This window comes from Manis javanica, chromosome 9 (genome assembly GCF_040802235.1).
Source record: "Manis javanica isolate MJ-LG chromosome 9, MJ_LKY, whole genome shotgun sequence".
Lineage (NCBI taxonomy): Eukaryota > Metazoa > Chordata > Mammalia > Pholidota > Manidae > Manis > Manis javanica.
In genome coordinates this window covers 87,111,821-87,337,657 of record NC_133164.1, presented here as the reverse complement: position 1 = coordinate 87,337,657, position 225,837 = coordinate 87,111,821, and the positions used below count along the sequence as shown (strand labels likewise).

General features: G+C 36.2%; 1 protein-coding gene and 1 pseudogene across 6 annotated transcripts; one reads left to right on the top strand and one right to left on the bottom strand.

Moving 5' to 3' along the window:
- Positions 1–2,118: 2,118 nt before the first annotated feature.
- Positions 2,119–2,593, bottom strand: LOC108404251 (large ribosomal subunit protein eL21-like; annotated as a pseudogene).
- A 15,492-nt stretch (positions 2,594–18,085) lies between these two features.
- ROCK1 (Rho associated coiled-coil containing protein kinase 1) lies at positions 18,086–194,641 on the top strand. Of its 6 annotated transcripts, none has more exons than XM_037017969.2 (33): positions 18,086–18,886; positions 75,079–75,160; positions 88,982–89,082; positions 89,623–89,760; positions 95,426–95,601; positions 96,407–96,491; positions 97,801–97,945; positions 98,270–98,408; positions 100,062–100,153; positions 116,406–116,565; positions 119,195–119,255; positions 124,360–124,445; positions 126,481–126,529; positions 133,015–133,150; positions 134,400–134,491; positions 134,588–134,834; positions 151,274–151,380; positions 152,592–152,742; positions 157,663–157,823; positions 159,426–159,610; positions 161,226–161,295; positions 163,779–163,873; positions 170,292–170,457; positions 172,254–172,347; positions 172,801–172,889; positions 175,375–175,563; positions 176,527–176,686; positions 182,643–182,713; positions 182,913–183,001; positions 190,973–191,051; positions 191,206–191,467; positions 192,121–192,325; positions 193,168–194,641. In XM_037017969.2, exons 1-33 carry the CDS (start codon positions 18,794–18,796, stop codon positions 193,169–193,171), a joined length of 4,059 nt encoding a protein of 1,352 aa, XP_036873864.1. In that variant the 5' UTR covers positions 18,086–18,793; the 3' UTR covers positions 193,172–194,641. The 6 variants fall into 6 exon arrangements, 5 of the variants coding, with proteins under 5 accessions (XP_036873864.1, XP_036873863.1, XP_017506345.1 ...); XM_037017968.2 differs by having other exon boundaries at positions 124,357–124,445; XM_017650856.3 differs by lacking the exon at positions 18,086–18,886 and adding an exon at positions 78,902–79,033 and having other exon boundaries at positions 75,073–75,160; positions 124,357–124,445.
- Positions 194,642–225,837: the final 31,196 nt, after the last annotated feature.

The window sequence follows — 225,837 nt, the reverse complement described above, 5'->3', positions numbered from 1 at the left end:
GAAATATCTGGAAGTGTTGAAAGTGCTCTATAACTGATTTAGTTAGTGTTCACATACAGGTATAAAACACCACTGAGCTCTACACTTAAGAATTTGTGCATTTTACTAGATATAAGTTGTATCTTAAAAAAATCTGTGCCTATTAAATACAAATAGGTTATTAAAAAGAGAAGAAAGCACACTGAAATAAAACTGATATGAAAAGAAAACAGACTAGAGAAGTTTTCAAGGAAACTGAAATTCTTAAATGTAGTAACTCAAAATCCATTAGGAACATGGTAGAGGGCAGACTTCTCAGTGCAGGAAATTAAATCATTGTTTCAGAAGACAAACTTGTGGAACCTTCCAGAACTGAGAAGAAAAGAACAGAGAAATCAGGGGAGGTAAGGAGGACAAAGATGAGATTCTAAGTATTGATAATAGATATTTCAAAAGAAGAAAATGAAGTAAGTGGAGAATATGCAATAAACTAATATATAATAAAATTTTACTGAAGTGAAGAAAGAAACTGAGTCTTTATAGAGTTTTCTCACAGATTAAAACATTATAAAGTGTTCCACCCCTAGGATTATCCCACTGAGGTTTCTGAATTTCAGAACTACACAAAGAATCCTACAGGAGCTAAACAAGAAAATGTTGGCTATTAAGTAGCAAAACACAGGTTGGTCTTTTACTTTTCTTCATAGCACTAAGTCTAAAAAAGATAATAGATTAAAGCTAATTCATTTTTAGGGCAAAAATCTGTGAACCAAAAATACCATATCTATCCATATTGTCATTGATGTGTGAGGACAATAAATATTCTGAGAAATATGCTAAATCTCACTTAACTATTCTTCACTTTAAAATTATTTAAGGTTTTACTTTAGACCACTCAAAAATGAGTAAAAATTGAAATGAATGAAAATAGACTATCTACAAAGACTGGAAGCAGATGTATGAATTAGTCATACAGAAGTAAATCTAAATATTAGTTATAATTTAGTTATAAACCTGAAGGTAATATTGAAAGAAAAGATTCTATGTTTTTGTTTTTTTATTGTTCTTTTTTTTATTGATATATGGTCATATAAATGTTTCAAGTATACAACACAGTGGTTCAGCAGTTACCCATATTATTAAATCCTCATGCCACTAACACAGCTACTATCTGTACAGAGAGGGAGATTTACAGAGTTATTGGCTGGATTCGTTCTTCATTTCAATTCTTATAGGTCAGGAATCATTTCCCTCTGTCTAATATGCATCCTTAGAATTTCTTCAGTTTTACTAAAATGAATCTGAGAATTCCTTATTTGTCATTTGTCATGCTTGAGATTGTTTAGCTTCTTGAACATATGAATACCTGTAACCATTTTTGGGTAATTCTTAGTCATTCAGTTATCACCTCTACTCATTCTCTGAGACTAAGATTATATGTGTTTTTGAAAAAGAAGGAAGAAAGATAAAATTGGGCAGAAAATGTGCTGTTTCTCATCCAAATAGAAAGTTATAGTTTTATTCTTAAATTTATAATCATAAAAACACATATTCAACATTGTTTATGATTAAAGGTGTTAGTAGACTAAAAACAAGATTTTTTTATTCCAAAATCCAAATCACTGCAGAATCAAAAGGAAAAATAAGCTCAAGTTTATAGAGCAAAAATATAGAAAGCAAAGACAATGACCAAGTACGAAATGTTTAAAAAGGAAAGCAAGAATGAAAACCATGGAACCATGGTACTTATGAACCCTTCCATAAAAAAATTACTGAATCAAGAAACCATTTAACAAAGAGAAGACTGAAAATAAACAACTCAGGAGGGACTTAAGCACAAAAGTATTCAGTGCAGCATTATTTGTAATAGCAAAAGATTGGAACCAACTCGAATACCCATTAGTAGGGCACCGGTTAAATAAACTGTTGTGGTGCTAAAAATCAACTACCCTGCAGCTGTTAAGAATGTTACAGTTCTGTATTTATTGATACAGAACAATCTTGAAGATAGAGTGTCTGCTTGCATTAAGACACAAAGTTGCTTTTTAAGTATTTCTTTGGGGAAGGGGACATCACACTTCTACTCAATTTAAGAGAAACATTTTATAGTAGAGAGGTCTTTTATTTTCTTTATACCCATCATGCCATGAATTCATAGGGAATGGGTTCCAGCAGCTCAGGCTCCTTTCCCGTTCTCACAAAGTGTGCTTCTCTGGGTGGAGCAGGCTGGGGCTTCAGTTGACCCCAAGTACCTTTCTCTTTGTCTCCCTTCTTTTTCTGATCACTTTCTTTCACAGGCTTCAGGAAGCTCTTTCTCTCCTAGAGTGCTTAATATGCCCAATACCTACATTAATTCTCTTGGCAAGAATATTGCCCTTCTTTGTTTACAACAATGTCAACAGCATTGTGGGTAACATTGTAGACTCTTCCAGTTTTGCTATGGTAACATTCGTGGGGCATTTCTTCTTGAACAGTGCCCATTCTCTTGATGTCTACTATATCACCTTTCTTGTAGATTTGCATATATGTGGCCAAAGGAATAAGTCCATGTTATATAAAAGGTTGAGAAAACATATAAGTAGGTGCCTCTTGCCTTTCTCTTTGTGTTGGTCATTTGGGAGAATTACTGGAAGACAGTGGTTCTAGCCGAAAGGCAAGGTATAGTGTTAAGAAGAGGGGAAAAAGCATGGTTGAGAAAAGTCTACATAATAAATATGAGTGATTGTGTACTTATGGAAAGAATATGAGAAACTGAACAGTTGTTGCCTTTTGTCTTAAGGAACTAAGTGGCTTGTGGACAAAGGTAGTAGGTAGACTTACTTTTCATTGCATACCAAATTGTATCTTTTGGAATATATGCCTTATGCATATACTATTTACTCAAAAAATAATTATTTTGTAAAACTTACAGAATACCAATGGAATAAAAAACACTTGTCAGTCTCTGTTAGTACTTAAACTTGCTGTATGTGTGTGAGGCTGAAGTTGCTACATTTGGTGCAGGGGGAAGTAAGAAACAATCAGTTCATGGACATACAGAAAAGAATAAAGTAGAACCACAAGAAACAGAGATGAGGACTCTTTAGGTCTGGAAACTCTGAAAGAGTATCATTGGTTCATCAGAGTTTCTTAATGCCTGGTTTCAGTCACTCTGATGCCCAGCTAGACATTCTGCTTAAATTAGCTTATTAAGTTGGTTTAAATTTCTGGCTTAAACTGGCTTATTAAACTGATTTCTGTTTTCTGGGACAACCACAACAAAATTCCTAAATCCTTGGCAATGTAGTTACAAATAGGAAAATTCAGAATAAACTATTTAGAAAATAGAGTTCAACTATATATTAGAATGAATGTGTTTGTATGTGGGTGTGTGGGTGTGCACGTGTGTGTGTATGTCTTCAGGACTACAAGGTAACATATTATTAGAAACTTTATTTAAGTGATACATATATCAATCATCAACTTAAGTAAAACAAAAGCTATAAAGCATATAATAAAGGCATTTGGTAATATATGAAACATGTTCCCAATGAAGTGTCAGAAACAGATTAGATAGATATTTTACATGTGACTCAGACACAGTTTTTTTTGTTTTTTTTTTTTTGTTTTTTGAGAGGGCATCTCTCATATTTATTGATCAAATGGTTGTTAACAACAATAAAATTCTGTATTGGGGAGTCAATGCTCAGTGCACAATCATTAATTCATCTCGAGCCTAATTCTCATCAGTGTCCAATCTTCTGAAGCATAACGAACAAGATCTTATATGGTGAACAAATTCTTACATAGTGAATAAGTTCTTACATGGTGAATAGTACAAGGGCAATCATCACAGAAACTTTCAGTTTTGATCACGCATTATGAACTATAAACAATCAGGTCAAATATGAATATTCGTTTGATTTTTATACTTGATTTATATGTGGATCCCACATTTCTCCCTTTATTTTTATTTTTAATAAAATGCTGAAGTGGTACGTAGATGCAAGATAAAGGTAGAAAACATAGTTTAGTGTTGTAGGAGAGCAATTGTAGATGATCAGGTGTGTGCCTGTAGACTATGTGTTAATCCAAGCTAGACAAGGGCAACAAAACATCCATGGATGCAGAAGATTTCTCTCAAAACAGGGGGGGTGGGGTTCTAAGCCTCACCACTGTTGATCCCCAATTTCTCACCTGATGGCCCCCCTGCGACTGTGCCTGTCTTAGGTTGTTCCTCCCTTGAGGAATCTTACCCGTCTCTGGCTAACCAGTCATCTTCCGGGGCCATACAGGGAAATGTAAAGTTGGTAAGTGAGAGAGAAGCCATATTGTTTGCAAAGGTTAGCTTTTTACTTCTTTGCAGATTTATGCCCTGTGGCTTCTATGCCCAGCATTTGTCTTGAGGTATCTTTACCACTTGGAGGAATTATGATACTCGGTAAATTCGATATGAGGCACGAATTCTATTTAAGGGTTGTAATTAGGAAGGAAGAAGAAAAGCTATAGAGGTAGCAGATGGAAGAAAACATGGGAGGATTGATTATTTCTTTGACATATCTTCTTGTAGAGTAACTTAAGCATGTATAGGTTTTAAACTACTAACTAAATTGCGCACACACATTAACATAATAGGAATACAGTTACATAACCAAAGCAGATCTATAGTTACCAGCCATCTCCAGTGAAGCCAAGAAAACCAGTTAGGCACCCTAGGCATTTGTGAAAATTTGTCTATGATATGATGGATATTGTCCAACTGTACTTGAACAGTCTGAGAGAAATCAGACAAATTAAAACAACCCATTCCTGGGAACTGTTCACATCCCATATGTTCTTTTAACCATAGATAGTCAGACACAGTTTTAACTGTAATCAGAACATTACTTTGTTTTTGTTATCTTTGTAATCAGATTACTTCCAGGAGAAAATTTCAGTTTTGTATACTAGTAAATATCTTTAATAGTTCTCTAACACTTGCTAATGTCTTTTTTTCTTTTTTTAATAAGAAAGAGTTGGCATTAGGCTCAAAGCTTCAAGCAAGCAACAGTATATAAACTGAATTTTAAAACATTGTTCAGTGTTATTTTTTTTATTTGTACAGGTTACCATCCATTTATGGGAAGTGATTTTCTTTGTCTTTGATAGTGATATAAAGTTTCCTTCTTAACTAAGTTTACATTTAAAAAGTGACACAATTTGAGAAAAATGTTAAGTAATGTAGAAGATATGAAGTTAGTAATTGACGATGTCAGTACATCAGTGAATAGAAAGACAGTCTTAACATAATAAAGAGTACTTAATCAAAAGTTAACATCATGCTTAAAGATGAATTATACCTTTGAAAACTGGTTAAGGACAAGGATGTCTGTCATCTACCTCTATTACTCTGGCTAAGACACAGACCTGAAATAGGTGTGAAGCATGATTATTGTGAGAAAGAAACCAAATCATCATTATTTAGAAATCTGTTTATCAGATCTATGATTTGCCCTTTTACACATTTTAACATCTCCAAAACTGAGATATATCTTGGAATCATTGGGGTTTGTCACAGTTTGTTAGTGTCCCCTCTTCATGGTAGTATATAAAGTAATTATGTGTCTTACAACTGATAATATCTTATAGTCAGTGAAATATGGTAGCTATCAAAATATGTTTAAGACTTTCAAAACAAGATAATTTTATATATAAAATTAAATAGCAGTTCGGCAAAATGGCTGGGTAAAAGATGCTAAATATATCATAATCAGCAATACTCCTTTATTTTGATAATATTGTAATAATCAAAACAAAGGTCCTATTCAAGACAGCATCCAAATTTTTAGAATACCCAGAAATAATCTCAATGAAAAATGTATGTGGCCTAGATGAGAAATCTATAAAATTTGTCAAGAAATATTTTTTCAATTTAAATGGAAGTTACTGATTTTTTACTGGAAGATGGAATATCATAAAGGTTTTCTATCGAATTAAGTTATAAATTCAAAATATTTTCAGTTAACGTGGCAATGGAATGGATGGCAGGTGAGTGACACTTGAAAAGTTATTCTAAAAATCATTTCTAATCAAATGGTTAAAATAGCTTAGGAATTTTCTGAAAGAAAAGTAACAAAGGAGGAGCTTTTCTGGGCTATCCAAACATACCCCTATAACTATAGTTATAGAATAAATATAACTAAAATGGAATATGGTAGTTCAGGAGTAAATATAATTACATATTATAATTAGTATATGATATAAGTAATATAATCAATAAGAAAAGATGAACTTAATAAGTGGTACTGATAGAATTATTTAGCAATTTGAAAAAATTCAATGATTGTCACATTATTCAATGTTTCAAGTACATTTCAACTGGAAATTTTATTATAAAATATAGAAAACTAAGCTATAGTGGAGTGGAATGGGGACAAAGAAAGTGGAAATATATATATCAAACTTTGGGAAGGTAGAGAATTTTCTAAACAAAAAACTAGTACAAGAAGTTGTGAAAGTCTCAGATTTGACAGAATGTTTTAAGGTAAACATTTTGATTGTCAAAAGTAAAGTCACTCCCAAATTCATTCTCTGAGGCCAGCATCACTCTAATACCAAAACCAGGCAAAGACACCACAAAAAAAGAAAATTACTGACCAATGTCCCTGACTAACAGAGATACAAAAACACTCAACAACATATTAGCAAACCGAATTCAAAAATACATCAAAAAGATCATCTATCATGATCAAGTAGTATTTATTCCAGGGATTTAAGGATGGTAAAACATTAAAAAATCCATCAACATCATCCACCACATCAATAAAAAGAAGGACAAAAACCACATGATCATTTCCATAGATGCCGAAAAAGCATTTGACAAAATTCAACATCCATTCGTGATAAGAACTCTCAACAAAATGGGTATACAGGCCAAGTACCTCAACATAACAAAGGTGATATACGACAAACCCACAGCCAACATCATACTAAAGAACGAGAAGCTGAAAACTTTTCCTTTAATATCAGGAACAAGAAAAGGATGCCCACTCTCCCCACTTTTATTCAACATAGTTCTGGAAGTCCTCACCACAGCAATCAGACAACTCAAAGAAATAAAAGGCATCCAGATTGGTTAGGAAGAAGTTAAACTGTCACTGTTGGCAGATGACATGATACTGTATATAAAAAAACCATAAAGACTTCACTCCAAAACTACTAGATTTAATATCTGAATTCAGCAGAGTTGCAGGGTACAAAATTAATACACAGAAATCTGTTGCATTCCTATACACTAACAATGAACTAGCAGATAGAGAAATCAGGAAAATAATTCCATTCACTATTGCATCAAAAAGAATAAAATACCTAGGAATAAACCTAACCAAGAAAGTCAAAGACCTATACTCTAAAAACTACAAGACACTCGAGAGAAATTAAAGAAGATACCAATAAATGGAAACACACTGTGCTTGTGGATAGGAAGAATTAATATTGTCAAAACGGCCATCCTGCCTAAAGCAATCTACAGATTCAATGCAATCCATATCAAAATACCAACAGTATTCTTCAACAAACTAGAGCAATCGTTCTAAAATTCATATGGAACCACAAAAGACCCCGAATAGCCAAAGCAATCCTGAGAAGGAAGAATGAAGCTGGGGTGATTATGCTCCCCAACTTCAAGCTCTACTACAAAGCCACAGTAATCAAGACAATTTGGTACTGGCACAAGAACAGAACCATAGACCAATGGAACAGAGTAGAGAGCCCTGATATAAACCCAAGCACATATGGTCAATTAATATACAATAAAGGAGCCATGGACATACGATGGGTAAATGACAGCCTCTTCAACAACTAGTATTGGCAAAACTGGACAGCTACATGCAAGAGAATGAAACTGGATTATTGTCTAACCCCATACACAAAAGTAAACTTGAAATGGATGAAACATCTGAATGTAAGTCATGAAACCATAAAACTCTTAGAATACAACATAAGCATAAATCTTCTGAGTATAAACATGAGCAAGTTCTTCCTGAATGCATCTCCTCGAGCAAGGGAAACAAAAGCAAAAGTGAACACAGGGGACTACATCAAACTAAAAAGCTTCTGTACAGCAAAGGACACCATCAACAGAACAAAAAGGCATCCTACAGTATGGGAGAATATATTTGTAAATGACATATCCAACATGGGATTAACACCCAAAATATATAAAGAGCTCATGCCCCTCAACACTCAAAAAGCAAATAACCCGATTAAAAATGGGCAGGGATATGAAGAGACAAGTCTCCAAAGAAGAAATTCAGATAGCCAACAGATACATGAAACGATGCTCCACATCACTAATCATCAGGGAATTGCAAATTAAAACCACAATGAGATACCACCTCACACCAGTAAGGATGGCCAGCATCAAAAAGACTAAGAACAACAAATGCTGGCAAGGATGCGGAGAAAGGGGAACCTCCTACACTGCTGGTGGGAATGTAAGCTAGTTCAACCATTGTGGAAAGCAACATGGAGGTTCCTCAAAAAACTAAAAATAGAAATACCATTTGGCCTGTGAATCCCACTCCTTGGAATTTACCCAAAGAATACAACTTCTCAGATTCAAAAAGACATATGCACTCCTATGTTTATCACAGCACTATTTACAATAGCCAAGAAATGGAAGCAACCTAAGTGTCCATCAGTAGATGAATGGATAAAGAAGAGATGGTACATATACACAATGGAATACTATTTGGCCATAAGAAAGAAACAAATCCTACCATTTACAATAACATGGATGGAGCTGGAAGATATTATGCTCAGTGAAATAAGCCAGGTGGAGAAAGACAAGTGCCAAATGATTTCCCTCATTGTGGTGTATAACGAAGCAAAACTAAAGGAACAAAACAGCAGCAGACTCACAGTCTCCAAGAAGGGACTAGTGGTTACCAAAGGGGAGAGGTGTGGGAGGGCGGGTTGGGAGGGAGGGAGAAAGAGATTGAGTGGTATTATGTTTAGTACACATGATGTGAGGGGTCACGGGGAAAACAGTTTAGCACAGAGAAGGCAAATGGTGAATGTGTGGCATCTTACTACACTGATGGACAGTGACTGCAATGGGGTTTGGGTGGGGACTTGGTGATATGGGCAAAAGTAGTAACCACATTGTTTTTTCATGAGAAATCTTCATAAGAGGGTATATCAATAATACCTTAATAAAAAATTTTTAAAAAATAACAAAAAAGTGCAGTCAAAAATTTGAAGTAAAAATTGGCAAAATACACCAATTATAAAATGAAGATTAGTGTCCTTAAGAGACACACATATATATGTACAGACATGCATATTCAATCTCTTGTATTTAAAAATATGCTAATTCATACAACAATGAGCTAAGATGTTAATAATGACACCTCCAGTGCTGTGAAGATGATGGTAAAAAGGGACATAAACATTAATAATAGGAGTGTAAACTTGCATTTCTGTTTTGAAAAACAATTTGGCAAAATATATTCAAAGTTGAATAATTTGATCCTTCTGAGAATTATTTCTTTTTTTTTAATTTTTTATATTTATTGAGGCATTCATTGATATACACTCTTACAAAGTTTTCACAGAAAAACACTATGGTTATTACTTTCACTCTTATTATCGAGTCCCCCACTATACCCCATTGCAGTCACTGCTCATCAGTATAGTAAGATGCCACAGAGTCCCTATTTGTCTTCTCTGAGTGACACTATCTGCCCCGTGACCCCACACACAGCATGTGCACCAGTCATGATACCCCACAATTCCCTCTCCCTCCCTCCTCACCCGCCTTCCCCCACCCCTCCCCTTTGGTATCCACTAGTCCCTTCTTGGAGTCTGTGAGTCTGCTGTTATTTTGTTCCCTCAATTTTGCTTCATTGTTATACTCCACAAATGAGGGAAATCATTTGGCATTTGTCTTTCTCTGATTGACTTATTTCACTGAGCATAATGTTCTCCAGCTCCATCCATGTTGTTGCCAATGGTAGGATTTGTTTCTTTCTTATGGCTGAATAGTATTCCATTGTGTATATGTGCCACCTCTTCTTTATCCATTCATCTACCTATGAACACTTAGGTTGCTTTCATATCTTGGCTATTGTAAATAGTGCTGCGATAAACATAGGAGTGCATATGTCTTTTTGAATCTGAGAAGTTGTTTTCTTTGGGTAAATTCCTAGGAGTGGAATTCCCAGGTCAAATGGTATTTCTATTTTTAGTTTTTTGAGGAACCTCCATCTTGCTTTCCACAATGGTTGAATTAATTTACCTTCCCATCAGCACTTAGGAGGGTTTCCCTTTCTCCGCATCCTTGTCGGCATTTGTTTTTCTTAGTCTTTTTTATGTTGGCCATCCTAACTGGTATGAGGTGATATCTCATTGTGGTTTTAACTTGCATTTCCCTGATAATCAGCTATGTAGAGCATCTTTTCATGTGTCTGTTGGCCATCTGAATTTCTTCTTTGGAGAAGTGTCTGTTCATATCCTCCACCTATTTTTTTATCCGGTTATTTGCTTTTTGGGTGTTGAGGCGTGTGAGTTCTTTATATATTTTGGATGTTAATTCCTTGTTGGATATGTCATTTACAAATATATTCTCCCATACTCTGAGAATTACTTCTAAGAAAGTAATTCTCAATTAAGAAAAACTTTTATGCACAAAGATGTTTATAGAGTCACTATTTATAGGATGAATAGAGTTATGGTTAAATAAACTATGGAAAATTTCTGGAATGGAATATTATGCAGGTATAACATAAATATGCTTCTTCCATTAAGTAAGCTGGATAAAGAAACAAAACAGTATACAAGAGTCATACATATAGCAGGTAGAACAAACAAATCTTTGCAGGGGAAAAAAAAATTAAATGAAAAACTCCCAAAATATCAATGGTGGGTGATGGGAATATGAGTGATCTTTGTTCTCTATCTTACATTTCCATATTTTCCAAACTTAAAAAAAATAAGTATGTACTATTTTTATAATTAAAAAAACATGATTACTATTTCTAAAGCTGTAGTCTATACCCTAGGGAATGTTTGAAGCAGCAATGACAAGAACACATAAACAAAAACAAGTATATAAATTAAACAAGCAGATTATTTACACTGTCTGCAAATGAAAAGGGGCAAAGTGGGTAAGGTGTCATGGTTATTAACAAAGAATACACAGAGTATATATGCGTAATATTCCTATGTTGACAGGCAGGTATGAGGAATCGATGCCTCTCTTACAGCCACAGAGATTTTAGGGAAGATGTTGTATTTCACGAGTACCGAAATGATGGAAGGGAGGGAAAAAAATGGTGAAATGGTAGCAACAGACATTTGCCTGTTTCCAGGTGTTTGGTATGGAAGTCTTAAAGTTGGGACAGACGTTGATAAGAGTTGCAATGAATAAAAAAAGGAAGTAGATATTGGGTGAAGAGCCAGTCACTGCCAAAAAAGGCAATTCACCGATTTAAGGGCTGTAAAGAGGAAGATGTAAGAACCCAAAAAGCTGTGGGCCAGAGAGCACACTCTGCCTGGGGACTCAGTGGGTAGAAGGGGGAAATTTGGATACGAGGAGGCTGTTGCAAAAAATGAGAAGGGAAACGTGATCATCTATGTGTCTCTGGTATTATCTCCTTGATCTGAGCTTCTCTCTCTTACTACAGTCATGCACCCACCATCTCAGAGGGTCCATAAATGTAAAAAAATGTAGTATCAGTCATTGCATGCTTGGGCTTGTGAGTGTGGTAACAGGAGAGTCCCCAGTATGGCAATGGCATAGAGCAGAGAAATGATTGTTTTCCAGAAATCTGTTTCCCTCTCTTTCTCTATTTGTTTCTAGGGTCAATGCAAGTATTTTTGCAGTTGAATGGAATAGCAGCTTCTAAGAAATAAAAAACAGATGTTAGAGGAAGGCATTCCATAGTGAGTCAGGAGAAGCCCTTAAGGGCACTCTGCTTAACGCTTGCCTGCGCTTTTCCTTGTAATCTTGATAGATGCCCAAATTCCCAACTCTGCCTGGGATTATGGTAACTATAATAACTTTTTAAAATCTGGAAGCATTCCTCAATTTTTTAAAAAAGCTTTTACATTTCTTTTGTATAGTTTTTTTTTTAAGTAAAGACAGTAAACGTATTAATTTGTCATTCCTCACAATGCTCCGTTGTGGATCACTTTCTTGTACAGTGGTAATACAAAATGTGTAAAAAGCTTTCCCAATATACATCTGTATACATATTTACCTATGAGTCATTATTTTCCTTTGGTCATCTATTGCTGAGAAACTACCCCAAAACTTAGGGGCTCAAAGTAACAACCATTTTATTATTTATTCATGATTCTGTTGTGTGGGCAGTGCTTGGAGGAATTACTTGTCTCTGTTCCATGTAGCATCATCTGGGGCCTTTCCACTGATCAGGTGCTGCTGGAATGGCTCGACTTGGGACATCAGTCTAGAGTCTGTGCCCAAGGTCTGCTGGATTCCTCAATTGTCCATGCAGTCTCTTCATGTCATTAGTTAGGCTGGGTTTCCTCACACCATGGTGATCTCAGTGTAGCTGGACATCCCAGAGTATTAAACTGTTAGTTGCCAGGCAATCTTTTTAACGTTTAGGCCTGATACTGGCATAGTGCCATTTTTGATGCACTCTATTGGTTAAAGCAGGTCACAAGGCCCTAAGCCCAGATTCAGTGTCGGGGGTGTGTGGAGGTGAGGGGGTGTGTGTGGGAACTCCACTAGGGAATGGATAGTGGGAGACATGGTTCACTGGGGGCCATCCTCAGAGGCTAGCTACCACATCAGTGTCTATGAAATAGATTCTGTAAACATTAAACTGAGTCAATTTGCTAACAAATAACTGAAAGTAAAGGAATGCTCAACTTTTCACTATACACAAATCAACTTCCAATCTTTCTGATTTTTCCATGATCTCTCCCAAATATGCCTCATTCAAATTCTTTCAGCACCAGAGTCTCTTCATTAGGTCCTAGCATGAGCCTCATCTAAATTAAAATGTTTCCAGATGCTTGAATTTCAAAAACCAGAAAAATTACGATATAATTAACAATCTAAGCATTTGCATAGAGTTGCCAAACTTCATAATTTTTAAATTTCCAAGTAAGAACATTAAAAACTGTACCATTTACCATTACTCTTGCCTCTTAAAGGAAACTACATTAAAGTTTAAAAAAATGTAATAAAGAGAATTCAGACTGAAGGACAGTCTTAAATTACAACTGCTTATATTGTGAAAATATACAGTAATATGTCCTTATTCTTCTCACTTTGCTGTAGGTCAGGAAAACTCCACAAAGCACTGTCACTGGTTCTTGGACTCAATATTTGGGAACATCTAGTCAAGTCACCGTTATTAAACATCATCAAGGTCCATTTTATTCTGAACCTTGATAAAATCATTTCACATCTTTCCCTAAGGAAGTAACAATATTAATCACATTGCAAACTTTATAATTCCCTCTTTACATGGAATCATATAAATCTGTGCTACGGTGAATAATATAATTGGGAACTACTTGTTATTGTGTTAGGATTCAATAGTGTTAGCAAACTCGGCAGTTAAAGTGGGGACTGTGGAGTCAAACTCTGTTGCAATCTGGGTCTGTCTTAACTTTGAGCAAGAAACATTACATTTTTGCATCTTAGTTTCCCCGCTTATGATGTAGGTATAATCACAGCAAAGTTCCATTGAAGTTTTAATTGTATGTATAAAATGCATGAATCAACATCATCCACCACATCAACAAAAAGGACAAAAACCACATGATTATCTCCATAGATGCCAAAAAAGCATTTGATAAAATTCAATATCCATTCGTGATAAGAACTCTCAACAAAATGGGTATTGAGGGGCGAGTACCTCAACATAATAAAGGCCATATATGACAAACCCACAGCCAACATCATACTTAGCAGTAAGAAGCTGTAAGCTTTCCTTTAAGATCAGGAACAAGACAAGGATGCCCACTCTCTCCACTTTTATTAAACATAGCTCTGGAAGTCCTCATCACAGCAATTAGGCAACACAAGAAATAAAAGGCATCCAGATTGGTAAGGAAGAAGTTAAACTGTCACTGTTTGCAGATGACATGATACTGTACATAAAACATCCTAAAGAATATACTCCAAAACTACTAGATCTAATATCTGAATTCAGCAAAGTTGCACGATACAAAATTAATACACAGAAATCTGTTGCATTCCTATACACTAATGATGAACTAGCAGAAAGAGAAATCAGGAAAACGATTCCATTCACAATTGCATCAAAAAGAATAAAATACCTAGGAATACCTAACCAAGGAAGTGAAAGACCTATACCCTGAAAACTACAAGACACTCGTGAGAGAAATTAGATACCTATAAATGGAAACACATCCCATGCTCATGGATAGGAAGAATTAATATTGTTAAAATGGCCATCCTGCCTAAGGCACTCTACAAATTCAATGCAATCCCTATCAAAATACCAACAGCATTCTTCAGTGAACTAGATCAAATAGTTCTGAAGTTCATATGGAACCACAAAAGAACTTGAATAGCCAAAGCAATCCTGAGAAGGAAGAATAAACCTGGAGTGATTACACTCCCCAATTTCAAGCTCTTGAAATTTGGTACTGGCACAAGAACAGAACCATAGACCAATGGAACACACTAGAGAGCCCAGATATAAACCCAAGCATATATGGTCAATTAATATACAATAAAGGAGCTATGGACATACATGGGGAAATGACAGCTTTTTTGGTGTTGGCAAAACTGGACAGCTACATGCAAGAGAATGAAATTGGATTATTGTTTAACCCCATAAACAAAAGTAAACTTGAAATGAATGAAACACCTGAATGTAAGTCATGAAATCATAAAACTCTTAGAAGACAACAGAGGCAAACATCTCCTGAATATACACTTGAGCAAGTTCTTCCTGAATGCATATCCTCGAGCAAGGGAAACAAAAGCAAAAATGAACACATGGGATTACATCAAACTAAAAAGCTTCTGTACAGCAAAGGATACAATCAACAGAACAAAAAGGCATCCTATAGTATGGGAGAATGTATTTGTAAATGACATATCTGACAAGGAATTAACATCCAAAATATATAAAGAGCTCACATGCCTCAACACCCAAAAAGCAAAGAACCTAATTAAAAAATGGGCAAGGGAGCTAAACAGACACTTCTCCAAAGAAGAAATTCAGATGGCCAACAGATAAAATGAAAAGATGCTCCACATCATTAATCATCAGGGAAATGCAAATTAAAACCACAATGAGAGATCACCTCACACCAGTTGGACAGCCAGCATCGAAAAGATGAAGAACAACAAATGTTGGCGAGGATGCAGAGAAAGGGAATCCCTCCTACACTGCTGGTGGGAATGTAAGCAAGTTCAACCATTGTGGAAAGCAATATGGAGGTTCCTCAAAAAACTAAAAATAGAAATACCATTTGACCTGGGAATTCCTATTTTAGGAATTTACCCAAAGAATATAATTTCTCAGATTCAGAAAGGCATATACACCCCTGTTTATCGCAGTATGTACAATAGCCAAGATAAGGAAGCAACCTTAGTGTCCATCAGTAGATAAATGGATAAAGAGGTGGTACATATACACAATGGAATACTATTCAGCCATAAAGAAAGAAACAAATCCTACCATTTGCAACAACATGAATGGAGCTGGAGGATATGCTCAGTAAAATAAGCCAGGTGGAGAAAGACAAATACCAAATGATTTCCCTCATTTGTGGAGTGTTACAATGAAGCAAAAGTGAAGGAATAATACAGCAGTGGACTCACAGACTCCAAGAGGAGAACAGTGGTTACCAAAGGGGAGGGGTGTGGGAGGGTGGGTCTGGAGGTAGGGAGATGGGGATTCAGGGGTATTACGTTTAGTACACATGGTGTGGCGGTTCACAGGAAGACAGTGTAGCACAGAGGAGGCAAATAGTGAATCTATGGCATCTTACTAAACTGATGGACAGTGACTGCAATGTGGTATGGGTGGGAACTTGATAATATGGGTGAATGTAGTAACCACATTGATTTTCATGTGAAACATTCATAAGAGTGTATATCAATAATACCTTAATAAAAAATTGCATGGAATAGTACTTGGCACATGGTAAGCACTCAGTATGAATAATTAGCATTATATTCATATTATACTTACACATATCAGTATTTTGTTATTGCACTTAGGATCTTAATGTATACTTTCAGGGTGATCAAAAGTATCCACAGTGCTATTGAAGAGATTAGTCACAATTAGGCAATTGAATTTTAAAGTTGGAAAGAAACTTTAATGTCATATGATTCTACCCTATTACAGGTAAGGGCTTTTTTATTAAATAAATAAATAAGAACAAAACACATTGATACAAACTCCACCTGTCTTATGACAAAAGACAACTAGTGGGGGTGGGGTGGGGTTACAATCATCAGATTAGCCTTGTAAGTAAAATATATAAACCCCACATACATTTCTAACAGCTTTACTAAATTGGCTTTCAGTCCCACTTATATTTGTCAGTAACACTCATGTATTGTCTTAGCTACCTGCACTTTTCCTCTTTGTTCAAATGGAAAGCAACATAATGCTCACAGTTCTCTGAGAAGCAACAAATTCCTAAGGATACCTAAAAATGGTAATAAAAAAGTACTAGCAGGGTTTAGGAAATTTATTTAAGGGCAACTGCCAGATTTATTTTAAGCCCTGTCCTTAAAAATAAATTTAATTCACATGACTGGCTTAAAATACTGGAGCCAAGAAAAGTCACTGCAAAAGCATTTAATGAAATACCTGAATTTTGTCGAGTTGTCATCGTTGACATGATTTTTGTGAAAACTTACTTCCTATCTTGATTTATGCAGATTTTATACATATTTTTTGTATCTAGTAAAATTAAAACAGAATAGACATTTTTCAAACAGTATGACATTTTCCTAACCTCTGATTCATAACAGAAAGTTGGTGGACTGTTAAGATGTTGTACAATGCTTTTTACATAGAAAGACAATCGACTCATTTGTACCATTTTCCAGTGTGGGGTAAAACATCCACTTTTCTATTTTGAGAAATCCTTAATTCGACTTACGAGCAAAACTAAACATCGATTCGAAGGTAGAATTCCTTCTGAAAGCAGTGAAGAGCAGTACTTCACCCTCTCTCACACCACAGTCAATGAAGCAATTGAATTAGGAGGAAATGCCCATTATTTTCATCTTCTACATTAGTTCTGGTAAAATCACAATTCTAAGTTTCACTGGAAGTTTTGAAATTGAAATGGTAGGATCACACATGAAGAAAAGGGCTACAACGGGTTAATGGCATGGGTGAATTATTAAGAATAACGTAAAAATAATGATTTTTTTTCTGTGAGATAAAAAAAAAATTGAGCTTGACTTCTATTGACCGCATCTTCCAGAGTCAATATTTTAATATTCCCCTGACACACGCGCTTGGCTTAGGAGGGCTGAGCTCTGCATCGTTTCGTATTTTCCCATGGAGTCGGAGGCGGGCTGCACACAGGCTCACGGAGGCCCGACGGTGAAGTACTGTTGAAAGCCAAACTCCGCTGGTGTTAAATGTTGGTGCCTGCTGGCAAAAAGGCTTCCTGCCTAAAAAAGAACTTATCTTCAAAATTACAATAACAAGCAAGCACTCTTCCTTGCTTGTCAGATTTCTCCGGAGGGCTGCAGCCCAAAGGAAGCCGGCCAAGCTGCCAGGAGCTGCCCGAGTCAGCGAGAGCCCCGCCCCCGCCTCCGCCTCCGCGGCAGCTCCTCCAGGGCCCCGGGAGGCTCCGCACCGCCGGCCGGGGCTAGGGCGGTGCCCCCCGCCGCACCACGTCGGCTCCTCCCCGCGGGCAGCCGTCTCGCCCGCCTGCGAGGCCCCGGGCGCGCCCCGTCTCCCACCGCGCCCGGCCCGGCCCGGCCCTGCGGTAGCGACGGCGTGCGCGCGCGCGCGCAGCGCCAGGCCGGTTCCCCTTCCGAGCATCCGCGTCCCGCATGCGCAGTCCGCGCTGGCGGTCTCCGTTTGTTTGAACAGGAAGGCGGACATATTAGTCCCTCACGGCCCCCCTCGCCCCACCCCCCAGGCATTCGCCACTGCGACTCGCCCTTTTCCGAGCCGGGGCCGCAGCCCCTCCCAGAAGCTCCACCGTCAGTAGCCGCCGGGGCCCGTCTCCAGTCCTCCTCACCGCCGGTTCTCCAGCCTTCCCTCTCCTGAGTCCACACCGGGCACCGACCTCGTTCTGCGCCCCGGACACCGCAGTAGCAGCCCCGGCAGCCTCCGCAGTGACGGAACGAATGGGAGAGTGACGTTGTGCAGTGGCCCGAGCGGCGGCGTTGGCGGCGGCAGTTGGCACAGCTCCGCGCCCGCCCTTCGCCTGCGCCTTTCCTCTTCGCCCTCCCCGCTGCCCGAAGGCGTCTCCACCCTGCTTCTCCTTCCTCCCCCTCCTGCCCGGCTCGGGACGGGGAGCCCTCCTCGGCGAGGGCGGCTCGGGCCCGCTGGGCTGCAGCAGCTCGCCGGACGACGAGGCTGGTGCCGACGGCGCTGTCGGCTGTCGAGAGGGGCTGCCGGGTGGGATGCGACTTAGGGAGTGCGAGCGGCTGCGGGTCGCGGTTGCCCCCGGCCCGGGGTCCGGAGAGCGGAGATTCCCTCAGTGAGGGGAGTGAGGGAGCCAGGCGCACCTGGTGACCCTCAGGTTCCGGCTCGTCCGCCCCGCGGCTGCGAACCCACCGCCGGAGGAAGTTGGTTGAAGTTGCTTTCCGCTGCTGGTGCTTGTACGAGGGTATTGTCACAGTAACAGCAACATGTCGACTGGGGACAGTTTTGAGACTCGGTTTGAAAAAATCGACGACCTACTGCGGGATCCCAAATCGGAAGTGAATTCGGATTGTTTGCTGGTGAGTAGCACCGTTCTCTTTTGCTTGTCTGGGGTTCTGTATGTATTTGCTTTCCTCTTGCTTTCAGTCTGGTTATTTGCAGAAGGAAGTTTCAGGTGTACATGGTCTCGGAAAATACCAAAGTCCGGTGTTTTTCCGGAAGAATCTTGGAGTACCACTAAAATCTCATGCTGTGGGCCTATTTATCGTTGGACTGGTCTGCACTCACTACCCTGAAATTTTAGCTCTGACTCAGTACATCATTATACAGAAGATTCTTATAAACCTCTGTTGCAAGCATCATCTAAAGTTACCACGTCAAAGTTTACTGCTTGTATAGTTTGTTGAACGGCGATCTTAGTAATGTTAATCTTTCTGATCGGTTTGACAGTAGAAAGACTATTTTCCACTTACAGCGATTTAGCTTCTAAGGGATTGGTTTTTAGACTTGGAAGTGACAATAGAGAATCGATTTTGAGGAAGTGATTTTTGAACCAAAATGTCATAGGTGACAAGTCTGAAGGAACTTTTTGCTGGACTAATAGGTGTAAAAACCTAAGATAACTGATGATAGGTCATCACAATTTAACATCTTTTTCAATATTGATTACAAAAGTACCGCCCAGATATTTTATCATAACTGCCTTTTTTGGTGGTGGTGTGCTTACCATTGTCACTTTAAAAATATTCTAAAGAAGTTTGTAGAATATGAAAAGCCAAATTCCTATTTTTTAAATCCTCCAGTGGTTGATGGCATAGACAATTATCTATAAATAGTTGGGTTTTTTTAATTTTGTCAATTTCCCCTAGTACTAATACTTGCAAACTCTGTAAGCAACTTTGTCCTTTTACTTTACTGAACAAATAAAAATTACATAATTCTATTTTAGTCCAAACAAAACCACATGATCTTGAAAGTTGGCAGGGAGTATGTATGTGGATAGTAATTTACCGCCTCCTCAGAATTAATGTTAGATGTACACAGTATTTGGGATTAAAATTAAGTGAACAAAATAATCCCATTCAGAGAAATAACACCATTTAAAAATCTTATCTTAAATCAGGAAATTATGTAGATCATTTAAAATTACCATGCATTTCAGTTACCCTTCATATCTGTGTATTTTTTATGTTTATGGTTTTACAAGAAAGTTTCTCCCCAAAGTGTTCAAAATTACTTTTAGCATCCTCCACTATGAAATATGAGTTTTCTGGGCTGTATGTTTGAAATGTCTTGCCCACATTATGGACGTTGAGAAACAGAAAGGATGGTTGATGCTTAATACAATTTAAAACATTTTATTGAATGAGGGAAGTGGAAGGAATTATAACACGTCTTTGTAGTGAAGATTTCTACAACTTTGAAGAAGTCTAATTCTTTTAATATTTATCAAATTTCCCTATATCTTTGATTTTACTTTGCTTTTTGATCTCCTTATTCCATGAAGCAGCGTTACAGGGAGGGTTTAGTAGCTTTTTTTCTTGGTTGTCTAATAGCCTCTTGGCATAGCTTCATTTGGTGGGAAGCTCACAGATTTTTGAAATGTGTTGGGTAGGGAAATGTAAATCATGGACTCTTTCCTTAAAAGTTCAGTCTGTTTAAGAACACAAGATTTAATCTTACATACATACACAGAAAAACAAAACACTTAAGTTGAAAAAATGATAAATTTAAAATAATTGACATAGGTAATACAGTATATGCTCTTGGATATTGAAAGGAATGAATTATGAATTGAGAGAGCCAGAGTATGCTTTATGATAGATGGATAGGATTTAGATAGAGGATGTTCAGAGGGAGAGTGGAGGATCATGAGTAGAGGTGGAGACATGACTAATTATGACAGAAGGTAAATTTGAAAGGTAGATTGGGGTTAGAATGTGGAGGATCTGATTGCTAGGCTACGGAGTTTAGATTTTCTTTAGTGTGTTGTGGCTATTAAATATTTATAAACAAGACTGTGCCAGGGTAAATGAAGAAGATGAATCTGGTAGTTGTGTGCAAGATGAGTTGTGCGGAAAGAGACTGGAGATGGGTAAGATTGGGGAGTTTTTTAAGAATGATTATAATAGTCTAGAAATGACTGAAGCCCAAAATTGGGGCATTAAAACAGAGAGGGAAGAATTGATAGAACTTGATTGGTAGGGTTGGGGAGGAGATGGACGAACCAGAGAGCATAGTTGGGTGACTAAAAATTTTGAACCTGGGATGTAGGGCGATTGGTGAAAATAACAAAGATGGGTTTGGAAATCTTTTGGGAAGAATAGGCGACAGACTAAATTCAGTTTTAGATATTTGATGGGATAGTGGGACAACCACAAAGAAAACCACAAAAAAAAACTGAGCTTCTAATTAAAGATAACAATTTGGAAGTCATCTGCACAGAGGTGCAAGTTGAAGCTGACACAATGATAAAAGGGTGAAAGATGAAGTTGAACAAAGAGGAAGAGTTAAGACAGTAGGCAGTCAATACCTTTCAGAGGACAGCCAGGTATCTTGGAGTCCAGGAATTCTAAAATAAATGTGAAAAAGGAATATAGTCAACAGACAGATATTTTCCACCTTGTAATCTTACAATCTTAGCCCTTTTTTCTGTTTAGTTCCATAATTGTTTATTGATAGCTGTTGAAATTTTATTACCATATTAATCTGAACTTGGTAAAGATAGAGTTTTTCTTTGGTGACAAAATCCAGTATCCAGTTTTGTAGTGTCTAGCATGAATTTTCTTTACATGGTATTTTATGGTTATCTTTATTCAGTCAGTCATTCAGAATGACCTCACCTTTTTTCAGTAAGTCTCTTCTTATTCTTCCCTTTCTGACTTCAGTCATCTCATGTGTTGTGGGGACAATAATACCCCTCTTAAATTGATTGCTTTTCTTTATTATTTTGGCCTTTGTTGATTTATTTAACTGATAGTTGTTGAGTGTGCATTATGCACCATGTGTAGCACTCCGATTCTGTTATTTGTGTAATTTCAGAAAATAAAGTTGTCAAATTATGTTTATTCTCCACTTACTTGACTAGATCCAGTCTTCAGAAATGAAAATTCCCATACCTTTGATTTCAGAAGAGTTTGCTGGCAAATGTCTTTTAAGCCACCTTCCTCACAAAACAGCTTTTTTGTTGAGATACTAATGATGAATATTAGTAGTTATAAAATAATGTAGCTAATAAAAAAATTAATGTAATAATGTAGGAAGAAGTCCTGAGAGGCAGCTGTCCAACCTTTTCTTGAACACATATTTGATTTTAAGGGCTAGATAAGTCCATTTTTCATATTGCAAATATAAATGGTAAAATAGCTTCAGATACTAACATATTATTATGGTAACTATTCACTTGTTTCCTAGATCATTCACGTTATTCAACTTGGGTTTTCTGTAAGTCACATTCTTTCCAGGACCTCCGTACTAGTTTTCCTATTGTCCATGTTACATTTTATAATGATTATCAAGAGCTGTTTTTCCTTTTCCCAACGTTTTTTTTTTTAACCTTAGAAATAATTTTGTCTAGAGCGTGTTAACAGTTTCTCAGTAATTTTGCATACCTCTAAAAACAGTAAGGAATAGAGTTTAATTAAGTCTTAATTTTTTCCAGTGGGGAAAAAAGCATGTGATTTCTAAATTAAAAAGGAAAAATAAAGGTAAGTGGGTGGGAGGGTTAGATATATATATTTGTCTTGAATTTTGATATACATGCATTTCTTGGAAATAGAGCTGTCTTGCTTTTGTAGCATGTTTGGTACACTGCTTCAGAATTCCAGTTAAGAGCATGACCTTTTTTCTTAGTTTTTGTTTGGCTGGTGGAAGTGTAGCAGTAGGTGGGAATGAAAGACAGGAAAACAGTATTAATGAACAGTGCATACTGAGTTCTATCTAACACTGCCGTCCCTTTCAGACATTCATATTACTAATTTTTTTCATTAGTTAGTTTTTCAGAATGTAGAAGGCAAATATAACTAAAGTTGTGGGTGTTCAGTTTTGAGTTTTTTTCCTTTAAATTCTTTTCCTAGACTTCTTAACCTAGTGCTTTCCCGTCTTTTCATTGCTGACTTTTTCTCTTAGCATCAAAATTGGCCTGTAATACTTAACCTTTCTCCTCTCTCAGAGAATTCATCCATTCTTACAACTTTAACTACTATGTTTGTGCCCTTGATATTCAAATCTTTACTTTTTAGTCTTTTTTCTAGTTTTAAATCTTAAATATATGACTGCCTACTAGGCATCTCTACTTGTTATCACTCAAATATTTCATACTCTAAAGTAAACTTTTCCTTATATACTACCTGTTTTGTCATTAACACTACTACCATCCCTGTCATTCAACTGGAATTTTTTTGTGAACTTTAACAATCCTGGGCCGCACATGGGATATTTCAACAGATTTTGGTTAGCATTCCAGATTCTGGATTATTGCTGTCTAATACCTCTGTGTATCCTGCCAGTTGAATTGATGATATTTGGGGTTATTGGTGGAATGAAAAGACCTGAGGTCATTAAGTCTTTGAACCTTAAAGCTATGTGCCTGCTATGTGCCTATATGTTCATAATATATTAGTTAATGGATGTTACCAGCGTCAGTTGCATATCTGGTTAGTTTGGACCAGCCTGTTTTGATGTTAATATGTTGTAAGAATTTTTTTTTTTAACAAATTACTCCATTCATTCATTCATTCAGCAAATATTTGTGTAGGGTCTAAACTTGAATTCAAATGTAGGCTCTTCTTTGTGCTTGCTAGATGGCTTTAGGTTAGTTATTTTAACCTCCAAAGCTTGTTTCATCTTCAGGAAAATGGGGGTAATAGTACTAGATTGTTGTAAAGATTAATTAATACAGACAAAGCATTTATCACATCATAAGGCATTTAGTAGGCATTTGTTAATTGGTAACTACTATTTTTGTCATATTTATATTATTCCTGTTACATGCTAGTGACTGTGCTTAGGCTAGAAGTTGATATTCATTGCCTTCTCTAAGTGCAGAGTAATTTATCTGGCACCTTAAGCTATGCCCCTTCATAATCCAGCTGTACTTTATTGAAGTGTCCAAGCCAGTTGTAACTGAAAGTGAAGACATTTAGATGGGATTCAGTAGAATGGTGAGGGGCTTTTCTAGACTGTTACTCATTTAGTCATGATTTATAACATATACCTACTTTGTACCAAGGGTTTAGATTGATAAGAAAGGCAGTTGGGAGCTGGTTGTAGAGATGTAGTTGTTTTCTTGCCCTCTTTCTGTGTGTATCTTTTATACTTTAAGTACATGTTCTGTAAATAGGCCCTCTGCACTACAAGCACCCTGTGGGTGTATAGAGAGGTGGCTCAGAGTAACAGCTGAGACATGAATTGAGCCATTCATTAATCTCTTGAGTCAGAAATGTTTTTAATCCAGAAGAAACCACCTATAAAATTTTATAATTAACAGAGTAAATTCTGTGTTCAGTTAGACTTTTTGTAACTTTGCAGTTGTTTTATTTCATGTTTCCATATTGTATATATGTGGTAAAAACTGGCAATTCTATTGTGATATATGACAGAAAAGCACACCTATCAGGAAATATTACATATGTAGTTCTGTTACTGAAGATACTCTAGTAGCTCCACTTCCCCATTCCATCCCCACTAAAAAAGAGGTACATCCGTTTAGTATGTATTTATACTAAATCCAGAGCATAGCTGGTGGGTAGCACACACATATATGTAGAAGATGAACAGATAATCTTGCATTTCACAATGAAAAGTATTTTTTAAAATAAATGCTATTAGCATGGTATAGTGAAAAGAACCCTGGACTGGAAATTCAGAGCACTGGTGTATTCTTGTTTTGCCGTTAACTCTCTGCAACCAAGTAAGTCTTTTTTTCTTACCTGGGCTTCAGTTTCCCTATTTGTAGGATGAAGAGTTGGGCCATATAGTTGCTGATGTCCATTGTGTCTCTAAAAATTCTCTGAATCTTTATTATACTTCTATTAAAAATTTTTAAAGTATCATTGATTTTTACTTAAGAAATAAAGGTCAAAAGTTAAATGGTGTTGGGGTAGAAATATAAGAATGAGAACCATCTTTGGTAAGTGTTATTTTTGAAACTGGTTCTGGATAGCCTTGGAAAGTCATCCTGAATTTTTTGTTGTTGTTACATTTGGAACTTAATCTTTTTTGCATTTGTGGCTTGTGTTCATAAACTGTAGGGTTTGTACTTTTTGAACAGAGAAAGAAATAATTGAGTTCTTTATTTGTGTATTCATTAAAATGTATACATGTAGTTTACTTCTCTAATATACCTGCCCTCCCTGCTTGGGATTGTGAAATATAAGAGTACATCTTTATTATATTTTCTAAACAATTAGTAGGAAGTTAGATGTTCAGATTATCCAAAATTTGATGTCTCAGAGAGGTGAAAGGTTGTCTTATATTTGTGTTGTATTTTAAATGGTATGCTAATTTGTGTGTCCTCTTTATTCCTATATTTATTTTTATTGTTTTTATTCCATTGTTATAGTCTTTAGTCCATACGTCCTATAATGACTTTTGGCAAGAAATTGAAATTTTATCTTAGATTTTTCCCCGGAACTGATACTTCAGTTCTCTTTGCTGCTATTCATTCATTCATTCATTTAACAAATGTTTAATGTGTGCTGTGTGCTAGGTGCTCTGACGTTGGCACTGGGGACAGCATGGTGAGTAAAAACAAAGATGGGCCTTGCTTTCATGGAATTTATCTCAAGTAAAGGATAAATTATAAGCAGATAGGAGTGAGGTAAGGCTTGAAAGGGGAGGTAAGAGATATGATCATGTCTTTCCTTTAAGGTTTGGGATATATTTAAAGACTTGTGGTAAAGTAGTTTAAGTGTGTAATTTTCAGATATGGGTCTGTAGCTTGTCTGTGTCAGATTCACTTGAGGACTTGTTAAAAATGGAATCTAGGCCCATGCCCAGACAAAATCAGAAGATTTTGGGGTGAGTACTAGGATTCTGTATGAGATGCAGAATTTTGGACACACTTAAGTTTTAAAACTATGGTTATTATGGAAAGAGCATGGATTTTTGTTTTGTTTGGTAATTTTATACATGAAAAATTTCATACGTTTCTGTAGTAGGGAAAATAGTACAGTGAGCCTCCATTACCCACATTCTGCAGTTTCATACTTGCTTCATCAATACACCCTTTTTCTGGCCAAAATATTTTAGAGTAAATTCCAGATATTGTCATTTCACCCTTACATCCTTGAGTAAGCATCTCTAAAAATATGTTTTCTTATATTAACATAATGGCCGTTAAAAAGCTCCTTGGTACCATTAATTCTCTGTTTATATTCGTATTTCTCTGGTTGTCTAAAACTATCTTTTTTACAGTTCACAGTCACTTTATTAGAATCTGGAGCTGAAGTCCACATGTTGCTTTTGTTTGTTAGGTCTTTTAAGTGTCTTTTTAATGTAGTGTAGTCCCATCCCACCTTTGTCTTTCTGAAAAAATAGGTTCATTGGTGTACTGTATGATGTTTCACCTTCTGGATTTTTCTTTTTGTTTCTTTGTGATGTCATGTAACTTGCTCCTGAATCTTTCATATTTCTTGTAAATTGATAATTAAATATAAAAGCTTAATTTAATTACTTCAAATTTTAGTCAAAAATATTTTATGGATTGTGTTTTCTTGTGCGTCACATCAAGAGGCACATAATAACTGGCTGACCAACCCTTAATGATAGTAAAGTTGATCGCTGTGTTCATGTGGTAACAGCCTATCGTAACTTCCTTTGTAAAATCCATCATCCTTTCATCTAATGATTCCATACATTTGTGATCTTTAGGTGAATCAGTTTTTCATTAGGGATAGCAAAATCATGATTTTCTATTCTTTCACTTTTATTAACTGTAATTCTTCTCTTAAGAGAACTTAAAGTGGTTACCAAGGGGGAGGGTGCTAGGAGAAGAGTGAGGGCGAAAAAGGGGCACAATAATTTGCAATCACAACATTAAGTTGGTCTCCAGGACAGTAGCACAGCATGGAGAAAACAGTCAGTGATTCTGTAACATCTTACTACATTGATAGATAGTAACTGCACTAGAGGGGGTGAGGATTTAATAATATGGGTAACTGTCGAACCACTGTGTTGTATATTTGAAACCAAATGAGATTGTCTATCAACATTACTACAATTAAAAAAAGAGAGAGAACTTAAGAATTTAAGAACTTTCATACATCATCTATAGGACTGTTTGCTACTGGGTTGAAATTGCTTCTCATCCTGTTTCATGAATAGAGCTATGAAATTTTTTTTTGAAAAGAAAACAATACTGTATACTGACAATTCCAGTTTCTATTTATCATCACCTTGAGTTTATATTTTTTTCCTTTCCATGAAAAATCTTAGTTTTAACAACACAAACCAGAATTGCACATTTGTTTTATTTCCAAGAATGTGGGTATGATATAAGTGAAGGAAAAACTGAATTAACAGGGTGTAGGGGTAAGGTCGTCTGAAGTCCTGAATTCTCTTTGATTAACTCTCTAAATTGTAAATTGACCTTGGACAGACAATATCCATAGTCTAAACCTTGGTTTTCTTTAAGAGTATGATATAAAATTCACTAATTGAAACCATCTCCAAATTAATTTGTATTTAGAGATGAGTTTATTTAAATTCCCTACCTTATAAGAAATTCTGTTCTAGATATACATATTTTTATTCCTTAATTGATTGCTTAAATTTTAATACTATTTTAACAGAAGGACGAAGAAAGTGTTTCTCTGATTTTTATCATTCACTCTAAAAGCATTTACTCATCTCACCATAATTGTATATCCTCTGCTTATTTCTAGTAATTTCTAGGCATGGAGACAGTGTTGCATAGTGGTCAAGAGCATAGGCTCTGCAGTCAAGACTTGATTTTGAATCCCATCAAGGTCAGCCACTTAATAGTATTGTGTCTTTAGGCAAAATTCTTTTTTAGAACTCAAATAAGATAAATTACTGACTTTTAAAGAGCTTTTAGGAATATTAAATGTGATAATGCATGTAACATGCTTTGCATAGTTCCCAGCTTAATAATGTTAGCTGTCATAATCATCATCATTGTCATCATCATATATCTTCACAATTTGTTCTGGGAAAAAGACTTTTGTGCTGACCAAGTGTATTATTATCTATCTCCCCACTCTGCAGACCACCTTTTATTTAGCTGTGTAATCTTACCTACATTGAGCCTAAATATACTTAATCTTCAAAATGCAAATCATGATAATACATACATCATAGGTTTTAATTATGAGGTTTAAGTAATTTATATGCAACTGCCATAGTTTCATCTGGGTGTTAAAAGTTACTCCTTTCCTTGTTTTACCTTTATTTTTTAGGTTTGATTGAGTTTCCACTGTAGTTAGAAAACACTATTTAGAAACTTGGGAGAAGAGTAGAATGGAATTCTTTATTTGAAGTATTTCTTGAATCTGATCTTTGCTTTCTGTCATTGCTGCCCTACCCAAGACCAAATTTTTAACCCAACATTCTTGGATTGGTAGGACACCCTAGCAGTTTGCCAATATAATCCACACTGTATCTTTCTTTCTCTTAACTTCAGTGCATTTTGTCATGTGGTCTTTGCTTACCTATTTACTTAGTCTTAATTCTTACCATTCTTGAAAATAGACTGTCTCCAGGTGTATTTTTTTTCACTTTCTCCAGCATGTTACCTGCTCTTTCCTGCCTTTGCTCTAACAGTCCAAAGCCCTATCTTACTCTCCTTTTGAGTTCTACCCTATATCCTCCTTACTAATTTTCTCATATTTATGTCTGACATAAGTCATAACTGTCTTACGCTGTTATTTTCTTTTTGAACTCCTTTTGTATTTATAATTGTCTCATGTAGTTTAGAACTTCAGTGTCTGTCTTGAGTGTCAATCTTGATTATCCCCCCTACCCCCTGTTGTTTCCTTCTGAATTAGGTCTGTGTCAGTTCTGTGTGATAGACCTAACTTGAATTTTCCTAAGCAAAAAGAATTTATAGATTCAGGGAAACTTAATCTCATTAAAAGTAAAGATTCAGCTGAGCTTCAGTAAAAGTTGGAACTTGGGCCTCAAGTGCAAGCAAGGCTCTCTCTGTTCTCTAATTCTCTCTTCATGTTGTCACTCTCTGATTGTAGGCTGGTTTTCGTCATTTGTGAAAAATATGGCTGTCCAGAGCACAGGAGCTTTGTATCTAACAGCTTCAGCTTCAACCAGACTTCAAATCTTTGAGTCTCAAAATCCAGAGCAAAAGAATTATTGGTTCAGCTTGGGGCAGGTGTTCACCCCTTGACTAATCAATCACTTGTGATAAGGAATTTAGGATCACATGAGAATTATGACAATGGGAGTTTCCAGGAAAATGAGAGGTAGGTAGGACAGACAATAACAGATGCTTATTTTACTGCCCTTTCTTCCTTCCCTCTTTTTCTTTTTTACCTTGGATAAGTCACTTAAACTTTCTTCAACAACCATTTCTTCAATCTGTAAAATGGAGTTCGTAATCATTTATTTCATAGAGTGGTGGTGGGCATTAAATGTGGTAAATCTATAAAACTGGGCTTGAAACCTCACAAAAACAATAATGTAAGCTGATAATAAATGGCTGCTCCTCAGTCCCCTTTGTTCTGTGCTCATCGGGGCTGGGCCCAAAATTTTTTTTTGTCTCTGGTAGCTTATCCTGCCACTGAATTGTAATATTCAAACTTAGCCCCTGTCCCTTTCTTCCTTCTTATAGTCATTGCAGAGCCACTGAATTTAGTGAATTGGAGGCTAAAGGCCAATAGAAATTTCTATTCCTTTCTATCTATAACAATTGGGGCTATTTTAATTAATAAAGGACTTAAAAACCCAATCCAAGTTGACTTAAGCAATAAAGAAAATTTATTGCCTCTAAATACTTAATAGGTAGATTCCAGTTTCCAGAATGTCTCTTTTTTTTTTGAGAGGGCATCTCTCATATTTATTGATCAAATGGTTAACAACAATAAAATTCAGTATAGGGGGGTCAATGCTCAATGTACAATCATTAATCCATCTCAAGCCTAACTCTCGTCAGTCTCCAATCTTCTGAAGCATCACGAACAAGTTCTTACATGGTGAATGAATTCTTACATAGTGCATAAATTCTTACATGGTGAACAGTACAAGGGCATTCATCACAGAAACTTTCGGTTTTGATCACGCATTATGAACTATAAACAATCAGGTCAAATATGAATATTCATTTGATTTTTATACTTGATTTATATGTTGATCCCACATTTCTCCCTTTATTATTATTATTATTTTTATTTTTAATAAAATGCTGAAGTGGTAGGTAGATGCAAGATAAAGGTAGAAAACATAGTTTAGTGTTGTAGGAGAGCAATTGTAGATGATCAGGTGTGTGCCTGTAGACTATGTGTTAATCCAAGCTAGACAAGGGCAATAAACCATCCACGGATGCAGAAGATTTCTCTCAAAGCAGGGGGGATGAGGTTCTGAGCCTTACCTCTGTTGATCCCCAATTTCTCACCTGATGGCCCCCCTGCGACTGTACCTGTCTTAGGTTGTTCCTCCTTTGAGGAATCTTACCTGTCTCTGGCTAACCAGTCATCTTCCGGGGCCATACAGGGAAATGTAAAGTTGGTAAGTGAGAGAGAAGCCATATTGTTTGCAAAGGTTAGCTTTTTACTTCTTTGCATATTTATGCCCTGTGGCTTCTATGCCCAGCACTTGTCTCGAGGTATCTTTACCACCTGGAGGAATTATGATACTCGGTAACTTCGATATGAGGCACGAATTCTATTTAAGGGTTGTAATTAGGAAGGAAGAAGAAAAGCTATAGAGGTAGCATATGGAAGAAAACATGGGAGGATTGATTATTTCTTTGACATATCTTCTTCTAGAGTACCTTAAGTATGTATAGGTTTTAAACTACTAACTAATTTGTACACACATATTAACATAATAGGAATACGGTGACATAAACAAAGCAAATCTGTAATTACCATCCATCTCCAGTGAAGCCAAGAAAACCATTTAGGCACCCGAGGCACTTGTGAAAATTTGTCTATGATATGATGGATATTGTCCAACTGTACTTGAACAGTCTGAGAGAAATCAGACAAATTAAAGCAGCCCATTTCTGGGATCTGTTCACCTCCCATATGTCCTTTTAACCGTAGATAGTCTATAGTCATAAGATTTTGGAGTGCTACACCTTGCACCCCTCCCAACTCCTGGTTGAGTTCCAACAGTACAGATCCGGTCAAATTCGTTGTCTCACTGTATGCACATGCCAGCCTAGACATCTCCCTCCTCATTCCAATGGCAAGTCCAGGAAACGGTGGGGTGGACGCAGCCACGAACGCAGCATCGCCCGGATCCCTGTGGAGGCTTTTTGATGATCATCCCCCGGCACGAGTCCTCCAGAGAGTGCTGATGCCAGAAGATCCTCCTCATATCGTATCTTAGTTCATTTTCTGGGTATCCAAGCTAGGCCTTGATCTTCTGCATAGGAACAAACAGACCCTTTGCCCACACTTTGACATGCCCTCTATACCACTGTGCAGAACTCATTGGAGGTCAGCACACAGGGACTGCTTTTTTTTTTTTTTTTTTTTTTATTAAGAGAAAGGAATATCATCATAAAAGAGTACCTCCATAGCTGATCATCTGACACCCTTTAAGTGATCAACATTAAGGATATTTAAAGCATGTGTTGATCTTTGATTTACCAATAATTTTATCCTATCAAGGAGTAATCCCCCTTTTCTTTCTTTCTTTCTTCCTTCCTTCCTTCCTTCCTTCCTTCCTTCCTTCCTTCCTTCCTTCCTTCCTTCCTTCCTTCCTTTCTTTCCTTTCTTTCTTTCTTTCTTCCTTCTTTCTTTCTTTCTTTCTTTCTTTCTTTCTTTCTTTCTTTCTTTCCTTCTTTCTTTCTTTTCCTTTCTTTCTTTCTTTCTTCCTTCCTTCCTTTCTTTCTTCTTTCTTTCTCTTCCTTCCTTCCTTCCTTCCTTTCTTCCTTTCTTTCTTCCTTTCTTTCTTTCTTTCTTTCTTTCTTTCTTCTTTCTTTCTTTCTTTTTTTTTAATCTTTAATCTACACTTACATGAAGAGTACTATGTTTACTATGCTCTCCCCTATATCAGGTCCCTCCTAACAACCACATTACGGTTACTGTCCATCAGCTTAGCAAAATGTTGTAGAATCCCTACTTGTCCTCTCTGTGTTGTGCAGCCCACCCTCCCCTTTCTCCCTCCACCCACATGCATGCTAATCTTAATACCCCCCTTTTTCTTCCCCCCCTTATCCCTCCCTGCCCACCCATCCTTCCCAGTTCCTTTCCCTTTGGTACCTGTTAGTCCACTTTGGGGTTCTGTAATTCCGCTGCTGTTTTGTTCCTTCAGTTTTTCCTTTGTTCTTATACTCCTCAGATGAGTGAAATCATTTGGTATTTCTCTTTCTCCACTTGGCTTATTTCACTGAGCATAATACTCTCCAGCTCCATCCATGTTGCTACAAATGGTTTGGATTTTTCCACTTCTTATGGCTGAGTAGTATTCCACTGTGTATATGTACCACATCTTCTTTATCCATTCATCTACCGATGGACATTTAGGTTGCTTCCAATTCTTGGCTATTGTAAATAGTGCTGCGATAAACATAGGGGTGCATCTGTATTTCTCAAACTTGATTGCTGCGTTCTTAGGATAAATTCCTAGGGGAATTCCTGGGTCAAATGGTAGGTCTGTTTTGAGCATTTTGATGAACCTCCAAACTGCTTTCCACAATGGTTGAACTAATTTACATTCCCACCAGCAGTGTAGGAGGGTTCCCCTTTCTCCACAGCCTCGCAAACATTTGTTATTGTTTGTCTTTTGGAAGGCAGCTATCCTTACTGGTGTGAGGTGATACCTCATTGTAGTTTTAATTTGCATTTCTCTGATAATTAGCGATGTGGAGCATCTTTTCATGTGTCTCTTGGCCAACTGTATTTCTTTTTTAGAGAACTGTTCAGTTCTTCTGCCCATTTTTTAATTGGCTTATTTGTTTTTTGTTTGTTGAGGCGTGTGAGCTCTTTATATATTCTGGACGTCAAACCTTTATCAGATCTGTCATTTTCAAATATATTCTCCCATACTGTAGGGTTCCATTTTGTTCTATTGATGGTGTCCTTCACTGTACGGAAGCTTTTCAGCTTAATGTAGTCCCACTTGCTCATTTTTGCTGTTGTTTTCCTTGCCCGGGGAGATACGTTCAAGAAGAGGTCACTCATGTTTATGTCTAAGAGGTTTTTGCCTATGTTTTTTTCCAAGAGTTTAATGGTTTCATGACTTACATTCAGGTCTTTGATCCATTTTGAGTTTACTTTTGTATATGGGGTTAGACAATGGTCCAGTTTCATTCTCCTACATGTAGCTGTCCAGTTTTGCCAGCACCATCTGTTGAAGAGACTGTCAATTTGCCATTGTATGTCCTTGGCTCCTTTATCAAATATTAATTGACCATATTTGTTTGGGTTAATGTCTGGAGTCTCTAATCTGTTCCACTGGTGTGTGGCTCTGTTCTTGTGCCAGTACCAAATTGTCTTGATTACTATGGCTTTGTAGTAGAGCTTGAAGTTGGGGAGTGAGATCCCCCCTACTTTATTCTTCTTTTTCAGGATTGCTTTGGCTATTCGGGGTCTTTGGTGTTTCCATATGAATTTTTGAATTATTTGTTCCAATTCATTGAAGAATATTGCTGGTAATTTGAGAGGGATTGCATCAAATCTGTATATTGCTTTGGGCAGGATGGCCATTTTGACGATATTAATTCTTCCTAGCCATGAGCAGGGGATGAGTTTCCATTTATTAGTGTCCCCTTTAATTTCTCTTAAGAGTGACTTGTAGTTTTCAGAGTATAAGTCTTTCACTTCTTTGGTTAGGTTTATTCCTAGGTATTTTATTCTTTTTGATGCAATGGTGAATGGAATTGTTTTCCTGATTTCTCTTTCTATTGATTCATTGTTAATGTATAGGAAAGCTACAGATTTCTGTGTGTTAATTTTGTATCCTGCAACTTTACTTTATTCCGATATCAGTTGAAGTAGTTTTGGAGTGGAGTCTTTAGGGTTTTTTATGTACAGTATCATATCATCTGCACATAGTGACAGTTTAACTTCTTCTTTACCAATCTGGATTCCTTGCATTTCTTTGTTTTGTCTGATTGCCATGGCTAGGACCTCCAGTACTATGTTAAATAACATTGGGGAGAGTGGGCATCCCTGTCTGGTTCCCGATCTCAGAGGAAATGCTTTCAGCTTCTCGCTGTTCAGTATAATGCTGGCTGTGGGTTTATCATATATGGCCTTTATTATGTTGAGGTACTTGCCCTCTATTCCCATTTTGCTGAGAGTTTTTATCATGAATGGATGTTGAATTTTGTCAAATGCTTTTTCAGCATCTATGGAGATGATCATGTGGTTTTTGTCTTTCTTTTTGTTGATGTGGTGGATGATGTTGATGGATTTTCGAATGTTGTACCAACCTTGCCTCCCTGGGATGAATCCCACTTGGTCATGGTGTATGATCCTTTTGATACACTGTTGAATTCTGTTTGCTAATATTTTATTGAGTATTTTTGCATCTACATTCATCAGAGATATTGGTCTATAGTTTTCTATTTTGGGTGGGGTCTTTGCCTGGTTTTGGTATTAGGGTGATGTTGGCTTCATAGAATGAGTTTGGGAGTATTCCCTCTTCTTCTATTTTTTGGAACACTTTACGAAGAATGGGTATTATGTCTTCTCTGTGTGTCTGATAAAATTCCGAGGTAAATCCATCTGGCCCCGGGGTTTTGTTCTTGGGTAGTTTTTTGATTACCATTTCAAATTCTTTGCTCGTAATTGGTTTGTTTAACTTTTGTGTTTCTTCCTTGGTCAGTCTTGGGAGGTTGTATTTTTCTAGGAAGTTGTCCATTTCTTCTAGGTTTTCCAGCTTGTTGGCATATAGGTTTTCATAGTAGTCTTTATAAATTCTTTGTATTTCTGTGGAGTCTGTCATGATTTTTCCATTCTCATTTCTGATTCTGTTGATTTGTGTTGATTCTCTTTTTCTCTTTATAAGTTGGGCTAGAGGCTTATCTATTTTGTTTATTCTCTCAAAGAACCAGCTCTTGGTTTCGTTGATTTTTGCTGTTGTTTTATTCTTCTCAATTTTGTTTATTTCTTCTCTGATCTTTATTATGTCCCTCCTTCTGCTGACTTTAGGCCTCATTTGTTCTTCTTTTTCCAGTTTCAATAATTGTGATGTTAGACTATTCATTTGGGATTGTTCTTCCTTCTTCAAGTGTGCCTGGATTGCTGTATACTTTCCTCTTAAGACTGCTTTTGCTGCGTCCCACAGAAGTTGGGGCTTAGTGTTGTTGTTGTCATTTGTTTCTATATATTCCCTGATTCCTATTTTGATTTGTTCATTGATCCATTGATTATTTAGTAGCATGTTAAGCCTCCATGTGTTTGTGAGCCTTTTTGTTTTCTTTGTAAAATTTATTTCTACTTTTATACCTTTGTGGTCTGAAAAATTGGTTGGTAGAATTTCAATATTTTGGAATTTACTGAGGCTCTTTTTGTGAGCTAGTATGTGGTCTATTCTGGAGAATGTTCCATGTGCACTTGAGAAGAATGTATATCCTGTTGCTTTTGGATGTAGAGTTGTATAGATGTCTATTAGGTCCATCTGTTCTAGTGTGTTGTTCAGTGCCTGTGTGTCCTTACTTATTTTCTGCCCGGTGGATCTATCCTTTGGGGTGAGTGGTGTGTTGAAGTCTCCTAAAATGAATGCATTGCAGTCTATTTCCCTCTTTAGTTCTGTTAGTATTTGCTTCACATATGCTGGTGCTCCTGTATTGGGTGCATATATATTTAGAATGGTTATATCCTCTTGTTGAGCTGAGCCCTTTATCATTATGTAGTATCCTTCTTTATCTCTTGTTACTTTCTTTGTTTTGAAGTCTAGTTTTTCTGATATTAGTACTGCAACCCCTGCTTTCTTCTCACTGTTGTTTGCCTGAAATATGTTTTTCCATCCCTTGACTTTTAGTCTATGCTTGTCTTTGGGTTTAAGGTGAATTTCTTGTAAGCAGCATATAGATGGGTCTTGTTTTTTCATCCATTCTATTACTCTGTGTCTTTTGATTGGTGCATTAAGTCCATTTACATTTAGGGTGACTATTGAGAGATATGTACTTATTGCCATTGCAGGCTTTAGATTCGTGGTTACCAAAGGTTCAAGGTTAGCTTCTTTAGTATCTTACTGCCTAACTTAGCTCGCTTATTGAGCTGTTATATACACTGTCTGGAGATTCTTTTCTTCTCTCCCTTTTTATTCCTCCTCCTCCATTCTTCATATGTTGTGTGTTTTGTTCTGTGCTCTCTTTAGGGGTGCTCCCATCTAGAGCAGTCCCTGTAGGATGCCCTTTAGAGGTGGTTTGTGGGAAGCAAATTCCCTCAGCTTTTGCTTGTCTGGGAATTGTTTAATCCTGCCATCATATTTAAATGATAGTCGTGCTGGATACAGTATCCTTGGTTCAAGGCCCTTCTGTTTCATTGCATTAAGTATATCATGCCATTCTCTTCTGGCCTGTAGGGTTTCTGTCGAGAAGTCTGATGTTAGCTTGATGGGTTTTCCTTTATAGGTGACCTTTTTCTCTCTAGCTGCCTTTAAAACTCTTTCCTTGTCCTTGATCCTTGCCATTTTAATTACTATGTGTCTTGTTGTTGTCCTCCTTGGATCCTTTCTGTTGGGAGTTCTGTGTAATTCCATGGTCTGTTCGATTATTTCCTCCCCCAGTTTGGGGAAGTTTTCAGCAATTATTTCTTCAAAGAGACTTTCTATCCCTTTTCCTCTTTCTTCTTTTTCTCGTACCCCTATAATACGAATATTATTCCTTTTGGTTTGGTCACATAGTTCTCTTAGTGTTGTTTCATTCCTTTAGATCCTTTTATCTCTCTCTATGTCAGCTTCTATACGTTTCTGCTCTCTGGCTTCTATTCCTTCAATGGCCTCTTGCATCTTATCCATTCTGCTTATAAATCCTTCCAGGGATTGTTTCACTTCTGTGATCTCCTTCCTGACATCTGTGATCTCCCTGATCTTCATCCCATTGATCTTGCATTTTTCTCTGCATCTCATCCCACTGCTCTTGCATTTTTCTCTGCATCTCTGTCAGCATGTTCATGATTTTTATTTTGAGTTTTTTTCCAGGAGGACTGTTTAGGTCTGTCTGCTTCTCAGGTGTTGTCTCTGTGATCTTTGTCTGCCTGTAGTTTTGCCTTTTCATGATGATAGAGATAGTTTGCAGAGCTGGTACAAGTGACCGCTGGAAGAGCTTCCCTTCATGTTGGTTTGTGGCCTTCCTCTCCTGGGAGAATAGCGGCCTCTAGTGGCTTATGCTTGTCAGCTGTGCGCAGACAGGGCCTCTGCTACCTGCCCGTTTGCTATGGAGTTTATCTCCGCTATTGCCCTGGGCGTGGCCTGGCTGGGGCTGCTCCTCTAAAGTGGTGGTGCCCCGTTGGAGGGGGAGCGGCTGGGAGGCTATTTTTCTCCGTAAGGGGCCTCTGTGCTCCCTGTTGCCCAGGGGGTTAAGAGTGCCCAGAGATCCCCAGATTCCCTGCCTCTGTCTAAGTGTCCTGTCCTGCCCCTTTTAGACTTCCAAAAAGCACTCTCCAAACCAAAACAACAACAGCAACAATGAGAGAGGGAACAGAAAAAAAAAAAAAAAAAAGAGGAAAAAATGTGTGATTTTTTTGTTTTTTTTTGTTTTTTTTTTTCTCAGGCGCCGGTCCCAGGCACCCACTCACTGGTCCTGCTTCCCTGCCTCTCTTAGCACCGGGGTCCCTGTCCCTTCAAGGCTTCCAAAAAGCACCTGCCCACCGGTCCCGCAGGGAAGAACGCGCGATATTCTTTGTCTTCATGCGCCGGTCCCAGGCACCCGCTCACCGGTCCTGCTGCTCTGCCTTCCTAGCCCCGGGGTCCCTGTCTCTTTAAGGCTTCCAAAAAGCACTCTTCAAAAAGAGAAAAAAAAAAGGGGGGGAAAATGTGCGATTTCCTCCATCCTCAGGCACCAGTCTCAGTCACCAACCCACCAGTCCTGCAGGGAAAAACGCGCGATATTCTTTGTCCTCAGGTGCCGGTCCCAGGCACCCGCTCTGCAGTCCTGCTGCTCTGCCTCCCTAGTACCAGGGTCCCTGTCCCTTTAAGGCTTCCAAAAAGCACTTGCCAAAAAGAGAAAATAAAAGGGGAAAACGTGCGATTTCCTCCGTCCTCAGGTGCCGCTCTCAGTCACCTGCCCTCCGGTTCCGCAGGAAAAAACACGGGATAGTCTTTGTCCTCAGGCGCTGGTCCCAGGCACCCGCTCACCAGTCCCGCCGCCCTGCCTTCCTAGCACCAGGGTCCCTGTCCCTTTAAGGCTTCCAAAAAGCACTCGCCGAAAAGAGAAAAAAAAGGGGAAAAGCGCGCGAGTTCCTCCATCCTCAGGTGCTGGTCTCAGGCACCCGCCCACCGGTCCCATAGGGAAAAACACGTGGTAATCTTTGTCCTCAGGCGCCAGTCCCAGGCACCCCCTCACTTGTCCTGCTGCCCTGCCTCCCTAGCAATGGGGTCCCTGTCCCTTTAAGGCTTCCAAAAAGCACTCGCCAAAAAGAGAGAAAAAAAAAAGGGGAAAACGTGCAATTTCCTCCATCCTCAGGCGCCGGTCTCAGGCAACCGCCCACCGGTCCCGTAGGGAATAACGTGTGATCTTTGTCCTCAGGCGCCGGTCCCAGGCACCGCTCACTGGTCCCGCCGCCCTGCCTCCCTGGCAACGGGGTCCCTGTCCCTTCAAGGCTTCCAAAAAGCACTCGCCAAAAAAAAAAAAAAAAACCACTTGGGTTTCTTTCCACCCACCGGGAGCCGGGGTGAGGGGCACTCGTGTCCCGCCGGGCCGGGGCTTGTATCTTACCCCCTTTGCAAGGCGCTGGGTTCTTGCGTGTGTGAATGTGGTCTGGATGTTGTCCTGTGTCCTCTGGTCTCTATTTTAGGAAGAGTTTTTTTTGTTATATTTTCATAGCTCTATGTTTTTGGGAGGAGATTTCCACTGCTCTAGTCACGCCGCCATCTTGGCTCCGCCCCCCAGAATGTCTTTTTATCAGGCTCAAATGATGTGACTGGGAGCTGGTTTTTCCAAACCTGCTTCTTCAGTATTGTCTCCCTTCTCAGATAGGAAACCTTGTGGTTGGTTATAAGATTATTGCCAGTAGTTTATAAGACTCCTTGTTCAAGATTCCAAGATTACTTGTTCAGGTACAGTCGGAAGAAAAAGTCTTTTCTTCCTAACCTTCAAATAGGGTTTCTAACTGATCTGGCCAACTCAGGTCATGTGTCCATATCTGAACCAATCACAGTGGTCAGAAGAATGGTATGCTAATAAACTTAGGCTTTCATCATATGCTGCCTTCTCAGCACTGGGTGGTGAGACAGCTTATACCAAGATATATTAGAGTTGCCTGAGGAAGGCATGAAAACTGGAGCTCAGTTACTCAGAGAAAGGGAAATGACATGCTGGGCAGTCCTAAACAACAAATATCTATTTACATTAGGTGGAGACTCATCGTCAAGAAAAACCAAAGAAAAAAAAAGAAAAACCAAATAATGATAGTTTATTCTTCTGTATCTTTTTTGGAAATTACCTTTTTTTTTTTAAACTAAGTTGTCAAGTTATCGGAGACAATAATTAAGAGTAAGTATTGAAAATCAGTTGGCAAAGGCTGCCAACTTAGGACTACAACTGGGATAACGTTTGGTCCTTTAATGGATGGATGTCTGTATTCTGCTATGCCTTAATGATAAGTGTTTGAGTGACATAGTAAAAGATTTCCAAATGCATACGTATGGATCAACCATATCAGAACCACATTCTTGTAGGTCACAGTACCGTCCTTCTATATTGGAGTTGGAAGATGTAGTATTCTTAATAGGGCCTAGGTGATTGCATAGCCAGAATTGGGAAAGACTAAGTAGTTACCAAGTAGGTAGATATTATGCCTCCTGCATATACCTCATTTTGAAGCTGCTGTGAGGAAAACAAAACAAACCAAAGTAAGATTAGATAAGATTAGATAGAAAAAACTTGCCTCACATTTAAGAAATTTTTTTGTTTTAGAATATGGTTTAAGAAAAAACAGGCTATATGAAAGAGAATGAACATTTTCTGAAAAAAGAAGTTGGTTTTGTTCTATTTTATTTGGCTGATCTGATTTGAAAGAGGGAGGAGAAATCAAATTCGAAAAGAATCCAATAAAGTATTACCCACAATCATTTTAACTCCCCAGTACCTTGTTCCTTTGCCTGCCAGAAGGAAAGGATCTGCTGTTTTCTTAGGAATTTATGAAGAAATTGTTTAAATGTGAAGTCTATAAAAGAATAGCTTACTACATTAAAACACAGACTTTTTTTTAACAAATTAAAGAGATCAGGAATTTACTATTCCTATGAAATTATTTTTTTCCTTTTGAAAACATATTTTGATTCCTTGGGCTCTGAGCTATTATATTTTGAGATATTGATGCTCAACATGTAAGATCCATGAGAGCAAGTATCTGGTTGTCTTGTTATTAATGTAGCACCAGTTCCTGGAGCAGTGCGTGGTATGTTTTTAAGTCTTCAGTAAATGTTTGTTTGTTTTCAATTACTAGAAAATGTCTTCTGTTTGTTCCTGTGATAAAAGCCAGAAATGGCTGACATGATGTTAAGAGATATGGTGTAATTGGTAGTTTATTTAAATCTAAGCTCTAGCTATTTTAGTGGGATAATATATTCTAAAACTTCAGGTGGTCTGTATAAAGATATAGGTGGGTCCTTCTTCCTCCTGATATCTCAGTTTTGCATGAGGAACCAAAAGCAAGTGATATTCATTTTTTATAAGATTTTGCACATTTATTATTTTCTTTAATATGTACATCAATCCCATGGGCTGGATGAGACAGATATTATTCCCACTTTGTAAATGAAATTAAATCTTAGAGAAGGTAAATGAGATATCTGACAGCATGTGAGCCAGTAGTGGCAGACTTTCTGATCCTTAGTTTGCAGTCCAATTGACAGAACACCAAAGTTTATAGATAACATGCCTTAAAGAGAAGTGTTCCCAGTGCACTTAGAGTGCTTTGTACACAAAATGCTCTAAATGGAAAATACCTGAATTGACTGAAACATACAGGGGTTGGTGAAGAATGGAGTGGGAAGATGAGATGTGAAGTCGTAGGGGAAAGATCTTAATATCCTTTGACTGGATTAGAGGGGAAAAGGTAAGTCCTGTAATATTTTATCTTAGCAGCAGTGGTCTAGAACTTAATTGAATGAGGGGTAAGAGCCAGTTCTTTGACTGAGCTTACAGTATATTGCAAGGTTCAAATAGCAAGCTGTCTGCTGAAAAATATCTCTGTTGGATGACATGCCTTGAAAGTGAGTGTTGGTAGACTATCTAGGCTATGAAGCATGGGTGATCTGAAGTACAATAAAATCAGTAGTTATAATGGTGATGATTAATGACACCATCTTGCACATCATTTAAAAGTAGACAGTAGTTAACATTTTACAGAATTGGTATGAAATAACATTGGATAACCTGGGAAAATGTTTAAAAAAATTAATATCCCTGTATTTGGTGAAGGGATTACTGTCCTGTAACAACAATATTTATCTGGGGCTAGGGATGGGATAGGGGATTGACTACAAATATGAGGGAATACTTAGGGTAATGGAAGTGTTCTGTATCTTGATTGTGGTGGTGGTTGTGGTGGTTACCAACTATGTCAAAATTCATAAAACTATAAACTAAAAAAGGATGAATTTTACTTAACATAAATTATACCTCAGTAAATCTGACTTTTTAAAAAGGAAAAAATACTTATTTGGTGAAGGGATTAATGATGCCGTGACAGAACTCAACATTTTATTTGCTGCTGTCAGTAATCTGGCCTTTGAATATGAAGGATGTGCATGTGTGGTTTTACTTACATGTATATATGTGTCATGTGGGAAGGACTTGTGCTGACTAAATTTTTTAGTGTGGTAGTTGGAAAATAACTGATAACATTTGTGACCAGAGATAAAATTAGAATTCTTAGGTAAAAATTAAACTTCTATCAGCCAGTCTGAGCTTGATGTATTTCTATGTCTAAAGACTTTCATGAGGTTGGTGGTGACGTTAATAAATGTGTTTTTCAATATTGTATGATGAAACTGTCAAGTTTAGAAGAACTCATAATTCAGTGAGCCAGTATTTTCTAAATGATCAATGTATGATGTTATAAAATCATCCATGAGTAAAGTATCCACTCAAAGTGCAAGATAGACCAATAAATTTTAATGTTGCAAAGTGAGTGCAAAAAGTTCATTGATACAGTTTCAGATTCCATATTGCAACTAATCTTTAAGAAACATCACTTGTCAAGTTTGGTGTAGTAGCAAAGAATGTCCAATTATGTGAAAATGCTATTAAAATACTCTTCCCTTTTCTGATTATATATCTTTGTCATACTTCATCTAAGACAGTGTATTGCAGCAGATTAAATGCAGAAGTAGTTATCTGGCCCTGGAGATTTCTTTTCTGGTGGGTTTTACATTATTAATTAATAGTACTATTCAAATAATCTTATTCATACTAGATTATTTGTGGTAGTTTGTGCCTTTTAAAGTATTGTCTGTTTCATTGAAGTCAGTTTCATATGTAGAGTTGTCCATAGTATTCCCTTATTACCCTTTGTATAGCTATAGGATCTGTATGATAGTGCCTATTTCATTTTTGATATTGGTAATTTGTGTCTTCTCTTCTTAGTCAGTCTGGCTAGGTAGTTGTCAGTTCATTTGATCTTGTCAGAGAACCAGCTGTTTGTGTCATTGAACTGTTATTTTTCTGTGTTCAATTTCATTCTTTTAAGTTTTTATTGCTTCCTTTCTTATATTTGCTTGGTTTATTCTGCTCATCTAGTTTTTTGAGAAAAGAACTTAGATTATTGATTCAAAATCATTACTCTTTTCTAATGTATTTAGTTCTATACATGTCCCTTTCAGCACTGCTTTAGCTGTTTTCCACAGATTATGAAAGGTCATATTTTCATTTTCACTCAGTTCAATATGTACTTTTATTTCCCTCGAGAAAAATAGTTTTCATAAAAATATGTTATTTGTATTAACATGCAATGGATTTGTTTTTAGAAATCCATTCTGATCTGTCTTAATCAGCATGTGAAAACTATTCACATTGAATGTACTTATTAATATGTTGGAGTCTCCCATTGTATTACTTGGTTTGTGCTTTTTCCTTCTGCCTTCTTTTGGAATTTATACATTTATACATTTCCTTTTTATTACCTTCTATTATTTATTTTTAATTTGATTACATATTGGCCTGAGAATATACTCTGTATGATCTTAATTCTTATAAATTTGTTGAGGACTGAGGTTTGGCATAGGATATGGTCTGTCTTGGTAAGTTTTCCATGATCACTTGTAAAGAATATGTATTTGCTGTTGGGTGGAATGTTCTAGAAATGTTGATTGGATCCTGTTGATTCATCGAATTGTTGAGTTCTCATTACTGATTTTATGTCTAGTTCTATCAGTCATAGAGAAAAGAGTGTTACTGTTGCCAGCTAAACTTCTGGATCTGCATATTTCTCTTTCCTGTCTGCTTTTGCCTCAGGTATTTTGCAACTCTGTTTAGAACAAAGATACTTAAGATTGCTATGCCTTGTTGGTGGATTGACTTTTCTATCATTATGTAATTTACCACTCTGATCCTAGAAATTTTCTTTGCTCTGACATCTACTTTATTTCATAATTTAATAGTCACTTCAGCTTTCTTTTGATTACTAGTTGCATGGTATGTTGTTTCTAATCCATTTATTTTCAGCTTACCTGTATTGTTACATGTGAGGTGAATTTCTTCTCTGTGGATTGGTCATATTTTGTCTATCAACTCTGCCAATCTGTCTTTTAATTTGAATTGTTGCTTCAGGTCATGTATATTTAATGTAATCGTTATGTTAGGGCTTAAATCTTCTGTTTTATTTTTTGTTTTCTATGTGAACTCCTGGTTACTTTTTTTTAATCCCTAACTTTTTTGCCTTCCTATGGACTTCTTGGACATTTATTTTTATTCTCTTTTTATTCGCCTGTAGTGCTCTTGTGTGTGTTTCTTTGTATAGCTTTTATTGGTTGCTCTAAGTATTAAATTAGGCATACATAACTTAACCATGTTTGGTGTTGACATTTTACTAGTTAAAGAGTAGAAATCTTACTTCCTTCATATTCCTTTACCTTCCTTATTATAATACATTTATCTTTAATATCTCCTTATATCCATTGGGAAACATTTAGACAATATTATAATTTTTGCTTCAGCCTTCAAGAGAATGAAAGTATATTTTATTTTCCCATATTTTTTACTCTCTTCATTTGTTCTTTCTGCTGTCCAAGAATCTTTCTTCTATCATTTGCTGTCTATTTAGAGTATTTCCTTTAACCATTATTTTAGGCCTGCAGCTAGCAGATCTCTTAGTTTTCCATCACTTAAGAATATCCTGATTTTTTTTTTTCCTTTCTGGATATAGAATTCTAGTTTGACAGCTTTTTTTTTTTTTCTTTCAGTATGTCTTGTTAGTTTCTTCAATCTATAGGTATATATCTTTTGCCAAATTTAGGACATTTTTACCCTTCATTTATTTTAATTCTTCTTAGTCTCATTCTCTTTCTGGGCCTCCAATGATACAAGTATTAAATCTTTTGTTAAGGTGTCTGAGTCTGTTCATTTCTCCCGACACCCCCCATGATCAAGGTCTAGTCTTAGGAAAATGTCTATAGGAATTTTAAGAAAATAACAATTAGTTTAGTCTTTCAAAATACTCTTACACTACTTACTACAGAATATTTAACATCTATTTATTTTTCCCCAAAGAAATGAATCAGACATTTGAAAGAATAATGTGAAAGGCAACACTTTCTCCCCAACAAACAAAAGTCGAACCATCTGAACTTTTCCGTTATTCATGCCAAGAGGAATTCTAGCTTGTATTCACCACTACCTATACACCTTTAAAGTAATAGAGAGGAAAATCTTCTTTGAATTTATCCTTGAATCTGTTTCCATGATGACATATTAGGATACATTGTTTCCTAATAACAGCCCTATGTGATAGTTACTGTTACTGTCCTCATTTTACAGATGAGAATATTGAGTCTATTAGGAGTTAAGTAACTTGGTCAAGATCAGGCAACTATTAAGTGTTCTAGATTAGAGTATGACTCCATAGCCTTTTGACAGGATACTGTTTATGTAGAAATATTTTTCTCTCTTACAAAGTTAATATTTCAGCTTTGTATATTGATTCTGTCATTCCTTACATTTTTTGGAACTCACATAACCATTTATCTTCTATAAAAATAAGCCTCTTACATCTAAAAGTATTCTATCAAGTTTAGGTGTTCTAAACATTCAAGTTTGTACTCTTTCTCATTTATTTGGCCAATTTTTTATTGCTCATTTCCATTAATTTTTCTACCCACTATAAGCTGGTTTATGGGACCCTTTTCCTCTGATGAAGCATTCTATTTAAGGTTTATAGTGACCTGTTAAAAAAATTTCCCAGAGTCTCACCCTAGCTTTTCCTCTTGGCCTAGATAGTCTGTTGTACATCTCCACCACAATCTCTTGCCTCAGGTATCTGTGGATCTTGTAGTTGTCTTGTAGCTTTTATGAACAGTGCTTACTGTTTTCTCTGCCTGTGTTCTGAGTTAGTCAAAACAGAGAGGAGGTCCTTATCTTAGACTTTCAGGCATTTCCCAGGCAGATTATTACAGACATACACAATAATTTCCAAGTCAGGTCTTTTTACCCCCTCCAATTAAGGTGATGGAAGTGGGAACCAGTCTGCCTCTTGCTAATGACCAAGAAACACCCTTACTCTGGGAGGAGTGGGATAAGAGTGAATAAAAATGCTACAAAACTTTCCTACCATTTTAAGATAGCTTTTACTTGATTGGATTGGCTTGGTTGCTCCAAACCTTTGATTATTTTCCTAAGCTCCTACAAAAGTTGGTTTGGAGAGTTTCTGGGTTCTGTGTGTTTTGTTTTGTTTGGCTGTTTATGTGAGGCAATGAGAGCTTGGGTCTTCCTAGTTCACCATTTTGCTGATGTCCAATAGTGACTTTTTTTTTAAGTAGTAAAATATATACAACATAAAACTTCATTTAAATTATTTGTGAGTGTACATTCAGTGGCATTAAGTATATTCACATTGTGCAACCATCAAAAGTGACATTTTCATTATAGATTACTTGGTTTCTTTGGCATTTTTCATTCTATTTGACCTCTTGTGGTATTTAGTCTGCTTTTAAAACTTCCTTGTAAGTTATCTCAGCTTTCATGATGCTCTTGTATCTTCCTTCCCCACTTCTGTGACTGCTCATAGACCATTTTTGCTCTGCTTACCTCTGAGATGTTAATGTTTCCCAAGATGCTCCCTTCATTCTTTTTCCATTCTCCCTATCAGGTTAGTCGAAGCTGTTTTCATGGATTTAAGTGTTTATCCCTATCAGGTAGTGGAAGCTGTTTTCATGGATTTAAGTGTGTTCTCATCATTTACAGATCTATTGAAACCTATTGTTCCATTATCTGTAATTAAGATCATTACAGATCTCTGTTGAATTCAAACTCATATTTTCAACTGCCATCTGGTTAACCATAAAACTCTGTTCTACAGGGACCTCAAATTCAGTATATCTAAAACATTTATCTTCTCTATCCAAATTGTATTCCTTGCCTTGATTAATGAAGTCACTATTTACTCACCTAAACTGGAAGATATATCATCATTGTTATATCAATATTCTTAACCCTTCCTGGCCCTTTTTTAGTCATTTATCAGATTCTTTGCTTCTAATGCCCCTGTTACTCCAGTTTAATTCACACATTGATCGTTTGTGCTTCCATTTTCACAATATCCTCCTAATTGCTCTCTTTTCCATCTGTGTCTTCCTGTTGTAATTCATCATCTTTATCATTCTCAGACTTTAATAAAAACCAGTCATGTCACCCTCCTTCCTGCCAAAACTCCTATGGTTCCAAATGGATATCAGAAGATAAATACCCAAATTTTTAGCCTGATATATGTTTAATACACATTCTGTAACCCATCTTCACAGCTTTGCCCCCTGTACCTCCTTCTTCTTACCTTCTGGGACCAGAGCATCCTATTCTGATTTTCTAAATTCTCCTTGCCTTGCCTTTCTCTTGATTGCCTTACCACACCTCCATCTTATTTTTTTCTAAATTCTATTCCTTAAGGATCAGCAGTAATTTCATCAACTTTGTGAAACCCCAATTGATTAAAGTCTTTTCTCTGTTCATGTAATACCTACTCATAACACTGAGGATCCTCTTTCATTTATTTTTCCAACTAACCAATAAACTCCCAGACACAGTAACTATTATATTATTATTGTTACTATGATTATTTCTTTTTCCCCACAGAGGAGGCTGGCTTATAGTAATTACAATATAACAAGATAATTCTTGTACACATGAAAAGATGCTCCACATCGCTAATTATCAGGGAAATGCAAGTTAAAACCACAGTGAGATATCACCTCACACCAGTTAGGATGGCCAACATAAAAAAGACTAAGAACAACAAATGCTGGCGAGGATGTGGAGAAAGGGGAACCCTCCTAACTGCTGGTGGGAAGGTGAACTAATTCAACCATTGTGGAAAGCAATGTGGAGGTTCCTCAAAAAACTAAATATAGAAATACCATTTGACCCGGGAATTCCACTCCTAGGAATTTACCCAAAGAATACAAGTTCTCAGATTCAAAAAGGCATATGCACCCCTATGTTTATCGGAGCACTGTTTACAATAGCTAAGATATGGAAGTAACCTCAGTGTCCATCAGTAGATGAATGGATAAAGAAGAGGTGGTACATATACACAATGGAATACTATTCAGCCATAAGAAAGAAACAAATCCTGCCATTTGCAACAACATGAATGGAGCTGGAGGGTGTTATGCTCAGTGAAATAAGCCAGGTAGAAAAAGACAAATACCAAATGATTTCCCTCATTTGTGGAGTATAACAACGAAGCAAAACTGGAGGAACAGAACAGCAGCCGACTCACAAACTCCAAGAAGGGACTAGCGGTTATCAAAAGGGAGGGGTGGGGGAGGGTGGGTGTGGAGGGAGGGAGAAGGGGATTGAGGGATATTATGATTAGTACACATGGTGTTGGGGGGATCATGGGGAAGACAGTGTAGCACAGAGAAGACAAGTAATGACTCTCTGGCATTTTGCTGCACCGATTGACAGTAGTGACTCGCAGTGGGGTTGGGTGGGGACTTGGTAATATGGGTGGTTGTAGTAACCACATTGTTTTTCATGTGAAACCTTCATAAGAGTATATATCAGTAATACCTTAATACAAAAAATTGTGAAAAATAATAATTCCTATAATGGGAAGGACATGAAAGATCATTATTAACATGTTCACAGGCTGTTGGGGAAGGCAGCACAAAGTAAGTGCCATTTGAAGCAATCTAAATGTAAATAGTATTCACATTTCAGCTGGAAAAAAAGCAGGTGTTAAGGTGATAGTCTATTTGTGAAATGACTCGCAGCATGTTGTGGCTCAAGCCAGATATAGACAGGTAGAAAAAATTAGGCTGCAAGGGTAGATATATCTGGAGACTGATGAGGAAGAGCCATTGTGTTTTACTAATATTTAGAATACTTAATTTTTTTGCACAGTAATTCTTAGGAAATATTGGCATGTAGGTAGTAATGTCAACACTGGTTAAGTAGATTGGAATTGTATTTAGTATCAGAAGTTAAAATTCCCTGACAAAAATTTTCATTTTTATATCAGTGCTTAATTTTGAGAAACTCCTTATTTCTTTACCTAGCAAAGAGATTTTTTACATGCAACAAAAATATTTTCTTTAAATGGTACAGCCTCTGTCAACAAAAGTTTGACAACAATCAGTCTTGTAGTACCAAGTGACAGCTTATTTTAGAAGTAGTTTGGTTTTCAGAAACCCTGGTTTTACTGCCATAGTTTCAATAGATCTAAAAAAATAGGTCTAACTTTAGAATAGTTAACCATTTAGATTTTGAAATTTTACTTAAAAATGAATGTTTACATAACGTGGAGGGGTTACGGGGAAGGCAGTATAGCACAGAGAAGACGAGTAGTGATTCTGTAGCATCTTACTATGCTGATGGACAGTGACTGTAATGGGGTATGTAGTGGGGACTTGATAATAGGGGGGAATCTAGTAACCACAATGTTGCCCATGTGATTTTATATTAATGATACCAAAATATAAAAAAAAGAATGTTTATAGATATATATACTGTATCTTCCTTTCCTGTCATTATATTCTCATACCTTACAACAAGTGTATCATTACTAATTAATTTCATCCTAAATGATATTTTACACTGAAGTCTTATTTTTTTAACTCAAAACTATCCAGAAAACTAAAGTTTGTGTTAGTGTTCAGTTGGATAATTTTCTTATACTTCTTTTGCTTAAAGGAGATAATACAACTTATGCCTTTTTCCGTCCTAATGCCTGCATTTCTTAAGAAATGTCAGTGTATATTCTTTAGAGATTCTTATAAAATGTTATATTTGCAAGTAATTATACCTGCCTTTGTCTATTTGTATAGCTTCTTTCAACATATACTGCAGTAACTGGTCTACTATCATTGTTCAACTATAACTAGCAAAGAATTTAATTACTTTAATTCTTTGACATTGATTGGCCCCTCTCATATATCCTTTCTCTTAAATCCTCAGTTCTTAAATGGATGATGATTATAAGCTATATGATGGACATGTTGTGAAAGTAGAGGGTTTCCTTCATGCCCAAATCATAAACTTAAGTGAAGGAATAGTAGAACTACATGCTTTGGCTGTCATTCCTTAGGAATTGTTTTTATACTTCCTGGAATGCTACTTTCTGTTAAGGTCTTGAGGATATGGACTTTAGAAGTGGGGAAATCTTATTCCTCATTATTTTACAGAACTTCAGAGTGTTGAATAAAAGTCAGGATTCCGTGCTCCAATTTGTAGTTGGATATAGACATTCTTAGTGTTGTGTAGCTTCTCCACTGCATTAAAGTGGAACCCTACCCTCTCTCCCACCCTATGAGACCAGTTCCCTTAGCCTGTGTTGATAAATACTTTAGATTATTCTCTATTGTCCATTTTATTTCTCTGATAAAAGATATGTAAATTTTGCTTATGGATGATATTACTGCAAAATTAAAGACTATGGTAACAGGTCCAAACAGCAAGTGACCATACACAATTAGTGGGGGCAACTAGTTTTCCATTAAAATGTCACCTAGAGAAAAAAAGGAGAGAGAGGGAAATGAGAGTGTTAAGAACCAAACACTTCACATACTTCATTTAATTCTCACAAATCCATTATGAGTTGTAGGTAACCCTCAGTTTATAAAAGAGAAAACTGAGGCTCAGAAAAGTTTTGTGACTTACTCTCCCAACAGTAGTACCATGCATATACACTGTTTTTTTTTCTTTAAAGTACTTTTACTTTATTTTTTCATGATTGAATTCTTTTGACTCATCTGGAACTCGTTTTATTGTTAAAAATGGTTCAGAAATCATTCTTCTCCATAGCGCTGTCAAGTTATACAAACAACATATATTTACTAAAGAGCAAGCAACACTGTGTTAGCCCCATCTTGCCCCCTGGCCTATTGAATGAGCAATTCTCTTGCCCTTTCACTACAACAAATTCTGTAGATCATATATTGGTTAATGCTATTTCAGTCTAGTAGCATTTACTGAGCTCTTACTGTGTATTTCAGTTAGGATGCTTTTAGTCACAAGAAATAGAAAAATCCAATGCAAACTGAGTTAAACCATAAGGAAAATTTATTATCTCAAGAAAGGACTGGTAGAGTGGCTCCAATGTAGGTTAATTCAGTGGTTCAGCAAACATCAGCAGGGACCCTGCATTTACTATTCCATCCTTTGGCTCTGATTTCTCATTGTGTTTGGCTTTGTCCTCTTCCAGCTTCCCTTGAGGCTGTAAGATGGCTGCTGTTGTTTAAGACATGACAATTTCTCATGAAAGGAAGGACTGAGTCTTGCATGTGTTTCTTTAAAGAAAGAAGAAACTTTTCCAAAGAAACCTATCTGTAGGTTTTCCATCATGTTTCATGTGCCAAATTATTACCATGTTCTTGTACTTAAACTGAACACTGGCAAGAGTAATGGGCCTCCATGTTTGTTTACACTAAACTGATAAGAACTGACCTCTGAGACCTGGGGAAGGTCTCTCCCTCTTTGGAAGCTCATAGTCTTATGGTGGAGGTTGGCTGGTGAACAAAATCAAGGTTAAATTGGGAAGGTAGAAAGGGGAAGTAATTGTTGGGGTAGGAGAGACAACAGTATCTGTCATACTGTGAGGAAAATGTTATGTTTGGTTTTAGGACTTAGCTTACTCAGGGTGCATGAAATCTAGCTGTGAAGATTGAATACAAGGGGAGAACTGTTAGGTTGGGGGTTTTTTTGTATTTTTTTTTTTATTAAGGTATCACTGCTACACGCTCTTATAAAGGTTGCACAAGAAAAACAATGTGGTTACTACATTCACCCTTATTATCGAGTCCCCCTCACACATCATTGCAGTAACTGTCCATCAGTGTGTAGTAAGATGCCACAGAGTCCCTACTTGTCTTCTCTGTGCTATACTGTCTTCCCTGTGACTCCACACACCATGTGCACTAATCATGATACCCCACAAGTCCCTTCTCCCTCCCTCCACACCCAGCCTCCCTCACCCCTCCCCTTTGGTAACCATTAGTCCCTTCTTGGAGTCTGTGTCTGTTGCTATTTTGTTCCTTCAGTTTTGCTTCGTTGTTATACTCCACAAATGAGGGAAATCATTTGGTATTTGTCTTTCTCTGCCTGACTTATCTCACTGAGCATAATACCCTCTACCTCCATCCATGCTGTTGCAAATGGTAGGATTTGTTTATTTTCTTATGGCTGAATAGTATTCCATTGTGTATGTGTACCACCTCTTTATCCATTCATCTACTGATGGACACTTAGGTTGCTTCCATTTCTTGGCTATTGTAAATAGTGCTGCGATAAACATAGGGGTGCTTATGTCTTTTTTAATGTTTTCTTTGGGTAAATTCCCAGGAGTGGAAATCCCAGGTCAAATAGTATTTCTATTTTTAGTCTCTTGAGGAACCTCCATATTACTTTCCACAATAGTTGAACTAGTTTACATTCCCACAGCACTGTAGGAGGGTTCACCTTTCTCTGCATCCTCACCAGCATTTGTTTGTCCTAGTCTTTTCTATGTTGGCCATCCCAACTGGTGATGTGATATCTCATTGTGGTTTTATTTTTTTTTAATATATATTTTTTTATTAAGGCATTATTGATATACACTCTTTTTTTTAATAGGGCATTATTGATATACACTTTTTTTTCTGGTATCATTAATCTACAATTACATGAAGGACATTATGTTTACTAGGCTCCCCGCTTCACCAAGTCCCCCCCACATACCCCTTCACAGTCACTGTCCATCAGCATAGTAAGATGCTGTAAAATCACTACTTCTCTTCTCTGTGTTGCAAAGCCCTCCCCGTGCCCCCCCCCCCACACACTATACATGCTAATTGTAATGCCCCCTTTCTTTTTCGCTGCCCTTATCCCTCCCTTCCCACCCATCCTCCCCAGTCCCTTTCCCTTTGGTAACTGTTAGTCCATTCTTGGGTTCTGTGATTCTGCTGCTGTTTTGTTCCTTCAGTTTTCCTTTGTTCTTATACTCCACAGATGAGTGAAATCATTTCATACTTGTCTTTCTCCGCCTGGCTTATTTCACTGAGCATAATGCCCTCTAGCTCCATCCATGTTGTTGCAAATAGTAGGATCTGTTTTTTTCTTATGGCTGAATAACATTCCATTGTGTATATATACCATATCTTCTTTATCCATTCATCTACTGATGAACGTTTAGCTCGCTTCCATATTTTGGCTATTGTAAGTAGTGCAGCGATAAACATAGGGGTGCATCTGTCTTTTTCAAACTGGGCTGCTGCATTCGTAGGGTAAATTTCCAGAAGTGGAATTCCTGGGTCAAATGGTATTTCTATTTTGAGCATTTTGAGGAACCTCCATATTGCTTTCCACAATGGTTGAACTAATTTACATTCCCACCAGCATGTAGGAGGATTTCCCTTTCTCTGCAGCCTTGCCAACATTTGTTCTTGTTTGTCTTTTGGATGGTAACCGTCCTTACTGGTGTGAGATGATATCTCATTGGGGTTTTAATTTGCATTTCTCTGATGACAAGCGATGTGGAGCATCTTTTCATGTGTCTGTTGGCCATCTAAATTTCTTCTTTAGAGAACTGTCTATTCAGCTCCTCTACCCATTTCCTAATTGAATTATTTGCTTTTTGTTTGTTGAGGTGTGTGAGCTCTTTATATATTTTGGATGTCAACCTTTCATCGGATCTGTCATTTATGAATATATTCTCCCATACTGTAGGATACCTTTTTCTATTGATGGTGTCCTTTGCTGTACAGAAGCCTTTCAGCTTGATATAGTCCCACTTGTTCATTTTTGCTTTTGTTTCCCTTGCCCAGGGAGATATGTTCAAGAAGAGGTAACTTATGTTTATGTCTAAGAGATTTTTGCCTATGTTTTTTTCTAAGAGTTTTATGGTTTCATGACTTACGCTCAAGTCTTTGATCCATTTTGAATTTATTTTTGTGGATGGGGTTAGACAGTGATCCAGTTTCATTCTCTTACGTGTAGCTGTCCAGTTTTGCCAGCACCATCTGTTGAAGAGACTGTCATTTCCCCATTGTATGTCCATGGCTCCTTTATCAAATATTAATTGACCATATATGTTTGGGTTAATGTTTGGAGTCTCTATTCTGTTCCATTGATCTGTGGCTCTGTTCTTGTGCCAGTACCAAATTGTCTTGATTAGTGTGGCGTTGTAGTGGAGCTTGAAGTTGGGGAGTGAGATCCCCCCCACTTTATTCTTCCTTCTCAGGATTGCTTTGGCTATTCGGGGTCTTTGGTGGTTCCATGTGAATTTTTGAACTATTTGTTCCAGTTCATTGAAGAAGGCTGTTGGTAATTTGATAGGGATTGCATCGAATCTATATATAGTTTTGGGCAAGATGGCCATTTTGATGATATTAATTCTTCCTAGCCAGGAGCATGGGATGAGTTTCCATTTGTTAGTGTCCTCTTTAATTTCTTTTAAGAGTGTCTTATAGTTTTCAGAGTATAGGTCTTTCACTTCCTTGCTTAGGTTTATTCCTAGGTATTTTATTCTTTTTGATGCAATTGTGAATGGAATTGTTTTCCTGATTTCTCTTTCTATTAGTTCATTGTTAGTGTATAGGAAAGCCACAGATTTCTGTGTGTTAATTTTGTATCCTGCAACTTTGCTGAATTCCGATATTAGTTCTAGTAGTTTTGGAGTGGAGTCTTTAGGGTTTTTTATGTACAATATCAGGTCAGCTGCAAATAATGACAGTTTAACTTCCTCTTTACCAATCTGGACTCCTTGTATTTCTTTGTTTTGTCTAATTGCCATGGCTAGGACCTCTAGTACTATGTTAAATAACAGTGGGGAGAGTGAGCATCCCTGTCTTGTTCCCGATCTCAGAGGAAAAGCTTTCAGCTTCTCGCTGTTTACTATGATGTTGGCTGTGAGTTTATCATATATGAACTTTATTATGTTGAGGTACTTGCCCTCTATACCCATTTTGTTGAGAGTTTTTATCAAGAATGGATGTTGAATTTTGTCAAATGATTTTTCAGCATCTATGGAGATGATCATGTGGTTTTTGTCCTTCTTTTTGTTTATGTGTTGGATGATGTTGATGGATTTTCGAATGATGTTGATGGATTTTCGAATGTTCTACCATCCTTGCATCCCTGGGATGAATCCCACTTGGTCATGGTGTATGATTCTTTTGATGTATTTTTGAATTCAAATTGCTAATACTTTGTTGAGTGTTTTTGCATCTATGTTCATCAGGGATATTGGTCTGTAGTTTTCTTTTTTGGTGGGGTCTTTGCATGGTTTTGGTATTAGGGTGATATTGGCTTCATAGAATGAGTTTGGGAGTATTCCCTCTTCTATTTTTTGGAAAACTTTAAGGAGAATGGGTATTACGTCTTCTCTGTATGACTTATAAAATGGCGAGGTAAATCCATCTGGCCCTGGGGTTTTGTTCTTGGGTAGTGTTTTGATTACCACTTCAATTTTGTTGCTGGTAATTGGTCTGTTTAGATTTTCTGTTTCTTTCTGGGTCAGTTTTGGAAGGTTGTATTTTTCTAGGAAGTTGTCCATTTCTTCTAGGTTTTCCAGCTTGTTAGCATATAGGTTTTCATAGTATTCTCTAATAATTCTTTGTATTTCTGTGGGGCCCATTGTGATTTTTCTTTCTTGTTTCTGATTCTGTTGATGTGTGTTGACTCTCTTTTTCTCTTAATAAGTCTGGCTAGATGTTTATCTGTTTTGTTTATTTTCTCGAAGAAGCAGCTCTTGGTTTCATTGATTTTTTTCTATTTTTTTATTCTTCTCAATATTATTTATTTCTTCTCTGATCTTTATTATGTCCCTCCTTCTGCTGACCTTAGGCCTCATTTGTTCTTCTTTTTCCAATTTCAGTAATTGTGACAGACTACTCATTTGGGGTTGTTCTTCCTTCTTTAAATATGCCTGGATTGCTATATACTTTACTCTTAAGACTGCTTTTGCTGCATCCCACAGTAGTTGGGGCTTTGTGTTGTTGTTGTCATTTGTTTCCATATATTGCTGGATCTCCATTTTAATTTGGTCGTTGTTCCATTATTTAGGAGCATGTTGTTAAGCCTCCATGTGTTTGTGAGCCTTTTTGCTTTCTTTGTACAATTTATTTCTAGTTTTATATCTTTGTGGTCTGAAAAGTTGGTTGGTAGGATTTCAATCTTTTTGAATTTACTGAGGCTCTTTTTGTGGCCTAGTATGTGGTCTGTTCTGGATAACGTTCCATGTGCACTTGAGAAGAATGTGTATGCTGTTGCTTTTGGATATAGAGTTCTATAGATGTCAGTTAGGTCCATCTGTTCTAGTGTGTTGTTCAGTGCCTCTTTGTCCTTACTTATTTTCTGTCTGGTGGATCTGTCCTTTGGAGTGAGTGGTGTGTTGAAGTCTCCCAAAATGAATGCATTGCATTCTATTTTCTCCTTTAATTCTGTTAGTATTTGTTTCACATATGTTGGTGCTCCTGTATTGGGTGCATATATGTTTATAATGCTTATATCCTCTTGTTGGACTGAGCCCTTTATCATTATGTAATGTCCTTCTTTATCTCTTGTTACTTTCTTTGTTTTGAAGTCTGTTTTGTCTGATACTAGTATTGCAACACCTGCTTTTTTCTCTCTGTTGTTTGTATGAAATATCTTTTTCCATCCCTTGACTTTTAATCTGTGCATGTCTTTGCATTTGTGGTGAGTCTCTTGTAAGCATCATATAGATAGATCTTGCTTTTTTATCCATTCTATTACTCTGTGTCTTTTGATTGGTGCATTCAGTCCATTTACATTTGGGGTGATTATTGAAAGATGTGTACTTATTGCCATTGCAGGCTTTAAGTGAGTTACCAAAGGTTCAAGCTTAGCTTCTTTACTATCTTATTGTCCAACTTAACTCGCTTATTGAGCTGTTATAAACACAGTCTGATGATTCTTTCTCTCCCTTCTTATTCCTCTTCTCCATTCTTCATAGGTTGGGTGTTTTGTTCTCTGCTTTTTTTAGGAGTGTTCTCATCTAGAGCAGTCCCTCTAAGATACCCTGTACAGGTGATTTGTGGTGGCAGATTCCCTCAACTTTTGCTTGTCTGGGAATTATTTAATCCCTTCTTCATATTTAAATGATAATCCTGCTGGATACAGTATTCTTGGTTCAAGGCCCTTCTGTTTCATTGCATTAAATATATTATGCCATTGTTTTCTGGCCTGTAAGGTTTCTGTTGAGAAGTCTGATGATAGCCTGATGGTTTTTGCTTTGTAGGTGACCTTTTTTTTCTCTCTGGCTGCCTTTAATACTCTGTCCTTGTCTTTGATCTTTGCCATTTTAATTATTATGTGTCTTGGTGTTACCTTCCTTGGGTCCCTTGTCATGGGAGTTCTCTGTGCTTCTGTGGTCTAAGAGACCATTTCCTCCCCTAGTTTGGGGAACTTTTCAGCAATTATTTCTTCAAAGACACTTTCTATCCCTTTTTCTCTCTCTTCTTCTTCTGGTACTCCTATGATGCTAATATTGTTCCGTTTCAATTGGTCATATGGTTCTCTTTATATTCTTTCATTCCTGGATATCCTTTTATCTCTCTGCGTCAGCTTCTCTGCGTTCCTGTTCTCTTATTTCTAGTCCATTAATGGTCTCTTGCATCTCGTCCATTCTGCCTTGAAGTCCTTCCAGAGATTGTTTTATTTCTGTATTCTCCCTCCTTAGTTCTTGCATATTTCTCTGCAAGTCCATCAGCATGGTTATGACTTTTGTTTTGAATTCTTTTTCAGGAAGTTTGGTTAAATCTATCTCCCCAGATTCCTTCTCAGGGGAGGATGTCTGGGTTAGTCTGGTTTGTATCAAATTTTTTTGCCTTTTCATGTTGATAGTTGCAGTGGTATGCTGTTGACTCATCTGTCAGCTGGGAGAGCTAAGACCCTTTCCACTTGCTCCTGGCCTTTCTTTACTGGGACAACAGCGACCCCTAGCGGCTTGTGTTAGGCAGTTGCGTGTAGACTGGGTCTCTGTTTCTTGCCCGGCGGCGGTGGAGGAAGCTCCCCTGCTGTGGGTGTGGCCAACCTCAGGTTGCTGCTCTGCTGTGGCAGGGCAGCGCTGGAGGGAGAATGGGCAGGGGACTGTTTATCGCCATGAGGGGTCTCAGAGCTGCTGCCCAGCTGGTTAGTGTGCCCGGAGTTCCCTGGGATTCCCAGCTGCTGGGCTAAGTGTCCCGGGACGCTTCCATCCAGCTGTGGCGTCCCTGTCACTTTAAGACTTTCAAAAAGCACTCGCTTGTCTTTGTCCCAGGCCACTGGCTGCAGGGACCGCTCGCAGGTTTTTACTGTCCTGTTTTGCTAGTTTCCTGCGCTGCTCGCACTGTATGTCTGCACTCTGGGTACGGATGGCTGGGGCTGGGTGTTTAGCAGTCCTGGGCTCCCTCTCCCTCCCCGCTCCGACTCCTCTTCTCCCACGAGGAGCTGTGGTGAGGGGCACTCGGGTCCCGCTGGGCCGTGTCTTGTATCTTACCCCCTTCGCGAGGCGCTGGTTCTCATGGGTGTGGATGTAGTCTGGCTGTTGTCCTGTATCTTCTGGTCTCTCTTTTAGGGATAGTTGTATTTTTTGTATTTTCAAAAATATATGCTTTTGGGAGGAGAATCCCACTGTCCTACTCACACCGCCATCTTGGCTCCACCCCTCTCATTGTGGTTTCAATTTGCATTTCCCTGATAATTAGTGATGTGGAGCATCTTTTCATGTGCCTGTTGGCCATCTGAATTTCTGCTTTGGAAAAGTGTTCATATCCTCTGCCCACTTTTGAACAGGGTTATTTGCCTTTTGAGTGTTTAGGCATGTGAGTTCTTTATGTATCTTGGATGTTAACCCCTTGTCAGATAAGTCATTTACAAGTATATTCTCCCTTACTGTAGGATGCCTTTTTGTTCTACTGATGGTGTCCTTTGCTGTACAGAAGCTTTTTAGCATGGTGTGGTCCCATTTATTCATTTTTGCTTTTGTTTCCCTTGCCCAAGGAGATGCATTCAGGAAAAAGTTGTTCATGTTTATATTCAAGAGATTTTTGGCTTTGTTTTGTTCTAAGAGTCTTATGGTTTCAAGACTTACATTCAGGTCTTTGATCCATTTTGAGTTTCCTTTTGTGTATGGGGTTAAACAATAATCTAGTTTCATTCTCTTGCATGTAGCTGTCCAGTTTTGTTAACACCAGTTGTTAAAGAGGCTGTCATTTCCCCACTGTACATACATGGCTCCTTTATCGTATATTAATTGACCATATATGCTTGGGTTTATATCTGGGCTCTCTAGTCTCTTCCCTTGGTCTATGGGTCTGTTCTTGTGCCAGTACCAAATTCTCTTGATTACTGTGGCTTTGTAGTAGAGCTTGATGTTGGCGAGTGTAATTCCCCCAGCTTTATTCTTCCTTCTCAGGATTGCTTTGGCTATTTGGGTTCTTTTGTGGTTCTATATGTATTTTAGAACTACTTGTTACAGTTTGTTGAAAAATGTTGTTAGTATTTTGATCAGGATTCCATTGAATCTGTAGATTGCATTAGGCAGGATGGACATTTTGACAATATTCTTCTTATCGATGAACACGGGATGTGTTTTGATTTATTGGTATCTTTAATTTCTCTCATGAGTGTCTTGTAGTTTTCATGGTATTCGTCTTTCACTTCCTTGGTTAGGTTTATTCCTAGGTATTTTATTCTTTTTGGTGCAATTATGAATGGAATTGTTTTCCTGATTTCTCTTCCTGCTAGTTCATTGTTAGTGTAAAAGATTTTTGTGTATTAATTTTGTATCCTTCAACTTTGCTGAATTCAGATATTAGGTCTAGTAGTTTTGGAGTGGAGTCTTTAGGGTTTTTTTATGTACAATATCATGTCATCTGCAGACAGTGACAGTTTTAACTTCTTCCTTACCAATCTGGATGCCTTTTTATTTCTTTGTGTTGTCCAGTTGCTGTGGTGAGGATTTCCAGAACTATGTTTAATAAAACTGGAGAGAGTGGGCATCCTTGTCTTGTTCCCAATCTTAAAAGAAAAGCTTTTAGCTTCTTACTAGTAAGTATAATGTTGGCTGTGGTTTTGTCATATATGGCCTTTATTATGTTGAGGTACTTGCCCTCTATACCCATTTTGTTGATAGTTTTTATCATGAATGGATGTTGAATTTTGTCAAATGCTTTTTTGGCATCTATGGAAATGATCATGTGGTTTTTGTCCTTTTTGTTGATGTGGTGGATGATGTTGATGGAGTTTCAAATGTTGTACCATCCTTGCATCCCTGGCATAAATCCTACTTGATCATGATGGATGATCTTTTTGATGTATTTTTGAATTTGGTTTGCTAATATTCTGTTGAGTATTTTTGCATCTATGTTCATCAGGGGTATTGGTCTGTAATTTTCTTTTTTTGTGATGTCTTTGCCTGGTTTTGGTATTAGAGTGATGCTGGCCTCGTAGAATGAGTTTGGAAATTTTCCCTCTTCTTTTACATTTGGTTAACTTTAAGGAGGATGGGTATTAGGTATTCACTAAATGTTTGACAAAATTCAGAGACGAAGCCATCTGGTCCAGGAGTTTTCTCTTAGGTAGTATTTTGAATACCAATTCAATTTCATTGCTGGTAATTGGTCTGTCCATATTTTCTGTTTCTTTCTGGGTCAGCCTTGGAAGGTTGTATTTTTGTAGAAAGTTGTCCATTTCTTCTAGGTTATCCAGTTTGTTATCACATAATTTTTTATAGTATTTCCTAATAATTCTTTGTATTTCTGTGGTATCCATAGTGATTTTTCCTTTCTCATTTCTGATTGTCTTTATGTGTTGACTCTTTTTTTCTTGGTAAGTCTGGCTAGGAGTTTATCTATTTTATTTCTCGAAGAAACAACTCCTACTTTCATTGATTCTTTTTGTTGTTTTATTCTGTCACTCCTACTGACTTTGGGCCTCATTTGTTCTTCTTTATCTGGTTTCATTAATTGTGAATTTAGACTTGTCATATGGGATTGTTCTTTCCTGAGGTAGGCCTGTATTGCAATATGCTTCCCTATTAGCAAGGCCTTTGCTGTGTCTCACAGATTTTGCGGTGTTAAATTATTGTTGTCATTTGTCTCCATATATTGCTTGATCTCTGGTTTTATTTGGTCATTGATGCATTGATTATTTAGAAGCATGTTGAGAAGCCTCCATGTGGTTGTGGGCTTTTTCATTTTCTTTGTGTAGTTTTTTTCTAGTTCCATACCTTTGTGTTCTGAGAATCTGGCTGATACAATTTCAATATTTTTGAATTTACTCAGGCTATTTTTGTGGCCTAGAATATGATCTGTTCTTGAAAATGTTCTATGTGCACTTGAGAAGAATGTGTATCTTGCTGCTTTTTGATGGAGTGTTCTGTATATGTCCATTAGGTCCATGTGTTGTCATGTGTTGTTCAGTGCCTTTGTCTCCTTACTTATTTTCTGTCTTGTTGATATGTCCTTTGGAGTGAATGGAGTGTTGAAGTCTCTGAAAATGAATGTGTTGCCTTCTGTTTCCCCATTTAATTCTTTTAGTATTTGTTTCATATATGTAGGCGCTTCTGTGTTGGGTGCATAGGTATTTATGATGGTTATATCCTCTTTTTGGACTGACCCAATTATCATTATATAATGTCATTCTTTGTCTCTTGTCACTCTTTGTTTTAAAGTCTGTTTTATCTGATACAAGTACGCCAACCACTGCTTTTTTCTCCCTATTAGTTGCATGAAATGTCTGTTTCCATCCCTTCACTTTTATTTTTAGTCTGTGTATGTCTTTGGGTTTGAAATGAGTCTCTTGTAGGCAGCATGTGGACGGTTCTTGTTTTTTTAGCCATTCATTGACTCTTTGTCTTTTGATTGGTGCATGCAGACCATTTACATTTAAGGTGATTATTGATAAGTACGTACTTATTGCCATTGCAGGCTTTAGATTCATGGTTACCGAAGGTTCAAGGGTAATTTCCTTACTTTCTAAGAGTCTAACTTAACTCACTTAGTACACTACTAGTAACACAACCTAAAGGTTCTTCTTTTTTCCTTCTTTTTATTTCTTCTCCATTCTTTATATATTAGGCATCATATTCTGTACTCTTTGTCTATCCCTTGACTGACTTTGGGGGTAGTTGATTTGATTTTGCATCTGCTTATTAATTAATTGTTCTACTCTCTTTACTGTGGTTTTATTTCCTCTAGTGACAGCTATTTAGCCTTAGGAACACTTCCATCTATAGCAGTCCCTCCAAAATTAGGGGTGGTTTGTGGGAGGTAAATTCTCTCAGCTTTTGCTTATCTGGAAATCGTTTAATCCCTCCTTCAAATTTAAATGATAACCTTGCCAGGTAGAGTGTTCTTGGTTCCAGGCCCTTCTGTTTCATTGCATTAAATATATCATGTCACTCTCTTCTGGTATGTAAGGTTTCTGTTGAGAAGTCTGATGATAGCCTGTTCAGTTTTCCTTTGTATATGATATTTTTCTCTCTAGCTGCTTTTAGCAGTCTGTCCTTATCCTTGATCTTTGCCATTCTAATTATTATATGTCTTGGTGTTTTTCTTGGGTCCTTTGTGTTGGGAAATCTGTGCTCCTCCACAGACTGAGAGACTATCTCCTTCCCCAGACTCATTACCTCAAAGACACTTTCTATCCCTTTTTTTTCTCCTCTTCTGGTACCTGTAATGCAAATATTGTTTCATCTGGATTGATCACACAGTTCTCTCAATATTCTTTCATTGCTAGAGATCCTTTTTTCTCTCTGTGCCTCAGCTTCTTTGTATTCCTCTTCTCTAATTTCTATTTCATTTACTATCTCTTCTACATCTAATCTGATTTTAAATCCCTCCATTGTATGTTTCATTTCAGGTATGGTATTTCTTAATGATTGAATCTCTGTCCTAAATTTGTCCCTGAGTTGTTGAATATTTTTCTGTACCTCCATGAGCATATTTATGATTTTTATTTTGAAATCTCTTTCAGGAGATTGATCAGTTCAGTTACACTTGTTCCTTTTTCTGGTGTTTGTGGGATTTTTGTTTAAACCAGGTTCCTTTGACATTTCATATTTGTATGTGTCGCCATCTAGTGCCCATTAGGTCTACTCTGCGGAGTTGCTCAGCCCTGAAGTGATGTCGGGGGTTGCAGGGGAGCAGTGCTGGTGCCTGTTGGGAGGAAACAGCTGTTTCCTGCTTCCCGGCTGCAGTGCCTGTCTCCACAGTTAGAACCAGTGGACCGAGCACACAGGTGTAAGCCTCTGTGCTTTGTGTTTGTAGCTGCTTTAGTGGGGGCCTCCCTCTGGCTGGCCTGATGCCAGGGTGGAGACTGCCGTTTTGCAAGCTGGTACGGCAGGCCAGGAGGAAGGCCCAGCAGGCTGCATATCACAGTGGGGGGGTGTCTTCATATCTGAATAGCCAACCAGGAGGACATGGAGTGCCTGAAGCTCCTGAAAGTTCCCAACCTGCTGGGCAGAATGCACCCAGACAGTTTTGTCCACCTATCCTTTCTCTGTGCAGTCCTTGCCCCTTTAGCAGCCCTCTCACTCTTAGGAAGTCTCTCAGACTGTCCACCTTTCTTTTTTCTCAGAGCAGTCAGATGTGGATCCCTGTTTTCCACGAACAGCTGGAATCTCAAGTCTCTCCAAGTATTCTGCCTTTCGTAGCTTTCCAACCCCACTAATCTCCATAGCACCATGCAATGTAGGTGCTTCTTCCCAGAGTAGATCTCCAGGTCTGGGTGTTCAGCAGTCCTAGGCTTCACCCCCTCCCTGCTACATTTCTCTTCTTCTTGCCAGTGAGCTTGGCTGGGGGAAGAGCTTGGATCCCTCCATATGAAGGCTTTGGTACATTACCATTTCATGAGGTCTGGTCTTTTCTTCAGGTGTATGCATTCTGACTCAGCCTTCTTTCCTGTTGCTCCTTTAGGATTAGTTGTATTAAGTATATTTTTGTATATGTGGTTTTAGGAGGAGTTCTCTGTCTCACCTCTCACACTGCCATCTTTAATCTCTCGAGAACTGTTAGTTTTTGCATGTAGTTTTGGGAAGATTATGCAGAAGAGAGAGTAGTAGTATATTAAAACATAGGATTTTGAGCAGGAGCATTAGATTTGAGTACTAGCCAGTGTACTTCCAGTTATGAGAATGATAACTTGTGGTTTTCTATCAATTAAAAAAAATACATCTTGGGTTTAAGTATACATGTTTTTTCTCAATTCTTAATTTCATTTTTAAGAGATTCAGGATTTTTCAATCATGTTTTCTCATAGTCATGTTACATCTAAAACTACTAGTAAAAGTTAGTATTTTGATTCAGACATAGCTTACCAGCCAGCTCTGTGGCAGTAGACAAGTCAGTTAATTTTTTTTTTTTTTGAGAGGGCATCTCTCATATTGATCAAATGGTTGTTAACAACAATAAAATTCTGTATAGGGGGGGTCAATGCTCAATGCACAATCATTAATCCATCTCAAGGCTAATTCTCGTCAGTCCCAATCTTCTGAAGCATAACGAACAAGTTCTTACATGGTGAACGAATTCTTACATAGTGAATAAGTTCTTATATGGTGAACAGTACAAGGGCATTCATCACAGAAACTTTTGGTTTTGATCACGCATTCTGAACTATAAACAATCAGGTCAAATATGAATATTCGTTTGATTTTTATACTTGATTTATATGTGGATCCCACATTTCTCCCTTTATTATTATTATTATTATTATTATTATTTTTAATAAAGTGCTGAAGTGGTAGGTAGATGCAAGATAAAGGTAGAAAACATAGTTTAGTGTTGTAAGAGAGCAATTGTAGATGATCAGGTGTGTGCCTGTAGACTATGTGCTAATCCGAGCTAGACAAGGGCAATAAGACATCCATGGATGCAGAAGCTTTCTCTCAAAACAGTGGGGGGTGAGGTTCTAAGCTTGACCACTGTTGTTCCCCGATGTCTCACCTGATGGCCCCCCTGCGACTGTGCCTGTCTTAGGTTGTTCCTCCCTTGAGGAATCTTACCCGTCTCTGGCTAACCAGTCATCTTCCGGGGCCATACAGGGAAATGTAAAGTTGGTAAGTGAGAGAGAAGCCATATTGTTTGAAAAGGTTAGCTTTTTACTTCTTTGCAGATTTATGCCCTGTGGCTTCTATGCCCAGCACTTGTCTCGAGGTATCTTTACCACCTGGAGGAATTATGATACTCGGTAACTTCGATATGAGGCACGAATTCTATTTAAGGGTTGTAATTAGGAAGGAAGAAGAAAAGCTATAGAGGTAGCAGATGGAAGAAAACATGGGAGGATTGATTATTTCTTTGACATATCTTCTTGTAGAGTAACTTGAGCATATATAGGTTTTAAACTACTAACTAACTTGCACACACATATTAACATAATAGGAATACGGTGACATAAACAAAGCAAATCTGTAATTACCAGCCATCTCCAGTGAAGCCAAGAAAACCATTTAGGCACCCCAGGCATTTGTGAAAATTTGTCTATGATATGATGGATATTGTCCAACTGTACTTGAACAGTCTGACAGAAATCAGACAAATTAAAGCAACCCATTTCTGAGATCTGTTCACATCCCATATGTTCTTTTTAACCGTAGATAGTCTATAGTCGTAAGATTTTGGAGTGCTACAACTTGCACACCTCCCAACTCCTGGTTGAGTTCCAACAGTACAGATCCGGTCAAATTCGTTGTCTCACTGTATGCACATGCCAGCCTAGACATCTACCTCCTCATTCCAGTGGCAAGTCCAGGAAACGGTGGGGTGGACGCAGCAACGACCACAGCATCGCCTGGATCCCTGTGGAGGCTTTTTGATGATCATCCCCCGGCACGAGTCCTCCAGAGAGTGCTGATGCCGGAAGCTCCTCCTCATATCGTATCTTAGTTCATTTTCTGGGTATCCAAGCTAGGCCTTGATCTTCTGCATAGAAACAAACAGACCCTTTGCCCACACTTTGACATGCCCTCTCTACCACTGTGTAGAACTCATTGGAGGTCAGCACACAGGAGCTGCTTTCTTTTTTTTTTTTTATTAAGAGAAAGGCATATTATCAGAAAAGAGTACCTCCATAGCTGATCATCTGACACCCTTTAAGTGATCAACATTAAGAATATTTAAAGCATGTGTTAATCTTTGATTTACCAATAGTTTCATCCTATCAAGGAGTAATCCCCCTTTTTGTTCTTTCTTTTTTTTTTTTAATCTTTAATCTACACTTACATGAAGAATACTATGTTTACTATGCTCTCCCCTATATCAGGTCCCCCCTAAAAACCACATTACGGTTACTGTCCATCAGCATAGCAAAATGTTGTAGAATCACTACTTGTCCTCTCTGTGTTGTATAGCCCTCCCTCCCCTTTCTCCCTCCCCCCCATGCATGCTAATCTTAATACCCCCCTTTTTCTTCCCCCTCTTTATCCCTCCCTGCCCACCCTTCCTCACCAGTTCCTTTCCCTTTGGTACCTGTTAATCCATTTTTGGGTTCTGTAATTCCGCTGCTGTTTTGTTCCTTCAGTTTTTCCTTTGTTCTTATACTCCTCAGATGAGTGAAATCATTTGGTATTTCTCTTTCACCACTTGGCTTATTTCACTGAGCATAATACTCTCCAGCTCCATCCATGTTGCTGCAAATGGTAGGATTTTTCCACTTCTTATGGCTGAGTAGTATTCCATTGTGTATATGTACCACATCTTCTTTATCCATTCATCTACTGATGGACATATAGGTTGCTTCCAATTCTTGGCTATTGTAAATAGTGCTGTGATAAACACAGGGGTGCATCTGTCTTTCTCAAACTTGATTGCTGTGTTCTTAGGGTAAATTCCTAGGAGTGGAATTCCTGGGTCAAATGGTAGGTCTGTTTTGAGCATTTTGATGAACCTCCATACTGCTTTCCACACTGGTTGAACTAATTTACATTCCCACCAGCAGTGGAGGAGCGTTCCCCTTTCTACACAGCCTCGCCAACATTTGTTGTTGTTTGTCTTTTGAATGGCAGCTATCCTTACTGGTGTGAGGTGATACCTCATTGTAGGTTTAGTTTGCATTTCTCTGATAATTAGCGATGTGGAGCATCTTTTCATGTGTCTGTTGGCCATCTGTGTTTCTTTTTTAGAAAGGGTTATTTGTTTTTTGTTTGTTGAGGCGTGTGAGCTCTTTATATATTCTGGACATCAAGCCTTTATCGGATCTGTCATTTTCAAATATATTTCTCCCATACTGTAGGGTTCCTTTTTGTTCTATTGATGGTGTCCTTCACTGTACAGAAGCTTTTCAGCTTAGTGTAGTCCCACTTGCTCATTTTTGCTGTTGTTTTCCTTGCCCGGGGAGATATGTTCAAGAAGAGGTCACTCATGTTTATGTCTAAGAGGTTTTTGCCTATGTTTTTTTCCAAGAGTTTAATGGTTTCATGACTTACATTCAGGTGTTTGATCCATTTTGAGTTTACCTTTGTATATGGGGTTAGACAATGGTCCAGTTTCATTCTCCTACATGTAGCTGTCCAGTTTTGCCAGCACCATCTGTTGAAGAGACTGTCATTTTTCCATTGTATGTCCTTGGCTCCTTTATCAAATATTAATTGACCATATTTGTTTGGGTTAATGTCTGGAGTCTCTAATCTGTTCCACTGGTGTGTGGTTCTGTTCTCGTGCCAGTACCAAATTGTCTTGATTACTATGGCTTTGTAGTAGAGCTTGAAGTTGGGGAGTGAGATCCCCCCTACTTTATTCTTCTTTTTCAGGATTGCTTTGGCTATTCGGGGTCTTTGGTGTTTCCATATGAATTTTTGAATTATTTGTTCCAATTCATTGAAGAATGTTGCTGGTAATTTGAGAGGGATTGCATCAAATCTGTATATTGCTTTGGGCAGGATGGCCATTTTGACGATATTAATTCTTCCTAGCCATGAGCATGGGATGAGTTTCCATTTATTAGTGTCCCCTTTAATTTCTCTTAAGAGTGACTTGTAGTTTTCAGAGTATAAGTCTTTCACTTCTTTGGTTAGGTTTATTCCTAGGTATTTTATTCTTTTTGATGCAATGGTGAATGGAATTGTTTTCCTGATTTCTCTTTCTATTGATTCATTGTTAGTGTATAGGAAAGCTACAGATTTCTGTGTGTTAATTTTGTATCCTGCAACTTTGTTGTATTCCGATATCAGTTCTAGTAGTTTTGGAGTGGAGTCTTTAGGGTTTTTTATGTACAGTATCATATCATCTGCACATAGTTACAGTTTAACTTCTTCTTTACCAATCTGGATTCCTTGTATTTCTTTGTTTTGTCTGATTGCCGTGGCTAGGACCTCCAGTACTATGTTAAATAACATTGGGGAGAGTGGGCATCCCTGTCTGGTTCCCGATCTCAGAGGAAATGCTTTCAGCTTCTCGCTGTTCAGTATAATGCTGGCTGTGGGTTTATCATATATGGCCTTTATTATGTTGAGGTACTTGCCCTCTATTCCCATTTTGCTGAGAGTTTTTATCATGAATGGATGTTGAATTTTGTCAAATGCTTTTTCAGCATCTATGGAGATGATCATGTGGTTTTTGTCTTTCTTTTTGTTGATGTGGTGGATGATGTTGATGGATTTTCGAATGTTGTACCAACCTTGCCTCCCTGGGATGAATCCCACTTGGTCATGGTGTATGATCCTTTTGATACACTGTTGAATTCTGTTTGCTAATATTTTATTGAGTATTTTTGCATCTACATTCATCAGAGATATTGGTCTATAGTTTTCTATTTTGGGTGGGGTCTTTGCCTGGTTTTGGTATTAGGGTGATGTTGGCTTCATAGAATGAGTTTGGGAGTATTCCCTCTTCTTCTATTTTTTGGAACACTTTACGAAGAATGGGTATTATGTCTTCTCTGTGTGTCTGATAAAATTCCGAGGTAAATCCATCTGGCCCCGGGGTTTTGTTCTTGGGTAGTTTTTTGATTACCATTTCAAACTCTTTGCTCGTAATTGGTTTGTTTAACTTTTGTGTTTCTTCCTTGGTCAGTCTAGGGAGGTTGTATTTTTCTAGGAAGTTGTCCATTTCTTCTAGGTTTTCCAGCTTGTTGGCATATAGGTTTTCATAGTAGTCTTTAATAATTCTTTGTATTTCTGTGGAGTCTGTTGTGATTTTTCCATTCTCATTTCTGATTCTGTTGATTTGTGTTGATTCTCTTTTTCTCTTAATAAGTTTGGCTAGAGACTTATCTATTTTGTTTGTTTTCTCAAAGAACCAGCTCTTGGTTTCGTTGATTTTTGCTATTGTTTTATTCTTCTCAATTTTGTTTATTTCTTCTCTGATCTTGATTATGTCCCTCCTTCTGCTGACTTTGGGCCTCATTTGTTCTTCTTTTTCCAGTTTCGTTAATTGTGATGTTAGACTATTCATTTGGGATTGTTCTTCCTTCTTCAAGTGTGCCTGGATTGCTGTATACTTTCCTCTTAAGACTGGTTTTGCTGAGTCCCACAGAAGTTGGGGCTTTGTGTTGTTGTTGTCATTTGTTTCTATATATTCCTTGATCTGTATTTTGATTTGTTCATTGATCCATTGATCATTTAGTAGCATGTTGTTAAGCCTCCATGTGTTTGTGAGCGTTTTTCTTTTCTTTGTAGAATTTATTTCTAGTTTTATACCTTTGTAGTCTGAAAAATTGGTTGGTAGAATTTCAGTATTTTGGAATTTACTGAGGCTCTTTTTGTGAGCTAGTATGTGGTCTATTCTGGAGAATGTTCCATGTGCACTTGAGAAGAATGTATATCCTGTTTCTTTTGGTTGTAGAGTTCTATAGATGTCTGTGAGGTCCATCTGTTCTAGTGTGTTGTTCAATGCCTGTGTGTCCTTACTTATTTTCTTCCCTGTGGATCTATCCTTTCGGGTGAGTGGTGTGTTGATGTCTCCTAGAATGAATGCATTGCAGTCTATTTCCCTCTTTAGTTCTGTTAGTATTTGTTTCACAAATGCTGTTGCTCCTGTGTTGGGTGTATATATATTTAGAATGGTTATATCCTCTTGTTGGACTGAGCCCTTTATCATTATGTAGTGTCCTTCTTTATCTTTTGTTACTTTCTTTGTTTTGAAGTCTATTTTGTCTGATATTATTACTGCAACCCCTGCTTTCTTCTCACTGTTGTTTGCCTGAAATATGTTTTTCCATCCCTTGACTTAGTCTGTGCTTGTCTTTGGGTTTAACGTGAGTTTCTTGTAAGCAGCATATAGATGGGTCTTGCTTTTTTATCCATTCTATTACTCTGTGTCCTTTGATTGGTGCATTAAGTCCATTTACATTTAGGGTGACTATTGAGAGATATGTACTTATTGCCATTGCAGACTTTAGATTCATGGTTACCAAAGTTTCAAGGTTAGCTTCTTTAGTATCTTACTGCCTAACTTAGCTCGCTTATTGAGCTGTTATATACACTGTCTGGAGATTTTTTTCTTCTCTCCCTTCTTATTCCTCCTCTTCCATTCTTCATTTGTTGTGTGTTTTGTTCTGTGCTCCTTTTAGGAGTGCCTCCATCTAGAGCAGTCCCTGTAGGATGCCCTGTAGAGGTGGTTTGTGGGAAGCAAAATCCCTCAGCTTTTGCTTGTCTGGGAATTGTTTAATCCCACCATCATATTTAAATGATAGTCGTGCTGGATACAGTATCCTTGGTTCAAGGCTCTTCTGTTTCATTGCATTAAATATATCATGCCATTCTCTTCTGGCCTGTAGGGTTCCTGTCGAGAAGTCTGATGTTAGCCTGATGGGTTTTCCTTTATAGGTGACCTTTTTCTCTCTAGCTGCCTTTAAAACTCTTTCCTTGTCCTTGATCCTTGCCATTTTAATTATTATGTGTCTTGGTTTTGTCTTGCATGATTCCTTTCTGTTGTTTGTTCTGTGTATTTCCGTGGTCTGTTTGATTATTTCCTCCCCCAGTTTGGAGAAGTTTTCAGCAATTATTTCTTCAAAGAGACTTTCTATCCCTTTTCCTCTGTCTTCTTCTTCTGGTACCCCTATAATACGAATATTATTCCTTTTGGTTTGGTCACATAGTTCTCTTAGTGTTGTTTCATTCCTTTAGATCCTTTTATCTCTCTCTATGTCAGCTTCTATACGTTCCTGTTCTCTGGGTTCTATTCCTTCAATGGCCTCTTGCATGTTATCCATTCTGCTTATAAATCCTTCCAGGGATTGTTTCACCTCTGTGGTCTCCTTCCTGACATCTGTGATCTCCCTCCGGACTTCATCCCATTGCTCTTGCATTTTTCTCTGCATCTCATTCCATTGCTCTTGCATTTTTCTCTGCATCTCTGTCAGCATGTTCATGAGATTTATTTTGAATTCTTTTTCAGGAGAACTGGTTAGGTCTGTCTCCTTCTCAGGTGTTGTCTCTGTGATCTTTGTCTGTCTCCTTCTCAGGTGTTGTCTCTGTGATCTTTGTCTGCCTGTAGTTTTGCCTTTTCATGGTGATAGAGATAGTTTGCAGAGCTGGTATGAGTGACCGCTGGAAGAGCTTCCCTTCTTGTTGGTTTGTGGCCTTTCTCTTCTGGGAGAAAAGCGACCTCTAGTGGCCTATGCTTGTCAGCTGTGCGCAGACAGGGCTTCTGCTACCTGCCCGTTTGCTATGGAGTTTATCTCTGTTGTTGTTGTGGGTGTGGCCTGGCTGGCGCTGCTCCTCTAAAGTGGTGGAGCCCCGTTGGAGGGGGAGCGGCCGGGAGGCTATTTATCTCCGTAAGGGGCCTCTGTGCTCCCTGTTGCCCAGGGGGTTAGAGTGCCCAGAGATCCCCAGATTCCCTGCCTCTGGTCTAAGTGTCTTGTCCTGCCCCTTTAAGACTTCCAAAAGCACTCTTGAAACCAAAACAAAAACAGCAACAAGAAAAGAGGAAAAACAAAAAGGAAAAAAGGCACGATTTTCTTTGTCCTCAGTTCCTGGTCCCAGGCACCCACTCACCGGTACTGCTGCCTTGCCTCCCTAGCACCGGAGTCCCTGTCCCTTCAAGACTTCCAAGTAGCACCACCCCCCAAAAAAAAGAGGGAAACACGTGATATTGTTTCTCCTCAGGCGCCGGTCCCAGGCACCTGCCCACCGGTCCTGCTACCCTGCCTCCCTAGCACTGGGGTCCCCGTCTGTCCAAGGCCTCCAAAAAGCACTTGCCAAAAAAAAGGGAAAAACGTGCGACCCTCTCCATCCCCAGGCGCCCGTCCCAGGCATCTGCCCACCGGCCCTGCTGCCCTGCCTCCCTTGCACTGGGTTCCCTGTCCCCCTAAGGCCTCCAAAAAGCACTCGCCAAAAAGAAAAAAAAGGAAGAAACGCGCGATTTTCTTTGTCCTCAGGCGCCGTTCGCAGGCATCCACTCACCGGTCCTGCCGCCCCGCCTCCCTGGCATTGGGGTCCCTGTCCTTTTAAGGCTTCCAAAAAGCACTCGCCAACAAAAAGAAAAAAAGGGAAAAACGCGCGATATTCTTTGTCCTCATTCGCCGGCCCCAGGCACCTGCCCACCAGTCCCGCCGCCCTGCCTCCCTAGTATTGGGAAAAACACGCAATTTTCTTTGTCCCCAGGCTCCGGTCTCAGGTACCCGCTCACCAGTCTTGCTGCCCTGTTTCCCTGGTATTGGGGTTCCTGTCCCTTTAAGGCTTCCAAAAAGCACTCGTCAAAGAGAAAAAAAAAAGTGAAATACGCATGATTTTCTCCGTCCTCAGGCGCCGGTCTCAGGCACCTGCCCACCGGTCCCACCGCACTGCCTCCCTGGCATTGAGGTCCCTGTCCCCTTAAGGCTTCCAAAAAGTACTCGCCAAAAAAAAAAAAGGGAGAAACGCGCGATTTTCTTTGTCCTCAGGTGCCGGTCCCAGGCATCCGCTCACTGGTCCTGCCGCCTTGCCTACCCCAGTACTGGGAAAAACATGCGATTTTCTTTGTCCTCACGCGCCGGTCTCAGGCACCCGCTCACCGGTCTTGCTGCCCTGTTTCACTGTTATTGGGGTCTCTGCCCCTTTAAGGCTTCCAAAAAGAACTCGCCAAAAATAAAACAAAAAACCGCTCCAGTTTCTTTCCACCCGCCGGGAGCTGGGGGGAGGGGTGCTTGGGTCCCACCGGGCCGGGGCTTGTATCTTAACCCCTTCGCGAGGCGCTGAGTTCTTGCAGGTGTGGATGTGGTCTGGATGTTGTCCTGTGTCCTCTGGTCTCTATTTTAGGACGAGTTTTCTTTGTTATATTTTCATAGATCTATGTGGTTTTGGGAGGAGATTTCCACTGCTCTACTCATGCCGCCATCCTGGCTCCTCAGTTAATATTTTTTATTGTTATTTGCCTTGGTTGTAAAATGAGGTGGTTAAACAAGGTGATTTTTGAAGCTTTTTCCTAGTATTTGGTACCTTTTAAAAACAACTTATTTCGAGTTAGATTGGAAGCCATTGTTTTCAATGTATTTACTGTAAAATTTAATATACATTTTTCTTTTTAATGTTTTATTTGATACAAGCATAAAAACAATTCAAGCTATTATAAATTTAGATGTTCTGAATCTTTTAAAACTGAAAAGTGTCTTTGGAAGTAGATGTTTACTAGGAGCTTTTAATAGTTATTTTAAAGTATAATAATATATTGAGGTAATTATGTTATACGTACTTGAGTTTCCCAGAAAACTTTAAGGTATCAAAATTTGGTCTAAAATTTTTCTTGTGTAGCTTGCACTGCCCAGTAGTCTGTATAATTGTTTGCAGTGGCATTATGCACTGAAATTTAGTATCTAATCTTAGAAAAATATTATTTCTTGAATAATATAATACCTTTGCTGTTGAGTATAAAAATCATTGGTTTAATGTATATTTTATACCTGGTTGTTAGGGTCATTCTGCAAGGTGCTTGGGAGTAAATGAGGTGGTTACTGTTGTTTCTGCCTTAAGGAACTTAAAATCTAGTCAGAAGGTTTTTTTTCTTAATATTCATATTTAATTTACTTTTTCTTTGAAAATAATGAGTTTCCATATTTATTGGTTTGGTTTTTCAGTTTAAAATGGACCAAGCATCAGCTGGTCTTCCCAAAAACCCAAGTTTTCATGTAAAAGTTTTCATCTCTTCTCTGTAAAAAGAATTGACAATAATATGGAAATGGCTTATGAGACTCATTATATATTCATTGGAAGGCTATTATCTCATGGATAGATGAATTTGCGTTAATGGAGGGGCTTTTCTCCAGGTCTGCACAAACTCAGAATCTTTGAAAAACCATTGTAGAGTGGGGTTGGTCTCTTCAAGCAGTCTTCAACATTGGTACCATTAGACATCTTCTCCATGGTCAGTTTTTGAAATCCTGGAGTGATGTATTTTAAAGCCTGTTTAAATTTGACTCTGCTTTTTGGTTTCCTAGGGGAATGTTTTCAGTATTCTTAAATAGCTGGTGATTCATACCCACGGTTTACACACAGTTTAAAAGTCTGTATATCCTCTGGCTTTAATCTGTTTTTCAGTCTTTGGTGAACATGACTGTACAGGGTCTGCAAAAGGTGCATTCTCTTTTGCTGTCTGTTATTATTCTTGGGCTCTGCTGGGGCAACTAAACTTCCCTGGTTAAATGAAATAAACATTATTCAGGATTATCTGAATGTTCCTTCTGCTCCTGCCACAAGACAAGATATAATCTGAATAGATGCATTCCTGTTCTTCTCTGATTGATACACCTTCACGTTGCCCTATACTTGCTTAGATAGTATTTAAATATCCACTTTAAAGTAAGTAAAAGCCCATGTTTGTCCTTTGCTAATGGTTGCCCTAGAAAGTGCTTCAAAGAAAGGAAGCCCAGAATTTTTATGATTAAAAATGTATCTGAAAGCAGAGTTTTTTTATATTAAACTTTACATTTTAGGAACTATTATTTAGCCATCTTGTAAGATATTTGTAGCCACCAGTATAGGCCATTTGTTTTTGATGAGTATCTGGTATTTGTGAAGTAAATATAAATGCAATAGTAAGGGTAAGTGAAAAACAAAATTTCATGCCCATATGAGGGGAAAGGACATGAGTTAAAGTCATTGTAGCCAATTGTAGTCTTTTTGCTGCTCCTCTGGGAGAGTTAGAAGGTGAAAAATCTACGTATGAGATAAAAACAAATTTTCTCTTCCTCCTGTAGTCATCTAACCTCAGAGAAGGTATTAAGTGAAATGCAGGATGTATGAAAGAGGTCTAATGAACTGTTAAAGCATATGTGTGTTCTTTACTCATAAAAAAGAATGTGTTCATAACCACAATGTTGCTCATGTAATTGTATATCAATGATACCAAAAAAAAAAAGAGAATGTGTTCATAGTGTGATCCAAAAAACTAACTGTTGTTTATTTTTGTTTAGGATGGATTGGATGCTTTGGTATATGATTTGGATTTTCCTGCCTTGAGAAAAAACAAAAATATTGACAACTTTTTAAGCAGATGTAAGTAATTTTTTGTGAAGGTTAGTGACAGACTGTATAATGAAATCTTTACTCAGATAATTCAAACCATTCTTCTTTTACTTATGTCTACTTTTTGGTTATTTCATCAATAATTCCTACACAAAATGAGTATGAACTGGGAAAGAAACTTTGTCAGTTTGAGTTCCTATCAAAATTGATAAAATGTTTTGCAGAGAAGCGACTGAAAAGTACATTGCTAAAATAAGTATGTTAAAATAAATATATACATACATGCACATTAAGTTTCAATGTTTTATTCATCCTTTATTTTCCTTTTATAAATGAATTAGCTATATTTTAATATCTCAGATAAGAATAGATTACATTACATATAAAAAGCCCCCATACCACTGAGATATGAGAATTTTCTCCATGAAAGCTGGCTTATATTTAAGTTTTACAGATGTTTTTATAAAAACTTTTGAATTTGATATTAGGTATTGTTGCTCCAGGGGAAAGGGGGTTTCTGGCTTTGGACAAGTTCAGTGTGAATTTGATGAGACCAAATAAAGACAACAGAAAGTTGGGGGTTAAAAGAGATTCATACCACATTTATTCTGAGGGAAGTAGGTCTAGCACTAGACTCCTGCCTGCCTTATCTCAGTCTCTGGTCCAAATCCATCTGCATGCAGCCCAGGTACTGCCTCCTGTTTCCTAATGCTGGGCTCTGCTGGTGGCTCAGGCACCACCTTTGCTTGCTCCTGCTTAGCATGGGGCTCCAAGTTTATTTCTCCTGCTTCCTCCCTCTGCCCCCTAAGCTCTCGAGCTTTGCACTGGAACTGCTCTCTCTGCTGTCCCCTTCCCCACCACCCACTTCCCCACTCCTAGCACCAACAGGAACTGTGGGCAGGTCCTTATGGACTGGCTAACGCCAGTACCAGTTAATTCAGGCGCTTGTGTGTTTCTTCTCCACCCCTGCCCTGGGCCAGCACTTCTGTGACTGGTGGTTCACTCCTGTTCATTCTGTCAGGTGGTTAATGTCCTGCTGTCCACAGGTATGTCAAGTAAGCTAAATATATGTACAACAGGCAATGTTAGTTTCAGGCGAGGTGAGAATCCTGGCCATAAACTTTCCACTTTCTTTATAGGTATTATTAAAAATTTGATTGATGAACTTACTAAAATAGTTTCAAACTTTTGATCTTAAAAAATTGATAAGATTTAGATCATAAAATCCTCCCCAGCCCATTTCTTTATTCTGTCCCTAAACCATACATATTGATGCATTTAGGTTAGATTGGTTTTGGTTTATTCAATATTCAAGCCTTACTTTGTACCATGTGCAAAAATTAACTCAAAATGGATCATAGACCTAAATGTAAGAGCTAAAACTATAATACTTCTGGAAGAAAATGTAGAAAATATTTGTGACTTTGGTGAGGCAAGGATTTCTTAGATGGGACACAAATATCACAGACCATTTTTAAAGAAGAAAGATTAGACTTCATCAAAATTCAAAACTTTTCCTCTTCAGAAGAAACTGCTAAGAAAATGAAAAGATAAGCCACTGACTAGGAGAAAAGAGTTGCAAACCATGTGAAAGGGGAAAGAATACTCTTTTCAGCAAATGGTGCTCAGACTATTGGATATCCATATGTAAAAGAATGAAGTTGGACTCCTGCCTCATACCACCATATACAAAATCAATTCAGAATGTAAGCACTAAAACTGTAAAACTCTTAGAAGCAAATGTAGGCATGAATCATAATGACCTTGGACTAGGCATTTATTTCTCTGATATAATACCTATAAGCAGCAAAAGAAAAATAAATTGGACGGCATCAAAATTCAAATTCTTTATGCTTCAAAGGTCACGATCCAAAGACAACCCACAGAATGAGAGAAAATATTAGTAAATCGTATACTTGATAAGGGTTGGTGTCTAGAATATATAATGATGTCTTAACAACTCAATAATAAAAAGACAACCTAACTTAAAAACGGGCAAAGGATTTGAGTAGACATTTCTCCGATACACAAGTAGCCAATAAGCACATGAAAAGCTGATCAACATGGTTTGTCATTAGGAAGTTGCAAATTATGGTCACAATGAGATACCAGTACACATCTGTTACAATAACTAAAATTTTAAAAGCTGACAATATCAAGTATATATAAAAATGTGGAGCAGCTGAACTCTGACACACTGGTTGGTTTATAAAATTGGTAAGGCATTTTAGAAAATAGTTTGTCATTTTTCTTATAAAGCTGGACATGAATTTACCTTGTAACCCAGGAATCCCACTCCTGGGTATTTATCCCAGAGAAGTGAAAGTGTGTGCCCATGCAAAGATCTGTATGCAGATGTTTAAGGTGGCTTTATTTATCATTGTTGTCAACTGGAAGCAGTCCAAATGCCCATTAGCTGATAAATGGATAAAAGATTGTGGTACCTCCACAGTGGAAGACTCAGCAGTGAAAAGGAGTAAATTACTAATACATGCATCAACACTAATAAATCTCAAAAGCATTGTGGTAAGGGCAGAAAGCCAGGCACTAAAGGGTACACACTGTATGATTCCATTTACATGATATAACATTTCTCCTTCAACTCCTGAGACTGTGTTTATGTAGTATTTCACACAGAGTAATAGGTTTTCATAGGATAGTATTTTCTATAGTAATGAAATTCAGTGTGGATATTCATAGTTTCTTAGTACATCAAAATCATCTACTAAAGGTAAATGTTTAGTGCTGCTAGATATCAGATGTAGTGAACTAAGAATACACCTAGAATATGGTATAAAAATCTTTCTCTTTAGTAATTCAGCTTAAGTCACACTAAAGTATAACACCTTTAAAGTATAGCACCATGAAACATTTTAAACTTCAGGCCTAACTGTATGATAAGCTGTCAATTTTCATCTCTTTCTGAAGAATGTATGGAAACTGAAAGGAAAAAGCTGATCTGTGACCATTTGACTGAGTAATTAAATATAGAGATTTGCTTTTTTGACTGTGGTATATGATAATACCTAAATAATGAGGACTACAAAGAAAATGTTTATCAGCTTCACTTAACTGGTAAAGATGTTAAGGAGAATTTTAAGTAAGGGTTAGAGAGATAACCAGATAAAATGAAGCTGTCTTGGTGGGAGTCACATTTTTCAAGAAACATGTTGAGAAGGGGGTGCACTGGGAGGAGGAGGGAGAATTTGGGGGAACAGATTATGACTGCTTATGTTTGTAAACCATTATTAATATCACTGACACTTTGGGGTACAAGGTTCCTAATTATATAGTGTTACTAGAAAAGCATACTTAAACAAATGTTACCAGGCTAAAAAATGGTAATAGGGAGAGAAGAGCGTTGTATGAAGAAGAAAATCCATGAATCTGAGAGTAAAAATGCCACAGGGAGCATTTGTTTGGTTAAGAAAAAATAGTCCCATAAATGAATTTTATGGTAGCATTACTATACCTTTTGTAAAAGAAATTACAGAAGTGGCATATGTAGCTCTGATAGTGATAGTGAAGCAGCTGTCTACTTATAAAAACATACAGAACAGTTGATCAAATGTTTAATTTGCTTTGCTAATAATTTAATTATTGAGAAACTAATGAGAGTGATTGCTATTCTGAGTTTAATTGTGGTCAAAAAGGCTGAATTGGTTAGCATTTGGGATATAACCAAGACATTGAGGCTTCTCAATAATGGCACTGTTGACATTGTGGCTCAGATACCTCTTTGTTGTTGGGGGGATGTCCTTTGCATTGTAGGAAGTTCAGCAGTATTCGTAGCCTCTACCGTCTGGATGCCAGTAGCATACTCTCCCTCCTCCCCAAGTTGTGACAACCAAAGATGTCTCAAGACTTTGCCAAATGCTTCCCAGGGGTCAAAATTGCCTGCAGGTGAGAACCACTGCCTAAGTCTTTATATAATAAAGAAATGCTGGCCATGGTCAGGCATGTGCTCCCCAAACACAGGAACTTTAATCAAACTTACTTAGAAGATAAATCCTAGTAGTAGTAATTGCAAGTGAGGAATGGAATTTCAAAAAAAGAGTAAATATAAGGAGGTTGCAGCCAAAAAACACCAGGGTTATCCCACAGGGAGTTCTCAGCTCATATTTAAAAGGATATGAATGACCATATCAAGTATCAGTATATATTTAGGGATAAGTACAAAAGAGTATTATAAATCTACAAAAATTATATTAGGCCAAGTGATAGGCCAAGAGTTGTGAAAAGTTCTTAAGATAACAAAAGTGAAAGTAAACTCCTCCCTCCACTGCTTCCCCATTTAGAGTTACGGGTTCAAGATGCATGGGAAAATGATAAATTTACTACATGAGACCATTTATTTGAAATGCTTTTTGAATGTCCAGTTACTAAAGACACGAAGAGTAAGATAGTCTTTTTCTTAAGTACTGTAGATCTCACCGTCTTGTGGAGGGAAGTACTCAGAAGCAAATAGTAACCTCTGTCTATCTTTATATTTTTAGTGGAAGTTTGCAGAGAATGCAATGATAAACACGTCTTGAGGGAGTAAAGAAAGGCTTTAAAAAGAAAGTAATATTTGAGTTGAGTTTCAAAAGGGTGGGCTGGATTTCTTAATTGGGGATGAACAATTCAGGCAGAGAGGAAACAGCATTTGTTGTTAGAGCCATCCAAAAGCCCATCTTGAGGAACAAAGAGTTTGGTGTAAATTGAACTTGGTTTATGATGAGTGGGAAGAGGTAAGGAAGACAGATGGCAGAAGAGACCAAAATGGTAGTTTGGGGGCTTCTGGTTTAATGGGTTGGATAAAAAAGAATTTATTGGTGTCTTATTTCTTGTTTTCATTATAATCATGATTTTAAAAGCTTAAAGAAATTGAAGTTCAGGTAAAGGGAAAAAATAGGAGCATTTTTAATTAGTTTACACCCCCAGATCTAGGCAGATTACACCCTAGAATATTGAATTAGCATTCTGGTGTGATTGAGAATCTTCAGAAAACTTTGGAGAATAGTGGAGCTGCTAATAAATTAAGAGATAAGTAAATAGCCTGATTATAAACCCGAGAAAAGACCAACAAATGTAGATTTCTGTCAGTGGCAGTCTTCAGGCAGAAGCTTGAACTTTTCTTTGTTTTCTACTACAGCTTGTTCAGACTTCATCATCTTCACTTGAATGATCCGAATAAATCTTCTGTCTAGTCTCAGTGCATCTACTTTTTGCACATTTCCAGTCAGTTATCTACATTGCTGCCAAAGGATTCCTTTTTAATTGCAAATTTAATTAAGTCAGATCTCACTCCCAGCCTTGAGGTGGATTTTTTTAAGGTGATGCTGCCTGTCTGACCTTTCAAGTACATTCTTATCTGTAGGAGTCCTCTTTTCCTTACACCTGGCTTATGTGTATTTCCTGGTAAGTACCTTGATACTTTCTCCATAGGCTTTTTGGAAGTTGTTCTCCTCCTTTTAGAATTCCTTCCAACACATTTCCTTACAGGAACCATTTCAGTTCAGACTGATAGATGAAGCAATAGGGAAATAGCAGTGTCCCAGAGGAGGGAGTCATCCTGTCTGCTTGAGGGGATCAGGAATGGCCGAGGATGAGATATAGGGTTAGATCTTGTTTGATAGGAACCTGGTTAAATAAAGTGGGGCAAGCCATTTTAGGCTAGTGATCAATATCTGCAAAGGCATGGAGACATGAAGCTGGGTAGTTAATTGCATTTGCAAGTAAGTGGGCATTGGTAGAGAATTGTTGGGGAGGATATCTAGAAATAAAAGACCGGAGAATCAGCAGTTGCAAGATCTAAAAGCCTTTATGCTATGTTGAGGAGTTTGGATTTTATTTCCAATTAGTTTCTGAAACTGTGTTACTGTGTGTGTGTGTGTGTGTGTGTGTGTGTGTGTGTGTGTGTGCACGCGCACTTGCTTGTGTGCTTACACACTGGTAAAACTTGGCACATCTGCCTGTTGCTTGAATTTTATTTGACAATTTGTAGATAAAATAATTTTTGCATTACAGTATGAGATTTTAATGGAATTAAATATCACATTGTAAATTTTCCAGATAAGTTTTAGATAAGTTTAGAACTCATTACGGCTGCTTTGACTATTCTAAAAATATGCAAAGTATACTGGGTTTCTTTAGGCAAAGAAAAGCAGTACTTTGGTCAAACAGTTTATTATGCATAGCTTTTATTACGATATTTTATCTCTTCTGACATTTAAAAATACTTTTTTAAAACAACAGTCTGTCTTCAAATCAATGATGGGACGTTTATAACCTAGGCTCTTAGGCTAGGCAAAATGTTTTCTTGTTCTCATTAGAAAGCAGCAGTCATTATAGAAAACTTGAAATATATAGAAAATGTGAGAAATAAAATGGTCTGTAATTTCTCATTGGACTGAGAATTGGTTATTGAATTTAGCAGCATGGTCATTATTTGTGACTTTGACCAGCAGTTTTGATAGAAAGGTAATAGAGCCTGCCCAGCGTAGATTTAGGAGCAAATACGAAGATTTAGAAACATCCACCAAATCATACTCAGTGGATGACTGTAGTTATTATTTTGGCCTATTTCTTTCTGTGTGTGTATATATACATATATATATATATATATGTATATATATAACCAATATATATTTGTGTTTTTAGAAAATTGAGGTGATATACCATGTGCAGTTTATTTTGTTTCTTTGCTCAACATTATAAGTGGAACATCATTCTATATGATTATTCTTTAACAACACAATTTCAAATGCTGCCTAATACTCCATTTATGTATATGAAATTATTTAGTCTCTACATTTAAAAAAAGCATTTTTTATTGTAGAAATCTTTGTTCCACATCTTATCTAATTTCCTTAGGGTAAATTCCTAGAAGTAGAATTTACTAAGTAAAGTGTTTCTTTTTTTAATGACTCTTAAGAAAAATCATCCATTTGCTTTCTAGAAAGTTAGATTGAAGAATCTGTATGTTACTGAAATCTTTTGAAACTTCTGTTAACCCTGAAACTATAAATTACCAACTTTTCTGGTTCTTTTGTTAACTTGTGATTCTTGGAGATCAGTTAGCTAGTTTGTGGCCTCTAAGACTTGTGGTGTCTACTGTGACTCAGTTTGCCCATTTCATTCCTTGCTTTCTGTGCTGTGTAGTAATATCTTCTCTGAATCTTAGCTTTCTGCCAGCATCACCTGGCTCAATACATTTGACAATCTGTAAGTGGTAAAAGGGTCTGATGGTCATACAGTCCTACTTATTGGTCCTAGAATTAATAAGGGCTTACCAAATCTCTAATTGTGCAGTAATTATTTTACATGAAACAAATTCTGTAGGTAGCAAAGAACTTAATATTGTGGGAAAAAATAGAGAACACTGTAAGAAGGGTTAGAAGTTCTGAGAATTTTGCAGTTTTAGATAGGGTGAGAAGGGTAGGGCTCACTACGAATTGACATTTGAGAAAAGCATTGGAATAATTGAGTTATAGCCATGTGGATGTTTGAGGGAAAAGAATGGCATACAGAGGAGAGCCACCAGTGTATAGGCCTTAAGAAAGGAGTGTATCTGGCATGTTTGAGGAACATCAAGGAAGCCTTTGTGGTTGGAGAGGATTAAGCAAGGGGAAGAATAGTAGGATGATGTCAGAGAAATCAGGAAATAAGGTGCCTGTATCATGTAGAGTCTTGTAAGCCATTGTAAGATCTTTGACTTTTGCTCTGGGTTAGATGGCAAGACATTAGAGAGTTTTGAGCCGAGGAATGACATGATCTGACTTGTGTCTTAAGAATATCACCCTGTGTTAAGAATAGACTATGGAGAGGCAAAGGTAAACACAAGGAAATTACTTATGAAGTGATTGTAATAATTCAAGGAAGAGATGATGGTGGCTGGCTCCTGCATGGTAGCAGTGTAGAGGGTGAGAGGTTAGCAATTTCCAGATATATTTCAAAGGTAGAGCTAGAGTGTTTTCCTGGAAGATATAATGGTGGAGTACAAAAAAGAAAAAAGGAGTCAAGAATACCCCCTGGGTTTTTGCCCCTCACAAAATTAGAGCTGTCATTGGAAATGTGGAGATCATAGGTAGAGGTCTTAGGTGAGAACATCAGTTTCAGACACATTATATTTGAGAGGCCTGTTACCCAGGTAGATATATTTTTTAGTCAACTGAATATATAAATATAAAGTGTAAGAAAGATCTGAATGAGAGACAAAAATTTGGGAGTTTAAATTCCACCAAGGAAATGAGTGTAGATAGAGAAAAAAACACTATGAAGGACTGAATCTTGGGATACTTTAATGTAAAGAAATCTGGGAGAAAAAGAGGAGCCAGCAAAGACAACTGAGAGGTAACCACTAAATTTGAAAAACACCCTTACATTGTTGAAAGAATGTGATATCCTGGAATTCAGGTAAAAAAGGTACATCAGGAGAGAATGATCAAACTATGTCAAAAGCTGCTGATATGTCAGGGTGGAGGACTGAGAATTGGTTATTGAATTTAGCAGCATGGTCATTATTTGTGACTTTGACCAGCAGTTTTGATAGAAAGGTAATAGAGCCTGCCCAGCGTAGATTTAGGAGCAAATACGAAGATTTAGAAACAGAGAGTGTAGGTAACTTTTGAGGAATTTTGCTACAGTGGAGTGAAGTAATGGGGCAGTAACTGGTAAGAGAAATGGAATCAAGAAATTTGTTTAAGATAGGAATGAAAATAGAGCATGATAGAATCCAGTTAGGAAGGGAAAAGCTTAATGGTACAGGAGAAATAATTGGGGGAATTGCTGGAGCAAAGTTCTTGAATGAGTAAAGTAAGATCACATCACTGGTGGAGAGATTGATGTACAATTGCAGTATTCTCCTGTAATAAAAGGTGATGAGACAAAATATGTGAGTGTACATGCTGGTAATTGAATACATAATATTATGGTAAGTCTGTGGCATTCTGATTATTTCTTTTGTTTCAGGGTATTAGCTAACAAGGTCTTAGCTATGAATGAAGATCAGTGGGAGATCTGTGGGAGTTTAGAGAAGAAAATGTAAAATATGGTCTTCAGAGTGGGAAAGTGATTAGACTAGAGAAATACATAATTGCTGAGCAGGATTAGGGGCCAGCTTTATGTTTGTGATTATGAATTTAAAGTGGGATCATTCAATATAATTTCATGTATTATCCAGATAGTCAACTGCTTGGCTGCTGACATAGAGTTAGTTGAAGAATTGAATTTAACTAAGATGTGGTTTTGCCAAATTAAATATAATCAATCAGAAGAGAGCCAAGGCATTGAAGGTGTACTGAAGGAGGTGATTATAATAATTGGCCATGTAATTTAGGCTGGGTAGGTAAGAAAGTGAAGCAATCAGTGCAGTGAGGTAAAGCATAAATAGGATCAGTAGGTTGGTGGTTTAGGGGATTGTTGGAGTTGAGTTACAGGAGAGAGCAGTAAAGCTAAAAAGGGAGTGCTTAGATAGTGTAAGATTTAAAATTGACATTATGGGAAGATTTTAATTTATGATAATGAAAAATATCTAGTATGTGACCATGGAAATAAGTGGGTGAGGTAAGGTGGAGGACAGGGTCATTGAAGGAGAGAACATAAAGGTATTGAGAGGCCAGGTTATTAAAAGTATCATTTATGGATATATTAAAATCCTTAAGAATTAAAACAGGAGAATATTGGAGAAGAGGTTAGTAAACTAGGAACTAAATTGCTAGTCATGAGGTGTAATGACCCAAGGGTCAGTTGATTACAGCAGCAATGAGAGGTGGTGGGAGATTGAATGTAAGAACATGACATCGAAGCTGGCAGATTTAGGATGGGGGTGTAGAGATGGCAGTGGAGTACACCTATTCTGCTTTCAAGGCCAGTAGAAGGTATGTGTGAGGGTAGAGGTCCCAACTGAAGAGCTGCGGGGAAAGCAGTACCTCAGAGGGCAGCTAGATACCCATTAGAGCAGGGGCTGGCAACTATGTCCACAGGCCAAATCTGGACCACCGCCTGTGTTTGACTGGCTTATGGGCTAAGAAGGTTTCTTACATTTTTTAAATGATTGATTAAAAATACAAAGAAGATTTTATAATATGTGGAAATTATATGAATTCAGATTTCAGTGTCCATAAATAGAATTTTATTAGGACATAGCCATACTTACTTGTTAATGTATTATCTGTGACTGCTTGTGTGCTGCAGTGCTGAGCTGAGTTGAATATTTGTGACAAGTCCTAAGTGGCATTGTCAGTGCTTCACACTGCTGCTCTACACTGCAAATGCCATTGCACAGTTACAACTCAACAGTGTTCCATGTGTATCACCATGCCGCAATGTTCTGTTCATTTTTTAGTACCAATATAGAACAAAAAAGAAAAGTGAACTTTGCATGTTGTCATTTTGAGACACAGTGGAGTATATGGAATATCTTATGAAGTTAGATGACAAAGCATTGTGTTTATTGTGCAGTGACTGTAGCTGTGCTAAAAGGACACATTATACACTGACATTACCGGAGTGAGCATTCGTAATATTCCCAACTCACAGGCAAGCAACAGTCAGAAAAAAAGGAAATGTAAAATGGAATATCTCATCACAGCAGAATTTTCCTCACAAAAATAAAAAAGGAAGATGAGGCTGTGTTTTCCTTACATAAGTTTATGAGTGGCTTATTTGTTAGCCAAGCAGGGGAGCCATTCACCCATGGTAAGTGTTTACAGCAGCAAAAGAAATGTGAACAGACAGAAAAACTTGCTTAAGACTATTAACTTTTTGGCAAGAATAGTTGCTCAAAGAATTGAAGCCATTGGGAGCAGCATCAATAGCCAATTAAAAACAAGGCAAACAATTTTGAGTGGTTTTCCTTGATTCTTATTGTTTATTTGAGGAGTGAATGCCAAGTTTGAAGTGATGAAAAACTATCCTCTATCCATAGTCTGCATGGAACAAGTACAGGAATATTTTAAAGAAGTTGAGAAAACACTAAGTATGACTTGAAGTGGAGTCTGCCAGGGTGTGTTACAAGTGATGATAGTTAAAATTATGTATGGTGCAGAAAAAGGCTTAGTTGGACAACTAACAAAGCTTGTGAAACAGTGTTTAAGGCCTATATTCAGTGTATTAGACTGTGGAAAGTATTTCAATCTATCATGTGTTATTGAGCCACAATGTCAATGGTAAACATTCACTCTCACGGACTTTATCATCATCAGTTCTATAAATTATTGTCAAAACTTGAAGCTGAATACCCCAATTTATCTTAGCATACCCAAACTTAGCGTTGGTTATGTCTTACTGTGATTTTTTTTTTTTTGAGTTAAGGTCTGTTTATGGACTAAATTATATATCCCCCCGCCCCCTGCACAACTTTTTTTTTTTTCAAATTTATGTGTTAAGCTGTAACTCCCAGTATAACTGTATTTGGAGATAGGACCAATAAGCAGGCAATTGAGATTAAATAAGGTCATAAGGGTGGGGCTGTGATAGGGTAAGATTTGTGTCCTTACCTGTGGGACAGGCAACAGTGTGAGCACAGAGGGACAGTGGCTGCCAACAAACCAAAAAGAGAGGTCTCACCAGAAACCAGATATGCTGGCCCCCTGATCTTGGACTTCCAGCTTCCAGAACTGTGAGAAAATGAAAGTCTGCTATTGAAGCCACCCGGTCTATGGTATTTTGTATAGCAGTATGAACTGACTAACACAAGGTCCAATAAAGGTTTTTCTGAATGAGAAGAACCACTTTGATCTGTCATTGAATTTTTATTGAATATTGACTGATTTCAGAAAGTTGTTTTTGCTCCAGACTTGATAATAATTTTTAATGAATACAGTACAAAATTAAAAGGCAAAAAAAAGCATAAAAACCACTTTTATACAAAACTTAAATGTAATAAAGTCATTTTGACAATTGACATTGTTTGAATCACAAATAGTATCAATCTGCTTTACACACTCCTGTGCTGTTAAAAACTAAAACAGGAAACACAATCCCATTCCCACAGATTTGCAGCAGATACGTTTCTAAGCTCAAACTACAGACTTTTCAGATGATTTATGGCTCTAAACCTCATATAACCAGAGCCAGGGATCCTTTCTCAACCCCACAGGCGATTATATAACACATCCTGGTTCAAGGCTCTTATTTCTCATCTGGAATATTACAGTACTCTTAACATTCTACCTCCAGTTTTGCCCTGGATTGAGTTCATTTTTTACATATTTCCCATACTGAAATGTCAGTTTGACTGTGGTATTTATCTGCCTTTTTTCTTTTCAAATTGTGCTTCTCAGTTCCCAGTAGATTCCATAGGACTCTAAGGGGCTGCATTGTGGAAGAGTATAAAGTAGATGATGCTTCAGCTCCTCTCTAACCCTACCCCACCCGGCCCCACTTGTACCCTCCTGAAGCAGAGCACTCTTTTATCAATTTTTACATATTGAGCTGCTTTAAACTTTATTGAGAAAAAATTTTTTTAATGATTAAATAATGTTTACAACTACTGGCCTGCATGTAAAGTTCAAGCTTCTTAACCAGTTTAGGCTTTCCAACCTCTCCTTGGAATCCTTACCTCAACCTTGATACTCCAGCAATGCAGAACTTCTTGTATATAGTTCCTCTGTGCCTTTGCTTATATTGCCCATCTGCCTGCAGTATACTCTCTTGTCTTCTCTCCCCCTGGCTAACTGCTACTCTTCATTTTAGACTCATTTCAGGTATCATCTCCAGGAAGCGTTTTCTAGCCACCTCCTTCCCAGGCAGGTTTGGCTTACCTGTTGTCTTCCTTAGTGTTCCACAACTCTGTGCTTAACTCTTTTGCTGTATTTATTTATTTGGATTTCTTTTTTGTCATAGTTTGTTTAATTTGCTAGAATTTGAACTCCTTCAGAGCAGAAGCTATATTTTAAAGTTACCTTTTTATATCTACAGTGATTATTATAGAGCCTGTATGGTAGGCAGAAATATTTGTGCAGTGAATTAATTGATTATTCTCTGTATCTTTCTGGTGCATCTTGCAATGAAATGATAAGTAACCTGAAATTAATTGTATCCCAGTGTGAAAAGTTGCTCTAGTTGCATGTGTTTATTGGTCATAATGTACACAATACTTGAATTTAAATGTGTATTTAAAAAGAAAGACAAGAATATTCAGCTTTTATTAGGAACTAGAGCTTAAGTTTAATAGCTGTTCTGTATTTTATACAACTCTAAAATGTGAAGCTTTTCCATATAATCTCATGCCAATGTTGACCCATGTGGATTAAAATAGCCCTATTTTTATCTATGACCAAATTAGGAATTAGAGTATCTATCCAGTGGGGATTTTAAATTACTGTAGTTTGTTGCGTGACAGGTTTATATAAATAATTGCAGTGATTCCTACTGTTTGTTTTGAGTTAAATCTTGGTTCAAATAGAGAAATATATAAATATGTGATTCTTTAGCATGTTTGCCTTTGATACCTTAAATTATTTGCATCTTTTTAAAAAGACCATCAAAATTGACTTGATAAAAAGAAAAATTTATTTCATTAATCTGAAATATCTACCCATGATTCCTCAATTAAATTTAATGTGTACCTAAAATACCAGAAACTAGTTAACTAATTATTCTCAGTGTGTGTGAGTAGTGTATTTGTTTTCTAAAACATTGTATTAAGTCAGATTTTAATGAAAACATTTAGAGTGAAGTCATTCCAGAATTTATTTAAAACAATTCTTAGTATATTGAGCATTTGTCTAACTTTACAGTTTGCTATATATTAATTCATGATGATTTTTTATTTTTCAGTTTTTCTCAAGACCTTGAATGTGAAATAAGCAGTGTTAGTTATAATGCTTCAGTAATTTGAAATTACAAACTTTTCTTTTCATACAGATAAAGACACAATAAATAAAATTAGAGATTTACGAATGAAAGCTGAAGATTATGAAGTAGTGAAGGTGATTGGTAGAGGTGCATTTGGAGAAGTTCAATTGGTAGGTTATTTTAATGAGATTAAAAAACAATTTCAAATTTTAAAAAATCCACTTGTGTTTAACATATCTTATTCAGAAAAGTTCGGTTCTTAAAATTTTGTTGCTTTAAATTGCTCTAGATATTCTTGCCAAAGGATATAAAAGCCTAGAATCAAATTCAGCAAGTGTGAAATATTTTCCCAAAGCAGCAATGGTTAGAGAAGAGGTTTCAATCATCAGAATCTTTATTCCTAATATTAGACTATGTAAAATGCTATGGAATATAAAGTTTTCTAAATAAGAAACATCACACATAGTAGGGTGGAGGAGAGGGGAGTATGCTATTATACACGGAATAAAGATTTTCTTTCTAACAGTAATTGCTTCTGGTATTTAAAGACTTGACATTATAATTCCACAGAACAGAAGAAATAAAAAGAGCTGGAGCAATCATGTTAAATTATTTAACAAGGTGTTAAAATCATTTAGTAAATTTTATGGTAAACACTGATCTTTAAATGTTAATGAAGACTTCATTATTTTCCACTTTGATTTTTAAAGGTAAGGCATAAATCCACCAGGCAGGTATATGCTATGAAGCTTCTCAGCAAATTTGAAATGATTAAGAGATCTGATTCGGCTTTTTTCTGGGAAGAAAGGGACATCATGGCTTTTGCTAACAGTCCTTGGGTCGTTCAGGTATGATTTTGCTACTGTTTCATTATTGTCTAGTTTGTAACTAACCATATCTGAGAAGCTTTGTTTTTTTAATAGAGGATATATTGGCAATTACAAAGTTGTCTAATATGCCATTATTTTTAAAATCATAAAATTTAATTTTATTGCATCATCTCTAGTAGGAAGCAAAATAATGTTTTTTGTACAATTTAAATATTAGAAAATTTAAATAATTTGCCTTGATTTGGTGAAAGTCATGTATGTATCATACTCTAAGTGGATATTCTTTTTTTTTCTTGGTTTGTACTATATATTGTTTAATATATGTTTTAAACAACAGGATATTTATGACAATACCACATAAATCATTATTCAACAACAGCATTTTTTGTCATTACAGATATTTCAAACATATACAAAAATAAAGACAATAGCATAATAAACCCGGGAGTACCTATCACCCAACTCAGTAATTATCAACATTTAGCAAATTATGTTTTATCTATCTCTCCATCTACTTTCCTACTTCACATAATGGGTTACTTTAGAGCAGATTCCAGGCATCATACTGTTTCATTAGTAAATACTTCAGGGTGTCTTTCTAAAAGGTGAGTGTTAAAAAAAAAAAAGGCACAATACTATTATCACCCAAAATCATTTTTAAATGATTCTTAATGTAATCAAATATCTAATCAGCATACACATTTCCCTCAAGTCTCATAAATGGTTGTTTTATAGTTGGTTTGTTAAATCAGTGTCCAAAGTCTTCATGTTGATTTTGGCTGATTTGTTTCTTAAGTCTCTATAATCATCTCATCTCTTTTGGTTTGCTCCTTATTGTTCTTTTTTTTTTTTTGATATCATTAATGTACAATTACTTGAGCAACATATGGTTACTAGACTCCCCCTATTATCAAGTTCCCACCACATACCCTGTTACAGTCACTGTCAATCAGCGTAGTAAGATGCTATAGAATCATTACTTGTCTTCTCTGTATATACTGCCTTCCCCATGTTCCCAATCCCCTACAGTATGTGTGCTAATCATAAAGCCCCATTTTCCCCCTTATCCCTCCCTTCTGACCCATCCTCCCCAGTCCCTTTCCCTTCAGTAACTGTTAGTCGATTCTTGGGTTCTGTGAGTATGCTGCTGTTTTGTTCCTTCAGTTTTTTCTTTGTTGTTATACTCCACAGATGAGTGAAATCATTTGATTCTTGTCTTTCTCCACCTGGCTTATTTCACTGAGCATAATACCCTCTAGCTCCATCCATGTTGTTGCAAATGGTAGGATTTGTTTTCTTCTTATGGCTGAATAATATTCCACTGTGTATATGTACCACATCTTTATCCATTCATCTATTGATGGACACTTAGGTTGCTTCCATTTCTTGGCTGTTGTAAATAGTGCTGAAATAAAATATAGGGGTGCATATGTCTTTTTGAATGTGAGAAGTTGTTTTCTTTGGGTAAATTCCTAGGAGTGGAATTTCCAGGTCAAATGGTATTTCTATATTTAGTTTTTTGAGGAACTTCCATATTGCTTTCCACCATGGTTGAACTAGTTTACATTTCCACCAGCAGTGTAGGAGGGTTTGCCTTTCTCCACATCCTTGCCAGCATTTTTTGTTCCTAGTCTTTTCTATGTTGGCCATCCTAACTGGTGTGAGGTGATCTCTCATTGTGGTTTTAATTTGCATTTCCCTGATAATCAGCGATGTGGAGCATCTTTTCATGCACCTGTTGGCCATCAGAATTTCTTCTTTGGAGAAGTGTCTGTTCATTTCCTGTGACCATTTTTTTATTGGATTATTTGCTTTTGTTTGTTGAGGTGCGTGAGCTCTTTATAATTTTGGATGTCAAGCCTTTATCAGATCTGTCATTTATGAATATATTCTCCCATACTGTAGGATGTCTTTTTGTTCTGCTGATGGTATTCTTTGCTGTACAGAAGCTTTTTAGTTTGATAGAGTCCCACTTGTTCATTTTTGATTTTGTTTCCCTTGCTCGGGAAGATATGTTCATGAAGAAGTCACTCATGTTTATGTCCAAGAGATTTTTGCCTTTATTTTTTTCTAAGAGTTTTATGGTTTCATGACTTACATTCAGGTCTTTGAACCATTTTGTTTACTTTTGGTACGGGGTTAGATAATAATCCGGTTTCATTCTCTTACATGTAGCTGTCCAGTTTTGCCAACACCACCTTTGAAGAGGCTGTCATTTCCCCATTGTATATCCATGGCTCCTTTATCATATATTAATGGACCATATATGCTTGGGTTTATATCTGGACTCTCTAGTCTGTTCCACTGGTCTGTGGGTCTGTTCTTGTGCCAGTACCAAATTGTCTTGATTACTGTGGCTTTGTAGTAGACCTTGAAGTCAGGGAGCATAATTCCCCCTGCTTTATTCTTCACTCTCAGGATTGCTTTTGCTATTTGGGGTCTTTGTGGTTCAATATGAATTTTAGAACTATTTGCTCTAGTTCATTGAAGAATGCTGTTGGTGTTTTGATAGGGATTGCATTGAATCTGTAGATTGCTTTAGGCAGGATGTCCATTTTGACAATATTAATTCTTCCTAGCCAAAAGCATGGGATGAATTTCCATTTATTAGTGTCTTCTTTAATTTCTTTTAAGAGTCTCCCGTAGTTTTCAGGGTATAGGTCTTTCACTTCCTTGGTTAGGTTTATTCCTAAGTATTTTATTCTTTTTGATGCAATTGTGAATAGAATTGTTTTCCTGATTTATCTTTCTGTTAGTTCATCGTTAGTGTATAGGAATTCAATAGATTTCTGTGTATTAATTTTGTATCCCGCAGCTTTGCTGAATTCAGTTATTAGATCTAGTAGTTTTGGAGAGTGCATTCTTTAGGGTTTTTTATGTATAATATCATGTCATCTGCAAACAGGGACAGTTTGACTTCTTCCTTGCCAGTCTGGATGCCTTTTATTTCTTTGTGTTGTCTGATTGCTGTGGCTAGGCTAAGTAGATATTCTTGTTTAATACTGAAATGTAGCCTTTTTTCCCCAAAATGTGATAGGTTCTTATTTATTTAACTGTTTATCTGTTTGTCTGTCTCATCTTGTAGAGAGGAAGGGGAATAGGATAATATTAATACTGTATTGGTTTTAGGTTTTTCAATGGAAAGAAAAATAGAAGTCAGTAATTATAGGTACTAATCTTGACTGCCACAGGTCTGTCTATAAAACTGAAGCCAAGTTATTTCTATCCCTGGGTCTTACTTTCCTTGCTCAAAAATGAAAATTTGCTTAGATTGGTTATTTTCAACTGTGGAGATACACAGATGAAGTTATGGGGGCAAGCATGAATTTGGGTACATTATAATTCTGGGTTTTCTATTTCTGCCTCAGCTATCACTGCTCCATTTTTTTACCTTGTCTTAATGTTGGCGTCCTTATGTAAGATTACATATGGGGAAAGTAAAGTCTTCTGCTTAGAAAAAGAAAAACTGCTGGATTAGATCACTTCTAAATTCCTAACATGTATTTTGTGATTTATTTATTTATGGTATATAATGAGGAGTATCCTAAATATGCATACAAATAACTAGAATAAAATGATTATGGAAAATGTTCAAGATTTACTTAATGAGACTTTTTATACTTGAAATGTCTGTTCTGTTTTTTTTTTTTATTAAGGTATCATTGATATACACTCTTACAAAGGTTTCGCAAGAAAAACAATGTGGTTATTACATTCACCCTTATTATCGAGTCCCCATACCTGATTGCAGTCATTGTCCATCAGTGTAGTAAGATGCCACAGAGTCCCTATTTGTCTTTCTCTGAGCTACACTGCCTTCCCTATGACCCCACACAAACCATGTGCACCAGTCATGATATATGCCACAACTCCCTTCTCCCTCCCTCCCCACCTGCTCTCCCCTACCGCTCCCCTTTGGTAACCACTAGTTCCTTAGAGTCTGTGACTCTGCTGTTTTGTTCCTTCAGTTTTGCTTCATTGTTATACTCCACAAATGAGGGAAATCATTTGATATTTGTCTTTCTCTACCTGACTTATTTCTCTGAGTATAATACCCTCTAGCTCCATCCCTGTTGTTGGAAATGGTAGTATTTCTTTCTCTTATGGCTGAATAGTATTCCAATTGTGTGTATGTACCACATCTTCTTTATCCATTCATCTACTGATGGACACTTAGGTGTCTGTTCTGTTTTTATTGCTGGTAATGCAGGATTTCTTGGGCCATTATTGTCATTCTGGGCCAAAATAGTCCTTTTCTGTTGGGGGCTATCCTGTATATTACCTGATTTTTAGCACTATCCCTGGCTTCTACCTAGGTGTGCTGGTAGCAGCTCTTCCCAGCCCACAGCAATTGTTATAACCAAAAATGTGTTGAGACATTGTTAAATGTTTATTTGGATGGTGGGGATTGGGGTGAAGACTATTATCACCTCTCCTTGAGAACCACTGACAAAATGTTCCATGTTTTATAGAGAGTTAAAAGATATATTAAATAATTGTTAGTTTTACAGTTAAATATACAACTTAGGTACTTGAAGCTTTGTTTTTCTTGATACATTGTCTATAGGTAGGATAAACTGCCACCAAATGAACAATGTTTCTTTAATTGTGGTGTCCAAATGATAAACTTGTATACTTTAGTCTGGGATAACCATGAGATGCCACTTACTTTCTCATTTGTCCCCTAGAATACGTTTTTTTAGGTAACATAACAGTTCAGTAACTGAAGTCATTAAACACTATTGAAAAAATGAAAAAGATTTTAAGACATAAATAGGTAATTAGGTATCATTTTCTCTAGAGCTTATTTATTTTAGCTAAAACCAATTTCTTGTTTACTTAAAATTTGTTCTATTGTAAATTTGCTCATCTTTTAGCTTCAACCCTAGCTACATAATAAATACATTTATGTCCTGTATTCTTGCCAGTATCAGTGGACTTGCCTTTTCCTGCTTTGACTGGCTGCTGCCCTTTTCCTGCTTCTTAATTGTTACTGCTTCTCCTTCTAATGATTGTTGTCATTTATTGAGCATCCATTATACTAAGTGCTTTCTAAAATCACTGATCTTTTTAACAACTTTGAAAGGCAGTAAATCCCTTTTAGGTACATGCCAAATTTATAGATTAATTTATGTTTTTATTCATTAGACACTTATTAAGCATCTAGTAACTGCCAGACATCCAGATGTAAGTCAAAGTATAGTTCCTTACATTCTAGAAAGGACTGAAGTGACAGAGACTCTTGGAAGTTAAGTATATTTCCCAACCACACAGCTAATAAGGGACCAGTGAGACTAAATAACTCAGTTTATCAGACTTCTTGAGAATTGTGGTGTTGATATAAATTTAACAGTAAACCACTGAAGCACAAGTTAAATTAAAACCACATATTTCTTTGCTCAGGAGACTTGTATATTCTTTATTGAAATTATTATAATTAAAAAAATTCAACTAGTAGATAAGTATATGGAGAAGAAAGTCTCCATTTAACTCCTCAGAAATAATCATAGTTAATAGCTCACTTTGAACCTGCAAGTATCTGTGGTATTTGTTTCTTTTTTCTTAAAAAGTGTACAACTACTGCAGTTTGATTATTTTAATTAAATAATACTAGTATTTATGCTCATTTTTGAATGAAAGTTATGCTTAATCTTAATGATTTTTTTTTTCTGTACTTGTATAGCTTTTTTATGCATTCCAAGATGATCGTTACCTCTACATGGTGATGGAATACATGCCTGGTGGAGATCTTGTAAACTTAATGAGCAACTATGATGTGCCTGAAAAATGGGCACGATTCTATACTGCAGAAGTAGTTCTTGCATTGGATGCAATTCATTCCATGGGTTTTATTCATAGGTAAAGATAAAAATGCTTTAAATTTTCTCATTTGTAAAAGAGAGAAACTGAAGAGATATTAAGTCATATTAAGATAATGATCAGCATTTCCCACTCTAAATCTACCTATTCTCCTATATGACACAGTAGTATCAGAATTTAAAACTTTGAAATTCATAGTTGTAACATGTCAGCTGAATGTTAATATAAATGTATTCTTTTATATCCCTCAGTATGATTATATAACTTTTTTATGGTATTCTAAAAATTAAAAATTTACAAAACAAATTATTGCTAGTTTTCTGAGGTATATGCCAGTGTTAAACACTTCTCATTCTTTTTTTATACAAATTAACTTGCTTTTAATTAGTTTTTATATGCAGATTTTTATATAAAATTAATTTGTTTTTCTAGTGTAAAGATCATATTTTTTTATTAGAAGAAGAATTTCATTTGTTCTGCAAACACCTGTTGAATCCCATTGATGTACTAAGTGCCAGAGATACAAAGATCAAAGTAACTTAGACCTTGTCCTGGGGTTATTTATGTATTTATGTTGAACAGTATGTTTCAATTACTTTTTATGTTAGAGTGTTACATTTGTTATGGTTATTTCCTCTGAAATGATTTGATGTCTTTCTCTGATCATTAACATATAAAGGAGTTTCCCTGCTGAAGTTCAATTTATAGATGTGGCTAGAGAGCACCTACAGGTCAGAAGTGGCCTTTGAGTGAAGATACATAGCCTAACATAACTGCCTCATGTAATTTTTATCAGTGTCTGCTCTGTTTCAGAAAGACTGCTTTTTTTTCCCCCCACCTTCAGGGATGTGAAGCCTGATAACATGCTGCTGGATAAATCTGGACATTTGAAGTTAGCAGATTTTGGTACTTGTATGAAGATGAATAAGGTTAAATAATCAGATTTTAATTTAGTTTTTGCTAATTCATGATAGATGCTTTAAAGAAAATGCTGTAAGAATTTACTAACCATAGCTGAACTTGTACAGAGTTGATGTGATCTATTTTATTTGTTGAAATGGATGCCGTGGTTACAGTGTTTTACTGGTAACTTACAAGTGATTTATTTTTTCCTCTCTATTTAGGGTAAGTGTTGATTACCAGGTCTACTAGGTCATTTATAACAACTCTGTAATATACACTACTGGTAACCAGAAATGGAATTAGTCACTAAATACTAATGCCAGTGTTAAATTAGACTTTTATAAAAAATTAGCTTTCAGTAATGTGTATATTTTTTAGTGTTTTATTTAGCCTTCTATAAAACATGTAAAGGATCTTATTACTTACTTTAGGAGTCAGTCTTAAAAGCTATCCATCCTCAGAGTCAATCTTAAAAGCTGTCCATCCTCACTACTTATATAATAAATAACATTTGTAGTTGAAGTCACCAGTATGCATCTTTATTTTCAGTTGAAACATTTATATTCTTTGAAACTTATCACAGAACAATGGTCAGGAAGTTGTATTTATTTTAAAAGGAAAATTATTGGTTAGAAGGAAACACTATATGAGAACATTTGTGTGAACATTTAATTATAAGTCTGTTGCATAAACACCAGCTGAAACAAGCAATATACACATGTAGTTTTGGTTTTGTTTTTTGGATTTTTTTGGAGAGGGAGTTGAAGTGCATATTAAATAGATAATCATATTTGATAGATACTTTAACACTGTTAAGCCTTCTTTCCAATATACATATTCTGCATTTTATATTCATACAGTTAAGCCTTGTATATTTTCTTCACAGTTTAAAGTGTAGTTAAACTGAACAACTGTTTTAGTAATTATTAAATCAGCATGTATATATTAATGTTATCACGATTCATCCTGTCAGCTCCTCAATCTGTTTGCATTGGCGTATGTACTTGTTCACTGCAATTAAGATGAGATCATTATATGACATGACAGGCATGGGGGGGGTGGATAAATGGTGACAGTGTGTCTTTCTAGTGAGTATTATTATGAAAGTAAAATCACTTATGTATCTATACACACACACACATTGTGAATATATTGTGTATATAGTATGTATATCTGATTAACTGCTCATTGTGTCACTTTTGCATTAGGTTTTGATAGAACATTTGGTAGTCCAGAGATTGAGAGTTCTAGAAGTTATGTTAGGAAAGTCATTTTAAATAATTGAGACTTCATATTTATTTCCTAATTCAAAATTTGACCTGCCTCCCTTTTTAGGAAGGTATGGTACGATGTGATACAGCAGTTGGAACACCTGATTATATTTCCCCTGAAGTATTAAAATCTCAAGGTGGTGATGGTTATTATGGACGAGAATGTGACTGGTGGTCAGTTGGGGTATTTTTATATGAAATGCTTGTAGGTGAGTAAAGAAAGATTTTGTTTGCCTGTAACATGCTTGTTTATCCCAAATTTATCATTTGGCTTCTTCTAATAAAACATTTATTACATAAGCATTGTGGATTTTGTTTGTAGGAAACAACCTGATCCAAACCTGCTTTGTGTGTGCTTTTAAAAACTATTTAGAAATAGAAGTTTAAAGCAACTTTGTGATATATTTCGTTTTATAATTAATTGTATATTTTTAGTTTAATGCATATTTAGTGATCTTTAAACAGGTAACTGACTCTTTCCCTTTGAAGCTGATCTTTTGAAATGTATCTTATTTTCCTTGTCAATTTTTTAGGTGATACACCTTTTTATGCAGGTTCTCTGGTTGGAACTTATAGTAAGATTATGAACCATAAAAATTCACTTACCTTCCCTGATGATAATGTCATATCAAAAGAAGCAAAAAATCTTATTTGTGCCTTCCTTACTGACAGGTAAATAATCTTAACATTGAACTTATTTCTAATTTCCCTAAGGAAATTCTTATTTTGTTGCTCAGTATTTAAGGTCTGTATCTGAGCTCCTATATTTGAACTATTAGAATAAAAATGTTATCATTCCTCAAATCATTCATGACAGTGAAACCTAATAAAAAATTTTTAACATCTTTTTTAACACATTTTAACATGTGATGGACATGTTAACTGTGGGGAATTTTTTTCACAATGTATGTATATCAAATCATCATGTTGTGCCCTTCAAATATCTTAGTTTTGTCAGTTATACCTTAGTAGAGCTGGAAAAAAGACTTATGTCTGATATATGCTTATTAAATAAAAATAGTACAAAGCTTATTTTAAAATATGTATTTTTAACTCCTTCCTTCTAGAGATAGTTATTGCATGATGTCTTTAAGATTCAACAAGGATTTTTATAAATGTATATGCATATATCTTTTAGAAACAATGGCATATTATGTGTATACTCTTGTAGTTTTATTTTTTAAACTTAAACATGAACCAATGACTTACTAAGATTACATTTAATATTTATGTTGTATATTACTAGTTTAAATAGCAGGGAGGCCTGGTTCTTTTAAATATGTTTCAATTGTAGTTTCATTTTAATTAAATTTAACTTAACCCTCCTTTAGTATGTCCTTTAGAGCCTAAAATGTAGTTTTCCAAATTTTTACATTTAAAGATATGTGCTATATAAATATAAGTATTATGCTGTGTTTTAGGTGCTAGGGATATAGAAATGAACAGGATACACAGCCATTGTTTTCTACCACCTCTTACTCCTCTGGGGGAAATAGACAAACAAATGAGACAGTTATTATAGAGAGATAATACTTGAGTTAAATACTGTGTGCTCTAGAACCATGGGAGAGGTTCCCTAGTCAAATCTGGGTGAGTCCGTGAAAGCTTCCTTAAAAATGTCACATTATATCTTTTAACTTTTTAAGCAGTTTATCTCTTAACTCATGAAAAACTTTGGAATTCAGCATATTCTTGTTATTTATAAGCATTCTACTAGAGAACAAAAGTTGCAAGTGCCTCATTCCAAATCAGCTAATGGCACATTTTTAAACATTTTATCTCTGTACTCACTGAAGAGGCCAGGGATCAGTAATTTGTCCTGTTAAAGCTCTCTCAGTTTTGTAATGTCAAGAATTAGTTGTTACTGGTTTTTGATTGGTCAGAAATATTTAATAGTGTATAAAATGGAAATTTTAAATTTTAATGTTTTTCTGAGTTTTTGTTAGCTTCTGGTGTTAAGTTGTTGGTTTAAAAATATATACACCATTTTAAAAGGCTATCAGAAAAATTCACTGTTTAATTCATTATGCCAATAAAGCAAGTGAGTGCTTTATCTGATTTTTGTTACTAATAGAAAAAAACATGGGCTATCAAAAAAATCTGCTTTTTGCATATTTTTTCTCTGAAAAGTTCTCTTAATATTCTGTCTCTAACTTATTTTTTATTTAAGCTGAAAATCATGCCGACAAACACTATAATTTCAAGGTGACATAGAACTGTTTTTATCATCCTGCACAGATTTAGCATTATACCTACAAATGAATCTGTAGAAGTTATGATGATAATATATTAAATGATTAATTACTTTTCTCTTTCTCTATTTAGAGAGGTGAGATTAGGGCGAAATGGTGTAGAAGAAATCAAACGACATCTCTTCTTCAAAAATGATCTATGGGCTTGGGAAACACTCCGAGACAGTAAGTTATGTTTTCTTACGCATTACAGGAATATTTTTAAATTGTGGTGGTAAATAGTCTGTCGAAACTGCCTTGCTCATATGTGTATACCTGATGAAAATCCAAAGTACACAAATGTGGCATGGTATTGTCCTAACCTAGTTAAAGAGAATGTTTGATAATATTGGGAAAATGGAACTGCTACTTCTCTTATATTGCGCTGAAGATACCAACATGAAATATTATATATGAGATGGATTTGGGCTTAGCAATCATACTTTGCTGTTTGATCTTTGTTGAATTGCTCTGTTTTAGACTTCAGTATCATTGTGGTGGAAGTCAATAAATAAAGGGTAATGAAATTAAAACATATTTCTTGTGAAAAGATAAGTTGTTCTCTTGTTTTCACTAAAAGCTAAAATTAAGATGTAAGGTTCCATAATTAATAAATATCAGAATTTAATTTGCATGAGGATATAGGAAGTTATAATATACTTGATCCCATCAGGCTTGCAGGTTCCAATTCAGAAGTAAAAATATGTAGTGTGCAAGAAATTCATTTTCAATCAGTCTGGAACATTTCCCTACTTAAAAAGAAAAGTTAAAATTATAAGATGATTCACAAAATTTTGTTCAGCATAGCTGAATCAAAATTATAAAGGCATCAAAGACCACCATCTTTGTGGATTTGGAAGGCCATGAGTTCATCTTTCCCCAGTTGAAGTCTCAGGAATTTTTTCCCATGTTCACTTATCAAAGAAAGGATAATGTATACGAGCCCCTAAGGTCCTGTTCTAGTAATGGCAGTAAGCAATAATAATGGAAATAAACTCAGCTGTGTGATTTTAGAAACGGTTACAAATTAGGTAGTATTTGTCTTAAGGACTGCCTGTTTAGTTGAGACTGAGAGAGAATTCTTTCAGGCGAGAAAAAAATCTAGTTAATTATGAAGAAATAGATCATGTAGGTTTGCCAGTATTAGTGAAATGTCCTAGTTATCAAGTATTTTAAAAGAAACAGCTATATTACCTTCAGTATAGTACATACCATCTTGCCAATGGGTTTCAGCCCCCAGCAAGTTCACTATGGATTCAGTGTGACCAAAGAAATGACAATAGAAAGTTTCTTTGGGGTGAAAGGGTTTATTACCTGGCTTGTTCTCCCAGCAGTAGGTTGAGCACTAGCGTCTCTGCCTCCACCCAGAGCACTGGGCCAAGCTCTCTATATAGTGCAATAATAGCTTATTGCCTAAAGGTGTGGAAGCAGCAGCCTAGCAACAGACCATCATCAGGTAGTTTAAGTTCAGTGAGGATCCTACCCATAGGAACCCTAACTTACCCACACATACATTGTACTAAGCTATAACATTGACAAGGGAAAAGGGGAAATACATTCTTGTGGAAATTAGGAAATTACACTGCTACCAAAAAATGACATTGAATCACCTATCTGGAGAAGCTATAGGAACAACTTGACCTTGCAAGAATTCATTGACAGTTACACACTGGGAAATAAGGAAGTTCACTTCCACATAAGTAAATTTGACATGATTGTTGCGTTGATGATGCATGAGAAACTGTTGCAAGACAGAGAGGTAAGTATAGTGTATAGTGGAATGATGAATGGTTGCATTGAAACTCTCAACTTTTTTAAGAACATACAAATATAAATCTGAAGAAAAATTAAAAGGGAACTGAAGAAAATATAAAGTATCTTTTGTATTGCTTTAAGTTCTTTGCCAAAATGAAGCAATGCATAAATCACTATAGAATAGCCACATAATAAATCACTACAAAAAGGGAAGACATACTTCCTTTGTGTATCGAAAAACTGGTATTAATGAGAGAAGATAACCTAGCCAACAAATACTGAACACTTGCTATATGCTGAGCAGGATTCTATTTGAGGCAGTAGGAAAACAGCAGTGGTCAAACCAACAAAAGTTCATTACCCTGAAGAGCTCATAGTCTAGTAGAATTGGAAAATCCAAATCAGTGGCATTTTATCATATTATACCTCCTTATTATAACTGTTTATGGAAAAAGCAGGTAAAGTGAATTATTTTATTGATTTAAATCAAATGAACTTTATGTTTAAAGAATTTCTAAGATTAGGTAATTTTATTAGTATTATCATTTCTGTATCTTTTAAGATCTATATTATCTGTGGTTTGCTGTAGTATATTCAGATTTAAAATAACTCATAAATATTTTGATAGCTTTTCCTAATCTTGATAGCTCCTATTATGTGTTTATTGTAAAAAAAGCAGGGGGGGAGGAGAAAAATTGAAGTCTGTAGAACTTATTGTTCTCTTTTTCCCTTTCCCTCTTCCTACCCCTTCTTCACTTCCCACCCCTAAAATACCAAGAATACTTTTATTCTGAAATGACCTCTCTGACCTGTTAAGTTTTTAAAAATTATATAACAGTTATAATTCTTTTTAGTTTTTTTGACTCTCCAATTTTCTTTGGCAAAAATACTTACCTTTTGCCAAAAATAGTTCTTTTGGTAGTTTTACCACTTGTCTACAAGTTACAATGGCAATTAATCTTCACCATCTGTTTGTTCGTGGTGTGGGAACGGAATACAAAATAGCTTGATTTTTGGCAGAATTCCATGAGCTTCCTGATCTTATTCACTCCTAATTTAGAGGCACAAAGTATGAAATAGTAAACTGTTTTTCCACTCATTTTAGATAGAACTGAAGAAATGACAGGAGTGAGAATAAAGATAGAAGACAGAAGAAATGAAAAGAGTTAATAATTTGCTACAGGTTGCAATGCTGGCAAATGATAAAGTCAGGATTGAAATCTAAGTCTGTTTAACTCCAAAGCCTTTGATTTATTTGAGTACTGTGTACCATTTAAAGATTTCCATTATTCACTACTATACAGATTAGAAATGCAGGGAGTTGACATTAGCAGTTAAATTTTGGGGAAAAGAAATTGATAATATTTGTTACATACGACAACACAGTATTCATAGTACTACGTTCAATATAATATGTGGTAACTTGCAAAACACTTTGCTATTCACCATCTCACTTGAGAGAAGATACTGCCATTGTTAAATCAACTTAAAGCTGCTGGGTAACAGTGGTAACTATACTTGAAGGTAATATAACTGTTTCTTTTAAAATATTTGATAACTAGGACATTTCACTAATACTGGAAAACCTACATGATCTATTTCTTCAGAATTAACTAGATTTTTTTCTTCCCTGAAAGAATTCTCTCTCAGTTTCAGCTAAACAGGCAGTCCTTAAGACAAATACTACCTAATATGTAACCTGTTACACAAGATGGTAACAGTGGTAACTGTCAGCTCATATGGTAAGTTTTCAGTTTAGTTGAAAACAAAATTCATTTAGCACAAAATTTTCTAAGTACATATATGCTTTTTTAGGTTCTGTGGATTAAGTCTAGTGTCCTTTTAGAGTTTCACATTCTCATGGGAGAGAGTGAGTCAGTGTAGGCTTCATGAGTAAAGAATTTAAGGTTGACCAAGTTTCAGGGGAATAGGAATTTATAAGCATTATACTGGGTTGTTTTTCTTTAAATAAACTTTAAGAGAAATTAACTTTTTATTGTGATAAAGTAACAAAACATACCATTTTAACCTTAATTTAAGTGTGCAGTTCAGTGGTATTAAGCACATCACATTATTGTGCAACTGTAACTACCATCCATCTCCAGATCTTCATCATCACAAACTAAATTTCTGTACACATTAAATAGTAACTCTATTCTCGTCTAAACCCCAGCCCCCTGTAACCACTGTTTTACTTTCTGTCCATGAATTGACTATTCTGAGTACCTCAATATGTGGAATCATATAGTTTTTATGTTTTTGAGACTGACTTATTTCACTTAGCTTGTCTTCAAAGATCATTCGTGTTATAGTATGTATCAGGATTTCATTCCATTTTAAGGCTGAATAATACCCCATTGTGTGTATATACCACATTTTTTGTCCATTCCTGCATTGATAGACATTTGGAATGCCTGTACCTTTTAGCTATTGTGAATAATACTTCTATGAACATTGGTGTACATATGTCAGTCATTGCTTTTCATTCTTTTGAGTTAATTTTTGTATGTGGTATAAAGTAATGGTCTAAGTTCATTGTTTTTGCATGTGGATATCCAGTTTCCTAGCACTATTCCCCAGCGCTGTCCATTTTCCACTAAATAGCCTTACACACTTATCAAAAATCAATTGACCACATACATGGTCTACATATTTCTGGTCTACCTCTTCTGTCCCATTGGTCTATATGTCTGTCTTTATGTCAGTCCCACACTGTTTGGATTGCAGTAACTTAGTAGTAGGCTTTGAAATCAGAAAGTGTGAATCTCCCAACTTTGTGCTTCTTTTTCAAGATTGTTTTGGATTTAGGATTCCTAGAAACTCCATATTAATTTTAGAGTGGGTTTTTCCATGTGTGCAAAAAGAACATTGAGATTTGGATAATGATTGCGTTGAGTGTGTTTGCAGGTGGGTTGCCGTTTATTTAATTTTCTTGCCTAATTGCTCTGACTAGGATTTCCAGTATGGTATTGAATAGTAGTAGTGAAAGTGGGCATCCTTATCCTGTGCCTGATCATAGTGGAAAAGCTTTCAGTCTTTCACCATTGAGTATAATATTGGCTGTGGGTTTTTCATTAATGTCCTCCATCATGTTGAGGAAGTTCTTCTCTATTCCTTGTGGGCTGACTGTTTTTATCATGAAAGGGTATTGCATTTTGTCAAATGCTTTCCTGTATTAATTGAAATAATCATGTGAGTCTTTTTCTTCCTTCTGTTAATGTATTATACTGATTACTTTCATATGGTGAACCACCCTGGAATAAATCTGACTGATCATAGCATATAATCCATTTAATATGCAACTATATCCAATTTGCTAGTGTTTTTGTTAATTACATCGGGGGTATTTGTATGTGGGGTTGTTTTGTGGGTGGGCAGGTATCTTTGGCCTTGGTGTCAGAGTAATTCTGACCTTATGGAATTAGTTAGAAAGTGTTTCCTCCCTCCTCTGTTTTTTGGAAGAATTTGAGAAGGATTGGCATTAATTCTTCTGTGTATGTTTAGTAGAATTCAACTGTGATACCATCTTCTCTTGGTATTTTTTTCCTTTTTTGTGACATTCTGTTCAGATTTTCTTTTTCAAGTAAGTTTTAGTAGTTGTGTGTATTCCAGAATTTGTCATTTTGTCTAGGTTATCTAGTATGTCGGTGTACAATTGTTCATAGTTCTTTCTTTTATCCTATTTTATTTGTAGGTCAATAGTTATGTCCCCATTTTCACTTCTGATTTTAGTTTTGTGTCTTCTCTTTTTTTCCCCCTTGTCTAGTAAAAGATATGTCAAATCTTTTAATCTTTTCAAAGAACTAGTTACTGGTTTTGTTAATTTCACTCTTAATTTTCTATTCTGTATTTTATCTATAATTTTCATTGTTTTTCTTACTCTAGTGCTGGCTTAGTTTGCTCTTTTTCTAGTTCTTTAAGGTGTCAGTTGGATTATTGATTTGAGATCTTATTTTTTTTTTTGAGAGGGTATCTCTCATATTTATTGGTCATACGGTTGTTAACAACAATAAAATTCTGTATAGGGGACTCAATGCACAATCATTAGTCAACCCCAAGCCTAATTCTCAACAGTCTCCAATCTTCTGAAGCATAACGAACAAGTTCTTACATGGTGAACAAGTTATTTTTTAATGTGGGCATTTTTACCTAAAATTTCCCACTGAGTACTGTTTTTACCAAGTCCCATAAGTTTTGGTATACTGTTTTCACTTTCATTCATCTCAAATCATTTTCTCTAATCACCCTTGTAATTTCTTTTGACACATTGGTTGTTTAAGAGTGTGTTACTTAATTTCCCATTATTTGTGAAACTTCCAGTTTTTCTTCTGTTGTTGACTTCTTGTTTCATTCCTTTGTGGCTGGAGAAGATTTTTTCTGTGATTTCATTCTCTTTAAATTTATTAAGTGGTTTTTCTGGCCTAACATGGTCTGTCCTAAAGATTGTCCCATGTGTACTTGAGAAAAATGTGTATTCTGCTCTTGGTGAAATGAGTTTATGTGTCTGTTACATCTAGTTGATTTATAGTGTTGTTCAAGTCTTCTGTGTTCTTATTCATATGTTTAGATGTTCTGTCCATTATTGAAAGTGGGTAGTTAAAGACTGCCTTCATTTATGTCATTTTTTTGGTACATATATTTTAGAGTTGTATTGTTGGATGAGTATATGTATGTTTATAATTGTTAAATATTCTGGATGAATTGACCATGTTATTAATATCAATATGTAATGTCTTTGTCTGTTTTAACCATTTTCAACTTAGAGTATATTTTGGCTGATAATAGTATAACCACCCCAGCTCTTTTTTCCATGGAATACCCTTTTCCATCCTTTTCTTTTAACCTATTTATGTCTATAGGATCTAAAGTGAGTTTCTGTATACATGTAATTGGATCAATTTTATTAATTCATTCTTCCAATCTCTACCTTATAATTACTGAATTTAATGCATTTAAATTTAAGGAGAATACTGTATGGAAAGATTTCTGCCATTGTCCTCTTTGTTTCCTATGTCTTATTTTTTTCTGTTTGTTTCTCAGTTCCTGCATTATTTCTTTCTTTGTGTTTAATGGATATTTTTTAATGTACTATTTTGATTCCCTCTTCACTTCCTTTTCTGTATATTATTGAGTCATTTTCTCATAGTGATTACCCTGGGGAATGCATTTAACATCCTAAACTGATAACAATCTAGGCTGAATTGATATAACTTAGTAGCATACAAAAAAATTGCTCCTCTGCAAGTCCATTCCCTCCATATATTTGTTATTGACACATATTATATAAACATAAATTTATAATGATTTTATCCTTTCTTCTTTTTTTCCCTATTTCACCTGTCCCTCTATGCACCCCCTCACCCCTGCAACCACCAGTTTGTTCTCCGTATTTATGAGTCTGTTTCTGTTTTGTTTGTTCACTTGTTTCATTTTTTTTTATATTTCAAATATAAGTGAAATCATAGAGTATTTTTCTTACTCTGACTGACTTCACTTGGTTAATACCCTCTAAGTCCATCCATGTTATTTCAAATGGCAAAATTTCATTCTTTTTATGGTTGAGTAATATTCCATTGTGTATCTACCGTATCTTTATCCATTCATCTGTTGAAGGACACTTAAGTTGCCTCCACATCTTGGCTATTGTAAATAATGCTGCAACAAATATAGGGGTGCATATGTATTTTCAAGTTAGATTCATTTCCTTAGGTCAAGTAGTCAAGTATTTGGATCATATGACATTTCTATTTTTAATTTTTTGGGCACCTCCATAGTGTTTTCTTTAGTGGCTACACTAAATTTACATTCCCTTCAGCAGGGCACAAGAGAAAATCTACATCTTGCTAACACTTGTTTCTTATATTTTTGATAGTAGCATTTCTGACACGTGATGTGATATCATATTGTGGTTTTGATTTGCATTTTCCTGGTGATTGGTGATACTAAACATCTTAGCATCTTTTTTTTTTAATTTTGGAATCATTAATGTACAATCACATGAGCAACATTGTGGTTACTAGATTCCCCCCATTATCAAGTCCCCACCACATACCCCCATTACAGTCACTGTCCTTCAGTGTAGTAAGATGCTGTAGAATCACTATGTGTCTTCTCTGTGCTATACTGCCTTCCTTGTGCACCTCCCTCCCACCACATTATGTGTTCTAATCATAATGCCCCTTTTTCCCCTTATCCCTCCATTCCCACCCAACCTCCCCAGTCACTCCCGTTCCCTTTGGTAACTGTCAGTCCATTCTTGGGTTCTGTGAGTCTGCTGCTGTTTTCTTCCTTCAGTTTTTTCTTTGTTCTTATACTCCACAGATGAGTGAAATAATTTGGTACTTGACATATTTCACTGAGCACAGTACCCTCTAGCTTCATCCATGTTGCTGCAAATGGTAGGATTTGTTTTCTTCTTATGGCTGAATAGTATTCCATTGTGTATATGTACCACATCTTCTTTATCCATTCATCTACTGATGGACACTTAGGTTGCTTCCATATATTGGCTATTGTAAATAGTGCTGAGATAAACATAGGGGTGCATATGTCTTTTTGAAACTGGGCTTCTGCTAGTGATACTGAATGTCTTTTCGTGTGTCTGTTGGCTATCTGTATGTCTTCTTTGGAAAAATTTATATTCAGATTCTCTACTCATTTTTAATCAGATTACTTGTGGGTTTCTTTGGTGAGTTGTATATCCCTTGTTGGACATATCATTTGCAAATATATTCTCCCATTTTGTAGGTTACTATTTTGTTGTTGGTTTCCTTAACCATGCAGAAGCTATTTAGGTTGATGTAGTTCCACTTACTAATTTTTACTTTTGAAATTTCTCTTGCCTAGGAAGATACAGCTAGAAAAAAATTGTTAATGCTGTTGTTCAAGAGTTTAACACTGCCTATGGTTTCTCATAGGAGTCTTATGGTTTCAGATCTTCAATGTAGGTCTTTAATCCATTTCAAGTTTTTTTGGGTGTATGGCATAGGACAGTTGTCATTTCATTTCTTTTGCATGTAGTCCAGTTTTACGAATACCATTTATTGAAGGGACTGCTTTTCTCCATTGTATATTCTTGCCTCTTTGCCATATACTAATTGATCATAAAAGTATAGATTTATTTCTGGGTTCTCTATTCTGTTCCATTTTCTGTTTCTGTGCCAGTATCATACTGTTTTTTTTTTAATTTTTTAAAATGAAGGTATTACTGTATACACTTGTATGAAGGTTTCACTTGAAGAAACAATGCGGTTACTACATTCACCCATATTATCAAGTTCCCTCCCATACTCGATTGCAGCCACTGTTCATCAGTATAGTAAGATGCCACAGAGTCACTACTTGTTTTCAATGTGCTGCACTGTCTTCCGCATGGTCCCCCCACACCATGTGTGCCAATTATAATACCCCTCAGTCCTTTTCTCCCTCCCACCCCACCTGCCATCCCATACTCCTCCCCTTTGGTAACCTCTAGTGTCTTCTTGGAGTCTATGAGTCTACTGCTGTTTTGGTCCTTCAGTTTTGTTTTGCTGTTATATTCCACAAAGGAGGGAAATCATTTGGTACTTGTCTTTCTCTGCCTGGCTTATTTCACTGAGCATAACACCCTCCAGCTCTATCCATGTTGTTGCAAATGGTAGGAGTTGTTTCTTTCTTATGGCTGAATAGTATTCCATTGTGTATGTGTACCTCTTCTTTATCCATTCACCTAATGATGGACACTTAGGTTGCTTCCTTATTTTGGCTATTATAAATAGTGCTTTGATAAACATAGGGGTGTATATGTCTTTTTGAATCTGAGAAATTATATTCTTTGGGTAAATTCCTAGGAATGGAATTCCCAGGTCAAATGGTATTTCTATTTTTAGTTTTTTGAGGAACCTCCATATTGCTTTCCACAATGGTTAAACTAGCTTACATTCCCACCAGCAGTGTAGGAGGTTCTCCGCATCCTCGCCAGCATTTTTTATTCTTAGTCTTTTTGATACTGGCCATCCTAACTGGTGAGAGGTGATATATCATTGTGGTTTTTATTTGCATTTCCCTGATAATTAGTGATGTGGAGCTTCTTTTCACATGCCTGTTGGCCATCTGAATTTTTGGAGAATTGTCTTTTCATATCCTCCACCCATTTTTTAATAGGGTTATTTGCTTTTTTGTAGTCGGGATGTGTGAGTTCTTTATATATTTTGGATGTTAACCCCTTGTCGGATATGTCATTTACAAATATATTCTCCCATACTGTAGGATGCCTTTTTGTTCTGTTGATGGTGTCTTTTGCTGTACAGAAGCTTTTTAGTTTGATGTAATCCCATGTGTTCATTTTTGCTTTTGTTTCCCTTGCTCGAGGAGATGCATTCAGGAAAAAGTTGCCCATGTGTATATTCAGGAGATTTTTGCCTATGTTGTCTTCTTAAGAGTTTTATGGTTTCATGACTTACATTCAGGTCTGTGATCCATTTTGAGTTTACTTTTGTTTATGAGGTTAGACTATTATCCATTTTCATTCTCTTGCATGTAGCTGTCCAGTTTTGCCAACACCAGTTGTTGAAGAGACTGTCATTTCCCCATTGTATGTCCATGGCTCCTTTATCATATATTAATTGACCGTATATGGTTGGGTTTATATTGGGTCTCTCTAGTGTGTTCGACTGGTTTCTGGGACTGTTCTTGTGCCAGTACCAAATTGTCTTGATTACTGTGGCTTTGTAGTAGAGCTTGAAGTTGGGGAGCATAATCACCCCAGTTTTATTCTTCCTTCTCAGGATTGCTTTGGCTATTCATGGTCTTTTGTGCTTCCATATGAATTTTAGAATGATTTGCTCTAGTTTGTTGAATAATGCTGTTGGTATTTTGATAGGGATTGCATTGAATCTGTAGATTGCTTTAACAGGATGTCCATTTTGACAATATTAATTCTTCCTATCCATGAGCATGGGATGTATTTCCATTTATTGGTATCTTCTTTAATTTCTCTCATGAGTGTCTTATAATTTTCAGACTATAGTTCTTTCACTTCCTTGGTTAGGTTTATTCCTAGGTATTTTATTCTTTTTGATGCAATTGTGAATGGAATTGTTTTCCTGATTTCTCTTTCTGCTAGTTCATCATTAGTGTGTAGAAATGCAACAGATTTCTGTGTATTAATTTTGTATCCTGCAACTTTGCTGAATTCAGATATTAGAGCTAGTAGTTTTGGAGTGGATTCTTTAGGGTTTTTTCTGTACAATATCGTGTCATCTGAAAACAGTGACAGTTTAACTTCTTTACCAATCTGAATGCCTCTTATTTCTTTGTTTTGTCTGATTGCTTTGGTGAGGACCACCAGAACTATGTTGAATAAAAGTAGGGAGAGTGGTCATCCTTGTCTTCTTCCTGATCTTTAAGGAAAGGCTTTCAGCTTACTGCTGGTAAGTATGAGGTTGGCTGTGTGTTTGTCATATATGGCCTTTATTATGTTGAGGTACTTGTCCTCTGTATCCATTTTGTTGAGAGTTTTTATCATGAATGGATGTTGAATTTTGTCGAATGGTTTTTCAGCATATATGGAAATGATCATGTGGTTTTTGTCCTTCTTTTTGTTGATGTGGTAGATGATGTTGATGGATTTTCTAATCTTGTACCATCCTTGCATCCCTGGAATAAATCCTACTTGATCATGATGAATTATCTTTTTGTTGTATTTTTGAATTCAGTTTGCTAATATTTTGTTGAGTATTTTTGCAACTATGTTCACCAGGGATATTGGTCTGTAATTTTCTTTTTTTGTGGTGTCTTTGCCTGGTTTTAGTATTAGAGTGATGCTGGCCTCATAGAATGAGTCTGGAAGTATTCCCTCTTCTTGTACATTTGGGAAACTTTAAGGAGGATGGATGGGTGTTAGGTCTTCACTAAATGTTTGATAAAATTCAGCAGTGAAGCCATCTGGTCCACCAGTTTTGTTCTTAGGTAGGTTTTTTGATTACCAATTCAGTTTTGTTGCAGGTAATTCATCTGTTTATATTTTCTGTTTCTTTCTGGTCAGCCTTTGTATTTTTCTAGAAAGTTGTGCATTTCTTCTAGGTTATCCAGTTTGTTAGCATATAATTTTTCATAGTATTCTCTAATAATTCTTTGTATTTCTGTGATGTCTGTAGTAATTTTTCCTTTGTTATATCTGATTCTGTTTATGTGTGTGGACTCTCTTTTTTTTCTTGATAAGTCTGTCTAGGGGTTTATCTATTTTGTTTATTTTCTCAAAAGAACCAGCTCCTGCTTTCATTGATTCTTTGTATTGTTTTATTCTTCTTGATTTTATTTATTTCTGCTCTCATTTTTATTATGTACCTCCTTCTACTGACTTTGGGCATCATCATACTGTTTTGGTATAGCTTTGTGGTATAGCTTTGTATTATAGCTGAAATCAGGAAACATGACACCCCTCCAGCTTTGTTATTTAATAAGATCGCATTGGCTATTCAGAATCTTTTGTGGTTCTGTATAAATTTTAGGATTATTTGTTAAAATGACATTAGTCTTTTGATAGGGATTACAGTGAATCTGTAGATTATTCTGAGGTGACTATTTTAACAATATTAATTCATCCAGTCCATGAGCATGGAGTATCTTTCCATTGATTTGTATCTTCTTCAGTTTCTTCATCAATGTCTTATAATACAGGTCTTTGACCTTTTTGGTTAAATTTATTCCTAGGTATTTTTTATCCATTTTATTGTTTTATGCATTTGTGTTTTTAATCAAATTGTAGGGAAGTGAACTTACAAAAGAAAAATACAATAATGCTGGCTTTTGCATTTACCTACATGGTTATCTTTACTGGTGTCGTTTATTTGTTCTTTAGGCTCTGAGTTAGTGTCTAGTGTCTTTTATTTCAGCCTGAAAAACTCTCTTTAACATTTCTTAAAGGACATGCTTACTAATGACTAACTCTTAGCTTCCCCCCCCCCCCCCTAGTGATCTCTTAATTTCCTCTTAATTTTTGAAGAATAATTTTTCTGGATATAGAATTCTTGGTTGCAGCTGTTTTCTTTCAGCAATTTAAATATGTTATTCCACTGCCTTCTGGCCTCTAAGGTTTCTGCTTAGAAATTGGCTGTTAATCTTATTGAGAATCCCTTGTATTCATGAGTTATTTCTCTGTTGTTGCTTTTAAGATTCTGTCTTTGTCTTCACCTTTTGAAAGTTTATTATAATGGCTCTTGCGGTGGATTTGAGTTTTTCTTACATGAAGTTAGTTGAGTTTCTTGCCTGTGTAGATTTATATATCTCATCAAATTGAATAGTTTTTGGCCATTATTTCTTTAAATATTCTTTCTGCTCCTTGCTCTCATTCTGTGGGACTTCTATTCATTTTTTTATTGAGGTATCGTTGATATACAATCTTATGCAGGTTTAACATGATCAAAATTATAGTTACAGCATTCACCCATATTATCATTTCCTCCACACACACCCCATTGCAGTCACTGTCCATCAGCAATATAAGATGCTATCGAGTCACTACTTGTCTTCCCTGTGCTATACTCCTTCCCCATGACCCCCTACATTATGTGTGCTAATCATAATGCCCCTTATTCCCCCCCCTTCCTTCCTCCCCACCCACCCTCCCAAACCACTTCCGTTTAGTAACTTCTAGTCCCTTCTTGGAGTCTGTGAGTCTGCTGCTATTTTGTTCCTTCAGTTTTACTTTGTTGTTACACTCCACAAATGAGCAAAATCATTTGGTACTTGTCTTTGTCTGCCTGTCTTATTTCACTGAGCATAATACCCTCTAGCTCCATCCATGCTGTTACAAATGGTAGGATTTGTTTTTTTCTTCTGGCTGAATAATATTCCATTGTGTAGATTGCCACATCTTCTTTATCCATTCATGTACTGATGGACACTTAGGTTTCTTCCATATCTTGGCTATTATAAATAGTGCTGCAATAGACATAGTCCCTGGGACTTTTATAATAAATGTATATGTTGGTCTGCTTAATGGTCGTCCAAAAGATGATTTTTTCATTCTTTTTCTTTTCTATTTCTCACACTTGATAGTATCAGTTGTTCTATCTCTAAATTCTTGTTCTTCTGCCTCTTCATATCTGCTGTTGAACCTCTCTTGTGAATTTTCAGTTTCAGCAATTGTATTTTTCAGTGCCAGAATTTTTATTTGGTTCCTTTTTCTTTCTATTTGTTAAGATATCCTATTCCTGGTTTCCTTTAGTTATTTGTCCATTGTTTCCATTAGCTCTTTAAGCACATTTAAGACAGTTTATTTAATCATTCTTTAATAAATCCAATGTCTTATTTCCTCAGTGATATTTTGTGTCATTTTCTTTATTCCCTGTGAATGGGCCATACTTTTCCTGTTTCTTTACATGCTCTTTAATTTTTTTTGTTGAAAACTGGGTGTTTTGAAGGTTATAGTGTTACAACTCTGGAAGTAAGATCCTCCTCCCCCCGTCCCCCTGAGTTTACTGCTGTTGATTGTTAGGGCTTCAGTCATCCATGTATTTAGCGACTCTTTCAGACTATTTTAACAAAGTCTGTATTCTTGTGTGTAATCATTGAAACCCCCTTTCCACTTTCTCAGTGGTCAACCAGTGACAGATATTTCCTTAAGTGCTAAAAGTTAGCAGCCTCTTTCTTCAGTGTACATTCCCCTGCTTGTTTTTCTTAGATTTCAGTGTTCTGAAAAAGTTGTTTCTGATAGTTTTTGTGAACTTAAAGGTTACTTCAGTGGAGGTGTAGTTTCATAGAGCTCCTTATGCTGCCATTTTTGGTGATATAAGCTGCATTCTTTTTTAATGAACATGATTCCTGTATTACCAGTTATTTACTGAAAGGTAAATTTTCATAAGTGCAATACCCTGTATATCCATAGTATTTCTGTAAAGCTATCTTTCTCCCTAATTCTTATCTTATTCCTATTTATTAGCTCTGACACAATTATATGCTATTACCTAAAGCCTTAAATGTCTTAATTTAGAAGCAGCAACAATGACTTTTATAATCCTATCAGGATTTTTCCTATTTGCATCTCAAAATTTAAACAGGTAGAATTTGTCTCATTTTAAAACTACTCTAAAATGTCATCTATAAAGACTAGGTCCATCTGAAACAGCAATTGGAAATGCACCAAATATGCTGTTTCTTTTAAAATGCTTCTTCTATGTTAATTTTAAAGCAGGTTTCTTAGCTTCAGCACTAGGCCAGATAAATCTTTTTGTGGGTTGTCCTGAAGACTGTAGGCTATTTCATAGTAACCATGGTCTCTAAGCAGTAGATGCCAGAAGCATGCCTCCCCTAATTAGGAGAACCAGAAAATATACCCAGATATTGCCAAATATCTGGGGGCAAAATTGTTTTAAGATAGAGAACCACTGTTTTGAAGTAAAATTTGTGTCAAGACCATAATTGACTTATGTACTTCACTGGGAGAGACAATTTCCCCCTTTGCCCCTCATTTTACATAGTACTTACTAAGCTAGAATTGTCTAGTCAGGCAGTTCTCTTGGCCACTAAGGAAAAAGAATGGTGGAAAAGGTCTTTTCTCATTCATTATTAGTACTATAGCTTCTTTGGGTTAAATGTGTTGTTTCATCCCAAATTGGTCAAACAGTTCACTGTATCTGGTGTGCACAACATTGGTTATTTCTTGCCTGGAATACCCAGATATTCAATAGTAAAGTGATTCCTTTATATCAGAGATTAAGACCATGGAGGCAGGTTAGTTATTTTTTGTTTGTTTGCTTATCTTCTTCCTTTAAAGAAACATAAAATTATTCTATCTAAAATAATTATTCAATATTTGATGATAATATTTCAGTGATGTTTTATTATATTCTTTAAAACACATTTTTCTAAAAATTTATTTTTAGATGTACTCTCTGTAGCACATTCAAGCTCCAAAAGACGTTAATAGTATTGATTTCATGTTGGATTTTCTCTTCTGTTAAGAGTTAGGCATTGCCATGTATGGTTTTATATCATTAAGACTAAATGAGGCTTCCTCCCCATCAAGTTTATAACTCTTGCAAATTCTGTGCAAGTTATTTGTATGTTTTATATCCCTGCCCTCTTTTCCTAACAGACATTTAATAAATACCTCACTTAATTGTCCCTTAATCAGTTGATTCAGGGAAGGTAGCTAGTCGAAAAATAAAATTGAAAATACTCCTTGTGACTTAATCTTATAGAGCTATTAAGTGATCATCTAGATTCTAGAATAAAAATGTTTTAGTACCAAATCATTATGTTAGGACTACTAAAAAATAACCTTGCTTTCTAGTTTGCTGTAGAGCAGATTAACAAACAAAATACTGTATTTATAAACTAACCAGCTTTGACTACCATGCTGTAGTTTCTGAAAAGCTTTTGCTATAGTCCTAACTACTTTTGCATGCTTTATACTGCAGTGTTCTAAAACAAACCTTAGTAATAGTTGACTTGTACTTACTCAAATTAAACTTGAGGTATAGATGATAATTATAGGTAATTTAGAAGATAACTGTTTCATAGAATTATATAATGATCATTATCAGTAGATTGATAATCCTAATAAAGCTAACTTTAATAGGATCCAACCTATTTGGAATTTGTGGTTTGCAAATTATTTGTAAGAAACTGTTAGTAGTTGGTATGGAATCTTTGCTTCACTTTGTGTTTATATAAATTTGAATTTTGTTTCTGTTTTTAGCTGTAGCACCAGTTGTACCAGATTTAAGCAGTGACATTGATACAAGTAACTTTGATGATTTAGAAGAAGATAAAGGAGATGAAGAAATATTCCCTGTACCTAAAGCTTTTGTTGGCAATCAGCTGCCTTTTGTAGGATTTACTTATTACAGCAATCGTAGGTAAGTATGTTAAATATTACGGGTAGGTACTAATTTTGTTATAGTCATTTTACTTTCTTAGGGACATCAAAAATCATTTTGAGAACATTTAAAGTAGATATAATGGTATATAAAGAGATGACTTAATATGTCATTTTTCAACAATGCTTATCTAGTAATTCACATTTAATTTCAGACTCTTCCATATTTAGGACATATTTCAGAAATTCTTTGCTGAATGATACACTAGGTATCTTCAAGTTACAGCAATTAGTAGGTTAAAAGATTGTGATATTTTGGTTAATTTTGTTCTCCAAAGAGTTATGGTTTTATAATTACATTTTTGAATCAAATACAGTTTTCTAGCATTATCATGACAATATTGATGTTACCAAAGACCTGTAATTTTTAGTTCTTCAAAATTAAGTTATTCCTCCCCAAAACCACTAAATAATTCCTTCCCCAAACCACCAAACCAACAAATGAGTTCACTGTGTCTTATAGCATGTAAGACCTTGTGACCTTGGGCAAATAATTGTTTATATGTCCTTGTGACCTTTAACCTTTTGTGCCTCCATTTCCTCAAAAATAGGGGTGATGATGATGATAATATTTGTCTCATAGGGTGATTATAAGGGTTAGTTAAATCGAGACACAATAAACCACTTAGAACAATGCTTTGCATGGAATAAGTACTCAATATTAACTATTATTATCATTAGCAAGTTATTTTATCAAATGGACTTGAGATATAAGTTAAACATTTAACATTATTTCAGCATTCTGAACATTCCTTCATTCAAAAGACATTACAACTTACTATTTTATCAGGTGTATACCAAGCCCCAAGGTGCAGGGAGAAGAATGAATAGGATATAATACTTTTTCTTGAGATGTTCATATCTTAGTAAAGAAATGGATAAATTGTACAATATAGGTTGTAAGTGCTACACAATAGAAACCTAAGCAAAGTGCTATAACAATAAAATAGAGTAAACTATATGGCACATTTACTGGGTGTGTTAATTCTACTTACTAAATTTATTTTAAAATACGTATTTTTAATGAAATTATGCTCCTAGAATGGTATTAGATATTTGAATCACTTGGAGTAATTATTAAATTTCAGGTTATAGCTATCCTTATTTTAAAGTGAAGCATCTCCCCCTTTCAGTCAAAATCTTTTGTAAGACTCAGTTTGGGTTAAGTTTTGAAAACAAGAAGGCATTTTAGTCCTGCTTTATGAAATTTCTCCAGTAACCCAACTGTAAGACAATACTGAACATTTTATTGCATTACCAACCAGGGAGGTAGTGCTTGAGTTTGACCCTTAGTGAAGCCCATTATTTCCAGTGCTGCTTTCAGAGAAACTTAACTTGGCAGAAAGCTAAATACCAACTTCAGTTATATAAGATTTTAAATTTAGAAGATAATTAGAGATCAGATAGTCTGAACTCCTATTTCAGACTTCATTGCTATATGCTTTTATTTACATTACATAATGCAGAATCTCATACTGAATTTCTGAGACAATAGTGGAATCATGTTGATAGAATTTGTTATTTCTTACATGGGAACTTTACAAACCTGCTACATAGCACCTGTTTATTTGGTTCTCTGGTTTATCTGGATAATTTTCCAAGAAAAACATAGCAAGTGACATAATATTTTCCGGCTGTTCTCTTTTGGAGCACTCTTATATATGCTTAATGGTAGTTAAAAGACACTTGGTTATCTTCTCTTTTTTCTCTATTAATATCTACTGCATTAACAACTGGACCACAGCAGCTATGAAGTATACTGTAGCTATTTGATATCTTAAGAAAATTCTACTGGATACCCAAGGTGGTGACCGTAGTGAGAGTAGTGGGAGTACTACTGGCAGTAACTGGAGACTGGGAGAGGAGGCAGCAGCATTACTGACCATTACATAATGTTTATTAGCTTTGAAAAACTTTTTCATATGACCTACTTAGATCTGTTTCATAATCTCATATCTAAAGACCTCTAAAGATCATTAATATATTTATATGTAATTCTAACTTTATACTGTATTTAAAGAACCCTGCAAGCCTTGGAGTTCCAGAATATTAGCAGAACATCACCAGAACTTTGGTTCTGTTATTTCAACCACTTAGGCAAAAACTCTTATTAACTTTTTGCCCAGAAAGGCAATATCTTTCTTGGCTGAGGGGTAGTTGAGACAGGGGGACAAATTGTGCACATGTCTGCAGAAGTCAACAATTGCTTATCCCCAGCCCCAATCCCAAACCTCTTAAAAACTGAAAGTTTTTTAGTGATTTGTTTGGTGGCAAAGCCTGCCATAACCTGCTTTCATGGCCAAAAATCTAATAATCTAAGACTGTTTATGGCTTTTATTTAATCTGCTTGGTATGAATATTCATATGTTCTGCTGCAAGAAGAGTAAGGTATATAATTCCAGAATGCTGCTTCAGACCTGAGAGTTTTATTTAGTATTTATCATTTCTGTGTTATGTTTCTGAAATAAAGAATTATGAACCTGCATTCAATTTTTTAAAAGCAGAGCAAATACAATACTGAAAAAAATAGGCATGTAGTACTTGTTATTGGTTATAATTGGATGTTAAAGAGTTTTTTGTTTTGTTTACTTTTTAAAAACTTCTCCTAGATACTTGTCTTCACCTAATCCTAATGATAATAGAACTAGCCCCAATGTGGATAGAAGCTTGGTAGGTATTCTCTTATTGTTATTTTTTTTAAGTTGTTTAGTGGCTAATGTATTTTGCGTGCATGATATTAAATAAAAATGTATTGCTTCTGAATGTGTAGTTAGTGAATTTACATTTTTACAGCACTTTTAACTTACTGTCTCCTTCCTGTTTGATTTCTTGCCTGAATATCAAATGGGATATTATATCTGGATGCAGTTATTAAACTATGAATTTTTATACTGATTGACAGTGGTGGTATTTCTAATCTTTGAAATTAGGAGTTTATGACAAATCAGTATGGGATGTGACAATCAAAGGGTTTTGACAGGAAAACATGACACATTCAAAAGATTTAAATAAAGAGATACGATAAAATGTACATAACATAAAATTTACTTGTTAGACCATTTTTAAGTGTATATAGTTGAGTGGCATTAAGCATCTTTACACTGTTATACAAGCATCACCACCATCCCAGAATTTTTTCTTCATTCCAGACTAAAACTCTACCCATTAAACTCTCCGTTTCACCCCTCTCAGCCTCTTGTAACCACTCTACTACTTTCTATGACTTTGACTATTCTAGGTTTTTCATATAAATGGCATCATACACACAGTATTTGATATTTTGTGATTGTTTTATTTCACTTGCCATAATGTCCTGAAGGTTCATCCATGTTGTATCATTTATCAGAATTTCATTTGTTTTTAAGGCTAAAAATATTCTATTGTATGTGTATACCGTATTTTGCTTATTCATTAAAAAAACAGAGCTTAATGAAAGGACTGTAGGTGCTGTGAACAGGGTCAAGAGGAGCTATAAAGAGTGCTGAAGAACCCACTGATTTAACGTAAATGGGAAGAAGCCATTGCTCCTAGTCTGAAGGGGCAAGGAGAGACAAATCTTGTTACCACAACTCAGAGAAAGTCCAGAATCCATGAAAGAAAAGCATAGAACACAATATAGAGCACTGCCAGACCACCTGAAGGCAAAAAAACCCATACTTGTTTCTCCCATCTTCTCATTTCCTGCTGCTGTCTCCCATAGTGAAACCAACCTTAAAATTATAGGGCTGTGGAACCCAGGTAATGCAGTCTATAGGTATCAAGGCAAACAAGGGCAGAGGATGGATCTTCAAGGCTAGAAGGGCAGAGAGAGCAGGTAGAGAATAACCAGTACAGTCAGCATCATCTAATTTGTCTGCTGAAAATTGCTGTAGAAAGTACATATTAGAGGGTCCTTTCTATTGTTCATACAGCTCATGTTCATGAGGCAGAGGCTTAAAAACACACTTGTTTGCTTACATTTGAGAAGGTCCTTTGGGATCAACCAGGACTTTATTTAAAAATAGCAGAAATTATTATCTGGCTATCCTTAGAGCATTTTTTGAACTCTTTATGTCCTACAGCCTACATATTTTCCACTGAGGAAGGGACTAGGTAGCTATCATTTTTTAAGAGCTGGTGTAGTTCTTCTCTTTCTCTCTGATATATTTATTCTTATATGTAAGAGAACACATGAGGGGAAGGGAAAGTGAGAAAATAGGTAAAAAACTACATGAGTGCCTGTTAGCTGTTTTGGCCATCATTCTTTTTTTTTTTTCTTTTTAAAGTATCATTGATATACAATCTTATGCTCAGATTTCACATGAGCAACATTGTGATTATTGCATTCCCCCCTATTATCAAGTCCCCACTACATGCCCCATTACAGTTACTGTCCATTAGCATAGTGAGATGCTACAGAATCACTACTTCTCTTTTCTATGCTATACTGCCTTCCCTGTGCCCTCTCTATTTTATGTGTCCTAATCATAATACCCCTTAATTTCCTTATGCCTCCCTTCCCACCCACCCTTCTCAACCCTTTTCCCTTTGGTAAACGCTAGTCCATTCTTGGAGTCTCTGAGTCTGCTGCTGTGTTGGTCCTTCAGTTTTTGCTTTGTAGTTGTACTCCACAGATCAGTGAAATCATTTGGTACTTGTCTTTCTTTGCCTGGCTTATTTCACTGAGCATAATACCCTCTAGCTCTGTCCATGTTGTTGAAAATGGTGGGATTTTTATTCTTCTTATGGCTAAATAGTTTTCCATTGTGTATATGTACCACCTCTTCTTTATCCATTCATCTACTGATGGACACTTAGGTTGCTGGGGATAACTACATAGTGCTGCTATAAACATAGGGGTGCATATGTCTTTTTGAATCTGATCATGTTTCCTTCGGGTAAATTCCTAGGAATGGAATTCCCAAGTCAAATGGTATTTCTATTTTTAGTTTTTTGAGGAACCTCCATATTGCTTTCAACAATGGTTGAACAAACTTACATCCCCACCAACAGTGTAGGAGGGTTCCCCATTCTCCACATCCTCACCAGCATTTGTTGTTGCTTGTCTTTTGGATGTTGGCTGTCCTAACTGGTGTGAGGTGATATCACATTGTGGTTTTAATTTGCATTTCCCTGATGATTAGTGATGTGGAGCATCTTTTCATGTGCCTGTTGGCCATCTGAATTTCTTTGGAGATGTGTCTGTTCAGATCCTCTGCCCATTTTTCAATCAGGTTATTTGCTTTTTGGGTGTTGAGGCATGTGAGCTCTTTATATATTTTGGATGTTAACCTCTTATCAGATATGTTGTTTGTGATTATGTTCTCCCATACTGTAGGATGCCATTTTGTTCTGCTGATGGTGTCCTTTGCTGTACAGAAGCTTTTTAGTTTGATGTAGTTCTACTTACTCATTTTTGCTTTTGCCTGCGGAGATACGGTCATGAAAAAGTTGCTCATGTTTATATTCAAGAGAGTTTTGTCTATGTTTTCTTCTAAGAGTTTTATGGTTTCATGACTTACATTCAGTTCTTTGATCCATTTCGAGTTTACTTTTGTGTATGGAGTTAGACAGTAATCCAGTTGCATTCTCTTATGTATAGCTGTCCAGTTTTGCCAACACCAGTTGTTGAAGAGGCTGTCACTTCTCCACATTGTATGTCCATAGCTCCTTTATCATATATATAGTGTGTATATATATATATATATATATATATATATATATATATTGACCATGTATGTGTGGGTTTATATCTGGACTATATATTCCATTGATCTATGGGTCTGTTCTTGTGCCAGTACCAAATTGTCTTGATTACTGTGGCTTTGTAGTAGAGCTTGATGTTGGGGAGTGTAATCCACCTTATTCTTCCTTCTAAGGGTTGTTTTGGCTATTCAGGGTCTTTTGTGGTTCTGTATGAATTTTAGAACTATTTGTTCCAGTTCAATGAGGAATGCTGTTGGTATTTTGATAGGGATTGCACTGAATCTGTATATTGCTTTAGGTAGGGTTGATCACCCTTTTCTTTTAAATTCTCATCCCAATAGACCTATTTGCCAAGTTGTGTAGCTAATACAGGGTCAGAAATCTTAAAAATTAAAGCATCTTTGACCTAAGGAAGGTTATAATAGGAGCTGCTATACCAGCTCTCACTGTATTTCTTATCTGTGAGATTAGTGGTGCATAAGTACTTAAGAAAACATTCAGTAGAACCATGTTTTCTTTGGGCTGATCTTGTTTGGTGATGATTGCTATAAGTTCCTGTCAGTTGCTGCTACCTTTTATCTGTTGCTCTGGTGGATCACTGGGGAAGAAGAAAGCTGCCTAACTATGATTTCTGTTAACCTAGAACCAAGTACAACAGTCAACTAATTAAATTTTCAACTCTTCCTTGAAAGCCTTCCAGCAGAGATGCCAAAAAACAACCTTGCAATTGCCAAATACAACAAATAACTTTCACTCCTATCTTTTCTTTTTTGCTGCATTTATACTGACTAATCCTTCCTTGGAGCTTCAGGGTTTTATAACTCTTTCATATTCCTATTATTTCCTTCTTTTCTCTTCCTGCCTCTTTGGATTTTATATTCAGTCCTCTTTGCCAGATCTCCTCCCCTATCCTTTTCTTCATTCCTCCTTTAATTATTAAATGCTTCTCAAGGTGGTTCTGATCCTGGCTGTCTGCTCCTTTTTTATAGGTAAGCTCATGTGTGTCAGCTTGCACCTCTCAGCTCCAGACCTGAATCTCTTCTCTTTCTCTTACTAGATTTCTCTTCTGCACATCCCTCAGGCACCTCAGTCTAGGCCAAAGCTAAACTCCCAGTTTTCCTCTCTTGGTCTCCTCCCCCGCGGTTCTTACTGTTTTACCGATCTTTTGTAATGGTACTTTCTCTGTTATTTTGAATCAGTTGTTAGGTCATAATTCTGCCTTTGAATTGACACAGCCATTTCTTCCTCTTCATTCTTACAGCTTCTGCCTATATATATTCCTTTGCCTGAATTGTCTGAGTAGCCTGTTAACTGCTTGCTTTTTCTGTAATTTCTCTGCCCTCTAGTCTATTCCCCTTACTACTGAAGTGATGTTAATAAAATCCCAACATTATGTCATTTCCTTTTCAAAATGCTTATTGGTCAAAGTTCCCAACTCCTGTTTTTGCACATGAGGATCATGGTCCCATTCACCTTTTCAGAATCTGTGTGACTCGTTCTCTCTGCTCTGTTTTGTTCTCTGCATATGCTTGATTTCTTCCCATTTCCAAAACACATCATATTTTATTCTGCCACTCTACTTTTGGATTCCTTCATTCTGGCTAAAATGCTTGCCTTCTACCACCTTCTCTGCTTGGTAAATGCCTGTCGTCTTGTAGGTTTCATCTCAAACATTACATCTTCCTGGCAGAATTAATATGGCCTTTTCTCTTCTTCAAAATACCTTATATATAATTTTATCATTTACCACATTATAATATTTCTGTATATGTCTGGTTTATCCTAAGTTCTTTTTACCATCCCATTCCTCTCTGCTCCATTGTTTAACTGTTAGTTTCATGAGAACAGGACCAAATCTTTTTAATTTTTATCTTACTAATGTTTACCACAGTGCCTAACATATTTGTAGGTGTTGAAAAAAATGCTTGTTAAATTAATAGTAAAAATTTCAGAGAGAAAGGACAAGGGTATGATTGAACCAAATAATTCCCTTCTGAGCAGATGTAAAATGGTAACATGAACTTGATATTTTTAAATTCTTTGAATTTTCTTAGTAGAATTAGTTTTTTTTTGTTTTTAATCAAAGCAGGAAAATTTGCAAAAAACCATTTATAAGCTGGAAGAACAGCTGCATAATGAAATGCAATTAAAAGATGAAATGGAGCAGAAGTGCAGGTAAGAATATGCTCTAGTTAAAAGCTTTTTCACATTAGAAGTTGTATAGCCTAAGCTTATTTTAAGGCTTGCACTCTATAAACACTTGAAAAGTAGAAGGTGTAGAAGTATGGAGACAGAAAGTTGCTACTGATGAATGTTTTGGTGAGTATAGGAAAGTAATTATTATGTTGACATTAGTTATTGATGTATTTTCCTCAGAATATTTAAAGTACATTTGCTCCCAGGAGTCTTTATTTAAAAACTATAGGGCTGATTCACTTAGTGCCTGATTCTATAAAAGGGCAAATTAGTTTATATCAGATTAGGTGCTTTTTAAAATGTAAATGTTGTTGAAGATTAAAATTCACTACATTTTTGATGCAGACATTTTAAGTCCATTGCAATTCTCTAGAGCAATGACTTAGAATTTTTTCCTATGAGTCTAAATCTAATAAGAGCCTGTATGGTTATGAAAATATAGAATGATTAATATTATTTTGGATAATATAGCACAATGCTTAGTTACTTATTAATTGCAAATGATACAATTTTATAATTCTTTATATTTTAGTGGTAATAGTGAATAAACGAAATAAAGAGGTAAGACAGATTATTCAACAAATGGAATTGGGAAAACTGACAATATTGTGAACTGGGGTGAGAGAACAAGTAAAATTCTCACTGCATACCATTCCTGATGATTAAATAGTTGAGTATGTAGTATAAACTTTTTTTAGAAAAGCCCCTAAATACAAGCAAATAGTTAACTGATCTAGAATTCGGGAGGAATTTCAAGGCATAAAATACGGAAATACAGGGAGGAAATGGAAATACGTTAATGTGGAGAAGTTTCTACATCCAAAATGTTATAATCAAAATTAGAACACAAATGACAAACCTAGTGGTAGTGGTAGTGGCGAGGATCAATTTGAGGAAGAAATAAGAATGGCCAAAGTGCCCTATAATCATGAAAATGTTGTGGAGAAGCCTGAGATGATGCTGGGAAGGTCAGCAGAGTACAGATCTTAGAGGACTTTGTTTTGACAACTTAACAAATTTGGAATTTAATTTAAGGGTGATGGAAAAACATCACAAGTTACTAAATTTAAGAAGTAAATTAAAACAGATCAAATATGCTTTTTATAAAGAACTCTGGTTAGCTGGCACTACTTGATATTTATTCAACTTAATAGGAGTAAGGGAGGAAGATGAGTCAAGGTTGATTCCCAGGTGGTATCTTTTACTTAAAGATGTTGAGAAGAGAAACCAATTTGGTATTATGTATTGGGGTGTGGAACAGAGGGAATGTGTTTAGTTTGGGGCATGCTGAATGAGGTATTTAATGGCACGTCCAGATGAAACATTGCATATACAGATATGAAGCTCAGAATTTTTTGTAGAGCCAAAGAAAACAAATTGTGATGGAGATACTAACTATACTTTCAGTTTATCTCAAAATTTTGCCCAAGTTGTCAAGTGCTACATTTACTGATTTATATATGTCACCTTTCCCTTCGTTAAGAGTCCATGAATGAAATTTGAGGTCCCTTAAAGTTAGATGAGAAAAAGTGAGTATTTTCTCAAATTCAATTCAGGATTTCTTTCCATTGTGAACATAGGAAATAACCCACAATTATAAGCAGTAGCTGTGAAAAATTATTACCTATAGAAATTGCAAATATTTCTCTTCTGTTACAGTTATTAAATATAAATATCATTTATGCTCTTCAATACTTAGAAATTACCTTTACTTGGTCTTCTGATTTAGTATATTAATAAAACAAATAGTACTGAATCATACATTTTTTAAATTTTATGACTGTATTTCAGTATAATTTGGGCTTCTTTTAATCCTATATATGTTATTTCATGCTTTTTAATATTCTGAGAAAAGGTTATAGGTTTCACGAAACCTGTCAAAGGGACCCACAGTACAAAAAGGGTTAAGAAATCTTACTTAAATGGTTAAATGGAAAAATAAGGATTGTGGTGTTCCACCCTGGGCAATAAAAGAAAAACGTATTTCTAATCTATATTGCTTTTGTTTTTACAGAACTTCAAACATAAAACTAGACAAGATAATGAAAGAATTGGATGAAGAGGTACTTTTTGTTTTCTAATAGGAAAGTTTTTCTTTCCTTTCTGATAGGAAATTTTGAATATAACATTCTCAAAATGATAAAATTATAATTGCCTTACCCTCTTTCAGATTATTTTGTTTTATGAGAAAATTGCATTTGACCTTTATAGGTTGAAATATGTAACAGAACCAGAATTGTGATGAGGGTCTCAATTGGAGCTACAGGTTCAAGTGATACAGATTAAGTTATACTTTAGTTTCCTTTGTACAGCTTTATTCTAGAACAATATTGAAATTTTATTTACATAAATCTCATTTCAGTGATTCTTTATAGTTGAAAGTGAAGAATGAGCAAGAGAGTCAAGAGATCAGAAATTAAATCTGGTGCCGTAACAGAAACAGACAAATAGGAAAGAGGATAGAACACAATTTAAAAAGGGCTGGTAGTAACAAAATTTCATGTGATCAAGTAGGAAAAATTTTTATTTTAGAATTGTTCATGTTTTCCATGTTTGCTCATCACCTAGCAAGAAGTTTTTATTATCAGGGAAACACAACGTAAAAATATATAATAAATTTTCATTCCTCTTGGTCAACTTGCAAATATCTTTCTACTGTGCATAAGAGTCCCCTAAAAAGGAATACACTATTTCTTCTCATTGACTACTTCTTTTGTTCTTCTTAGATTTAATCTTTCTGATGATTTTTGTGCTGCCTTAATTTTCTCTTCTCTCAAGAAATAGTATCTGACAGCGTTTGTTTTTTAATTTGTACCTTTGGATATACATGTAGTCATCTCAGAAGATTTGAGATAATATTTTGCCAACTTACTGTTGGTCAGTGTTTACATCACCTAACACTCTTTAACTTAAGTATTTAAGAAATCTTTTTTCCATATCCTTCATTTTTTTATCTCATTTCTAAAACACAGAAAAAATTCAAGTGTGCTAGGTTTAACATATTCAGCTTTCCAAATTCAAGTAGAGTGGGAGATCTTAATTATAAAATTAGAATAGTCCTGCTTCTGGAAAGATCAGAAGCTTCTAGCAAGTCAGAAAAATTTTATGCAGTAACTGCGCTACTCAGCCAAATACAACATAAAAAATATAACCCCTTTCTGAGGATTTGGACTTCTAATCTGAGTGAGCTCCCTGGGAAGCCATCACAGGGCTTGGAGCAGAGAAGTGAGATAGAATCACTGGACTTGTTTTAAAAATCTATTTGTTGAGAACATATTTTAGTAGAGCAAGTGTAGAATCAGGGGGACAAAATAATAGGTAAATCAAAGTATTTTGTAAGTTATAAACACATCAAATATTAATAACCAAATTGCAGTAAAAAAATGTATATATCTATAACCCCACCCCAACCAGCAAGACAAAGGGAAAAAATGGAGAAACAACAGATCAAACAAAAAAACAAAAATGACAGACTTAACTCTAACTCTAATAATATCAGTGATTACATTAAGTGTGAATGATGTGTAGCATATCTCAAGGGCATTATGTATAGTGTAACAATCCAATCTCAATGTCCATGGTGTATATTTCATTAATATTAACATTCTCAAAGTGACAAAATTGTAAAGATGGAGGACCCATTATTGGTTGCTGCAGCTGTGAGTGGTGGGGGACGGGTGTGTGTGTGGCGTAAGTAGTGCCTGAGGGAGGTGGTTGTGATGATGAGACAGTTCTGTGTCTTGATTATGGTGCTGGTTATATTATTCTATGCCTGAGATAAAATGATATAGATCTACACACACTTGATACCAATACCAGTTTCCTGATTTTGTTATTGTACTACTGTTACATATAATGTAACTATTAGGAGAAATTGAATACAAGGATACATGAGACCCTGTCTATGCTGTCCTTGCAACTTCCTGGAATGTATAATTATTTCAAAAAAAAAGTGTGAATGAAAAAATCTTAGAAACCTTAGATATCTCTGTTAAATTTAGCTAAATCTCCCTGATAGCATCTTACTTAAAAAGATGGGTTTTGCTTAAAGATAGGAAAGCCCAGAAAAGTATGCATTACAGAGAAGGCTTTCCTAATAGGGAGTCTTTTTTTTTTTCTCCCTCTTATAACTTGTCCTTTTATTCATATCCTGTGAAACTACAAAAAATGTAAGAATGGACAGGTCAGAGATCAGACAGGACTATCCCAATGGGCCAGTTGTTTTCATTTGTATTTGCTATTCATTTTAAGAGTTTTTTTTTAATTAGAGTATAGTTGATACACAGTCTTATTATATAGGTTTCAAGTATACAACACAGTGGTTCAGCAGTTAACACACATTATTAAATACTCACCCTGAAGGTGCAGTTACTATCTGTCAACATAGGAAGATGTTACAGAATCATTGGCTATATTCTCCATGCTATACTGCCATCCCTGGGACTGACTTACATCATTGAGATTTTGTGTCCCTTTATCAGTCTCACCTGGTCCACTTAGTGATCCCAAGCCCTCCCATTTGGTAACCCCCAGTCACTTACTTCTCAGTGTCTCTGAATCTCCTGCTGTTTTGTTCATTTTGTTTTGTTTTTAGATTCTACAAATAATTGAAATCATATAGCATTTGTTTTTCTCTGCCTGACTTATTTGACTTACCATAATACCCTTTAGGTCCATCCACGTTGTTGCAAATGGCAAAGTTTCTTTTTTATGGCTGAATAATATTCCATTGTAGATATGTACCACATCATCTTTATCCATCCATCTATTGATGGACACTTTGGTTGCTTCCATATCTTGGTTATAGTAAATAATGTGGCAGTAAACAGAGGGGTGCATATATCTTTTTCAGTCACAGATTTTGTTTTTTTTTTCAGGTAAATTCCTAGAAGTACAGTTAATAGCTCATATGGTATTTCTGTTTTACTCTTCTGAGGAAATTCCACACTGCTTTCCACAGCACACCACTTGCATTCCCGCCAGCAGTGTAGAGGGTGCCTATTTCTCCATATCCTCGCCAGCATCTGTTGTTCTTGTCTATTGGATAGTAGCCATTCTAACTGGTGTGAGGTGACACCTCATTGTGGTTTTTATCTGCATTTCCCTGATGATTAGTGATATGAGACATCTTTTCATGTTCCTGTTGGCCATCTGTATTCTTCTTTAGAAAAAATGTCTGTTCATGTCCTCTGCCAGTTATTTGTTTTTTTGATGTTGAGGAGTATGAGTTCTTTATATCATTTATGAATATATTCTCCCATATTATAGGTTGCGGTTTTGTTCTGCTGATGGTGTCCTTTGGTGTACAAAAGCTTTTTAGTTTGATATAGTCCTTCTTGTTCATTTTTTATTTTATTTCCCTTGCTTGAGGTGATGTGTCCAGAAAAAAATTGCTTATGCTTATGTTCAAGAAATTTTTGCCTGTGTTATCTTCTGAGAGTTATGTGGTTTCATGTCTTATATTTAGGTCTTTAATCCATTTCGAATTTACTTTTGTTTATGGTGTTAGACAATAATCCAGTTTCACTCTCTTACATGTAGCTGTGAAGTTTTGCCAGCACCAGTTGTTGAATAGGCTGTCATTTTCCCCATTGTATATCCATGGCTCCTTTATTGTATATTAATTGGCCATATATGTGTGGGTTTATATCTGGGCTCTCTGTTCTGTTCCATTGATCTGTGGTTCTGTTCTTGTACCAGTACCAAATTGTTTTGGTTACTGTAGCTTTGTAGTAGAGTTTGAAGTCATGGGAGCCTGATACCCCCAGCTTTGTTCTTTCTCAAGATTGCTTTGACTATTTGGGGTCATTTGTGGTGCCATATAAAGTTTGGGATTATTTGCTGTAGTTCACTGAAAAATGCCATTGGTATTTTGGTAAGGATTGCATTGAATCTGTAAATCGCTTTGGGCAGAATAGTCATTTCGACAATATGAATTCTATCCATAAGCATAGAATAGATTTCCATTTATTGGTGTCTTCTTTAATTTCTCTCACAAATGTCTTACAGTTTTCAGAGTTCAAGTCTTTAACCTCCTTGGGTAGGTTTATTACTAGGTATTTTATTCTTTATTCTTTTTGATGTAATTGTAAATGGCATTGTTTCCCTGATTTCTCCTTCTTCTAGTTTGTTGTTAATATATAGGAATGCAACAGATTTCTGTGTATTAATTTTGTATACTGCAACTTTGCTGAATCCAGTTATTAGTTCTAATAGTTTTTTGGTGGAGGCTTTAGGGTTTTCTGTGTATATGTCACGTCATCTGCAAATAGTGACAGTTTAACTTCTTCCTTACCAATTTGGATGCCTTTTATCTCTTTGTGTTATCTGATTGCTGTGGCTAGGATCTCCAGTACTATGTTGAATAAAAGTTGTGAGAGTGGGCACCCTTGTGTTGTTCTTGTTCTTACAGGAAAAGCTTTCAACTTTTCACCATTAAGTATGATCTTAGTTGTGCATTTGTCATATATGACCTTTATTATCTTAAGATATCTTTTTCCCTCTAAACCCATTTTGTTGAGAGCTTCTATCATGGATGGATATTGACTTTTGTCAAATGCTTTCTCATAATCTGTTGAGCTGATCATACAGTTTTTATCATTTTCTTTTTTTATTAATGTGTTGTTATCACATTGGTTGATTTATGAATATTGTACTATCCCTGCATCCCTGGAATAAATCCCCCTTGGTCATGATGGATGATCTTTTTGATGTATTTTTTAATTCAGTTTGCTAATATTTTATTAAGGATATTTGCATCTGTGTTCATCAGGGATATTTGTCTATAATTTCCTTTTTTTTGTAGTGTCTTTGTCTGGTTTGGGTATCCAGTGTGGAGTCTTTTTTTTTTTTTTGTGGCAGAAATGCCTTTCAATGAGACACTCCTTTTATTTATTTATTTGTTTGTTTTCAATTTGTGGAATAACATAACCAACATGATATTTTTTTAAATAAGTACACTCTTCTTAAGAAAACAAATTTTAATGATATTTTGTACAATGAAATTTGCCAGCAGTTTTGGTTTTCTTATTGTCCACAGGGATGGAATTTTTTTTCTATTTTCTTTTTTATTAAGGTATCATTGATATACACTCTTATGAAGGTTTCACAAGAAAAACAATGTGGTTATTATATTCACCCTTCTTATCGAGTCCCTCCCCCATACCCCATTGCAGTCACTGTCCATTGGTGTAGTAAGGTGCCACAGAGTTCCCATTTGTCTTCTCTGAGCTACACTGTCTTCCCCGTGACCTCACACACACCATGTGCACCAATCAATGTACCCCACAATCCCCTTCTCCCTCTCTCCCCACCCTCCCTCTCCCACCCCTCCTCGTTGGTAACCATTAGTCCCTTATTGGAGTCTGTGAGTCCGCTGCTGCTTTGTTCCTTCAGTTTTGCTTCGTTGTTACATTCCACAAATGAGGGAAATTATTTGGTATTTGTCTTTCTCTGCCTGACTTACTTCAGTGAATATAATACCCTCTAGCTCCATCCATGTTGTTGCAAATGGTAGGATTTGTTTCTTTCTTATGGCTGAATAGTATTCCAGTTGTGTATGTGTACCACATCTTCTTTATCCATTCATCTACTGATGGACACTTAGATTGCTTCCATATCTTGGCTATTGTAAATAGTGCTGCGATAAACATAGGGGTGCATGTGTCTTCTTAAATCTGAGAAGTTGTTTTCTTTGGGTAAATTCCCAGGAGTGGAATTCCTGGGTCAAATGGTATTTCTATTTTTAGTTTTTTTGAGGAACCTCCATATTGTTTTCCACAGTGGGTGAACTAGTTTACATTCCCACCAGCAGTGTAGGAGGGTCCCCCTTCTCCACATCCTCCAGTGTGGAGTTTTAAAGATAAAAATGGAGTATCAAAAGCAGGATATGCTGATAGTGGTCACTGAGAAACACAAGATAAATTTTTTGTGGAAGTTTGGTTTTTATTTTTTTATCTTTAACTCTTTCCTCCCTTTTAGTTTCATTTTCTAAAATAAGTATTTCCTTCATTACTTTTTAATATGCATTAGTAAGTAGATACATTGAACATCTTAGAAAATTTAAGTTGTTAAGATGGGGAAGATTAAGAGAGAGGCGCAGGTACTGGTGAACTTACTGCATGCACTGTAGCCCTTGGTGCCATTTGAGCTTTGTACCATTTGATTTCCAAATATGTAATTATTATCTGATTCCTTTTATATCTCATATCTTAAATTCAGAATTATAAATAAACCAGAATATTCTTAATATAATACAGTGTGGTAATCTTAAACTAATAAAGCACCTTTTAATCTGTTAAGATTTATAGGGTTTTTTTATATTTATCAATTCATTTTGAATCTCTGAAAATTAACATATCTAGTTCAAATAAGAGGATTCTCACTGTCTTCTTATTAGAGAAGCTAATTCTACTATTAGAATGTTATTAGTAGGTACTGTCTGATTTTGAAATGAAATATCCATTTAAATGATTGTTTTATTTTTAAAGAACAGAACAATTAAATGAGTATTAAATTTTAGCATTAACTTTTGTCATTATCATTTCAGGGGAATCAAAGAAGAAATCTAGAATCTACAGTGTCTCAGATTGAGAAGGAGAAAATGTTACTACAGCATAGAATTAATGAGTACCAAAGAAAAGCAGAACAGGAAAATGAGAAGAGGAGGAATGTAGAAAATGAGGGTAAATTGTTAAATTTTTAACACTATTCTTGTGGTGTTTCTCATGAGGTTGTTGTAAATTTAGTACTTGTGTCACATTTTTGAAGCCATAATCCTAAGATACCTCATGATCTAAATACCATGTTCTGGGATAAAGTTATAACATTAAAATTAATAGTAATGTTTTAGCTAGAGTCGTGATTTTCAACCAGTGTGCATACTGAAGTCTGTTGAGAAGCTTTAAGGAATACTGATGCCTAAACTCTAGAAACTAAATTAATGATCTAGACACAGTCTGGGCATTGGTATTTTAATAACCTGTCTAGGTACTTCCATCAAACAAGCAGCCATTTGAGAACTATTAAACTAAAATTTGGTGTCTTTTAATATTAATGTTATAGATACATTTAAAATTGCCTTTTACATCCTTTGATCCAGTGATTTCACTTCTAGGAATTTAGTTCACATAGAAACTGTGCACATACATAGTAATATATAAATAAGGCTATTCATTGTAGCATTGTTTAGAATGGCAAAAATTATAAAAAACAGTGTAAATGTAATCAGTGATACACTAAATTTAGGTATAGTAGAATACTACACATGTTATAAAAGAATAAAGCATGTCTTTACAGGCTGTTACAAATCTCTAATATCTTTAAGTGAAGAAGTACAGGTTGTTTAAAATGAGTGCATGTGTATATATCCTTAGGTGTGTGTGTATATATGTATATAAAATACATGTAAAAACATGTATATATTTGTGGTTTTATATACTAGAGTATGGATACATAGACTGTCTTAAGGATATGCAAGACATTGGTAATAGTTGTCGGGGAGGAGAGCTAGAGGGACTGGGAGATGATGTGGAGGGAAGAATAGTAATTCTAAGACTAATTCTACACTATTTACCTTTTACATTTTAAACCATTTTGAAAATACTGAAGTAGTCAAAGATTCATATTACTCAAAAATAAATAATATTAAAACTAGCTTTATAACATTTCACTAATAGATTGACCTTCTTAAGGAAATAAAAAATTAAAAGGGAATAACAACAGTGGAAACAAATTTGTTTTTGTATTCTATATTATAACATGATGCTTTACCTTTTGATGAATTTAAAATGTAAGTACTTCCAGGGTGGAATTTGCTTTGGGAGTGGGCCTAATGTAAGGGACAATTATGCCCAAGACTATTTTTTAAAGGGATTTATGTGTTTCCTCTATGAAGACTTTTTGATATCGACATTTTATTCCTTCATTTTCTAGTTTCTACATTAAAGGATCAGTTGGAAGACTTAAAGAAAATAAATCAGAATTCACAGCTTGCTAATGAGAAGCTGGCACAATTACAAAAGCAGGTAAGTTTTTGGACTGAGTTTTTTTTATTATTAATTAAAATAAGTTTGATTGTATTACGGTCAAAAACCTATTTTCTTGCTCTCTTTTTTAAATAGCTAGAAGAAGCCAATGACTTACTTAGGACAGAATCAGACACAGCTGTAAGATTAAGGAAGAGTCACACAGAGATGAGCAAGTCAATTAGTCAGCTAGAGTCTCTAAACAGAGAATTGCAGGAGAGAAATAGAATTTTAGAGAATTCCAAGTCACAAATGGACAAGGATTATTACCAGCTGAAAGCTGTGTTAGAAGCTGAACGAAGAGACAGAGGTCATGATTCTGAGATGATTGGAGACCTTCAAGGTAATATATTTTCTTACTGTGGTAAAATAGACATAATGTGAAATTTACCATTTTAGCAATTTTTAAATGTACAGTTCAGTGTCATAAAATACATTCACATTATGCAACAATCACTACTATCCATTTCCAGAACTTTTTTTATCATCCCAAACTTATACTTCTGTCTATACCCATTAAACTACAACCTCCATCCCCAACTTCTCCCAGTCCATGGTAACCACCATTCTACTTATTTCTCTGTGTATTTGATTATCTTATAAAGTAGAATCATGTAATATTTGTCCTTTTGTGTCTTATTCCACTTAGCTTATTGTCTTCTGGATTCATTCATGCTATAGTGTGTATCAGAACTCCCTCCCTTTTTAAGGCTGAATAACATTCCATTGTATGTGTATGCCACATTTTGTTTATCTGTCAATGGAAGGTAATTTTTTATTTATTTATTTTCTATTGTTAATTGTACTAAAAACAAAATTTACCATTTTAATCATTTTTAAGTGTAAGGTAATATATTTTGTATCTTATTGCCCTCAAAAAGAAAATGACCTTGTTGAAACCAGAGATGGTTAGCATTCTTTCTCTTTCAAGATAATGCGTACATTTGTATCACATTGTAATTTCTTTACTCTCATAGACACTCCTGTAAGGTAGGTAATGTGGTTATTTCCAGTTTTATAGCCAGATTACTGAAAACTTAATTTTAAGATGTGCCTAATTCACAAAAGTCTTACTCAAAGTCTTACTACTCCAGATAGAGAAGATTATCTGTTAAAACCAGGGAATTCCTCATGCGTTGTTGGTGGAACTAGAAACTCAGTTACAGAAGTAGAATCCCATTAGAAGTAAAGAATCAGGTACTTCGGAAGGTTAGGCCTAGACATATCAGCAGTCTCTGTGAATCTAAAAGACTAAAAATTGAGTATGTTAGGTTAAGAAAGGAACAGTTTTGCTAATGGAAATAAAATTAGTTTGTTTTCACAAAAATGCCTGACTCTACCCACTTATCACATATTTTTCTGTTTTCTATTCATATTCGCAACAGCATTGATACTACCTAATCGAAACAAATATACATGGAAGTTGCCAGATCTCTCAGGGAAATCTTGGGGGTGGGGTAGTCCATTTTAACCTTAGTCACAGAATGGGAACATAGTTTGGGATCTCATGAGACTTGATGATTAGCTATAATTCTGTGGAGAGGTCAGGGTCAGTTTTTGTGACTATGGAAACAGAAATTAAGATCTCCTATTGGTTCTTAGCTGAGGAGTGTTATGCAATCTTATTTCTCAGGGACTAGGCTTAAAATAGGTCTGAATATAACCAAGAAAGTAAACTCATTTATATGTATTAGAAGAGCATCATATTTGACTTTCTTAAATTGCTTCTCCAAGCCTGTTTATGTACAGCATTTTAGCCATGTGAAAGTCACTTCATCTGCCTTCTTTATCCGTAAACCAAGGAGAGTAGCATCAGTGACCTCTGTAGACCTTGCAGTTCTAGAATTCTTTTAAGTCTGTTGATCTTTTAAGTCTGAGTGAGTTTTGAAGTGCTTGCTTTCAAGGAAGAGACCATCATCCATATGTTCATCAACAGTGGGTTTAACTGAATCTATCTTAGATATTGGTGAAGTTAAGGAAAGTTCATAGCATAACTTATTGTTGATGTTTATCGCTATTCAGGACTTCCTGTAAGGTTTAGTTTTTAATTTAAATGTGAATCAAAGCTAAGAAGCATTAAAAAATACAACTTGTATGTGCTTTAACATACATATAAAGATACATTACAGTTTTTAAAAACCCACAATTTTTACATTAATCTTTTTTGGTCCTTAATAAATTTCAGGTCTCTCAAATATATATTTCTCATAATTTGGGATGCTGGGCTTCTGACAGTCATGATTATTTCTTAGGTGAATGTTCTTCCATGTACAGTGGTGAGCAGAAGCTTCTTCATATATATGCAAATTAACTTCCCAAACATAATTGGATAGTGCATATTTTAGGCTTTGCTCATATGATCTCTGTTACATACTCTTCTTTTTTTCTTTTTATAACCCTTTAAAAATGAGAAACCATTCTTAGCTTCATGTCTATGGAGAAACAGGTTATGAAGGCCTGAAGTTTGCCAACACCTGGACTAGTGTATCAATAAGGCTGCTGTTACAGACAAAAAAGTAAGCTTCCAGAAGTCCAGGCCTTGGAGGCTTAAACAAAATGAATGGATAAAGGTCAAAGTGTCATGGAAGGATGAAAATTTTGAATGAAATGATAAGCTTTTCATCTAGTAAGTTTATCTCTGATTGTTCAGATTGAAATGCAAAAAGAAAAAATGTTTCAATTAATCATTTAAAAAAGTCCTTAAACCTATTGAATTGGTTTCTTCTTTAACTTTTTATTTTGGAAAATTTCAGACATATACCATAGTAGAATACTATAATGACCCCCTATATATCCGTCATCCAGCTTCAGTAATCTTCTGTCAGCCAGTTTGGTTTCATTTATACCCCCACTTTCCCTTCTCAGTCCTCTGACACTGAATTATTTTGAAGCAGATCTCAGGCATTGCATTGTTTAATTTGTAACTATTTTACTATCTCTTCAAGATAAGGACTTTGTTTTTAAAATATAACCACAATATCATTATACCTGGAAGAAGGTTGACAATATTATAAATATCTAGTCAGTGCTCAGATTCCTCCAGTAGCCCTGTAATTTGTTGTTTTTATCTTACTTGAATTAGGATCCAGTCAAGGTACCAACAGTGCATTTTACTAATATGTCCCTTAGGTTTCTTGTCATCTGTACGTTTTTCCCTTTTTGTTCTTTGTAGTATGTTGTTAGGTTTTTTTGTCCTGTTGAATTTTGCTCCCGTTCTGAATTTTGCTGATTGCATCTATTGTTGTCAGGTAACATGTTGCCATGTCCCTTGTAGGATTCACTACTATAAACTGGTAGTTCTAGAGACTTGATCTATTTTAGGTAAGACTTTGGCAGAACTTAGAAGCAGCATAATTTAGACACCGGGAAACACAGAAAGTCTGGCTATCTCTTTGTGACGTTAGCAGATTTTGATGATCATTGCCTAGATATGTTTATTTAGAAGTGTTCAACTGTGGTGATCTATTTCTGTCAGTGTTCATTCATTCATTAACTGGAATTCTACTTTAAGGATAAATATTTTCTCATCAATTATATAGTTACCTTGAGGTACAGCTTATAAAAGAAAGGTTAGACACTTGATTTTTTTATCATTTCAGAAGAGAAAGTTATTTCCCCAGTATCTTCCAGAGGTGATCAGTGACAAATTTTAATACATTTAATATATATGAACCCATTGCAGTATTCTTATTGATGCTCATTTGAGGCTAGTGAGAATCTTAAGTTTCAACACTGCCCCTCATGGTCTTGGATAATGTATTTTCTTTTTGGTATGCATGATATATTTTCTAGAGTCAGTTTCTCTCCCAGACCTGAAATCACCCATCTCCCAAGGAACCTTAGTCTTTTCTGTAGCATATGGTATTCATAGACTTAGGTGTTCTGGGTACTCACTGCTATTGGATTGGCAAGTGTTTGGAGGACTTTTAATGGACAAAGGTAGGAAATACTTATTTTCCATTTTAATTTTGTATTTCTTACTTTATTGTAATAAACTATTACCAGGTTTGTACTTATAAAAAATTTTTAATGATTTTTGTTTTTCTGACTTAGTTCATAATACATTTTGTTTTGTTAACTTTTCCATGGGCATTTGAAAATTGTATAGGTTTTCACTTAATATATTTTTGGGTTTGCTCTTTGGAAGAAAACAATAGATCAATTTTCTAATCTGATCATCAGTTTTCTAAGACTCCATTATTCTTTATCTCTTTAATCCACCAAATTTTGAAATGTGTTTTAAAAGTTCCCACAATGATTGGGTTTTTCTTCTTATTGTCCCCTTATGTTTGTGACAGGTTTTGGTTTATGTATATTTTTATTGGTATGAATTCATATAGAAAAAAATTAACCATTTAAAAGTGTACAATTCAGTGGCATTTAGTACAGTCACAATGTTGTACTATCACCTCCTCTATCTAGTTCCAAAATATTTCATTGTCCCAAAACAAAACCTTATACCCGTAAATCTGCCCCTCCCTATTTCCCCATCTAACTCCTTGCAATCACCAATCTCCATTTTATCTCCAAATTTATCTATTTGGGACATCATACAATATGTAACCTTTTGTGTCAGACTCCTTTCACTTAGCCTATTTTTAAGCTTCACTCATATTGTAGCATGTACCAGTACTTTATTCATTTATGGCTGAGTAATACTCTGTTGTATATACTATATTTTGTTTAGCCAGTCAACTAGTGATGGACACACTGCTGTAAGTATTTGTGTACAAATATTTGTTGGAGTACTTGCTTTCAAATCTTTTTGAATAAATAGTAGGAGTGAAATTGGTGGGTCATATGGCAATTTTATGTAGAATTTTTGAGGAACTTCCAAAATGTATTCCACAATGGCTGGACCATTTTTTTTTCCAACCAGCAATGAACAGGGGTTTCAGTTTCTCCACATCCTTGCCAATACTTACTTAACCATTTTGGGTTATAGCCATTCTTCCTGCTGTCTAATATTCCATTTATTATGTATGACAACTGCAATTTATCAGTCGTTATATGGTGAATGGATAGTCTGATTGTTTCCATTTGGGGGCTATTATGAACAGTGCTGATAGGAACTTCCTTATACATATGAAATGTGTCTCATTGTGGTTTCAATTTTTATTTCTCCAATGACTAATGATGTTGAGCATCTTTCCATGTGCTTATTGGCCATTTTTTTTTGTATATCCTCTTTGGAAAGAAGTCTATTCATGTCCTTCATCTATTTTTAACTGGGTTGTTTATCTTCTTGTTGATTTCTGAAAGTCTGGATACTAGACCTTATCAGATAGATACATGGTTTACTATATTTACTTCCATTCTATAGTTTATGTTTTTACTTTCTTGATAATGTTCTTTGATGTACAAATCTTAATTTTGATGAAGTTCAGTTTATATGTATATGTTGCTTACATTTTTTTGTGTCATATCAGAATATTCTGCCAAATCTAAGATCTTGAAGATTTACCCCTATGTCTTCATCTAAAAGTTTTATGGTTTTATGACTTATATTTAGGTCTTTGTTCTAATTTGAGTTAATTTTAGTAGGGGTCCATCTTAATTCTTTTGAATATGGATATTCAGTTATCCCAGGACCATTTGTTGAGACTGTTCTTTCCCCTGTAAAATGATATTGGCATCATTGTTGAAAATTAACAAACTATAGATACATAGTTTGTTTCTGGATTCTCCTTTCTATTTCATTGGTCTAGATGTCTGTCCTGATGCCAGTACCATACTGCTTTGATCACTGTAGCTTTATAGCAAGTTTTGAAATCTGGAAATTTGAATCCTTCAACTTTGTTGTTCTTTTTCAGTATTGTTTAAGCTATTTAAGGCTCCTTTCAATTATATATGAATTTGAGGATCATCTTTTCCATTTCTGCATAAAGTATCTTTGGAACTTTAATAGGAATTACATTGGATCTATAGATCACGTTGGGTTGTATTGCCATCTTAACATTAAGTCTTCTATTTAATGAACACAAGATATATCTCCATTTATTTAGGTCCTTTTAAAGTTCGTTTCAGCAGCGTTTTTTAGTTTTCAGTATATAAGTCTTAAATTACTCCTAGGCATTTTATTCTTTTAGATGTTCTTACAAATGGAATTGTCATAATTTTCTTTTCAAATTGTTTATTGATTATGATGTTAGCTGTGGGTATTTCATAAATACCCTGCTTTATATTTTAAATGCAATGTTGTTTGGTGTGTTGAGGTTATTTATTCATTTGTTTTTATTGCAGCACATGCAATAAAATGCACAAATCTTAGTGTTCAGCTACATGAATTTTGATATATGTATATAGTCATGTAGCCATATACCCCGATCAAGATATCTAACATTCTCACTAATTTGTTTTTCCCTTTCGCCTATTTCACCCATCCTCCCACCTTCTCTTCAGCAACTACCAGTTGTTTTCTGTGTCTATGAGTCCTCTTCTTTCATTTACTTGTTTTGTTTTTTAGATTCCACATATAAGTGAAATCATTCAGTATTTGTGTCTCTCTATCTGACTTATTTCACTTAGCATAATAACTTCTAGACACATCCATGTTGTCACAAATGACAAGATTTCATTATTTGTGTAATGGCGAAGTACTCCATGTATATGTATAACACATCTTTTTTAAATCCTCTCATCTATCAGTGGACTCTTCAGTTGCTTTCATATTTTGGCTATAGTTAATATTGCTGTGATGAACTTAAGAGTGCATATGTCTTTTCAAATCAGTGATTTTGTCATCTTTGGGTAAAGTCACAGAATATGGCACTTCTTTTTTTCATTTTTTGAGAGACTTCTATACTGCTTTCTGCAGTGGCTACACCAGTTTACATGCCCACCAGAGGTGTATGAGTTTCCTTTTCTCTGCATCCTCACCATGCTAAGAAGGCTTCTGTATCTTCTTACTGGATTAGACTTGTTTTATTATAAATGATATTAAATGTACCTACCTTGAAGATTTTTTTCCCTTTTCATTTTCTATTCATTTTTATATATCTTACCCATTCATTTTAAAAAATTTGTATATGTCCTTGGTGGGCCTCAAATTTGGATTTTCCATTTCATTTTGGGGGATTTTAATATATTTAGGTTTTTTTAAATCAGTTTTTTGTTGTTGTAACTTAACATGTAACTATGTATAAAATAAAAAATTCACATCTGGGAAATGTTTCATAATGTGAACATACTCAGATAACAAGAATCCATGAAACAGAGCCAGCAGCCTAGAGCAGGCACTCTGTGCTTCCTTTTAGTCACTAACTCCTTTACCCCCAAGTAACCACTCCTCTGACTTCTAACACCATAAATTCAGTTTTTAATTTGTTTTTTGAACTTGTTATAAGTGGAAGCGTGCAGTGAACATTCACCATTACGTTTGTAAGGTTCATCCATACTGTTATGTATGGCAGTAGTTCTTCCTACTGTCTAGTATTCCATTTATTATATATGACTACTGCAGTTTGTCAGTTATTCTGTGGTGAATCCATATTCTGATTATTCTCATTTGGAGGCTGTTATGAATAGTGCCAGTAGTAAATTTCTTACACATATTTTTTGGTAATTAGGTTTAGTAAATATTTCCAGGTACAGCTATAGCTCATTTTATTGTGCTTCACTTTATTGCACTTTGCAGATACATCATTTTATAGGTTTGTGGCAGTCCTGTGTCCAGCAAATCTGTCGGTGCCATTTTTCCAATATTTTGCTCATTTCTTGTCTCTATGTCACATTTTGGTAATTCTTGGAATATTTCAAACTTTTTCATTATTATTACATTTGTTATGGTGATCTGTGATCAGTGATCTCTGATGTTACTATTGCACTTGTTTTGGGGTGCCGCAAACTACACCATGTAAGATCGTGAACTTAATTGACAAATATTGTGTGTGCTCTCTCTACTCCACTGACCAGCTGTTCCCTGACTCTCTCGCTTTCTCAGCCTCCCTATTCCCTGAGATATAACAATATTTAAATCAGACCAATTAATTACTCTACACTGTCCTCTAAGTGTTCAAGTGAATGAAAGGGTTGCATGTCTCTCACTGTAAGTCAAAAGCTAGAAATGATAAGCTTAGTGAGGAAGACATGGCCTTTTGTGCCAGTTATCCAAGTTGTGAATGCAAAGGGAAAGTTCTTGAAAGAAGTTAAAAGTACTACTACAGTGAATACACAAATGGTAAAGAAGCAAAACATCTTTTGTTGATCTGAAAAAAGTGTAATGGCCTGGATAGAATATCAAACCAACCGCAACATTCCCTTAGCCAAAGGCTAGTCCTGGGCCTTGCTCTTCAGTTTTATGAAGGCTGAGAGTGGGGAGTAGAAGCTGCGGCAAGTTATCCAGAAGATCTAGCTAACATGACTCATGAAGATAGCCACACTAAATAACAGACATTCAGTGTAAATGAAACAGCCTTCTTTTGGAAAAATGCTACATAGGACTCAACTTTCATAGCTACAGAGGAAGAGTCAATGCCTGGCTTCAAAGCTTCAAAGGACAGGCTCTTTCTTGTGCGGGGCTAGTACAGCTGTTGACTTTAAATTGAAGCCAGTGCTCATTTACCATTCTGAAAATCCTAGAGCCCGTAAGAATTATGCTAAATCTGCTCTGCCCATGCTGTGTAAGTAGAACAAGAAAGCCTGGGTGACAGCATATGTGCTTACAAAATGGTTTACTAAGTATCTTAAGCCCACTGTTGAAGTCTACTCAGAAAAAAGGTTCCTTTCAAAATATTACTGCTCATTAACAATGAACCTGGTCACCCGAGAGCACTGGTGGAGATGTACAACAAAACCATTGTAGTTTTCATGCCTGCTGACACCACATCCATTTTGTTGCCCATTGATCAAGGAGTAATTTCACATTTTGTAAAGGTATAGCTGCCACAGATAAGGATTCCTCTGCTAGATCTAGGCAGAGTAATTGAAAACCTTCTGGAAAGGATTCACATCTAGATGCCATAAAGGACTTTCGTGATTCATGGGAAGAGCTCAGAATATCAGCTTGAACAGGCGTGTTGGAAGAAGCTGATTTTCAACCCTCATGGATGACTTTGGAGGGATTCAAAACTTCAGTGGAGGAAGTAACTGCAGGTGTGGGGGAAACGGCAAGAGAACTGAAGTTAGAAGTGGAGCTTGAAGATGCGACTGAATTGCTACAATCTCATGATAAAAGTTGAATGAATGAGAAGTTGCTTCTTATGGATGAGCCAAGAAGGTAGTTCCTTGTGATGGAATCTGCTTCTGGTGAGGATACTGTGAAGTTTGTTGAAATGACAACAAAAGACTTAAAATATTCTATAAACAGAGGTGATAAAGCAGTGGCAGAGTTTAGGATGATTGACTGCAATTTTGAAAGAAGTTCTAATATGGTAAAGTGTTATCAAAGAACATCACATGCTACAGAGAAATCACTCATGAAGGATGAGTCAAATGATGCAGGAAACTTCATTGTTGTCTTCTTTTAAGAAATTGCTGTAGCCACCCCAACCTTCAGCAACCACCAACTTGATCAATCAGCAGCCATCAACATCGAAGCAGGATCTTGCACCAGCAAAAGAATTGCGACTCACTGAAAGCTCAGAGGATGCTCAGCACATTTTGGCAATAAAAATATTTTTTAATTAAGGCATGTACCTTCTTTTTTTAGACATAATGCTATTACACACTTAATAGATTACAATATAGTGTAAAGATAACTTTTACATGCACTGGGACACCAAAAAATTGATTTGATGCACTTTATTGAGATATTTGCTTCATTGTGATGGACTGGGACTGAACCCACAGTATCTCCCAAGTATGCCTGTATCTCAAAGTAGCAGCATCAGTTAATATTCACCAGCAGTCATAAGGAGTTCCAGTTGCTCTACCTCCTTATCAAGAACAGTATTCATCCCCACTGAGTTTTGTCAGGCTTGATGTTTTAGCAATTCTGGTTGTACATTCTGTCATTACCTTATGGGCTAATTTGCATTTCCATGTTACCTAAGATTTTTCAAATGTTTATTGGCACTTGTGCTATGCTCTTCAAGTCTTTTGTCCATGTTTTTTATTGGTTTGTTTGCCCTTTTCTTAGTGATTTGTATGAGTCCTACATATTAATCCCTTTTTAAATACGTATCATAATTGTCTTCTCCCACTCTGTGGTTTGCCTTTTCACTTTTAAATGCTGTCTGCTGATGAACAAAAGGTCTTACTTTTCTTATTTTTATTATAGTCCCTTTTTTTCCTTCTATGGTTAGTGTTATGTTTAGTGTGGCCTATTGAATTCTTTGATTAGATCATGAAGATATTCCGTTTTCCTTGAGAAGCTTTGTTTTAGTCCATTTAGTTTATACTGGAATATTTGGTTATAATTCCTTCTTTAGAGAACTGTCTATTCAGCTCCTCTGCCCATTTTTTAATTGGATTATTTGCTTTTTGTTTGTTGAGGTGTTTGAGCTCTTTATATATTTTGGATGTCAACCCTTTATTGGATCTGTCATTTATGAATATATTCTCCCATATTGTAGGATACCTTTTTGTTCTATTGATGGTGTCCTTTGCTGTACAGAAGCTTTTTAGCTTGATATAGTCCCACTTGTTCATTTTTGCTTTTGTTTCCCTTGCCCAGGGAGATATGTTCATGAAGAAGTCACTCATGTTTATGTCCATGAGATTTTTGCCTATGTTTTTTTCTAAGAGTTTTATGGTGTCATGACTTACATTGAGGTCTTTGATCCATTTCGAATTTACTTTTGTGTATGGAGTTAGACAGTGGTCCAGTTTCATTCTCTTACATGTAGCTGTCCAGTTTTGCCAGCACCATCTGTTGAAGAGACTGCCATTTCCCCATTGTATGTCCATGGCTCCTTTATTGTATATTAATGGGCCGTATATGTTTCAGTTAATGTTTGGAGTCTCTATTCTGTTCCACTGGTCTGTGGCTCTGTTCTTGTGCCAGTACCAAATTACCTTGATTACTGTGGCTTTGTAGGTGAGCTTGAAGTTGGGGAGTGAGATCCTCCCCACTTTATTCTTCTTCTCAGAATTGCTTTGGCTATTCGGGGTCTTTGGTGGTTCCATATGAATTTTTGAACTATTTGTTCCAGTTCATTGAAGAATGCTGTTAGTAATTTGATAGGGATTGCATTGAATCTGTATATTGCTTTGGGCAGGATGCCCATTTTGACAATATTCTTCCTAGACAGGAGCATGGGATGAGTTTCCATTTGTTAGTGTCCTCTTTAATTTCTCTTAAGAGTGTCTTGTAGTTTTCAGGGTATAGGTCTTTCACTACTTTGGTTAGGTTTATTCCTAGGTATTTTATTCTTTTTGATGCAATTGTGAATGGAATTGTTTTCCTGATTTCTCTTTCTGTTAGTTCATTGTTAGTGTATAGGAAAGCCACAGATTACTGTGTGTTAATTTTGTATCCTGCAACTTTGCTGAATTCTGATATTAGTTCTAGTAGTTTTGGAGTGGAGTCTTTAGGGTTTTTTATGTACAATATCAGGTCATCTGCAAATAGTGACACTTTGACTTCTTCTGTACCAATCTGGATTCCTTGTATTTCTTTGTTTTGGCTAATTGCCATGGCTAGGACGTCCAGTACTATGTTGAATAACAGTGGGGAGAGTGGACATCCCTGTCTTGTTCCCAATCTCAGATGAAAAGCTTTCAGCCTCTCACTGTTCAGTATGATGTTAGCTGTGGGTTTATCATATATGGCCTTTATTATGTTGAGGTACTTGCCCTCTATGCCAATTTTTGAGTTTTTATCATGAATGGATGTTGAATTTTGTCGAATCCTTTTTCAGCATCTATGGAGATGATCATGTGGTTTTTGTCCTTCTTTTTGTTTATGTGGTGGATGATGTTGATGGATTTTCGGATGTTGAACCATCCTTGCATCCCTGGGATGAATCCCGCTTGGTCATGGTGTATGATCCTTTTGATGTATTTTTGAATTCAGTTTGTTAATATTTTGTTGAGTATTTTTGCATCTACGTTCATCAGAGATATTGGTCTGTAGTTTTCTATTTTGGGTGGGCTCTTTGCCTGGTTTTGGTATTAGGGTGATATTGGCTTCATAGAATGAGTTTGGGAGTATTCCCTCCTCTTCTATTTTTTGGAAAACTTAAAGGAGAATGGGTATTATGTCTTCTCTGTATGTCCGATAAAATTCCGAGGTGAATCCATCTGGCTCAGGGGTTTTGTTCTTGGGTAGTTTTTTGATTACTGCTTCAATGTCATTGCTGGTAATTGGTCTATTTAGATTTTCTGTTTCTTTCTGGGTCAGTCTTGGAAGGTTGTATTTTTCTAGGAAGTTCTCCATTTCTCCTAGGTTTTCCAGCTTCTTAGCATACAGGTTTTCGTAGTATTCTCTAATAATTCTTTGTATTTCTGTGGGGTCTGTCGTGATTTTTCCTTTCTCGTTTCTGATTCTGTTGATGTGTGTTGATTCTCTTTTTCTCTTAATAAGTCTTGCTAGAAGCTTATCTATTTTGTTTATTTTCTCAAAGAAGCAGCTCTTGGTTTCATTGATTTTTTTCTATTGTTTTATTCTTCTCAATTTAATTTATTTCTTCTCTGATCTTTATTATGTCCCTCCTTCTGCTGACTTTAGGCCTCATTTGTTCTTCTTTTTCCAATTTCGATAATTATGACATCAGACTATTCATTTGAGATTGTTCTTCCTTCTTTAAATATGCCTGGTTTGCTATATACTTTCCTCTTAAAACTGCTTTTGCTGCGTCCCACAGAAGTTGGGGCTTTGTGTTGTTGTTTTCATTTGTTTCCATATATTGCTGGATCTCCATTTTAATTTGGTCATTGATCCATTGATTATTTAGGAGCATATTGTTAAGCCTCCATGTGTTTGTGAGCCTTTTTGATTTCTTTGTACAATTTATTTCTCGTTTTATACCTTTGTGGTCTGAAAAGTTGGTTGGTAGGATTTCAATCTTTTGGAATTTACTGAGGCTCTTTTTGTGGCTTAGTATGTGGTCTATTGTGGAGAATGTTCCATGTGCACTTGAGAATAATGTGCATTCTGTTGCTTTTGAATGTAGAGTTCTATAGATGTCTATTAGATCCATCTGTTCCAGTGTGTTGTTCCGTGCCTCTGTGTCCTTATTTATTTTCTGTCTGGTGGATCTGTCCTTTGGAGTGAGTGGTATGTTAAAGTCTCCCATAATGAATGCATTGCCTTCTATTTCCTCCTTTAATTCTGTTAGTAATTGTTTCACATATATTGGTGCTCCTGTGTTGGGTGCATATATGTTTATAATGGTTGTATCCTCTTGTAGGACTGAGCCCTTTGTCATTATATAGTGTCCTTCTTTATCTCTTATTACTTTCTTTGTTTTGAAGTCTATTTTGTTTGGTACTAGTATTACATCACCTGCTTTTTTCTCCCTGTTGTTTGTATGAAATATCTTTTTCCATCCCTTGACTTTTAATATGTGCATGTCTTTGGATTTGAGGTGAGTCTGTTGTAAGCAGCATATAGATGGGTCTTGCTTTTTTATCCATTCTATTACTCTGTGTCTTTTAATTGGTGCATTCAGTCCATTTACATTTGGGGTGATTATTGAAAGATATGTACTTATTGCCATTGCAGGCTTTAGATTCATTGTTACCAAAGGTTCATGGTTAGCTTCTTTACTACCTTACTGTCTAACGTAACTTGCTTATTGAGCTATTATAAACAGAGTCTGATGATTATTTCTCTCCTTTCTTATTCCTCCTCCTCCATTCTTCATACATTAGGTGTTTTGTTCTGTGCTTTTTTTAGGAGTGCTCCCATCTAGAGCAGTCCGTCTAAGATACCCTGTAGAGGTGGTTTGTGGGAGGCAAATTCCCTCAACTTTTGCTTGTCTGGGAATTGTTTAATCCCTCCTTCATATTTAAATGATAATCATGCTGGATACAGTATCCTTGGTTCAAGGCCCTTCTGTTTCATTGCATTAAATATATCATGCCATTCTCTTCTGGCCTGTAAGGTTTCTGTTGAGAAGTCTGATGATAGCCTGATGGGTTTTCCTTTGTAGGTGACTTTTTCCCTCTCTCTGGCTTCCTTTAATACTCTGTCCTTTTCCTTGATCTTTGCCATTTTAATTATTATGTGTCTTGGTGTTGTCCTCTTTGGGTCTCTTCTGTTGGGATTTCTGTGTGCTTCCGTAGTCTGAGCACCTGTTTCTCCCCCCCAGTTTGGGGAAATTCTCATCAATTATTTCTTCAAAGATACTTTCTGTCCCTTTTTCTCTCTCTTCTTCTGGTACCCCTATAATGCAGATATTGTTCCTTTTGGATTGGTCACACAGTTTTCTCTTAATTTTGTTTCATTCCTGGAGATCCTTTTCTCTCTCTCTGCATCAGCTTCTATGCATTCCTGTTCTCTGGTTTCTATTCCATCAATGGCCTCTTGCATCTTATCCATTCCGCTTATAAATCCTTCCAGAGATTGTTTCACTTCTGTTATCTCCCTCCTGACGTCATCCCTTAGCTCTTGTATATTTCTCTGCAGCTCCATCAGCATATTTATGATTTTTATTTTGAATTCTTTTTCAGGAAGACTGGTTAGGTCTATCTCCCACTCAGGGGTTGTGATTTTGGTCTGTATCAAATTCTTTTGCCTTTTCATGGCAATAGAGATAGTTTGTGGAGCTGGTGCAAGTGATGGCAGGGAGAACGTCCCTTCTTGTTGGTTTGTGGCCTTCCTCTCCTGGGAGAACAGCGACCTCTAGCAGCTTGTGCTGGGCAGCTGCGTGCAGACAGGGCTTCTGATTCTTGCCCAACCACTAAGGAGTTTAGCTCCATGGTTGCTGTGGGCATGGCCTACCTCAGGCCGCTGCTCTGATATGGCAGAGCCACATCGGAGGGGAAACGGCCGGGAGGCTGTTTATCTCCATGAGGAGCCTCCGAGCTGCCCTGTTGTCCAGGGGGTTAGGGTGCCCAGAATTCCCCAGGATTCCCAGCTGCTGTGCCAAGTGTCCCAGGATGCTTCCATCCAGCCGTGGGGTCCCTGTCCCTTTAAGACTTTCAAAAAGCAATCGCTTTTCTTTGTCCCAGGGGCACCAGCTGCAGGGACCCTCTCACAGGTCTTACTGTCCTTTTTCCCTGGTTTCCAGCACCCTACGCACATGCTGTGTCTGTACTCTGGCTAGGGCTGGGTGTTTAGCAGTACTGGGCTCCCACTCCCTCCCCACTCTGACTCCTCTCCTCCCGCCAGGAGCTGGGGGGAGGGGCACTCAGGTCCCACCGGGCCACGGCTTGTATCTTACCCCCTTTGCGAGGCGCTGGGTTCTCGCAGGTGTGGATGTAGTCTGGCTGTTATCCTGTGTCTTCTGGTCTCTCTTTTAGGAAGAGTTGTATTTGTTGTATTTTCCAAAATATATGTGGTTTTGGGAGGAGATTTCCGCTGCTGTACTCACGCCGCCATCTTGACTCCCCCTCTCTCCTTGTATATTTTTATATTTTTTTGTATATGAAGCTTCTTTGCCATTATGTATTACACAGACAAGTTATAGTTTCTTTCTGGCATGTATTTTAAAATAGATTAAATGAGGATAATAAACTATGTATTATATAACATGTCTTTCATAGGATTATTAGGTATCTGTAATGGATTCAAGCTACATATTCTCATTACTTTGTCTTCAGAGGAGTTGGTTTCTATATAAACTTTTTACATGAAGGATTCAGTTTTCATCTGAATTTACTTTGTGTAGATTATAAAGATTTTTACAACCTATTATTATAAACACAGGAGGGAGCATTTTTTAAATAGCACTTTAAAATTTAAACGTCTTGTCTCTTTTGCTTTATCTCTCCATACAAACATACACGTATTTGCTCAACCATTTGAAAGAAAGTGGCAGGTGTTTCTTTCTCCTTTATGAACATACTCCAACATGAACATAATGCTTTTATTGTCTGCGTGTGTAAATAAAATTGTTTCATTGCTCTAGATCCTAGAACTAGCCTAGCAGGCAAACATTACCAGGTGTCGAAGATTTAATGTTGATCTGTTCATTATAGAACTACTTAAAAAACACTAAAATAAAAACACCAAACACTTTGGCAAATAAAGCAAGATAAATACTGAAATTTAAGAAGTAAAAAATTTTCCTGGTCCTTCAGGTTGCTTTATCCATTTCCATATCAAATCTGAGCCTTTAATTTACAGAATAAGAAAATAAATTCCTACTTTTGAACTAAATAATACGATTATATTCATTTATGCTCAATTCTACATGTATTGAATTTATGTTATATACTTCGGCATTAAAAACATACAATGCCTAAAGCATGTTTTAATGAGGAGAGTTACTAAATATTTAAGTTGTTACCATTGCATTGCATGACCCTCAAGTTAAAACCAAGCTTTCTTAGAGCATTGAATTAGTTTTCTATAAAAATGAGTTTGGCTCCATTAAGCTTAAGAGTAAATACTTTTCAGAATGTCTGGCATATAAAAAGCACTCAAATACTTGCCTTAATTAACTAAACAGACTCAGTCTTAACATGGGGGGAAAAATACTCAACAAGGACTCATGTGATTTCTGGACCAAGCTCAGGCTCCATGTCTCATTTTTTAAATAAATGTCTTCTAGATAATCTCTAATTAGCATTAACATTTTTATTATTATGTATTGTGTTTATTGTATATACTTCCAAGAGAACAGTAACTTCTATCCAATCAGGAAACTTAAAACTTTATCTTAATGGTCACACTAAAAAAAAAAAGACATTTCTTTTGATGACTGTGACTTGAACTTTTTTCTCACTTGATAGCTCGAATTACATCTTTACAAGAGGAGGTGAAGCATCTCAAACATAATCTTGAAAGAGTGGAAGGAGAAAGAAAAGAAGCTCAAGACATGCTTAATCACTCAGAAAAGGTAAATGATTTAATATGTACTAATTATGAAGTAGTATTTACTGGCTATCAAATATCATAAGGTGGTTTTATAAAATAGCATTTTTACTGTTTATCTATTTATATTTCTTAAGTTTTTATGACTAGTTGGTTGGTGTATAGAGGTGTGTTTGTATCTTAGTTAGGGCTTTTTATTCTATTACTTCTGTTTATTTTTTACCCTTGAAGTGTATTAGATGCTTGGTATTATCTGATCATCACAAATTGGTTTGGAAATAATCTCTTAATGTAAAGTTTCTTTCTGTTTCTCTGTACATGGGTAAAATGAAGGTGCTGAGCCTCAGTAGTCTTAAGAAGAAGTAAAAATAGGATTCATATGTATAGTAAACTATGTGTACTTTTTCCATTTTGCTGGTAAAAGTTAATAAAATAGAAAAGAGCATGAAGTGATTGTCCTTTGGGTATAGAATTTTCCTAACAGTAAAAAATGTCTCTCTTACCTTTCTAAGAAAAGGACTAAATAGATAATAATGCAGTTCTGGCTCTCACTTTTTCAGTGCCTCCCTGAAATGTCATAAGTTTGCTAGGTCCTCAGATAAATGATCAAAAAATCCACCACTTATCTTGTCCTTTGGACATCTTGTATGATTTTCAGAGAGTAGTTTTTGATATCTAGTCCTGGTGTAAATGTGGAAATAGGATGAAAAAGAAAGAGTTAAAGAAGCACCCAAACAGAAACGGAATATATTTTTATTTGTTTCATTTTTTTTGTCAAAACAGTGTAAATGTAGGTAAGTGGAAATGTACACAGAGACAACTGAATATTTGTAAAGTGGTAGCACACATTTCCCAGTGAACTGAAGAGTTGTGCTATTCATGTCTGATCCTAGCAGTGTATCTTGCTGACCATACAAGCACCACCTCAGGCCCTTGCCCTGCCATCAGTCATGGCTAAGGAGTCAGTGAAATGGGTGGAGAATAAAGCAAAGATGGTATTTTGTTTTTAATTATATGTGTTTATTGTGATGTTAAAGTAAGATATTATAGATAATATGAAATATACAAGAAAGTATAAAAAATGAGTTACATCCTGAACAAAAATATTTAAGTAAATATGGTATCACTTTTATGTCTAGTGTGATGCATATATTATCTCTTGTGGAATATTAAATAATGTAAGATTTGATAATCTTTTGCACAGTGTATTACACAACTTTAATTCTCATTTTACAGGAAAAGAATAATTTAGAAATAGATTTGAACTATAAACTTAAATCATTACAACAACGGTTAGAACAAGAGGTAAATGAACATAAAGTAACCAAAGCTCGTTTAACTGACAAACATCAATCTATTGAAGAGGCAAAATCTGTTGCAATGTGTGGTAAGTGTCAGTTTTAATATATTCTACATTATTTGTTTTAAATACTTCCTACAAAAGTTTTTATTTTGATCAAAATTTCATTTCATAGTAGTATAAAGTCTTTAAAATTAATAAATTTTGATCTAGGAAAAGGATATCTTCTTTTTTTGATGCATTTCTTTCTCTCTTTTTTTTGGTATCATTAATATACAATTACGTAAGCAACGTTGTGGTAGCTAGATTCCCCCCATTATGCCCCACCACATGCCCCATTATAGTCACTCCATCAGCATAATAAGATGCTATAGAATCCCTACTTGTCTTCTCTGTGCTATACTGCTTTCCCCATGTCCCCCTGCCACCATATTATGTGTGCTAATCATAATGCCCATTTTCTCCCTTCCCACCAATCCTCCCCAGTCCCTTTCCCTTTGGTAACTGTTAGTCCTTTCTTGGGTTCTGTGAGTCTGCTGCTGTTTTGTTCCTTCAGTTTTTTCTTTGTTCTTATACTCCACAGATGAGTGAAATCATATGATACTTGTCTTTCTCCGCCTGGCTTATTTCACTGAGCATAATACCCTCTAGCTCCATCCATGTTGTTGCAAATGGTAGGATTTGTTTTCTTCTTATGGCTGAATAATATTCCATTGTGTATATGTACCACATCTTCTTTATCCATTCATCTACTGATGGACACTTAGGTTGCTTCCATTTCTTGGCTATTGTAAATAGTGCTGCAGTAAACATAGGAGTGCATCTGTCTTTTTCAAACTGGGCTGCTGCATTCTTAGGGTAAATTCCTAGGAGTGAAATTCCTGGGTCAAATGGTATTTCTATTTTGAGCATTTTGAGGACCCTCCATACTGCTTTCCACAATGGTTGAACTAGTTAAATTCCCACCAGCAGTGTAGGAGGGTTCACCTTTCTCCACATCCTCGCCAGCATTTGTTGTTGTTTGTCTTTTGGATGGTGGTCATACTAACTTGTGTGAGGTGATATCTCATTGTGGTTTTAATTTGCATTTCTCTGATGATTAGCGATGTGGAGCATCTTTTCATGTGCCTGTTGGCCATCTGAATTTCTTCTTTGGAGAACTGTCTGTTATAGGATTATTTGCTTTTTGTTTGTTGAGGTGTGTGAGCTCTTTGTATATTTTAGATGTCAACCCCATATTGGATATGTCATTTATGATACATTTCATTTTTTTAAATCACAGTTTCACCTTTTAGTTTCCTCACTCCCTCTCTCCCTTCACTGTAATCAGTGGAGTCTCTCTTCTGCCAGTTTTTCAATCCTTTCCTTACATTATTTTCCTGATCCATTCTGGAACTCTTTGTTAATCTACCTCTTTTCTTGTTTTGTGCCCACAGTTTTCTCATTCCTTCTTATTTCCACTGCCTTATGCCTTTAAACAAAACCCTAGGTTAAGACACCCAGACACTTTCTTCAATTCAAATGGTTATTCAGAGGGGTGTTAGCCCAATGCATTATCCCCAGCTTTAGTAAAAGTGTCTTTTTAACATATCATTCATCAGTTCCCTTTCCCAGACATATTTTTCTTCTTGAGCTTCCCTGTGCCATTTCTTTATCACTTAACTTTTAGGTGAAATTTTTTCCTATTTAAAAAAAAATCACGAAAGTATAGGTGTGAACTTTTCAAAATCTAGTTCTGTTGACCAACCTATCCTACTTCTTTACCCATCTTCATAATCTTCCCTCATCTTAGAGAAGAGCAGTTCTTTTCCTATCCTGGTGAATATGTTCTAGTTGTACTCAGTTCCAATTTCTTCTTAACGTCATTTCAACTTATGATCTCTTTTTCTTTTTCCTCAGCCTTTTCTCCTCTTCTGAATCCTTTCTTGTTGTAAACGTGTAGATGTCTCTCCCGTCCTAAAAAAGAGATGAACCCTTGCAGCAACCTGTGACCCTTACAAATTGCTACTGTTTGATGCCAGACCTGTATAGCTAAACTTCTAAAAAGAGGAGTCTTTCTTTCTTCACTTTCTGCTCACTTCTTAACATACTTCAATCTGGAAGTGTTAATGGCACATTAAATTGAATTTGTTCAAAGGAATTTTATCTGTGAAGCCTGTTCTTAAATCCTGTTCTCACTATCTTGGTTAATGGCTATGTAGTTTTTATGAGTCCAAGCTTGGGATCAAACAAATCTATTTTGCCTCTTAGCTGCTGTATGACTATAGATGAGAAAATGCATGTAAAGTGCCTGTACATAGAAAGCTTTTAATAAATGGTAGATATTACCACGGTTAAGGGTGATTGATGGTCTTATTCATCCAGGAACCCAAGCCAGAAACCTGGGAATCAATAAGGAATTCTACTTCCAAATTATATATACAATGTGATCCTCCTTTCCTATCCCCTTTTAGTTCGTGAACTGTTGCAGCAGGGTCTTAATTTTTATTCTGCCAAGAGTTGTTCTGCTCATCAATCTGTTGTTCACACTTAGGTCAAAATAATCTTTTTAAAATTCAAATCTTACTGTGCTAGTCCTTTTAAGGGTTAAAATCCTTTTGTGGCTTTTTATTATTTACAAGATATATGTCAAACTCCTCATGACATACAGAATCTTGAATTGGTACTTAACCTATCTTTACAGTCTTACTGCTCTGCACTTCCTTAAGTATACCCCATGCTTCAGCCATAGTGAACTACTTTAATTTATTTCTCATAAGTTAATTATTGGCTGCCTACAGTAGGCCAGGCACACCTGGAAATACAGCAGAGAATAAGAATTACAGGAACCCTTCCTGTTAGAGATTATATTCTCGTGGTAGAAATAGACAAAAAAGCAAATAAATGGAAATAGGTACAGATTGTAATCATTAATGTAAAGAAAATACACCCAATGAGTTAGTTTCTAAATGGTAGTACCTTAGATGGGGTTTCTACTTAAAAGCCTCTCTAATAATATATAAAGTATATAGTTAATAATATTTGGATAAGAACCAAAAGTCACAATGAACCAGCCATTTAGAGTGGAAAGAAGTATGTTCTGGGCAAAAGATATGATAAATTCAATGCTGTTACTCTAAGAATAGTGGGAAACCATTGTAGTGTTTTGAGCTGTGCCAGGATGTATAATATATGTTTTTAAAAGACTATTCCTTGTTGTTAACAACCATTTGATCAAGAAATTTGAGAGATGCCCTCTAAAAAAAAAAGAAGACTATTCTTATTGCTATGCAGGGAATGCTTAAAAGAAAGATAACAGTTTATAAAGAGAGATCAGCAAGAAGGGTATAGACTGTGGGCATTGGTGGAAGTAGAGCTGGAAAGAAGTGGAGATAGAACAAGAGTTGGTGATGAATTGGATAAAAAGAAGGAATCAAGAAAGATTTGGGCTTTTAATTTTAATAGCTGGATGGATGTTAATATATTTTGATTGAAATGACTGGGGCACGAGTGGTTTGGGATTGGAGTGAAATAAAGGTATCTATTTTAGATACTCTAACTTAGAGAAGTGTATTAGATATCTAGGTAGAGATATCAAATAGTCAGTTTGTGTATAAGTCCAGCTCAGTAGAGAGGTATCATCAATTCAGGAATCATACATGTCGAGCCATGAGAGCCTGATGAGATCAGCTAAGGGAAGAATATGGGCAGTAGAGAGAAGCCTGTCATAACAGAGCCTGTTGGCAGTCTGACACTTGGAGGCCAGATAGAAGAGGAAAAGCCAACACAGGAAACCAAGAAAGAGCAGCCAGAGGAATAGCAGTAAAACCAAGGGAATATAGTATGAGAAGGCTGAAAAGTAAAGTATTGAAAAATGAGGAAGTGGTTCAATATATTGAAGTCAGTTAAAATTGGTGAAGATGAAGACTTGGACATTGTGTGCCCTCTGAATTTTGCAAGGTGGACATCATTGCTTAGGAAAGAGATGAGTGTATAGTAGGTGAGGCACTGGAGAGAGTAAGTATAGACAATTTTCAGGAATTTGCCTTTGAACAGAGATGGGATGGTAACTGAAGAAGATGTGAGATCAGTGGAGGATATTTCAGGAGGTGAGATAATAAATGAGATTGTTGTGTTGATGGTAATGAATCATTTGGGAGGAGGAAATTGTTGAGACAGGAAAGAAGTGAAAGAAGTGAAGGAATAAAGTCCAGAACAGAAATGGGTGCATTTGTGTTTGATTAGGGAGACAGGAATTAGGAGGTGGTGATTGTATCAGTGAGGCTAAGTTTTAGGTTTTGGGGGAAAGATGATGTTCAGTTCTCATGGTTACAATTTTGTCACCTAGAGGGCAGTATCTAAGAGTGGAAAAACCGGACAGTTTATATATAAAGTTTGAATCCTTAGTAGTGCAATTTACTAGTTACCAGACCATGGAGAAGGTAACCAACCTCTCAGAAACTAAGTTTTCATATCTCAAGGAGCCTCACACTATAGACTGATTTTCTGGTAATAATTAAAATAAGTGTTATACTACTATGGAATCTTGTTTCTCTGAGTTGCATAAATTAAAGTTCCTGTCTAGTCTTAAGTCTCTTGAAATTTTTCTGGAACTATGCAGGGTGTAGATTAATAACCACAACCTTCTTCTTTTTTCTCAACTACCTCCGTTTTTTTCCTTAGCTATTCATTCCACTTTTTTCCAACTATACTTACATCTTCTGGTCTGAAAAATGACAGTGAATTATCTTTCATACTACTGGCCAAGGGCTGGATTTAGGTTTTATTTTACTACTTTATTATATTTTATAACTCCCTTTAGAGATCTCACTATACAGATAATTCAGATAATATCAGGACTTCCATAATGAATACCTCTATTAGAGACCCAAGATAAAAACATCCCTGTTTTTTGTCATCAGTGGTGACAAATTTGGTACCAGTTTGTCTTAAACAGCCCATGATAGTGAAAGGTATTGAAATAGTCTCTTTCTTTAAATGTAAGTTTGTAACTTTTTTCTTTTACAGAGATGGAAAAAAAGCTAAAGGAAGAGCGAGAGGCTTGCGAGAAGGCTGAAAGTAGGGTTGTTCAGATTGAGAAGCAGTGTTCCATGCTAGATGTTGATCTGAAACAATCTCAGCAGAAGCTCGAGCATTTGATGGAAAATAGAGAAAGAATGGAGGATGAAGTAAGAAAAGTAGTACTGATTTTGTTCATATGAATGAAGAATTATCATATGTTTTGACTGAAAAGTCATTATCATTAAACAACATGGAAGAGGTTTGAATGAAATAACCTATATGTATCTGTGTTCACTGCTGTCAGGTCACTGCTATATCCCTAGGTCCTAGAATTTTCATCTTCAGATAGTTATTGAACATTCACACCAGAGGGTCTCTCTGTTTTGCACTGTGACAGTACAGCTGTACAGAGGTGTCATAGCTCCTTCCCTGAAGAAACTATTTGCTTTAACAGCAAACCTTTATTGTAAAGTAGCTTGTAATCTCAAAGAAGAGCATTGCTCTTAGATTTCAAAAAGAGCATTAAACTGTCTTAGATTGATAGAAAGCACAAGGTACACATTTACAAAGCAAAGATAAAATAACCTTATATGCTTCTTATATATATTTTAGAAACTATAAGAAATTATATTATAATTAAATATAAGTTTAAATTTTAAATATTATAATTAAATTAATATTTACTTAAATTATAAGAAATTATAATTACTTTAGAAAGTAATTAGTCCACATATGTAAGTTAGAGAATAGAGGCAGAGAAGAAATAATCAGGAAAGACTTTTCAAAGGAGGGATGGGATGTTACCATTGTTTTAAAGGTTGAGTATGACTTAAAAGTTAGTAGTTTGAGAATCAGAAGCTTGAATTGGTAGAGGGAATATTTTCAGTGGTGATAACAATAAAAGAATGACTACTGAGTTCTTAGGAAGATAGGTAAGCAAGGGACAAAAAAGGACTTGATCTGACCAGAGAAGAAAAGATATATGAGTAGTCATGGGAAAAACTTCAGGACCAACATACTGAATAGTCTTTTAAACTTCAAACGGGAGCTACAGATGAAAACACTCTTTTAGAAAGTTAATCCTGTAGTGGTACATGGAACAGGCTAAAAAGAAGAGAGATCAGAGATGCCCTATTAGAGCCAGCATGCAGGAAGAGTGTATACTGAAAATTTGGAAGATAATACTTAGTCATTTAAAAAATGTAATTATGACCACCTGTTACCTACCTGGCTCTGTTCTAGGAGTTGGAATATTGAATAAGATAGGTATGGTCTTGACTTTTGTGGAACTTACAACTCAGAGGGAAAGACAGTTACTAAAACTGTAATTGTAGGCATGACATATTTAAGGAGAAAGTACTAAATGCTATAGGAGTGTTATGACTAATCACACTGGGGCGTTAAGGGAGGCTTCACTAAACTTTGGAGGGTTGTAGACTAGAACACAAACATTTATAAATGAACAGGTTAATTTAAATAACCCTTAGAAAGGTCCCACCAAAGATCACTTTTAGACTCACCTTCTACTCCAAAATTTCTATGCAAGTTGGGGTAGAAAGAAACCAGACTTTTCCCCGAAGATCTCATATCTGAAAGTAGGGAAGTAATTTAACTTCATAATAAATTATGCATAATAAACATATAGATCAAGGGACACTTTTTAGAATAATAATATTCTCTTGTATAGGCATTATAATGTACATGAGACTTGATTCATATTCTTTCATATAATGTCTAATAAATTGTTAAATTATTTTTCTCATTAATAGGTTAAGAATCTAAGTCTTCAGTTGGAGCAAGAATCAAATAAGCGACTGTTGTTACAAAATGAATTGAAGACTCAAGCATTTGAAACAGATAATTTAAAAGGTCTAGAAAAGCAGATGAAACAGGAAATAAATACTTTATTGGAAGCAAAGAGATTATTAGAATTCGAGTTAGCTCAGCTTACAAAGTAAGTCTTGGAATCACATTCTTGATTTCTTTTTTTGTGTTCAGCATTTGCTTATGTTTTATATGTGTATAGTTTCATGTACTTAGAGTTTGTGAAAGGAAGACTTCAAAAAAAGCATTTAGAAATAAAAGGATTTGCTTGCAAAGGTTTGTAAGGGAGTTCAGGCTTTGGAGGATAGCCTTACTAAATAAAAAGTACAGTTACTTAAAGAGAGGAAAGAGGAGATTATGAAGGCTGCTGACTTTACTGTAAGTCTCTTTGTGTTAGAAAAAATAATTTCCTCATATGATTTTGATATCCACAGTCATGTTTCTTGATACTAGAATTATAAATATCAGGGATAAATTTCATTTTATTAAGGATTCAGTACCTCACAGAAAATGTTCAAGATTTCTTTATTTTGGAGACAAGAATTAGGCATGATGACTCTCTCTCTCTCTCTCTCTCTCTCTGTGTATATATATATATATATATATGTATTTGTTTTGTTTTGTTTCTTTGGTTCACCTTAGAATGCAAAGAATCATTTTTCTTCTTGTCCTCCGAGATGTGATATGTCTGCTTAATGGAGACAATGCAAGGTGTCAGTATTGCTTTCAGAATTTGTATAAGGACACATTTCAAAATTTTAATATCAAAGATGGGTGTATCTTATGCCAAATCATGTATTTTTATTTCCTCCAAATTTATAGTATCTTCATTTGCCAGCTTCATTTACAGCACAGTAATTCTTGGATAAAATTGTCAATTTTTATTTTATTTCTTTGTATTGGTGAAATTCTTTTCCCCATTAAGAGCCATAATTTTCATGTAATATGTTTTATAGTTTTCTTCTCCCAAAATAACTGTCACTCAGCATTCAGTGAACATTTATTATGTCTCTTTACCTGCTGTATGCCTTATTAAATGCTGAAAAAACAAAGCTATTACTACCTAACAAGAAAACCTAGCAGGCACAGATGGAATTGTTAATCCTTGAAACTCTGTGTCTGGGTTGCATTGTATTTTTGTTTTTTGAGTCTGTTCCTTTCTATGAATTGTGCTTATGTGTGCATTATGTATGTGTAGTTGTCTCTTTTATCTGTCTTCCTCCTCTCGTCAGTTATTCTTGCCTCCCTTCCTATTCTTCTCTAACTATTCATTTCCAATGCACAGATCCCCCCACCTTGTGCTTAATTGGCCATAATATATAGTATGAATTATTATTATTATTTATTAAATAGTTCTATTTCCCCTGTTTTTAATTGCTTGCTTACTACATAAGACATTTAAAATGTATCCCTAAGAATGCTTTACCTATTAAAATTTACCAGAAGAAATACCATTTTTATTTTTGCAATTTGGATTAATCCATAATCAGTATTCTCTTGAAAATGACCTTCAATAGAAAACAGTTCCCTCTACTTAGCATAGTATCATTCTATAAAAAGCAAAATGGAACCAGACAGTGTGGCCTGACCAAATGTAATTAATGTAATACTGTATAATGAAGTATGATTTTTAAAAACAAATGTCTGTTTAGTAAACCTTTTTATTTTAGCAACCTTGATGAATAAAGAGTAACATAAAGTCTAGTATAAATAGTATTTGTTGACTTTTTCTCTTTTATCGGAAGACAATACAGAGGAAATGAAGGACAGATGCGGGAGCTGCAAGATCAGCTTGAAGCTGAGCAATATTTCTCGGTGAGAATCATTTTTAACATGATAGACTGTTTCAAAATCTGACTTAAAACAAGATGTTTAGATTTTTAATGTGAACTATGGTTCTTTTTCTGATGATTATGAAGTGCTTTTCCCCCCTTTGCATATCCCTATATCTGCATTTCATTTCTGAATGCGTTCATGATCCATTTAAGTTAGGAAGAAATGACTATTTTTGTGAAACATTTCTGGAATTGCCATCAAGCTAGAGCTACATATAAGATTTTGTTTTAAAGGTTCTTTTTGCCTGGTAGCAATCTTGGGTGGTTAGAGCATCTGTATTATCATGAGTGTTTCATGTAAACATTTCATCTGTAGGTGTCAGTATGTACAGTTGTAGGTATAGCAGATGTTCAGGAGCTTTTTCCTGTTTTACCACTGTATGTACTTATGTGTCTGTTTGCTTTTTGTCTGTAGAAGTCATTCTAACTGTATTTGCTACAGACCAAGTTATTTTCACTGCTACTATTGATTAGCACTAATAGCTCATGTTTGAGGCTTTATTGTTTTGTTTGTTTCTTTTGGTTGCCAAGCTTTTGTGCTACCATTTTAACCTGATTTACCTAGCTGCTCCTTTACTATTCCTGGCAGCCATCTTTCCTACAAGCCTTATTCAGTGCAAGTAAATGTGTGGGTTTCAGGTCGCACTGGTGAACATGTTCTAGGAACCAAGTGTGAACACTATTGGAAGTGGTGTTTTCCCTGTAAAATGTCTGAACACCACCGGATCTCTACAGAATTTTTGTATAATTTAGAGCTTCTTGCTCTACTCTGCTCATCTCCTAATCAAACATTGTGACTTCCTGTTTTTTTCTATTTCTTTCCTGGCTTATTAGACCATCATCAAAATTTTTTTTACCAATCATTATTGTTGAAAACCTTGCCCTGAGTATAGGTTAACCTTAATTATTCAAAGCATGTAGTACTAACTTCTGCAAAGTGATCTATAATATCATGCACACTTTCTTGGCCATGTGCTCCCACAGAGTAATCATGCAGTGCCTCCACACTTTGGGATGGATGTGAAATGACTTGTGGTATTCCTATGAATTCTCGATTTTGCCTCTATAAAAATAATACAAAACCTAACCCTGTCTCTTAAATCTGATTTATTCCGTTGCTTGTGAGGACTCTGTTAGGTATCATTAAATTTGATAAGCTATTATGAACCAAATTTAAGATTTTCTATAGTTTGGGCTTTCAAATCAGATTATTTTACTTATTATCCCTTCATTGATTACACATATAAATTTCTATATCTGAAGTCAGAGAAAAGAGATAAGAATTTGACTCCTAAAAGCAAAATAAATTATTTCATTTCAGAGATTGTGAACACTTATACTAGAGCAAGACATCACTCTTCCTTTGTTTGCATTCCCATGGAAAAGTATTTTTCCCCTAGAGTAGTAAATTTACCCTTATAGGGTAAATTAAGTGTACAGTGTAAAAGTAGTTCTCCACAGCTGTTTGCTGCTCTGTGCTATTTTTTTCCTTTCCTTGTCTTTTAGACTAAAAAGGATTGTTTAAAAAAAAGAAAAAAAAAAACTAGACTTACATGGAAGTTTCCTCTGGAACCCCAGGATATAACACAATATAGATGTAATACTTAATACCTGTTAAATATTTGTTGATGAAACAGCAAAAGCTCAGAGAATTTTGAAAGAACTATTTTTCTATAATAAGCATATATTACTCATATGTTAGCACAATTTTTTATAAATCTTGTTTGTGGGTATTTCTTCTACCCTTTAGATAACCCACTCTATCCCACCCACCCGAAAGAGAAGTGTTTTCTCTAATATTATGCACTTCAATCTGATTTTTAAATTAGTAGTGTTTGTTAAGTGTTTTTCCCACATCAATAAACTTTTTAATGTATTATTAATTTTACCCATTTTAAGTGTATAAACCAATAAATTTTGAGAAATGTGTGTACTGTGTGACCACCAACACAATCAAAATACAAAACATTTCCTTCACTGTGCACAAATTCCTTTATGGCCCTTTGCAGTCAGTGTTCCCCACCCACCTCTGTAGGCAACCACTGATTTGCTTTCTGTCACCAAAGATTGTTTTCAGCTGTTGCAGAATTTCATGTACATGGAATCATACAGTATATGCTCTTCATCACCTGGTTTCTTTCACTCAGCAAAATATTTTTTAGATGTATCATCTTGTATATATCAGTAGTTCATTGCTTTTTATTGCTGAATAGTATGAATAAACTACAATTTTTAAAATTTATCTGTTGATGGACATCTGGATTGTTTCCAGTTTGGAAACTTGTGGATAAAGCTGTATCGAAAATTCATGTATAAAACTTTGTGTGGACATACTGCATTTGTCTTGGGTAAATATTTGGGAGTGGAATTGTTGGATCCAATGTTGTTTAACTTTATAAGGAGCTACCAAACTTTTTCAACTCACCATAAACACTTAACTACTTCTTATCACTTGTTTTGCAGACACTTTATAAGACCCAGGTAAAGGAACTTAAGGAAGAAATTGAAGAAAAAAACAGAGAGAATTTAAAGAAAATACAAGAACTACAAAATGAAAAGTATGTCCATTTTACTTTAGGACAAGAATCACTACTACAACAAAACATTCTTAAAGTTAGAATAGAGAGCCATTATTCTGATGGGAATGGTACAGCAAATCTTACTGAGTTAATACAGAACAAATCAACCTAGATTAGGCTAAAATTTACCTTAAAGGTAAAAAAAAAAACTTAATACGTTAATGCTATAGCAGTTGTACAGAGATTCACTAAACTAAGTGACAAATTGTTTTCAAGGGTCTCTCAATCTTTAAACAGCTATTTGTATATAAATAGTTTATGTTTCATGTGCAAGTCATTTTATGTTAGGTAAAGGTATTTAAGGTCTTTATCTTAGTATTATTAGGCAGGTTAATTTCTATGGCATGTGTGCCTAGGGCCTTAGGAGGAGAAGACCTTCTCGTAGCTAGATAGTGTCAGAATAGGCACTGGGATTACTTTTCTCATATTGTTACAATGTCGTTTCATAAACCACTTTTGAAAGTAAAAGGATTTTAATCATTTCATTATGGAAGGGAACAAATTCGTATATGAATTATATGGCAAGTATCATGATAACCCCCACGCTTGAAAGAGTCAGGACCTGCTATCCCACCCCAGAAGCCCACTATATTTCCCATATAATTAAAGCTTTCTTCCCTCCCTACCACAATAGTAATCACTATCCTAACACTTGTTGAAGGAACTGGATCATTTGTTCTGTAGTTTTTTCCAGTCATGATTTTACTGATTCTACTTCTGGAGTTAGTTGAACATTTTTGTCCTCTTTCTGTGTTTCCTGCAAATCAGTGGTTAAATCTAGACCTGCATTGTCCAGTACAGTAGCCACTAGTCACATGTAGCTATTTAAATTTAAACTTCCTTTAAATAAACATTTTAAATTTAGTTCCTTATATTACAGGTGCTCAGCATAAGTATAGAACATGTCTGTCATCAGAGAAAGTTTGTATTGGACATTCCTAATCTGGGAGCTTAATCAAATTCAAATCTGATTTTTAGAGGGGAGAAGACTATCTCATTTATAACTGTGTAATGTCTGGTTGCCTCTGTATTGTGAGGAACCACTGACACTCAGTGCTTGGATCCTTAATATGGTTAGGTAGAGTCTAAGGTAGGAAAACTAGTACATTTGCTGTCTCTTGACAGTGGTGAACTTCTATCACAGAGTACAGTCTGTTGTCTCTCTCTTGTGTGATATCTACATGTAGTATGCCATCCTAGGTTGTGTGCATTTACAGTAAGGGGACACCCAATCCACTATATACCATACATAGGGTTCATATGTTTGCCCTTGCTTGATGTATTTAAGAGAAATGTATTGATCACCACTTTGTGCTAAGTACTTTACCTCATACCAGTGATACAGTTATTAGTAGGTTATGGTTCTTAGCTTCAGGTGCATCAGAGTCTACTCAGGAGACAGATATAATGAAGATATACGGCTGTGAAAAGTGCTGTTGGAACATATTGAAGGAATATACCTCAGTCTCACCATGTGGGATTTAGAGAACATTTCTGAGGTCATAAGTGAGGAAAAGGAAAATTTGCCAAGAAATGAGATATGGGGAAGGGGACAAGATAGGCAAAAGTCAGTTTGTGATTTGGAAGACAGTGAATGGTTTAGTTTGCAGCTGGCAAGACAGTTGGTGACAGATACGGCTGGGGAGATAAACCTGAGTCAGGTTACAAAGGGCTTTGTGTGTCATGCTGAAGAGTTTGGAATTATTAAACACTAAAGAGTGGGAAATTTTGCTTTTGTTGATGTTATCTTTGTATAGCTGCATCACCTATATCAGGGCCTTTCAAAGAATAACTATTCAATAAATATTGAATGAATAGATGAAAAGTCTAAGCTAGGGATTGGCAAGATGGTCTTTTAGAAAGTCCTACTCTCTAAGGTGGAGAACAGATTGAAGTGAGGTAAAGCTGGGTGGATAGAGGGAATCCAGCTATACAGCCACTGGAATAATCTAGATGTAAAGTTATAGTTGGAGCTGGCAGTAAAAGGAAAGGCAAGTACATAGGAAAAAAATAGGAAGTAGAAGCAATGGAATTTATAGATTTGTGGGTGGGGGTAAAGGTTAGGGAACATTTCAGGTGGACTCTCAAGTTTGTGACCAGGGCAGTTGGGTTGATGGTAGTGCTAGTGCCTGAGTTAAGGAGTGCCAAGTTTGTGAGATGAGGGAGACAAGATTATTTCCATTTCAGACCTGTTCAGTTTCAGGTACTTTTATGGGGTATCCAAACAGAAATGGCTACCAAGCATTTGGGTTTATTGCTTCAGAACTCAGAGAAAAGATAAGGACTTGAAGCTGATTTGACAGTGGTTGCACACTAAAACCAAGCTAGATGAGGTTTCTTAAGATGATTGTTTATATCAAAGTTGATAAACTCCTGAGCCTATGATACCATACATATAACTAGGTTGAAGTTAGTTGGGTTCATTCATTGTGTGAGTTATAAGGATAATAGATGGAAGAGTTCGTGTCCTCAGTTCTAATCAGTTGCAGCCACATGGTAGCACTGATCCAGTATTTCCAGATATTCTGGTTTTCAAGTAAAGCCTCAAATGTGAATTTTTATGTAAAATGTTGGCCCAGATTGTGTGTGTGTGTCTGGAGGGAGACAGGGGGACACTTTTGTGGACTCATTTGCCTCTCTCGGGCAATAAGTTATAACCACTTTGTAGGATGAGAAGACATAAAGGCTGAAGACAGGTAACGACCGTCTTTTAAGAAATGGGAAGAGGACGGGAAAGTAAGAAGTCACCAGGAATACAAGGAGAAAAGCAAAATATCATATCACAAAAGCTAGGCAAATAAAATATTTCAAAAAAAAAAAAGTGATTTAGAGTACCAAATACTCAGAAGGTCAAGTAAAAAATAAATCATTCATTATAGTTAAGGTTATATTTAAGGTTTCCTCGTTAGCAATAGTTCCTAAATAATGATGAGAATAGACACTAGATTAAAGTGGATTGAAACATAATGGGAAGGGTTGAAGGAGAGACAGAGTGTAGACAACAGCCACATTGACCTTACTCTTAATGAACCAGTCTGTTCCTCTCCTGCCTTGGAGCCTCTGAAGTTGCTCTTCTGTCTGCTTGGAACATTTTATTCTGAATAGCCACATGGCTTGTTCCTTCACCCTGTTCAGGTCTAGGGCTAAATCTCATCTCAGAGGGGCCTTCCCTTCTTAATATTGCAAACATCCCCCACCCCATCCCACTATCTTGCTGCTGAGTTCAGTACTTCCTTCTCTGTTTTATTGTTCTCTGTAGCACTTAACCCTTCTTAATATTGTAGAATTTGCTACTTATTTTATTTACTGTTTTTCACTTTCTACTAGAATGTAATTAAACTCAATGAAGGGATTTTCACATGTTTTGTTAACTCTAATTCATTGATGCATGCCTAGCCCCTAGAATTGTACCTAGAACATTATGGATTCTCAGTAAATATTTGTTAAATTAAAAAATTCAAGAAATGTGATTGTTACAGCAGGAAGTAGAGCAGTAGCTGGAGGAGAATATGACAGTAAGCCATTTCTTTTTAAAGATAGAAACCTGAGCATATTTAAATGGGACATGGGAAGGAAATCAGTGGGAAAAGTTGTACATCAAAAAAAAATGGGACATGGGAAGGAAATCAGTGGGGAAAGTTGTACATCAAAAAAAATGGGACATGGGAAGGAAATCAGTGGGAAAAGTTGTACATCTATTCATTGACAAAATTTCTGAGCACTTTCTGTGGGCCAAAGACTTTTCTAGATATTATTGATAAATTGATTTCTTTAAGAAGATAGAATAAGGGTAGGAAATTGATGCTCAATATCAGCAAAGGCAGATCTTTCTTTATGGAGAATTGTAAAGGAAGTATGGATGAATGTAATTGCAGACAGTTTTACCTAAATCTTATTCTCACTTTTTCTTACACAATTGCATAGTCAGGGATGGAACTGTTAATTTGGGATAAATAGGTCTTCCAGCATTTTATAGTATAAGTTAAATACTTTTATCTGAATTTGGCACAAAGCAGCAACTCCAGATGAGAACATATTATCAGTTATAAGTAGACAAAATGTGCTCTTACCTAAAGGCAGCCCTTTAATTCTATCCCTTTCTGCCTACTTAAGACTGTGACTCCAAAATTTCTCTTTTTTCCTACATCAAATTTTTCCTTTCTTTAGTTATTCCCACTATTATACAAGCATACAGTCAAACATCTTCTTAAAAGAAAAAACCTTCTCTTAACTGAATTTCCACTTCAAGCCACTGGCCCATTTTTCTGCTTCCTTTTGTCACAGACTTTCTTGAGAAGTGACATACAATTTATCCTCAATCCTCTTCTCCCATTCTGTCCCAAGGTCACTCCAGTTGGACTTCTGCATTCATTACTCTACCAAAATAACCCTTCTTAAGGTCAATAGTGACTTCTTAATAGTTAAAGACAATAGTTGATTCTCAGTCCTTACCTTATTTAACAGTAGAAGTTGACACAGTTAACTCCCTCTTGACACAAATTTCTTCACTTGATTCTGTGACACTACACACTATTTCCCTTTTTGAATGGGACATTCTTTCTTAACCTCCTTTGCTTCTTTGTCCCTTCTCTGAGACCTTTAAAGTTTGGAGGGCCTAAGGGATTACTCCCTACTTATTCTTACCCAGCCTTGTGGCTTTAAATAGCATCAGTATACAAGTATATTCTCCCCTGAATTCCAGACTTGTATATATCCAGCTGTCTATTGATATCTACACTTGAACATTTAATAAATATCTCATATGTAGCATGTCCAGAAAAACGTTCTGAGCTCTTCCCTGTTTTTCCCATTTCAGTAGTAGCAATTCTATTATTCCTGGTAAGTCAAAACTTGGAGTTACCCTAGACTTGTCTTTTTTTCTGTTCTCTACGTGCAGTCCATCAGTAAGTCCTCCTAGCTATAATTTAAAAATATATCCAGAATCTGATCAGTTCTCACCACTTGTACCTTTACTAACCTGTTCCAAACTGTGGTCATCTCCAATCTTGATTATTTCACTAGCCATCTAACTGATATCCCTGCTCTGCCTTTGTCCCCCTACTCTCTGATATTAACAGAGCAGCCAGAATGATCTTTTTAAAGCAGAATACCCAGAGTGAAAGCCAGAGACCCTGTATTGCTTAGAAATCCTCACAATGTCTGTTCTCCCTCACTTCTCTTACTATATATCTCACAGCCTTCCCTCATCTCTCACTCTGCTCACATTGACTTCCTTCAGACCATCCCTAGGGCACTTGACCAAATCACTGTATCCCCAGATAAATGTGTCTTCCTCCCCTATTTCTTCATGTCTCTTCTCATTTTACTGGAGAAGCCTCTTTGATCACCTGTGTGAAATAGTGACCACGTTTGTAGCATCTTCTACCTTTCTTCTTTTATTGTTCTCTATATCATATTATATATTACTTGTTCATTTTTTTAAAGTGTCTGCCTCACCCCACTAATGTATGCTTCATGAAGGCAGAAACTTTGTTATTGCTATATGTCTTAATTCCTAGAATACTTTTTGGCACATAGTAAACATTCAAATAAATATTTGGACAAATGAATGAATATTCTTATTTTATTGTTTACTATATGTCTCCCTTTTTAGTCTTAAGACAGAAAATTTTGTTTGTATTATTCCCTTATAGATTGAAGTCATTCATTCATTCAGCAAACATTTATTGAGCACCTACTGTTTATGGGGCGGAGGGTACGATTATGACCAAGATGGCTTATCAAAGAGAGGCTGCAATTTAGGAAGAGCAGGTAAACTGGACTGATCTGGTCCTGGTCTAAATGTCAGTTCTGAAAAGTTTTAAAGTACAATTCCCAGGAAGAATTTTTAGAATAGTTTATAGTGGTTTGCAAATCAATTTATAAGTCTTCATAATCTCATATGAATTTCAGAGCTAGAAGGGACCTCAAAAATAATTTAGCTTAACCTTCTCGTTTTACAGTTTGGATTAAACTGAGCTCCAGAAGTGTAAGAAGCTTACCCTGTGTCCCTACCCAATTAGTTATAGAACAGGGGTAAGGGTTCAGGTCTGTTTTCCTGATTTACAAGCCAGTGAGTTCTCCCTGTGCCATGCTACCTTCCATTCCAAATTCACAACAGATTCCTTTTCAAAAGTAGACTGTTTGCCATTGCTTTATTATCTTTTCTTAGTTAAGCACAACAGCAGGAACAAGATTAGAGAATTCTTTTACTTTTATAGTTTTTCAAAGTGTGAAGTTAAATTCATTACTTTTATAAAAAGTTTGTAATGATTCAAAGTTCATTTTGAGCAACAAAATACTTAATTCTTTTTATCATTTAAATTTAAGCATATAATTAAATTGGGTGAATGAACTAAATTTGTGCATATCCATTTCCCTTACGGATCTGTTGCAGAGAAACCCTCGCCACTCAGTTGGATCTAGCAGAAACAAAAGCTGAGTCTGAGCAGTTGGCTCGAGGGCTTCTGGAAGAGCAGTATTTTGAATTGACACAAGAAAGCAAGAAAGCTGCTTCAAGAAATAGACAAGAGATTACAGATAAAGATCACATTGTTAGTCAGGTAAGTCTAATAATCAGGTTACATGACTAAAATTAACCTAAATCAAAATGGGTCCTTTTAAAGTGTTAGGGTATATGTACATGTGTATTAACTTAAACACATCAGTAACTCTGTACTCATGTATAGTTTATATAATCCAAAACAAATGTCAGTGATTGAAATTCTTATTCAATATATTGGGTTTTTCCCTTTCTGGCTGTAGATCTTAATATATATTATGTGAAGAAATGCTTACCTTTAATTCATTTTAATACAGCGCAACTAATTTTATGGCCAAAATTCTGTAAAATTCAGAGAAACTATTTTGGGGTGAGGCTTTGTCTGTATCTACACATTCATAATAGAAACCCACTAATACAAACAATTAACTGTTCCTGAAATTGATATTACAGTCTATGTAGATGATGGAGCTAGAAAGAGGAGTTACAGATTTTTTTTTTTTTTGGTGAATGCATTTTTTTTAATTGAAGTATAGTTGATATACAATCTTATATTGATTTCAGGTAGACAACACAGTGGTTCAACAGTTACCTGTATTATTAAATCCTCACCCCCACTAGCGCAGTGACTGTCAGCATAGGAAAGATATTACAGAATCACTGGCTATATTCTACATGCTGTGCTGCTATCCAAATGACCAACTTATGATTGAGGATTTTTGTGCACTTTTATCCCCCTTACCCTGCCCACCTACCCCAACCCCTTCCCCCATTGTAACCACCAGTCACCTCTCAGTGTCTACTGCTATTTGTTCATCTTGTTTTTAGATTCCACAAATAAGTGAAATTCTACATTATTTGTCTTTCTCTGCGTGGCTCATTTCACTTAGCATAATACCCTCTAGGTCCATCCATGTTGTCAAAAATAGGATTTTTTTTATGACTGAATAATATTCCATTGTGTATATGTACCACATCTTCTTTATCTACTCATCTATTGATGGACATCTTGGTTGCTTCCATATCCTGGCTATTGTAAATACAGCAGTAAACAATGGGATGCATATGCCTTTTCGAAATCAGGGATTTTGTTTTCTTCGGGTAAATTCCTAGCAGTGGAATTACTGGGTCAAATTCCTATTTTTAGTTTTTTGAGGAACCTCCATACTGCTTTCCACAGTAGCTGCACCAATTCACATTCCTACCAACGGTGTAGGAGGGTTCCCTTTTCCCCACATCCTCACCTGCTGAGATTTTTCTTTTGAAGCCACCATCAAGTGTTCTGGTATAAGCACACCTGGGTTCAGGTCCCAGCTTTGCCCTTAAGAAGTTACATGTCCATGGCAGTTTGCCTTAATTTCTTCAAGCCTCAGGTTCTTCATCTATCAAATGGCAATAATACCTATTCCACAGGATTTTTATGAAGATTAAATGAAATAATATACATAGGATGGTGAAAAAGTACATTATCAGAAATAATCAAATGTTTTAAGTGTCATTTTCATCATCATTATTCATTCAGATTGAGAAACTTAGTCCCAGGAAGATTGTGACTTGGTAAGTGTCACAGAGCTAGAAAACGAATTGCAAATTTCTTGGCATCCAGTCCAGTGCTCTTTCCATTACACACACACACTTAAATCATTTCTGGAAGCTAACAATTATTGTACAATTTAATTTAATTGCATTTAATTATAACCACATATTGTAAGAGGAAACCAGGCATTTCTATAGTTGGGCCATGTCTGACCTGTCCTCATCTATAAAAGAGGCAGAGTATTCTTTTTTTAAGGTCATTTGTTTAAATATGAGACTAGCAAAGAGACAATAGCTTAAACCTTTGTGTGATTTGTTTAGCTTGAAGAAATAAACAGCATGCTTACCAAAGATACTGAATTATTAAGAAAAGAAAATGAAGAGCTAATGGATAAAATGAGGAAGGCAGAAGAAGGTATGTAGGGGTTTTTGTTTTTGGTTTTTAATCATAATGTTCAGTCAAGTTCAGAGGTAAATCTTTTGCTATTTGTGTTGTGTGTTAAGTTTTTGAAATATTTTCGTCAAATATTAAATAACTTCTGTAGCTTTAAGAATTATTTTAGTAGAACTTAAATATTCTCACCCACAAGAAAGGTAAAAGGTGAAGTTGATAAATGTGTTAATTAACTTTGATGGGGTAGGAGAATCCTTTTGCAGTGTATATATCAAATCATCACATTGTGTACTTTAAATATCTTACAGTTTCATCAGTTTTACCTCAGTAAAGCCAAAAAAAATCCTAATGAAATTACTGTAAGTTACTATATAGTGTATGTGAATTTAAATAATTAAGGACATTGTTAATTTGGAATGTAGAAATTGAATTAATGCCATACCATACATAATATTTTGTATAACTTGTTGACAGAATATAAATTGAAGAAAGAGGAAGAGATTAGTAATCTTAAGGCTGCCTTTGAAAAGAATATCAACACAGAACGAACCCTTAAAACACAGGTATCCGTGCTCTCAGCCTTTTTCATGTGTTTGTATATGAGTATCAAATATTCAGAAGTTAATATTTGCTCTGTGTACTTTTTCTTAAAACTGAGATTATAAGGCTCAAGCTTTTCATTGGAACAAGTAATGTAATATTCTTCTTTCATTAACTATAGAAGACTTATTCAAGAAAACAGGATTCAGTTAAGAAAACTAGCTTGTCATTTGACCCTGAAGAATGTGCTTTAAATTGTATAGAAGACCTAAAATTGACAGTAGGAAAATCTATTGAAGGGAAAATACTTGACTGAAGCCAAGAGAGAAGAATTGAGAATAAATAAACTATAGGGGTGGATGTATCAATTTTCTTTTTAGTGATGCAGCTAGATCAGATTTTTTACACAAAAACTTGATATCTTATCATTTTATTAAAGTATCCAGTAGTTTTAAAGTATTTTCTATTTTTTGTTAAATGATAATAATAGCTTCCTTATCACTAGTCTACTCTCTCTCAGCAGTCCTTTATGTTGCAAATGCAGTAATCTTTCAGAAATGCACTGTCTGTTGAAAATCCTTCAGTTGGAGGTTTTACTTAATTTTTATAACAGCATAAAGAAACACATTGGCATTTATTACATAAAAATTCATGTCTGTGGAGCCCAAAACAACACAAATTGAAAGAGGACAAACTAGGAAGAATATTTACAGCAAATATAGATAAATGTAAAGATCACTTGTAAATAAGACAACCCAGTAAAAACAAAAAGTAAGGGATATTTGAGAGAAAAAGAAACATCATAAAAAATTTTAAAAGATCGACCACAGTAATAAACCAAGAAATAGAAATTAAAACAATAATGAGGTATCTTTTTAATAGTTGTATGGGCAGGTTTAAATGAGATATAATTCTTAGCTTTGGCAAGAACATGGGGAAAGCTTATTCAACACTTTCCCCTGTTTCAACAGTTCAACAGAATAAAGCATTTTAATATGCATTTTCTTTAACCCAGTGACTGCATATTTAGAAATTTATCCTGCATAACTACTTCCATAAATGCTGAAAAGAAATACATACAAATTTAATTACTACAACAACATTATTTTTAGTAGTGAATAAAGATAACCCAACCACCCATCAACATAGTACTGATAAATCATGATATATCCATACAATGGAATGCCAAGGAGGCATTAAAAATAAGTGAAGTAGATTTATGTGGAATGACATGGAGAAGTAGTATTTACCATGATGTATGATACATAGTATTAAGTAAATGAAGCAAGTTGCAGCACAAAATGTACAGCAGGATTCCATTTTTAAATATAAATATATGTGTAATCTACTAGTATACATAGAGAAAAGTCTAGGAGGATATACAACCCTCAGGTTGAAAGAAAAGAGAAGGTTTAGCAGAGATGGTCTTTGAGGGATAGTACAAGGCCTTTTCACTTTCTTCATAATATATCACTGTATTTGATTTTTCTTATAATAAATATGCTATAGTTAGTATTAGAAAAACAAATATGCATTTATTGGTTGAATGAAGTAAGTAAGCTTTACTGCATTAAGAACGTTATTCATGTGCTCCTCATCCTAGATGGGACCTAATCTGCATGGGAATGATAGTAGTTAAGGCTTTTTTTGTCTTAATGGGAAATAATCTGTGGGTTTTTAAAAAAATTTTACTACCAAGCAAACACATCATGACTTACAGTCTTACAGTTTATATAACTAATTTCACATGCTTTTAATAGTTCAGTTCTGTCTCATTTTGAATATATATTTTTCCTTCTGGCAAAAGGAAGGGGTTAGCCTCAACTACATTTACATGCCCTTTCACATTCAGAGGGCCTCCATATGGCCTCATCAGGTGTCCTGTCCCCTGCTTTGTTATTTGTCCAAAGGAAAAATACTATCTTGGGCCTTTTTGCCTGTATACTGTTCCCTCTGATTGTAATGGCACCTTGGCTCCCCTCCTTAATACCATTTCTTCCTTGCTTATCCAACTCCTATTTGTCTTTATAAGAAATGCGTACGGACACATAGGTCGGTAGTCCAGGAACTCATCCCTGACTTCACCGAAGCTGTTAGCTGCTGCTCCCATAACCCCCTTGCTTGCCTCTTCTTGCTTAGCACTTTGTACTGTACTGTGTGGCTCCTCCACCAGACCAGGATACCTTTGAGGCATATCTGTATTTTCTGTCTCTATATCTAATGACTGTTGAGTGCCTACCTATAGTGTCATAAGTACTGAATAATTGTTGAACAATAAGTGGATTTTTGCAAGCCTCTCTGGCTCTTATATTTAAGCAGTGAGTTAAGTCAATAATAGTTACTTTGCTGCCAGTTATTATGTCCTAACCTTCATTAGGTGCTCCTCTAAATTTCACACACACAAGAAGTCCCACTTCCTGATTTTGGAGAAAAAAATATATTTTTAGTGATTTAAGTTGGATAGCTACAATACAGATCCTTATTCGTGGTATTTTAATATTTGAATAGGCTGTTAACAAGTTGGCAGAAATAATGAATCGGAAAGACTTTAAAATTGATAGAAAGAAAGCTAATACACAGGATTTGAGAAAGAAAGAAAAGGAAAATCGAAAGCTACAACTGGAACTCAACCAAGAAAGAGAGAAATTCAACCAGATGGTAGTGAAACATCAGAAGGAACTGAATGACATGCAAGCGGTAAGGTTTGTGTGTGTGTGCACTTGAAGGATTATTTTCTTAATTTGTTATTACAATTTATATCTATTCTCTATTAATCTTGTTTAGATTTTTTAGTGTAAAAATCATATTTATATTCTGTACAATTTAATCATTATTAGTCTAATATGAACCATATATCTTGAAAAACTGGGAAGATGCTCTGTTGCCTGTTAATATTATAACTTGATTAATTTTTACCTGTTAGTATCTGTTTGATTCAAGATGCTATTTTGAGAAAAACAACCAAAGATTTTGCCTCTTTAGTTTCAGACTGAAATTGAGATATGTCTGGTATAATATTAATATATAAAAAATATATATCTTTACATGTGTAATATATATTACATTTTATATATAACAATAGTTGGGGTAGAGGATTTGAAGTATTATAGCTTTTTTGTTTTCACTAGTTCAGGACTCACTTCTCTCAAATCAAAATACCAAACATATTTTTTTAATATTTCCTGGCTTGTTAATAGCACAAAATTGAGAACCTGGTCTCTGGTCCTGGGTAGACTTAGGTCCAAGCATTGACTCCATCATTTTGGCTTTAACATCCTGAAAAGCTTTCTATACCTTTTCATTTGAAGCCAAAAAAGCATCTAATGTTTTAAGAGGTATTTGTGTTTTAGTTTTGGTTTTGATGCTTTGTTATTTAAAAAATACAAAATTTTAATAATACAAAATTTAAAAATATAAGAACAAAAAACTGTTTAAAAGCAAGGAGAAAAGGAACTTATCCAAGCAATGTATTATTGATGAACAAAACTTGCATTTTTACAATTCTATCAAAATCCATGGTAATAAACATTTATGAAGTTTCCAGCCAATTTTTAGTATTAGTGATTTTTAGACTGATTATCATTTATAGTTCAAATAATTCTTTATTTCTTAATATTGACATTCGATCTTCATTATTATCTTGGCATTTTTCAAAAATAGCAATTGGTAGAAGAATGTACACATAAGAATGAGCTTCAGCTGCAGTTGGCTAGCAAAGAGAGTGATATCGAACAATTGCGCGCTAAACTTTTGGATCTTTCGGATTCTACAAGTGTTGCTAGTTTTCCTAGTACAGATGAAACTGATGGAAATCTTCCAGGTAAGCATTTCTGTACTTCATTCAGGTTTGCTTAAATGTCATGGAAGTCACATTTCTTTCATTTGGTTTTCTGTCTCTTTGCCATTTTTGTCCATGGATCCTTAAGGAATTTATGTTTCTGATGGCCGAAGTCTGATGATGTTTGTATCCTTAATGCATTTTGAAGAATAAAAGCAGTCATTAGCAATTTTAGGCTATTAAAATAGATCTGAGAGGCTCTACCTGAATAGAAATCTGGAGAAGTTTATGAATCTATACTGAAGAGCCCAACTCCATGGTGAAAGTTAAAACTGCTGCTATACCTCTCACGTTTGGTGAAAACTACACATTTTATGAGAGCAACTGTTTAATGTTTTATGTATTTTTGTGTTTAAACTAAGAATTGTACTTAACAGTCAGAACCACAGCAGCTTATATATAGAAGCCTACCTAGTGTAATAGTGATAAGCTTTAATCAGACTTTAAGTTTCAGATTTGGAGATATAGAAAAAAGGAATTGGGAGATGGAGTGAGGCTGGGAATCAGATAATGGCAAAAGTGAGTAGCTAGGATTTCAGACTTTTATCTCTTTTGTTTGTTTTTTTCCAGTGGAGAATCAATTTTTAAAAAACAGCCTCATTCTTTGTTTTATTGTAGTAAAGCTGTAGTACATTTATGTCTCTTTAACAAAGATGAACAATATACAGATTACAGATTCAATTTAGAATTGAATAGTTTGTAAATATTAAAACATGCATTACATATTTTAAAGCTGTGCACACACAAACACACTTTACATACTACATATTCTTAGTTCAAAGTTTGGAAGTTTTATTTACATGGCCATAAGCTGGAAATTTTTTTAGTATATTTCCTGAATAATACATGAATAGTAAAATATTGATGAAGCAGCACATTTGATATTGTAGGGGTTCTTTTTAACAGATATTACTTGTTTTTTAAGAATTTCATATAAGAAAATGGGTAGACTATTTAGAAAATTTTACAGAATTTTGTCAGAAAATGAAAAGTGAATTTAATTCTTATTTGTATATCATGTAGCCCCTACCCTCATTCTTTGTGGCTCCACTAGCTCAAAATCAGATGCCTGGTAAGAGCATGAAATGAATACTTCTTTTTCCAGTGGTCAAGGCTTTCCCTCTGTTTCCTCTGAATCCTCCTGCCTCTTGAGAATCTTGTAGGTGCATGTCCTTATCAAAGGATCACTTTGGATTTATTAACAACAATCTATAGCTTCAGTTTGGAAGAGCTTTTTGAAAATCTTTCTAAAGTTAGACTTAACAGTAAGAGTGTGATTTTAAGAGTGTTTGGTTACATTCTTTCAGTTGTTGAGCTGAAATTTTAGCTTAGATTGCCTTCTCATTAACTCCAAGATATTTTTAGAGTGAGTTAATAAAGGAATTCTTACTCTGTTCAGTAGGCTACATACCCTGACCTCGTTTTTTTTGTCTTATTCCACCCATTTCCCTTTAACCATATAATATCTTACTATTTGTGCCATTGTTTTCTTTGTATTAGGTTAAACATTTCAGAGACTGATCCATTATTGGTGAATGCTATTTAGAAGATTTGAAAGATAAGTTTGGGGGACTTCTAAAGAGGAGGAAGGTGATGAGTTTTATCTTCTGGCTTATTCAGGAAGGCTATACTCAAAGAATCATCAGATGGTTTGGTTGGCAGAGTTTGGTTAGGAATCCGTTTAGATTTCAGAATCCTAACTTAATAAATCCTCTTAGGAGTCAGTCAGTAGAGATTTTTAAGTGTTTCTACTGGCTCCATTCTGAGTATATTAGAACAGCTGTATATTTTCAGAGATTTTGTTTTTAAGGTTTTCTAAGTCTAAACCAAGTGAGAAAAAAAGTACTGGTGACCATTCTCCATAGCTATAAGAGACTTTTTAGGTATCTCTCTATCACTTTGTTCTCTGTCTTGAAATTTAACATACAAAGGTCTGAACCCTTCCTTGACTTCATATTGGTGGTAGAAATTAATGTATAATCTTTTATCAGTGTTATTTTACCTCTGTGTCAGATGTTTTGCTAGTAAGTTGAAAATCTTTACTAAATCTACCATATTCTAGATGCTTAAAAATGGGCTTGGCAAATAAAGTTAAGGTTTTGCAGTCATATCTAGGAAAAATTGTCAAAGAATTTTAATATTTATTACTATATATTGGAGAGAATTACATATCATACAAGTATCTGAAAGATTTTTTGAAGGTAAAGACTAATGAGTGATTTTGCAAGGTTTAGAAAAATAGTAAATGAATATAAACTACAGAATAAAAAAGGAAGGACTTTGAATAGAGTAATTTTATTGGACAGTTAAAGGCCTTTTGAAATATGTATCATATTTTTATATCAGTGAAATGGATTTTTTGAGTAGTTGAGTGTATGAACGGGTAATATGGCTTTCACTGTTACTCTTAGATTTCATCATCCAATATGAAAACTCTCATTTAATTATCTTGTATATGTAGAGCTCAGCCTCTGTAATCTTCTCTTGAGCATCCTGTCCTTAGTTAGATTAAATCTCTCCTCTAAGCTTCCCAGTTCTAAAAAGCTTAGAAAAATTAGTAACCCTTTGAAGTTCTTAAAATTACTTTTAAACTCTTTTTATATCTTTTTCTTTTTATGTCTTCAGTTCTTTTGGTTCTGTGGCAGGTTGTGGCCCAGAACACTCTGTAAATATGAAGGTTGCCCTTGGGTTAAGGTTTGCCTACTGTCTAGAAGACAAAAAGACTAATATGGTAACTGTCTCTCCTTGTTCTTCCTTTTTCCTTCTTTTGGAACTGTTGACCTAAGAATCTGAAAAGAATATAAAAGTAGATGAAGCACTGGGAAGAACATTCAGTATCAACAGTCCTGGAATATTTATTATCGCTCACAGATTCTCTGCATCATTTTCTTTCCATCCTGCTTGATATCAGACTATGGTAATTTAAACCTATAAATATAGATTTCTTGGTGAGTTTCCAAGTATTTGAGTATATGAGGGCTTTTTTTTTTTAACTTTGCCCAAATCTAATCAGTGATTTGGAGATAATCGGTATATCTGAATTCTTGAGCATTGAATTATTTCATTTTCTTTTTTATATCATTTCTGAATATAATTAAAATATTTTGGACTGGTTCTTAAGCTCTATTCTTAAGCAGTATGTAGTTTATCCAAGTAAATTTTGGTAGTCTTCAGAGGTTAAACCTTGATGTTTGAATTAGCTGTATTGGATATTGATTTACATATGTTTAGGTAGCTTCTTTGTCTCTTATTTGCGTAAAGGAGTCAGTTGCTGATACTACAGTAATACATATCTAAATTTCTTTGTAGGTTAAAATTGCTCTACAAATACATAAAACCTGGAGCCAAGGTGTTTTTCAACTTCTATAGCATTTTATCAGTGATAATCTCGTTTTAGAAGTTCACAGTGTTTTCTTTTAGTTGTCTAGAGAAGTGATTTCTGTGTTTGTGATGTAAAAGGTTCTTTCAGATTGCCACTTAGTTCGCAAGTTGTCATGGTTTTAAAAGTCTTTGTATGTACAAAAACTGCTATGTTAGCTTGCATCTGATACTGGAGCAAGTAAAGGAAACAGGAGAAACTAGTACGTATTTTTTATTTACTGCTGCGCTTAGTTCACCTGCTTCTCTAAAGGGAATTCACTGAAAGGAAAAACTAAAATTCTCCCCCATAACATTATCCTTTTAAATTGGCAAAAACCTTCATATACCATCAACACCTTTTTTGGAATTCCAGATTTCATGATTTAATTTAAATTGGAGCAAATATATAATTGGGCTTCTTTTATATTTAAAATTTCTATATGAACACTAAATGATAAAGTCATAACATACAACAATTAATTGAAAATACATTAAAGAAAGCACTGTCATTAATACAAACCTAAAGCCAGAAAGTAAATAAAATTTTTGGCATTTATTCTCATAGAGAAATAACTGGTAGGGGAAGAGGGAGTGGTATTTTGGTATACAATTTTATGTAAATGTCAAGAATTCAGTGGCTTTCACATCTTTTATTTTTAGTAAGGAATTATTGGTATTACATTGACTTAGGAGTAAGAGCTGCAGTTTTTGGCACACTGAAGGGGGATTTTCCTAGCAATAACTTTTTGCTTCTGTAAGAGAGAATATTTGTGAATAGTTAGCAGCCTTCTGCATGCTATGTAATAAAAAACTGCCCTTTGTTTTTAAATTTGCAACTATTATTTGCAGAGGTTGACTGACTGGACAATTTAGAAAAAAGCAGAACTGCAAAATAATCAGCTTATCAAGTACCTACTCTTATGTGTCAGATGTCTTGGAGTGTATTTTAAAGTGTTCAGATATGTCCCCACTCTCACAAAACTTAACAAGTAACTACCTAAGGAAACAAAATAATTATTGATGAGCTAAATGACAGCAAGAAAAGTGTTGGGAGAAAAGGGTGATCGTTTTGAACTGAAATTTCTCATTTCCTCCACTTTTACAACTAGTATTTAGATGACAAGAAATAACAAAAACAAAGGACATTAGGTACATCAAAGAAGTTGGAACAAGAACATTACTCCCCATCCAATTAACTGCAAAACTTGTTAAGGGACAGATAGCAGTGTGCTCTAGGAACATAAACTCTGAAATTAGACAGTCTGGGTGAAGCCTAGAGCTTTGACAGTCACTGATGAGTGCCCTTGGGCAAGTCAGTTCATCTTGCTAAACTTTAGTCTCTTCATTTGTAAATGGAAGATGATAGTAGAACCTATCCTATCCTATATTCATAGGAATCTAATGTCCTAGATTCATGGGATTATACACAGATTATGTATGAGATATTACTTGTAAAGCACTTGGCAGATAGTAAGTGGTCAGTAAATGTTACCTATTGCTAACATTAAAACTGAGCTGTTTTACAATTTTAAGCCATATGGAAAAAAACAAGGGCACTGTATTTCCTATTAGAGTCATGGTTTGAGCCATAGTGTAAATCTGTCAGATTATAGCATTGTACTTTAAAGTTTACTAGTTTTCTATTATTTTGTGTTTCAAATAGAAAATAGAAAACACTGAATTAAATGTTCTTGACTTAACTTGATACAAAATAAACAATTCTAATGGAAACATCTTTTCCCTCAGATATTTCTAATAAAGATTAATTATATTTAAGCAGTAATAATTATTATAAAATGCTCTGATCAAATTAGTCAAGGAATTTCTGGTGTATACAAACTGGTTAAAATACTGAATTCTGTGTTCTTTTACTGTTCATTAAATTTTGGTATCACAAACTTAGAAGGCTTTATTTACACCTCCTTGGCTTGATAAGAATTGTAATGGGACTTAACCACCAACCCCCAATCAAAATTGGACAATTTTATTGAAATTATTATAGGTATTTTACCAAAAAGGTTATCAGAATATTGTGCTGAGAAAACAAATAAAATACTTGTCTCTTATTCTTTATATCTAGTTGATTCTGCCTGCATTCCTTATTTATTTATCTTCTATTCTTATCTTCTGTGAGTAATAGGACACTTCTGTACTTTTGCTTGCTTCTTCTTGTGTAAATCATTGCTCTGATTTGTTCCACTTGCTGCATTTTTTTTTTTTGCTAAGTATTTTTATATGAGTGTTAAATGAAATTTAAGCCTTCTTTATCATATCCCATTTAAGCTGCAATCCATTACAGTCTTGCCTGGCTCATAATGGTATTGTTGTTACTTCATACTTTTATAATTGAGTACTAAATGTTAATTTTATGGGGAAAGTGGCTTGGAATTTTTTTCTGCAATAGTTGTATGGCCATTAAAATTGTATTGTGTGATTGAAGCATGGAAGAGCAAATTATAGCACTTACTTATTTAGTTGTGTTCAAATGCCTGTTGCTGCATGCTGTCAGACAACTTATAGCAACTTTTCCATTTGTTACAATTTTAAGACTGAATACTATATACTCCTTTTCTCCTAGAGTCAAGAATTGAGGGTTGGCTTTCAATACCAAATAGAGGAAATATCAAACGATACGGCTGGAAGAAACAGGTAACATAGGATGCCTCAATTTTCCTAGTTGATATTTTTATATTTTTACTTTTAAAGCATACAGTTGTATTAACTGCTCTATTAGCATTGATTTTAGATTAATACAGTATTATTTAGACATAAATGGCAAGTATCATGCTGATCACTTTAAACCAAGGTAATGTTCCTCTTATATCTCTTCCTTTTTTTCTTATTTCAGTACGTTGTAGTAAGCAGCAAAAAAATTTTGTTCTACAATGATGAACAAGATAAGGAGCAATCCAATCCATCTATGGTATTGGATATAGAGTAAGTGCCTTGATTGAATTTCAAATCAGTTGAATGTTAACTTGTGAAATCTATTATTTTTAGACTTAACAATTTATATTTTGCTATTTAAATAATGTTACCTACTTTTCTTCTTAACATTTAAATAATAACTTTACATTAAGTCTTACTACAGCAGAATGTGAGAGGGACAATTTTGTATACCTGATTCATGTATTCTAAAAACAAATTTTTTATTTCAAGTATTCATTGGTTTTGAATTCTGAGAAGAGCTCAAAAAGTATATCATCACATGGTCATTGTTAAGAAGGAAAAGTAAATATGTCCGTCTTTTTTAATAGTAAGTCAAAGAGGCCTGTAATAAGCTTAGGGTTTTTTTCCTTTGTATTCATTCTGAAACCATTTCTTAAGCTCTACTGTCTATATTATCATAGGTGCTGTAGATGATATAAAGATGAGCAAGACAGTTCCGTATTTAAAGTGTTTACAGACTCATAGTAGCAAAGGTAAAACATAGGCAAAAATACATAAATTCAAAGTGAAATGCAGGAGGTGCTATTCAAGAAAAATATGAACTTAAAATGAAGTACTGCCTTTCCTTTGGAATTAAACATTTGTGGAACCAGTTATAGTTAGGATGTAAAAAAAATTGAGAAGAACGAGAGAATTGAAGTTTTATTTGCCAAGTTTTTAGAAAAGCATTAGTTGTAAAAACTTAAAGATCAGCTTAAGTGGAATAATACATGAACACTAATATGAAGACATTATCTTTTCAACTAAGTTCAATACTTTTTAGAATAATGAGTTTGTTGTTTTACCTTTTTATTGATGTGTAATTTTCATACAATAATATGCATTCATCTGAAGTGTTCTGTTGACTTCTGACAGTTGTCATCACCCATGTAGTCACCACCCAATTCAAAATAAAGAATATTTCTGTCACCGTAGAAAGCTCACCCTTCTTACAAAACAAACAAAAGTCCATCTGAATTCTATCACTGAGATTAGTTTGCCTATGCTAGAACTTCATGTAAGTGGAATTGCGTGGTATGTATTCTTTTGTGCCAGCCTTCTTTCACTCAGCATAGTGTTTTGCTGTATGTATCAGTTGTCTGTTCTTTCTATTGCTGAGTAATATTCCATTTATCTTACATTATTTATCTATTCTTCTGTTGATGGACATGTGGGTTGCCTCTAATTTAGGGCTATTTAAAATAAGACTGCTATGGATATTCTTTTTGTGGACTTAAGCTTTTATTTCTCATGTATAAATACCTAGTTGTAAAATCCTGGGTCATTGAGTAAATCTGTGTTTTAATTTTATTTTTTATTTATCATTTTTTTAATTATTATTTTTTCGGTATCATTAATCTACAATTACATGAAGAACATTATGTATACTAGACTCCCCCCATCACCAAGTCTCCCCCACAAACCACATTACAGTCACTGTCCATCAACATAGCAAGATGCTGTAAAATCACTACTTCTCTTCTCTGTGCAGCACAGCCCTCCCTGTGCCCCCACACACATTATACATGCTAATCACAATGCCCCCTATCTTTTTCCCTGTCCTTATCCCTCCCTTCCCACCTGTCCTCCCCAGTCTCTTTCCCTTTGGTAACTGTTAGTCCCTTCTTGGGTTCTGTGATTCTGCTGCTGTTTGTTCCTTCAGTTTTTCTTTGTTCTTATACTCCACATATGAGTGAAATCATTTGGTACTTGTCTTTCTCTGCCTGGCTTATTTCACTGAGCATAATACCCTCTAGCTCCATACATGTTCTTGCAAATGGTTGGATTTGTTTTCTTCTTATGGCTGAATAATATTCCATTGTGTATATGTACCACATCTTCTTTATCCATTCATCTACTGATGGACACTTAGGTTGCTTCCATTTCTTGGCTATTGTAAATAGTGCTGTGATAAACATAGGGGTGCATCTGTCTTTTTCAAACTGGGCTGCTATATTCTTAGGGTAAATACCTAGAAGTGGAATTCCTGAGTCAAATGGTATTTCTATTTTGATCTCTTTGAGGAACCTCCATATTGCTTTCCACAATGGTTGAACTAATTTACGTTCCCACCAGCAGTGTAGGAGGGTTCCCCTTTCTCCACAACCTTGCCAACATTTGTTGTTGTTTGTCTTTTGGATGGTGGTGATCCTAACTGGTGTAAAGTGATATCTCATTGTGGTTTTAATTTGCATTTCTCTGATGACTAGCAATGTGGAGCATCTTTTCATGTATCTGTTGGCCACCTGAATTTCTTCTTTGGAGAACTGTCTGTTCAGCTCCTCTGCCCATTTTGTAATTGGATTGTCTGCTTTTTGTTTGTTGAGGTGTGTGAGCTCTTTATATATTTTGGATGTCAAGCCTTTATCAAATCTGTCATTTATGAATATATTCTCCCATACTGTAGGATGCCTTTTTGTTCTATTGATGGTATCCTTTGCTGTACAGAAGCTTTTCAGCTTGATATAGTCCTACTTGTTCATTTTTGCTTTGGTTTCCCTTGCCCAGGGAGATATGTTCATAAAGAACTCGCTCATGTTTATGTCCAAGAGATTTTTTCCTATGTTTTTTTCTAAGAGTTTTATGGTTTCATGACTTACATTCAGGTCTTTGATCCATTTTGAATTTACTTTTGTCTATGGGGTTAGACAGTGGTCCAGTTTCATTCTCTTACACGTAGCTGTCCAGTTTTGCCAGCACCATCTGCTGAAGAGACTGTCATTTCCCCATTGTATGTCCATGGCTCCTTTATCATATATTAATTGACCATATATGTTTGGGTTAATGTCTGGAATTTCTATTCTGTTCCACTGGTCTGTGGCTCTGTTCTTGTACCAGTACCAAATTGTCTTGATTACTGTGGCTTTGTAGTAGAGCTTGATGTTGGGGAGCAAGATCCCCCCCCCCTTTTATTCTTCCTTCTCAGGATTGCTTTGGCTATTCGGGGTCTTTGGTGTTCCCATATGAATATTTGAACTATTTGTTCCAGTTTGTTGAAGACTGCTGTTGGTAATTTGATAGGGATTGCATCGAATCTGTATATTGCTTTGGGCAGGATGGCCATTTTGACAATATTAATTCTTCCTAGCCAGGAGCATGGAATGAGTTTCCATTTTTTAGTGTCCTCTTTAATTTCTTTTAAGAGTGTCTTGTAGTTTTCAGGGTATAGGTCTTTCACTTCCTTGGTTAGGTTTATTCCTAAGCATTTTATTCTTTTTGATGCAATTGTGAATGGAGTTGTTTTCCTGATTTCTCTTTCTATTAGTTCATTGTTAGTGTACAGGAAAGCCACAGATTTCTGTGTATTAATTTTGTATCCTGCAACTTTGCTGAATTCCGATATTACTTCTAGTAGTTTTAGAGTGGAGTCATTAGGGTTTTTTATGTACAGTATCATGTCATCTGCAAATAGTGACAGTTTGACTTCTTCTTTACCAGTCTGGATTCCTTGTATTTCTTTATTTTGTCTGATTGCCATGGCTAGGACCTCCAGTACCACGTTGAATAACAGTGGGGAGAGTGGGCATCCCTGTCTTATTCCCGATCTCAGAGGAAAAGCTTTCAGCTTCTCGCTGTTTAGTATGATGTTGGCTGTGGGTTTATCATATATGGCCTTTATTATGTTGAGATATTTGCCCTCTATACCCATTTTGTTGAGAGTTTTTATCATGAATGGATGTTGAATTTTGTCCAATACTTTTTCAGCATCTATGGAGATGATCATGTGGTTTTTGACCTTCTTTCTGTTTATGTGGTGGATGATGTTGATGGATTTTTCAAATGTTGTACCATCCTTGCATCCCTGGGATGAATCCCACTTGGTCATGGTGTATAATCCTTTTGATGTATTTTTGAATTCAGTTCGCTAATATTTTGTTGAGTATTTTTGCATCTATGTTCATCAGGGATATTGGTCTGTAATATTCTTTTTTGGTGGGGTCCTGGTTTTGGTATTAGCGTGATGTTGGCTTCATAGAATGAGTTTGGGAGTATTCCCTCCTCTTCTATTTTTTGGAAAACTTTAAGGAGAATGGGTATTATGTCTTCTCTGTATGTCTGATAAAATTCCTAGGTAAATCCATCTGACCCGGGGGTTTTGTTCTTGGGTAGTTTTTTTATTACCGCTTCAATTTCATTGCTGGTAATTGGTCTGTTTAGATTTTCTGTGTCTTCCTCGGTCAGTCTTGGAGGGTTGTATTTTTCTAGGAAGTTGTCCATTTCTTCTAGGTTTTCCAGCTAGTTAGCATATAGGTTTTCATAGTATTCTCTAATGATTCTTTGTATTTCTGTGGAGTCTGTCGTGATTTTTCCTTTCTCATTTCTGATTCTGTTGATGTGTGTTGATTCTCTTTTTCCCTTAATAAGTCTTGCTAGAGGCTTATCTATTTTGTTTATTTTCTCAAAGAACCAGCTCTTGGTTTCATTGATTTTTTTCTATTGTTTTATTCTTCTCAATTTTATTTATTTCTTCTCTGATCTTTATTATGTCCCTCCTTCTCCTGACCTTAGGCCTCATTTGTTCTTCTTTTTCCAATTTCAATAATTGTGACTTTAGACTGTTCATTTGGGATTTTTCTTCCTTCTTTAAAAAGGCCTTGATCTGTATATACTTTCCTCTTAGAACTGCCTTCGCTGCGACCCACAGACGTTGGGGCTTTGTGCTGTTATCATTTGTTTCCATATATTGCTTGATCTCTATTTTAATTTGGTCATTGATCCATTGATTATTTAGGAGTGTGTTGTTAAGCCTCCATGTGTTTGTGAGCCTTTTTGCTTTCTTTATACAATTTATTTCTAGTTTTATGCCTTTGTGGTCTGAAAAGTTGGTTGGTAGGATTTCAATCTTTTGGAATTTACTAAGGCTCTTTTTGTGGCTTAGTATGTGGTCTATTGTGGAGAATGTTCCATGTGCACTTGAGAAGAATGTGTATCCTGTTGCTTTTGGATGTAGAGTTCTTTGGATGTCTATTAAGTCCATCTGTTCTAGTGTGTTGTTCAGTGCCTCTTTGTCCTTACTCATTTTTTGTCTGGTGGATCTATCCTTTGGAGTGAGTGGTGTGTTGAAGTCTCCCAAAATGAATGTATTGCATTCTATTTCCTCCTTAATTCTGTGAGTATTTATTTCAGCAGGTTCTCCTGTTTTGTGTGCTTATTTATTTATAATGGTTATATCCTCTTGCTGGACTGACCCCTTTATCATTATGTAATGTCCTGCTTTATCTCTTGTTACTTTCTTTGTTTTGAAGTCTATTTTGTCTGATACTAGTACTGCAACACCTGCTTTTTTCTCCCTGTTGTTTGCATGAAATATCTTTTTCCATCCCTTGACTTTTAGTCTGTGCATGTCTTTGGGTTTGAGGTGAGTCTCTTCTAAGCAGCATATAGATGGGTCTTGCTTTTTTATCCAGTCTGTTACTCTGTGTCTTTTGATTGGTGCATTCAGTCCATTTATATTTACGGTGATTAGTGAAAGATATGTACTTATTGCCATTGCATGCTTTAGATTCCTGGTTACCAATGGTTCAAGGTTAATTTTCTTACTATCTAAGAGCCTAACTTAACTCACTTTATATGCTGTTACAAACACAATCTAAAGATTCTTTTTTTTTCTCCTCCTTTTTCTTCTTCCTCCATTCTTTATATATTAGGTATCATATTCTGTATTCTTTGTCTATCCCTTGATTGACTTTGGGGATAGAAATTTTAATTTTGCATTTGCTTAGTAATTAACTGTTCTACTTCCTTTACTGTGGTTTTATTTCCTCTGATGACAACTATTAAACCTTAGGAACACTTCCATCTATAGCAGTCCCTCCAAAATAGACTGTAGAGATGGTTTGTGGGAAGTAAATTCTCTCACCTTTTGCTTATCTGGAAATTGTTTAATGCCTCTTTCAAATTTAAATGATAATCTTGCTGGGTAAAGTAATCTTGGTTCCTGGCCCTTCTGCTTCATTGCATTAAATACATCATGCCACTCCCTTCTGGCCTGTAAGGTTTCTGCTGAGAAGTCTGATGTTAGCCTGATGGGCTTTCCTTTGTATGTGATCTTATTTCTCTCTCTGGCTGCTTTTAATAGGCTGTCCTTATCCTTGATCTTTGCCAATTTTATTATTATATGTCTTGGTATTGTCTTCCTTGGGTCCCTTGTGTTGGGAGATCTGTGCACCTCCATGGCCTGAGAGACTATCTCCTTTCCCAGATTGGGGAAGTTTTCAGCAACTACCTCCTCAAAGACACTTTCTATCCCTTTCTCTTCTTCTTCTGGTATCCCTATAATGCAAATATTGTTCCGTTTGGATTAGTCACACAATTCTCTCAATATTCTTACATTCTTAGAGATCCTTTTTTCTCTCTGTGCCTCAGCTTCTTTGTATTCCTCTTCTCTAGTTTCTGTTTCATTTGTTGTCTCCTCCACCATATCCAACCTGCTTTTATTACCCTCCATCGTGCTCTTCAATGATTGGATCTCCAACCTGAATTCATTCCTGAGTTCTTGGATGTCTTTCTGTACCTCCATTAGCATGTTGATGATTTTTATTTTGAACTCCCTTTCAGGAAGAGTCACAAGGTCCATGTCATTTAAATCTTTCTCGGGAGTTGTATTAATAATTTTACTCTGGACCAGGTTTCTTTGGCATTTCATATTTGTATATGGTACCCTCTCATGTCCAGAAGCTCTACTCTGGAGCTGCTCAGCCCCTGAAGCAATGTTGGGGGGTCGCAGGGGAGCGGTATTGGTGCCTGTGGGGAGGAAAGAGCTGTTTCCTGCTTCCTGGTTGCTATGCCTGTCTCCACCACCTGAACCAGTGGACCGAGCACACAGGTATAAACTTTTGTCTCATAGCAGCCGGATATAGATCCCTGCTTTCCACTAGCGGCTGGAATCTCAGTCTCTCCAGGAACTCTGCCTGTATTAGGTTTCCAACCCCATAATCACACAAATATCATGAAAGCACCATGAAATGTAGGTTTGTACTCCCAAAGCAGATCTCCAGAGCTAGATATTCAGCAGTCCCAGGCCTTCCATTCCCTCCTTGTTCCGTTTCTCTTACTCCCACTGGTGAGCTGGGGTTGGGGAAGGGCTTGGGTCCCGCCGGACCATGGCTCTGGTACATTACCCTGTTCCGTGAGGTCTGCTCTTTTCTCCAGGTTTGTGCAGTCTGGTGCAGTCCTCTTTCCTGTTGCTCTCTCAGGATTAGTTGCAGCAACTATATTTTCTAATTGTATACGGTTTTAGAAGGAAGCCTCTGTCTCTCCTCTCATGCTGCCATCTTTAATCCCTTCCTGCTTTAACTTTTAGGAAATCTACAAGGTAGTTCTCCCAAATGGTTACCATTATTACCTTTTGTTACCAGTCCAAAGGTTATAAAGGTGTTCTATGTTTTCTTCTAGTAGCTTTATTGTTCTGGGTTTTACATTTGAGTTATGATTGATCTCAAATATATTTTTGTGTTTGGTAAGATGTAGCAGTGCAGCCTTGTTTTGTTTTGTTTTTCCCATGTGGATATCTGGTTGTTTCAGCAGTATTTATTTTACATATTGACCATGAATCCTCTAATCTTGCTCTTCACCTATTAAGTTTATAGGGTTTTTGGTGGATTTCACAGTGTTTTTCTACATACACAATCATGTCATCTTCAAGTAATGATGGTTCTACTTCTTTCCAATCTGTATGCCTCTATCACATGTAGAGATTCGTATGATCACTGCCATAGTCAAAATATAGCACAGTTCATCACCCTCATGCTACCCTTTTATAGCTGTAGATGGTGGTTCTTTTTCTCCCCCTCCCTAATCCCTGGCAGCCACTAATCTGTTCTCCATCTCTATACTTTTGTCATTTCAAGGATCTTACATAAATGGAATCAAATAGTGTGTAACCTTTGAGATTGATTGCGTTTTTTTTTCCAGCAGTTGTCTTTTGCTATAAATGAGTTTTTATTATAATGGCCTATATCGTATTTATTTTCATTTTAGTAAATTGTTTCATGTTCGACCTGTAACCCAAGGAGATGTGTACAGAGCTGAAACTGAAGAAATTCCTAAAATATTCCAGGTAAAAATCTGAAATTATAATTTCAGAAGATCTTCTACCTAAGTACTAATGCATTTTGTCAAGGAAATGTAAATACACCAATGCTTTTATACATTTAAAACTTACTGTGCAGATTAAGACTTTTTTTGTCTTCTTTTACCATTTCTGAGTATAGATACTATATGCAAATGAAGGCGAATGTAGAAAAGATGTAGAGATGGAACCAGTGCAACAAGCTGAAAAAACCAGTTTTCAAAATCACAAAGGCCATGAGTTCATTCCTACACTCTACCACTTTCCTGCCAACTGTGAGGCTTGTGCCAAACCTCTCTGGCATGTTTTTAAGCCACCCCCTGCCCTAGAGTGTCGAAGGTGTCATGTTAAGTGCCACAGAGATCACTTAGATAAAAAAGAAGACTTAATTTCTCCATGTAAAGGTAAGACATAAAAATTACTTTCACAATTTATAACCAAGTAGATAATTAAGTCCTAATGAAATAATTTTTTCAAATATTGCATTTTCTCTACCAAGTTGAAAAGAAATTAAGAAGTAACATTTTGACACAGTGGAGCAACATGCAGCTGTCAATTCACTGCTACAGATTTAGCTTCGAACATAATGTTTTTAAAGACATTATTCTGAATTGGAGACAAGGGCTATCAGTGAGTTCCACTGTATTCACCCTTGAGTTTTAGCCTCCTGCATATTTTCTTTTTGTCTGTTTTTTGCTGCCTGGACCAGCATGCTGTGTCATAGACAAAATGTCTTCTGGCTTAGCAGAGGTAGATGAGGGAACGAATATAGGCTATAAGCTATTTTAAGATAAGAAACTTGTGTTCTAAAAATACATTTGTTTCACTTCTGCGTTTTTTTTTTGTATTCCTGATTTTGCTTTATTTTTCTTACTAGTTTGTGACTAATGTAGATTTCTTTTTAAGAATAATTAAGCCTTATTAAGGAGAAAGAGATATTGTCCAAGCTTAATTAAACATAATAAAAAATTTTTAATTTCAAAAAGTTATAAAATTATTCATTCGATGGGGCTGTTTTAAATATTATGTGACTTTGTGCTCTTTTTTCTTAACACAGTAAGTTATGATGTAACATCAGCAAGAGATATGCTGCTGTTAGCATGTTCTCAGGATGAACAAAAAAAATGGGTAACACATTTAGTAAAGAAGATCCCTAAAAATCCACCATCTGGTTTTGTTCGTGCATCCCCTCGAACACTTTCAACAAGATCCACTGCAAATCAGTCTTTCCGGAAAGTCAAAAATACATCTGGAAAAACTAAGTAAGGATTGAAATATTAACCTTATTAACAGTGTGAAAGTAATTGGGTGATCTCTGTTAAAATGTGAAATCTCATTGTTCTTTTCCCCATAGAGGGCACCATTTGTTGCTAAGTATTTATATATGACTTGATTAAGTTCTTATTTTAAACATGAATTAATGAGGCTCAGAGGAATTAAGCAACTTGCACAAGATCACACAGCCAACTACTCGCACAGTCAGGATTAGAACCCATTTCATCCAGTTCTAAAGCCTGTGTTTTTTCTCCACTACCAAATACCATCTTTCCTAGAGTTTAGTCCCTAACTATAAAGAGGGGCATTTGAATCTAGAAGCTGAGACTTAACACTGGCTTGCCTCTCTCTTTATGTCACTCAAGTCTTTAAAGCAGGCTTAAAACCATCTTTAATTTATCCTGTTTGTTCAATCCCTGTGATCAGTAACCAAATCTGTTTCTTAGAAATGACTCATACGCATTCTACCTTCCATATTCTTCAACCATCATACTACTTCAGTATATTCTCACTTCAATCCTGACTTATTTCTGTAGAATCCTCTATCAGCCCTCTCCTGTATAGGATAAAAGCTGGTTCTAAAATTATTTAAAATTGGGTTATAGCTTTGTAAAAAAAAAAAAAAAACTACGGGTTTGAAATGGAGTAAAAGCAAAAAGGAGATAATACTAAGTCTATTTTTTTCCCTTTTTCCTAATGTTAATTGGAAATGATAATTGTTAATTATCATTATGTGTATGTAGTTTCCTCCAGTTTTTGTTTCCTGTATTTTTAAACTGAGTACATTTCTTAAATTACAACGTTTTCTATTTTTTTTCCCCACCAACAGTTAACCATGTGACCCCAGCACCTTGTGGAATCAAGTGGGATGCTACCTGATAAACCAGACTTCTTTAACCATGCAGAGCAGACAGGCTGTCCTTTGACACAAGTATCACAGGCTTCAGGGTTAAGATTGCTGTTACTCTGTCCTTGCTTTGGCACAAAAGCACACTGAGGGTTTTTTGTTTCTTGTTTTTCTTTTTTATTGCGGGTTTGCCTACAGGTAGATAAGATTAATTATTACTATGTAATGCAAGTACAATTGAGGGAAAGCTTAGCTAGATATATTTTTTTTAAAAAAAGGTGCTGCCTTTTTGAATTTCTGAGAAAATGCCTGTCAATCATGATAGAACAGTTTTCCTCATATGAGTGGGTGGAAGGGACTTTCACTTTCATGTGGAAAAAGCATCACTATCAAGATCAGCTCATGGAAGGAATAAAGAAAATATCTCAAAATGAGACAACTGAAATTCTTTTAAATGATTTAAGATTCTGTGCTCTTGCAAGACTATACAAAACTTTTAAGAAAGCAGTGACATCACTTGACTTCAGTGCCCTCACTGTAGAATTTAAAAGACTCACTGTTGATTGCCCATAGTGGACTTGATGGAGAATAAATATCTTACATTATGCTTTACAAAATACTGTATGTGTTTCAGCAAGTTTGTAGATTGGGGAATGGGAGAAGGCAAAAAAAAAAGATACATTTAATCTATGCATTTTTGCCAAGCCATATTGTTATTTTACTACTAGAGACATTAGGAACTAACTGTACAAAAGAAGCAATTTTAAGAGCATTTTGTGGGGTACATCATTTCTGTAATTGTGTAATGTATTTATGGTTTTAAGTGATAAAGACATTAAGTTAACAAACATAAGAAATGTATGCACTGTTTGAAATGTAAATTATTCTTAGAACACTTTTGATGGGAGTTGCATTGCCCTTTTAGTGCCTTAATTTGAGAGAATTATTTTACTGCCATGACTAAATATAGAAATTTCAAAAAAACATATTTTCAAAAAAGTATGTGTGGGTTTTTCATTGATAATTTGTTTAATTTTAAATATTTAGAGGTTTGTTGGACTTTAATAAACTGAGTACAATCTTTGCATTAAACTACCTGCTAAAATAATGAATGACTTTATAAAACTCTACAAACTGTGTAGAAGGTTTCATCAGTATAAAAGAAAATTATGGCAATACATCTGTGATGTTTTCCAGTTAACACAGGAATTACCAGATAAATACTGTTAAACTCTCATCCAATAATGAGAGTTGATTCATATGGGCAGTATGATTTATTGTTTATTTTTTTAACCAAATACCTCCTCAGTAATTTATAATGGCTTTGCAGTAATGTGTATCAAATAAGAAGCACTGGAAAACTGATTCGTCTCTAGGATGATATGCATGTTTCAAGTGGTATTGAAAACCGCACTGATGGATATGTAATAATAAACATCTGTTATTAATATTCTAATGACTCTGCTCATTTAATGAGAAATAAAAGTAATTTATGGATGGATACCTTTAATAATGACTGCTATGGTGTTTTCTTGTTGGTGAAATGAGTAGAAACCATGCAATAAATTAGTCCTTGACTGTATATAAATGTTAAGTGCCGTGATTAGATTAAAGTCGATGTTTAGAAGATAAAACCTGGTTTGGGCTCTGAATCAACAGTGGCTACAGTTGACATGAGAAGTTGTCTAATGTCTGCTGGGAAACACTTCTCCCTGGGTCTCTTGCATTTCTCACATCTTGTGAGCAGTGGCTCTGAAAGGCTTTGTTCTGGACTATCTTTTCCAAAGAGATCTGTATAATGAACAACTTAGAAGATACTGCGTCTCCCTTGAGAGGAAGGCAAGTTTGTTTACTGTCCATTATAATAAATGTCTCCCTCTAGTGAAAAGTTGGGCAGATTTGCTTGAGCTTATTATAAAAGTTTCAGGTATCCTAAATTTGGGTTCCTTGGCTGTGATGCAAACCCCTGTGAGTTCAGCATCCACCTGGGCCACTCTGCCTTGCTCCTGGCTTGGAGTCTGCCTGGGCCACTGGCTTGGGAGACTCAGCCACTAGGCACAGGAAGCCCATGCTGACAGCTGTTCCGTTAGTATGCCGGCGTTTGACTCTGAGCCAGGGTTCCTTTACTTCTACCAGGATCCATGAAATTGTGGAAGGTTCAAAAGAATTGTGGGTCACTTGTCAGTATTTGAAGTTTCAGCGTAAAATAACCTGCCCTTACTCTTCATTTAAAGTAAAAAATAGAGGAGAATTTAAACATGGCAATCAAACTTAACAGTATGTTCTCATGTTTTCATTTCATGAGAAATAATCACATTTTGTATTAAATAACCAAGTTCTGTAATTTTAATAACCAAGTTTAGTAGTCGCACAAATCAATTGGTTGGTTCTTATTGGATTGCTAATTTGAGCTTCCAGTTTTTATTTTAATTTTCTAACAGTTCCACATTTCTTTGCTCAGATATCACAATTACTAGTAGATTTTAGGATGAATATTAAAGGTGATGTCTTTTTTAAACCAGTTAATTGTGAATGGTATGTCTACTACACTTGCATTTTTACTCTATGATATTTAGTGAACGAAAATTAATGTTAGTAAAGTTGAATTTATTGATAATTTTCTTCATAGATTTCTGTTTTAAGAAATCTTTGCCTATTCCCCAGAGCCATGAAGATAATGCTCCTATGTCAGCTTGAAGCTTTATTGTTTTAACTTTCACAATCTGTGTCTCCCTTAGGGCAAAAGTTGAGCAGATTTGTCAGTGCTCATTATAAGAGATTTTACAATCCATTTAGTTCTACAATCCATCTGGAATTCATTTTTGTGTATGTGTGAAGTAGGGCTCAAGGTTTTCTCGGTTTTGTTTTTTTCTCCATCTGGGTATCCAATTGGTCCTACAATATTTATTGAAAAGTCTATCCTTCCATGCATCGCAAATCAGGTGACCAATCTATTTCTCTTTCCCAATATCTGTAGCTTTATATTTAAAATGCATATAAATATAATAGTATTTTATATTTAGAGTGTAAATTTCCAACTTTGTAGTAGTTCTTCCAGATTGACTAGGCTATTCTTAGTCCTTTGCATTCGCATATAAATTTTAAAAACAGATACTAATTACATCAAAAAAACAAAAAGACCCTGCTGGAATTTTAACTGGGACTGCATTCAACCTGTAGATTGATTTGAAGAGAATTAACATCTTTACAATTTAGCCTTCCAGTCTATGAACATGGCTAACCACTGCACAGAACACCGACATATTTGCAAATGTTGTAATTGCATATGTAGAAATCTAAAAGCATAAAGCATTAGAATTAAATTTTCAAAGGCCACTGGATACAAGATTAATATATATAAAAGTAAGTTGTTATATGAATTATGAGCCTTAAAATTCCTAGAGATTGTTTCTCCTTGATGATGTCATTTAACAGGAACTTTGTTAGCTAAAGCTCATCTGAAGACATTCAATTGTATAAATATATATTTTCATTATTTCATAATTCTAGGAAACTAATATTTGCTTTTTTTACATCATTTATACATTCCATTCTCTCAATTACAGCTGACTTCCATAGTGCTATTTCTTTAACAAGAACTCCTAGGTCATCTGTATGCCACATTGTTATCCTAATTATCTGTGTATTACACTGCATTAAACACTTACTAAAAGCTCATTTACTCATTCACTCAGTCTTGATAGTTTTTATTTCCACAAAAGAAATGAAAAATTATTTTATACCTACCACCCAGAATTAGCAAACTTCTATATTTACTTCAAATCATTTTTTTAAAAAACATTAAAAATCTTATCAAAGATCTCTTTGTTCCTCCTTCCCTATTTCTATTCTCTTCCTTTCCTGCCCAAAAGCAGAAACTGCCATTAATTTCGTGTGTATTCTTCTCATTCATACTTAAGCCTCTTAGTAAATACGCATATATCCATGTTACATAATGTGTTGTATGTGGGTTTTATATCATGTAAATGGCTTTATACTTTTCATGTGTAAAGTGCAACTGGCATTGCTATTTATGGTATTTATAATCTTAAGTATTCACTTCCTTACAAGAAATAATAGCATTAGGACTTTTTATAATAACAGTTGTCTCCCAAATTTAAACATTTTGTTTATGTAAAGCTTAATGTAGAAGCCCCTTGTAATTGGTTTTAAGTAAGCTTTACTACTTTAGGTTTTCTAATCAGAATATATTAATGTAAAAATAACATTGTCAAACTCCATGTTAAAGTCTTTTATAACTTACTGTTATACACATTCCAACCAGGCTTCAAAAAAGTGCTTTTAATATCATAGAAAAATTGGAACAACTTCATAATCATATACTTCTGTGGGTGAGTATTATCAAACAGCATCACATGCTAGAGAAATCATCCATGAAAGGATGAGTCCAGTGATACAGCAAAATTTATCATCGAACCCAAGCTTGTGCCACTCAGGGCAGGACATAGGAGTAAGTGAGAGATGGCTGTTGGAGCAAGGAAAGTGAGTTTATTTGGAAAACCAGCCGACCAAAAGGATGGTGGGCTAATATATTAAAGAACCATCTTAATTAAGGGTAGACTGCAAGCTTTTATGCTAGGGAAAGGGGGAGCAGGTTAGGGAGTGACTGAAGGCTGCAGGTATCTGGGTACCAGCAAGGTCGAGGAGGGCTGAGAAACTCCCTGTTCTTAGGTTAGTTGACTCGCGAGGCCTAGGTCTGGTCACTGTGTTTACAAAAAGTCTTTGACAGGACAATCATTATTTTCATATGTATGTCCCTGTCTCTTGAAGGAGGCAAGCTTTGGTAAGGAACTGTTTGCAAAAAAATCTCAGACTGTAAGCAAAATTCCTTTTGATGAGTAAGAAGCTTATGTGTGGGGCTGCAAGGCTGAGCAGCAGCTTTTTACCCAAAGATTAAGCAGTAAAGGAGACACAGGTACAATATGAAGGCAGAAAATGCCAACTTTTCCATTTGGTTACAACTTCATTGTTATCTTAAGAAATTGCTACAGTCACTCAGCCTTCAGCAACCACCACCCTGATCAGCCAGCAGCCGCCAACATCAGGCCAGGACCTTCCATCAGCAAAACGATAATGACTCGCTGAAAACTGAGATGATGGTTGGCACTTTTCAGCAATAAAGTATGTTTTAATTAAGGGATGTACATTGTTTTTTAGACATAATGCTATTGCATACTTAATAGACTATAGTAGAGTGTAAACATAACTTTCATATGCACTGGTAAACCAAAAAATTCATTTGACTCACTCTGTTTGGATTCCTGAACAATTCCAGTCAGTCTGTGTGTTGGAGGGGGTGGGGTTCCCACAAACGACATCAAGTAATTCTCGAACACCGGCAGGGAGTCTGAGAATTCAGCTTAATTCTGACACTGTCTGCCCAGAGACAGCACCAGATTCCCCACGCTAAGTGCTCCTCTCTACGAGACTTCCCTCTGCCCCCCAACAACTCCAGATGCCAGTCTCAAGCCCTAGGTTACCTCTGCTTCTGACCCACCAGCTATAGATTGTAGGTTCCAACAACTTCCCCTTAAGTTCAACTAATTGCTAGAGTGGCTCACAGAACTCAGGGTAACACTTAACATTTACCAGTTTAGTGAAGGGTGCGAGTTAACAGCCAGATGAAGAGATTACATGAAGGTCCCAAATAACAAAGCTTCTATCCTTGTGGAGCTTGCAGCCTGATTGGTGGCAAGTGGAAACTTTCTAGTTTCCCAAGCACAGAAGCTCTCTCCAGCAGAGAAGCAGGATGCAAAAGAAAGTAAAATGCTCTCCCCTTGGATTTTTGTGAGGGCTTCTTGGCATGGACATGACTGACTGGTCATTGGCCCTTGGCTGATTCAACCTCTAGCCTCTGCCCTCTCCCCTCCCGAGGGTTGGGGACTGAGAGGTCCTACTCTCTAATCATGTTGGTTCATCCCCCTGGCAACCAGCCCCTGCCCTTGGGTGGGGTCCAAAAGTCTCTCCATAACAGGACAGGACACCCATTTCACCTTTATGGCCCTGAAGTATTTCTCAGGAACTGTGGTGAAGACCAAATGTATCTGAGAAATATTTTTTTGCCCATCTGAATGGCTAAACATATTTCTTTTCTTTTTTTTTAAACATATATTTCTTATAACTCATCATATCACTTGCTTTATTGGGATATTTGCTTTATTGCAGTAGTCTGGAACCAAACCCACAATATCTCCAAGGTCTGCCTGTATATGGATATTACTGAACATAGAAAAACAAATACTACATTTCTGTACTTTCAGTGTCATGGGAGAATTTATATCATTACCTTTGTAATAGTAAAAAACAAGGAAAGTAAGTAAAAAACAAGGAAAATATGTTAAGTATTTTATTAACTGAATTATAAAATTCTCTATACCCATGATAAAATTCTAGCCAACTATTAATTGTATTTCAATATTCATGTGACATTTCTTCAAGAATATTTTGCAGATCACCAGGCACCAGCGGTGTGAGGATCCCCTTCATTATGGGGCAGTCTCTGCAATGGTCTCCACAACATTTTTCTTTTCAAGTCTTTTTTCAGTAGTCGAGTCCCTACTTCAGAACATGGCACATAAAATTGCCCACAATCAGTAATTCATCCTTTATAATGAACCTTGAAATAGTAATCTTTATTTTACTGGTCTGAAGTACATTAATTACATGTGTTCATTATATTTTTTAGTGTCTAAGAGGTAATTAGATATCAGACACAATCACAAACAATTTGTTATCACTGTTTCAGGTGTTAATGTCTTATCTGGAGGGCATTTCTAACCTTTTCCAATCTCTGATGGATTTATATAACCACTTATTTTTTGAGGTCTCAGGTTTTCACAGCTTCCACATGTCAGCTTCATTTCATAAAACTATTTCTTTTTTTTATTAAGGTATTATTTATATACACTCTTATGAAGGTTTCACATGAAAAAACAATGTGGTTACTACATTCACCCATATTATCGTGACCCCCTCACACCCCATTGCAGTCACTGCCCATCAGTGTAGTAAGATGCCACAGAGTCCCTATTTGTCTTCTCTGTGCTACACTGTCTTCCCCATGATCCCCCCCACACCATGTGTGCCAATCAAAATACGCCTCAATCCCCTTCCCCCTCCCGCCCACTTTCCACCCCTCCCCTTTGGTAACCGCTAGTCCCTTCTTGGAGTCTGTGATTCTGCTGCTGTTTTGTTCCTTCAGTTTTGCTTCGTCGTTATACTCCACAAATGAGTGAAATCATTTGGTACTTGTCTTTCTCCACCTGGCTTATTTCACTGAGTATAATATCCTCCAGCTCTATCCATGTTTTTGCAAATGGTCGGATTTGTTTCTTTCTTATGGCTGAATAGTATTCCACTGTGTATATGTACCACCTCTTCTTTATCCATTCATCTACTGATGGCCACAGGTTGCTTCTGTATCTTGGCTATTGTAAATACTGCTGCAATAAACATCGGGATGCGCATATGTCTTTTTGAATCTGAGAAGTTGTTTTCTTTGGGTAAATTCCTAGGAGTGGAATTCCCGGATCAAATGACACTTCTATTTTTAGTTTTTTGAGAAACCTCCATATTGCTTTCCACAATAGTTAAACTAGCTTACATTCCCACCAGCAGTGTAGGAGGGTTCCCCTTTCTCCACATCCTCACCAGCATTTATTGTTCTTAGTCTTTTTTTATACAGGCCATCCTAACTGGTGTGAGGTGATATCTCATTGTGGTTTTTATTTGCATTTCCCTGATAATTAGTGATGTGGAGCATCTTTTCCTGTGCCTGTTGGCCATCTAAATTTCTTCTTTGGAGAATTGTCTTTTCATATCCTCCACCCATTTTTTAATCAGGTTATTTGCTTTTTGGGGGTTGAGCTGTATGAGTTCTTTATATATTTTGGATGTTAATCCCTTGTCAGATATGTTGTTTACAAACATATGCTTCCACACTGTAGGGTGCCTTCTTGTTCTGTTGATGGTGTCCTTTGCCATACAGAAGCTTCTTAGTTTGATGTAGTCCCATGCATTCATTTTTGCATTTGTTTCCCTTGCTTGAGGAGATGCATTCAGAAAAAAGTTGCTCATGTTTATATTCAGGAGATTTTTGCCTATGTTGTCTTCAAAGAGTTTTATGATTTCATGACTTACATTCACATCTTTGATCCATTTTGAGCTTACCTTTGTGAATGGGGATAGAATAATACAGTTTCATTCTCTTGCATGTAGCTGTCCAGTTTTGCAAACACCAGTTGCTGAAGAGGCCATCATTTCCCCATTGTATATCCATGGCTCCTTTATTGTATATTAATTGACCGTATATGCTTGGGTTTATAACTGGGCTCTCTAGTGTGTTCCATTGGTCTATGGATCTGTTCTTGTGCCAGTACCAAATTGTATTGGTTACCGTGGCTTTGTAGTAGGGCTTGAAGTTGGGGAGCCTAATCCCCCCAGCTTTATTCTTCCTTCTCAGGATTGCTTTGGCTATTCGGGGTCTCTTGTGGTTCCATATGAGTTTTAGAACTATTTGCTCTAGTTCATTGAAGAATGCTGTTGGTATTTTCAGAAATTGATTAAATCTGTAGATTGCTTTAGGCAGGATGGCCATTTTGACAATATTAATTCTTCCTATCCATGAGCACAAGATGTGTTTCCATTTATTGGTTTCTTCTTTAATTTCTCTCATGAGTGTCTTGCAGTTTTCAGAGTACAGGTCTTTCACTTCCTTGGTTAGGTTTGTTCCTACATATTTTATTGTTTTTGATGCAATTTTGAATAAAATTGTTTTCCTGATTTCTCCTTCTGCTAGTTCATTGTTAGTATATAGGAATGCAATAGATTTCTGTGAATTTATTTTCTTTGCATAATTTATTTCTAGTTTCATACCTTTTTGAATTTACTGAGGCTCTTTTTGTGGTCTAGTATATGATCTACTCTTGAAAATGTTCCATGTGCACTTGAGAAGAATGTGTATCCTGTTGCTTTTGGTTGTACAGTTCTGTAGATGTCTGTTAGGTCCATCTGTTCTAGTGTGTTGTTCAGTGCCTCTGTCTCCTCACTTATTTTCTGTCTGGTTGATCTGTCCTTTGGAGTTAGTGGTGTGTTGCAGTCTCCTGGAATGAATGCATTGCATTCTATTTCCCCTTTTAATTCTGTTAGTATTTGTTTCACATATGTAGGTGTTCCTGTGTTGGGCGCATAGATATTTATAATGGTTATATCCTCTTGTTGGATTGACCCCTTTATCATTATGTAATGTCCTTCTTTGTCTCTTGTGACTTTCTCTGTTTTAAAGTCTATTTTGTCTGATACAAGTACTGCAGCTCCTTTTTTCTCCCTATTAGTTGCATGAAATATCTTTTTCCATCCCTTCACTTTTCATCTGTGTATGTCTTTGGGTTTGAAGTGAGCCTCTTATAGGCAGCATATAGTTGGGTCTTGTTTTTTTATCCATTCAGTGACTCTATGTCTTTTGATTGGTGCATTCAGTCCATTTACATTTAGTGTGATTATCTATAGGTATGTACTTACGGCAATTGCAGACTTTAGATTCGTGGTTACCAAAGTTTCAAGGGTAATTTCCTTACTATCTAAGAGTCTAACTTAACTCAGTATGCTTAACACAATCTAAAGGTTCTTTCTTTATCCCTCCTTTTTCTTCCTCCTCCATTCTTTATATATTAAGTATCATATATAAAGGTATCTATACTCTTTGTCTATCCCTCTTTATTACCTCTGGTGACAGTTATTTAACCTTAGGAACACTTCCATCTATTTCAGTCCCTCCCAAATGCACTATAGAGATGGTTTGCAGGAGGTAAATTCAGTTTTGCTTATCTGGAAATTGTTTAATTCCTCCTTCATATTTAAATGATAATCTTTCCACATAAAGTATTCTTGGTTCAAAGTCCTTCTGCTTCATTGCATTAAATATATCATGCCACTCCCTTCTGGCCTGTAAGGTTTCTGCTGAGAAGTCTGATGAAAGCCTGATGGGCTTTCCTTTGTATGTGATTTTATTTCTCTCTCTGGCTGCTTTTAATAGGCTGTCTTTATCCTTGATCTTTGCCATTTTAATTATTATATGTCCTGGTGTTGTCATCCTTGGGTCCCTTGTGTTGGGAGATCTGTGCACCTCCATGGCCTGACAGACTATCTCCTTCCCCAGATTGGGGAAGTTTTCAGCAATTACCTCCTCAATGACACTTTCTATCCCTTTTTTTCTCTCTTCTTCTTCTGGTACTCATATAATATGAATATTGTTCTGTTTGCATTGGTCACACAGTTCTCTCAGTATTCTTTCATTCCTAGAGATCCTTTTATCTCTCTGTGCCTCATGTTCTTTGTTTTCATTTTCTCTAATTTCTATTTCATTTATTGTCTACTCCACTGTATCTAATCTGCTTTTTATACCCTCCATTGTGTTCCTCAATGATTGGATCTCTGTTCTAAATTCATTCCTGAGTTCTTAAATATTTTCTGTACCTCCAGGAGCGTGTTTACGATTTTTATTTTGAAATCTCAGGAAGATTCATTAATTCAGTCTCACTCAGTTATTTTTCTGGTGTTGAGATTTTGCTTTGAACCAGGTTTCTTTGACATTTCATATTTGTATATGGTGCCCTCTAGTGTACAGAAGCTCTATCCACCAGAGCTGCTCAGCCCCTAGAGCAATGTCAGGGTTCTCAGGGGAGTGGTGCTGCTGCCCAGGGTGAGGAAAGAGCTATTTCCTGCTTCCCAGCTGCTATGCCTGTCTCCACTGCCTGAACCAGTGGGCTGAGCACACAGGTATAAGCCTCTATGCTTTGCATTTTTAGCTGCTGTAGGTGGGGCTTCCCTCTGGTTGGCCTGATGCCAGGGCAGGAACTGCCAATTTGCAATCCAAGTGCAGGCTGGCTGGGAGGAAAGCACAGTAGGCTGCGTATCATGGTGGGGGTCCTTGGAGCTGCATAGCCAGCCATGGGGATGGAGTACTTGAAGATTGTGAGAGTTTCCAACCTACTGGGCAGAGTGCACCTGGACAGTTTGTCTACCTGTCCTTTCTCCTGACCAGTAAGCTCTGTGCAATCCTTGCCCCTTTAGTAGCCTTCTCACTTTTAGTAAGTCTCTCAGACTGCCCACCCACATCAGCCAGATATGGATCCCTGTTTTCCACAGGCAGCTGAAATCTCAGTCTCTCCAGGTATTCTGCCTGTCTTAGCTTTGCAACCTCACTATTCACCAGAGCGCCATGCAATGTAGGTTCATGCTCCCAGAGCAGATCTCCAGAGCTAGGTGTTCAGCATTCCAAGGCCTCCACTCCCTCCTGGCTCCATTTCTCTTTTTCCCACGAGTGAGCTGGGATGGGGAAGGGCTTGGGTCCCTCCAGGTCATGGCTTTGGTACATTACCCTGTTCCATGAGGTCTGGTCTTTTCTCCAGGTGTATGCTGTCTGGTGTGGCCTTCTTTCCTGTTGCTCTTTCAGGATTAGTTACATTAATTATATTTTCGTATTATATGTGGTTTTAGGAGGAGGTCTCTGTCTCACCTCTCATGCTGCCATCTTTAATCAAAATAATTATTTTTTATCTAAACTATAACTTCTTATTACATAAAATCACTTCAGGTGTGAAGCAACTTCCTATGTTTTATGAAGATAAGCCGGATTTTCCCCTTTGCAAACCCACCTCTCCTCCTTTCTCCAAGCAGGTGGTTTGTGTGGATCTGACCTCACATGACCCCAGCGTAATCAATGAGAACACTGCTTCCATCTGTCAGAGTTATGGGTCCAAGGACAGACAGAACTCAAGCAATATGAGGGTTCCCCCAGGTCCCTGGAATGGAGACCTCACATTACAGAGGTGACTCCTTTATGATTCTGGCACTATTGCAGGCCATATTTTTCTACTGTTAAGTAATACAACTGACACTAATCAATTAATTTCAGGAAAAAATAATCACATGAACTTTAGCTATTAACACAGTACTGGCCTCAGTCTTAGCCACTATTACATTATACACATAACCTTGATGCTATGTATATACATAGAACAAATCAAGCCTTTATGAGAATGGTTTAGAATCTTTAGAGTCTGCAGAACCACCTTAATACAGTTTTGCTTAGTCACCATTGCAATATTAGTCAGAAGAGGCTAGGTTGTGCCATAGTTATCAAACAATCCCCCAAATCTCTGTGGCTTACAAAAACAAAGGTTTGTTTTTCCCTCACACTGCATGTCCATTGTGGGCCACTGGCAGCTTTGTTTCATGTTCTATTCATTTGGGGTCCCCAGCTCATGGAGCAGCCTGTGTCTGGAACATCACCGATCATCATGGCAAAAGAAAAGGGAACATGGTGAGCTCTTATTAAAAAGTTCTTCCTAGAGTAATACATGCCCTTCTATTCACATCTCATGGCCAAAGCAAGTTATAAGGTCAAGTCTGCCATCAAGGGGGTGAGGATATGTAATATTCCAATGGCGAAGGGCAGGAAATGTTGGGGAACAATAATGGATCCTACCACAATTATTTTCTTTTTCTTTGACCAACATATCAAAGTGTTTGTACTTAAGCACCTCAAATTAATATCTAGATTTTACTGAAAGAATAGTAGTTTCATTTGTCTTTTCTATTTCTTCCTATTTAATATAATCTTTTCCACCTTTCCCCTTCAAGCTATATTTCTTAGAGTGACAGAATTTAATGCTGGAAGTGACCTTAGAGGTAGTCCAGCTCAAGCTACTTAGTTTATAGATATTCAAAAGGAAATTGTAACATGTCCGTGTCCTAAATTGAGTTAGACACAAAACAGTTAGAACCAGGTCCCCCAACTCATAATTGAATACTCTCCTACCCCATCTAGCTTTGTTTCCAAACTGAATTATTAAAATGATGTGTTTCTTATAATGTAGAGCACATGCTATTCAGCACATAAAACATGATTACAGAAAACATTTAAACATATGTGAGAAAAGAACATAAAGATATAACTCGTTAGGATATCATTTTACAACATATGCTTGTGTGTAAGGAATCCTTAGGTTGTAAAAAGAAAACCCAACTCAAACTGACTAAAAAAGATGACATTTATTGACTCATGTAATTAAGAAGTTTAGGGTAAAAGCTGACTTTGAGCATGAATCCAGGGCTCAGATGATGTCAGGATCCTTGTATGTCCAGCTGTTTTGTCCTCTGGACTGGCCTCTTTCTCACAGTCTTCTCATATCACTGAAGCCCCAGGCTTACATTCTGGAAATACAGCAATCTCAGCCAAAAGCTAATCATTCCAGGGACCTGGGGGGACCCTCATATTGCTTGAGTCATATATCTACCCATCACACTGACAGAGTGAAGCAGTGTTCTCATTGATTACACTGGGATCATGTGAGGTCAGACCCATACCTTTCTCCGAGCAGGTGGTTTTGCAAAGGGAAAGGAGGAGAGGTGGATTTGCAAAGGGAAAATCAGGCTGCTCTTCCAAAAACAGGCAAGAGGCAAAAGCAGCAAATGTTCCTCATAGCTGCTGGTTGTTCTGGTTCTCTGTGGGGAAACCAGGACATTTTGGCAAATTTATAGTTTAAAAAAACCCATAAAATGGATTTGATAAATAGACAGTGAAAAATAAGATGGGAATGATTACTATGAGAAATTTTAGCGTTAGTGGTGAACTTTTCTGTGGAATCAAAGAAATCTGAATGTGAGGATTAAAAATAAATTGGGAATGAAAATATGTGATTAAAAGAGCCTGTTTTTCTTTGGATAATGTCTACATATTTTCCTTCTGTTTTCCCTCCCCAGTACACTGCCCACTACCAATCTTTATGAAAATGTGTGTACGTTTCCAGGAAAAGAGAAGTTTCTAGTTTCATGGTGAGTTGCTACTAGGAAAATAAGAACACCCCTGTTAATTTTTTTTTTTGAGAGGGCATCTCTCATATTTATTGATCAAATGGTTGTTAACAACAATAAAATTCAGTATACGGGGGTCAATGCTCAATGTACAATCATTAATCCACCACCAGCCCAATTCTCGTCAGTCTCCAATCTTCTGAAGCATAACGAACAAGTTCTTACATGGTGAACAAATTCCTACATAGTGAATAAGTTCTTACATGGTGAACAGTACAAGGGTAGTCATCAGAGAAACTTTCGGTTTTGATCACGCATTATGAACTATAAACAATCAGCTCAAATATGAATATTCGTTTGATTTTTATACTTGATTTATATGTTGATCCCACATTTCTCCCTTTATTATTAATATCATTTTTATTTTTAATAAAATGCTGAAGTGGTAGGTAGATGCAAGATAAAGGTAGAAGAAAACATAGTTTAGTGTTGCAGGAGAGCAATTGTAGATGATCAGGTGTGTGCCTGTAGACTATGTGTTAATCCAAGCTAGACAAGGGCAATAAACCATCCACGGATGCAGAAGATTTCTCTCAAAGCAGGGGGGGTGAGGTTCTGAGCCTCACCTCTCTTGATCCCCAATTTCTCACCTGATGGCCCCCCTGCGACTGTGCCTGTCTTAGGTTGTTCCTCCCTTGAGGAATCTTACCGTCTCTGGCTAACCAGTCATCTTCCGGGGCCATACAGGGAAATGTAAAGTTGGTAAGTGAGAGAGGAGCCATATTGTTTGAAAAGGTTAGCTTTTTACTTCTTTGCAGATTTATGCTCTGTGGCTTCTATGCCCAGCACTTGTCTCGAGGTATCTTTACCACCTGGAGGAATTATGATACTCGGTAACTTCGATATGAGGCACGAATTCTATTTAAGGGTTGTAATTAGGAAGGAAGAAGAAAAGCTATAGAGGTAGCAGATGGAAGAAAACATAGTAGGATTGATTATTTCTTTGACATATCTTCTTCTAGAGTACCTTAAGTATGTATAGGTTTTAAACTACTAACTAATTTGTACACACATATTAACATAATAGGAATACGGTGACATAAACAAAGCAAATCTATAATTACCATCCATCTCCAGTGAAGCCAAGAAAACCATTCAGGCACCCTAGGCATTTGTGAAAATTTGTCTATGATATGATGGATATTGTCCAACTGTACTTGAACAGTCGGAGAGAAATCAGACAAATTAAAGCAGCCCATTTCTGGGATCTGTTCACCTCCCATATGTCCTTTTAACCGTAAATAGTCTATAGTCATAAGATTTTGGAGTGCTACACCTTGCACCCCTCCCAACTCCTGGTTGAGTTCCTACAGTACAGATCCGGTCAAATTCATTGTCTCACTGTATGCACATGCCAACCTAGACATCTCCCTCCTCATTCCAATGGCAAGTCCAGGAAACGGTGGGGTGGACGCAGCCACGACCGCAGCATCACCTGGATCCCTGTGGAGGCTTTTTGATTATCATCCCCCAGCACGAGTCCTCCAGAGAGTGCTGATGCCGGAAGCTCCCCCTCATATCATATCTTAGTTCATTTTCTGGGTATCCAAGCCAGGCCTTGATCTTCTGCATAGAAACAAACAGACCCTTTGCCCACACTTTGACATGCCCTCTATACCACTGTGCAGAACTCATTGGAGGTCAGCACACAGGGACTGCTTTTTTTTTTTTTTTTTTTATTAAGAGAAAGGAATATTATCAGAAAAGAGTACCTCCATAGCTGATCATCTGACACCCTTTAAGTGATCAACATTAAGGATATTTAAAGCATGCGTTCATCTTTGATTTACCAATAGTTTTATCCTTTCAAGGAGTAATCCCCCTTTTCTTTCTTTCTTTCTTTTTTTTAATCTTTAATCTACACTTACATGAAGAGTAATATGTTTACTATGCTCTCCCCTATATCAGGTCCCCCCTAACAACCACATTATGGTTACTGTCCATCCGCTTAGAAAAATGTTGTAGAATCCCTACTTGTCCTCTCTGTGTTGTGCAGCCCACCCTCCCCTTTCTCCCTCCCCCCCATGCATGCTAATCTTAATACCCCCTTCTTCTTTTCCCCCCTTATCCCTCCCTGCCCACCCATCCTCCCCAGTTCCTTTCCCTTTGGTACCTGTTAGTCCATTTTTGGGTTCTGTAATTTCGCTGCTATTTTGTTCCTTCAGATTTTCCTTTGTTCTTATACTCCTCAGATGAGTGAAATCATTTGGTATTTCTCTTTCTCCACTTGGCTTATTTCACTGAGCATAATACTCTCCAGCTCCATCCATGTTGCTGCAAATGGTTGGATTTTTCCACTTCTTATGGCTGAGTAGTATTCCATTGTGTATATGTACCACATCTTCTTTATCCATTCATCTACCGATGGACATTTAGGTTGCTTCCAATTCTTGGCTATTGTAAATAGTGCTGTGATAAACATAGGGGTGCACCTGTCTTTCTCAAACTTGATTGCTGCGTTCTTAGGGTAAATTCCTAGGAGTGGAATTCCTGGGTCAAATGGTAGGTCTGTTTTGAGCATTTTGATGAACCTCCAAACTGCTTTCCACAATGGTTGAACTAATTTACATTCCCACCAGCAGTGTAGGAGGGTTCCCCTTTCTCCACAGCCTCGCCAACATTTGTTGTTGTTTGTCTTTTGGATGGCAGCTATCCTTACTGGTGTGAGGTGATACCTCATTGTAGTTTTAATTTGCATTTCTCTGATAATTAGCGATGTGGAGCATCTTTTCATGTGTCTCTTGGCCATCTCTATTTCTTTTTTAGAGAACTGTCTGTTCAGTTCCTCTGCCCATTTTTTAATTGGGTTATTTGGTTTTTGTTTGTTGAGGCATGTGAGCTCTTTATATATTCTGGACGTCAAGCCTTTATCGGATCTGTCATTTTCAAATATATTCTCCCATACTGTTCCTTTTTCTTCTATTGATGGTGTCTTTTCCTGTACAGAAGCTTTGCAGCTTAATGTAGTCCCACTTGCTCATTTTTGCTGTTGTTTTCCTTGCCCGGGGAGATATGTCCAAGAAGAGGTCACTCATGTTTATGTCTAAGAGGGTTTTGCCTATGTTTTTTTCCAAGAGTTTAATGGTTTCATGACTTACATTCAGGTCTTTGATCCATTTTGAGTTTACCTTTGTATATGGGGTTAGACAATGGTCCAGTTTCATTCTCCTACACGTAGCTGTCCAGTTTTGCCAACACCATCTGTTGAAGAGACTGTCATTTCCCCATTGGATGTCCACGGCTTCTTTATCAAATATTAATTGACCATATTTGTTTGGGTTAATTTCTGGAGACTCTAATCTGTTCCACTGGTCTGTGGCTCTGTTCTTGTGCCAGTACCAAATTGTCTTGATTACTATGGCTTTGTAGTAGAGCTTGAAGTCGGGGAGTGAGATCCCCCCTACTTTATTCTTCTTTTTCAGGATTGCTTTGGCTATTCGGGGTCTTTGGTGTTTCCATATGAATTTTTGAATTATTCGTTCCAATTCATTGAAGAATGTTGCTGGTAATTTGAGAGGGATTGCATCAAATCTGTATATTGCTTTGGGCAGGATGGCCATTTTGACGATATTAATTCTTCCTAGCCATGAGCAGGGGATGAGTTTCCATTTATTAGTGTCCCCTTTAATTTCTCTTAGGAGTGACTTGTAGTTTTCAGAGTATAAGTCTTTCACTTCTTTGGTTAGGTTTATTCCTAGGTATTTTATTCTTTTTGATGCAATGGTGAATGGAATTGTTTTCCTGATTTCTCTTTCTATTGATTCATTGTTAGTGTATAGGAAAGCTACAGATTTCTGTGTGTTAATTTTGTATCCTGCAACTTTGCTGTATTCCGATATCAGTTCCAGTAGTTTTGGAGTGGAGTCTTTAGGGTATTTTATGTACAGTATCATATCATCTGCAAATAGTGACAGTTTAACTTCTTCTTTACCAATCTGGATTCCTTGTATTTCTTTGTTTTGTCTGATTGCCATGGCTAGGACCTCCAGTACTATGTTAAATAACAGTGGGGAGAGTGGGCATCCCTGTCTGGTTCCCAATCTCAGAGGAAATGCTTTCAGCTTCTCACTGTTCAGTATAATGCTGGCTGTGGGTTTATCATATATGGCCTTTATTATGTTGAGGTACTTGCCCTCTATTCCCATTTTGCTGAGAGTTTTTATCATGAATGGATGTTGAATTTTGTCAAATGCTTTTTCAGCATCTATGGAGATGATCATGTGGTTTTTGTCTTTCTTTTTGTTGATGTGGTGGATGATGTTGATGGATATTTGAATGTTGTACCATCCTTGCATCCCTGGGATGAATCCCACTTGGTCATGGTGTATGATCCTTTTGATACACTGTTGAATTCTGTTTGCTAATATTTTATTGAGTATTTTTGCATCTACATTCATCAGGGATATTGGTCTGTAATTTTCTTTTTTGGTGGGGTCTTTGCCTGGTTTTGGTATTAGGGTGATGTTGGCCTCATAGAATGAGTTTGGGAGTATTCCCTCTTCTTCTATTTTGTGGAACACTTTAAGGAGAATGGGTATTATGTCTTCTCTGTGTGTCTGATAAAATTCCGAGGTAAATCCGTCTGGCCCCGGGGTTTTGTTCTTGGGTAGTTTTTTGATTACCGTTTCAATTTCTTTTCTCGTAATTGGTTTGTTTAACTTTTGTGTTTCTTCCTTGGTCAGTCTTGGGAGGTTGTATTTTTCTAGGAAGTTGTCCATTTCTTCTAGGTTTTCCAGCTTGTTGGCATATAGGTTTTCATAGTATTCTTTAATAATTCTTTGTATTTCTGTGGTGTGTGTCGTGATTTTTCCATTCCCATTTCTGATTATGTTGATTTGTGTTGGTTCTCTTTTTCTCTTAATAAGTTGGGCTAGAGGCTTATCTATTTTGTTTATTCTCTCAAAGAACCAGCTCTTGGTTTCATTGATTTTTGCTATTGTTTTATTCTTCTCAATTTTGTTTATTTCTTCTCTGATCTTTATTATGTCCCTCCTTCTGCTGACTTTAGGCCTCATTTGTTCTTCTTTTTCCAGTTTCGATTATTGTGATGGTAGACTATTCATTTGGGATTGTTCTTCCTTCTTCAAGTGTGCCTGGATTGCTGTATACTTTCCTCTTAAGACTGCTTTCGCTGCGTCCCACAGAAGTTGAGGCTTAGTGTTGTTGTTGTCATTTGTTTCTATATATTCCTTGATCTCTATTTTGATTTGTTCATTGAGCTATTGATTATTTAGTAGCATGTTGTTAAGCCTCCATGTGTTTGTGAGCCTTTTTGTTTTCTTTGTAGAATTTATTTCTAGTTTTATACCTTTGTGGTCTGAAAAATTGGTTGGTAGAATTTCAGTATTTTGGAATTTACTGAGGCTCTTTTTGTGAGCTAGTATGTGGTCTATTCTGGAGAATGTTCCATGTGCACTTGAGAAAAATGTATATCCTGTTGCTTTTGGATGTAGAGTTCTATAGATGTCTATTAGGTCCATCTGTTCTAGTGTGTTGTTCAGTGCCTGTGTGTCCTTACTTATTTTCTGTCCGGTGGATCTATCCTTGGGGGTGAGTGGTGTGTTGAAGTCTCCTAAAATGAATGCATTGCAGTCTATTTCCCTCTTTAGTTCTGTTAGTATTTGCTTTACATATGCTGGTGCTCCTGTATTGGGTGCATATATATTTAGAATGGTTATATCCTCTTGTTGAACTGAGCCCTTTATCATTATGTAGTATCCTTCTTTATCTCTTGTTACTTTCTTTGTTTTGAAGTCTAGTTTTTCTGATATTAGTACTGCAACCCCTGCTTTCTTCTCACTGTTGTTTGCCTGAAATATGTTTTTCCATCCCTTGACTTTTAGTCTATGCTTGTCTTTGGGTTTAAGGTGAGTTTCTTGTAAGCAGCATATAGATGGGTCTTGCGTTTTTAGCCATTCTATTACTCTGTGTCTTTTGATTGGTGCATTAAGTCCATTTACATTTAGGGTGACTATTGAGAGATATGTACTTATTGCCATTGCAGGCTTTAGATTCGTGGTTACCAAAGGTTCAAGGTTAGCTTCTTTAGTATCTTACTGCCTAACTTAGCTCGCTTATTGAGCTGTTATATACACTGTCTGGAGATTCTTTTCTTCTCTCCCTTTTTATTCCTCCTCCTCCATTCTTCATATGTTGTGTGTTTTGTTCTGTGCTCTTTTTAGGAGTGCTCCCATCTAGAGCAGTCCCTGTAGGATGCCCTGTATAGGTGGTTTGTGGGAAGCAAAATCCCTCAGCTTTTGCTTGTCTGAGAATTGTTTAATCCCGCCATCATATTTAAATGATAGTCGTGCTGGATACAGTATCCTTGGTTCAAGACCCTTCTGTTTCATTGCATTAAGTATATCATGCCATTCTCTTCTGGCCTGTAGGGTTTCTGTTGAGAAATCTGATGGTAGCCTGATGGGTTTTCCTTTATAGGTGACCTTTTTCTCTCTAGCTGCCTTTAAAACTCTTTCCTTGTCCTTGATCCTTGCCATTTTAATTACTATGTGTCTTGGTGTTGTCCTCCATGGATCCTTTCTGTTGGGGGTTCTGTGTAATTCCATGGTCTGTTCGATTATTTCCTCCCCCAGTTTGGGGAATTCTTCAGCAATTATTTCTTCAAAGAGACTTTCCATCCCTTTTCCTCTTTCTTCTTCTTCTGGTACCCCTATAATACGAATATTATTCCTTTTGGTTTGGTCACATAGTTCTCTTAGTGTTGTTTCATTCCTTTAGATCCTTTTATCTCTCTCTATGTCAGCTTCTATACGTTTCTGCTCTCTGGCTTCTATTCTTTCAATGGCCTCTTGCATCTTATCCATTCTGCTTATAAATCCTTCCAGGGATTGTTTCACTTCTGTGATCTCCTTCCTGACATCTGTGATCTCCCTCTGGACTTCATCCCATTGCTCTTGCATTTTTCTCTGCATCTCATCCCATTGCTCTTGCATTTTTCTCTGCATCTCTGTCAGCATGTTCATGATTTTTATTTTGAATTCTTTTTCAGGAGGACTGGTTAGGTCTGTCTCCTTCTCAGGTGTTGTCTCTGTGATCTTTGTCTGCCTGTAGTTTTGCCTTTTCATGGTGATAGAGATAGTTTGCAGACCTGGTACGAGTGACCGCTGGAAGAGCTTCCCTTCTTGTTGGTTTGTGGCCTTCCTCTCCTGGGAGAATAGTGACCTCTAGTGGCTTATGCTTGTCAGCTGTGCGCAGACAGGGCTTCTGCTACCTGCCCATTTGCTATGGAGTTTATCTCCGCTGTTGCTGTGGGCATAGTCTGGCTGGGGCTGCTCCTCTAAAGTGGTGGAGTCCCGTTGGAGGGGGAGCGGCCGGGAGGCTATTTATCTCCATAAGGGGCCTCTGTCCTCCCTGTTGCCCTGGGGGTTAGAGTGCCCAGAGATCCCCAGATTCCCTGCCTCTGGTCTAAGTGTCCTGTCCTGCCCCTTTAAGACTTCCAAAAAGCACCCTCCAAACAAAAACAACAACAGCAACAATGAGAGAGGGTACAGAAAAAAAAAAAAAAAAAGGAAAAACACGCGATTTTTTTTTTTTTTCCCTCAGGCGCCGGTCCCAGGCACCCGCTCACTGGTCCTGCTGCCCTGCCTCTCTAGCACTGGGGTCCCTGTCCCTTCAAGGCTTCCAAAAAGCACCCGCCCACTGGTCCCACAGGGAAAAACACGCGATATTCTTTGTCTTCAGGCGCCGGTCCCAGGCACCCTCTCACCGGTCCTGCTGCTCTGCCTCCCTAGCACCGGGGTCCCTGTCCCTTTAAGGCTTCCAAAAAGCACTCGCCAAAAAGAGAGAGAAAAAAAGGCAAAAAACGCACGATTTCCTCTGTCCTCAGGCACCGGTCTCAGGCACCCGCCCACCAGTCCAGCAGGGAAAAACGCGCGATATTCTTTGTCCTCAGGCCCCGGTCCCAGCACCCCTGTTAATTTTGACAGAGTATCTTGTCACACTAGGATATCACTTGGGAGCACATGAGCAGATTTTAATATTTCTGTACTGCCACCCAGCTTCCACTTTAATTTTCTGCTTCAGTGTTCCAAAAATCTTCCCCCAAATTACATGATATGTGAATTATTGTAGATTTGTTTAAGAGAAAAAAAGTGAAAATGTACACATTTAAATGCACTCCTCGAACAATAAAATGAACTTCAGGATCTGTCTTGATATTTAAAACAGAAAAAAAAGGAATGAAATAAAAGTAGGTCACCTCTTGTTTCTTGAGGATACTGGCACCGTGGACGTTTACAAGAATCTCAACCTTTCATTTCAAATTAGTCTAGAGAACGCACAGACGTTTCTGTACTGAGATAATGAAATGTTTCATCCATTGTCGCCTGAATTGTTTTCCAGAATCAAACAAATGGCCTCTAACTCAAAGCAAGAGCTCTGAAATTAAGGATCAGTTTCACACATTCAGTAAATACTTTTTCACATTTAAAAATCAAGTTGTACTATTTAGCCTAAAACTTAAAGATGTTAATATAACTAAATAATTTAAAGAGATACCTGAATACTTATTCCTGAATTAACCTTATCAAAATAGCTTATTTGTTACTATAGGGCCAGCAATACATTACTTTAAATTTGTCTATATAACTAAAAGTGAAAAAGAGAAGAGTAGGAGCTGGTTGCAGTGGAATGTGTCCAATGGATGGTTGCACATTCCATAGTAATGGTACCATTAGACTTGTCTAATATCAATATCCTTGACTGTAACATGTCTATTATTATTAAAGACTGTGACCTTAATGCTTTTGTTTATAGTGTTGATGAAACTTCTGGGTCATTTTAGTCTCTTTTGATGGCAAGATTGAAGACTCACTTTAAGGGTCATTTGTGGTTTTGCCCTCCAGCACCCATTTTCCTTTCTTCTTTCCACATCCCAAGTTTTGGGGGTTGGGAGGAATTTCCCTTCCGCTGTGTTCAGTTTGGGTTGTAAATCAAGGTGACTTCTCTAATTAAATGGTGTCATGATTTTTGGTATACCAGTTTGTGATGGGTAATTTTCTGTGTCAACTTGACTGGGCCACAGGGTGCCCAGACATTTGGCCAAATATTACTCTGTGAGGGTGTGTCTGCATGAGATCAACATTTGAATCAGTAGATTGAGTAAAGCAGATAATCCTGTCCAGGGTGGGTGGGCCTCATTCAATCAATTGAAAACCTGAATAGAGCAAAAAAGCTGAATCAGGGAGAACTCCTCCTACCTAACTGCTTGAGTTGGACATTGAGTCTCTTCTGGCCTTGAGACTCAGACTGAAGTCTCTCCTAGGTCTCAGATTTGCTGACTGCAGATCTTGGGATTTCTTAGTCTCCATAGTTGCATGAGCCAACTTTTGTAATAAATACATCTGTATTTCACACATCCTTTTAACTATAGCTTTGCATTAGCCAGCTTTTGCTGCAGTAACAAATAACCCTGCTGTCTCAGTGGCTGATATTTATTTCTGGTTCCCATTAACAGAGAGCTGGAAGTCAGCCACAGCTGTTGGATTTTACTGGACTCTGCTGGCCACAAAAAGCGTTCTTATCCCACAATCCAGGCTCAAAATGTAGCTTCTCTTTCTAAGATGCTGTTCTAAGAGCAAGAGAAAATATCAAACCACATAAGCGAATTCAGAGCTTTTCCTCTAATGTGGTGTACATCATGTGTGCTTATTTTCATTGGCCAACGCAAGTTATATGGTCAAGTCCCGAAGCTGATGGGGCAGGAAAAAACATTGTTCCTATAGGGAAGCATTGAAAGGATGGAACGGAACACATAATTGTGACCAAAAATATTTCACCGCAAACCTTTCTGTTAAAGTCCTATTTCCTCATATAGATTCAAATTCCTGGGAAAAGCTGATTGGCTGTGCTCATCTGTTTGAGTCTAGCCATCCCATGGGTCATTAGCTAAAGAATGGTTGTCCTTTGCTTAAGTGCTCACACATGTTTCATCAGCTGTACTAGGGGTCAAACTGATATGGTCTGCATAGAGCATCCTTTGGCAAGATTAGCAAGACAGGATATTTTTCTTTATCTTAAATTGATTCAAATCTCTAGTATATGGGTATGGGCATCAGCATCATGCCTGAATAAGTGTTCCCTCATTCATGCCCTTCCCCGGAACAACAATAATTTGGCATCCATCCACAGACAAAAGTGCCTTTGTAGGAACTGTGGGCAGCAGCACCACATGCCAAGGGAGGAGTCTTACCCATCCATCGGGTAATAGGCACACAGACCTTAATTCCAGCTGTGGACCTTGCAGTGGCCTGTGAACTGGCTCCAAACCCTCTCAGTTGTGGTCCAGGAGCTCCTGAAAAATACTGTAGTAGGCAGTCATCCATGCATGAGAGAGCCTTTGTGGAAGTCCAGGTTTCCAGCAGAGAAGTTCCAGTACACCACTGAAGAAAAAAAAAATGGGTCTGGACACATTAGAAAAGAGGAAGTTTGACTTCACCCACATCATACCAACCCCTATCCAAGCCAGAACAGTATGGAGCCAAGAAAAACCTTCAACCCATGAATTCCCCTGTGGAGGAAAGTGAGGGCATGTGAATGAGCACCCAGCTCCCCCAGCAGGCAGGATGCTGCCAAAGAGGCTCACTGCTCTCTCGCCACACCCAGAGTACAGAATAATAAGCTGTACGTCTAGGGTGGAGGAAGAGGTTGGGAGAGTGGCCAGATAAGGACTCCACAAGAAAAGAAAAAACCAGGCCAGTATCTCTGATGAATAGAGATGCAAAAATTCTCAAAAACAATTCCCAAACTTAATTCAACAGCACATTAAAAGGAGCATATACCACGTCTAAGTGTGATTTAGCCCTGGGATGAAAGGATGGTTCCACATGTGCAAACAGTCAGTGTGATGCCCACATTACAGAATGGAAGATAAAAGTCATGTGATCATCTCAGTACAGGCAGAAAGAACGTTCGGCAAAATACAACAACCTTTTGTGATAAAAATTCTCAGCAAAGTGGGTAAAAAAGGAATGTACTTCAACGTAACAAAGAACATATATGAAAACTTTACAGCTAACATCTTACTCAGCAGTGAGGGGTTAAAGCTTTCCCTCAAAGACTAGGAACAAGACAAGGGTGCCCATTCTCATTACTCCTATTCAGCATAGTACTGAAAGTCCTAGCTAGAGCAATTATGCACGTGACAAAAAAATTGGGAAGGAAAAAATAAAAGTCTTTGTAGATTATATGATTTGTATATAGAAAATCCTAAAAACTCTACCAAAAAAGTAAACACTAAATGCATTGCATGATCCTGGGAGAATCTCAAACTAGAAAAAACTACTATAAATAACTGTGCACAATTTGAGTAAAGTCTATAGGTAAGGTGGTAGTATTATTATATTTATGTTGAATATCCTGATTTTGATCATTGTCCTAGGGTATGTAAATGAGTGTCCTTGTTCTTAGATTATATACACTGAAGTATTTAAGGCTAAAGGGACATTGTATCTGCAGTTTATTCTCAGATTTAGAAAAAGATCATGCGAGTGCATTTAGGTAAATAGATAATAAATGATAGATAAAGGAATATGGCAAAATGTTAACCACTGATGAATCTGAGTGAAGGATAAACAGAAGTTCTTTGTATTATTCTTTCAAATTTGCTGTAAATTTGAAATTATTTCAAAATAAATAAGTTAGAAAATAGTATGACAATAAAAAAATTAGCATGAATGAAGGAATCATATCTTCTTTAAGAACACCAGTAAGTTCTGAAAATAAAATAGGCAGATATTGTACAAGTCAACATAGAAAAATTAGGAAAAAGAACCAGTAATATTGGAAATGCAAATATAGTTTTTAAACTATAAAAGAATAGATGGGAAGAACTATAGTCTGGACACAACTGAAGAGAGAATAAAAGATTCAGAAGAAAGTACTGAGAATTCAAACATAATTTACCAGAAAGAGAGTTAAAAAAAAAATGAAAGACCAGATAAGAGAAATGAAGAATGGAGAATGTCCAACTAAAATCCAATTGTAATTCCAAAAGACAGAACAGGCAATCTTTGTTGAACGTCAGATCTTTGTTGAAGTTAGTTAGTACAGTTAGTACTGAGAAGGATAAGTTAAAAGAAATACACTCCCAGACTTTTCCTAATGAAACAGAATAATATTAAGAACAAGAGGAAATTTTAATTTCCCAGAGAGAAAAGACATACCTACAAGGTAAAAATAAACTAAAAAATAAAGTCTCATTAACAAAAGTAGATGATAGAAGACAATGAAAAATTATCTTCAAAGAGCTAAGGGAAAATTATTGCCAATTCACTAATACCAATTCAGCTAAGCTATCATCAAGAATAAGATGAAAATAAAGATATTTTCAGCCAAATATAGAATATGAAGGTTCACCATTCTCAGAAACCTACTGAAAAGAATGTAACTTGTACAGTACTTAAGAAAGAGATTTCAACACCTATACAGTGAGAGTAGAGATGATATAGTTGAATAGAGATGAAAAAGATAATGAATATAGCTAATATTAATAACAGGATGAAAGAATTCACTCATCTGAGCAGACTGTCATTAACATCACATAATTTTTGTTCCCTAGCCTAAGAGTTACCCTAATTTTTATCCACTTCTTGTTGATGCTATAATAGTCTGAGTTTCTGTTGTTGATAACTTCTCACTATTTAAGAGTGTTGGCACAGCTGGAAGATACTGGAATGTGAAAGGGGAGATAAGCTGGAAGGGAGAGTCAGGAGCTCTGCTTTCCTTATCTTACAGAGTGCGGTCCAGAAACAGTCTAAGGTCTCCTGGGACAAAAAGCAGAGGTTTAAGTATGTTAGAAAATTTAACCAATAAAGAAAAAATAAGCCAATAAAAGAACTAAAACTTGTAATTATAAAAATCAGGAAATGGAACAAGGGGAGGTAGCTATCTCAAAAGAAGCTACATCCTCATATTTTACAACGGGGATTCAATCAATATTGCTTAAACTTGATAAATTAACAAATAAAGTTATAAGCCTATTATTTAGAATTATGGAGTCCTAGAAATCACAAAAGGTTAAAGTCTGTTGCCTGTGAGAAGTGGGATTGGAGGTGAGATGAGGAGAGATAGTTTTATATTTCTTTAAATAGTTTCCTGTTCCTGTTTGAATTTTAAACCTTGTACATGTACTATTTTACTACTTTTAAAACTAGAGAACATTAAAGTAGACTTTCTACCTTGACTCACAGGGATCCCTAGGTAAAAATTCTTGACTTAAAATTTTTGCTTTGGAAAGAGGAAAAGTGTCATGTGGAAAGTGGAGCACATGAAAATTTCCATATTACTTTTCTTGGTTGTGGTGACTGGTGACTTTAAAAGATAGAAACTGAGATTAAACTTTTTATCCTGGCACTCAGGCCTTCTATATTGCCCACCCTACATTATCTATTACAGCAGCTCTGCACATAGGTCCTCTGCTCAGTGCTAGCTAGTCTCCTTCCTATGCTCCACGTGCAGTTATTACTCATTTTAATACTTTTTCTACATTTTCTGACAGACTGTGAGCTCTTGCAATGCGGGGTCCATGAGCAGACAATCAATAAATAATTGTTGAATTAATGAGTCGATTGCTTTGAGGCTTTGCTTTTTTTGTCTCTAGAACCCTCCTGACCTCTCAATTTCTTTCTTCTCTGAATTCCTATCACCAACACCAATAATTTATTATTCAGCAAACAAATAGGATGCCTGATCTATGCCAGGCCTAGAGGATGCAAAGATGAACAAGACAGATGTAGCTGCTGTCCATATACACGACAGGTGTGGATAAAGTAAAGGTTCCTTTGGTCAGCATTCTTACCTGAACCTAAACTACTTGATGATGCAATTGGCCTGCTGCTAGGCTACTGCTTCCACACCCACAGGCAATAAGCTATTATTGACTGAGTCACTATATAAAGAGCTCTGCCCGGTGCTCTGGGTGGCAGCAGAGGCAAAGGAGGGTTACAGACCTGCAGACTGTTGGATGCAGATGTAATTCTAGTGCTTGCATCTAGAACTGGGAGAACAAGCCGAGTCATAAACCCGTACACCCTCAGAAAGTTCTATTGTCATTCCTTGGTCTCACTGAATCCATAGTGAACTTGCCTGGGGCTGAAACCCAATGGCAAGACAATAGGTAATAAAAGATAGTGATCTAATTGAAATTATTAAAGAGTACTTCAGGATATGATATTCTGAATTCTCTAATTGAATTACCATGTATTTCTGAAGAAGGTACAAAGAAGTATTCATAGTCTAGGCGGAAAGATAAAATGTTTCTGCTATATACAAATGTAAAAAAGACAATAAATATTAAATGTTAAATGAATGGTGCAAAAAAACATTGCTTAAAGAGACAGAGAAAACTGCAGTGTGTAAGGTTTAGAAATGTGTCATGGAGGTGAGATGTAAGTGGAGAGGAAATAGAACTTGATTCCAAGGTAGAGGTGGGGACAGAAAATGGAAGGCAGAAATGTGCAGTATATTCAAGCTTCATTGAGTTTTGTCATTTGTTTTAGGAAAACATAATAATTTAAGATTACTTACAAAAATATCCAGCATTTGCATGGCAGAGGCTGCTGGTTTTCCAAGAGAATCCACAATTTCCTTCATACATAATGACAGAGCTTAAGCAGTTAGAGACTACATTTCCCAAATTTCCATGCAGCTAGGCCATGTAACTCTTTTTCCCAATGAAATGTGAATGGAATTGATTTATGCACATTCCTCCCATTCCTGTTGCTTGAAAGGAAATTACTGCCCTGTACTTTTTCCCCTTCTACTTCTTCCTGTTGTGCCTGCAACCCATCTTGAACCAAGCAGAAAAAAAAAAACACAAGTCCCTTGTAGCCTTGCTGCTCAACAGGATGATTTCCTGACAACTTGTTAGGATCTTAGACTTGATCCAAGACCTACTGAAGCAGGATCTGCATTTTTAACAAGATCCCAGACATTAAACTTTGAGAAGGACTGCTTTAGGGGACAGCAGAGGAAATTTATGGATGGAATGTTGTCTTTGAACAACCTCATGAAGCAGAGACATTGCTCTTCTCCCACCCCCGTAACTTGCTATCTTCTTTATGCAATTGAATTTTGAGACCTCTTGGTTATAGCAGCATAGTGTGCATCCTGATATAATCCTCCTCGTCTGTGGACTCAAAACCAGGTTATGCATTCATTTAGGAAAAACTTTTTGATCACATTATATATATAATATATGGAAAAGGACCCAGCCCTGTTAAATATTTCATAATGATCAGGAGCCCGTATTGCCTGTTGTATTTTGAAACGTTTTGTGTAACCAGTCAGATTGTCCTGTGTACTTACCAGTTGTATTTCATCTTTGATTCATCCCTGCTCATTTGAGGATATAGAGGTTTTCACTTGTTTCTATCTGATCATTTGGCTGAGGCAGTGTATCAGCAACCGAGAGCACAGGCTCCGGACTTAACACTTGTTGGTGATACTCTTGCTTCCATATTAGCAGCTGTGTGATTTTTTAAAAAAAACCCTTCCCCACCTCTTGGGAGAGCCAGCCTGAGGATTCTTTCCTTTGTGCTCCCTTGTGCTTGAGCACAAGTTCCAATAAAGCTCTGCGCTAATTCCAGTATAGTCTGATGCTAATTCTTCCAGCATGCAGAACTCAGAGACCCTATGTTGGTAACGTATTTTCCAGTATCTCTCTCTCTATCTATATATAATCTAAATTATAAGGCTACTTTTTTTCCCTCCAAGAGTTTCTGATTTAGTAGAGGGAAAAAAGACTTAGGAATATTAAAATTATGCCTGCTTAAGGAAGTGTATGGATAATTGCTGCTGTTCTTGTTGGTTTTTTTTGGAAGCCAGTGGTAGAGAGAATAATGCTCCCCCAAAGATGGCCATGTACTAATCTCCTGAACATGTAAATATGTTAGTTTATATGCCAAAGGAACTAGGCAGATACAATTAAGGATTTTAAGATGAGGAGAGGATCCTGGATTACTCAGGTGGGCCCAATGCAATCACAAGCGTCTTTATAAAGAGGGAGGCAGCGGGTCAGTTAGAGAGGGGGCTGTTGAGATGGAAACAGGCTGGAGTGGGGCTGTAAGACGAGGAATGTGGGCAGCCTCTGGAACCTGGAAGAGGTAAGGAATGGATTCTCCCCTAGACCCTCCAGAAAGTGTAGTCTTGCCAACACTTTAAGATAATTTTTAACTACACTTACCATGGTGAGCATTTAATAATCTGTATAATTGATGAATCTCTAAGTTGTTCATCTGAAACCAATACTATATTGTATATAAACTATATTTCAGTAAGAATGATTATTAAAAAATTAAGGCCATTTTTGGACTTCTGTCTGCCAGAACTGTAAGACAATAAATTCGTGTTGTTTTAAGCCCCTAAATTTGTGGTAATTCGTTACAACAGCAATAGAACACAAACAGTAACTCTTCTAATTTGGGCAGTGCTTGCCCCACACCCCAGTGTTTTTGAGCAGGAGTCACAGCCAGACAGTCCTTTCCTCATTAGTGGCCAATTATATATTTTTGCTCAGGACACAGAATCTTGAGAGAGGAGGTAGACATGGAATTACAAATCACAGGGTGGTGGCCGGAGTGGCCAGACTACATCTGTGACATGACCTTGCCCATGTCCTGCTGCCCCATCCCTTGGTTCCTATCCGTTATCTGTGCCTGGTGTCTTGCCAATGGGTTTCAGCCCCAGACAAGTTCACTATGGATTCAATGTGTGACCAAAGAAGTAACAGTAGGACGTTCTTGGGGTGAAAGGGTTATACCCAACTTTATTCCCACTGTGGCAGGTCAGTCACTAGAATCCCGTCCACTCAGAGTGAGTCTGCCTGCAGCAAGCCGGTCTCTGCCTCTGGACCTCTCTGCTCCCGCAGCCATCTCTGTCCTCAGCGCTGCCACCACTCCAGTCTCTGCTCTCCTGGAGCCTTGCAGCCTGCTGCAGAACGTCACCCAGAGCACTGGGTGGAGTTCTTTATATGTACCGCCCACACAGGCGTAGTGAGCTAGCCAACCAGGGCCAGGTGAGAATCCTGGCCACAGGCACCTTCACTTTATCCACACTGGTTTACTGCTTTTCCTAGTGATCCTGTTAGCTTATCTTATATTCTACCTATCAATTCCTTCTCCAGTTTCTATTGTTTACAGCCAGGGGTGCTAATTTAGAGAGCCATGTACTTAATGTGTGCATATTTCAATATTCCTAGTGTGCATATTTCAATATTCCTAGTGGAGTCTCAGTCTTATGAGGGCAGGACCTTAGATTCATCTTTGCGTCCATAGCTTGCTTCTAAACTGAGCGTCCTGCACTGACTGCATACCTGTTCTATAAGGAACACAGAGTGAAATGCAGTGCTACTTGATGGAAAGGGTTAATTGGAGGAGTATGCTTTAAGTGAATATAGAGTTAGCATGAAATGGAGACTTTAAAGTTGGATAGGATTTCTGTTGGTCAGATGAGGAGGGGGCATTTTATGCAATAAACCAAAGGCAGTTTACCAACTAAAAAGCTTTCTGATATTTGGCCACATTTTACAGACCTTATTTACTTATAAACATGCAGGTTAAGATATTACTAATATATTCATTATTTAAAGAAGTCAACATTAAGGAGAAGATTCTATCCATTAGACATCCATAGACCAAGGCTTAGCAAAGCATAGTATGTGGGGCAAGATTATCTATAACTCTTGCTGACATCAGGGAGGACCAGCTATGCAAATTTCCTTCTAAGCTTCCTTTCACTTGCACCATTCCACAATCCTACTTTCCCCTTTCATTCTAAATTTAGATCCCCAGATCCTCTAAGGAGGCTAGGAGTTAGTTGCACCAAAGTGGTGGGGGTAGGGGGGGGTGCCAGGGTGGGAGGGTCTCTGTGTGTGTGTCGTAAACAAACTTGGTCTAGAAGACTCACTGGTCATGTAGAGAATGAGTAAGCTTAACATAGGTTGCTCTCACACCTAGTTCTCTCAGCATCAAATAATTCCTGAGGGCCACCAGACAGCCCCAATTCCTGTTTATAATTTGGTGGGGGAATATGATGGAGTACGATGAAAGTTACTGGAAGGAAAATACAGGCTGCAATGAGAGCACAGAGGATGATTCGCACTGGCATCCTTCCATCTTTAGGTCTCCCTCCTGTTAACAGAGAAGCAATGACTTTCCCACAGAGGACCTATTCAATATATTACAAAATATATTCTATGTAAATATATTAGTGAACATTTGGAAAATAGAAACAGAGGTAGCCATAGCCTGCTACACTGGCCACACCCTATAAGACCCTCTCAAATTTTTATTGTGTAATCTGTAATAGCTATCATTTATTGCATACTACATGCACTGCACCGTGCTAAGCATCTTCTATACACAATTTTCTTGACTCCAGAACAATCCTATAACATAGATGTTATTCTCTTGATTTTATAGATAAGGAAACAGGCTCAGAGAGATCACATCTACTCATGAACAACTGGATTCAAAACAAGTCTGAATCTAACACCATTTATTTTAATACAATAATGCTCAATAAATTGGATGTACTCTTTCCACTTAATATTATTCATTACTTTAAAAAATGTTCTACAGCATCTTAGTGTCCTTTCGGTCACATTTTGAGTCATATTCTTACCTTAGGTCTGGGAGTTGTTAAGTAGTAAAGAAGTAATACATCGATTAAATCGCCCTTCAAGTGGGTTGTTTTTAAATATGGGCAGTTTGTTTTGAAATATGGAGAATCTCAACACAT

Excerpts from the sequence above, each read along its gene's own strand:
- ROCK1 (XM_037017968.2), top strand. The coding sequence starts at position 18,794 with ATGTCGACTGGGGACAGTTTTGAGACTCGGTTTGAAAAAATCGACGAC. Across the intron at positions 100,154-116,405 it reads TTGGGAAACACTCCGAGACA|CTGTAGCACCAGTTGTACCA; the intron begins GTAAGTTATGTT and ends TTCTGTTTTTAG. Across the intron at positions 172,348-172,800 it reads AATGAGGAAGGCAGAAGAAG|AATATAAATTGAAGAAAGAG; the intron begins GTATGTAGGGGT and ends ACTTGTTGACAG.